This window comes from Mobula hypostoma, chromosome 3 (genome assembly GCF_963921235.1).
Source record: "Mobula hypostoma chromosome 3, sMobHyp1.1, whole genome shotgun sequence".
NCBI lineage: Eukaryota > Metazoa > Chordata > Chondrichthyes > Myliobatiformes > Myliobatidae > Mobula > Mobula hypostoma.
In genome coordinates, this window is record NC_086099.1 from 48,902,931 (window position 1) to 49,121,284 (window position 218,354).

A 218,354-nucleotide genomic window follows, 5' to 3' on the forward strand; every position below is an offset into this window, starting at 1 on the left:
CACTTCTCCTATTAAATAACCCTTCAATCATTTTGTGTTGTCTCATTATATTACTGCCAATTCCAAAGCATAGCAAAATATAAAAGTACAAAGGTGTAAAGATGCAAGCTCAGAAATAAGGATACTAAATGTTAATATTTTCAGGGAAGTCTATCTTAAATGAGAAAAGGAATCGTTTTTAGATTCAACTTGACAAGACAGATGAGAACTAAAGATCAAGAATCCACTTTTATTTCATGAAGAATTTCTTCAGTTAATTTTGAATTAACAACCTTTTGTGGATGTTTCATTAAAAAATCAGAGCAGGGATTTCACATTACTCAAATCTGTCGAGAAAAAAAGTTTTCCTTTAAAAAAAGATTTTACAATAGAATAACAAGTAAATTTAATCCTGAAAATACACAGATTAAGTTACTACTTTAATTTACAACCAATTGTGTTATCTGCACTATGAAGATCTAAGGAAAATGTCCTTTGGCCTATTTCTCGTTCAGAGCGTAGTTGCCTAAGGTGTTGTTTCATTTCCTCAGTTACGTGATATATCCTTCCTTCCACTTCAGGAACAGGGGCAACTACAATTTTGTCATCAGCTTTCTTTTCAAAATCTAAGAAACAACAAAACAATATTTTTGAGTTTGAAAGATTACATTAATGAAAAACAAAAAAATTCCCCTTTTTTAAAATAAAGTCATAAACAAAATGATGATTTCTTCTGAGAAACATTGACATTCTCCCTTTCTTTGCAAAGGATTTCCTTTGGGTGATCCAAGTTGCCCTCATATCACAATGATGTGTGGGTTGGTAGGTTAATTGGTTACTATAAATTACCCTTAAAGTGTAGATGAGTGGTAGGAGATAAGGGAAAATTGACAGGAATGTGGGGAGAATAAAATGGGATGAGTGCAAAAGGGTGTTTGATAGTTGGCATGGACTCAATGCGCCCGTTTCCATGCTATATGAATCTAAATTGTACTTATTAAAACAGTATGTATGAATGAGAAAAATCATCTGTAGTTGATCTGTTCAATGTAAATACTTATTATCCAAAATTATTTATTTCATAATCCTGAAGTGATTAGATATTAAAAGAAAGCAATTTTTAAATTCAGTACTTTTATACAATATACAAAATGATAATGAACTACAGAAGCATCAAACATCTCACTATCAATATAAGCCATTTAATTTCAAATGACATAAGAAATAATACAGGATTAACAACTACAATTGTACAAGTGAGTGTAGAACAAGACTAGACATAAATATTAAAATTCTTAATATAGATATTTACTAAAAGTTACAGAACATCTTTTAAAAAGTTCCACTTCATTAATAAAGGCTAAGAGGAGATATGATAGAAATGTCTGAATGTATTTAGTCTTGATAACTTAATCAGAGGTAAATTATTTTCAAAAGGTGTACTTCACTTCTTTTAAACAAACCATTTTAGGAGGAGTAAAATCAAATAGCAATGGAAATGGGCAATTGAACATACTGTCAGGAGAAGAAAATCAGATTGTTGATTACTGGTATTTCTACAAGCATTTAAGTACACATAATGGAAAAACAGCTGCCTAGAAATTGGAGCAACATACATCAAAGTTGCTGGTGAACGCAGCAGGCCAAGCAGCATCTATAGGAAGAGGCGCAGTCGACGTTTCAGGCCGAGACCCTTCGTCAGGACTAACTGAAGGAAGAGTGAGTAAGGGATTTGAAAGCTGGAGGGGGAGGGGGAGATGCAAAATGATAGGAGAAGACAGGAGGGGGAGGGATAGAGCCGAGAGCTGGACAGGTGATAGGCAAAAGGGGATACGAGAGGATCATGGGACAGGAGGTCCGGGAAGAAAGACGGGGGGTGGGGGGTGACCCAGAGGATGGGCAAGAGGTATATTCAGAGGGACAGAGGGAGAAAAAGGAGAGTGAGAGAAAGAATGTGTGCATAAAAATGAGTAACAGCTGGGGTATGAGGGGCCTAGCGGAAGTTAGAGAAGTCGATGTTCATGCCATCAGGTTGGAGGCTACCCAGACGGAATATAAGGTGTTGTTCCTCCAACCTGAGTGTGGCTTCATCTTTACAGTAGAGGAGGCCGTGGATAGACATGTCAGAATGGGAATGGGATGTGGAATTAAAATGTGTGGCCACTCCCCCCCTCTCTCTGCATTCCGCAGGGATCGCTCCCTACACAACTCCCTTGTCCATTCGTCCCCCCCATCCCTCCCCACTGATCTCCCTCCTGGCACTTATCCGTGTAAGCGGAACAAGTGCTACACATGCCCTTACACTTCCTCCCTTACCACCATTCAGGGCCCCAAACAGTCCTTCCAGGTGAGGCATCACTTCACCTGTGAGTCGACTGGGGTGATATACTGCGTCCGGTGCTCCCGATGTGGCCTTTTATATATTGGTGAGACCCGACGCAGACTGGGAGACCGCTTTGCTGAACATCTACGCTCTGTCCGCCAGAGAAAGCAGGATCTCCCAGTGGCCACACATTTTAATTCCACATCCCATTCCCATTCTGACATGTCTATCCACGGCCTCCTCTACTGTAAAGATGAAGCCACACTCAGGTTGGAGGAACAACACCTTATATTCCGTCTGGGTAGCCTCCAACCTGATGGCATGAACATTGACTTCTCTAACTTCCGCTAGGCCCCACCTCCCCCTCATACCCCAGCTGTTACTCATTTTTATGCACACATTCTTTCTCTCACTCTCCTTTTTCTCCCTCTGTCCCTCTGAATATACCTCTTGCCCATCCTCTGGGTCACCCCCCCCCGTCTTTCTTCCCGGACCTCCTGTCCCATGATCCTCTCGTATCCCCTTTTGCCTATCACCTGTCCAGCTCTCGGCTCTATCCCTCCCCCTCCTGTCTTCTCCTATCATTTTGCATCTCCCCCTCCCCCTCCAGCTTTCAAATCCCTTACTCACTCTTCCTTCAGTTAGTCCTGACGAAGGGTCTCGGCCTGAAACGTCGACTGCGCCTCTTCCTATAGATGCTGCTTGGCCTGCTGCGTTCACCAGCAACTTTGATGTATGTTGCTTGAATTTCCAGCATCTGCAGAATTCCTGTTGTTTGCCTAGAAATTGGATTCACTAGCATCATTTTTATGTACCATGTAATTTAATTTCAATTAAATATAAAATGTGATTGAAAATAAAGGACCTACATATAGATTCCACAGAACATTAATGTCCTTTTAGATTCGCGATGTGTCTGACAAGCTAATGCACAGAGAAAACTGGACATAAACAGTGGCATCTAATAATATGTAATATGTGACTGGGTATCACTTCTGTAATTGTCATTTGAACATTTATGTTCACTTGTGAAACACTCATGCAAAAGAAGGCCTTCAAGCACTTGTGAACCTTGTTTCATTGCTAGTCAATCCAATGCAAGGAACTGCCCTCAAGGCAGTTCCTTCCAATTTGTTTACTCAGTATCATCCAGTTCCCAGCCCACTGCAACCCTAAGCAAGGAAACAACCCTCATCCAATTACTCTGTCCAACAATCTGCAAGACATACCTACCACACCAACTGTTCTCCTGACTAAGCACCATTATCTAGACTACCAACCATGTTCATATAATGATGAGACCGTGTATTACTAACCAATATTTTTAACATGTAACCCCCAACTAATGCCTCATCCATGCCTCCCAATTTTGCCAGTAGTCAATTTACCCAACCAGCATCCTCCCCAAATGCTCTCATTCTTAACCTCTTTTTAACAATCACCATCAATCCCTAATTTTCTGATTCCTGATCTCCAATGCTTAATTTAAATGATGTTATTTGTATGCTCAGCAGAAGAAAGGAATTCTCTTCATGCAAGTCCTGTTCACTAGCACACAGTGGTTTGGGCTTCATCCACAGCTTTGAACAGAATGATTGTTTACCTGTCACAAACCAAAAGACACAGGCATAAAACAATTTCTAGACAAATTCTTTCAACAGAAGAACATAAAATACCTGTTACGGATGCAGAGTGTGAGACTTTGATTAAACCCATGCGATGTCCAGATTTACATTTCTTAAGTCCTTGAACAATTTTTACTGATTCAAAATGATTAATGACAACAGTAGAGAGACTGGGAGCAGTTTCTGTGTCAACCATCCACTGACAATTACGGAACATCACATATCCATCCTTGCCCTGTAAAAACAGAGTATATCAAAGTTCAAAAGTTCAAAGTAAAATTAATTATCAGAGTACATACATGTCACCACATACAACCCTAAGATTCTTTTCTGCAGGCATAGTTAGCAAATCTATAGAACCATAGAACCGTAGAACATTACAGCACAGAAACAGGCCTTTTGCCCCTTCTTGGCTGTGCTGAACTATTTTTCTGCCTAGTCCCACTTACCTGCACTTGGACCATATCCCTCCATACACCTCTCATTCATGTACCTGTCCATGTTTTTCTTAAATGTTAAAAGTAAGCCTGCATTTACCACTTCATCTGGCAGCTCATTCCATACTCCCACCACTCTCTGTGTGAAGAAGCCCTCCCTAATGTTCCCTTTAAACTTTTCCCCCTTCACCCTTAACCCATGTCCTCTGGATTTTTTTCTCCCCTAGCCTCAGTGGAAAAAGTCTGCTTGCATTCACTCTATCTATACCCATCATAATTTTATATACCTCTATCAAATCTCCCCTCATTCTTCTACGCTCTAGGGAATAAAGTTCTAACCTACTCAACTTTCCTCTGTAACTCCGTTTCTCAAGTCCAGGTAACATCACTGTAAACCTTCTCTGCACTCTTTCAACCTTATTAATATCCTTCCTGTAATTTGGTGACTAAAACTGTACAGAATACTCCAAATTCGGCCTCACCAATGCCTTATACAACCTCACCATAACATTCCAGTTCTTAATACTTTGATTTATAAAGGCCAAGGTACCAAAAGCACTCTTTACGACCCTATCTACCTGTGACGCCACTTTTAGGGATTTTTGTATCTGTATTCCCAGATCCCTCTGTTCCACTGCACTCCTCAGTGCCCTACCATTTACCTTGTATATTCTACCTTGGTTTGTCCTTCCAAAGTGCAATACCTCACACTTGTCTGTATTAAACTCCATCTGCCATTTTTCAGCCCATTTTTCCAGCTGGTCCAAATCCCTCTGCAAGTTTTGAAAACCTTCCTCACTGTCCACTACACCTCCAATCTTTGTATCATCAGCAAATTTGCTGATCCAATTTACCAATTTATCATCCAGATCATTGATATAGATGACAAATAACAATGGACCCAGCACTGATCCCTGTGGCACACCACTAGTCACAGGCCACCACTCAGCGAAGCAATCCTCCACTTCCACTCTCTGGCTTCTTCCATTGAGCCAATGTCTAATCCAATTTACTACCTCTCCATGAATACCTAGCGACTAACTAACCTCCCATATGGGGCCTTGTCAAAGGTCTTACTGAAGTCCATGTAGACAACATCCACTGCCTTCCCTTCATCCACTTTCCTGGTAACCTCCTCGAAAAACTCCGATAGATTGGTCAAGCATGACCTACCACGCACAAAGCCATGCTGACTCTCCCTATTAAGTCCCTGTCTATCCAAATGCTTGTAGATTCTGCCTCTTAGTACTCCCTCCAATAACTTACTTACTACCGATGTCAAACTTACTGGCCTAAAATTTCCCGGATTATTTTTAGAGCCTTTTTTAAACAACGGAACAACATGAGCTATCCTCCAATCCTCCGGCACCTCACCTGTCGATACCGACATTTTAAATATATCTGCCAGGGCCCCTGCAATTTCAACACTAGCCTCCTTCAAGGTCTGAGGGAATACCCTATCAGGTCCTGGGGATTTATCTACTCTGATTTGCCTCAAGATAGCAAGCACCTCCTCCTCTTCAATCTGTATAGGTTCCATGACCTCACTACTTATTTGCCTTATTTCCATAGACTCCATACCAATTTCCTTAGTAAATACAGACGCAAAAAACCTATTTAAGATCTCCCCCATTTCTTTTGGTTCCATACATAGCCAACTACTCTGATCTTCAAGAGGACCAATTTTATCCCATACTATCCTTTTCCTCTTAATATACCTATAGAAGCTCTTTGGATTACCCTTCACCTTGACTGCCAAAGCAACCTCATGTCTTCTTTTAGCCCTCTTGATTTCTTTCTTAAGTATTTTTTGCACTTTTTATACTCCTCAAGCACCTTACTTGCTCCCTGTTTCCTATACATGTCATACATCTCTCTCTTCTTCTTTATCAGAGTTCCAATATCCCTTGAGAACCAAGGTTCCTTATTCTTATTCACTTTGCCTTTAATCCTGACAGGAATGTACAAACTCTGCACTCTCAAAATTTCTCCTTTGAAGGCCTCCCACTTACCAATCACATCCTTGCCAGAGAACAACTTGTCCCAATCCACGCTTTTTAGATCCTTTCTCATTTCTTCAAATTTGGCCTTTTTCCAGTTTAGAACCTCAACCCGAGGACCAGATCTATCTTTATCCTTAATCGAGTTGAAACTAATGGTGTTATGATCACTGGAACCAAAATGCTCCCCTACACACACTTCCGTCACCTGTTCTAACTCGTTTCCTAATAGGAGATCTAATATTGCATCCTCTCTAGTTGGCACCTCTATGCATTGATTTAGAAAACTTTTCTGAACACAATTTACAAACTCTAACCCATCTAGACCTTTAACAGTATGGGAGTCCCAATCAATATGTGGAAAATTAAAATCCCCTACTATCACAACTTTATGTTTCCTGCAGTTGTCTGCTATCTCTCTGCAGATTTGCTCTTCCAATTCTCGCTGACTATTGGGTGGTCTATAATACAACCCCATTAATGTGGTCATACCTTTCCTGTTTCTCAGCTCCACCCATATGGCCTCGGTAGACAAGTCCTCTAATCTGTCCTGCCTGAGCACGCTATAACATTTTCCCTGACTAGCAATATCACCCTCCCACCCCACTCTTCATTCTTCTGCCTCTATCACCTCTGAAACATCGGAACCCTGAAACATTAAGCTGCCAGTCCTGCCACTCCTGTAGCCAAGTTTCACTAATGGCTATAATGTCGTAATTCCATGTGTCAATCCACACCCTCAGCTCGTCTGCCTTCCCCACAATACTCCTTGCATTGAAATAGACACACCTCAGAAGATTATTACCACCACACACAACCCTTCTATTTGTGACTTTGCATGAACTTTTAACATCATTTATTTTCACCCCCGCTCCACTATCTGCTCTGGCACTCTGGTTCCCATCCTCCTGCAAATCTAGTTTAAACCCTCCCCAATAGCACTAACAAACCTCCCTGCAAGGATATTGGTCCCCTTGTAGTTCAGGTGTAACCTGTCTCTCTTGCACAGGTCCCACCTGCCCCAGAAGAGGTCCCAATGATCCTGAAATCGGAAACCCTTCCCCCTACAACAGTTCCTCAGCCACGTGTTGATCCGCCAGAGCATCCTATTCTTACCCTCACTGGCACATGGCACAGGTAGCAATCCTGAGATTACCACCCTTGAGGTCCTGCTTTTTAACTTCCTACCAAGCTCTCTATAATCACTCTTCAGGACCTCCTCACTCTTTCTTCCTACGTCATTGTGTACCACAACATCTGGCTGATCACCCTCCCACTTCAGAATGCTGTGCACGCGATCAGAGACATCCCTGACCCTGGCACTCAGGAGGCAATTAACCATCCGGGAGTCTCTGTCACGACCACAGAACCTCCTGTCTGTACCTCTACCTATTGAGTCCCGTATCACTACCGCTCTCCTCTTCTTCCACCCTCCCTTCTGCACTACAGAACCAGACTCAGTGCCAGAGATCCGGCTGCCGCAGCTTGTTCCAGATAAGTCATCCCCCCCAACTGTATTTAAATCGGTTTACTTGTTGTTGAGGGGAATGGCCACAGGGGAACCCTGCTCTGCCTGCCCTTTCCCCTTCCCTCGCCTGACTGTAACCCAATTACCTGTGCGCTGCTCCTTTGGCGTAACTACCTCCCTGAAGCTACTATTTATAAACTCCTCATTCTCCTGAATGATCCGGAAGTCATCCAGCTCCTGCTCCAGTTCCCTAACGCAGTTTGTTAGGAGCTGCAGCTGGATGCACTTCTTGCAGGTGTCGTTGTCAGGGACACAGGAGGTCTCCCTGACTTGCCACATCCTGCAAGAGGTGCATTCCAACATGCTGCCTGGCATTCTCTCTGCTTTAAACAAACAAAACAAAACTTACCCAAATCTACCCTATGGTAACAGTAAACAGGATCAATGGACAACAAGTTGTGCAAATGAAGATATAAATAAATAGCAATAAATAACGAGCATAAAATAAAATGAAAGAGTCCTTAAATGGGTGTAGTAATCCCCTTTTGTTCAAGAGCCTGATGGTTGAGGGGTAGTAACTGTTCTTGAATCTGCTGGTATGAGTCCTGAGTCTCTCGTACCTTCTACCTGATGACAGCAATAAAAAAAAGAGTATGGCCGGGGTGGTGAGGATGTTTGATGATGGATGCTCCTTTTCTACGGCACTGTTTCATGTAGATGTAGATGAGGGTTCCACCCATGTTATACTGGACCGAATCCCACTATCTTTGTAAACGTAACTTTGCTGGATCAAATAACGACAGCACAAAAAGATCGTTACTTATCTTTTCACCCGTTTATTTCTTGGAGCTCAGCTGGTGAGTGAACTTGGACCCGACATCAGGGAGAGACCCTTTCTCATCTCCCCAGCGGTTCTACAAGTTCACTGCCCGATGTCAGAATTGTCAGAAGTTATAAGGCCACCAATACAAAAGAACAATCAGTTTGTTAACCGTTCTGGTCAAGTCAATGGATTACTGATACAGAGAACAATCAGTTTGATAACTATTCCGGTCAAGTCAATGGACTATTGATACAGAAGTACAATCAATTTGTTAGACACTCCAGCCACCTTAATTAAAGAAAAGAATGTCCTACTTGGTTTGCTGGAGCCACAACTTAATTACAAAGCTAAGAACATCTGTCAAATTTATGCTTCTGTCTAACTTCCATCAGGTATTGCTTTTTGTCAAAATCAAAAGGTGTGAAAAGCCCAGAGACATCTATGTAGATCTGAGCAAACATAGAACACAGAATAGTACAGCACAGTACAGGCCCTTCAGCCCACAATGTTGTGCCGACCCTCAAACCTGCCCCCCATATAAGTCCCCACCTTAAATTCCTCCATATACCTGTCTAGTAGTCTCTTAAACTTCACTAGTGTATCTGCCTCCACCACTGACTCAGGCAGTGCATTCCACGCACCAACCACTCTCTGAGTAAAAAACCTTCCTCTAATATCCCCCTTGAACTTCCCACCCCTTACCTTAAAGCCATGTCCTCTTGTATTGAGCAGTGGTGCTCTGGGGAAGAGGCGCTGGCTATCCACTCTATCTATTCCTCTTAATATCTTGCATACCTCTATCATGTCTCCTCTCATCTTCTCTCCAAAGAGTAAAGTCCTAGATCCTTTAACCTCTGATCATAATGCATACTCTCTAAACCAGGCAACATCCTGGTTAATCTCATCTGTACCCTTTCCAATCCTTCCACATCCTTCCTATAGTGAGGTGACCAGAACTGGACACAGTACTCCAAGTGTGGCCTAACCAGAGTTTTATACAGCTGCATCATTACATTGCGACTCTTAAACTCCATCCCTCGACTTATGAAAGCTAACACCCCATAAGCTTTCTTAACTACCCTATCCACCTGTAAGGCAACTTTCAGGGATCTGTGGACATGTACCCCGAGACCCCTCTGCTCCTCCGCACTACCAAGTATCCTGCCATTTACTTTGTACTCTGCCTTGGAGTTTGTCCTTCCAAAGAGTACCACCTCACACTTCTCTGGGTTGAACTCCATCTGCCACTTCTCAGCCCACTTATGCATCCTATCAATGTCTCTCTGCAATCTCTGACAATCCTCTACACTATCTACAACACCACCAACCTTCTACCCCGACATCCAAGTCATTAATAAAAATCATGAAAAGTAGAGGTCCCAGAACAGATCCTTGTGGGACACCACTAGTCACAATCCTCCAATCCGAATGTACTCCCTCCACCACCACCCTCTGCCTTCTGCAGGCAAGCCAATTCTGAATCCACCTGGCCAAACTTCCCTGGATCCCATGCCTTCTAACTTTCTGAATAAGCCTACCGTGTGGAACCTTGTCAAATGCCTTACTAAAATCCATATTAGGAAAAGGGGAGGTGCAACGAGACCTGGGTGTCATTATACACCAGTCATTGAAAGTGGGCATGCAGGTACAGCAGGCGGTGAAAAAGGCGAACGGTATGCTGGCATTTATAGCGAGAGGATTCGAGTACAGGAGCAGGGAGGTACTACTGCAGTTGTACAAGGCCTTGGTGAGACCACACCTGGAGTATTGTGTGCAGTTTTGGTCCCCTAATCTGAGGAAAGACATCCTTGCCATAGAGGGAGTACAAAGAAGGTTCACCAGATTGATTCCTGGGATGGCAGGTCTTTCATATGAAGAAAGACTGGATGAACTGGGCTTGTACTCGTTGGAATTTAGAAGATTGAGGGGGGATCTGATTGAAACGTATAAGATCCTAAAGGGATTGGACAGGCTAGATGCGGGAAGATTGTTCCCGATGTTGGGGAGGTCTAGAACGAGGGGTCACAGTTTGAGGATAGAGGGGAAGCCTTTTAGGACCGACGTTAGGAAAAACTTCTTCACACAGAGAGTGGTGAATCTGTGGAATTCTCTGCCACAGCAAACTGTTGAGGCCAGTTCATTAGCTATGTTTAAAAGGAAGTTAGATATGGCCCTTGTGGCTACAGGGGTCACGGGGTATGGAGGGAAGGCTGGGTTCTGAGTTGGATGATCAGCCATGATCATAATAAATGGCGGTGCAGGCTCGAAGGGCCGAATGGCCTACTCCTGCACCTATTTTCTATGTTTCTATGTTTCTATGTTTCTATATAGATCACATCCACTGCACTACCCTCATCTATATGCCTGGTCACCTCCTCAAAGAACTCTAGCAGGCTTGTTAGACACGATCTGCCCTTCACAAAGGCCATGCTGACTGTCCCTGATCAGACCATGATTCTCTAAATGCCTATAGATCCTATCTCTAAGAATCTTTTCCAACAGCTTTCCCACCACAGACGTCAGGCTCACTGGTCTATAATTACCCAGACTATCCCTACTACCTTTTTTGAACAAGGGGACAACATTCGCCTCCCTCCAATCCTCCGGTACCATTCCCATGGACAACGAGGACATAAAGATCCTAGCCAGAGGCTCAGCAATCTCTTCTCTCGCCTTGTGGAGCAGCCTGGGGAATATTCTGTCGGGCCCCGGGGACTTATCTGTCCTAATGTATTTTAACAACTCCAACACCTCCTCTCCCTTAATGTCAACATGCTCCAGAACATCAACCTCACTCATATTGTCCTCACCATCAAGTTCCCTCTCATTGGTGAATACCGAAGAGAAGTATTCATTGAGGACCTCGCTCACTTCCACAGCCTCCAGGCACATCTTCCCACCTTTATCTCTAATCGGTCCTACCTTCACTCCTCTCATCCTTTTTTTCTTCACATAATTGAAGAATGCCTTGGGGTTTTCCTTTATCCTACTCGCCAAGGCCTTCTCATGCCCTCTTCTTGCTCTTCTCAGCCCCTTCTTAAGCTCATTTCTTGCTTCCCTATATTCCTCAATAAACCCATCTGATCCTTGCTTCCTAAACCTCATGTATGCTGCCTTCTTCCACCTGACTAGATTTTCCACCTCACTTGTCACCCATTGTTTCTTCACCCTACCATTCTTTATCTTCCTCACCGGGACAAATTTATCCCTAACATCCCGCAAGAGATCTCTAAACATCGACCACATGTCCATAGTACATTTCTCTGCAAAAACATCATCCCAATTCACATCCGCAAGTTCTAGCCTTATAGCCTCATAATTTGCCTTTCCCCAATTAAAAATTTTCCTGTCCACTCTGATTCTATCCTTTTCCATGATAGTGCTAAAGGCCAGGGAGCAGTGGTTACTGTCCCCCAGATGCTCACCCACTGAGAGATCTGTGACCTGACCCGGTTCATTACCTAGTACTGGATCTAGTACGGCATTCCCCCTGGTCGGCCTGTCCACATACTGTGACAGGAATCCGTCCTGGACACACTTAACAAACTCTGCCGCATCTAAACCCTTGGAACTAATCAGGTGCCAATCAATATTAGGGAAGTTAAAGTCACCCATGATAACAACCCTGTTATTTTTGCACCTTTCCAAAATCTGCCTCCCAATCTGCTCGTCTGTATCTCTGCTGCTCCCAGGGGGCCTATAGAATATCCCCAATAGAACTTTAACCCTTACCTTGCTCCAAAGAAAGCAGCTATGAGACATTATTCAAACACACTGCAGTCACAGACATAGTCAGTACTTAATTCATTGTTTACAGGGAACTTGAGAATCCCCCATTCCCTTAAACTTTATCACATTTTATCGGATTTTCTGCTCAAAGCCATTGGTGTTCCCATACCAGGACGTAATGCAGCCAGTCAGCACACTTTCCATCACACGTTTACACATCTATAGAAGTTTGCCAACGTTTTTGATGACATGCTGAATCTCTGTAGACTTCTGAGGAAATAAAGGTGTTGTCGCACTTTCTTTGCAATTATATTTATATGATGGATTCAGGACAGGTCCTCTGAGATAGTGCCACCCAGGAATTTAAAGTTACTGACCCTCTCCACCTCTGAACCTCCGAAGATTACTGGCTCATGGACTTCTGGTTTCCCCTTCCTGAAATCTTCAATCAATTCCTTGGTCTTATTGACATTGAGTAAGAAGTTGTTGTTATTACATCACTCAGCCAAATTTTAAATCTTCCTCCTGTGTGGAACATGAGGTGAAAAGTCCATATATTGAGGGAACACTTCAGTGATGGGGCACTACTCCTGATTCATCACCACCTTCGATACAGCTCACAGCAGTGGTGTCATCAGGAAACTTGTTGGAGCTATACTTAGCCATGCAGTCATAGGTGTAAAGCAAATAGAGCAGGGGCTAAGTACACATCCCTACAGTGCTCCTGTGCTGATGGAAATGGTGATGGATATTTCCTTCATGGTAAAACTATTGACAGCATAACTCTGCAAAATCTACAGTGATGATTTTCTAAGAAGTACTACCAGTAATTCATTTGTCTTCTATCATCCAACGATTCTGATTCTGCTTAATTGAGTCAATGGTTAATTGGAGCAGCTGCTGTATTTGGGACAAGTCTTAAAGAACAAAAACTAATTAAGAAAACTGCCCGGATTCTCTTTGCTTATTTGGGACACTACGCCACTTAACTGGGGCGGGAGATTGTTATTGAGCAGGTTCTAACTAGCATCAGTCACACACACTTCTGTAGCCATTAGACACTACACTGTGCTTAGAGTGAATAGTTTGTAAACAGCATCAGTTGCATGTGTTTGTGTTCAAAAAGCAGTGATTTTTGTTGCAGGTTGTTGGTGAGACAAAAGCACTAAGGCAATTCGGAACTGTTTTGCTCATTGTGGTTTCTAGCATCCAGAAATGGCCGGGCTGAAAATGAAATCATTTCACTACAACAAATTAAGAACTACGAAGAATTTGAAGGTATCAACAATCATCTTGAATGATATAATGAAAATAAATATTTGTAGGATGCAATCGTTGATAGTATTGTATGAAGGCAGTCCATTATCTGCACTAGGTGTCTGTGCTGATTTTGTTCATTGCATACACTAGATGAATTCCTCCATCGACAACTAATACAGTTTTATAGTACTGTAGTAAAATCGGTAGTGTACTAATTTGTTCTGTATTTCATTTAAATATATATTACTCAGTTTATCTTTTTAAACATCTTTAACTATTTCAATGAAACTTCCATCAATTGGGCCAAAATGATGGCACTAAACGGCGACTCCTTTGCTTGCATCTTCGGAAACGGCTTTATTTCCATCTTTAATATTTCTATTTTCCCCTTTCAGGGTTCTTTTGAAGACCCTGACCTGGAGTTACTTACACGCTGACTTCGGTTCTCTGCAGGAATGGGACCCGCTCTGAGGATTTCACGACTGGCCATTATCTGACATGCCAAGAACGTGCCTTTGGAGGCCTAGGATCTCAGGGCTCTAGAGATGGGCGGATCAAAGGGCGGAGTCCTGACAGACCGATGTGTCGTGGGAGCCGGAAGGTCTTTGGCTGTGTGCCCTGAGACCTGAGATCTTTGGGCACAGAGCTCGGAAAAAGAGACACAACGGACTTTTAACATCGTAAACCAGTGAGTTGTTTGTCATGTTTCCCCTCTTACTGTAAAATGGAGACATCTCTTTCTCCCTATTAGGGAGAGAGAGAGCCTGTGGCATGTCGAATACCAGGAGAACACGTAGTCTTTGGAGTACTGCAAGCCTGTGTATTTGCTGTTGTTTCTGCTGCATGCTTGAGTGCTCGGTGATGGGTGCCGATGCTTTTTTTTGCCGGTGGGGGGAGAGGTATTGTTGTTTGCTGCTGCTTATGCGTGAGAGGGAGGGGAGCTGGGGGGGACTTTGGGGTTCTAACAGTTAACTGTCATTCATTCTTTGGGGCACTTCTCTGTCTTACATAGAACATAGAATAGTACAGCACAGTACAGGCCCTTCGGCCCACAATGTTGTGCCGACCCTTAAACCCTGCCTCCCATATAATCCCCCACCTTAAATCCCTCCATATACCTGTCTAGTAGTCTCTTAAATTTCTCTAGTGTATCTGCCTCCACCACTGACTCAGGCAGTGCATTCCACGCACCAACCACTCTCTGAATAAAAAACCTTCCTCTAATATCCCCCTTGAACTTCCCACCCCTTACCTTAAAGCCATGTCCTCTTGTATTGAGCAGTGGTGCTCTGGGGAAGAGGCGCTGGCTGTCCACTCTATCTATTCCTCTTAATATCTTTAACACCTCTATCATGTCTCCTCTCATCCTCCTTCTCTCCAAAGAGTAAAGCCCAGCTCTCTTAATCTCTGATCATAATCCATACTCTCTAAACCAGGCAGCATCCTGGTAAATCTCCTCTGTACCCTTTCCAATGCTTCCACATCCTTCCTATAGTGAGGCGACCAGAACTGGACATAGTACTCCAAGTGCAGCCTAACCAGAGTTTTATAGAGCTGCATCATTACCTCGCGACTCTTAAACTCTATCCCTCAACTTATGAAGGCTAACACCCCATAAGCTTTCTTAACTACCCTATCTACCTGTGGGGCAACTTTTAGGGATCTGTGGACATGTACCCCCAGATCCATCTGCTCCTCCACACGACCAAGTATCCTACCATTTACTTTGTACTCTGCCTTGGAGTTTGTCCTTAAAGTGTACCACCTTCATGGATGGTTGCGAAGTACAAGCATTTCCGGATGTATATCGTATACATTTCTCTGACATTAAATATACTTTTGAAACCTTTGAAATGTACTGGCCTGATACTTCCCAGTTAACCAGAATCCACTGTATTTGAAAACTCCTAATGTCACGCAATGTAACATTAAATGATAGTGCCAACTGAAATGCATTAATTGTATTCATCTTTTTTTTAAAAAAAACAATTAGTTTTCCAAAGGCTACTAAATTGAGAGAATACTGTTATCAGCATGTGTTCTGATTTTGAAAATCATTTACTTAAAAATATGAAAAACTTGAAGTATAATTTCCATAAACAAAATACAAATAATATATTTGTGCCAGTGCTATAATACCTAAAATTCTTGAAGCCCAGGAATGACGACTGTGAATTAATGAAACTTTAGCCATGGAAGAACTAAATTGCCTTTGAAAATATTACCAGAATAAAATTTCAAAGAAAAATCAGGCCAGACAGTAATCTTGCTAATAAAGTGTTTGACTTTTTCCACAGTAGTTAAAAATATCTGAGCAACAATAGTTTCTGTATGCTATTGTCAGCAGAAGGCATGAAATCTGTAGCACACCAGACTGTTTTATGTTGCTTGATCCCCTGTCACTTCAAACAAAAAAGTTCACTCTCAGTAAGATCACTTCCTTGCTTAAATTGGAAAGCTGATCATGCTATTAAGTGAGTACGCCCTTCACCAGCTAATATTGGAACTGGGAGTTGCTGCAGTATCCTTCAAAGAAAATCTAATGAAGAGTATTGTCACTCTTCCTGCCAAATCCCTCCCCCACAATAATTTAGATTTCTCAATACAGAGGATTTTTAATGCATCAAAACTATTATTAGGGTACACAGACTTCTGCATACTTCAGATGTTAGCAAAATATTCTTCCATTATGTTTTGGTACAGAAACATTAGCTGTGAATTCAATGGTATTTTGCCAAATTTTTAATCACAAAAGAGGGTGAAATCGTCTCATAAACTGGTGGGGCAACCATATTCATAATAAGCTAGAAGAATGATACCCATCCTGTTCAAACAGCCAAAATGTGGCATTCATGGTCTGCAGCAGTTACTTGAAAACAAACCAAAACCACTGACAGCCTGAGTACAGGAATTGATACTGTATGACATGCTTCCTAATAACTGAGTTCCAAGTCAAAAAAGTACATTCAGATCCTTTATTACAAAACCAGCAAAGATGAATGATCTCACAGCGATAAAAAAAACTAACAAAACTAAATTAGTGATATAGAGAGATAAGAATAATTTGCATTCAAATTAGTGTAATTAAGTGATCAATATAAAAATATAATTCCCAGCTCACTCCCTCTCAACTATCTAAACAAACGAGGACAAAGAGAGTACACTGCCTATAGAAAGTATTCACTCCCTCCTTGGAAGTTTTCATGTTTTATTGTTTTACAACATTGAATCACAGTGGATTTAATTTGGCTTTTTGACACTGGTCAAGAGAAAAGACTCTTTCATGTCAAAGTGAAAACAAATTTCTACAAATTGGTCTAAATTTATGACAATTATTAAACACAAAATAATTGACTGAATAACTACTCACCTTTGGCAGCAATTACAGCCTTGAGTCTGTGTGGATAGGTCTCTACCAGCTTTGCACATCTGGACACCACAATTTTTCTTCATTCTTCCTTACAAAACTGCTCCAGCTCTGTCAGGTTGCATGGGGATCGTGAGGGAACAGCCCTTTTCAAATTGGATTGAGGTCTGGACTCTGACTTGGCCACTCCAGGACACTAACTGTTGTAGCTTTCCTATGTAGCTTTGGCTTTATACTTGCGGTCACTGTCTTGCTGGAAAACAAATCTTCTCCCAAGTTGCAGTTCTCTTGTAGACTGCATCAGGTTTTCCTCCCTGATTTCCCTATATTTTGTTGCATTCATTTTACTCTCCACCTTCACAAGCCTTCCAGAGCCTGCTGCAGTGAAGCGTGATGAAGGTACCACCATGCTTCACAGTAGAGATTTTTGTTTTTGATAATGTGTGGTGTTTGGCTTATGCCAAACATAGCATTTAGTCTGATGGCCAAAAAGCTCAATTTTGGTTTCATCAGACCATAGAACCTCCTTCCAGCTAACTTCAGAGTCTCCCACATGCCTTCTGGCAAACTCTAGCTAAGATATCATGTTTTTTTCAACAGTGGCTTTCTCTTTGCTAGTAACCATGCGTGCAGAACTCAGAAAATGGCACCATACAAGCTATGGATAAAATGAACTAAACACACAATACCCCCAGAGTCCTCAGGGGAGATGTGCGGGAAGAACATAACAGCAATAACCAGAACTGGAAATATGGTAACAAGATGGCTCAAGCAAACAATACCGACCAAGGAGGCGTTCATTGCAAAGTGCCATTGCAGCAAAATCTGCAAAAACATCAAAGGCCTCAAGATACACCAAAGCAGGTTCAGCTGTGGAAAGAAGGCGACTCAAATGCAACGCACGGACGCAATAGCTGGTGAGACGATGGAGAACTCCCGTCAGAAAACACCCCACTGAGCTGAAGATCTCTCTGCACCCAAGGCGCCAAATACCAAAGAAGAGACCAAGTGAGTGCCCCTTTGACACTCTAATCCAGGGGTCCCCAACCGCCGGGCTGCGGACCGGTACCAGTCCGCAAAGCATGTGCTACCGGGCCATGAGGAAACGATATGAGTCAGCTGCACCTTTCCTCATTCCCTGTCACGCACTGTTGAACTTGAACATTGGGTTGCCAACTGTCCCGTATCTGCCGGGACATCCCGTATATTGGGCTAAATTGGTTTGTCCCATACGGGACTGCCCTTGTCCCGTATTTCCGCCGCTATGGTAGAGCGTTCCTGTGAAACCTTTCGTGCCGAAATGGCGTGAGCGAAGAAGCAATTAGCATTAATTTATATGGGAAAAATTTTTGAGCGTTCCCAGACCCAAAAAATAACCCAACAAATCATACCAAATAACACATAAAACCGAAAATAAATAACACCAACATATAGTGAAAGCAGGAATGATATGATAAATACACAGCCCATATAAAGTAGAAATAATGTATGTAGAGTATAGTTGGGAAGATGAAGGCAAAACCGATTTGTGGGGGAAAAAAAAAATCGGCACGCATGCGCACAGAGGTGCCTGCGCAAGGCTTTAAGGTCATGGTAGTCTTTCCTGGGCTAAAGTGTCCCGGGATTTGACTGCTACTTTTGTCCCTTATTTGGGAGTAAGAAAGTTGGCAACCCTAACTGTAAAAGACGTGTGGAGGTGAGTTTAACACTACTTGAACACCCCAATCCCCCTACCCCCCGGTTGGCTGGTCCGCAAGAATACTGTCAATATTAAACTGGTCCGCGGTGCAAAAAAGATTGGGGAACCCTGCTCTAATCCATTCATCAACGGAAGAAGATCAGATGATCTAGATCATCAGACAATGTATCCTGGAAGCAGTTCGATGATGACCCGGATTGCATCTTGGAAACTACATGGGCAGGACCTGTCTACAGGAAAATCCCCCTCAGTCATTGTGTTCAATTTTGCTAAAGAGTGATTCGGCCCAATGGATAAGAAAGGGGATCATAAACCAACATGACAACCAAACAGGAGGGAAAGGGAGATTCGCCACCTGAGAAGCAAGATAAAGACCCTGGACAAACAATTCAAAAATAATTCGCCTGCTGAATAAGAAGGTGTCAAAGATCTAACCAGCAAACTATAGGAGCAGCTGCCCAAGCTCAGGAGGGTGGAGCAGCTATGAAAGAGAAGAAGGGAGAAAGAGAGAAGGAGAGCACAGTTTGTTAAAAATAATTCAGGTTCACTACGTCTCTTCTCAGCCAGTGAAAATCTGGCACCTTAACCAACTCAAAGCAGAAGGTGGAAGAATTTCTGCAGGAACCACATAGCGATCCCCATAGGAATCAGGGACTAGAATTCAATTCAAAAGTTCCCCAACCAAGAATCCTAACAGCCTAGCTAAATGTGGCAGGAGCTCCAGGATATCATCAAGAGAGCAAAATCATCTGCTGCCCCAGGACCAAGCGGTAAACCCTACAAGGTATACAAGAAATGCTCAAAACTCCTCTGCACCTGTGGAGGTGGCTGGGGATCCCCCCTAGCCCCCGAGTTTTTCTTCAGTGGGGCTCTACATAAGATCAGGCCAGCTACAGTTCGCGTTGTCATTGGTAATGGAGGAGCTCAAGGTGGCAAAGTGCAGTGTTGTGTTAACACTGAGGGGCTCCGATGACAAGCTAATAAACCAAGCAGGAGTCACAACAAGAACAGGCCAAAAGTGGGCCGCCGACTCGGCCATAGACCAGGCAGTGAGCTCCCTTCAATTTAGAGACATTATTGGCAACCCAAGCCTGGGAAAGCTAGGCCTCTGCTCAGCACACTTCCAACAATGGGGGAATGCAACTGGCTAGGCGGGACACGGTCAAGGCAGATGTTCAGAACGGTAAGGATGAAAGGCGGGTATCAAAGGCAGTGGAATTGGGGTCGCAGGGCGCCTGGATGAAATAGGATCTTCCCAAATGCAAGATCACTTGGGCAGAGCTTTGGAGACTGCAGCCCTTCGGCATTTCTTTTCTCCTGCGGTCTGTGTATGGCACTCTCCCTACACCATCACAGCTGTACACATGGGGGCTGAGAGACAACCCTAACTGCAGGCTTTGTGGTCAGCAGGCTCACTGGCACACATACACAAGGATGGTATAGGTGGTGTTGTCCCTTGCTGACACACTGGAGCAGAAGAGGCGTAAAAAGAGACCAGCTGGCAGAGATGCAAACAGGCAGTCATTTTCGCCAAGGAGAGGGCCACGCCAGACATATCAAAGAGGCCTAAATCCAATCTGCTGCAAACTGACAAATCATGGGAGATGAGGGTCGATGTGGGGAGGAAGCTACAGTTCTCGGAGGTGGTGCTAACCACACTTCAACCAGCCATTGTACTGTGGTCCACTGAAGACATGAAAATCATCCTGGTGGAACTCACAGTACCAAGGGAAGAAGGATGCGGGGAGGCTCACGAGAGGAAGGTCCTATAGTACCAGTCCTTAGTGCAGGAGTGCAGGGACAAATGATGGCAGACGTGGCTATTCCCCATGGAGATTAGCTGGAGAGGGTTCCTGGCAAGATCAACATGGAGTTTGCTGTCTGCTCTGGGCCAACAAGAACCAAGCAGCTTGAAGGATAGGGGAAGAAGCAGAAAGAGTTTCTTGCTGGATATGGAGCAGGAGAGAGGAGCTGAACTGGATGTCGGGAGCAGACAGGCAGTGACTTGACCACCACTGCTGACACTGCAAATCCTCTTCTATCTGAATGACACTTTCCATGATATATGAGTTTTGAGGCACTGTGTCATCAACTATAAGCACACTGTCTGTTGGGAGGAAATTGCATTTTATACCTAACTATTTCTGACATTCCTGTAACTCTGGTAAGTACTCCTGACCAACTGTTTCCAAAAAAAATATGACATGTCCATGACAAACATAAATGTCTTCCTTTTGGAACTCTCCCAGTGGTTACGATGGTAAAATCTTCAGAAGCAACAGATGGTTAGGTGTTAGTGCTTCCAAATCATTGGAATCAGAGGATGCCTTAGTAATTGGATGACCACTGATAATAGCCTCTACTTCACAAAGGACTGTGTAAAAATCCTCATTGTCAAGATTCTGTACCTTCACAGTGGAAGTGAGAACCTTTCACAGAAACCTGATCAATCTTTCCCACACTCCTCCAAGATATAAACCAGCCAGGGGAAGGGGGGGGGGGGTAAATATCCACTTTATTCCTTTCTGAAAAAGGATGTCACTGATCTGTGAATAATTCCACTTCTCAATGGCTTCTTGAAACTCACGCTCTACTCCAACAAAGTTTGTTGCATTATCAGAGTGTAGTTCATGAACCAGTCCTCATCTTGCTATATTGAATTGAATTGACCCTATTTCTTTCATCCTTCACATACATGAGGAGTAAAATCCTTTACGTTACGTCTCCATCTAAATGTGCAATCATAGTAATTTATAATAATTTATAATAAATATAACAGTCAATGTAACACTCAAATCAACATGAGTTAATCAGTCTGATGGCCTGGAGGAAGAAGCTGTCCCAGAACCTGTTGGTCCTGGCTTTTATGCTGTGGTACCGTTTCCCGCATAGTAGCAGCTGGAATAGATTGTGGCTGGGGTGACTTGGGTCTCCAATGATCCTTCGGACCCTTTTCTCACACCTGTCTTGGTAAATGTCCTGAATTATGGGAAGTTCACAACTACAGATGTGCTGAGCTGTCCGCACTGCTCTCTGCAGAATCCTACGATTAAAGAAGGTACAGTTCCCATACCAGGCAGTGATGCAGCCAGTCAGGATGCTCTCAACTGTGCCCCTGTAAAAAGTTCTTAGGATTTGGGGTCCCATACCAAACTTCCCCAACTGTCTGAGGTGAAAGAGGCACTGTTGTGCCTTTTTCACCACACAGTTGGTGTGTACAGACCATGTGAGGTCCTCGATGATGTGTATGTTGAAGAACTTAAAGCTGTTCACCCTCTCAACCCCAGATCCATTGACATCAATAGAGGTTAGCCCCTCTCCATTCCTCCTGTAATCCACAACCAGTTATAGAGCTTCGAAGTGCGTTAATGATGGAATCTGTCTCTAAAAAAGATGCCACTTCAATGTGAACAACTCAAGTAGCCAGACAGGTAAATATGACCCCAATAGAGCTTCGCTGTACTCCTTCTACTCTTCACCTCAAAAGGTCCAAAGTAGTCTACTCCTACATATCAACGGAGGTTCACTGGGAGAGACCCTGTCCAGAGGTAGCTCTGCCGCGTGCTGGCATCCTGGAGATGCGTGAGACTGTTGACAAACAACACACTTAGATAGGATTCTTCTTAAAGCTGTACTAGTGCCAGGAGTCCGGTATTTATGCTGCAATCTGGATAACATATGATTACATCTACTATATCCCACCTCTTGATGCACATGCCTCAGAATGATGTCTGTGATATGAAGCTCCTTTGCCAATGTAACAGGATGTTTAGACTCTTCAGGCATGGTTGCCCTACTAAGTCATCCACCAACTCTTAAGACACCATCTTCAAGTATTGGATTGAGCTTGAAAATACGGCTACTACTTTTCACACTTTCTCCCTTTTGTAAACATGAGAATTCATCTAGGAATCTCTTTCTTTGGATGAAGTCAATGATTTCCATTTCAGCCTCTCTGACTTCTTCCACCGAGAGACAACCTCGGATGATCTGAACCTTTGGCCTTCTCAATTTCTCTCTCCAAAAAATTCCCTTGGTTTTCTTCATCCAAGTCAGATCGAACAAGAACAATGTTCAATTACTTCTTCTTCAGACTAAGAAACAAGAACAGTTTCTTAAATCTAAAAATCCTGGCCACTGTCTCCCTCAGGGTCCAAATCAAGAAGTGTTGGATTATACATGTTACTGTGTCCACCTCCTCTTCAATCTGCATGGCATTCATTGCAACACTTCACTTGACTTCTGGATCATCTAGCAGGAGTTCTCAAGAACAATCGGGATTCACAGGCCATTCCCTTTCGGGTTGAAGAAGATACTGAGGCCCTGACACCCATAACTCATTCTTCAGGAATACCTTCAGCTTAAACCCTCTAGAGGCCTCATCTGCCAGATTGTTTGAAATGTTTACATACCTCCATTGAAATGCCTGTGAGACCTGAAGAATTTCTGAAACCGTTTGCAAAGAATTTTCATTCTTGATATACTTCAGCGCAGTACTATCAGACCACAAAACAGTCATGAAGTTCCATGTGCAACTCTTTCCTCCACACGTCCATACAGTTTGCCAACTGTAGCTCCAGTGAGCAGTGAGCTCCAAAAAAGGGATAGAAACTGACTTCAATGGAGTTACCCTAGATTTTCTCACGATAAAAATACTGTGCACCACAGAGTGCATGTTGTGCAAAAATACGTAGGTCGCAGCTCCATAGCCATCTTTGCTTGCATCTGTAAAGTTATGTAACTGCAGCAGTGACTTCTCCAAAATCCAGTGGCTTCAAACATCTAACAACCTTGAATTCTTCCAACTGGCAGAGTTCTTCCAGCCAGCTTGTCCACTCATGAGCAACTAATGTTGCTATATTGATATCTCATCTAAAATCTTCCTTACATAGATCTTGTAGGATCTTCTTAGCAGATAGCACCACCAGACTCAAGATTCTTAAGGATGATAGGTGGAACCCTTTCTGGTGAGTGGTCTACCTGGATCATGATCCTAAATTTCAAAGTATCAGAATGAATTCACCATTGCACACCCAGTACTCTCTCCACCAAAGGTATACCTTGATCCAAATCCAAATTATTCATGTCTTTCGCTCTTTGCTCTTTTGGTAACATGGCAGCAATACTACATCTGTTGCTTATTTACTTTGTGAGTCAAAAGCCACAAGGCAGTCATCAACATGGAAGCAATGCAAAACCTTATTCACCACCTCCCGGCTGAACTTTTCTTCATTGTTTTCTGCGCATTTCCTAAGGGCCAAATTGGCACAGCTCGGTGATGACATTGTTCCAAAGAGATGTACAACTATATCTTGGCTGAGGTCACCATTAGGCCATGGGAGAAACCTCAGCAAATCTGCACCTTCTGTTGGTACTTTAATCCGATGAAACATTGTTTCAATATCTGCCATGATCACCACTGTGGCCTACATGCAAGTGCTAGAAAAGGTGTTTGGCGCGATGGGAAGCCCACTGGAGCTCATGACGGGGTTTCAGAACAGGTGTCAGGAGAAGGGGGAGAAGCTTTCTGCCTACATTTTTTGGTTAGGGAGGCAACTAAATTGCTCGAGGCGTAGAGGGACCATTCAGACGGCTGAGGTGGATCAGCTAGGAATGGACCAAATAGCAAAAGGTGCCCAGTCCCAGGATCTGATCCCTTGAGGCCTCCGACTGTCTCGTAAGACCTGCCCCCCTCCCCCCACCGTTTGTTGAACTGATCAGAGAAGTACGAAAGGAAGAGAATGTGTCAGAGGCACAGGGAGGCTCCGTCAGCAGGGTACAGTCCTCGGTTGTAGCCCCCTGCGTTGAAGTGACCACGGATAGCCAACCCCAGGGAGCGGTAAAGGAGATCGTGGCAGAGTTGAGAACTGAGATGTCCCGGTTGTTATCAGCGGCTGTGGTCCCCCTGTACAATGGAGCTGATAGGGAGGCAGATGCCCAAAGGGCACAGACTATGCAGCGGGCTGCTAGTGGCCAGGGTCCCTCGAGAAGTGATGCAGCCGGTATTGTCCATTATAACTGTGGTGAAGAGGGACACCAGGCGGGAGTGTGAACGATGCGAAACCCCTCGGAGGGTGAGCCCCCAGGTACCTAAGCAGAGACAGACATTGGGAAACTTACAAGAGACCCAGTGACGGAACAGCCTGGCATCTCGGGGGGGAACACATTCCCAGCAATATATCAAGGAACACCCTAAAGCAAAAAACTCTATTCCTGAAGGCTTAGTGGGGCCAAGCTCCAGTGTATCACTACGGATAGAGGTATTTATGTTAGAGTCATACTTGACACAGGCTCACAGGTCCCTTTGCTGCACCGTTCGTTTTACAAACAGTATTTGACGCATTTATCATTTACCATTGATACCACTCAGATCTGGGGTCCTAGTGCAGGTGATCATCCGTATGATGGTAATTTGTCAGAGAAGCTGGAGTTTTTGGAGGCAGATGTGGGAGTGGCTGAGGTCCTTGATACATTAGCGATGGTTTGTCCACAACCCGTTGAGAAAGGCAGGGTTTCAATTCTTGTGGGAACAAATACTCCTATTGTGAGGAGGCTAATGGGGGCTTGCAAGAGAGAGCAAGAGACAGCTTTCTGAAAAAAATGTCCATTCACCCAGTGTTTCCAACTGCTTTTGAGCAAGTGTGTGACCATACTGGGGCAGATAATGACCTTAGATGAGGGACTGTGTGGTTCACCCAGACAAAATCAATCATATTACAGCCTGGAGAAGTAGCGAGAGTGATGGGAGACCCCAAATTTCCCGAAATGCCTGAGGCCGAGGCCCTCGGTGGATGCTCTGGAAGACTACGAAGAGGAGTTGGGCTCACCTGCTGGGGCAATCTGAGGCCCAAACTGCAGAAGCCCTTGGTTGTACAAGCGAACAGGATGGCAGTGATTGTCAGGAACACTACAAAGAGGGAGGTCACCTTCAAGTGGGGGTTGTCCCTGGCGCACCTCTTCTTGGTGACGGTAATGTCTACTGTCCATAAGACCGTAAGATATAGGAGCACAAGTAGGCCATTCGGCACATCGAGACAGCTCCGCCATTCAATCATGGGCTGATCCACTTCGTCCAGTCATCCCCACTCCCCTGCTTTACCCCATACCCTTTGATGCCCTGGCTAATCAAGAACATATCTATTTCTGTGTTAAATACACCCAATGACTTGGCCTTCACAGCCGCTCGTTGCAACAAATTCCACAGATTTACCACCCTCTCACTAAGTTCTCAGTTCTAAAAGGACGTCCTTCAATCCTGAAGACATGCCCTCTTTTCCTAGAAACCCCTACCATGGGAAATAACTAATTTGTTCAGGCCTTTTAACATCTGGAATGTTTCTATGAGGTCCAGAGGTCATGGTACATATTGGTACCAATGACATAGGTAGGAAAAGGGAGGAGGTCCTAAAAACAGACTATAGGTAGTTAGGAAGAAAGTTGAGAAGCAGGATCTCAAAGGTAGTAATCTTGGGATTACTGCCTGTGCCACGTGACAGTGAGTATAGGAATAGAATGAGGTGGAGGATAAATGCGTGGCTGAGGGATTGGAGCAGGGGACAGGGATTCAGATTTCTGGATCATTGGGACCTCTTTTGGGGCAGTTGTGACCTGTACAAAAAGGACGGGTTGCACTTGAATCTGAGGGGGACCAATATCCTGGTGGGGAGGTTTGCAAAGGCTATTGGGGAGAGTTTAAACTAGAATTGCTGGGGGTGGGAACTGAACTGAAGTGACGGAGGAAAGGGAGGTTAAAATAGAGAAAGCTTGGAGACAGTGCATAAGGGAGGATAGGCAGGTGATAGAAGAGGAACGCACACAGACCGATGGTTTGACATGTGTCTATTTTAATGCAAAGAGTATTATGAATAAAGCGGATGAGCTTAGAGCATGGATCAGCACTTGGAGCTATGATGTTGTGGCCATTACAGAGAATTGGATGGTGCAGGGACAGGAATGGCTACTTCAAGTGCCAGGCTTTAAATGTTTCAGAAAGGACAGAGAGGGAGGCAAAAGAGGTGGGGGTGTGGCACTGTTGATCAGAGAGTGTCACAGCTGCAGAAAAGGAGGAAGTCATGGAGGGTTTGTTGACGGAGTCTCTGTAAGTGGAAGTTAGGAATAGGAAGGGGTCAATAACTCCACTGGGTGTTTTTTATAGACCACCCAACAGTAACAGGAACATCAAGGAGCAGATAGGGAGATGGATTCTGGAAAGGAGTAATAACAACAGGGTTGTTGTGGTGGGAGATTTTTAATTTCCCAAATATTGATTGGCATCTCCCTAGAGTGAGGGGTTTAGATGGGGTGGCGTTTGTCAGGTGTGTTCAGGAAAGTTTCTTGACACAATATGTAGATAAGCCTACAAGAGGAGAGAGCTGTATTTGATCTGGTATAGGGAAATGAACCTCACAACATGCTGGAGGAACTCAGCAGGTCAGGCAGCATCCGTGGAAAAGATTGGTCGATGTTTCGTGCCAGAACCCTTCGTCAGGACCCTAGCATCTGCAGATTATTTTGTGTTTGGGAAATGAACCTCCTCAGATGTCAGGTCTCTCAGTGGGAGAGCATTTTGGAGATAGTAATCACAATTCTATCTCCTTTACCATCGCATTGGAAAGGGATAGGAACAGACAAGTTAAGGAAACGCTTAATTGGAATAAGGGGAAATATGAGTTTATCATGCAGGTACAATGAAGCATAAATTAGAAACAGGTGTTCTCAGGGAACCGTACAGAAGAAATGTGGCAAATGTTCAGGGGATATTTGCGTGCAGTTCTGCATAGATACATTCCAATGAGACAGAGAAAGGATGGTAGGGTACAGGAACCATGGTGTACAAAGGCTGTTATAAATTGAGTCAAGAAGAAAAGAAGAGTTTACGAAAGGTTCAAAAAACTAGGTAATGATAGGGATCTAGAAGATTATAAGGCTAGCAGGAAGGAGCTTAAGAATGAAATTAGAAGAGCCAGAAGGGGCCATGTGTAGGCCTTTGGCGGACAGGCTTAAGGAAAACCCCAAGGCATTCTACAAGTATGTGAAGAGCAAGAGGATAAGATATGAGAATAGGATCAATCAATGTGACAGTGGAAAAGTGTGTATGGAACCGGAGGAGATGGCAGAGATACTTAATGAATACTTTGCTTCAGTATTCACTACGGAAAAGGATCTTGGCGATTGTAAGGATGACTTGCAGTGGACTGAAAAGCTTGAGCATGTAGATATTAAGGAAGAGGATGTGCTGGAGCTTTTGGAAAGCATCCAGGACCCCAGGTACGAAGTGAGGGAGGAGATTGCTGAGCCTCTGGCGATGATTTTTGCATCATCAATGAGGATGGGAGAGGTTCCGGAGGATTAGAGGGTTGCGGATGTTGTTCCCTTATTCAAGAAAGGGAGTAGGGTTAGCCCAGGAAATTATAGACCAGTGAGTCATATTTCAATGGTTGGTAAATTGATAGAAAAGATCCTGAGAGGCAGGATTTAGGAACATTTGGAGAGGCATAATATGATTAGAAATAGTCAGCGTGGCTTTGTCAAAGGCAGTTTGTGCCTTATGAGCCTGTTTGAACTTTTTGAGGATGTGACTAAACAGATTGATGAGGGTAGAGCCATAGATGTAGTGTATATGGATTTTAGCAAGACATTTGATAAGGTATCCCACGCAAGGCTTATTGAGAAAGTAAGGAGGCATGGGATCCAAGGGAATGTTGCTTTGTGGATCCAGAACTGGCTTGCCCACAGAAGGGAAGGGGTGGTTGTAGTTGGATCATATTCTGCATGGAGGTCGGTGACCTGTGGTGTGCCTCCGGGACCTGTTCTGGGACCCCTACTTTTCATGACTTTTATAAATGACCTGGATGAGGAAGTGGAAGGATGGGTTAGTAAATTTGATGATGATACAAAAGTTGGGGGTGTTGTGGATAGTGTGGGGGCTGTCAGAAGGGTGAGGTGGTTCATTCTGGTAGGTCAAATATGATGGCAGAATATAGCATTAATGGCAAGACTCTTGGCAGTGTGCAGGATCAGAGGGATCTTGGGGTCCGAATCCATTGGACACTCAAAGCTGCTCTGCAGGTTGACTCTGTGGTTAAGAGGGCATACGGTGTATTGACCTTCATCAATCGTGGAATTGAATTTAGGAGCCGAAAGGTAATGTTGCAGCTATATAGGACCCTGGTCAGACCCCACTTGGAGTACTGTGCTGACCTCACTACAGGAAGGACGTGGAAACCATAGAAAGGGTGCAGAGGAGATTTACAAGGACGTTGCCTGGATTGGGCAAGCATGCCTTATGAGAAAAGGTTGAGTGAACTCAGCCTTTTCTCCTTGGAGCGATGAAGGATGATAGTTGACCTGATAGAGGTGTACAAAATGATGAGAGGCATTGATCCTGTGGATAGTCAGAGGCTTTTTCCCAGGGCTGAAATGGCTAGCAGGAGAGGGAAAAGTTTTAAGGTGCTTGGAAGTAGGTACAGAGATGTCAGAGGTAAGTTTCTTACACAGAGAGTAGTGAGTGCGTGAAACAGGCTGCTGGCGGTGGTGGTGGAGGAGGAAACGATAGGGTCTTTTAAGAGACTTCTGGATAGATACATAGAGCTTAGAAAAATAGAGGGCTATAGGTAAGCCTAGATAGTTCTAAGGTAAGGACATGTTCAGCACAGTTTTGTGGGCTGAAGGGCCTGTATTGTGTTGTAGGTTTTCTATGTTTCTATCCCCCCACATTGTCCTGAACTCCAGGGAATACAGCCCAAGAGCCGCCAGATGTTCCTCATACAGTAACCCTCTCATTCCTGGAATCATTCTCATGAGTCTCCTCTGAACCCTCTCCAATATCAGTATATCCTTTCTAAAATAAGGAGCACAAAACTGCACGCAATACTCCAAGTGTGGTCTCACGAGTGCCTTATAAAGCCTCAATATCACATCCCGGCTCTTATATTCTATACTTCTAGAAATGAATGCCAACTTTGCATTCGCCTTCTTCACAACTGACAACCTGCAGGTTAACCTTTAGAGTATCTTGCACAAGGACTCCCAAGTCTCTTTGCATGTCTGTATTTTGAATTCTCTCCCCATCTAAATAATAGTCTGCCTGTTTATTTCTTCCACCAAAGTGCACGAACGTACACTTTCCAACATTGTATTTCATTTTCCACGTCTTTGCCCATTCCCCTAAACTATCTAAGTCTCCCTGCAGGCTGTCTGTTTCCTCAACACTATCCGCTCCTCCACCCATCTTTGTATCATCGGCAAATTTAGCCACAAATCCCTTAATACCATAGTCCAAATCATTGACATACATCGTAAAAAGTAATGGTCCCAACACTGACCCCTGGGGAACTCCACTGGTAACCGGCAGCCAGCCAGAATAGGATCCCTTTGTTCCCACTCTCTGTTTTCTGCCGAACAGCCAATGCTCCACCCACACTAGTAACTTCTCTGTAATTCCATGGGCTCTTATCTTGCTAAGCAGCCTCATGTGCAGCACCTTGTCAAAGGCCTTCTGAAAATCCAAGTACACCACGTCTACTGCATCCCCTTTGTCTACCCTGCTTGTAATTTTCTCAAAGAATTGCAGTAGGTTTGCCAGACAGGATCTTCCTTTCAGGAAACTATGCTGGCTTTGGCCTATCTTGTCAAGTGCCTCCAGGTACGCTGTAATCTCATCCCTAACAATCGATTCCAACAACTTCCCAACCATTGATGTCAGGCTAACAGGTCTACAGTTTCCTTTCTGACGCCTTTGTGGAAGTTGAAGGAAGCTGAGATCATTACTGAGTTCAGAAGCCCCTGTGCGTCCCCAACAGTAGTGGCCAGCAAGAAGAATGAGAAGGTACAAATGTGTGTGAACTATAGGACTCTGAACAGGTGTAACGTGCCCAACCAGTATACAGTCCAGAGGATTGAAGACACACTGGTCTGTCTGAATGGTGCAAAGTGGATCCGTGTGCTGGACTTGAGGAGTGGATATTACTAGATCCCCATGAGTGAGGCTGACTGAGAGAAGACAGCATTTATATGTCCACTGGGATTCTTCCAGTTCGAGAAGATGCCCCAGGGCATATCAGGAGCCCCTGTGACTTTCCAACGAGTCATGGAGAAAACAGTGGGGGATACGAACTTTCTTGAGGTATTGGTGTATTTGGATGACCTCACAGTGTCTGGATCCACCTTGGAGGAACATGAAGTGAGGCTACTGAAGGTACTGTGCTGCCTGAAAGTTTAAAACTTTCCCTGGACAAATGCCAGTTCTGCAATACATCTGGCAGGTATGTTGGGCACATAGTCTCATGGGATGGAGTAGCTATGACTCCGTCTAAGATAGAGGCAGAAACCACATGGCTAAGGCCCCAGACTGTAAGCGCTCTGCGCTCGTTCCTTGGGCTCTGTGGGTACCATCTGAGGTTCTGAAAAGAGGATGCTGTCCAAGTTGCATGCCATCTTGGACAATGTCTGCCATCCACTACATAAAGTACTGGTTGGGCACAGGAGTACATTCAGCCAGAGACTCATTCCACTGATATGCAACACAGGGTGTCACAGGAAGTCATTCCTGCCTGTGGCCATCAAACTTTACAACTCCTCCCTTGGAGGGTCAGACACCTTGAGCCAATAGGCTGGTCCTGGACTTACTTCCTGGCATAATTTACATATTACTATTCAATTATTTATGGTTTTATTACTATTTAATTATTTATGGTGCAACTGTAACGAAAACCAATTTCCCCCGGGATCAATAAAGTATGACTATGACTATGGTTCGCAAAGGGCTATGCGAAAGTTGAGTCACCCTTTAAATCAGCTTCTGTGTGGTTACCCTCCCTTGGAGAAGAAAGGGAGGAAGACAAAAGGAGAGGAGGGTAAAGAATATCTTTACCCTGCTGAGCCTTTTGGAGCGAGGTGGGATACAAAACGTGAAGAGGCCTTAAAGTCGCTGAAGGAGCTGCTGACACAGGCGCCTGTGCTGGCTTTGGCAAACTCCCGATTGCTGTATGTACCGCATATGGATGGCAGCAGAAAGAGCTTTGGAGGTGTCCTGTATCAGATACAGGGCACAGGGTTGAGACCTGTTGCGTTTGTCAGCCAGAGTCTGTCACCCTCTGAGAAAAACTATCCACGCACAAGTTGGAGTTCCCGGCACTGAAATGGGCTGTGGTGGATAAGTTAAGTGACTACTTCTATGGTGCCAAGTTTGAGGTAAGGACAGACAATCCCTACCTTACATCCTGACCTCAGCGAAACTGAATGCCACAGGCTATCAGTGGTTGGCGGTGTTGTCTGCCTATGATTTCAGCCTGATACTAATGCTGATGCTTTGTCACGACGTGTGCATGAAGTGCTGGACAGGGATAAAGTGTGGGAGAGTGTTCTTCCCCAGGAGTGAAAGCCATGTGCCAGTTTTCCATCACGGTGAAGGCAAGGGCAGGATCAAGCAAAAGATCAATTGGGAGCTTCTGATGGCGCCATTCCACAAGCTTACTGTAACCTGACTGCTCTAAAGACAAACAGTTGCCAGAATTGAGTCCTGGGGAAGTGGCAGCTGCTCAGCAAGATGACCCAGGCGTTGGTACCATTTGGTCAGCAGTCAAAAAGAGAGACATAGCCCAAGCGGAGAAGATGAAACATGCTGAGATGCCTCCATTACTGAGAGAATGGCCCAGATTTGAGTTGAGGAACCAGATCCTATACCGGGTCACATCACATCCGACCCAGCCTCGACATTCCCAGCTGGTTCTGCCTGAGAAATATCGGAGGATTGTGTAGAAGTCATTTCATGACGATTCTAGACATTTGGGGGTTGAAAAGACCTATGGATTGCTCAGAGATCAGTTTTACTGGCCCCGAAAGAAGCCGGAGGTTGAAGAGTAATGCAAGTCGTGCATTCGATGCATACGCAGGAAGACACTGCCTATGAGGTCCGCTCCGTTGTCCCACTTGCAGTGTGTGGGGCCCCTTGACCTGGTGTGTATGGATTTCCTGTCAATAGAGCCAGATACCAGCAACATGGCGAATGTCTTAGTCATTACAGATCACTACGTCAGATATGCACAAGCTTTCCTTACCAAGGATCAGAGGGTGTCGACAGTGGCCAAAGTGTTATGGGAGAAGTATTTCATTTATAATGGCCTTCCCAGGTGGATACATAGTGATCAGGGATGGGATATCAAGAGTAGGCTCATACATGAGTTACTGAGCATGCTTGGAGTTGAGAAGTCGAGGACTATGCCTTATCACCCGCAGGGTGATCCGCAGCCCAAGAATCAGAACCTTGGAGATCAGCAAAAAGAACGAGTGGAGTCAACAAATTGGACATCTGGACCACCGCTACAACTGTACACAAAATGAAGCTAATGGATACTAGCCATATTATCTGATATTTGGGTGCGAGGGAAGGTTGCCCATTGACCTTTGTTTTGAGACTGGCAAGGAAGATCTACTACCAAAGACTTATCTGAAGTATGTGCCTGATATGAGAAGGGAGCTGAAAAAGGCTTATGAATTAGCTGAGGCTGCAGCTGCCAAGCAGAATCAAGGAAATAAGAGGAGGCATGATCAAAAGTTTAGGTTCTCCCAAATACTGCCAGGAGACCGGGTCCTCTTAAGAGATCTGGGGCTACCTGGGAAGTATAAGTTGACTGACCATTGGGCAGCTAAGCCCTACGTAGTGGAGAGTCAGGTGCAAAATGTAGCAGTTGTCTGGGTGAAACCAGAGGATAGGAATGGGCCTGTCAAGATTCTCCATCAGAACCACATTTTACCTCTGGGACAAGAGGTGCATGTTGATCCGGAGCTTGACCTTGGTCCCGACTTCTAGTAAGAGAACTCTACGGCAACATGGAGAGACTGAAGGACCAACAGCAGGAAAGATTAGATTGGCTCCCCGCCCCTGAATGGGATACGTACTCGGAGAATGAGGAAATCGGGGTGTGGTATATGCTGCCTTTTGCTAACTCCCCACTGATTAAGGAAGAGATTCCCAATCCTTTTCAAGCTGAGGCAGGTGAAATTGGGGGGACTATCCATGGTAGGCTGGGTTTCAGTAGGACCATGAAGGGGATGAAGTGGAGCTCAGCCACGTGGCAGAGGGGTCTGAGTTGCAGGAGGCACGAGTAATAGACTGGCATAGGCCTCGCCATGTAAACCAGACATATCCCAAAGTGTGTCTGAAACTGAAGAAGTAGATGATGGGGTAAGGAGGTCTCAAAGAATCAGGAGACCCCAGATAGGCTGGCCTATGTAGCACCGGGGGAACAGAGTGCAACAGATATCCCCCTAGTGACATATATCACTACCCTTTACAATTAGATTAGAGGTTCTGGCATCACAAAATTCCTTTGAAAATGGTGTTATTATTGCTGGGATGATAAATTATTTCAAAGTCATGAGGACATGGCTATTTTGGTGGGGAGAGAGTGTAATGCACTGGTTCATATTTTTTACTGTTATGCTGTTTGGTATTTCATTTTGTGCTGTTCTGTGTGAGCTGCTTGTTTTCTGCTTATGTTTGGGTTACTGCTGAAGGTGAGAGATAGGAGAATTGTGTGCCATCCAATTAGAATGGTCAAATTAAGGGGAGGTTTCACTGGTGAGGGACACTAAGGTTGGGCTTGGGGCTTTTATGAGAGAGAGATGATGATAGAAGACACCAGAGAGAAGAAGTCATAGGATTCGACCTGGAGTGGGGCTCTGATTCGACGAAGCCCGGAGTGATCGATGGAGGATAGGCGACGCGGAAACCGTGAGCTCCAACTTGTGCACATTCGACTGTTTCATTAAAATGGGCCCTTCCTTTGTTCTTTCTTTACTAACCCTTTTGTCAAATTAAGAATTATAAAGCTAAATCTTTTAATTGTATGCAGTGTACTGTCTGTTATTTCATGGCACTCAATTGTAACAGGGTAATGAATTACACAGCATCCACACAAACAAGGGATTTTGGGGTGGGCTCGCGCCTCAATCTCAAATGTTTGGCGGGACAGAGATTTTCTTCCCTAGACTTACTCAGCCAAGGAGACCAGAGTGATTCACGTATATTCCCAAATCCTGGGTCTGTAGCAATCTTTACTTGCCTTTCAATAAAACCAACAATGTCAATGAAAGTAGGCTTACAGTTGTGCCTTTCTGGCAGCTTACAGACCACTGTTCCCCATTTATCCCTAAGCATATAGGCCATTTTTAAAATAATAATCAATATATATTAGTAGGCATGTCCAGTTCACACATGTACTGCACTTCTTCCATGGCACTGCAACAGCCTCTAAGAAAAAGTCTGTAGTCTTAAAGAGCTTTCATGTCTTCAGATTTGATAGGTCCCCAAGAAAGAGCATTTTGCATGTAGGCAGATGCAATTTTCTATTCATTACCAGATGTTTTTGTAGAAAAGCCTTAGTTTTTACATATCCTTTTTTAGGGTCGACATGCTGGCAACTTCTGACAAGTTTTCTGGGGGGCCTTTAGTATACTGTTCAAGGAAATAGAGGCAGTCATTATAGCTGTCTGTCTTGCCTTCAACACTTTTCTGAAAAGCCTTTATGAATGCATGATAGTGCAATGGATCACCATTGAAGATTTGAATCTCTTTTTAAGGCAAAGATGAGATGTGTTGTTGTGCCAATAAGGTTGATGTTTTATTTTGTTCTTCATGATATCAATGATACTGTATTGACCTTTATCAACTGAAACAAGAGTGTTTCCATGCTGTAATGTGGATGTCCCAATGAACCCTTCAAGTTGTTGGATATGACATAGGTTCAGAGTGCCTCATTAGTGCAGGCTGAGAGTAAGTATCCTGAACTACCACTTGGGGGTCTTGTTCATGTTTCACAAACACTTGAGGAACATATGAGTCAACATTAACATTTAGTGTTTTTGCTTTCCTTTGTGCCTTTTCAATATAGGAATTCACACCATAGGACTGTCCTGCTGGAGCACTTTTAGCATTCCCTACACTTGAAGCCCTTAGCACATTAACTTTAACCATAACTCTTCCTGCAATTTAAGCCGCTCCTTCCTTTTGCATAGTTGCTCTTACCTTTTCCATAGATGCTCCTCTTGCTCTTGCGGTGCATGTTTGTCCTTCAAATGCAGCTAAATCAGCCTCTGTTTTAATGCATGCAGAGGAGGTATTAGATACTGACGATTTCTTTCCAGCAACACAGCTTTGAACACTGACATTTGACATACTGTGGCTCAGTTTCACATCATCTTGTGGGTCATCTGCTATACGTGTCGTCAAAACATGCCTTGCAATTTGACAAACATTGTCGGATGGAAGGTGAAACACATATTCACTTGCTGCAGCAACATGACCTTCAATGTAACACGTTTGGGTCTCAATCTTTGCTATCAAACTTTGACAAACGTTCATTCTGTTTCTCTTATTTGTTCTTGGGAAGTAATGACATGACTATTTGATGTTGCTTAGCAACAGCTTCACAGATCCCTGACTTGAGGGTCGTTGACGTGAGTTCCATGCTTCAATTCACATATTACTTTCTCCTTATTGAGCATTTGCAATTAAATTTTTGTTCACCCACAGAATATTTGGAACACCCACTGGTGATATTCTGTTCAATAAATGTAGGCAACAAACTGCGCATCCACAGCGCTTAAACCAGACCAAACAAATGGAGTTCAATTCAAACATTGGCAACTGGGACAATGTTTCAACACTTCAATATAATAAAGTGACGAACCCTCAGGCAATCACCATGCAATCACGCAACAGTCCACAATGGACAGGTATCGTTGACTATTGCAAACTGTGTTCAAACTACAAATACACAGCGTGAATCAACAAAAGATCATAGATAATCCTACCGCACACTGCTCTAGTGTCACCAACAGAGGCAATCCTTTGCCATAGACAGGTCTTCACTTTATATAACTATTTTCAAAATGTTGTGGTTACTTGAAAACAAATGAAAACTGCTGAGAGACTTACAGGAATTGATACTGTATGACACGCTTCCAAATAACTGAGTTCCAAGACAAGAAGAGAATGTTCGTTCCTCTATTACAAAACCAGTGAAGACAGACAATGTTATAGCGAATAAAACTAATGAAACCAGTTTAGCAATCTAGCGAAATAAGAGAAATTAGTTTTCAAATTAGCATAATTAGAGTACTTAAGCAGTCAACAAAAATCATCTTTCCAGGTTCATTCCCTCTCAATTAATCTAAATTAACTAACGAGGACAAAGAGCATATACATGAATAGACTCATTTGTTTCTACCATACCACAACCCACATGACAAATTACCATGACTCATAATAAACGTCCAACAAATACAATACATGTACCTAAAAATAGATACATGGCCCCTACGGGGTCCATGCATGAAATGTCTTTTAAATCTTAAAAAAGATACCTAATGTCTCTATAATGTCTTTCTTTATACCAAATTGCTGCCAGGCTAGTTATGCTCAGGTCATTTGGATCTACTTGCAATCTAATCATCAGTCATCAGAAGGACCTTGCTGGATTGCCAGCAAAATGAAAATTTAAACATTTACCTAATTTGAGACCTGTAGAATTCAAAGTCCTTTTTACCAGAATTACTATTAACTTTTGGAACCCAATAACTTAACTAGAGTTTTGCTACCAGCTGTACAATGGCCAAAAATTCAAATTTCATCAGAAAAGTACCTTGAGAATGCCCAATATATGTTCACAGTTCACGGCTTATACGATTGTCTAGATCAGGGATCTATGATAGTCCAATAACTGGGAGGGTATAAAGGTTGTGTTTTCAGTGGATGAGATAGTCTTACAGACTGCCCAGTGTCATAACTAGTGTCACAGCTGCAGAAAAGGAGGAAGTCATGGAGGGATTGTCTATGAGTCTATGTGGGTGGAAGTTAGAAACAGGAAGGGGTCAATAACTCTACTCGGTGTTTTTTTATAGACCACTCAATAGTTACAGGGACATTGAGGAGCAGATAGGAAGACAGATTTGGAACAATGCCATAATAACAGGGTTGTCGTGATGGGGGATTTTAATTTCCCCAATATTGATTGGCATCTCCCTAAAGCGATGGGTTTGGATGGGGTGGAGTTTGTTAGGTGTGTTCAGGTCAATTTCCTGACACAGTATCTAGGTAAGTCTACAAGAGGAGAAGCTGTCCTAAATCTGGTATTGGGAAATGAACCTGGTCAGGTGTCAGATCTCTCAGTGGGAGAGCATTTTGGAGATAGCGATCATAATTCTTTCTCCTTTACCGTAGCATTGGAGAGAGATAGGAACAGACAAGTTAGGAAAGCACTTAATTGGAGTAAGGGGAATATGAAGCTATCAGGCAGGAACTTGGAAGTATAAATTGGGAACAGATGTTCTCATGAAAATGTATGACAGAAATCTGGCAAATGTTCAGGGGATATTTGCATGGTGTTCTGCACAGGTACATTCCAATGAGACAGGTAAAGGATGGTAGGGTAGAGGAACTGTGGTGTACAAAGGCAGATGAAAATCTAGTCAAGAAGAAAAGCTTACAAAAGGTTCAAAAAACTAGGTAATGATAGAGATCTAGAAAATTATAAAGCTAGCAGAAAGGAGCTTAAGAATGAAATTAGGAGAGCCGGAAGGGGTCATGAGAAGGCCTTGGCAAGCAGGAAAACCCCAAGGCACTCTACAAGTATGTGAAGAGCAAGAGGATAAGACGTGAGAGAATAGGACCAATCAAGTGTGACAGTTGAAAAGTGTGTACAGAACTGAAGGTTTGCTTCAGTATTTACTGTGGAAAAGGACCTTGGTGATTGTAGGGATGACTTACAGCGGCTGAAAAGCTTGAGCAAATAGACATTAAGAAATAGGATGTGCTGGATCTTTTGGAAAGCATCATGTTGGACCAAATCACCGGGACCGGATGAGGTATACCCCAGGCTACTGTGGGAGGTGAGGGAGGAGATTGCTGAGCCTCTGGCAATAACCTTTGCATCATCAATGGGAACAAGAGAGGTTCCAGAGGACTGGAGGGTTGCAGATGCTGTTCCCTTATTCAAGGAAGGGAGTAGAGATAACCCAGGAAATAATAGACCAGTGAGTCTTACTTCAGTGATTGATAAGTTGACGGAGAAGATCCGGAGAAGCAGGATTTAGGAACATTTGGAGAGGCATAATATGATTAAGAATAGTCGGCATGGCTTTATCAAAGGCAAGTCGAGCCTTACGAGCCTGATTGAATTTCTTGAGGATGTGACTAAACACATTGATGAAGGTAGAGCAGTAGATATAGTGTATATGGATTTCAGCAAGGCATTTGCCGAGGTAACCCATGCAAGGCTTATTGAGAAAGTAAGGAAGCATGGGATCCAAGGGAACATTGCTTTGTGGATCCAGAACTGGCTTGCCCACAGAAGGCAAAGAGTGGTTATAGACGGGTCATATTCTGCATGGAGGTTGGTGACCAGTGGTGTGCCTCAGGGATCTGTTCTGGGACTCCTACTCCTCGTGATTTTTTATAAATGACCTGGATGAGGAAGTGGAGGGATGGGTTAGTAAATTTGCTGATGACACAAAGGTTGGGGAGTTGTGGATAGTGTGGAGGGCAGTCAGACGTTACAGCGGGACATCGATAGGATGCAAAACTGGGCTGAGAAATGGCAGATGGAGTTCGACCCAGAAAAGTGAGAGGTGGTTCATTTTGGTAGGTCAAATATGATGGCAGAATATAGCATAAATGGTAAGACTCTTGGCAGTGTGGAGGATCAGAGGGATCTTGGGGTCCGAGTCCATAGGACACTCAAAGCTGCTGCACAGGTTGACTGTGTGGTTAAGAAGGTGTATGGTATATTGGCCTTCATCAACCGTAGGACTGAGTTCAGGAGCCGAGAGGTAATGTTACAGCTATATAGGAACCTAGTCAGACTCCACTTGGAGTATTGTATTCATTTCTGGTCTCCTCACTACAGGAAGGATGTGGAAACTATAGAAAAGGTGCAGAGGAGATTTACAAGGATGTTGCCTGGATTGGCAAGCATGTCTTAGGAGAATAGGTTGAGTAAACTTGGCCTTTTCTCCATGGAGAGACGTAGGATGGGAGGTAACCTGATAGAGGTGTATAAGATGACGAGAGGTACTGATTGTGTGGATAGTCAGAGGCTTTTTCCCAGGGCTGAAATGGCTAACACAAGAGGACACAGTTTTAAGGTGCTTGGAAGCTGGTACAGAGGAGATGTCAGGGGTAGATTTTTTACGCAGAGTGTGGTGAGTGCATGGAATGGGCTGCCATCGACGGTGGTGTAGTCAGATACATTAGGGTCTTTTAAGAGGCTCCTGGATAGGTACATGGAGCTTAGTAAAATAGCGGGCTCTGGGTAGCCCGAGATAATTTCTAAAGTACATGTTCGGCACAGCGTTGTTGTGATTGACCCAGTTGACATTTCAGGGCGAAGCCTTTCATCAGGGTCTTGGCACGAAAGGTTGACTGTACATTCATTTCTATAGATGCTGCCTTGCCTGCTTAGTTCCTCCAGCATCTGTATGTGTTGCTGTGGATTTCCAGGATCTGCAGTATCTCTTGTATTTATATTGATATTTTGGAGAGGAAGAGGCTGAACAGAAATCTTCAAGTCACTTCAAATCTTTGGTATTCTATTGTCTACCTGAGAATATTCATTCTAACAATGAGAAAGAACTGAAACCACAGAAGAAATACAGAAAACCTCCAAATGCACATAATGAGATAGTTCTAAAGTTAACAGACAAAACGACAAGAGACAATATGGGTGATAATATGGTAGAATAGAGCACTGAAAACTTAGGGGGACACTCAGCCTATGCTAATCGCACCTTCCACCATTAGATATGTAACTCTGCAGGTTATAACCCTTCAAGCATATATCTAAATATTTTTAATTATGACGTGGGTTCCTTTCTCAGGCGAGGACCCAACTATCCTATCAGTGAAAAAGGAAATCCTCAACTTATCCAGCATAGACATATGCCACTCTGCCTGTCATATCCACAGCAAAAGGGACACCACTGATCCATATTAAACCAATCTTCCAGTACTTCACCCTATGCCTTCTATATATGGGCCATTCGAATGTTCAGCTGGACACTTAAGAGTCTAGAGTCATAGAACACGACAGCATAGAAACAAGACGTTCAGCCCATCCAGTCCATGCCAAACTGTTATTTGTCTAGACCTATCGACCCACTCCTGGACAATAGCACTCCATATCGCACCCATCCATTTACTTATCCAAACTTCTCTTAAATATTGAAATTGTACCCGCATCCACCACATTGTCTGGGAGCCTATTCCATACTCATGCTGCCCTCTGAGTGAAGAAGATCCCCCTCGGGTTCCCCTTAAATATTCCATCTTTCATACTTAACCTATGCCCTTAGTTCCAGTTTCACCAAACCTCAGTGGAAAAGGCCTGCGTGCATTAACCCTATTCATATCTCTCATAAATTTGAGCCTGACCAAGTTTCATTCTGTGTATTAGCATATATGCAATGCTTTCAAACATTCTTATAGTCTGCCTCTATTTTGTAAAGAGAAATTGCATGTGTAAACTCTGCCAAACAAGGTCTCTTTATATACAAAAGAGATGTGTCCAGACAATTCTTTATCCATCTGGACTTTCCTTTTCCACTTCAGAATCAGGAGTATTATCACCGGCATGTGACATGAAATATGTTAACTTCTGCAACATCTTCACTACATCCTGAGAGGCACCTCATCTTCCTCATCTTCACTATAATCAGCAACAAAACACCATTTATGAGGAAGTTTTTTGACAAATCAAAAGCTTTTTGGCTGTAAACATGTTTTAACTAGTGAGCATATATCGCTCATTATTTTGCTGTCAGTGGAAGATAGAAAACATGTTGTGACATTTCTCTATAGGGTAGTAGCTCAGATCACAAGGACGTTGATATGTAAATTCCTCTTCTGTCAACTGTATGCACTATGTAATAACAGCAGTATACTGTACCCTGTTTCTGAAATTCAGTTCCACTAACTGGAGTTTGGAAATGGGATGTTATGTGCGTGTTTACACAGATGGGGAACGTTGGGCATGTGGCCAAGTGGTTAAGGCGTTTGTCTAGTGATCTCAAGGTCGCTAGTTCGAGCCTCAGCTGTGGCAGCATGTTTGTGTCCTTGAGCAAGGCACTTAATCACACATTGCCCTACTGTCTGTGCGAGGACTGGCGCCCCACACAGACTTCCAATCTGCGCCTTATAAGGCATGAAAATGACTGACGCAGGCCTCTCATGGTCTGAGTCAACATTCCCTTACACAGATGACCACAGATGAATTCTACCTTGCTCAGCACCAATCTGATGTTTATGTCCTGGAACTATTTACATGATATTTGATTGATCATGAAATAGTGGGAGCAGTCCACCATATCTAATTGAAGAACAGTGTGAGAGGTTTCCCAGAACAGGCAGAATATTCTAGACTGACAGTTAAAGGTATTCCTGCAACAACAAGACATTACTGCAAAAATAGTTAACAGACCGAAACGAAAGTCAGGCAAGGTGTATTGAATTAAAGAAGGGAAGGAAGTGGTGTTTCTCTTAGCTAGCTCTTAGTTCTGTATGAATAAGTAATCTGAACCATGGTGTAGCATACACAATATTGAAATGCACAATTAGGAAGACTGGCAAGCAAGAAAGTGCAAGGTATTTAATTTAATGAAGGCAAAGACTGATGCGACAAACTACTTAACGTCCAGACAGGATGTAATATATTTCAGCAGTAGAAAATAAATCCAGTAATTCATAAAATACAAAAACACAGTTTTCAAAATTAAAAACAATGAGATAAAAGAAGAAAGGAGAATTAGGGATGAAATGTATTGTTCACAGAAACAGCAACCACAAAAAAAAATGAAAATAGTATTTTGGATTTTACAAAGTACACCTGATAAATTTGTGCAAAGCACCAGGAGTTTCGGCCTCTGTATTATACAAAGGAAATTGTTCATTGAAACAACTCCAAGTGTGAGGAACTAAAGTTGTGAGAACATATTTGAGCTTATCTCACTATTACCATAAAACAGAAGCAACATGAAGAGACTTGCTGGCAAGTAATTAAGGAATTTCATCTTAAATCAGCAACAGCGGAATAAGAAGATACAGCTAGAGAAATGTCTATACACATTGGATCATTAAGACCAAGCAATGTTAGCAGAGCTACTGATCCAAAACAATTTCACCTTATAAGCAAAATAAGTTAATACTTGAGGAAGCAAAATTCAAATTTTTGGAGAGAAAATTATTAGTTTTAGATCATTTGAACCAAAAGCCAGGCAGCCATGAGGGATTGAATAGCATTCTTCTGGTTTCAAAGATAGGGTTTTTAAAATGCAATTGAAAAATCAGAATGACTTGAAATATCTAGATCTAACATCATCTAACACCATCCAAATCCCTGCCTACTACTGCTGGAAACCACAGGATAGAAGTACTTTAAAATCATATACAGTGGCATGCAAAAGTTTGGGCACCCCGATCAAAATTTCTGTTACTGTGGATAGCTAAGCAAGTAAAAGATGAACTGATTTCCAAAAGGCATAAAGCTAAAGATGACACATTTCTTTAATATTTTAAGCAAGATTACTTTTTTATTTCCATCTTTTACAGTTTCAAAATAACAAAAAAGGAAAAGGGCCCGAAGCAAAATTTTGGGCACCCTGCATGATCAGTACTTAGTAACAAGCCCTTTGGCAAATATCACAGCTTGTAAATGCTTTCTGTAGCCAGCTAAGGATCTTTCAATCCTTGTTTGGGGGTTTTTCGCCTATTCTTCCTTGCAAAAGGCTTCTAGTTCTGTAAGATTCTTGGGCTGTCCTGCATGTACTGCTCTTTTGAGGTCTATCCACAGATTTTCGATGATGTTTAGGTCGGGGACTGTGAGGGCCATGGCAAAACCCTCAGCTTGTGCCTCTTCAGGTAGTCCATTATGGATTTTGAGGTGTGCTTAGGATCATTATCCTGTTGTAGAAGCCATCCTCTTTTCATCTTCAGCTTTTTTACAGATGGTGTGATGTTTGCTTCCAGAATTTGCTGGTACAGGTGTCCCCCACTTTTCGAACGTTCGCTTTACGAAACCTCGCTGTTACGAAAGACCTACAAACCCCATTTCCAGAAAAGTTGGAATATTTTCCAAAATGCAATAAAAACAAAAATCTGTGATATGTTAATTCACGTGAACCTTTATTTAACTGACAAAAGTACAAAGAAAAGATTTTCAATAGTTTTACTGAGCAACTTAATTGTACTTTGTAAATATACACAAATTTAGAATTTGACGGCTGCAACACACTCAACAAAAGTTGGGACCGAGTTAAAATAAGATTGAAAAGTGCACAGAATATTCAAGTAACACCAGTCTGGAAGACTCCACATTAAGCAGGCTAATTGGTAGCAGGTGAGGTATCTTGACTGGGTATAAAAGTAGCATCCATGAAAGGCTCAGTCTTTGCAAGCAAGGCTGGGTCGTGGCTCACCCCTTTGTGCCAAAATGCGTGAGAGAATTGTTAGTCAGTTCAAAAGGAACATTTCTCAACGCAAGATTACAGAGAATTTAGGTCTTTCAACATCTACAGTATATAATATTGTGAAAAGATTCAGAGAATTCAGAGACATCTCAGTGCGTAAAGGGCAAGGTCTGAAACCACTGTTGAATGCGCGTGATCTTCCAGCCCTCAGGCGGCACTGCCTAAGAAACCGTCATGCAATTGTGACAATTATAGCCACCTGGGCTCGGGAGTACTTCGGAAAACCATTGTCACTCAACACAGTCCGTCGCTGCATCCAGAAATGCAACTTGAAACTGTATTACGCAAGGAGGAAGCCATACATCAACTCTATGCAGAAACGCCAGCGAGTTCTCTGGGCCCGAGCTCATCTCAGATGGACCGAAAGACTGTGGAACCGTGTGCTGTGGTCAGATGAATCCACATTTCAGCTAGTTTTCGGAAAAAACGGGCGTCGAGTTCTCCATGCCAAAGATGAAAACGACCATCCAGATTGTTAACAGCGAAAGGTGCAAAAGCCAGCATCTGTGATGGTATGGGGGTGCATCAGTGCCCACGGCATGGGTGAGTTGCATGTATGTGAAGGTACCATTGACTCTGAGGCGTATATTAGGATTTTAGAGAGACATATGTTGCCATCAAGGCAACGTCTCTTCCCCGGACGTCCATGCTTATTTCAGCAGGACAATGCCAGACTACATTCTGCACGAGTTACAACAGCATGGCTTTGTAGACACAGAGTGCGTGTGCTTGACTGGCCTGCTGCCAGTCCAAATCTATCTCCTATTGAAAATGTATGGCGCATCATGAAGAGAATCAGACAATGGAGACCACGGACTATTGAGCAGCTGATGTCTTATATCAAGCAAGAATGGCCAAAATTTCTAATTGCAAATCTACTACAATTAGTATCCTCAGTTCCAAAACGATTAAAAAGTGTTATTAAAAGGAAAGGTGATGTAACACAATGGTAAACATGCCTCTGTCCCAACTTCTGTTGGGTGTGTTGCAGCCATCAAATTCTAAATTTGTGTCTGCTTACAAATACAATTAAGTTGGTCAGTAAAACTATTGAAAACCTTTTCTTTGTACTTTTGTCAGTTAAATAAAGGTTCACGTGAATTAACATATCACAGATTTTTGTTTTTATTGCATTTTGGAAAATATTCCAACTTTTCTGGAAACGGGGTTTATACATTAGTTACTTGTTTTCACTAACAGAAGGTGTTTTCACTGTTACAAAAAAAGGCAGCACGCGCCCCGAGCAGCCAAGCTCCTCCCCCGGAACTGCTCGCCGGCATTGCTTAAACACGTGCCTGTGAGCAGCCATTAGCAAGGTGAGTTCTGAGGTATCGGAAAAGCCTAAAAGAGCTCATAAGGGTGTTACACTTAGTGTAAAACTAGACCTAATTATGCGTTTCGAATGTGGTGAATGAAGTAAGGACAAAGTGAGTTTGGCTTGCGGAAGTTGACGAAGATGATGAAGACGTTTTGGCATTCCATGACCAAGAACTGATAGATTAAGAGTTGATGCAATTGGAAGAGGAAAGGATAACAATTGAAAGCGAATGCAGTAGCGAACGGACCGAAAGTGAAGTCGTCCAGGAACTGAACGTGAAGCAACTGTGTGAGATTCGCTGCAATTGACAACAATGATTGCAGAAAAGTATGACTTTAATTTTGAAAGGGTACGGAGGTTTAGGGCATATTTGCAAGATGGTTTGGGTGCTTACAAAGAACTGTATGATAGAAAAATGCATGAGGCTAAGCAGTCAAGCATACTGTCATTTTTCAAGCCTTTCACATCAGCCACAGCAGACAACGAACCTCGATCTTCAACATCGTGGCAGGCAGACATAGAAGAAGATGACCTGCCTGCCCCGATGAAATAGACGACGATGAAATGACACCCTAGTGTCCCACCACCCCAACCCCCGGGCCGCGGACTAATACATTGCTGCGGAGAATGCAGCGGTAGCCGGGATGCACCCAGCACATCTTTAAGAAAAGAGCCGAAATAAGCAAGCTGATTAATTAGGTGCCGCCTGGCACGTAAATATCGGCCCAGATCAGAAGCGACGCAATCGGCAATCGCCTCTGATCTAGGCTGACATTTATGTGCCGGGCGGCATCTAATTAATTGGCTTGTTTATTTTGGCTTTTTTCCTAAAGATGTGTTGGGTGCGTCCCAGCTACCGCTGTACCCCTGCATGCTTCGCGGCAATGTATCAGTCGGCGGCCAGGTGGGTGGGGACCACTGCACCGCCCCAACCTCCGATGACTCAGCCCTCGTCAGTGTGCTTGGCGCTGTCTTCCAGGTTCCGGTAAATGATACCACACTGTACATACATTATTTCTACTTTATATAGGCTGTGTATTTTTATGTGTTATTTGGTATGATTTGGCAGCTTCATAGCTTAAAGGTTCCTGGAGAGAGTGTTTCTGACGAGAGCGCTTGCGTGAGATTTTTGCTGTGGAGAACAGTGTGGCAATAATTGTAGAAAAGTATTTCTACTTTATATAGGCTGTGTATTTATCATATCATTCCTGCTTTTACTATATGTTACTGTTATTTTAGGTTTTATGTGTTATTTGGCATGATTTGGTAGCTTATTTTTTGGGTCTGCGAACCCTCACAAATTTTTCCCATGTAAATAAATGCTAATTGCTTCTTCACTTTATGACATTCCAGCTTACAAACCGTTTCATAGGAACGCTCTACCTACTGATGGCGGAGAAAACCTGTATTTAATTGAATTCATTCTTCCCTCTACCAGTGAAATGTTCCCCATGCCACTAGCTGCAACACAAGCCCAAAGCATGATCAATCCACCCCCGTGCTTAACAGTTGGAGAGGTGTTCTTTTCATGAAATTCTGCACCTTTTTTTCTCCAAACATACCTTTGCTCATTGCAGTCAAAAAGTTCTATTTTAGCTTCATCAGTCCACAGGACTTGTTTCCAAAATGCATCAGGCTTGTTTAGATGTTCCTTTGCAAACTTCTGATGCTGAATTTTGTGGTGAGGACGCAGGAAAGGTTTCCTTCTGATGACTCTTCCATAAAGGTCATATTTGTGCAGGTGTTGCTGCACAGTAGAACAGTGCACCACCACTCCAGAGTCTGCTAAATCTTCCTGAAGGTCTTTTGCAGTCAAATGGGGGTTTTGATTTGCCTTTCTAGCAATCCTACAAGCAGTTCACTCAGAAAGTTTTCTTTGTCTTCCAGACCTCAACTTGACCTTCACCGTTCCTGTTAACTGCCATTTCTTAATTACGTTACAAACTGAGGAAATGGCTACCTGAAAACACTTTGCTATCTTCTTATAGCCTCCTGCTGCTTTGTGGGCATCATTTATTTTAATTTTCAGAGTGCTAGGCAGCTGCTTCGAGGAGCCCATGGCTGTTGATTGTTGGGACAAGGTTTGAGGAGTCAGAGTATTTATAAAGCTTTGATATTTGCATCACCTGGCCTTTCCTAACGATGACTGTGAACAAGCCATAGCCTTAACAAGCTAATTAAGGTCTGAGACCTTGGTAAAAGTTATCTGAAAGCTCAAATCTCTTGGGGTGCCCAAGCTTTTGCATGGTGCTCCTTTCCTTTTTTTCACTCTAATATTGTACAAAACAAAAATAATACACTAATCTTGCTTAAAATGTTGAAAAGAAGGTTTCATCTTTAACTTTATGACTTTGGAGATCAGTTCATCCTCTACTTATTTAACTATTCACAGCAACAGAAATTTTGACCAGGGGTGCCCAAACTTTTGCATGCCACCTTAGATATGATAATTCTTAATCAATGACCAAAATTAAGTAAAGTTATTGAGTTCAGTGGCAGAAGCACCAGTCATGTCATTCCTAAAAGGTTGGTGTAGCTATGGTACTGAGATTTCTCTTATAATTCTCTTACATTTTAGACAAGAGAAGATCCCCAGATGCTGGAAATCCAAGCAACACACACAAAATGCTGGAGTAACTCAGCAGGCCAGGCAGTATCTATGGAAAAAAGTAGTCGACGTTTCAGACCAAAACCCTTCGGCAGGACTGGAGAAAAAAGCCGAGGAATAGATTTAAAAGGTGGGGGGGGAAGGAAGAGAGAACCACCATGTGGTAGCTGAAACTTGGAGGTGGAGGGATGAAGTAAACAGCTGAGAAGTTGATTGGTGAAAGAGACAGAAGGCCATGGTGGAAGAAAGGAAAAGGGAGGGGGAGGAGCACCAGAGGGAGGCAATGGGTGGGAAAGGAGATAAGGTGAGGGAGGGAAGAGGGGATGGGAAAAAGTGAAGGGATGGGGGAGGGATGGGAGGCATTACTGGAAGTTTGAGAAATCAATGTTCATGCCATCAGGTTGGAGGCTACCCAAATGGAATCTAAGGTGTTGTTCCTCCAACCTAAGTGTGGCCTCATCACAACAGTGGAGGAGGCCATGGATGGACATATCAGAGTGGGATGGAGTGCAATTAAAATGGGTGGCCACTGGGATCCCACTTGTTCTGGTGGATGGAGTGTAGATGCTCAGTGAAGTGGTCTCCCAATCTACGTTGGGTCTCACAGATATACAGGAGGCCACACCGGGAGCACCGAACACAGTATATGACCCCAACAGACTTACAAGGTTGCCTCACCTGGAAGTACTATTTAGGGCTCTGAATGGTAGTGAGGGAGAAGGTGTAGGGGTAAGTGTAGTACTTGTTCCACTTGCAAGGGTAAGTGCCAGGAGGAAGATCAGTGAGGACAGTTGAATGGACAAGGGAGTCGTGTAGGAAGCGACACCTGTAGAAAGCCAAAATTGGGTGTGGGGGGGGGGTGTGCGGAAAGATGTGCTTGGTGGTGGGATCCCACTGGAGGTAGCAGGAGTTTCGGAGAATTATGTGCTAGACACGGAGGCTGGTGGGGTGGTAGCTTAAGACAAGAGGAACCCTATCCCTGGTAGGGCGACAGGAGGATGGGTTAAGAGCAGACGTGCGTGAAATGGAAGAGATGTGGTTGATGGTGGAGGAAGGGAAACCCGTTTCTTTGAAAAAGGAGGTCCTATTTGGCCAAAGTTCAAACAGGGCAGAGCATCACAAAGACTAGAAAGTTCTGCCAAACATTGTTGTGCTTTCACATTCTTTAAACTAAGAAGTTGAGTAAAAATTCAAGTCTTCTTAAATTCTAATTAGCAACTCGCCAAGAAGCATTTCAGGCATTTTTTGTTCTTCAAAAGGTTAAATCTGCTTGACACACCCCATTATTGTAATGGGGACTTTTAAAATTAGGCTATACTAAATTTATTTTTTAATTAATCTGCTAAAAATATAAAGTAACTTCGCCACTTAGTTTTCTCAGCACCAAAGTTCATTCACTTAAGGGACAGAACTATAAAATTCAGGATGTATGGCATGGGTCCTCTACCACATCAAATAATTGTCCTTTGATTTGAAGACAGGTCTCTAAAATGTCAATGGTCTTACATATTACCAGATTCAGGTTTCCACCATTTTTCTAGACTTCTGTCAGACCTATAGAATGATTCCATCTGCACCAATATCAGCTTATCACCCAATTAAAGAATTTTGAATCCTGTGCACATATGAAATGATACATTGGTATTTTGAAATTTATCAAGGGAATGTAAGCAAATTGTTAGGTCACTGCCTAGATTAAGAGCAATATCCAGACATATTGTGTACTGTATGTTTAAACGACTATCACAATTAATCATTCCTATGTTAATCAAAACACTAACTGCTAGTTGGTGTCTCAGGCAGAATCTGTAGAGGGAAATGGGCAGTTGACTTTTTGGGCTGAATTTCAACTGTCCATTTCCCTTTGTAGATTATGCCTGACCCATTGAGTTCTTCCAGTAGTTTGTTTTTGCTCCAGATACCAGTATCTGCAGTCTTTTGTCTCCATTTCAATGTTAACAGTTTTATTAACAAATTGAAGCACCTATTAGCTTTTAGACATAGTTTATTGTGCTTTTTTGTGAACACACAAGATTATCATAAAAATAAACCACACATCACAACTTACTTTTGCTAAGTATTCCTTGATTGCAAGTAAGTATGTTCTGTTTCTGTCCAAATACTGTCCCTGTACCTTCACCGAGTCCACTACAATCCTGTGCCCAGGTTCGGCACTTGGATCAAATCCAAATTCTAATCCTGCCACTTGAGGGAACCTTTAAAACACAAAACCTAAGTTAAGTTTCAAATATTGAAGCAGTACTTACCTAACTTTAGAGTGTAAAATTTATTTGCTTCAGGCAAATTTAATATTCAATGCATACATTCAACATTTACATTGAGCTGTTCTTGATGGACTAAAACAAGAACTCTATATGCATTCAGTTAGAATGGATTTAAAAATATGTGCATATTTCCAAAGATGCTGCCTGACCTGTTGAGTTCCTCCACTATTTTGTGTGTGTTACTGTCTTTTATTGAGCACCTTCGCTACGTCCATAAAAAGCAGGATTTCCCAGTGGCCAACTATTTTAATTCTAATTCCCATTCATGTTCCAACATGTCAGTCCATCACCTTCACGATGAGGCCCCTCTCAGGGTGAAGAACAACACCTCATATTCTGTCTAGGTAGCCTCCAACCTGATGGCATGAGCACTGATTTCTCTTACAGTAATTTTTTTTCCCTTTCCTCTGCGTCCTTCTTCAATTCCCTACTCTGGCCTCCCTCTTACCTCATTTCCTCACCTGCCTATTACCAATCCCTGGATACCTTTCTCTCATAGTCCATTCTCCCTCCTTAACAGATTTCTTCTTCTCCAGCCTTCTACCTTTACCACCTATCACCTCCCAGCTTCTTTTCATACCCCCTCCCCCACCCACTTGGCTTCACCTAGCACCTTCTGGTTTGTACTTTTCCCTCCCCCCACCCTCTTATTCTGGCATCTTCCTCCTTCCTTTCCATTCCTGATGAAGGGTCCCAACCTGCTGAATTCCTCCAGCATATTGTGTGTGTTGCTCTGGATTTGCAGCATCTGCAGAATTTCTTGTGTTCAGGAAACAACAGCTCATTTTCTATATGGGCCTTTGGGACTCAATAATAAATTTAACAATTTCAGATAGCAAACTTTCTTAATTTGTGTGAGTACTGAGAATTTTTCCTATATGGTCATTGAACTATTCAATTAAGTCTATTTCATCTCTCTCCAACTGCCCAATTTGTTGGATATTTCTAGCATTCTTTATTATTTCATATTTCCCAAGTTTTTCCAGCACTGCTGTACCTTACATTTCACATTTCCAGCATTTCTCCTGGTCTCTTGTGTTTTCATTCATTCCCTTCTATTTACATTTCCTAGAGACAAGTAATTAACTTGACTCTCTCAATCAACATCAATCTCATCAGTATTATTCAGTTTCTCCTAGTCTCCAGCCATCACAGTCTCTGTGTCTTATCCATCCAGTACTCTTCTCTAAAACTTAAAGCATACTTGTTTTCTAGCTTTTCCGATGTTGCTGCAAGATCGCCAAACTAATGTTAGCAGTTTCTTTCTCTACAGGTGTTGCATGAACTGTCGAGCATTTCTGGCATTTTTCACTATATGCAGTATGTTAAAATAACCCAATTATCATTTAATGTTCTGCCAATAAGAAAGGCACTTGATGTACACTGAAAATAACCAGGTTAAAAACCCTGCAGCTTGCATTCTGAAACATTACCACAACTTTGGGAACTCCAGAGAGGATTCATCTGCCAAGCTGATTCATTGGCCTGTAAAGTAGGTACTTACCCAAGCACAGCTACAAGCAATTATCAGGACTAAGAGGACCAATAAATGCGGACTGCCCTTAAGAAATTTCACAAGTACTCCCATCAGTAACAATGAATTGGTAGTCAAGGTGCACAGTTTTATTAAGTGCCTATGTAGCAAGCAAATACAACAGGAAGTTGAAAATAATCCTGAAGATTCAATTTACTCATTTAATTTGGTCAGATACGTGGCAATTTCTGTAGCTATTTGAATGGGTCCAGTATATTGTGCATCATTCCACAATGTAAACCAAAGTCAAAAGCTATTATTTCTATAACTTCAACCTTGCTCCACCTTATGATATGAATGATTATACCACACCACCCACTGCCTAATTTCTTACTAGTCTCCTTGGGCACATTGGAATAAATTACGGTGAACTGCCTCTGTTCTTGCCTTTCTATTACCACTTTGTCTTCTATATTCATCCACTGTTCACTCCTCTTTCTTTTGTGTTTGCTGCCCCTTGAAAACACCCTCAATCTCAGGTCAAATGTTATTTGTATGTTTATCTTTCAGTACACCCTTTCCACCATCTAATCTTGATCCTCATACACTTCTGTACAATCAAAATATGACTTCATTGTCTAGCCTTGGATGAAATGTAATTTTCAGAAACTAAGTGTCAGGGAAACATGATAGGTTTTGTAGTCTAGCCTTTTATCCTCCTTCCCAGTCAGCTTGAAGTAGAATTTTTTTATAACTTGGCTTCCAAGTCAATCCAAAGTTAGGATTCAAATAGAATCTTTCCTATTGAGTTCTATTTGAGGACAGGAGAAGATGGTGACGCGATGCAGCACGCAGCGGCCACTCTGGAGATGAATATCTGTTATCTGTCAAGTAGGGTGCCGTGCACAATCCTGATTTGATGGAGACAGACGTGAGAGCATGAAGGAACATCTGGTGAAACTTCTGAAATGCCTGCTTCACTGCCGCTGCTACTGTGTAATCCTGAATCTCGGGAGGGAAAGGCCCCGAGTCCTCGGCTTTGCTTGTTGCTCCGCGGCCGGGGCAGGGTCGAAGCGCTCGGCAGAGATGGTGCTCGGTGCACGGTTTCAGAGCGCTGGTCAGAGGCTCGAAGTTTTCGGACGGACTCAGAGTCCGCTGCGGTCAGGTGCTTCCAATGGTGCGGCATTGGCAAGTTTGCGGCACTTGGAGGTTCATGGCAGGGAGTTTCTCCCTTTTACCATCTGCGTGGGATGATGAGGCTATCAGAACTTTGAGACTTTTTTTTAACCGTGCCCATGGTCTGCTCTTTATCAAATTACGGTATTGCTTTGCACTGCTGTAATTATATATTATAATTATGTGGTCTTTGTCAGTTTTAGTCTTGATCTGTCCTGTGTTTCTGTGATATCATACTGGAGGAACATTGTATCATTTCCTAATGCATGCATTTCTAAATGACAATAAACGAGGACTGAGTGTCCTCATTATCTAATCTAATCTAACCTATTTCAATTTATGTCCAATATCTATGGCTTGTCATTTCTAGACCTGATAATTCAATTTCTCTCTTGAACTTTTAATCTCTATTTTCCATTAAACAATTATTTAAGATTCAACCATCTAAAACTATTTTGCATAAATGACATGAAAGTTATTTAAGTTTACAGAATTCTTACAAAGATTAAATACGTAAATAAAAAAAGACAGTTATTCTGAATCATAGGAGAAAAGATTTTTCTTGGGTAGCATGGCAAACAAAGGTTGTCCATTCTATTGCAGGGCCTTTAATTCCATTAACTGTAAATGCTAAATACCGAATGTTGCGTATGATGGGTTCCCAATCTAATACCAACATCTTATGACACTCTCAGGGTGAATTCCTAGAGCCTAGATTCATATAGCATAGGAGGCCAGTCAATCCATTAAAACTATGAACTGGTCACTCTCCTTTAGTGTCCTCATAAACTGGCAAACATTTTCTTGTCAAATACTGTATACATTCAATTCCCCTTAGAAAGTTGCTACTGAAAGCAGAGTCTTCGAGATAACAAAACCACTGTGGAAAAACATTTTCATCTCATCTCTTTCATTAATTACGTAACAAAGCAGCAGCAATAGGCTGTAAGTTAATGAATCAGTTCAAAGGAAACAAGCAATGGTATGATTCTACTGGTTTGTTAAGAGAAGCATCAAATCTGGTTCACATGCATGCAGGTGGAATCTAAGTGAAAACACCAAACCAAACCAAAACTTGGTTGATGGCAGGAATCAAAAGTTAACCAGTTTATGGTCAGTTTAAATTGAAAAGTTCATGGCTCTTCTCAATTAAAATAACCCAAAATTCAGTACCCCTTTTTTCTGATTATGATTTAGATAAACAAAAAGTTACGATTACGAAATATTGTGTAATTGAATGTATTGTAGAATATGATGGAAAAGCTGACAGCGGAAAATTATCATTGTTATGGTCAGGTCAGCAGGAAATGGCAAGTGAATATCAAGCAGAAGTAAGATCATGCATATTGAGAGGGTAAAGAAGGCAAACAGACGACAAGAGTATGCTAACAGGTGCAGAAGGAAGGGAGTGAATGTTCGGAGATCCCTGAAGCTAACAGATTAGGAAAACACACCAACACTTTCCCTTATTAGAACATGATAAAAGGGAGAATACGCAAGAATTTACTGCAGTTGATTACTGCTGGTTACCCCAATACAGTACTGGTAGTATTCATTTACACTGGAGAGGACATTGAAGAGATTGAAAAATTGCTGGTGTTGAAGAACGTGAACTAAATTGAGATGGTTTTCTTTGATATGAAGACATAATTGACTAGTACATAATTATGAGAGGTCCAGAAAGATGACAGGGGCGATGGTGGAATCAAATAACTGCATTTAGGAGATATTTAGAGTGACAAGGCATAAAAGGGTATAGTCCAATATGGGCAAATGAGATTAATGCACATATGTAAAATGTTGACATGGATGTTTCTGTGCTGCACGACCTGATGAACACATACAAATTTTTGTTCTTCAGAAATCAACTATTTCAGTTTGAAATTATGCTATTAAGCAATTCTTTTCAGCGAGCTACAATCATCAGGAGAGGTCTTTCGTTGGTGAGACTACGTGAGGTTTAAAATGAGCTCAGGGCCTTTTGGAACTTTTCAACAGACTGCAATCATTCTAAGGAGTCATTTATTGATGAGGCTATGCAAAGTTTAAAAAAAAGTTCGGGGACTTTCAGTTTTCAGCGGACTCCAATCATTGCAATCTTTTTGACATCTGGCAGGGTCAACCAAAAAGAAAAGAGCTATAATTGTGTGAATGAGCCAGTGTTAAGAGTGGCTAGAAATTAAGCTTGAAATGTTAGAAATTTAACAAGAGTAGGCAGGATGGTAATTCAGGCAGTGGGATGCTCTTCCTGTGAGATTGGGATTTCAGGATACCTAACAGTCTCTCTGATGACTACATCTGCAGGAAGTGCACCCAACTTCTGCTCCTGACTGGAACTGGAGCTGGAGCTGGATGTACTCAGGATCATCTGGGAGGTTGAAATCCTCATAATTTTACTGAGGTGGTCACACCCAGTGCAGATAGTAGATACTTTATCAATCCCAAAGGAAATTACAGTGTCACAGTAGCATTACAAGTGCACAAGTATAAATATTAGAAGAGAAATAGGAAGAATAAAAATAAGTTACCACAGTCTAATAGGAAGGGGTCATCACTTCACCAATTATAAGTTGACTTATTATAGAGCATAATGGTCGAGAGTAAGAATGGCCTCATATAGCACTCTTTGGAGCAGCACAGTTGTCTTAGTCTATTACTAACAGTGCTCCTCTGTTCAGCCAAGGAAGCATGCAGAAGGTGAGAAACATTGTCCAGAATTGCCAGGATTTTCTGTCGGGTCCTTTGTTCTACCACAGCCTCTAGATCAGGGGTCCCCAACCTTCTTTGCACTGTGGACCAGTTTAATATTGACAATATTCTTGCGGTCTGGCCGACCAGGGCTGGGTGTTAATCACGGCTGGAATATAAGTTGTAAGTCACTTGTAAGTGGCTGATACACTCAATTTCGTTTCTAAAGGGGTTTATCTAATGAATTTAATATTAAACACAGCGCATTTTTCTTCGCATGAATGTAGTGATAAGTCAGTTATAACAGTGGTCTCAAACCTCTGGACCGCGAAGAATGCAACCAGAATGCACCCAGCACATCTTTAAGAAAAAAGCCGATATAAACAAGCTAATTGATTAGGTGCTGCCCAGCACGTAAATGTCGGCCCAGATCAGAGGCAATGCAATCGGCAATTGCCTCTGATCAGGGCCGACATTTACGTGCCAGGCGGCACCTAATCAATTAGCTTGTTTATTTCGGCTTTTTTTCTTAAAGATGTGCTGGGTGCGTTCCGGCCACCGCGGTACCGCTGCATTCTTCGCAGCCCGGAGGTTGGGGACAACTGAATTATAAGTCACTTATAAGTCAATAGCATCATAACATTTTAAGTAATGTTTGAATATTAAACGCACAGCACATATTTTTCTCGTATGATCATATAGAATCATTGCAACACACCAATATCACTGAGTCAGTGGGAGCCCTGGGCTTGTTTTCCTGCAACAACACGGTCCTATCGAGGGGTGATGGGGGACAGCAATACTCGAAGGGGGTTCCTTATGTCCAGTCTATTCCACAATTTAGTTTTCATTGCATTCATTGCAGAAAACTCTGCTTCGCAGCGATATGATGTTGGAAATGGAAGCAACGTTTTCAGTGTTTTCGTGGCTATCTCAGGATATTTAGCCTTGACTTTGATGCAGAATGCCGGCAGAGATGTTATGTCAAACATACTTTTCAGCCCACCATCATTTGCAAGCTTGAGGAGTTGATTTTTTCCCGCGCCGACATGGATGATTCACCGGGGACATTCACAAATGGGTCACGGACCCATTCCTTTGCACGTCTTGGGTCACTGATGACCTTGCGTGTGTTAAAGTTCAACAGTGGGCGTGACTGGGAATGAGGAAAGGTGCAGCTGACTCATATCGTTTCATATTGCCAAATCATATTGTTTTCTCATGGCCCGTGGCCCGTGGCCCAGTCGCACATGCTTTGCGGCCCGGTGGTTGGAGACCGCTGCTCTAGTGTGTCCAGTATGACTCCTCAAACAGAGCCAGCCTTTCTGAGCCTGAGTTTATTGAGCCTGTTGGCATCACTCATGGTGATGCCATTGCCCCAGCACATCATCACTTAGAAGATTGTACTGGCAACAACAGATTGGTAGAACATATGAAGGAGAGACCTGCATACTCCAAAGTATCTCAGTCTCTTCAGGAAGTAGAGGTGACTCTGGCCCTTCTTGTACACAGCCTCTGCGTTGGTGCTCCACTTAAGTCTGCTATGTAGGTGCACCCCCAGGTACTTGTAGATCCTCACCACATCCATATCCTAACCATCAGTAGTAACAGGGTGCAATGCAGGCTTAGTTTTCCTAAAGTCCATCACCATCTCCTTTGTCTTACTAAGGTTGAGCTGCAGATGATTCAGCTTGCACAATTTGACAAAGTCCACCACCAAGGCTTTGTATTCATTCTCCCATCCTCCCTTTCTACACCCAATTATTGCTGAGTCATCAGAGAATTTCTGCAGATGGTATGATTCAATGTTGTATCTAAAGTAGACAGGAAGGGAGCCAATACAGTCCCCTGTGGGGCCCTAGAGCTGCCTGTAGCCACGTCTGACACACAGCTCTGAAGCGGCACGGACTGTGATCTGCCAGTCAGATAATCCATTATCCAGGATACAATGGAAGTGCTAACCTTCATTGAACAGAGCTTTTCCCTCAGCAATGAGGGCTGTATGGTATTGAAGGCACCTGAGAAGTCAAAAAACATGATGTTTACAATGCTGCCTTGCTTATCCAAATGGGAGTAGGCTCTGTTCAGCAGACAGATGACAGCATCACTGACTCCAATGTGCTTCTGGTAGGCAACCTGCAGGAGATCGAGGGGTGATCTGACCAGAGGTCACGGGTGAGCCAGGACCATCCTCTCTAGGTCTTCATGATGTGTGAGGTCAGGGCCACTGGACAGTAGTCATTCAAGACTTTCGGTTGGCCCTTCTTCGGTACTGGGATCAGACATTATGTTTTCCACGCAGTCGGGACCCTTTCGAGGCTGAGACTCAGACTGAAAATGCACTGGAAACTCTACACAGCTGCTCAGCACACTCCTTCAGGACCTTGGAGCTCACACCATCTGGTCCCAATGCTTTTCCACGTCTGAGTTTCCCCAGGGTCTTTCCCACCTGCTCAGGGGTGAAGGTGAGTCCATGATGACTGGGGAGTTTATGGAAGGTGGGGACTGGGGGAGGTGAACATTGGGACAATAGCAGTTGATAATGTGAAGGCTTTAGTAGTTGGGTGACTGCCAGGAGAAGTAAGGGGAGTAATCAATCCGTGCAGGATTCCCCTGTGGCCAATCCCCTCAGCAACAACTACATACCCTTGGATACTGCCAGTAGGGGATGACCTATCAAGGCACAACAGCAGCAGTCAGGCCAATGGCAATGTGGCCAACTCTGAGGTCTAGCAGGGAAAAGTCAAATCAAGCAGAACGATAACGATAGGTGACTTGATAGTTAGGGGACACACAGCAGATCCTGTGGCTACAAAAGAGAAGCGAGGATGGTGGATTGCCTCTCTGGTGCTAGGGTCCAGGATGTCCCAGTGTGGTTGCAGAAGATTCTGACGAGGGAGGGTGAGAAGCCCAAGGTCATGGTGCACATTGGCACCAATGACATAGGTAAAAAGGGAAAAGAGGTCTTGCGCAGTGAGTGTAGGAGTTAAGGGACAGGCTGAAAAGCACGTCCTCCAAGGTAGTAATCTCTAGATTACTCCCAGTACCATGTGCAAGTCAGCACAGGAGAAGTATGATAGATTAATCAGTGGCTGATGGTGTGGTGCAGGGGGCAGGGTTTCAGATTTCTGGATGACTGGGATCCATTCTGAGGAAGGTATAGTCTATACAAAAAGGATCAGTGACACCTGAATCCGATGGAGACCATATCCTTGTGGGCAGGTTTGCTAGAGCTGTTGCGGTGGTATTAACCTAAATTGACAGGGGAATGGGAATTGGCAGTGATAGGGCTGAGGATGGAGCAATAGTATACGTCAATGCATTGTGTAGTGACACTGTGAGGAAAGACAGGCAAATGATAGGGCAAAATTGCAGTCAGTGAGATGAGCTGAAGTGTTACATGGGGGCAAAATCGAAAAAGGTGATGAATACAAAACTGAAGGTTCTATATTTGAATGCGTGTAGTATATGGAATAAGGTGGATGATCTTGTAGTGCAATATGATGTTGTGGACATCATTGAGTCATAGCTGATAAAATATTACAGTTAGTTTAACATCCAAGGATACACCTACTATAGAAAGGACAGGCAGGTAGACAGGTGGTCGGGTGACTCTGCAGGCAAAAAACGTCATCAAATCCTAGAAAGATCTAAAATTTAGATTGGAAGATACAGAATCCACGTGGGCAGAGCTCAGTAACTGCAAGAGTAAAAGTCGCTGGTGGGAGTTATAAACAGGCCCCCAAACAATAGCCTGGAAATGGGATATAAATTGCAATGTGAGATGGGAAAAAGCACGTAATAAGGGCAATTTTATTGTAGTGATGGGGGATTTCAATATGCAGGTAGACTGGGAAAGTCAGGTTGGTGCTGGATCCCAAGAGAATGAATTTCTAGAATGCCTACGAGATGGCTTGTTAGAGCAGCCTGTGGTTGAGCCCACTAGAGAAAAGGCAATTCTGGATTGGTATCATGTAATGAACTGAAATTGATCAGAGAGATTAAGGTAAAGGCACCCTTAGAGGGAAGTGATCATATGATAGTATTCGCCCAGCAGTTGGACGGGGAGAAGATTAATTCAGATGTATCAGTCTTATATTGGAGTAAAAGGAGATTTTGGGAGCAATTCAGAAGGTGCAGGATCGATACATCTCAAAGATGAAGAGAGATTCTAAAAGGAGGATGAGGCAACCATGATTGACAAGGGATGTCAAAGGCAACATAAAAGCAAAAGAGAGGGTATATAACAGAGCAAAATTTAGTGGGAAGTTGGAAGATTGAAAAAAAAATTAAAAATCAACAGAAGGCAACTGATAAAACCATAAGGAGAAAGAAGATGAAATATGAAGGTGAGCTAGCCAATAATATAAAAGAGGATACCAAAAGGATTTTCAGATATTTGAAGAGTAAAAGAGAGGCAAGAGTGGATCTTGGACCGCTAGAAAATGACGCTGTAGAGGTAGTAATGGGGGAGGGCAAAGAAATAGTGAATTAACTTAATAAGGATTTTGTGTTAGTCTTCATTATGGAAGACACTAGCAGTATGCCAGAGACTTGAAAGTATTAGGGAGCAGAAGTGAGTGTAGTTGCTATCACTAAGGAGAAGGTGCTTCGGAAGCTGAAAGGGTCTGAAGATATATAAGTTACCTGGACCAAATGGATGACACCCCGAGATTCTGAAAGAGATGGCTGAAGTGATTGGGGAGACATTAGTAATGATCTCTCAAGAATCACTATAGTCTGGAATGGTTCCAGAGGACTGGAAGACAGCATATGTCACTCCACTCTTTAAGAAGGGAGGGAGGAAAAGAAAGGGAATTATTGGCTAGCTAGCCTGTCTTCAGTGCTGGTAAGATATTGAAGTCCATTATTAAAGATGAGGTTTCAGGATACCTGGAGGCATATGATAAAGTAGGCCAATGTCAGCATGGCTTCCTTAAGGGGAAATCTTGCCTGACAAATCTGTTGGAAGTCTTTGAAGAAATAACAAACAGGATAGACAAAGGAGAATCGGTGGATGTTGTCTACTTGGATTTTCAGAAGGCCTATGATAAGGTGTCACACACAAGGCTGCTTAACAAGATAAGAACCTATGGTATTATAGGAAGAATACTAGCATGGATAGAAGATTGGCTGACTTGCAGGAGGCCGAGTCGGAATAAAAGTTTTTTTCTGGTGGTGTTCTGCAGAGGTCTGTATTATATGTCAATGATTTGAATGATGAAATTGATGGCTTTGTGGCCAAGTTTGCAGATGATACAAAGATAGGTGGAGGGCAGGTAGTGTTGAGGAAGCAGGGAGTCTGCAGAAGGACTTAGATTGGGAGAATGGGCAAAGAAGTGACAGATGGAATATACTGTATGGAAGTGTATGATCATGCACTTTGGTAGAAGGAATAAAGGCAGAAACTATTTTCTAAACGGAGAAAATTCAAAAATCAGAAATGCAAAGGGACTTAGGAACCCTTGTTGAGGATTTCCTAAAATTTAACTTGCAGGTTGAGTTGGTGGTAAAGAAAACAAATGCAATGTTAGCATTCATTCCAAGAGTAGAATATAAGAGCAAGGATGTGATGCTCGGGCTTTATCAGGCATTGATCAGAGAGTATTGAGAGCAGTTTTAGGCCCCTTTTCTAAGCAAAGATGTGCTGGCATTGGAGTTGGTCCGGAAGAGATCCACAAGAATAAATCCAGGAATGAAAGGGTTAATGTATGAAGAGCATTTGATGGCTCTGAGTCTGTACTCGCTGGAGTTTAGAAGAATGAGGGCAGATCTTATTGAAGCCAATCACATTTTGAAAAGCACAGATAGAGTGGGTGTGCAGAGGATGTTTCCTATACTCAGTGAGTCTATCACCGGAGGGCACAGCCTGATAATAGATATCCACTTAGAACAGAGATGAGGAGGTATTTATTTAGCCAGAGGGCAGTGAATCTGTAGAATACATTGCCACAGGTGGCTGTGAAGGCTACATAATTGGGTATATTTAAAGCAGAAGTTGATAGGTTCTTGATTAATCAGGGTGTCAAAAGTTATGGGAAAAGGCAGGAGAATGGATAATAAATCAGCTATGATGGAATGGCAAAGCAGACTCGTTTGGCTGAATGGTCTAATTTTGCCCTTATGTCTTATGAACTTATGACATTGAAATCTTGTGGATTACATACCTTTGCTTCCAGAGAACTTTATGGTTGAAACATTGAACATTGAAATCTTGTGGATTACATACCTTTGCTTCCAGAGAACTTTATGGTTGAAACAGTGGAATTAAGAAGCAGGATAAGAGTATGGTATGTGGCAATCAACAAAAGGTTTCCTTAACCTTGTTTGTCCCAAGGTCTAAATTCACTGTCATTCATGTCATAAATATACTTCTGAAAAAGACTATGCCATGTTGTTGGTTCGGAAACATTCCTCCCAAATTGGTCTCAGGTCCCATTAGTGGAAAATGGCATTCCACAATGAATGGTGCTGGAATAATTATTGAAGATATAAGGAAAAACTGTACATGTTGAAAAACTGAAATAAAAACAGAAAACGCAATAAACACTCATCAGGCCAGGAGGCATCTGTGAAAAGACAAACAGACTAAATGTTTTAAATCAGAAGGATTACTTACTTGGTGATTCCCTGATTTATTATTTATTCCGATTCCCTCTCCACCAACTATATACTGTCCCGAATGACCAGCTGTCTCGAATCCCAAGTCATCTTTGGCTCACGTAATCTGTGATTTGAGCTTCATTATGGGTTTCTGGATGATATTAATTGGGTATTTCTTCAGGATCCTGGCGATTTAACCAGAAATTGTGGAAATATAGGGAGGACAGGTGGTAGTGATAGGTTCCCCCTCGTTGTTAGGGTTCCTGCTTTTTCCATTGGCCCTTTCTAGGGTCCGATTGATTTCCTTCACCTTGTAGCCACTCTATAAGAATGTTGTGTATAATTGTACTTCCTCTATAAGGGAAACGACTATGAACGAACAAATGGAGAGGCCCTTGTCAACGGCTATTGCTAATTTCTACATGGAGGACTTTGAAGCTAGGGTTCTGAGTTCATCGCCCTTACGTCCCAAATGCTTCTTCAGATACAGTGATGACACCTTCGTAGTGTGGCCTCATGGACTCCAGGCACTCCAAAAATTCCATGACCACATTGAACAGCGTTTATGAGGGAAATGAAGAAGAACGGTTGCATCTTGCTCCTGGATATTCTAATACGACAGAAACAGGACAGTAGCCATCGGAAATGGCATCAATCAGAAGCCCACTCATACGGATTTGTAACTCAATAATATTAGCCACCATCGTACCCTCCAACATTGAGCGGTTCTTTCTACTTTGATTAAACATGCAAAAACTATTTTAGACCCTGAGAGACTCCACAAGGAATTAAGATGATTACACATACCTACAGAATGACAACAAGATGAAGGAAGCCTGTACCGGCTGTAAGCCCCCTAAGAGTTTATTCATCATATACGCCAGGAAAACACTAGATCCTTTTTAGATAAAACTGGCTATTTATTTATTTATTCATTCATTCATTCATTGAGGTGCAGCGCGGAATAGACACTCAACAACCCCTAATTTAACCCTAGCCTAATTATGGGACAATTTACAATGACCAATTAACTTAACAATTTGGACTATGGGAGGAAACCCACACAGTCGTGGGGAGAATGAACAAACTCCTTACAGATAGCAGTACAAAGTGAACTCAGGTTGCTAGTACTATAAAGAGTTGTGCTAACCACTATGTTACCATACCACCTGGTCTGCCTTTAGTTCAAGGAAGCTTGAAGATCAGATGGAGACAATCGCTTAGCACATCAACAGCTAATGCATTAATAATTTGGAAGATTTATGTACTCAGGGTGTTAGCTTCACAGCATTAACTCTGGGTATCTGGGATCTCTGTCTCCAGAAGCCCTTAAACCATTTATATTAAAAGGCATCTGAAAAAATATCACATGTGTGAAGTCACCCAAGTGGCAAAAAACAGTATAAATTTACACAGCAGTTTAGGCTTATTAGGAATGGCAAAGAAACATCAAGGATCATGACAGAAGCACAAAGTAAACTAGAATTCATTCCTCTGCAGTAATTTCTGTGACAGATGACTGGTTCGTCTACAACTTGTGGGTATGTCTTTTTAGCTTATAGCAATTGTATCAGTTTTGGAAATCATCTGTGTTTTATAAGTGGTTTGTTTTTTGGAAGTAATTTGGAAGTCTTTTGTAAGATAGAAATCATCTGCAAGTTTTAAATGTGTTTTAAGAATGTTGTTTGAATTTAAATGTGTATCACTGAAAATAAATGTGTTTAAACTACTTTGAAGACTAGGTAGTTACAATATAGCCATCCATTAGTGAAGTACCCATGGCTATTTATATCCGATAGGCCTTAAGGTCTTAGCATCTGAGTTCTGAACTTCGTGGTCAGCAAACACAATACCATCACAATAGACCCATAGCTCTTCTTATGGAGAGTTTGGATCGCCATACTATAAAATTTACATAGATGGAATTTACAAAGATAAAGAAAATTTATGAAAGAAATATATGAATAATATCAGATTGAGAGGATAAAGATATAAGAAAGTCCTGAGAATCTGGAGTTTCTTTCCAGAGAAATGGAAACTAAAAGATAGTTTGAAAAAAAGAAACAAATTTTCCATTTGTGAGAACTCCTGAGATAAGAAACACAAGGATTTGTAAAAGTGGCACCTTATTTAAACAATGGTGTGTATGCAGATGTTTCCACCACAGGGAGGGTTTGAAGTGAAAAACAAAGATACCTAACACCTGTCTGGATAAAGTGCACAGTAATGAGAAAGAGGAATCCAAATGGGCATATAAACTGGCATTAATTTGTTGGATCAAATGTCTATTCTGAATTGTAATTGTTATACATGCTTAATAGTCCTCAGATCAGGCCTCAATGCCTTCAGGAGGATGAAGGGTACTATGGAGAGCCGGGGATCTGAACCACGAATGTTCCAAGATAGCAATGAGCTGCAACCTCCGCTGAGTCACAGCTCAGACTTGGATGTTTTTTAATTGTTAATTTTTACATTTTTTTAGGTTCACAAGGATGCTCATCTACCCATGCTTCAAGAAATTCAAAATGAATAAATTTTATTTTTATTTATTTACTTCTTTTCACATAATTTTTTGGTGGTGATTTGTGAATTCCATAAGGATAAATTTCTGTTACCTGAACTGCCATTCACCAACATTCAAGTAAATTTATGGGACAGTGGAACATGTGATCCTGCATAACCTGAACATTGCTGTTGATTCACATAAAATTTGCAATTTCACTTGGTATCATAATCATAAAAAAAATACTTTGAATGGCTTCTTCTGCTTCCGAATCTCTTTACACTTGCCATTAACTACAGCAGTGCAAATTTTTGGACTAGGAGAAGGCTACAACGATATTCAGTTTCACTGCATAATTACCATCTTGGTCATGGCATGATGACCACATCAAATTCTGACATGCATAACAAAGTATAGCCAGCATCAACAGGGTGTCTTAGTTACCTACTTTGAAGCGCAGTGAAAATGGCAAGATGAGACATGACTGTAAATCATGTAAGCAATTTGATCAGGCAAAGTACCTGCCTTCTGTTAGTTGAGATTATTACAGTCAACCTCAAAGATGTAAAAGAGAAAAAAAAGCACTGGAGCATTGGAAAGAAAACTGGCTTTTTTCAAATTCAGTATTTGTGAATACAAACTACATTTTTAATAAATATTTAATTTCTTTATTCAGAACTATCCATTTGATGTTTTAAACACTACTTAAAAACATGCATCAATGCTTTACACCTTTGTTTTTCCTGAATCTTAGTTTGAGTTTTCCCATACTATTAAGTCTCAATTACCAAAAGATTGAATTAAAAACTCATTGGTATACTGCATACAACTATCCAAAGAATGAAAATTAAGGTAGCATTCAATCAATTTCCCAAATTAGAATCAGAATCAGATTTAATATCACCCGCATATGTTGTAAAATTTAGTTGACATTTTGGGCTGAGACCCTTCAGCCTGCTTTTCCATAGATGCTGCCTCGCCTGCTGTGTCCCTCCAGCATTTTGTATATTTTGCTTGGATTTCCAGCATCTGCAGATTTTCTCTTGTTTGTGTTGTAAAATTTGTTGTTTTGCAGCAGAAATACATTGCAATACATAATAAAAACTGTAAATTACAACAAGAAATTTGTATAAAAATTAAGAGAGCAAAAAAATAGTATTCATTGGTTCATTGTTGATTCAGAAATCTGATGGTGGAGGGGAAGGAGCTGTTCCTGAAATGTTGAGTATCTGTCTTCAGGCTTCTGTACCTCCTCCTTGATGGTAGCAATGAAAAGAGACAATGTCCTGGGTGATGAAGGTCCTCAATAATGGATGCCACCTTCTTGAGGCATCACCTTTTGAGGGTGCCACTGATGCTAGGGAAGCTAGTACACATGACTGAGTTTACAACTGTCTGCAGTTTTTTTCCCGATCCTATACAGTGGCCCCTCCATACTAGGCTGTGATGCAACCAGTTAGAAAGCATTCCACGGTCACCTGTAGAAATTTGCAAGAGTCTTTGGTGACATAGCAAATCTCCTCAAAATCCTCATTAAATATAGCCACCATTATGCCTTCTTTACAGTAATTGCAGACAATATGTTAGCCCAGGATAAATCTTCCGAGATGTTGGCATCCATGAACTTGAAACTGCTTACCCTTTCCACTGCTAATACTTTGATAAGGACTTCCCCTTCTTGAAGTCCACAATCGATTCCCTGGTCTTACTGATGTTGAGTGCAAGGTTGTTGTTGTGAAACTATTCAACCAGCTGATCTACCTCGCCCCATACTTTATACTTTATTGTCGCCAAACAATTGATACTAGAACGTACAATCATCACAGCGATATTTGATTTAGCGCTTCCTGCTCCCTGGATTACAAATATTAAATATTAAAAATAGTAAAATTAATAAATATTAAAATTTAAATTATAAATCATAAATAGAAAATAGAAAAATGGGAAGTAAGGTAGTGCAAAAAAACTGAGGGGCAGGTCCGGATATTTGGAGGGTACGGCCCAGATCCGGGTCAGGATTCGTTCAACAGGCTTACCACAGTTGGAAAGAAGCTGTTCCCAAATCTGGCCGTACGAGTCTTCAAGCTCCTAAGACTTTTCCCGGAGGGAAGAGGGATGAAAAGTGTGTTGGCTGGGTGGGTCGCGTCCTTGATTATCCTGGCAGCACTGCTCCGACAGCATGCAGTGTAAAGTGAGTCCAAAGACGGAAGATTGGTTTGTGTGATGTGCTGCGCCGTGTTCACGATCTTCTGCAGCTTCTTTCGGTCTTGGACAGGACAACTTCCATACCAGGTTGTGATGCACTCTAGAAGAATGCTTTCTATGGTGCATCTATAAAAATTAGTGAGGGTTTTAGGAGACAGGCCAAATATCTTCAGTTTTCTCAGGAAGTAAAGGTGCTGGTGGGCCTTCCTGGCAGTGAACTCTGCTTGGTTGGACCAAGTCAGGTCATTTGTGATATTGACCCCGAGGAACTTAAAGCTTTTGACCTGTTCCACTTGCGCACCACCAATGTAAATTGGGTTGTGCGGTCCGCTACTCCTTCTGAAGTCAACAACCAATTCCTTCGTCTTGCTGACGTCGAGAGATAGGTTATTGTCTTCGCACCATGCCACCAGGTTCTTAATTTCCTCTCTGTACTCAAACTCATCATTACCTGAGATACAGCCTACAATTGTTGTGTCATCAGCAAACTTAATATATTGAGTTCAATGGAAACTTGGCTACACAATCATGGGTGTACATTGAGTACAGCAGGGACCTGAGTACACAGCCTTGTGGGGCACCGGTGCTCAGGGTGATTGTAGAGAAGAGCTTGTCCCCTATTTTCACAGCCTGGGTCCTGTCTGTGAAGAAGTTGAAGATACAGCTGCAGATCTGAGTGCTAAGGCCCAGGTTCCGGAGCTTAGGAATCAGTTTATTTGGAATGATGGTATTAAAGTGTTACGTACCCCGTAACTGGGTTGCCAAACCAGCAGAAATGGATCACTCAGTTGGAGTCTGGAGTACTAGAACTAAGAAAGTTTTATTAAAGAAACAAGCAACACAGTAATCGAAAGGATAATAAATGCAACAGTTCAGTGATGATAAACACACATGTGCACAGAATTAAGATAACAGCATCAATCAAGCTCTATCGTTGTCTAGGGGTAAATGACCAAATTTCAAAATGACTCAAAGTTCAGTTCGCAGTAATCGTTTCCATGGCGATGGACAACGTGGGGGAAGAGAGACAGAGAGAACAGGAACAACTCAGCACTCAGCACGGCTTCACTCACAGATCAGCGAGATTGCTCACAAACAGCATTTGGGCGGGTCCTTGGTGATGTCACCTGAGGTCACCGACTGTGACCCCTCCTCCAGATGCGGTCGATCCTCTGCAGTGAACCCGGCACCCAGGCAAGGGCGGACACACACCGGGTTCCCGCTGATCGTACCTTTCCACCCTGTGCGTTGTCCGGTACTTCTCACCACTCGTGAGAGGCGCACCGCTTCCAGGGTCTCGTTACCTCGGGTGGCGTGTGTGTCCGTCTTAGCGAACCTGCCCCCTTTTTATCCCCCTGCTGGGGTATCGCCTGTCCATCACTTCAAACAGTTCAGGGTTCAAAGGGGGGAGCCGCTCCAGACAGCTCTTCCTCCCACATCCCTTCATTACACATCTCCAGACGCTGCTCCATTGTTCCTTATCTCTCCTTCCCCTGAGGGCAGGTGGCAGACCAACTGCTGATGCCACTGATGCTAGCCCAGGCCAGCAAACATCTTAATTTTATGTGTATTCTCGTAACAAAAGGCAGAGCTGTAGTCAATGAAAAGGAGCCTTACGTATGAGTCTTTATTCTCCAGGTGTTCTAAGGAGGAATGTAGGGCCAGAGAGATGGCATCTGCTGTTGACTTGTTGCGAATTGCAAAGCGTCGAGGTTGACTGGTGGGCTGTGGTTGATGTGTGCCATAACCAATCTCTCGAAGCACTTCATAGCAATTGATGTCAGGGCCACAGGTCAATAGTCATTCAGGCATGCCACCTTGCTCTTCTTCGGCACTGGGATTATCGTTGCCTTCTTAAAACACGAGGGGATCTTAGACTGAAGCAAGGGCCAGTTGAAGATGTCAGCAAACACTCCAGTTAGCTCGCTTGCACAAGCCCGGAGAATCCATCCTGGGATGCCATCTGGGCCCGTCGCCTTCCTTGGATTTATCTTCAGGAAGGCCCTTCTAACGTTCTCCTCGGTGACGATGAATCTCGATGCCACCAGGTCTGGTTCATCCGGAGGGAGCGGGACACTCCTCTTCTGTTCGAATCTTGCGTAGAATACATTAAGTTCATCAGGAAGCGAAACGCCACAGTTATTGATTTTCCCAGCCTTTGTGCCCAGTGATCTCATTTAGACCTTGCCATAGTCTACTGGCATCCCTTTGGTTAGCCTGGGCTTCCAACTTGGCTCGATAGTGCCTCTTGGCGCCCTTAATGGCTTTCCGGAGTTCACGCCTGGATTCCGTGTAGCGACTGGTATCCCCGGACCCAAAAGCCGCAGCTCTAGCCTTTAAAAGGGACTTGACCTCATAATTCATCCAAGGTTTCCAGTTAGGGAATACCCGGATCGTCTTGCGAGACACACAGTCTTCTGTGCATTTCCAAATAAAGTCCATGACGGCTGAAGCATACTCATTGAGGTTAGCTGCCGAGTCCTTGAATACTAACCAGTCCGCCAATTCAAAGCAGTCACAGAGGACCTCATCCGTTTCCTCTGTCCAACGCGACACTACTTTTGACACAGTGACCGCCTGCTTCAGTTTCTGTTTGTAAGCCGGGAGGAGGAGTACAGCCTGATGGTCCGATTTTCCGAAGTGAGGTCGTGGGACGGAACAGTAGGCAGCCTTGACTGCTGTGTAGCAGTGGTCAAGTATATTCAGGCCTCTAGTGGGGCAGGAGACATGTTGGTATAACTTTGGTAGTGCCTTTCTGAGGTTGGCCTGGTTAAAGTCCCCAGCTGTAATGAGCAAAGCCTCCGGATACCTGGTCTCAAGTTCACTGATGTTGGCATACAGTATGTTCAGAGCACACTCCACGTCCGCCTGGGGGGGGAATGTAGACCGCTGAGTATGACTGAGGTGAATTCCCGTGGCAGATAGTTAGGGCGACACTTCACCAACAGGTGTTCCAGGTCCGGGCTGCAGGAGCTTGTCAGTGCCACTGTGTCTGAGCACCACCCAGTGTTGATCAAAAGGCAGACACCACCTCCCCTCATCTTGCCCGAAGACACCGTGCGGTCCATCCGATGGATTGAAAATCCCTCCGGTCGGATGGCACAGTCAGGGGTGGCAGGGGAGAGCCAGGTCAGAATACACAGCAGTTCTGCATCTCACTGCAGTAGGTGAGTCTCCCTTTAAGATCATCCACCTTGTTCTCTATGGCTTGCACATTAGCTAGTAGGATGGTGGGCATAGGGACCCTGAAGCCCCTCAGCTTCAATCTGACCAGCAGCCCAGCTATTTTCCCACGCTTCCTCGGTAAGTAGTGCATCGTTCCAGGTTTCCATCGATGCAATGTTTTGTTGTCAGTTCTTTGATGTTGGTGGAAGCGTCCCACTGGGATCGATTGGCGGGTCACGTTGTCGCACGCTCCGGGTCGGGCCAAGTAACGGGGGAGGCTCCGCTGCCACTTCCAGCTGCTGGGGGCCGGGCTGTCGGTTGGGTCGGGCCCCGAAGCCGACACTTAATCCCGGATGGCCTGGCTCCTGGCTGAAACAAGTCCATAAGCCGTGTCATGGTTACGCCTTGTCACCATCTGAAATTCTGCCAACAATAGTTGTGTCATCAGCAGACTTATAGATGGCACTTGAGCTGTGGCTAGCCACACAGTCATGGAAGTAGAGGGAGTAGAGCAGAGGGCTGAGCATGCAACCTTGATGTATGCTAGTTGATTGTCAGCAAGGAAGAGATATTATCTCCAAACCACACTGACCGTGGTCCACCAGTGAAGAAGTTAAGGATCCAGTTGTAGAGAGAGGTACGGAGGTCCAGGTTATGGAGCTTGTTAATTAGAACTGAGGGTATGACTGTGTTGAACGCTGAGCTGCAATCAGTAAATAGCGGCCTGACATAGGAACTGCTATTGTCCACGTAATCGAAGACCAAATGGAGAGTCAGTGAGATTGTGTCCACCATAGACCTATTGTGGCAATAGAGAAATTGCAGTGGGTCCAAGTCCTTGCTTAGGCACCAGTTGATCCTGGCCTTTACCAACCTGTCAAAGCACTACATCACAGTAGATGTGAGAGCTGCTGGATGATAGTCATTAAGGCAATTAACCCTGCTCTTCTTGGGCATTGGTTTGATTGTCATCTTTTGGAAGGAGGTGGGAACCTCCGAGTGCAGCAGTGAGAGACTGAAGATGTCCTTGAAAACTCATGCCAGTTGGTTGGCACAGGTTTTCAGAGCCCCACCAGGCACACCATCTGAGCCTGGTGCCTTGCGCGGGTTCACCCTCTTGAAAGATATTCTGACGTCAACCTCTGAGAGAGATCACAAGGTCACCAGATGTTGCAGGGACACGAACAGGTGTAGGTTTATTCTCCCTCACAAAGTGTGCAGAAAAGACACTGAGCTTATCTGGAGGTGAAGCATCACAGCCATTCATGATGTTAGTGTGATGAGAGACCTTGACAAGGATGATTTAGACCCAAATGCTGGAGTATCCGAGGCCAGACTTGAGACATGGTATAGAGCTGGAATGAGAACTCAGCAAAAACAAAACAGTGAACGATACCTTCAGTTAGGCTTACAATTAAGCACCGAACCCCAGTTCAGATGCTTTTTAAATGCTCAATACTTGAAACCCGAAACACAAAACATGATTGCCAATTGGTGGGAACGATCCTGAACCCTTAAAGGGGGTCACACCAGCTATCCATATTCTGGAGAGTTAAAGCATCTAAAACACTGGAAGCTGGCGTGGTTGGGTGCCTGTCATGTCAGGACCCCCTCTCTTGCAGCCAGCGCCTGATGGCCCTGGCTGCTCAGAGAGACAATGATGGTAGTCATGGATGAGAGCCGGATCCAAGAGATCCCTTTCAGGAACCCAGCACCGTTCCTCATGTCTGAATCCCTCACAGTCCACAAGAAACTGCCAAACATCCAGAACAGTTCGTAAATCCAGAACTCCTTTTACAGTGAAAACCTGATCTCCATCAACAAATCTAGGTGGCTGTGGAGCTGATGGTGGTGGGGCTAAACGGCTGCTACTCACAGGTTTCAACTTGGAAATATGGAAAGTGGCATTGATCTTAAACGTCTTGGGGAGTTGCAAAGTGTAAGCCACCGGGTTTACTTTTTGAGAACCTTGAAGGGTCCAATGAACTTGAGCGCCAATTTCCTAGACTACATCTGAAGGCAAATCCTGAGTCAACAACCAGATCCATTACCCAGGCTACAAAACTGGTCCCTGTCTTCTCCTGTGGTTAGCCTTTATTTCAGCCTTCTGGATAGAGGCTAACAAAATTTCTCTTGTCTGTTTCTCCTTGCAGCATCAGGCAAGATCTTCGGCCACAGGAACCCCAACCTTGGCCTTCTGCTCAGTTAGTACTGGCACAGAATACCCAAATTGGCATTCGAAAGCGTCATCCTATGGACCAAATGCTGTAAAGTGCCGTGGGCAAGCTCTGCCCACATCAAATAGTCACTATACTCGTCCAGTCTTTCAGAGGCCAGACATCTTAGGGTACATTCTATATCTTGGTTCATCCACTCCATCTGGCCATTGAACTGCGGGTGAAACTCAGAGGAAAGACTCACCGTTGCTCCAAATGGCTTGCAAAATGTCCTCCAGAAACGTGATGCCAGTTGTGGACTGTGATCCGTGACTACGTCCACTGAAAAACCATGGATTCTGAAGGCCTGGTCCAGGACAATTTCAGCCATCTCCACCTCAGATGGTGGCCTGTCCAAGGCAATGAATCAGCTGGCCTTTGAAAATTGATCAACAATTACCATGATGACGGTCTTCCCCCTTGAAAGTGGACGACCTGTGACAAAGTCCATGGAGATGTGTGCCCACGTTCAGTCCGAAACAGGTAGGGGATAGAGAAACCCTTGAGGTTGGATATGGGGCTCCTTGTTCCCGGCACACATCTTGTATGCCTGCATATATTATCGAACTTCTTCCACCATTTTGGGCCACCAATACCTCCTGGCAATCTAAGAGTGAACAGTCATTCTTGATGAATGTCCCCACTGGAGTACCTGTGACTTGACAAAGCGTGGGACAAGCAGTCGACCAGGAAGACCATCCTTGTGCCCAAACCTTGTCAACAAGTTCATCTATTCCCCAACGGATTGGCATTATCACCTTAGCTTGGGGCAAAATGGTGGCAAGTTGCTCCTCTCCTTCAGGTTCATCAAACCGACGAGACACAGCATCTTGTTTTAGATTATTTGACCCAGGTCAATAGGTCAGGACAAAGTTAAAGTAGTTGAAGAAGAGACCACCTGGCCTGCCTGGAATTCAGTCTCTTAGCCTTCTAAATATAAGCCATGTTCTTGTGGTCTGTAAAGCTAATGATACCATACCTCCCATGCCAGCTTAATAGCTCTCGATTCCCAGTGTGGTATTTTCTCTCTACTGGGAATAGCTGCCTGGAAAAGAAAGCACATGGGTGCAGTTTACTGTTGAAGGTGACCGTCATTACTGCACTCATTCTGAGGTCTGAGGAATCCACCTCCACAATGAAGGGAAGGTCAGAGTTAGGGAAAACCAAGATGGGAGCTGATGTGAACTGCTGTTTAAGCTCTTCAAAAGCAGCCTCCATTTTGGTAGCCCAGTTAAAGGGGCCTGTGGATTTCTCAGTTAGAGCCATCAGTACAGCTGCCACCAAGCTGAAGTTCCTGATGAGCTTCCAGTAAAAGTTAGCAAACCCCAGGAATCATTGGACTTGTTTGACACCGGATGGTTGTGGCCAATCTCTGACTGCCTAGGTCTTTGTAGGGTCCATCTTGAGGTTGTCATTGGAGATGATGAAACCCAAAAATGAAATGGTTGTCACGTGATATTTGGACTTCTCCAACTTAACATAAAGTCCATGGTCTAGAAGCCTCTTTAAAATGTCCCTGACGTGAGTGACGTGCTCCTCCATGGACTTCAAGAAGATTCGGATATCATCCAAGTAGATGAAGGCATATTTATGGAGAGTATCCCAGAGCACACTGTTTATAAATGTCTGAAAAACTTCTGGAGCATTTGCAAGGCCTAAGGGCATAACCGGATACTCGTAGAGCACTGTCGGTGTACTGGATGCAGTCATGCACTCATTGCCTTCCCTTATACAGACCAGATTGTATGCACTCCACCAGTCTAGGTTAATGAATACTCTTGCCCCTTGGGGAATCTCAAAGGCAGTATTTATGAGTGGAAACAGGTAATGATTCTTGACTGATATGCGGTCTAATCCTCTATAATCAGTACATGGCTGCAGGCTTCCACCCTTCTTTTGTATGAAGCAGCCTGCGCTGGCTGTGAGGTGCAGGGCTAGATGAATCCCATAAGCAAGAACTTCCTTTACATATTCTTCCTCTGCATTTCTCTCTGGACCTAAGAGCACGCATAATCAACCACAGGACAAATACCAGGCAGAAGATCTATAGCACAGTCATAGGGGTGGTGCAGTAGAAGAGTCAAGGTCTTTCCCTTGCTATGAAGGAACTTCCACTGGCCTGGGTGTTGCAAATTCTTCTGAACTCTCCTTCGAGGAGGTCTCCTGGGGCTTCTTAGGTGGCAGGGGTGGTTCAACCAACCTCTAAGTCTCCTCCCTAGGTTCACTAGACTCTGTCACATCCTCAGGCAACGGAACAAAATGTTACTGATGGTCCTGTGGGAACAGGCTCCAAAGGTCTGCATTTAGGGGTCCTCTCTTGGGCTTCAGGTTACCTCAAACTGAATACTGTCCCCTTGCTACCTTACTGGTCATTGGTCTTGTGAGAATCTGGGGAGGGGGGGTTGTGGAACACCAGTCCACGAATGGGTTTATGCTGGGACAGACAAGTGTGCCCAAGGATCAGGGCTGTAAGTAATGAGTCAATGATGTAGAAACTAAGGTCTTCCACATGACGTATTATCCTCATCTGCAAAACTACAGTCTGTTACTGGATCTGCCCGAAACCTAGTAGGCGGCCGTCCAAGACGGCCGTGGGCAAGGACTGGCTCAACTCTCACAGTGGTACGTCAACAGGCGGTTCCTAAGTCCAGAAAATTACCCACTGCCCCAGCGCCCACAAAAGCCTTCACCTAGCTCCAGTATTTACCCCAGGTGAACTCCATCTTCAGTCATCTATGGGATAGGGAATTGTGGCTGCTACCATCATAGTCCTCCCGACAATGGACAGTCTCAGCAGTTCTTCAGGTGGCTACAGCTTTGGATATTCAGCACACAGGAAACCTGCTTCCCCACAGTAATAGCAGCAGCCTTGATTCTGACAGCAGGACCTCTCACTGGCAGAGAGCCTTGTGTGACCGATCTGCATGGGCTAGCCAACAGCTCAGGCTAGCCCTCTTCGGCCTTGTAATGTATTCCCTCTTAAGCTCTGTCAGACTGTTGTCAAGGCAGATGGACTGGTCGATGAGGGCCTCCAAGTCCTTAAGACCATAAGATATAGGAGCAGAAGTAGGCCATTTGGCCCATCGAGTCTGCTCCGCTATTCAATCATGGGCTGATCCAATTCTTCCAGTCATCCCCACTCCCCTGCATTCTCCCCATACCCTTTGATGCCCTGGCTAATCAAGAATCTATCTCTGCCTTAAATGCACCCAATAACTTGGCCTCCACAGCCTCTTGTGGCAACAAATGCCACAGATTTACCACCCTCTGACTAAAGTAATCTCTCCACATCTCTGTTCTAAATGGACATCACTCAATCCTGAAATCATGCCCTCTTTTCCTAGACTTCCCTACCATAGGAAATAACTTTGCCATATCTAATCTGTTCGGGCCTTTTAACATTTGGAATGTTTCTATGAGATCCCCCCTCATTCTCCTGAACTCCAGGGAATACAGCCCAAGAGCTGCCAGACATTCCTCATATGGTAACGCTTTCATTCCTGGGATCATTCTCGTGAACCTTCTCTGAACCCTCTCCAATGTCAGTATATCCTTTCTAAAATAAAGAATCCAAAACTGCGCATAATACTCCAAGTGTGGTCTCACGAGTGCCTTATAGAGCCTCAACATCACATCCCTGCTCTTATATTCTATACTTCAAGAAATGAATGCCAACATTGCATTCACCTTCTTCACCGCCAACTCAACCTGGAGATTAACCTTTAGGGTATCCTGCACAAGGACTCACAAGTCCCTTTGCATCTCTGCATTTCGAATTCTCTCCCCATCTAAATAATGGTCTGCTCATCTATCTCTTCCACCAAAGTGCATGACCATACACTTTCCAACACTGTATTTCATTTGCCACGTCTTTGCCCATTCCCCTAAACTATCTTAGTCTCTCTGCAGGCTGTGTGTTTCCTCAACACTACCCGGTCCTCCACCTATCTTTGTATCATCTGCAAATTTAGTCACAAATCCATTAATCCCATAGTCCAAATCATTGACATACATCGTAAAAAGCAGTGGTCCCAACACCGACCCCTGTGGAACTCCAATGGTAACCGGCAGCCAGCCAGAATAGCATCCCTTTATTCCCACTCTGTTTTCTGCCGATAAGCCAATGCTCCACCCATGCTGGTAACTCCCCTGTAATTCCATGGACTCTTATCTTGCTAAGAAGCCTCATGTGTGGCACTGTGTCAAAGGCCTTCTGAAAATCCAAGTACACCACATCTACTACATCCCCTTTGTCTACCCTGCTTGTAATTTCCTCAAAAAATTATAGTAGGTTAGTGGCAGGATTTTCCTTTCAGGAAACCATGCTGGCTTTGGCCTGTTGGCTACAAGTCCCTTTTTGGCTCTCCCAAGCCGAGGGCATCCTTTAGTTTGTGCTGGAGTCCATGGCGGTACAGAGTGGCCAAGGCTTCCCTGTTCCACCCACTCTCTTGCGTCAAAGTTTGGAAATCGAAATCGATAGCGTAATTGGCCGCTGACCGACTTCCCGAATGCAGCTACATCAGACCATCTGAGGCTCTGTTTGTACCGGCAGGATGGTAAAATACCTTTCTCAAGGTGGCCATGAATTCTTCTCAAACTGCACCAACCTTTGACCTTCGTTTCCAATGCGCAGTGCCCCAAGCGAGTGCTCTCCCGGTCAGGAGACAGATCATAAAGGCCACTTTTCCATGCCCCGAAGAGCATTGAGTGAGAAAGCCACGGCAAAAACCAAGGTCTCCATCAAATCTCTCCAAGGTTGGAAGATATACTAGCTCCACAAAGCGACCAATAGCCTCACCCAAGCGACGCTGGCACCCTCCTTGTGACAGCTAGTACACGGTGGCCTGAAGGTCATGTAGCTCCAGGTTCTATCTGGAAATCCTCTCGTTGTGGCTGGTCACAGCAGCCGAGAGACCCTGATACCCCATTGGATCCATGTTGGCTCAATTGTACTGTGATGAGAGACCTTGATGAGGATGGCTTGGACCCAAGTACTGTTGTATCAGTCTGGACTCGAGACATGGTATAAAGCTGAAACAAGAACTGAGCAAAAACTATTAACTATTGAGCACCAAACCTCAGTTCAAGTGCTCTTTAAATACTTAATTCTTGGCACCAATTAGCAGGACAGTTCTGAACCCTTAAAGGGGCCACACCAGCTATCCATATTTTGGAGAGTTAGAGTGTGTAAACGCAGGAAGCTGGTGTGGTTGGGAGCATGTCATAACAGTTAGTTTTCACATTGTAGGAGGTAATGGCCTACAAACACAACCAGTTGACGTGCATCTGATTTTTTTAATCTCTAACCTCAATCAGAGTTGTTCTTTTGCCCTTCATATACAAACGTAGGTTGTACCTTGATTTCTTGTATATTTCTGGCTCACTGGTCTTAAATGCCACAGATCTAGCCCTCAAGACAGTGTTTGGTCTGGGTATATTCTCAAAGGCACACATTCATTCATCCACACAGATCTTAATGAAGTCAGTGGCAATATAGTGTATTCATTCAGATTCTAAGATGAATGCCTGAATATTGTCCAGTCCATCAAGTCAAAGCAGTCCTGTTGGTGCTTCTCCACCTCCATTGGCCACACCTTCTTGGTCCTCACAACTGGTGCTGCAGTCTTTAGTCTCAACCTATATGCCAGAAGTAGAAGTACAGTCAAGTGATGTAGGATTGGATGATAAGCATCCTTGGTGGAAGTATAGCAGTGTGTTGGCTCCTCTGGTTCCACAGGTGATATGTTGACAGCAGTTGTTCAGAGACTTTTTCAAGCTGGCCTAGTTGAAATACCCCAAAATGATAGGGAAAGCATCAAGGTGCAATGTTTCATGCCTGCTAATCACAGTATCTAGCTCCTCCAGTGCTTGCCTGATGTTGGCTTGAGGTGAGATGTAGACTGCTACCAATATGATGGCTGAAAATTCCCTCGACAGATAACACAGACGACATTTAACCTCTAGATGTTTCAGGTCAGATGAGCAGGACTAAGACAGAATCTCAACATCTGTGCATAAAGCATACTCCATCTCCTTTACCTTTAAAAGACTGAGCTGTCCTGTCTTTGCAGAGAATGGTGAAGGCATCGAGCTACAGCGCTGCATCAGAAATGGCAGACATGAGCCACACTTCCTTGAAATAATGTACACAGCAGTCCCTGATTTCTCTCTGGTACTACAATCTTATTCTGAGGTCTTCAAGTTTATTTTCCAGAGACAGTACATTCACCAACAGGATAGTCAGGAGTGCAGTATAAGGCCTAGGCATTTCAAACACACCTGTAAACAAGTGTGACTTCTGTGCTTCTATTTTCCATGAGTCTGCAGTACTCCAATATCTGCCAATGTCATTTAATTTGAACATCAATAGATTTTTTTAAACATCATAAAACAATGTTGCTTACTGAAGTACCCATGACTGTTAACTGTGGATTTCAGCTATGGAGTCCTAAACATTGAAGCTGCATGCCCGCTTATCGATGCCTCTTTATTCAAGATTCAAAGTTCAAGATTAAAGATTGCTTAATGTCAATAAATATAATTTCCTGTACACAAGTGCTTCTCAGGGTCCGATGCACCACAAAAAAAAACAAAAGATAAAGAACACAATAATAATAATAAAAACACAGTAAATGTAAATACATTAGATTGCTTATGTACATAGATAGATTTATGTCCATAAAGTAACACTAGACACAGGAGTGTCTGTACACAAGGTAACTGACAGAAAATAATGAAGTAGTGGTTATGATGGTGTGGAGGGGTGGGTTAGTGGGTAGAGGTGTTGATTAGCCTTACTGCTTTTGAGTCTAATGGTTCTGGCGTGGATGTTACGTTGCCTCCTCCCTGATATGAGTGGGACAAATAGTCCAGCTACTTAACAATTACATTTAAGGGGATTTCTTAATCAAGTTCAAGTTTATTGTCATTCCACAGTATATATGTATTCCCCCAAATGAAACAATGTTCCTCCAGAACAAGATGCACAACAACTCACATGCAACACATAAGATAAAATTATCACAAATAAACTACAAATAATTATGTTGCAATATGAATTACTTCTAGTTTTATTTTTTCATAACGTTTTGCTTCATTTTGCTAAATAGAGTCATATGTCATAATCCAGTAAGCTACCTCAAGATAAAAAACCCAAAAATAATTACCTTCCATCAAGTTCTGGATACATGCTAACCCCATTTTCTAACGCTTCCAATAATTGTTCAGCTGTCACCTGAACGACCAAGAGTGGATCCACAATAGGCAAAACCATCAAAAGATCATGCATGGTGAAATCACCTGGTGGGTGTAAACGATCTGAGCGTAACGTACCTAGAAATTCAAAAACATTGATTATTTTTATAGATTTGATCAGTTTTATCTTACTGAGCCCATATGATTCATTTACTTTTTATTGTTGCGCATTTATTTCCTTGATTTGTTTGGAATCTATTTCTGATAATCAGGAGTGAATTCAATCTTTTTTCATTACTGAGAAGTCTGCAGGAACAAAAAGCCATAGGAATGCGTGTTCACAGCTTCTTCTGAACTCCTTAAATTCAAAAATCATTTGGTGTACTTTACTTTATTAGCCAAGAAAAGAATGTAAGAATGGTGATGCTAGGATGGTGAACAACAATACCTAGATAATGTACATAAGATTCTGGTCACATTAAAAAGAAATGTGATTGCACCAGTGATGGTACAGAGATTTAAGGTTTTGTCAGGAACTAGAAAATGTTATCAATAAAGAAAGATTGGATTGGTGTGGTTGTTTCCTTTGGAACAGGATAGGCTAGAAATAGATGAATCTAATTCATCTGCCTAAAATTATGAAGGGTCTGTTTCCTCTAGCAGAGGAGTCAAAAACTCGAAGGCACAGTGATAGATTTAAAATAATTGGCAGAAAGATTAGAGAGGTGTGGGAAAAAAATGTTACTCAGAGAGTGATAAGGAGGTGGGAATTTTGCCAGAAATAATAGTAGGGATAAAAGTACTTACAATATTTCAAAATATGCCTATTGTGTAGTTGAAGAGTCATAGCCTCCAAAGCTACACACCAGCTGTCCGATGGTGACACAAGTCTGAGTCGCTCTTCTTCGACTAGAGTGAAATTTTCATTTAGATTTTCAAAAATTCAATTAAGTGATATGGACATCTCTGATAAACACAATGTTTATTTTCTATCCATAACTGTCCCTGAATTAAGGAGAGTGTTAAAAGTGGTCCACTTTGTGGACCTGGAGTCATATGTCAATCAGAATGCAAAAGTTATCTGTAACCTGAAGGACATTAGTGAACCCAACTATCTAGAAGCTTTGTGCATATCATTGCCAACATATTTTTAAAAGATCCAGAACTACTGAATCACAGATGCCATGATGAGAGTGAATCTCATCTTTCTAGATTAAAGATCTAAAAACTCAGATTAAATGAGTGAGCTCAGATTTGCCATATGAAACAAATACCTACACTGAATACAGATAGTTTTTAAATTTGTAATTATGATGTTGACATAGCATTAGTTCCTACACACTACATGGCAAAGCCTGAAAATGCTACGCATGCTAATAAAAGTGGGGTGTCATCTATGCTAACACACAAGAACAAGAACTGTTATTATTCTAATTTTGCAACAATCTGTACTATTAATAAGACTACAACTTTCTTCCTACTAAAACAGAGATCACAAAGCCTCCTGCTCCATAAATTACAAAGTTCAAAATTAATAGGACGTGCCATATGTTCTGTCAATAATACATTCAGCATGCATCCTACACATTAAAATTTATTTTCCAAATGTTTCCCCTTTTCCTTTCCACCATATAGACAATGACATTTTGTTATTTATTTCCAAAATCACTCGTAAATTTCCAAAATGTGCCCTTTCTTCAGATTTTTCCCTACACAAGCATATGTAACCACGCAAGCAGAATAATTTGCAAATAATGCCGCACTTATTTAACAACAGTAATTAAGCTTTCGTAAAAGTCACTGGTTTGTAATTAGGAGTGGATAACATACCAAAGCCAAAAGCAACGCCTATCTACTTGCCTACCTCAAAACAGAAAATGACCCTGCCGCTTTTTTTTTAAACAGATCGATATTTAATCATACAATGCAATTACTCATTGTGCTGTTGAGGGAAGCCTTACAATTTGGTATTACTATAATTTCATTTCAGGGTAGATTACAAACATTCTTTTATCGTTAGTGCTTGTTGAAATACCACTGAGACTAATTACATTGTTGATTCCCACCATACCTAAATAAAGCAGAACTTTGCACAAGTACCCTAGTCCCAGGAATTGTGATAGTCCATGACAGCCGGTAGCTGAATAGTTGAGACGATTAATTCAAGATATCTGATGATAAGCAAAAGTTGGGTGGATATTGTAATTCAGAACAATACAAAGGTTCTTTATGACCATCTTCTAGTCTCTCAGAAAACCATAAAAGACAGGTGTCATTGTTTCACCTAAAAATTTTTAAAGACAACAATCCTTACCTATACACCTCCTCTAAGATCAAACAGTTCTACATTCTGCAGAGCGACCAGGTAGCAAGGATCAGAACTGCCAGTTGATCTCAACACTTTAATCCAACCTAAAGTCCTGCTGGAACTGGTTAGGCGTTTAGTAGAAACTAAGTTATTAAAAACAAGGATCTATTGAGGAAAATATACCTGAATTAAGCAGTGCCACATCAGCATGTGTGGCTTCAAGCATAGCATTGGTAACAAGATTCCCTAGACTGCTCTCTGATTTTCTTACTGTGGTGAAACGGCCATCCAGTTCTACCTCTATCTGACAAAGCACTTCTCCCAACAGGTGCTGCATTGATTAAAAAAAGTAAAAAATTAATTTCTGTGTTTATGGTTAGTATCTAGTAAATCATCAACTAGCAATTACATTAAACTATATCTCAGTTCATTCTGATTATATCATTTATGCTAATAACTGAAAATTAACAAAAATAATTGTTTCATATGCCTTTAGGCTGAGTGGTCAAAAAGAGAATCAGAAGATTTCTATTACTAAATTATCATAAGTAACAAAACACTCCTTAAGATCATTAACAATACGTGAAAACATCAAAGTTTACCAAGGTCGATTGGGGGTTTGAACAATGAACAAAATATTATGATGGAAACAATATAACTTTTAATGTAAGTACTTTAAATTACCATATTCCCTTACAGGGAATATTAAATTTAAAAAAAACCTTATCAATGAAACATTGCAATCTCTTGTAAGATTCTTTTGTTCCATAAAGCTTCAAGAGCCAAAAATCATCCTTGGGGAACAAAATTTCATCAAAATAATTAAGCTTATTCCAAGAATGTTTTAACACTGGACCACTGAATTGAATAAAGTCTAGTGCATTGCTTCTTTAGCAATCCTACTATTGGTTAAGCTTAATTTATGACATACTGCTTTATTTTAATGTAGTAGTAGCAGAAACATGCCTAATTGATATTAAAAGCTTTATTAACACCCAGTCATTTGTGGACAAATAGATCAATTGTCTCATAAAAAGGCTCAAGGTGTTTTCTATTTTGTTTTGAGATATCTGATCACAGCCAAGATTGCCCCTCAAGCTTTACAATTAACCACAACAATATGGAAATTAAACATATTTTGGCAAACTATGTTAGTGCAGGGGGCAGTGCATTCAAAAGAGGAAAAGAGGAGGGTATTGCAGCATTGAGTTGTACTGAAGACTTAACTCAAGAATTGATCCTGAAGCAACACAAAAAGATTCTGAAGATAGACACAGGTCCTGCTCTAATGAAGAATCACATTCCTAAGAAATCTCACATAATTGAAAATTGCATTAGAAAAATAATTTTCAATGTGAAAAGGGGGTTTACAGCTGAAGTATTTTGGACCTACAGAATTTTTCTGCAGGGTTTTAATAATGGCATTTTTATAGGTGCAGTATATTTTGTTGCTATAAACTAAAAATATGAGATTAACCAAAACTACATTTTTTGTGGTGTCTTCATCCATAGTTTGACACTGTGCATGCCAAAAACAGTGCTTAAATCCTGTGAAACAGCACTGCTATAATTAAAATGCAAATGTTTTTTCTTTAATTGTTATAAAACAAACCTGTCTTTAAATATTTCTTTGATGAACCTTCAATCCACATACTCAGGGAACCTCTCAGGCTACGTCCACACTAGACCGCATATATCCGTAACTGAAGCTTTTTCTCTTTGTTTTGACCCTCCGTCCACATTGAAACAGCGTTTTCCTCCCCCGAAAATGGAGCTTTTCAGAAATGCTCTCCAGAGTGAATAAATCTGAAAACGCCTAATATCCGGCGTAGTGTGTACGGGGTAACCGGCTATTTTTAAAACCGCTGTCATGACGTGCCAGAACAAATGGTGGTGGCAGCGTGGCATTTCATTGTTTTCTTGAACGCAGCCTCCAACACCATAGCGATATCTGACAATAGATGTGTAACAGCCTAATGTAACATTGTATGGAAGTACAAGATAACACTGATGCAGACATGTTTTATACATTTAACGAGGCACTTCATTAATGTATTGCTTGTGCAAACATTCAATAGACGCAATTGTCACTTTTGTCCAGTAACTCGTTTTATTACACATGTTAAATACAGCAAAATAATACACAAGGACATGGCAAAAGTAAAGGCAAATGAAGGAGGTAACAGCAAATTTCACTTTTGCCCAGTAACAAGCCTTATTGCATTTAGTTGTAGCTGTCGTCCCTTTCATCGGTGAAGAGACTATGGATATAGGAAATGTTTTTGGACAAACGCGCACCAAGTCTTTCGTTTGGCAATTTCCTTTTTAAGTTTTTCTAGTCTGTACCTGGACAAATGCGCACCAAGTATACCGTTTCCTCCTCGCTTGTTTTCTGTGTGTTCTGTGCATGCCCAGTAGGAGGAGATTCGCCCAAATATCCGTTTTAATGTGGACAGAGGTAGTTTCTAAAATGCCTAGTGTGAACACCTGTCATTTTTACGCGAAACCGGCATTTTCAAAATTATCCGGTCTAGTGTGGATGTAGCCTCAGTTTCCTCTATCATCTTTGGCTTTGACCTAGCAGTTCTGGACTGCAGAAAAGTAGGAAGGCAACTTTCCTTATCTTAACAGCATTGTCCCTATTGTACAAAGTACAGTCTCCACAAGCCCAGTAGCTTGTTTCTTTGATTGCCTCTAGTTTTACTGGAGTAATGAAACATTCTTTTCCAATCGTTATCATTAGCATTTTGAAGGCTTAAAAGACTCCAAATGCTAAAATCTTGAGCAACAATCTGCTGGAGGAATTCAGCAGGTCAAGCAGCATCTATGGGAGGAAAGAATCCTGTCGACATTTCGTGTCGAAACCTTGCATAATGACTGACGACTTGCCATTCATTATCTGCATACTGATGATGTCATCCCTACAACAAATAAAATCTATACAGAGGTGTATAAACAAGAACTAGGCTTCACATCATAGGTATTGATATTTACAAACAGCAATTGTTTTTGAAATCACAAGACACAGCTGTGTAAAATCCTGCTTTATTAAAATAACAGCTGCAATGTTACACAATAGGATCCCACTTAATACAAGTCTGAAACTGATCACTACATTTATATAGATAATGTAGAACCACAACAGTATTTTACTATATTTAAAGAACAAGATAGATCAGCTGCTTGAATGGTAACACAACAAGATGTCATGGTATCAGCAAGACCAATGAATTGATTGTGGACATTAGGAAGGGATGTTGGTAGCATACAAAGCAGTTCTCAGAGGAGTCAGCAGTGGAAAGGGCAAACAGTTTCAAGTTCCTGGGTGTCAACGTCTCGGAAGATCTATCCTGGCTCCAACAAACTGATGCAATCACAAAGAAGACATGCTGGTGGCTATACTTCATTAGATTGAGACTGTAGCAAATTTCTACAGACATAGCGTGGAGAGCATTCGGACTGGTTGCATCACTACCTGATATGGAGGCTCCAAAGTGTGGGATTGAAGAAAGTGACATCCGTTGTTAAGGACCCTCACCAGCTGGCATACACCTTTTCATTATTGCCATAGGGGAGACTGAAGGCCCATTCTCAAAGTTTCTTCCCCTCTGCCATCAGTTTTCTGAACAGTCCATGAACTCATGAACACTCGCTGTACTTCTTTAACGCTATTTATTTATTTATTGGTTGATTGATTGTAACTTCTGTTACTGCCACTAAACAACAAATTCCACAACATATGTCAGTTCAAGCGAACCTGATTATGATTCTGGTATTTACTTATGCATATTCATAATTTTAGAGTGATAGGTCATATTTATCATTACTTGGGAGATGCACTGGGTTTAGAAAAAAGGGTATCAATAACATCCACTATTTTTTGTTACTTGCATAAAATCTGTGGCCCTATCAGATAATGAGGATTGATAAATACAAACATTTTCTTCCCATGGTAACTTATATTTTCTTTTGTTTCAGCAATAGTATTCTTAACTTTCCCAGGTAAATACAGGTTATAATGCATGTGTTTTGAACAAGAATATCTTGTATTACCAATTAACATTTATCTGTTAATTGAACATCAAGAAAATTATGCAGGGCATCAATCAGAGAAGTATGTTCCACCAAACCAACTGTTGACACAAATTTATAGAATGAAAATGCATCAATAAACTCATTAAACTATAGCCAACATACCTCCAAATTAGAAGTAAATTCTTGGACAATGTTACTCACAGAAGCGTCTTCCTCTAAATCTTTTGTAATGTTTATCTTTTGTGTGGTGTACTTATAGTTATTCTCAAAAGGTCTTGTAATGTCAATTTTGGTTAGGTTTCTAAAATCTGATCCACTTTTGATGATTAGAGTTCCATTAATTAATTTGGTGCCATAATCATGATCATGGCCTCCTAGAATCAGGTCCAACCCATCAGTGTTCCTTGCAAGTCTAATATCATTACTCCATTTCATGTGTGTCAAGGCAATCAGAAGTTGTGCACCTTTGGTTCGAAGATCTTCAGAAAGTTGGTTAGCAACAATGACGTAATCAATAAAGTTCACATTTGTCCTATCAATAGTTGGTAAAGTATCAATCCATTCTTCTTCCACCAATCCCATCAAACCGATTTTTACACCATTCCATTCCAATAACTTGCTTCCTATACCATGTCCTAGTGGTTCAGAAGTAAATAAGTCATACACATTGCTGAGTAACCAAGGGAAATGCATATCTGATATTATTTCTTCCAATAGGTCAACTCCAAAATCAAATTCATGATTTCCTGTAAAACAAATGTCCAGTAAACAAAATGTACTGATCCAGTTCTGATTGTAGCCATAATCTGATGTCACAAAACTTTAGCTATCAAATGTAGAAAAACAGCCTAAAAACTGAAATATTAAGAACTATGTAGGAAACTACCGTATATCTAAAGCAAATAAAAAGTCATGGCTAGCCATTAGATTTATCTATTCTGCTGAAGCTAATTTCAATTAGAAAAATATAATATAGGAATGAAATACAAAAATCAAGTCAGGTAACTCATGTCAACTTATGATATCTAAAATTACTCACCAAATACTGCACACTGTACTCCAAAAGCATTAAGAATTGGTATCATGTGTCGTCCTTTTGTAGTTGTACTTAAGAGGGAAGGATTTAAGCAGTCACCACTAAAAAGTATCAAGGGATTTAGTGCTTTAAATTGTTTTAATGCTGTAGCAAACCTGTAAAAAATGATGAATTCATAGAATAAATAAGATCCAAGAAAACCAAAATAAATATTATTTGTGAAAATCAAAAAAATTGGTGGTAATGTGAAATAAAAACAGAAAAAAGATGCACACACCAAGCAAGCCATACAGCATCTAGGAAAAGAGAAAAGTTAGTGGTTTAGGTCAAAATATCCTTTGTCAGATCTAGGAAAGAGAGGAAACAAGTTTGTTTTAACTTACAGAGAGAATAGTGGTATTTTTCTGATAAAGTGAGACCTTATTTTTCTGATAAGGTGCTCTGGGAATAACTAAAAGAGATTATGAGGCCAATGAAATTAGTTATGTATCTGACACTTTCCTTCCTTTCCTCTTCTGGATATTTCTGTCTCCATGAAGGGGATAGGGTAGTGACAAATGTGCATTCCAGACTTACAGACTCCTACAGCCATTTTAAATCTAGTTCCCATCAAGCTGCCTCCTGCAAGTACTCAATTCCATTCTCTTAGATTTTCCATCTCTGTCATATCCACTCTGATAATGAGACTTTCCACATAAAAGAATCTTGGAGATGTCTTTCTTCTTCTTGAACTGTAGCTATTCCTCTACCATCGTTAGCAGGCATTTGATTTTATCCCATTTATTTTCTGCACTTCTGCTTTCACACCCTGTATTCCTGGAAAGAGCAAGTGCTGGCTCTCAACTGACAAACCTTCGCATTCAATGGATCAGCCATTTCATATATTCTGTTTCTTTAACTAGTCCCATTAAATAATTAACATGATCATTCCATTGCAACCCTAGACTCAGCACATCAAAGATATTCCCTTTGCCATATCCATTCTCCTCCCTGCCTTCTTAAAATTAACTTGTTATTTTCTCCTTCCTAGTTCTGATGAAGGGTCTCTTTCCAATGATGTTACTTGACCTGTTGCACTAGCAGAGCAATTTTGCTTTTATTTCAAGTAGTATTTATGACCATACTCTAAAACTAGATTTATCCAAGTATTTAACCATCTCTCCAGAACAATTTTGTTGCCAGATACCCTATTATCAACATCTTGGAAGTTATCATTGATCAGAAGCCTAACTGGACTACAAGCATAAACACTGTGTCTACTAGATTTAGTAAGATGCTTGATATGAAATAACAAATTCATTTCCTGACACTCCAAATTTATTGGTAAAATATTCTTCATTTGTCTAGATGATTAAATCTCCAAAAACTTGACATCATTCAGGACAAATTAATTCCACGTCATATTACTACAACTACTACCCTAAAAGCCACTTTCTCTACCAATAGCTTATGATGACCGTAGTCTGTATTATCCAAAAATGCACTTGCAGCAAACTTCGAAGGTTTCTTTGGCACTTACCAAACCCATTGTTTCTAATATCTAGTAGAACAATAGAACAAATGAATGAGAAAATCATCTCCTGAAAGCTCTTCTTCAAATCACCTCCTGAAAGTTTATCTTCACTGGGTTAAATTCTTAGAACGTCCAACATAAAACTATTGTTACAGTAGCTTCAACAAAATCATTGGGTTTAAGAAGACAGCTCACCACTGCTTTCTCAATGGCAATTAGAAATATACAATAAATACTGCCCTTACCAGTGACTGAATCACAGTGATTCATCCTGTGAATAAATAAAAAATAAATACTAATGACCAGAACAAATGAAGCTGTGTATTTTTCAACATTAGGAGGTAATTCAATATATCATAGATTTTCAAGATTTGTAAGCTAGTGGAAAGGTTGAGCAATTATGTCTAAATCAGTTAAATAAACTTTAGTGAAATTAAAAATATTATATTTAAGACATATCTGAAACAAATTCACTTTTAAGATCTTCTGAATTCAGAGCAACAATTCAGTCTGAACATCTTTTCAATCTCAAACTGTATGGCTTTTGTGGTGCTAAGATAAAGCTGAAAATGTTAATTCTCTTGAGCTACTTTCCGAACTTAATCATTCCTGTGGGAAACCTGACCAGCTGATTAGCAGCTAAAAGATGCAATTTAAACAAGAAGAAACAAGATGAACGGGAGCTTAGTAGGTTTATGTCAAAAGACTATCTCCTCCATTTAAAACCAAAATTCCCTTATGCAGAAAATTGGAACTGTTTGGAATGATCAATGGACTTTTAGGAAATCATAAGTAGGAAATGGAAATCAAGAAGTGAGCATAATATATGATCAAACTGCAGGCTCAGGGGGTCAATGATTTTTGCTGCTTATGTAAATTAAAATATTAAAATAAATTAAAACATTATGGAAAGAACTAGGAGTGCTAAGTGTGTCAAAACATGGGGTTATTCCTGACAGAATATATCAGTGGGAACAGGTTTCTAAATATGAGATGTCAGGAATTGTGGCATGGAATGGAAAAACAGGGAGTGGCACACAAAATATAAGTCCAATGTTAATGGTTTTACTATAAATTAGCAATAAGAGGATGTATCATACTTCTGGAGGCTCATATTTGCCACCAATATTGGTTAGAGACAAGTAATTAAGAGACCAGGAAAACATGATTAAATATTGTGGTGAACCTGATAGGGGTTCTGACAATCCAAGTGATTTTATTGTTGATACTAAATTTGAGGTCCTTGAGTTGTGCACCACAGGATTCTATAATTGGTAAAGTTCACAAATTGTGGAAGGAATTAGAACAAATGATTGTGATGTGGTTTTAGTGGAAGCTGATGTCCAAGTAGGGGGTTCGGGGGCAACTGGAAGAAAATATTAAAGACTACACAGAACATGATAAACACTATGATACATAACTATAGAAAATTTTCCTAAAGTGGAACTGTTCGAAGGAATGCTGGGGATTAAAACACTGATAGATATTTGCTGGAGCTGATGGGGAGGGTTTAAACTAACTTGCCGGCGGGGGGGTGGGAAGCAGAGTAATAGTTTAGAAGATAAGGCAGTTGGTGTAAAGGTAACTGCAGCATGCAGAGGGACTATGAGGATATAGAATACCCCAACCCCCAATAGCAACAGGGTCACTGAGGAAGAGATCGGCAGACAGATTTTGGAAAGATGCAAAAGTAATAGGGTTATTGTCATGGGTGACTTCAACGTCCCTAATATTGATCAGCATTTTCTCAGTGCAAGTCTTAGATGAGGCAGAATTTGATAAATGTGTCCATGTATATATATTTATATCTCAAATAATACATAGAAAAGCCAACTAGAGGAGAGGCTATACTGGATATGGTACTAGGCAATGAACCTGGTACTTACCATAGCCTTGGATAAGAATAGGAGCAGGCAGTATGGAAAAGTATTTAATTGGGGGAGGACAAATTATAATGCTTTTAGGCACGGATTTGGTAGCATAAATTGAGAATGGATAGACTCAGGGAAATGCACAACAGAAATGTGGAGGCTGTTCAGAGTGCACATGCATGGGATTCTGGATATGTTTGTCCCACTGAGGATGGGAAAGGGTGGTAGGGTTAAGAGATGGATGCCAAGAGATGTGGAACATGTAGTCAAGAGGAAGAAAGAAGCATACTTAAGACTTAGGAAACAAGGATCAGACAAGGCTCCAGAGAATTACAAAGTAGCAAGAAGGAGCTTAAGAACGGACTTGGGAGAGCTAGAAGGGGATATGGAAAGGCCTTGCTGAGTAGGACTAAGGAAAACCCAAGGTGTTCTACACATATGTAAAGAACAGAAGGATGACTAGAGTGAGGATAGGACTGTTCAGGGATAGAAGAGAAAGCATGTGCCTGAAGTTAGAGGAGGTAGCGGAGGTCCTTAATGAACTCTTTGCTTCAATGTTCAATAGTGAGAGGGAACTTGATGATTGTGAGGTCAGTGTAGAACAGGCTGATATGCTTAAACATGTGGATGTTAAGAAAGAGGGTGTGCTGGAACTTTTGAAAAACATTAAGATAGATAAGCCCAACTCCCCACCCCCAGCCAGACAGGATATAACCAGGTTACTACAGAAAGCCAGGGAAGAGATTGCTGCACCTTTTACAATGATTTTAGCATCCTCACTTGGGGTGTGGTAAATGGTACGCCTTTGTACAAGAAAGGTAATAGGGATAACCATAGTACTTGTAGACCAGTGAGTCTTACGTTAGAGGCCGGCAAATTATTGGAGAGGATTCTTAGAGACAGGATTTATAATAGTCAACATGTCTTTGTAAGGGGCAGGTCATGTCTCATGAGCCTGATTGAATTCTATGAGGAAGTGATAAAACAAATTAAAGGCAAAGCAGTGGTTGGGGATTTTACTAAGGCATTTGACAAGATTCCCCAAGGCAGGGTCATTCGGAAAGTCAAGAAGCATGGAATGGAGGGAAACCTGGCTACATGGCTTTATAAATGGCTTGCCCACAAAGGCAGAGAACATATTATGCCTGGTGGTTAGTGACCAGAGTTGTTCCAGAGATCTGTTCTGGGATCCCTGCTTTTTCAGAAAGTTATAATTAACCTGGATGAGGAAGTAGAAGGGTGAATTAATAAGTATGCAGATAACACGAAGGTTAGTGGTGTTGTGGATAGTGTATAAAGTTGTCGCAGTCTACAGTGGAACACTGATAGGAGCTCGTCTGAGAAGTGGTAGATGGAGTTCAATCCAGAAAGGTTAAGTGATTCACTTTAGAAGGCCAAGCCAGAAGGCAAAGCACAGTGTGGAGGAACAGAGAGATCTTGGGGTCCATGGTCATATTTTTCAAAGTTGCCGTGCAAGTTGATAGGGTGGATAAGAAAATGTATGGGTGTTGGCCTTCATTAGTTCGTGGAAATAAGTTCAAGAGCCACAAGATAATGCTGCTGTTCTATAAAACTTTAGTTAGACAATACTTAGAGCATTGTGTTCAGTTTGGTCACCTTATTAGGAAGTATGTGGAAGTTTTAGCAAAGGCGCAGAGATTTACCAGGATGCTGCCTGAATTGCTGCATGTTCCTCTTAAAACATGCCTGAGAGCATGTTTTAAGAGGAAGGGTTGAACCAGCTAGAGCTTTTCTCATTGCAACAAAGGAGAATGAGAGGGATATACAAGATAATAAGAGGCATAGATCAAGTGCACCGCCAGACACATTTCCCAGGAAAAAAATGGTTAATATGAGGGGACATAACTTTAAAGTATTTGAAATAACATACAGGGTGAAGTCAAAAGGAGGTTTTCTTAGAGTGGAAGACATGTGAAATGCGCTGCCAGACTGATGGCAGAGGTAGATACATTAGGACCATTTAAGAGACTCACAGATAGGCACAAGGATATAAGAAAAAATGAAGGGCTTTGTGGGAGGGATGGTTTAGATGGATCTTAGAGGAGGTTAAAGAGTCAGCACAACATTGTGGGCCAAAGGACCTGTACTACACGTCAGTTTTATATTTTTCCATGTGTTCTTCATTAATTAACCTGAAATATTTCCTTTTTCAAATGCATATTTCCAATTCACTTCACCTGTCAAGGGTAAAGATTGAATGTTCACTGTACCTTTATACAGTGGATTCCAGTTAATCAGGCCATCAGTAAGTCAGGACAGATGCTTATTTGGGCCAACCCTTAAAGAACAAAAACTAATTAAGAAAATAGCTGGGGTTCCCTTTGTTTAATTGGGGCACTGAGCCACTTAATTGGGTAGGAGACTTGCCAAACAGTTTCTAACCAGCATCAGCCGTGTGCACTTACAAGGTAACACACCACCATACATAGAGCCAACAGTTTTAAAATATCATCAGTTGCATGTGTTTGTGTTCAAAAAAGTGATTTTTTCACTGCTAGTTGGTAAGACACAAGCAGTAAGACAATTCAAAACTGTTTTGCCCATTGCATTTTCAAGCATGGAGGCTTTGGAGATGCCAGGAATGGCCAGGAGTGAAAATAAAACAATTTCACCACTTCAACAAGTTAGGGACTAAGAAGAATTTGAAGGTATCGACAATCATCTTGGTCATGGTAGAACTGACAGTGCCTTGGGAAGACTGAATTGAGGAGGCGATCGAGCACAAAGAGTCTAAATACCAGGAGCTTGAAGAGCTGTGCAAGGGACAGTGGTAGAGGGTGTGTTACAAGCCTATAGAGTTGCGGTGGAGAGGTTTTTGTTGGCTGTTCATTCTACAGAACCTAATCTCTCCTTGGCATTATGGGGGCTGCAAAGAACAGAGCAATCAGGATCATCACGGAGGCTGACAAGTGTGCTTCCAGATGGTGTGGATCAAGAGGAGTTACCTGTGAACCAATGCTGCAGGGACACCAGCCTGATCAATCCTGGCTGGGTCATCTGATCAAGGGTGTCTGATGTTGAAAGACCTCAAAACACCTAATGACCCCAGGTTACATCACTGATTAAGCATCTCAATGCACCTTAGGATGTATCTCAGCAACACTGAATGTTGCAATGAAAATGAAGATTTGGAGGATGCAATCATCAAAAGAATTGTACCGAAGGCAGTCCATATCTATGCAAGGTGTCTGCGCTGATTTTATTCCATTTACAGTCAATCAAAAAAACATACACACTGGACTAATTCCTTCATCAATAACTATTATGAACTAATGCAGTTTTATAGTACTGTAGCAGTATTGATAGTATTCTAATTTGTTTTTCATTTAAATACATAATTTGTTAGTCAGTTAAATGGTATTGTCTTTTTCTACCATTTTAACAATTTCCATGAAATTTTGGTTAACTGGGCAGCCACTTAATTGGGCCATAACCTGTCCCAATTAACGGGAATCCACTGTATTTATTATTCATTGCCCTCTATTATAATGTCTAGCAATTAAGAGACTAGTAAAATATGATCAAAGTTTGTAGTGAACCTGATGAGCTTCATGTCAATTAAAGTAATCTTCTTGGTGATACATTGTATTGAATTCCGAAGTCAGTTAATTTGCTTAATATTTATTTAATATTCACCAGTCATGGTGGGTTGAACACATACAGTCCAGGTATCTAGATAGCTGTTCAATGTTAACAACTATGCCACTCTATCCTTAAGATCGCAATGCTCAAAGCAAATTCTCCACCCCCAATGCATCACTCAGATGTTTTGTCACTTTTAAATATATTGTAATCTTTGGTCAGGAAGCTGTAAAAGCTATGTTGGCGCCGGAATATGTGGCGGTTCTTACGGATTGTACCCCCCCCCTCCCCGCCCAAGCCGCACATTCTTGGGTAAGCTGCTTATTAACGCAAACAACATTTCACCGTATATTTTGATGTACGTATGATAAACTTGCATCTTAATATGGTCTTTGCAATCTTGTCATCTTTCTTGGAAATCATACTCATTTCGTCTTTAACTGCACAGAATGAACTTATTTCTGTCTCTCTCAATTCACTCACATAGCAACAGATCCTCGTGCTTTATTAACAAACACCTTGCACCAAGTAAATGTGTAAAAAGAATGACCGTAACCTGGACGCGCCCCCCACGGGTTCCTCCGCGCGCGGCTGGATCTCATAAACATCGTTAAAGTGGAGGATAGTTAAAATCGGAACCACTGGAGCAGATGCTTCATAGGACGGGTCGAGCACACTTGCCGTCTCCGCCGCCATCTTTTCAACGCCCGCAACAACAGCCGAACCGCTGGGCCGTAACTGCCGTGCGTGCGGTAGTTATAGTAACGTCGGACTCGAGCTGCCTGGCAGCGGCCGCCACGTGCCGGGCGGGCGGCAGTCCCATTATGACTCGCGGAGCGGAGCGCTGGGCGCGCGGGGAAATATGGTCGCGTGACCTGGGACGCTGTCGCTCCTGCGGCGTTTTGAAATCGCAGCGGTCGACGGTGTGAATTGGGTGGAGGTTTTGTCAGAAAGATAAGTGGTAGTGTGGGCCCCTGTGTTAAAACGTTGTTAAAAGCACTAAGTTGTGTGCCATAAACTCTGTCGTGCTATCTATGAAGTGGGAAACAGTAGAAAGCGTTTATGAGTTGGTTCTATTCATCCATTTTTTGAGATACAGTACTGAATAGGCCCTTTCGGTGCTTCCAGCCGAGCAGCCCAGCAATCCCCCAACTTAACCTTGGCCTAACCACAGGACAATTTACAATGCCTAATTAAGCTGCCAATGGTAGGATAATTGGACTCTGGGAGGTAACTGGAGCACCGGAGGAAACTCACTCAGGCAGGGGGAGAACGTACAAAACTCCTTACAAGCAGTGGTGGGAATGGTACCCGGGTCGCTGGAACTGTAGAGCAGTGCTAACCACTATTCTACCATCCAAGTGAATCACAAACTGTAACATAAAATCTTCCAAGATTCCACTTGTGTAAGATTTTCCATTGTTTTCTGTTATATTATTTTACTACTAAAACACAAGCTCTGTTTTGATATACTGTAGTGAAAAGTCATTTATTGTCATATGTTGTATTCTCAATAGTGGTTATGGTGTTCACTCCTCTACGAAAATGAGATCAATAGTTTAACTGAAATTTTTCCATAAAGCTGTACAGGCCACAAGTTCTGAAAGGCTGTGGTTCAGCATTTAAAAAAAAAACTCAAGATGCAAAAGCACAAGGTTATGGAAATCGGAATCGTGCAGTATGGGTTTGTGAAAAGCAGTTTTTTTGTCATCATCGACACTAAAAATTTCAATCAATTCAAAGAATGCCTGGGTCACAACACTATAAATAATCAAAATCAGAAATAATTCATTGTATGGGAAAAGGAATGGAAAAAAAAATGCAAGAGCCAAGCTAAACAGTATAAGGAGAGGATGAGAAGAATACACGGAGAGAAAATTTACGGAAGAGGTGATGTGCGGTAGGGTCCAAAGCAGAGCATTAATGCATTAGTTCCATTAAGTAATAGTATATTTTATTATGAGTATTAATGAAACATATTAATTTTCTATTGGTCAATGCCATGATATATTTATTACATATTTGTGCTGTAATTGATCGTGTGTGGATCGAAGGCCCCCTAATGCTCTTAACTCTTATAGACCCAATAATTCTAGAAAACTCTGCAAACCACAGAGCAATTCTTAAAAGGAGAAAATTCAAAGAATAGAGAATGAAAAAGAATTGTACACCTAAGTTAAAATTCACAAGGTGAGTGGGAGTAGAACATGATGATGCAGAAGAGCTAAAGAGCTAAATGCTTCTTCTTAGGCTTGCCATGCATGAAAATGTTTTGCCAGACTTTGTACAAAATGTATTTCGATGGAAATAGATCAGCAACGCATTTCAGCAGATGGCAGAAATCTTGCATTGGAAGTCTTGGAAGAGGCATTAGAATGTATTGCAAGGCATTTCACAAAATTTATTTCAATGAGAGTAGAACAGCAAGGCATTTTGGCAGATGGAAGAAATCTTATGGAATTTATGAAATTGAATGAATAAAGAAGAGAAAAAGCATACATTTAAAGAAACATAGAAAATAGGTGCAGGAGTAGACCATTCGGCCCTTCGAGCCTGCACCGCCATTTATTATGATCATAGCTGATCATCCAACTCAGAACCCCGCCCCAGCCTTCCCTCCATACCCCCTGACCCCCGTAGCCACAAGGGCCATATCGAACTCCCTCTTAAATATAGCCAATGAACTGGCCTCAACTGTTTCCTGTGGCAGAGAATTCCACAGATTCACCACTCTCTGTGTGAAGAAGTTTTTCCTAATCTCGGTCCTAAAAGGCTTCCCCTCTATCCTCAAACTGGACTTCCCCAACATCGGGAACAATCTTCCTGCATCTAGCCTGTCCAATCCCTTTAGGATCTTATACGTTTCAATCAGATCCCCCCTCAATCTTCTAAATTCCAACGAGTACAAGCCCAGTTCATCCAGTCTTTCTTCATATGAAAGTCCTGCCATCCCAGGAATCAATCTGGTGAACCTTCTTTGTACTCCCTCTATGGCAAAGATGTCTTTCCTCAGATTAGGGGACCAAAACTGCACACAATACTCCAGGTGTGGTCTCACCAAGGCCTTGTACAACTGCAGTAGTACCTCCCTGCTCCTGTACTCGAATCCTCTCGCTATAAATGCCAGCATACCATTCGCCTTTTTCACCGCCTGCTGTACCTGCATGCCCACTTTCAATGACTGGTGTATAATGACACCCAGGTCTCGTTGCACCTCCCCTTTTCCTAATCGGCCACCATTCAGATAATAATCTGTTTTCCTATTTTTGCCACCAAAGTGGATAACTTCACATTTATCCACATTAAATTGCATCTGCCATGAATTTGCCCACTCACCCAACCTATCCAAGTCACCGTGCATCCTCTTAGCATCCTCCTCACAGCTAACACTGCCACCCAGCTTCGTGTCATCCGCAAACTTGGAGATGCCGCATTTAATTCCCTCATCCAAGTCATTAATATATATTGTAAACAACTGGGGTCCCAGCACTGAGCCTTGCGGTACCCCACTAGTCACCGCCTGCCATTCTGAAAAGGTCCCGTTTATTCCCACTCTTTGCTTCCTGTCTGCTAACCAATTCTCCACCCACACCAATTCCTTACCCCCAATACCGTGTGCTTTAAGTTTGCACACTAATCTCCTGTGTGGGACCTTGTCAAAAGCCTTTTGAAAATCCAAATATACACTGGTTCTCCCCTATCCACTCTACTAGTTACATCCTCAAAAAATTCTATGAGATTCGTCAGACATGATTTTCCTTTCACAAATCCATGCTGACTTTGTCCGATCATTTCACCGCTTTCCAAATGTGCTGTTATCACATCCTTGATAACTGACTCCAGCAGTTTCCCCACCACCGACGTTAGGCTAACCGGTCTATAATTCCCCGGTTTCTCTCTCCCTCCTTTTTTAAAAAGTGGAGTTACATTAGCCACCCTCCAATCCTCAGGAACTAGTCCAGAATCTAATGAGTTTTGAAAAATTATCACTAATGCATCCACTATTTCTTGGGCTACTTCCTTAAGCACTCTAGGATGCAGACCATCTGGCCCTGGGGATTTATCTGCCTTCAATCCCTTCAATTTACCTAACACCACTTCCCTACTAACATGTATTTCGCTCAGTTCCTCCATCTCACTGGACCCTCTGTCCCCTACTATTTCTGGAAGATTATTTATGTCCTCCTTAGTGAAGACAGAACCAAAGTAATTATTCAATTGATCTGCCACGTCCTTGCTCCCCATAATGAATTCACCTGTTTCTGTCTGCAGGGGACCTACATTTGTCTTTACCAGTCTTTTCCTTTTTACATATCTATAAAAGCCTTTACAGTCCGTTTTTATGTTCCCTGCCAGTTTTCTCTCATAATCTTTTTTCCCCTTCCTAATTAAGCCCTTTGTCCTCCTCTGCTGAACTCTGAATTTCTCCCAGTCCTCAGGTGAGCCACTTTCTCTGGCTAATTTGTATGCTTCTTCTTTGGAATTGATACTATCCCTAATTTCTCTTGTCAGCCACGGGTGCACTGCCTTCCTTGATTTATTCTTTTGCCAAACTGGGATGAACAATTGTTGTAGTTCATCCATGCAACCTTTAAATGCTTGCCATTGCATATCCACCGTCAATCCTTTAAGTGTCATTTGCCAGTCTATCTTAGCCAATTCACGTCTCATACCTTCAAAGTTACCCCTCTTTAAGTTCAGAACCTTTGTTTCTGAATTAACTATGTCACTCTCCATCTTACTGAAGAATTCCACCATATTATGGTCACTCTTACCCAAGGGGCCTTTCACGACAAGATCGCTAATTAACCCTTCCTCACTGCTCAAAACCCAGTCCAGAATAGCCTGCTCTCTAGTTGGTTCCTCTACATGTTGGTTCAAAAAACCATCCCGCATACATTCCAAGAAATCCTCTTCCTCAGCACCTTTACCAATTTGGTTCACCCAATCTACATGTAGATTGAAGTCACCCATTATAACTGCTGTTCCTTTATTGCACACATTTCTAATTTCCTGTTTAATACCATCTCCGAACTCACTACTACTGTTAGGTGGCCTGTACACAACTCCCACCAGCGTCTTCTGCCCCTTAGTGTTACGCAGCTCTACCCATATCGATTCCACATCTTCCCAATAGTTTGCATACACTGCAGAACTAAATAAAGGAAATAAAGAAATGAGAGAACAGATGTCTGTTCTACCTAGCTGAATATACCACAGTGATAAAGGTTCTCAATGAATGGACACAGGATGGAATCAAAAGCACAGGATGGAAAAATAGATGGGGGTAAAACAGAAAGTGCTGGAAATACACTGCAGGTCAGTGAACAGAAGAACAATGTTAATGTTTCAGGTCAAATGACCTTTTATATGTCTAAAAGTTCATCAGTCTGAAACAATTGGCTTCAAACCTTTGCTCTATTACACCATCGACAAGTAAACATACGAATATGTGTAGATATTTTTGCAGTGTTTTATTGAGACATCATTGCTTTCAAGTGACCATAAATTGCTGCAGATAATTTGTTGCTTTATGCAATCTGAAGAGGGTAGTGCAACTGAGGTAACATAGTAGTCCAGCAATCAGAACTGCTGCCAAAGAGTTCTAGCAACCCAAGCTTGATATGAGGCCCTCCGTTCGTCAGGCTCGACCATGGATGTTGTGTCCCAGCTGTCTAAGTGATATGCAAGTCAGGGCAGTTTGATATGGAGAGCAGACTGGTACTCATGTCACATGCTCCTTCTCTCCACGCAGCTGATGAATGCAAAGGAACGGCAGAGACCAATATGGTTTGGCACCAGCAGCAGAAGTTGCCAGTCAGAGTTAAACTCAGCACAGGACTGCATAGGGACTTCAGCTCCATATTTCTCCTCTCGATTTACTTCCAAAGCCTTGGGTATAGCTGCACGGCAGCAGAGGTATGAGATCAGAGTTTTCCTTCTACTAGATGAGTTGCCAACCACAGCTGATGAGCCTCATCTGTCCAAAGTTACTGGTTTTAAGGCACCAGTAACCCTCTTTGTCCTTTCACCTATCAGCAGAAGTGTTTCTGGTGGGCTAAGTAGCTAATACACATGAGAAGCCCAGGAGCTGGACTTGGTTGTCCGAGGCTATTTAAGACACATGCCACTGGGAGATTTTAATAGACAGTGCGAGCTTATCCCCTCTAGCATTCCTGGCTCTTACAATTTTAAGGAACCTGGGTTTGAGATGAGCGGCAGAGACTGTATGTTTCAAGTTTGCATATTCTTCATTGCTGTGTGTATTTTCCCAGGATTCCCCGGTTTTCTCCCACATCCCTAAGATGTTAGTTGATTAATTGGCTGTTATAATTTACCTCTAGTGTAGGTGGGCTAGCAAGAAAGTTAGGGAGAGTTGAAATTCAAAGAATTGGCAGAGACTCTATGAGGTGAATGGCTCAAGTTATTTTGAAATGCAGGAAAGGAGATCAAGCTCTTGATACCTGTCTGTGAAAGCTGTTATCACTGTAAAATTGGCAGTAAATTGAAAACATTTAAGCAGTAAAATCAAAATTCCCCTCCTCCAGCACCAGTTCTGTCACTTTAGTGCCAGCAGATGCAGTTAATTTATAATTAGTGATTTACTGTGAAATTCAACTTTTATCCATTATTCTTGCTGTGAATTGAAAATAATAAGCCTATTGGAATATACTTAAATGGAATTATAACCATGTCCTATGCCATACTTGCTGTCAAGCATCGCTTCTGCATGCTCCTGAAGGGTAATAACCTCTGAAAAATCCATGGATCCAAGTTCAAATCTGTGAAGATGACCTCACGTTGATAGGGTGGTAAAGAAGGTGTATGGAATGCTTGGCTTTGTTAGTGGAGGCATCCAATTTAAGAGTCATTAAGTTATGTTACAGCTTTATAAAACTCTGGTTAGGCCACAGTTGGAGTATTGAATGATGTGAAGGCTATGGAGAGGATGCAAAACAGGTTTGCCAGGATGCTACCTGGATTATATGTGGTATAAAGAGAGACAGAACAAACTAGGGTTGTTTCCTCTGTACCAGTAGAGGCAAGGGGAGATCTGAGTTTACCAAATTATGAGAGGCATAGATAGAGTAGACAGCCGATATTTTTTTTTCCCGGAGTTGCAATGGCTAATACCAGAGGCTATGCATTTAATGTGGGAGGGAAAAGGTTCGGGAGGGAAAAGGTTCACGAGAGATGTGCAGGCCAAAGAAGGTGGTGGTTTCTGCGATTGTACTGCCAGGGGTGTGGTGTTGGAGACAGAAACAATTGAGGCATTAAAAAGGCTATAAACTAGACACATAAATACGCAAAGAATGGAGATATATGGCTCATGTGCAGCCAGAGGGAAACAGGTGTCAGTGGCTTAATTACAACAGCTTAATTACAGCAATTTAATTACAGTGCAACATCGAGGGGAGAGGGGCCTATTCCTGACCTGCATTGTTCTATCTACATCAACCTTAATCCCTTGCATAAATCCCAATATTTGTTTTAAAAGGGATTCAAATGCTATTGAGATTCGGTATTTAAATTTCTGGGCCATGGCAGTAGTTGGATGCCTCTCTGACTGGAGGCCTGTGACCGACAGAGTGCCTCAGGGGTCGGTGCTGGATCCATTGTATATCCATTGTTTATAGATTATATCAATGATCTATATGATAATGTGATCAACTGGATCAGCACATTTGTGGCAAAAAAACAAGATTGGGAGTGTAGTGGACAGTGAGGAAGATTATCAGAGTTTGCAGCAGGATCTGGACCAGATGGAAAACTGGGCTGAAAAATGGCAGATGGATTTAATGCAAACAAGTGATGGGTGTTGCACTTCAGCGGGACCGATCAGGATAGGTCTTACACTGTGAATATAGGGCACTGTGGAGTGCCGTACAACAAAAGGATCTGGAAATACTGGTCCATAATTCATTCAAAGTTCCAGCACAGGTAAGAAAGGTTGTAAAGAAAGATTTTGGCACATTGGCCATCTTAAGTTGAAGTGCTTATAAGAGATGGAATATTATATAGAAGTTATATAAGGTGTTGGTGAAACCTAATTTGGAGTATTGGGTTTAGTTTTGGTCACCTACCAACAGGAAAGATGTAATTAAAGTTGAAAGAGCACTGAGGAAATTTACAGGAATGTTGCCGGGACTAGAGGACCTGAGTTACAAGGAAAGATTGAATAGCTTGGAATGTAGAAGATTGTTGGGAGATTTAATAGATGTGTGTAAAATTATGAGAGGTAAAAAATAGGGTATATGCAAACAGGCATTTTCTACTGAGGTAGGGTGAAATTGAGTGGTCATGGGTTAAAGGTGAAAGGTGAAAAGCTTAAAATGAACATGAGGGGATATTTCTTCACCCAGAGGGTCATGAGAGTGTGGAAAAAACTGCTAGCACAAGTGGTTCATGCAAACTATTTCAACATTTAAGAGAAGTTTGGATAGGTAAATGGATGGTAAGGGTATGGAGAGCTATGGTCTGAGTGCAGATCAATGGGACTAGGTTGTTTTTTGGATCAGGACAAGAAGGGCAGCGTGAGAGCTAAATTCTGAAGGAAAGCAGTTTTTTTTGAAAACTTCTTTGAGTACAAGAAGGGCAAGACTGCGCAGGCACGTGATGTAGACATGACAGCACGGAGAGTTTAAAAAGGAGACCACCTTATACAGCAGGCAACGGTAAGAGCAGGCAGCGGAGTCACTGGTAGGAGAGTGTAGGGCTTTGGCTCAATGGGCTTAGGTGGAAACAGGAAGAGGCGAGAGTGAGGCACCAACTCTTTTTCCCCCCCCCCCTTGGCGAATCGGCCCGGACAGACAGAGGGACAGCAGGGCTCACACAGCTAACGGTACAAGCTAACGGTTTAAAAAGTGCGTGTGTTTGGTGAAGTAGGTGGGTGAGTAGACTTACGTTTCCTTGTTTCCTGTAGAATTAGGTAGCATGTCTGCAGGGTTAGTACTTTGTTCAGAGTGTCAGTTGTGGGAATCCTGGGAGACCTCCAGCCTCCCTGATGGCCACATCTGTGCCACGTGCACCGAGATGCAGCTCCTCAGAGACCGTGTTAGGGATCTGGAGCTGCAGCTTGATAACCTACTGCTTATTAGGGAAAGTGAAGAGGTGATAGACAGGAGCTACAGGGAGGTAGTCATCCCTGGGCTACAGGGGTCAGAAAACTGAGTGACTGTCAGGAGAGGGAAGGAAAATGCCCGGATAGTGGAGAGCACCCCTGTGGCTGCCCCCCTCAGCAACAAGTATCTCATTTTGGATGCTGTTGAGGGGGATGACCTGACAGGGGACGGTCACGGTGACCGGGTCTCTGGCACTGGTATGCAGGAGGGAAGCAGGGAGAAGAGGAATGCAGTAGTCATAGGGGATTCTATAGTCAGGGGAACAGACAGGAAATACTGTGAGCCTGATAAAGATACCCGCATGGTGCATTGCCTCCCAGGTGCCAGGGTACGAGATGTGTCGGATCGGGTCCAGAATATTCTGAAGAGAGAGGGCGAGCAGCCAGCTGTCTTGGTACATGTTGGTACCAATGACAGATAGGGAAAGGGAGGAGGTCCTGAAGAGAAATTTCCAGGAGTTGGGAAGGAAGCTGAGAAGCAGGACCTCCAGGGTAGTAATCTCGGGATTGCTACCTGTGCCATGTGCTAGCGAGGGCAAGAATAGTAGGATCAGGCAGATGAATGCATGGCTGAGAGACTGGTGCAGGGGTCAGGGCTTCAGATTCTTGGATCATTGGGATCTCTTCTGGGGGAAGTACGACCTGTTCAAAAAGAACAGGTTACACCTGAACCCGAAGGGGTCCAATATCCTGGTGGGAAGGTTTAATAGAGCTGTTAGGGTTTAAACTAATTTGGCAGGGAGATGGGAACCGGAATGATAGAGCAGAGGAGGGGGAAAACAGAAATAAATCTAAGATAGTGAGCAGTAAAGATGTCAGGAAGGACAGGCAGGTGATGGGGCAAACTTGAAACCATTGGGATGAGTTGCAGTGCAATCAAAGCAAAAAGTACCAAATACTGGACTTAAGGTGTCATACTTAAATGCACGCAGCATAAGGAATAAGGTGGATGATCTTGTCGTACAGCTACAGATTAGCAGTTATGATCTTGTGGCCATCACTGAGACGTGGCTAAAGGATGCATGTCTCTGGAAGCTGAACATCCAAGGATACACGGTGTATCAGAAGGATAGGCAGGTAGGCAGAGGGGGTGGCATGGCCTTATTAGTAAGAAATGATATTAAATCATTAGAAAGAGGTGACATATGATCGGAAGGTGCAGAATCTTTATGGGTTGAGCTAAGAAATCACAGGGGTTAAAGGATCCTGATGGCAGTTATATACAGGCCTCCTAACAGCTGCTGTGAAGTGGACTACAAATTACAACAGGAAATAGAAAAGGCTTATCAGAAGGGAAGTGTTATGATAATTGTGGGAGATTTTAACATGCGAGTGGATTGGGAAAATCAGGTCGGCACTGGATCTCAAGAGAGAGAATTTGTAGAATGTCCACAAGATGGCTTTTTAGAACAGCTTGTTGTTGAGCCCACTAGGCGATCAGCTGTACTGGATTGGGTATTGTGTAATGAACCAGGGGTGATTAGAGAGATTGAGGTGAAGGAACCCTTAGGAGGCAGTGATCATAACGTGATTGAGTTCACTGTGAAATTTCAGAAAGAGAAGCCGAAATCTGATGTGTCGGTATTTCAGTGGAGTAAAGGAAATTACAGCGGCATGAGAGAGGAACTGGCCAAAGTTGACTCGAAAGGGACACTAGTGGGAAGGATGGCAGAGCAGCAGTGGCCGGAGTTTATGCGAGAAGTGAGGAAGGTGCAAGACAGATATATTCCAAAAAAGAAGAAATTTTCTAATGGAAAAAGGATGCAACCATGGCTGACGAGAAGTCAAAGCCAAAGTTAAAGCAAAGGAGAGAGCATACAAGGAAGCAAAAAATGTGTGGGAAGACAGAGGATTGGAAAGTTTTTAAAAGCTTACAAAAGGAAACTAAGAAAGTCATTAAGAGGGAAAAGATGAACTATGAAGGGAAACTAGCAAATAATATCAAAGAGGATACTAAAAGCTTTTTCAAGTTTTTAAAGAGTCAAAGACAGGTGAGAGTAGATATAGGACCGATAGAAAATGATGCTGGAGAAATTGTAATGGGAGATAAGGAGATGGCGGGGGAACTGAATGAGTATTTTGCATCAGTCTTCACTGAGGAAGACATCAGCAGTATACCGGACACTCAAGGGTGTCAGGGAAGGGAAGTGTGTGCAGTCACAATTATGACAGAGAAAGTACTCAGGAAGCTGTATAGTCTTAGGGTAGATAAATCTCCTGGACCAGATGGAATGCACCCTCGTGTTCTGAAGGAAGTAGCTGTGGAGATTGCGGAGGCATTAGCAATGATCTTTCAAAAGTCAATAGATTCTGGCATGGTTCCAGAGGACTGGAAGATTGCAAATATCGCTCCACTATTTAAGAAGGGGGCAAGGAAGCAAAAAGGAAATTATAGACCTGTTAGCTTGACATCGGTAGTTGGGAAATTGTTGGAGTCGATTGTCGAGGATGAGGTTACGGAGTACCAGGAGGCATATGACAAGGTAGGCAGAACTCAGCATGGTTTTCTTAAAGGAAAATCCTGCCTGACAAACCTATTGCAATGTTTTGAGGAAATTACAAGTAGGCTAGACAAGGGAGATGCAGTGGATGTTGTGTATTTGGATTTTCAGAAGACCTTTGACAAGGTGCACATGAGGCTGCTAAACAAGATAAGAGCCCATGGAATTACAGGAAAGTTGCATACATGGATAGAGTGTTGGCTGATTGGCAGGAAACAGAGTGTGGGAATAAAGGGATCCTATTCTGGTTGGCTGCCGGTTACCAGTGTGTTCCACAGGGGTCCATGTTGGGGCCGGTACTTTTTATGTTGTACATCAATGATTTGGATTATGGAATAGATGGCTTTGTGGCTAAATTTGCTGATGATACAAAGATAGGTGGAGGGGCCAGTAGTGCTGAGGAAACAGAGTCTGCAGAGAGACTTGGATAGATTGGTAGAATGGGCAAAGAAGTGGCAAATGAAATACGATGTTGGAAAGTGTATGGTTATGCACTTTGGTAGAAGAAATAAACAGGAAAGCTATTATTTAAATGGGGAAAGAATTCAAAGTTCTGAGATGCAACGGGACTTGGGAGTCCTCATGCAGGATACCCTTAAGGTTAACCTCCAGGTTGAGTTCGGTGGTGAAGAAGGTGTTGGCATTCATTTCTAGAGGAATAGAGTATAGGGGCAGGGATGTGATGTTGAGGCTCTATAATGCACTGGTAAGACCTGACTTGGAGGACTGTGTGCAGTTTTGGGCTCCTTATTTAAGAAAGGATTTGCTGACATTGGAGAGAGTTCAGAGAAGATTCACTAGAATGATTCCAGGAATGAGAGGGTTAACATATGAGGAACGTTTGACTGCTCTTGGACTGTATTCCTTGGAGTTTAGAAGAATGAGGGGGGACCTCAGAAACATTTCGAATGTTGAAAGGCATGGACAGAGTGGATGTGGCAAAGTTATTTCCCGTGGTGGGGGAGTCTAGTACAAGAGGACATGACTCAAGGATTGAAGGGCGCCCATTCAGAACAGAGATGCAAAGAAAATTTTGCCAGAGGGTGGTGAATCTGTGGAATTTGTTGCCACAGACAGCAGTGGAGGTCAAGTCATTGGGTATACTTAAGGCTAAGATTGATAGGTATCGTAGCCAGGGCATCAAAGGTTATGGTGAGAAGGTGGGGGAGTGGGACTAAATGGGAGAATGGATCAGCTCATGATAAAATGGCGGAGCAGACTCGATGGGCCGAATGGCCAACTTCTGCTCCGTTGTCTTATGGTCTTAATGTCACAAAGGGGGCGCTGGGAGCAGGCCCGAATGCAAGACACAGACACTGAAGTACTAGAAACAGAACTTGACTAGAGAGCTGGGTTAGGGACATGACTGGATGCAGACTAGGAGCTGGGACCAGAACACAGACTTGGGCTAGGACATAGGCTAGGCAAGCGGGACCAGGACTAGGAACTGGGAACTGGGAGCCTGGGCTTGGACTCCGAGCCAGAGACTGGATAAGGACCCAGAACCTGGGTCTAGACTCGGGCTCGGACTCCGGAACTAGGCGAAGACATGACGTGGCTACAGGACTGGACATGGCTTGGGTTCCTCGAGGCGAGGACATGACGAGGCATGGGTTCCTCAAGGCGAGGACATGACAAGGCTTGGGTTCTGCAAGGCGAGGACATGATGAAGTTTGGGTTCCTCGAGGCGAGGACATGATGAGGCTTGGATTCCTCAAGGCGAGGACATGACGAGCCAGAGACTGGACAAGAACCCAGAATCTGGGTCTTGACTCGGGCTCAGACTCCGGAACTAGGCGAAGACATGACGTGGTCTTGAGAAACAGGAACCTCGGAACACAAAGCCGGAAGCCTTGACTTGGTCGAGAGAAGGACAGGAATGCAGAGCCTTGGTCGAGGGAGGGACTGGAACGCAGGGACGTGGAACAGAGAGCCGGGACCCCGTGGTAAGTAAGAGGAGGTGAATGAGAGTTGCTGCCTATCCTCAGCAAGGTAGAGGTCAATCAGCCACACTACAAAAGCATGCCCTATGTTTGTGGGTTTGATGGTTTGGTTGAAATTGGTGCAGAGAGAGTGGAGAACAGTGCGTTCACATTCTTCCACTCTCTCCGCACCAATTAAAACCTCACCATCAAAGGAGAAGAGGTCATTGGTGTGGGGTGAGGAACTCCGGCCATAGAAGTCAGCTTGGAGACAGAGGTGATGGAAGAACTCAGCATCATGGCTGGCGCAGAACTCACTGAGGTGTGGGTGAAGGGGGACAAAGGAAAGTCCTTGTTAAGGACTGAACGTACTACCTCAGAGAAGGGAATGGTGAAGACAGAGCAGGGATTAGAGCTGATATCAGATGGGGGAAGGGAGTTGGTGGCATCAGAGGGGAGGGTTAGAGTGTTCAGGGTAGATAGAGTGGGAAGAACATGGAGGTTCCAAGGACCCAAGAGGTGATGGGGGAACTTGAGAGACCCGAGGTGGGAAATAATCAGGGGAATAAACTTCCCGATCTGTTGGTGCTAGAAATGGATGAAATCTTCCTGCGGTGATTTGGAAAGCTTCATGGACTGTTTATGTTAACTCACTGGTCACAGGAGACCCTTGACCTCGGTTTAGAAAGTTCTGTTTTGTATTTTCTTTCTTATTTATTTTATCCTTCTTCCTATTCGATCCATTGATCAAATTACATTGCAATTGAGCTGTAGTTTCTCATCCCTTTGAACCTTCTCATGTTGACTACTACCTTATAGGTACCAGTGGGCACTGACTTCAAATAACTGAGCAAGCAATATTGACAAAAAGGATTTGTACTTTAAACAATTGAGATGTTACATACAATGAATAATCTGAAATAGGCCACCACTCCCTAGACCTCCTCTGTCCTCTTGAAAACTAGATTACATCTCTTTCCCAGTTCTGACAAAACATTGACTTTTTTTAACCACAAATGCTGCCTGAACTGCTAAACCTTTCCAGCATTTTCTGTTTTTGTTTGTCCCAAATGTGTTTGTTGTTCCTTTCTTTTCTGTACACCGGCTTCCAGTAGGGTCATAAGAAGTGTCTGTACTCTCAGCGTACAATAATGTCACATGCAAAAAGGATGAACATTGACCAATATTGCAGAAATCCAAAAATATCAGTGAACCTCATTGTGCATAGCTCTGGTGAAGTAATGAGATTAATTGAATATGTGTTTACAAGCACAGATATGGATACAATGAACAAAATAGTCTATTTTAGCTTTCTGGAGAAAAAAATGTCACAACAGATGACCAGAACTCACTCACTGCCTCTCTCTAAGGCCCTTCTTCTCCAGCTTCACCTTCCACGCATCATAACGTTAATCTAGTTGCAATACTAGTGAAATATGTTACCAATATGTACTTAGAAATACAAGCTAGTCGTGCATGCCTTTTATTTGATCTCCATTTATCATTGTATTCCTCTTGGTGTCTAGCTGCCATTCAGATATAGTTCTAAAAACGGAAAGTGCTGGAAACACTCAGGCAGCAATTGTTGAAAGAGAAACGGTGTTTCAGGTCGAAGACACTTGGTTAGAACTGTAAAAGAACTGTAAAAGATATTTTCACTGGGTTATTGTTTATTCATTCTCTGATTATTGCTGTGCGTTCTGGTATCCTCGTTGTTCACGCTGCAGAATGAGCAAGATTATAATGGCTATCAATTGAAGCAACCCTTTCCCTGAGATATCTGGGCAGAAATGACTGCCTCTGAGCTTTTTGTACAGATACTTTAACAGGTGTCTACCGGATTCCTACCAATGGATTATGATCTTCGAGAGAATATTTTTAACGAGCACAATGAGCTCGTTACAATATCAACTGTAGTATCAACAATAATATTTTTTCACACTGTTTCTCTTTTAGAATTTCTCAATATTTCTTTTCGGGAATAAGCATTTGTCTGAGGTTTTCATGTAACCACGCTATATAGAATAGGTGTGATATCGCATATTTTTTATTTCCTATTTGGCTTAATGGCGTGGTACTGTTAATGTACAACTGAAGCTTCGAGCAAAGCTTGTTTCTAAGGTAAAGGGAATGATTGTTTTACTGAAGTAAACCGGAGTCACATCCTATACATGGAGGTAAATGCTTCGCGTCAAGGAAATCGTTCTATTTTATTGCCATGCCACTTGCCTTCCTAACATCTGAACGCGTCAGGGTTAAGACATCGTGTTGAGGTACTGCCGATGCCGTTTCATGTTTCCTTGGCTCGGTGTCGAAACAGCAAGATCCAGCTCTTGGCGTTGTATTAATATTCCTGTCCTATCAATTGTTGTGTCGCTATTCACGTCAGCCTGGCTGATTCCTGCGCTTCGCATTTTCACCAAGGTTAGAACAGCACAAAGGCCATTCGGAAATACTTAAGAGAAAACGACTACAGCCACTTCCAACCCACCTGGAACCTTCGAATTTTTTGTTCCAAAAAAAGTGAAATAAAAAACCGTTGTGACTGCCTACCCTGGGAGAATTAAAAGCGAGATCGTTCTCACATAAGATTTCTGCATTCGTCTAATTCTTAATGGAAACTCCTAAATCTTCGAGATGTGAATTTCTGCCCGATGAAATCATCATCCCAAACAGTATGGAGCATGTTAACATTAGGATATTTCGTCTGATCCTAGATAGTGGTGACTCTGAAGCATGTTGAAAGACGAAAGCCAGCGCCCGCTTTGCAGGCTCAATGTTATGTAGGAGAGGGGAAAGGGAAAAATAGAGAAAGCATCAATTTTCTTGCATTTTGAGAGCCCATTTCTTTCCCGGAGAGCGCGATCCGTTGCAACCTGCCTCACCCCGAGCGAAGACCATTTTATCTTGGATGTGTATGCATGAGTTCTGCACTGAATGGGCGCAAAACCGGCCCCAAGTCGCCCGGAACCATCCTTCACCTCGGGAAGGCGCAATACAGAGAAGCGGAGCGGAGAGGCAGCTCGGAGAGCGCCGCCAAGTCCTTCCGAGCACTGGACGAGTGTAGGATGGTAAGTACGAACTACTGAACACAGAACATTTAAAAATCCACATTGACACTCCCCTTTCCCCATCAAAACTACTTCCAATTTTGATCACGTGCAAATGCACAACCATATTTGTTAATGTGGAGCAATGGCCTGAATGATGACTGAATGTCAGTGTTATTCTGACGCGTCTATTTATGGCACCGTCTTATCTATTCTATTGCATGTGAACTCCTTGCCTACTGAAGTGCTTTATTGAATACTAAGTGGTATTCCTGTGCCTAAAGACTCAAGTCCCTTCTCTCTGCGTTAACTAAAATCAACCTTGGCGTTTTAATTAAGTATCCATGTAAACAGAATTGTTTGTTATGGGTGTATCATTCTTAGAAAGAGCGAACATGTTTTCCTTTACCAACACGGTGCCGATTTACTGATCTTACACCAGAAACTAGTCAGACTCATTTGCCGTGGTTGCACTGATTTGCGGCTCAGATGGAAGCTGGACAGGTACAATTCATAGAGTTACATTTTTTAAGTATTTTAAGGGGTCGCGATTGTTGGTGCAGTGGTAATGTTGCTATTTATTCGCTGTATTATAGGACGGGAGTGTTTGCATACACAATAATGCATTTTCGCAGACGAAGTGTATGACTGTCCCACGACTGACCTTCAGATTTTCTTTCCAGTTTAAGTAGTAGCCAGTGCCGATCTTTAATTTTTTTTCCGAATCTTATTCCGCCGCTCTCTTTTTTAGAGAAACTATAGATAGCAAACTCTTCAAGGCAATGACCAAGAGATTTTTTTTTCAGATGGTGCAAGACTTCAACACCCAAGTTGCCCTTTACCGTGAACTGGTCATATCCATTGGAGATGCCTCCGTGGATTGTCCGTCCTTGCGATCTGAAATGCAGAAGACGCGGACGAAGGGTTGTGAGATGGCACAAAGCGCACATCAAAAGCTCTCCGCAATCTCGGGGTGAGTGAGCTCTAAACCGAAGTCGTCTTCTCAAACATCAACTCTGAACTTTGTGAACAAACTTGCCGATAGAGGATGTTTATATCAAATGTTGACTACGCGATACCCATTAACCTCTGAACATATTCTAAAGCTTTACCATTTAATAGTTTTATTACAGAATGATTTGCACTTAAATCGAGTCACCGTTATTTCAACTAGCAGATTACGTCTCTGTTCCCCTTTCGAATGCCAACTTCCCCCGGAGAAGTTGAACCTTCTGTAGTCTTGCACTTTTGCTACGTGCATTGCACTCAAACAGAACGCTGGCATCTCCCGAAGTATGAAATTTACAGTGTATGTAAGTGGCGAAGTGATAATTATTTTCTCCCGGCGGTTATTATAATTGTTGTGCAAGCAAACATGGCTGACCCAGTCCCAGATTTACCAGCATTGAATTGTAATTTTGTTGTAACTTCTTGAATTCTATACTGTGCGACCTCCAAAAGCAAGCCGTGGAGGTATTTCAGTGTTTCATGAGTCAATTGAACTTCATTTGTAAATTTCAGATAGGATCCCGTTTGCTTTTTCTACTTGCCCCACAGATACTAAGAACGCCGATACCAAATGAGAGGAAAACTGTAAGCGTCTCCGCCTTACTAGTTGGGTGGCTACTCTTGAAAGGACTCGTGAAAAAACCGCTGAATTAACAGGATTCACTTCGGCAGCTGACTCTCCTCTTCCCTCTGTCTAATATTTTGAAGTTACGCTTTGGTTTTCATTTGATAAGAAGCCATATTTCCAATTCTGAGGAAATTTGTAACAAAGCAAGTTGTTGCTAACTTCTATAGAGAAAAGATTAGCAACTTTTTTTAAAGATGAATAACAGTGAACTTGGTTGCTTGTTGAAATATTTTGTACAAACCTGATCATTCCTATAGAGACATGATTTGGGCATTATGAGGAATGAGGGGCTGGTTACGGTTGTGTTAGTCATATCAGCAGAACAGAACTGAGAAGAGTCTGACTGTTTAGTGGGTAATTTCCATTTTCTTTCTGTTGTTTGTACTCCTGCCAACATTAATTTCACCCCATCTGGTTGAACTACTATGAGAAATTACATTTTCAGGAAATAAAAACCTCTGGCCAGACATTCAAAATGGATGAGTAGAAAGTTTGAACCAGAACTGAACACAGTCAAGTTGTGTGTTTGTGTCCCCACGATATAAGCAAGAAGAGATACACAAATGACCAACTGGGGCCAATGGTTAAATTACCATTTAATAATTTAACCTATGATTAGATAATTAACTTTTAACAGTTAAATACTAATTCTCCTGGAATATATTCTGAAAGAGACTGCTTCTTAGTCTCTTTCAAGAAATTTTTGCTTCCTCACTGGCCACAGGAATAGTACCGGAATATTGGAGGAGGGCATATATTACTCTTTTGTTCAAGAAAGGTAAGAGGAATAATCCTGGGGATTTCAGACCCGTGAGCCTTACATCAGTGGTGGGCATACTACTGGAGAGGATTCTTAGGTACGGGATTATTAGGCATTTAGAGAAACATTGTCTGATTAGGGATAGTCAGACTGACTTTGTGATGGGCAGGTCATGCCTCATAAGCCTGAATGAATTCTTCAAGGAAGTGACAACTAATTGATAAAGGTAGTGCGGTGGATATGACGTATATGGATTTTAGTACACTGTTCAACAGGGCTTTCTGTGGTAGGCTTTTTCAGAAAGTCAGGAGGCAAGGGATGAATGGAAACTTGGCTGTGTGGATTCAGGATTGGCTTGCCCACAGCAGGCAGAGTGAACTATTATATGGAGCATGTCCTATGACGAAAGGTTGTGCGAGCTGGGGCTTTATTCTTTGGAGGAAATAAGGATGAGAGGTGACTTGATAGAGGTGTATAAGATGAAAAGAGGCATAGTTTGAGTGGACAGCCAGTACTTGCTTTTCCTAGGGCAGAAATTGATAATATGAGAAGGCATCATCTTCAGGTGATTGGCACAAAGTATAGGGGAAGGATGCCAGAAGTAGGATTTTTATACGGATACTGGTGGATATGTGGAACATGTTGCTATAGGTGGTGGCTAAGGGCAATTAAAAGACTCTTAGATCTGAACATGGATAAAAGAAAAATGGAGGGCTGTGTGGAAAGAAAGCATTAGATTGATTTTGGAGTAGATTAAAAGGTCATCTCAGCTTCATGGGCCAAAGGGCCTATATTATGCATTTTGTTCTATGTTCTTAATCTTACTGCCAGTCTGTCTTTGTTCTGGCATAAACTTAACCTCTGCTCAAATGTTAATCTGCAGTTTAGGATTCATACCAAACTGAAAATTTAGTAAAAAGTAGAAATACTACATCAGAGAGTTGTTAGGTGGCTGCAATGCCATTTATTTGGTTGGGGAGCTGATTTTTTTGAAGACGTTAAAACATTCACATGATTCACTGCTGAATATGGTTTAAATCAGCCAGACAACAACTACAATGTTGTATGTAGGTATTGGATGATGACATACACAAGCTTTGGCGTCATTTCCCTTCTCTCTTCTCTTTAAGTTGTTTAACACCATTTATTGTTCAAGAAATTGACAGACAATCGTCAATGCTTATTGAGCCTTCATTAGTGTTGTCAAGCCAGAATCCCAGTTGCCTATTACAGTGGTTCCAGTAGAAACTTTAAAATCCAAGCCAGTTTCTATCAAAGAATTCTCCTAGGTCCTCAGTTAACGTTTTTGTCTCGGGTTGCCACAATCATTAAAAATATGTTCATTCATCTCACATCTGTTTGTGTATTGTCACTGGCACTGTATTCTGTATAACAATTTTGGAAAATAATTTATTGTGTAATGTCTGGAAGAACTTCACTGAAAGCCTTGTGCACAAAAGTTTAGACCAGGGCAATACAGAGGGTAGGCTGAAATGATAGAAGAGCTGTTTTTTATAGTAGGTGTAAAATTAACTTTATTTTCTCCCTCAAGTGAATACTCAGGATTCCAAAGAATAAGAGAAACATCCTTAGTATCCAATCCATTTTTCCATCAACCAACAACACAAAAGCAGATTATCACGTTGTTATTTGTGTGAATTTATTGTGTACAACTTGGCTCTTGAATTTCCATATTACACAGAGATTACATTGAATAGCTGGGAACTGAGATTGTGAAATTTATAATATGATTATGAGCTTTCTAATTTTTTTTAACCAAAGCCACTAACAAGTAGTAGCTTTAATTAAAAGAAATATATAGAGACAGAAGTTGAAGTTGTTAAATGATCTTTTTTATTCAGAAAGAATCCTGTTGGTGCCATCTTGATATAAAGATTTAATTTTCAGTATTGTACTATCACACATCTTTGAACACATGTTTTACATACACCTCCATGATGATGTGGGTGATCTAAAATTGGCTACTTCTAGTGCTGCAATGGAATTTGAGACCATGGACATTATACACCGGATCGGGACTGGATTCAAAAATATGCTCATTGAATTTCCCTCTATTTCTGTAGTAAACATAAGAGGCTGAAGATCTAAACACAGTGAAATTGAGAATTTGCATTTCTGCTCTCTGCATTTGACATTGCATGCAGGAATTATGCAAGTTTCCCTTCCACCAAATTTCATTGTGCCCATTCATTGCCCTTCTTATGGAAACTGTCCTGCAGAGCTCCGTCAGACTTTCCAACAGCAGAATATGCATATGACTTTGTCTTTTGAGTGCCTATGCCAGCTGTGCTCTTACCCTGATTACATGAGCCAAATACAAATTATGCCTCTAAACTATCCTCTTATTTATACTGCATCTGTAGCTGAACTGATGGCTGTGTATATCAGATGAAGTGGTGGTGTGACTTCTTGCTTCTCCAAATCTACCTTGCCAGGTTGAATTTCTTACTTATTTGTAAAGGGGGACAAGATAATGTAATTGTAATTCTCTGCAACTTTTAAATTAAAAAGTTTATGGAATGAGGCGGAATGGGATATGAGAAAGCAGATCAGATATGAAAATTCCAGCTTCTGTTATTTCAGATCAACTGCTAAGCAGGGCTTCAGACATGGTCTTTCCACTACTGGCCATTGTACCTTTGGGGAATAAGCACTTGCAGTCATATCAGCACCCCCCCCCCCATCAGATTGGCTTTGCTAGTTCCTTTTGCATGCCAGCTTATCATGCTACGGAGGGACAAATCTGTTGTTGAATAATATCTAAAAACATGAACATTATTAATTATAAAAAACTGTCAGCTTTGACTAAGTGTCTATGGGTACATGTTGTGGAAGTTATATGTGCTAAGTGAAATGAACTTAGGAATGTTACTTTCAAGCTCAGAGCGATAGAAATTGATCTAAAATGTGCTGCTAATTAGCCTATCATTCTGCACCATAAAAGATGAGAATGCATATTGTGTGCATCAGACCTCTCAATTGTCCCTGGACTCGTTAAGGCATTCTATGAGTTTCTGATCTATGGACTGGATAGACCATAACACCACAAGACCATAACACAAGCGAGTAAACTTGGGTCATTTGGCCCATCGAGTCTCCTCTGCCACTCCATCATGACTGATTTATTAGCCCTCTCAACCCCATTCTCCTGGCTTCTATCTGTAACCTTTAACTCCCTGCCTAAGCAAGAACCTATCAACCTCTGCTTTAAATATACCCAATGACTTATCCTCCTGTCTGTGGTAATGAATTCCACAGATTCACTATCCTCTGGCTAGAGAAATTCTTCCTCATCTCTGTCCTAAATGGACATCACTGTATTCTGAGGTTGAATCCTCTTGTCCTAGACTTCCTCCTCTATAAGAAACATCCTCGCCACATCCACTATATCTAGGCCTTTCAATATTAGATAAGTTGAAATGAGATCTCCCTTCATTGTTCTAAACACCAGTGAATACAGGTCTAGAGCCATCCAACATACATTATACATTAATCCTTTCATTCCTGGAATCATTGTCATGAATCTCCTCTGGACCCTCTCCAATGCCAGCATGTCTTTTCTCAGATAAGGGAGCCAAAACTTCACATGAAACCACATAAGTGTGGTTTGACTAATGTCTTCTAAAGTCTCAGGATTTCATCCTTATATTTATATCATAGTCCTCTTGAAATGAATGCTAACATTGTATTTGCCTTCCTTACCATCAGCTCAAACTGCAAGTTAACCTTTAAGGAATCCTGCATGAGGACTCCCAGGACCCTTTTTACCTCTGATTTCCAAATTTTCTCTCCACTTACAAAATAGTCTACACCTTTATTTCTTCTACCAAAGTCCATGATCATACACTTCCTTAAACTACATTCCACCTGCCACTTCTTTGCCTATTTTCCCGATCTGGCTAAGTCCTTCTACAGACTCCCTGCTTCCTCAACACTATCTGCCTCCCCGGCTACCTTCATATCGTCTGCAAACTTGGCCACAAAGTCATCAATTCCATCATCCAAATCATTCCCAACATCAACCTCTGCAGAACACCAATAGTTAATAAGAATCAACCTGGAAAAGCCCCCTTTATTCCCACTCTTTGCCTCCTGCCAGTCATCCAAACTTCTCACCCATGCTAGTATCTTTCCTTTAATACGTAGGCTCTTATCTTGTTGAACAGCCTTATTTGTTGCACTTTATGAAAAGCCTTCTGAGAATCCAAGTAAATAACATTCACTGACACTTCTTTGTCTATCCTGCCTGCTATTTCCTCAAAGAATTCCAACAGACTTGTCAGGCAAGATTTCCCCTTACGGACTACCCCATGTTGACTTTTGCCTATTTTATCATGTGCCTCCAAGAACCCCAAAGCCTCATCCTTAATAATGGACTCCAACATCTTCCCAAACACTGAAGCTAGGCTAACTGGCCTATAATTTCCTTTCTTCTGCCTCACAACCCCTCCCCTTAGAGAGTGGAGTGACATTTGCAATTTTCCAGTCCTCCAGAACCATGCCAGAATCTTGTGATTATTGAAAGATCATTACTAATGCCTCCACAATCTCTTCAGCTACCTCTTTCAGAGCCTTAGGATGTAGTCTTTCTGCTCCAGGTGACTTATCTACCTTCAGACTTTTCAGCTTCCCAAGCACCTTCTTCTTAGTAATATCAACTACACTCACTTCTGCCCTCTGACACTCTCGAATTTACAGATGCATTCGGCTTTACATCTGCCATAACTGTCATATCTTTTGAATGGGAAGATCAACTTTCATTTAAAAAGTAAGCTCAGCGGTTATTCTTTGCTTCAATTTCACTGAATGCTTATGCTTTTAATAAATTGACAAGGTATTAATTTGCTTAAAATATGCATACATTTTTTAATTTATCTTATTCTTGTTTAATACTTTAGGTTTTTTAGTGAACAATGAAACATACTGGTCTGAGCATTTCAGGAGTTCAGCAGAATGTGGAATTTGAAAATGCATTAGTCAGAGATGTGAGGTCTTTGAAGTTTTTGTGGTGTGGATCCAGGTGCATGGGGCTTGATACTTCACATTGACCTACATTACTATCCAGGCTTACTGCCATCTGAGACCATCACATCTCTCCTGCTCTTTATTCCCCAACAAGGTCTCCGGTTCTGTGGTGGAAAATCTTGGGAACTACATTCATCCATATAGTTTCATTATAATGTACGTAGTATTCCTTATCTGACAGAATTGTGTCATAATGTACATATAGTGTCATTATAATGTACATAGTATTCCATATGTGACAGAATTCCACAACAGTCTGCACCACCTTCCTTAGGCACACCTTTACATGGCACAGCTGGTTGTTCATTTTGCTGACTACCCTTATCTGATGTTAGCCAATATTGTGTACAATTCTGGTTGTCAGACTATAGGAAGGATGTGATTGCACGAGAAAGGATGGAAAACACATTTGTCAGGATGTTGCCTATGATGAAGCATTTCAGTTGTAAGAAGAGACTAGATATGCTGGGGTTGTAAAGGAAGCTGAGGGGAATCCTGATAGAGGTATACAAGATTATGAGAGGCAGAGACAGGATAAGTACTAAGAAACTTCTTCCCACGGCAGAGGTATCTAAGACCAGAGGGCATTGATATAAGGTGAGGAACAAAAGATTCAGAGGGCATCTGAAGGTTTTTTTTTAACTGGATGGTGGTTGCAAACTGTAAAATCATTGTCTGAGAAAGCTATGTAGACAACTACTCTTATAATATTTAAGAAGCATCTGGAGGAGCATTTGAATCACCAAGGTATAGTAGGTTATGAACCAATTGCTAGTAAATGGAATTGGTACAGACAGATACTTGATGATCAGCATGCATATTTTGGGCCTAAGGCCTATTTCTATCTTGTATAATTCTGTGACTTCACAGTTTAGATCTACTGCTGAGGTGTGTGGCCACTGAGCAGCATGATTAGCATGTTTGTATGCTACAGTTTTATTAGTTAACAAAGAGCGAAAATTTGGAGTTTTACTTGTAGTCGAAGCAACAGATATATGATAATCCTGTTTCAAGATCCCCATGTCCAGTTTCAGAGACTAAATTCAAAGCCTTATATCATGTTTAATCCATCGTGCAAGTTATTCCCTTGTGCAGACAGATTTTAGCATTAAATGATTTTCTTTGAAGGCTGAAATGTTTCTCCAAAATTTTCAGTAATATTTTGGGGAAGTATTATAATTTGTTTCCTTTGCATATTTAATGAAGAAATTAATATTCTGCAAATTGCAGCAGAACAATAAAATTGATTTATTTTATCAGTATTTAGATCATTTTTTTTTCTTTAGTTCACCCACAATGCTTAGCCACTAACATATTTCCCCAGTTGATCATCTTGTTGATGTCTTCTGGGCTAATACATGAAGAATAACCATTTGGCAAAGTACTTAAATGGAAGTGTGCATTTGTACTGCAACACCATTAAGAACAGAAAAAATGGGGAAGTAGGAAAAGCAGAATCAAGAATATTAATGATTCATCAGTTCGTCCTCTAATGTATTCAAATATGGACAGAATCAAATTCATTCATGAAATTACACACGCTGATCTAGACTATTAGTACTTTAATATGTTTTCCCACAAAGGAAAGAGAAAAATGTGCATTTAGATATGGGTACTGGAGTGTCCATATGCTGATAATATATATCAGCCAATTTTGTGTATCTATACTCTTAAGAAAAAAGTTGGCCTTCTAATTTGAGTTGAAGCTGTATGATCAAGAGAGTTTTTAGAAAAAAAACATCAATGTAAAATGTGTCAATTATATCTCAATCAAGATATCAGACTCTGGTGTTGTTCTTAGAGCAGGGAGCATTAATATGGGAACTGCTGGATATGTTCAAATTTTTGAAGTATTTTTATCTAAACTTAAACTGTTTCTGTAGCAGGTTAGTTGATAATTGGCAGCAGAATCAGAGAAAGAACGAGAAACGTTTTAATTATGCAGTGAGCTTTTTGATCTAGCATGCTCTGTCAAAACAGTGATGAAAGTAAACTCAAAAATATATTTCCAAAGGATAATTAGGTAGTTACTTGGTAAAGGAACTTATGGGATTATGCAATATTATAATAGTGCTTTCTAAGCATTGGCATGAGCGAGAAGTTGTCAAGAGGTATACTTGCTAAGATTATCAATTTCTGTTTTTAACCCTCAGATTATAAGATTACTTTACTCATGTCATGAAATCAAATTCCACATCCTAAATTTTCATAAGTTTAATATTATCATTTTCCATTGTTATTATTTTATCCCTAAAGAGTTATAATTTGGAGATAATAGCCCAGAATACATTGGGAGCAGCAAGTTCTCTGTATTCATTGCTAATATATCTATTGGCAGGAACTTCCAGAAAGAAGCTGGCTCTGACCTGATTGTTGTGAGCTTCCTCAGGAACTTAACTCCTGATAATCAAGTTCACAGATATGTCTTACACCTGGAGAAGTGTGCCACTTTCCTATCTCCTGATTCATAGAAACATAGAAACATAGAAAATAGGTGCAGGAGTAGGCCATTCGGCCCTTCGAGCCTGCACCGCCATTTATTATGATCATGGCTGATCATCCAACTCAGAACCCAGCCTTCCCTCCATACCCCCTGACCCCTGTAGCCACAAGGGCCATATCTAACTTCCTCTTAAACACAGCCAATGAACCGGCCTCAACAGTTTGCTGTGGCAGAGAATTCCACAGATTCACCACTCTCTGTGTGAAGAAGTTTTTCCTAATCTCGGTCCTAAAAGGCTTCCCCTCTATCCTCAAACTGTGACCCCTCGTTCTGGACCTCCCCAACATCGGGAACAATCTTCCCGCATCTAGCCTGTCCAATAGGATCTTATACGTTTCAATCAGATCCCCCCTCAATCTTCTAAATTCCAACGAGTACAAGCCCAGTTCATCCAGTCTTTCTTCATATGAAAGACCTGCCATCCCAGGAATCAATCTGGTGAACCTTCTTTGTACTCCCTCTATGGCAAAGATGTCTTTCCTCAGATTAGGGGACCAAAACTGCACACAATACTCCAGGTGTGGTCTCACCAAGGCCTTGTACAACTGCAGTAGTACCTCCCTGCTCCTGTACTCGAATCCTCTCGCTATAAATGCCAGCATACCATTCGCCTTTTTCACCGCCTGCTGTACCTGCATGCCCACTTTCAATGACTGGTGTATAATGACACCCAGGTCTCGTTGCACCTCCCCTTTTCCTAATCGGCCACCATTCAGATAATAATCTGTTTTCCTATTTTTGCCACCAAAGTGGATAAACTTTACATTTATCCACATTAAATTGCATCTGCCATGAGTTTGCCCACTCACCCAACCTATCCAAGTCACCCTGCATCCTCTTAGCATTCTCCTCACTGCTAACACTGCCACCCAGCTTCGTGTCATCCGCAAACTTGGAGATGCTGCATTTAATTCCCTCATTCAAGTCATTAATATATATTGTAAACAACTGGGGTCCCAGCACTGAGCCTTGCGGTACCCCACTAGTCACCGCCTGCCATTCTGAAAAGGTCCCTGACCGTGTCAGCCACGGGTGTACTACCTTCCTTGATTTATTCTTTTGCCAAATTCCTAACCAAACCAGATTTCAAACCTGTTTGAATGTTTGTGAATCTCTTTGACATCAACAATTATCAAAAATATTTTAAAATATTATTGAAACAATATTCAATGACTAAAGGGTCACAAGAAAATAAGACACCTAAACCCCCTAGAAAGGGCATAAAAGTAATCATGTAAATATTTTCTAATTAACTCATTTTAATGACCTATATAAATTACTCAAACACAATAAATTCTGCAGATTCTGGAAATCCAAAGCAACACACTCAAAATGCTGGAGGAATTCAGCTGAATAAACAATCGACATTTTGGGCCGAGACCCTACTTCTGGACTGGAAGGGAAGGGGGAAGATGGCAGAATTAAAAGATGGGGGGTAGGAAAGGAGGATAGCTAGAAGGTGATAGGTAGGAAAGATAAAGGGCTGGAGAGGAAGGAATTGGATAGGAGAGGATAGTAGACCATAAGAGAAAAGGAAGGAGGAAGCGACCTGGGGGAGGTGATAGGCAGCCTCCTCTACGTTGGTGAGACCTGTTCAACACTGGGGGACCTAGCTTCCCTGCTGAGTTCCTCCAGTATTTTCTGTGTGTTGGTTTATATAAATGACTTGAAACTTAACCTCTCACTCATAGGATAGTTGTGGAGAAACTGCAAAAAGATGACACGCTGCTTCTGGACTCAATGGAGATTCCAATACAGGAGCAGAGTTAGAAAGGCAAGCATTTGTTTGTAAGTCAGTCATTGGCATGTTCTCCCACTCCTTTCCTAATACTGTAGTCAATAGGGAAATATCAGAAGAGCAACAGTTATTCATTCTTTATGATAATCTAATGACTGTCAATATTTTCCTCGCAAATCCTATGAACATCATCATTTTACATACAGAAATAGTCTGTGGATTTATTATTTGTGATTCTGAAACTAATAATCCAGTGTCCCCTTTTCTGATAGGAATTCAGTAAGCCATTGTGTTATTTTTTGAATTGCTTTTAAAAATCTGGCTCATTAGGGCTGGAAATTTTTTCACAATTAGATTGTTCCCTTACTACAAGTAGGTTTGTTAAATTTCTGCTGTAAGTCTTAACTTTGAACTTTCTTCTATGACCACTAACTCACTGCCCAAATGCATGATTCTAAACTCACCAGACTTCTACACATTTTAAATGCTCTGTTTCCTGCTTAGCTTCTTCAGAATGTGAACTGCTGAGACATAACTTTCCTCGTAAATGTCTGTTTAGTTTGAAGTAGCAGGGATGAATCTTATTGTCTCTCATTATCCAATAATACTTCACCTTTCATAGAATACAAAGAATAAAAATAAAAATATATTCCAGAAGTTGCCTCTTAAATATATCTGCAAATTTTAATTTTCTTCAGATCTTTCATTAACCAATCTATAGAAACTATTGTACCAAAATCTTAGTTCAATCAGCACTGGTGATGAGGTGGAACTAGTGCAGCCCAAACCATCTTGCTAAATCCCAAATTACATTGTAGTAGTGAGGATGTCCAATTTATTACATGCTCTTTTATCAAAATAGGCACGTTTTGCTTTTTGTAAATAATCCAATGGCCTTCTCTTTCCAGTGTGTTTAAGGAATTCTTTGATTTTATACCATTTTATGATTGTATCTGCATTCCATTTAGTTCCTCTTTTCAGGTGTAACCCTAGGTTCAGCTAGATGCTTAATCTAGGGGAAGACAGCCCCCAGCCTGGTCGAACTTGAGAAATCTTGTTTAGGTGGATGCTGCGTGATGTGTTCCCCTGTTACAAATCAGTACCACAAAATAACAAACAGTACAAAATATGTAATTAAACAATTGAGCTTTATAATTCTCAATTTACTGTAGGGTTAGTAAAGAAAACAAAAAAAGAGCCCATTCTCATGAAACAGTCTAATGTGCAACATTGGAGCTCACTGTTGTCCTGTCTGTTTGTTCTCCATTGATTTCCCCCCCAGGTGTTGACTCCTGACCCCATTCCAAGTTCACTCTATCCTGCAGTCTACAACTTCCCCATTCTGGCATCTTCTCTCTCCATCTTCCACTGAACAAAAGACCGTAAAACCTTCGCTCGGGCACACAAGAAAGATAAACATCTCCCTTCATTGGCCAGCACGCATTCCAAAGCCCCCGTTATCTCTAGTCATAACCCAAACACTGCGCTACAGAGAAACCAGCAGAGAAACCTTTCCCAGGTCTTTGAAAAGATATTTTTCTGGCCATCAACTCAGCTTGGTTCTGTGGTTTCCATTGTATGGTTGCTTCCCTACTTGTCAGGATTTGTTTGATACACTTTCTGTTTAATTACTTCTTTGCATATATGTTTTGCTGCCCTCTTTGGGTTCAAATATTATTGAGCTAACAAAACAAAACATGTTTTGTTAATACTTGAGGAAAAGTTACTTTATTATTTGAGTGTTAAATATCAATAAAGAAACCTTTACAGAAGTATATTGTAAAAGCTGCATAAGTTATGGATATGCAAAATGATTTTTGCATGAAGCCAACTCATAACAAAACAAAATTAGTCAAATCATTTCCTGTCCCAATGTATAATTGAGGCTTTTCTAAAAAGAAAAATGTGTTTTGCTATGTAAAAGGCAAATGAAGGGTATTGTAACATGGTGTAAAACCTGACTTTCAGTTTGCTATATCCAAGGTGTTATTGCAAGTTTAAGAGCTCCATCTATTGGAAGAAACTCAACTTTGGTAACAGACTTAAGAATGTGCTACTGAAATTTCTAATAATCTGAACACCTGCATGTTCCATTGAGGAGCAAGTTAACTTAATGTGGAAGTTGATTTGTTTCATATTGTGAAATCTCTGTAATTTTGCTCTTTATTTCAAATAAGCAATCTGAGAGGAAGTAAGTCATGACCGTTAATGGAATTTATTGTAGATTTTTGAAAATTGCATTGTTGTACTTCGGAAAAAATTTATAAATAAACGTACTTGCTGTGGTTATAAATTATAGTTTATATGTTAAGTAATTTACCGATAAATGCAGATAGAAGCAGTAAATTCTTAGTAAGTGAATTCCTGAAATAAACAAATGTTTTATGTTTGCTTGGAAAGATGAGCCTTTTCCTAACAGAAATGACATGTTTATATTCATAAATAAGTAAAGTAATATGAAAATTATAAATGTCAATGTGGCCAAAATTGTAAGTGCATCTTGTACACCACCTGCAGCCCTTTCAGCTTTATTCTTGCCCACATGCCTCTATTGTGCCTTTGTGAACAAATTAATCCAGTTTTTGCTACTTTCTCCATGGTAATTTCTGTATTCCTTGGGCTGTTTCTTTACCTGTGGTTTACTCAAGTAATCCCTTCACTAAATAATTTGCCTGGCTCAATCCCACTGTATAATTGTATGAATGGTATAACATGCTTCATTCTTATATGCACATGGTAGCCAAGTCGTTATTAAATAAAAAGAACAGCAATGTTGTTTATTTGTAGTTTAGTCAAAAAAACATAGCACAGTAACTTTCCCACACAACTTCTATTATAACAGCTATGCACATATGAATTACATAGTGAATTTTATTCTATAGAAAGAGAAATTGGCCTACTATTATGACTTTCCCTCCAATGATGCTGCCTGACCTTTTAGATGTTTACTTTTTGCTCCAGACTCCTGTATCTGCAGCCTCCAGTGTCTGCAGTAATTGAACTTTTTTTTTCCAGTAATTGCAGCATTGATAAGATGCATATATTAACATGTTAACGTGAACGTAGGACACATTCATGTATTCTCCCTCCATCTTGCATTTTGATATAGCTGTTAATCCATTTACAATATTGGGTTGGAATGCTCTGGTAACAGGCCAGTAGTACCAAAGAGAACATCTGGCCAGCCGCAATGTGTGAGAAAGCCCTTTCTGACCTTCACTGTCAACATACCATTATGAATAATTCATGAATGCTTCAGAGCACCACATACACCTACATCTCCCAACTCCTCTCTCAATCTACCACACCCTTAGCAAGAGATGCTTAATCCTGCTGCTTGGAAAAATCTTCTTTAGTTATCCATCATAGAAAAGTAATGATACAGATGTTATTGATGTTCATTGATCATGATAATTGGTAGCAACTAAGTTCTAGGAGGTATATGATCACAAAGTAAGATAAGAGACTGCAATGGTTTGAAGCTCGTCAAGGAGGATTCTGCATAAACCAATCATTGTTTATCGCAAGGACAGGAATCCCAGGATTATAAACTTTTGAAGAAGTCACATTTGGTTAATGATTTTGATTTGAGTGAAAAAAGACTCCTTGTGAAAATATTTGATTGAAAAGTTCTCACAGAGGTAAAAGTGTGGTTTAGTGATTGAAGCGTAACTTGAAAGTGGAGGGTATAAAAAAGGAAACATTAAGATGAGTGAATTTCTAGGGCCTGATGGAATATATCCCAGGTTATTGAGGGAGGCAAGAGGTGAGATTGCCAGGTCTTTGATCAATATCTTTGTGTCTTCTCTAGCCGTAGACAAGGTTCTACAGGATTGGAAAGTAGCTTTCGTTGTTATTCAAGAAGGCAAAGATCTAAAGATAATGACTTTAAAGATTAGTTTTATTTGTCACATGTACAGTAAAACATATCGTAAAATGTATCATTTACATCAACGACTAAAACTGGGTGCTGTGGTTTCTATTCACAGTCCAAAGACTACTGGTTAGTGATCATTATAAATTGTCCTGTGATTAGGCCAGTGTTAAATGGGGGGGGGGGAGGGTTGCTGGGCAGCCCTGCTCGTTGGGCCGGAAGGACCCGTTCCATGCTGTTTCTCTAAATAAAATAAAAATCAAATAGAAGTACAGTCCGAGGATGTGCTGGGGCCAATCCACAGAGTCACCATGCTTTCAGTGCCAACATAGAATGCCCACAATTTACAAACCATAACCTGTACATCTTTGGAATGTGGAAGGAGACCAGAGCACCTGGAGAAAATCGTTGCAGTCACCGTGAGAATGTACAAACTCTTTACAAACAGCTGCAGGAATTGAACCCCAATTTTCTAATTGATGGTGCTGTAAAGCATTATGCTTTAAGATAATTGGCAAGAGAATCCAAGAAAGCATAAGAAACTTTTCACTTATACAGTAAGTTTTTTGATCCAGTATGCACTGACTAAACAATGCACTAATAGTCTGTATGACAGTTTCCACCCCAATTACAGTCTGTAGCTCCCCGGAAGTGGCTGCACAAGTAGATAGAGTACAGAGGAAAGTGTATGGCATACTTGCCTTTATTAGTTGATGCATTGTGTTCAAGAGTCAGGAAGTTATGTCACAGCTTTATAAACTCTGGTTGGAACAAATCTGGAATTCTGCATTACAGGAAGAATGTGGAGTGGGTACAGATGAGGTTTCCCCGGTTGTAACCTGAGTGCTATAAGGTTCAAAGGTTCATTTATTATCAAAGTACAGTATACAACTCTGAAATTCTTCAATTCTCAGGATAGCCATGAAACCTAGAAAGAAAAGAAAGGCAGCACAATCATCAATCCCTAAATCCCACCTCCCGGCAGAAAAAGACAAACAAGAACAAAACGGACACATCAACGCCTAAGTCCCTTTACCTACACAAAAAAAACAAACAAAGCAGATCAGGCACATTAACCCCCAAATTCCTCCTCCTGCACAAAAGTCAAAACAAAGTGGATGAGACACATCAACCCCAAAGCCTTCCTCCCACACAAAAAAACAAACAAAATTTTTTATACAGAAAGTGATGAGTGCGTGGAATGGGCTGCCGGCAACGGTGGTGGAGGTGGATACGATAAGGTCTTGTAAGAGACTTTTGGGTAGGTACATGGAGCTTAGAAAAATAGAGAGCTATGGATAAGCCTAGTAATTTCTAGTAGGGACAAGTTTGGCACAACTTTGTGGGCTGAAGGGCCTGTATTGTGCTGCAGGTTTTCTGTGTTTCTCAACAAAACAAATCAGGCACATCAGCCCCCAAGTCCCTCTTTCTGTACAAAAAAATGAACAAAATAAATGCCACATCAACCCCAGCCCCCCGCCACCCAAATCCCTCTTCCCGCACAAAAAAATGGTAAGATCAGGCGAGAAAACAGAGAATATAAAAACTTTATGACTAAAAAATAGATTCTGTAGTCCAAAGTCCAAATCCAAAATGCAGAAAAACTCACAATGCAGGAAACAAAGAAGTGCCGAAAGTTGGACAAACTTGTGTTGCTTTGTGTAGAGCAGCAGAGGCTGAGGGGTCATTTGATAAAAGCTGATCAGATTATGAAAGGCATAGGTAGAGCAAACAGCTGATATAAATGTCTGATAATATAGGAATGCATTTCAGTTGAAATGGGAAAGTGCAAAGGAGATGCACAGGACTTGGGTTTATATTAGTGATGGTAGTAGAGGCAAATATGACAGAGACACTTGAAAGACTCTTAGATAGGCACCTGAATACACTGAGAATGGAGGGATTAGACTATAAAACCATAAGATATAGGAGCAGAATTAGGCCATCAAGTCTGCTCTGCCATTTCATCATGGCCAATCCCAGGTCCCATTCAACCCCATATTCCTTCCCTCTCACTTCATGCCCCAACCAATCAGAAATCTATCAATTTAAGCTTTAACTATACCCATGGACTTGGCCTCCACCCAGTCTGTGCCAGATCTCCCACCCGGCACTTATCTCTGTAAGCGCAAGTGCTACACCCGTCCCTACACCTTCTCTCTTGCCACCATTCAGGGCCCCAAACAGTCCTTCTAAGTGAGGCAATACTTCACTTGTGAGTCTGTTGGGGTCATCTATCACATCCGGTGCTCCCGGTGCGGCCTCCTCTACATCGGTGAAACCCGACGCAGATTGGGGCACCGCTTCGTCGAGCACCTCCGCTCCGTCCGCCACAACAGACAGGATCTCCCAGTAGCCACCCACTTCAATCCTGCTTCCCACTCCCATTCAGATATGTCCATACGTGGCCTCCTCTACTGCCATGATGAGGCTAAACTCAGGTTGGAGGAGCAACACCTCATATACCATCTAGGTAGTCTCTAGCCCCTTGGTATGAACATAGAATTCTCCAACTTCCGGTAATTCCCTCCCCCTCCCTTCCTCTATCCCTATGTCACTCTGCCCCCTTCCCCAGCTGCCTATCACCTTCCTCATGGTTCCGCCTCCTTCTACTACGCATTGTATTTTCCCCTATTCCTTCTTCACCTTTCCTGCCTATCACCTCCCTGCTTCCCCTCCCCCACGCCTTTATTTTCCCCTTACTGGTTTTTCACCTGGAACCTACCAGCCTCCTCCTTCCCACCCTCCCCCCACCTTCTTTATAGGGCCTCTGCCCCTTCCCCCTACAGTCCTGGCGAAGGGTTCCAGCCCGAAACGTCGACCGATCTTTTCCACGGATGCTGCCCGACCTGCTGAGTTCCTCCAGCGTGTTGTGAGTGTTGCTTTGACCCCAGCATCTGCAGATTATTTTGTGTTTGTTTAGGAAACTGACTAGATGTTGGGTATAAGGTTCAGCCAAGAATCAATGCTATACTCACAAGTACAAGTAACTGTTGAGCGATCATGCTTTTTTTTTGCACATTGTTACATTAATGATAAATCAAAGCACAAACACATTTTGTTTGATTGAGTCATATTAGAGCAGTTAGTGCTGTACTTACCTTATTTCATAAGTATAATGGAAGCAGCATTTTCATAATTATGCTATATAAATATACATAAAAATGTGATTAACATTTGTCAGCTTCAGCCTTGCACATCAGAATTCTGTTCAATATATGTAAACAGTAAAGAGGTACAAAGGGTAAAATAAGATGTTGAAATGTCAATTGTTCTCATGTGATATACTGCATAGAGTATATCAGATTTTATTGTAAATCTATTTAAATGATGGTCTAATCAGCATGTTTCATCTTTCTCTTTCCATTTATTTGAAATATTGATACTATATAAAATCCCTTTTTATACTGTTGAACTGTAGGTGTAACTAGTCTGCTGAACATCTTTTCTCATCCTTTGCAAGCACTTGACATATTCATTTAATTAGTATATCATGTAATATCTGGCAATAGCTGCCTAGAAGAATCAAGTTTAATTGTATTCTAGAAAATGTCTTAGAACTACCATACTTATCAAGATCTAAATAATGGAAAGCTTTGATATAAAGGACAGCGAATCTACTTAAAACAAGAATTGTGCAGCCTCAAATTTCAAGATAATATCAAGAAGTGATAGTTATGCAAGTGCTGCTTTATAAGAAGAACATGAAAGAAAAAATATCACTGGCTCTTTTTGTGCATTGAATTATCATAATCAAACCTAATATAACATTCATAGTTTCATTTATTTACACCAGGCATTTTAGAATAATGATTACTATCTGAATAACAGTGGATTTCAAAAGCCAAACTCAAAACAGTATTAGCTTGTATGCAAGGCTGTATATTACCCAGTTTCATGGTAAGATTTTATTTTCAAAACTGGATATTTAATTTTATGGATGATTACTGCACAATTTGTAGGTTAGTATTCAAAGCAAGTGCTACTTATATATGTGTAAAATGTAATGCTGAAAATAGCATACCCTTGTGTATTGAGCTAAGTGAATAGAGTTTCTACAGCAGAGAGTTTAGTTTCTGCTCAGAAATATGTGTGTTAGGTGATATACTGTAATGCTGGTGAATAGCTCATCTGCCGAGCAGAAGAGGTAACAAAAGCAGTGAAATATTGACTATTTTAAAATCATATCTTTAATGATGTCTGTAATTATAGTGCTGGTGTCTACAAGTGATTCACTGTAATTTCTCTTAGAGTAGAGTACTCAAAATATCTTCTTCAGTTTCTTGAATATTTTTCCCCGGCTCAGAAAGTTAGCAGAACATGTTTATGTTCATTTTTCTCACACACACACACACAATTATTATAAAGTTCATATTTGTAACATTTCTAACATTATAATGCCCACATGTACATGCAGTTTTTAGCTACAAGATTCATCATTTTGGTGAAACTGAAAAAGCAGTTAGTTTCTAAGACCCTGGTAAGTTTAAAATGTTACAGACTCCTTACAACAATCTCTATTTATACAGTATGCAAGCTCTTAAAACAGGCATCCCACCTCTCCCACATTTTGATAGCTGCTCCCTGACGCCCGGAAATTATATACAATATCCCAGAAATCGATTTTTTTGAGAGAGAGAGAGGGAGAGTGAGCATCCAGATTGGTCTCTCTTCGTGCTAAGAGTGGTCCCCAATCACCGGGCTGCGAGGAAACGATATGATTTGGTGATTTGAGTCAGCTGCACCTTTCCTCATTCCCTGTCACGCCCACTGTTGGAACTTGAATGCATGCGAGGTCATTACGCACGCGTCATCCATGTCAGCGTGGGAAGAAGATCAACTCCTCGAGCTTGCAAATGACGACGGACTGAAAAGTATGTTTGACGTAACATCTCTGCCAGCATTCTGGATCAAAGTCAAGGCTGAATATCCTGAGATAGCCACGGAGGCACTGAAAACGTTGCTTCCATTTCCAACATATCTCTGTGAAGCGGGGTTTTCTGCAATGAATGCAACGGAAACAAAATTGCGGAATAGACTGGACATAAGGAACCCCCTTCGAGTATCGCTGTCTCCCATCACCCCTCGATGGGACCATCTTGTTGCAGGGAAACAAGCCCAGGGCTCCCACTGATTCAGCGATATTGATGTGTTGCAATGATTTTAAATGTTCATACGAGGAAAATATGTGCTGTGTGTTTAATATCCAAATGTTACTTAAAATGTTATGATGCTATTGACTTATAATTGACATCACTATATTCATGCGAGGAAAATATGGCTGTGTGTTTAATATTAAATTCATTAGATAAACCCTTTTAGAGATGAAATTGAGTGTAGTAGCCCCTTATAAGTGACTTATTGTTGACTTATCACCTATATTCTGGTCGTGATTAACATCCCCTCCCGCTCCCCGGTCGGCCAGTCCGCAGGAATATTGTCAATATTAAACCGGACCGTGGTGCAAAAAAGTTTGGGGATCCCTGCTACGTAGATCTATCAGTTTTCTCTGTGGGCGGGCTTTACAGTCGATCTCAAAAATAATGACAGTGTTGCTCGCTGCACTGTTTGCAACAGTGACTTTTCTATTGCCCATGGTGGGTTAAAATATAAAAGACATGTTGAGTTGAGTTTAACAGGTGTCATTCGTTCATTAGCATAGCTAACATTATTTAAACTAGCTGGCTGGCTGCTTAGGAGCTACGCTATTGATGTCCTACGTGATGAAGCCAAATTCCCTGTAGACTTGCTTAAAGTTGTAATAGAATAAACATGATCATATAATATAAATACATATTTTAATGTCACATTTTCTGCATATACCCAACTTGATTTACAGATTAGACAAAATCACTAAACAAGGTATTACATACACCCCTGGAGGTCGACCGGGGGTGGGAGGGAGGAGGGGATATGGGGTTGCCGGGGGGGGGGTGCTACCTCCCTGAAATGAGTTTTTGCAGGGTGGGATGTCTGTTAAAATGTTTCGTAGGACTTCATAGAAGTTCAACTCAGAATCAATGGAGATCAGGAAGCTTATGGTTCTTACTGTGGCTTAGGACAGGGGTGGGTGAACCTTTTTGAGAATGTGTACCCAAATTGGTGATAACCTTCTAAAAACAATTCTCTCACATGCCATGATAATTTTAAGTAGAGATTATCATTGATTAATGAAGCAGTAAAAATAATTATGTACCCTTGTAAGGAAAAAGGGTGAGTCCTGTTGCTTATCATTGTTTTACTATTTCACAAAGCCTGTTCAAAACTTAATAATCTTTAAAAAGGCAATTGAAAAATAACATCATTTCTAAATTGTATTGTTATTGTTACTGTTTACTATTTAAATACTGATGTGTATGCCAGGTCAGTGAGGATTTTAAAACAATGGGTCCTCATGACATTCTGCTGGTGTAAGACATTTCCTGTGAAAACATTTCACTGCTCTCGGGTTGTAAAAAAATCATTTGCTGCTTCGTTTGGCAGTAAAGATCTTTTTATTGTGGGTGGGCTTTAAGAAATCAAGGAGTGGCACAGCATTGGTGCCATCTTGGGTGTCTGTGCCATAGGATTGCCACCCCTGGCTTCAGATACAGGAATCTAGAATTTTGGTGGAAATTATTATACAGACTATTAGGGCTTTGGAATTAACAAATCATGTACATAAGTATGTGAGGCTTCAGTAGCACAGGAACTTGATTGCAACATAATAGTAGAAACAGGCAGATATTTTGATGGAGAATAGATGCAACCTCAAAAACATGATAGAACTGAAAGTTCCTTGGTAAGACCAGATTGAGGAGACATTTGAATGTAAGACAGTCAAATACCAGGAGCTGACAGAGCAGTGCCAAAAACAGGTGTGGAGGGCATGACATGTGTTGTATAGGTTTTGCTAGCTACACACTGTGCAGAACCTACCCCCTCCTTGTCATTATGAAGGCTGCAAAGAAAAGCCATCAGGGCCTTCACAGAGGCTGCTGACCAAGCCTCCAGATAGCAATGGATCAAGAGGTGTAACCTGTGGACTAATGCTACTGGGACACAAGCCAGGGCCTGATCAACCATGCTGGGTGGCCTGGGCAAGAGTGTCTGATGTTGAAAGACCCGAAACACCCAATGGCCCCAGATTACATCATTGATGATGTGTCCTGGGATGTATCACAGCATTGGTATATGAGCTCAGCAATATAGTAGACATAATTGTATTTAAAAAGATTCTAAAGTAACATGCACATTAAGAATATAGATAATAAAGATATAGTAGCATGGATTGAAGATTTGCTGACTGGCAGAAGGGAAAGAGTGGGAGTAACAAGGGCCTTTTCTGGTTTGCTTCTGGTGGCTCGAGGTGTTTTTCAGGGGTCAGAATGGGACTATTTCTTTTCATATTATATGTCAGTTATTGGGATGATGGAATGATGGATTTGAGGTAAAGTCTGCAGACAATCCGAAGATAGGTGGAGAAGTGGGTAGTGTTGAGGGAGCACGGAGCCTGTAGAAAGACTTAGATTAGGAAAATGGGCAAAGAAGGAGCAGATGGAATAAGAGTTTAAGAAAGTGTATGGGCCTGCACTTTGGTAAAAGGAATAAAGATGTAGGCTATTTTCTAAATGGGGAAAAAATTCAGATATCAGAGGTACAAAGGGACTTAAAAGTCCTTGTGCAGGATTCCCTAAAGTTTAATTTGTAATGCAATGTTAACATTCATTTTGAGAAGACCAGAATATAAAAGCAAGGATGTAATGCTGATGCTTTATAAGGCATTGGTCAGACCTCACTTGGAATATTGTGAGCAGTTTTGGTGTCTTATCTAAGGACCTACCTGTGGATCTGAATGAATATACCATGGTTGTCATGAACTTTACAAAAGCAGTCGTAGATAAGTGTTTACACACAAAATCTTTCAGATTCTTTCCCAACCAAAAGTTCTAGTTGAGCCATGAGATCCACAATCTACTAAGGGCCAGATTGGAGATATTCAAGTTTGGCAACCAAGAAAATTACAAGAAGTCCCGGTATTACCTATGGAAAGCCATCTGATGGGCAAAGTGACAATCCCGGACTAGACTTGAATTAATGAAGGATGCTTGAATAGCTGTGGCAGGATCTGAATGCTATCACGTCTTACAAAGTGAAATCAAGTGACATAGGTGACAACAGGCCTTTGCTTCTAGATGAGCTCGGTGCCTTCAATGCTTGTTTCGACTGTCAAACATGGAGGAACCATCATAAACTTCCATAGCACCCGATGAGCCTCTGATCTCAGTCTCTGAGGTCAATGTGCGAGCATCCTTCAGGATGGTGAACCCATGGAAAGCATGGGGTACCTGGCTGAGTACTAAAGATCTGTGCTGATTATCTGGCTGGTCCACAGCAGATGCCATTTCATTGGCTCTTCACTCAACCCTGGAACATCCAGACAGCAATGATGCAAATTTCAGGATGCTCTTTGTTGACTACAGCTTCACATTCAATACTGTCATTCCCTCAAAATTAATCAATAAGCTTCTAGACCTTGGCCTCAATACCTACTTGAGCAACTGGATCCTTGATTTCCTCATTTGCAGACCCCACTGAGTTTGGATTGGCAACAACATCTCCCCCGCAATCTCCATCAGCACAGGTGTACCACAAGGCTGTGTGCTTAGCCCCCTGCTCTACCCACTTTACACTTATGAATGTCTTTCTAAGCACAGCTCCAATGCCATATTTAAGTTTGCTGATGACACCACTGCATTAGGATGTAAGGAAAAAAATTAAATGTGATTCCTCCTTGATAATATACTAAAATAAAATGGAAGTCAGTAAGACACAATGGTGTTAGCTTGGAGTGGGATTGTTTTGAGAAAATACAACAGAGCTAGTCCAAAGCAATGTTTTGAAAAAGATAAGTCTACAGCCATAACAGTGGAAAATGATGAAAAACATGTTTTTCAGGTGGGATCATTGTGCAGGTGCAAGTACCAAATGCATGGAAAAGTACCAGTGTAAAGAGTTTTGAAGAGTAGAAAAGGGGCACCTTGGTGCAAGGGGAAGAAAGTTTTGTCCTAGGCTAGGTTACAGCTGGTGGCTAGTGCTAAGGTAGGGAACAGTATGTCGAGAAAGCCAGAGTATGTCGAGTCAGAGTTAGACTTAGATTTAAAGACAGGAGAGGCTGTGTGAAAGTCTGTTGGTGTTCCGCAGATCAACTCATTTAGAGGGCGATCAGTATTATTTTTATTTCTCTACTACTACTACTTGCTGCTCTAGAGATTTGTTTTTCCTTTCATATTGCATTTATGCTAGTTTTAATGAAGTGTTTTCTTGGGGCCTTGAACACATATGTCAACTTTTGTTTGTGAATACCTATATGAATATCCTGAGCTGAACCAGGAAAGAACACATAATGGATTTTAAAATAGTTGCCATTTACATAAGTCGTTTCAAAGATGGTGACAAATCTGCATATAGGAAGGAGATTGAAAATCTGGTTGAGTGGTGCCATAACAACAACCTCTTAATGTCAGCAAAACTCAGGAGCTGATTATTCAGGCATTGGTCATGTGAATAGTCAGAGGCTTTTTCCCAGGACTGAAATAGCTAGCACGAGAGGGCATAGTTTTAAGGTGTTTGGAAGCAGGTACAGAAGAGATGTCAGGGGTAAGTTTTTTACACAGAGAGTGGTGAGTGTGTGGAATGGGCTGCCAGTGGCCGGTAGAGCGGAAACTATTGGGTCTTTTAAGAGACTCCTGGATGGATACATGGAGCTTGGAAAAATAGAGGGCTATGGGCAAGCCGAGGTAGTTCTAAGGTAAGGAGATGTTCAGCACAGCATTGTGGGCCAAAGGGCATGTATTGTGCTGTAGGTTTTCTATGTTTCTATGACTTCAGGAGGAGGAAACCAGAGCTTCTTGAGCCAGTCCTCATCAAGGGATCAGAGGTGGGGAGGGTCAGCAACTTTAAATTCCTCACTGTAATCATTTCAGAGGACCTTGTAAGTGCAATTACTTAGGAAGTACGACAACACCTCTACTGCCTGAGGAGTTTGTGAAGATTGAGTATGATATCTAAAACTTTGACAAACCTCGGTAACTGTGTGGTGGAGAGTGTATTGATTGGCTGTATCACAACCTGGTATGGAAACATCAAAGCCCTTGAATGGAAAATCCTTCAAAAAGTTACGGATACGACCCAGTCCAGCATGGGTAAAGCTCTGCCCACCATTGAGCACATCTACATGGAGCATTGTTGCAGGAAAGCATCATTCATCATTATGGTCCCTTATTATTATTTTATTATTATTATTATTATTTATTTTTTCTTTTTGTATTTGCACAATTTGTTGTCTTTTGCACACTGGTTCTACACTCTGTTGGTGTGGTCTTTCATTGATTCTATTATGGTTATTGGATTTATTGTGTATGCCTGCAAGAAAATGAATCTCAGTGTTATATATGGTGACATATATGTACTTTGATAATAAATTTACTTTGAAGTTTGGAAGGATGTGCTGGCATTGGAGAGGGTCCAGAGGAAATTCACAAGAATGATCCTGGGAATGAAAGGGTTAGCATATAAGGAGCATTTGATATCATTGAGATTGTACTCGCTGGGGTTTAGAAGAATAAGGAGGGATCTTAATGGAACCCATTGAATATTGAAAGGCCTATATTGAAGTGGATATGGAGAGGATGTTTCTGATAATGGGGCAGTCTACGACCAGAAGGCACAAACTTAGAATAGAATGAAGTCCATTTGGAACTGAGAAGAGGAAGAATTTATTTAGGCAGAGGGAGGTGAACCTGTGGAATTATTGTCACAGATGGCTGTGGAGGCCAAGTCATTGGGTATTTTTAAAGTGGATGCTGATAGATTCTTGATTAGTAAGGGCATTAAAGGTTACAAGGAAAAGGCAGGAGAGCAGTCTCGAGAGAGATAATAAATCAACCATGTTGGAATGGTGGAGCAGACTCAATGAGCCAAATAGCCGAATTCTGCTCTTTTGTCTTGTGGTTTATGGAAATGGTCAAGTGGAAGATGTAGAAGTATCTCTATGTAATTAAGCTCCTTTCTAAGAAAATATACTAGGTTTAATTCATGCTACTAAAATCCCAGCTAAGCAATATTCATGGCCTGTAATTTGTTTGTACTTGTGGGTTTCTTTCAGGTGCTTTTGTTTCCTTCTACATTACAAAGGGTTAGCATGTTAATTGGTCACATGGTGTATTACGTAGCTGGGCTCATTGGACTGCATGGGCATGTTACCATGCTGTATCTCTAAATATAAATTAACAAACTCATAATCAGCAAATTAGAGTTCAGAATATACTCTTCTTGATTTATTAAAGATATGGCAATTCTTGCAACAATCCCATATGTTGGAGCAGTGTATGATGGGACCCATATTCCCTGGACAGGAGATATAGCTTTGTGTCGACTTGTGATATAGACTGTTTTCTAGGAACCCAATCCCCTCGTGCCCCCCCACCACACTCTCCAGATAATGCAGGGGTTGTCTGTACTAGCCCTGCAAGTAATGCATATACTCTATTGATGAACAGGAGAATTTCTATAATTTCATTTTATATTTTTTATGTTTTTTAAATATATATTTATAAAATCTTAGGGAATGTTAGAGCCAGCTCAAAAGGTTAGATGGTGTACTCCTACTCCTGTTTCTTATGTTCTTCTGCAATTATAAGGTTTAGTAGTAATTCTTTGTGATGGTGTTGGGTTTGCTGACCACAAAGTTATAAACACAAATGAAGACCTTAATCCCTATTGAATATACATAGCCATGAGTACGCTCACTGAAGAGAGATTATACTGTAACTACCCAATCTTCAAAGACTAGTTTACTTCCCTGTTTATTTTTCATGGTGAGTTTAGCTGCCAATACTCACTATTCGAGCTGTGTCCCCTCTCCCTACCGAGATGCTTCCAGCTAACAAAGTTGTTTAAATTCAGTTCATTTATATTCAGTGATACACATTTAAATCCAAACAACTCTCTTAAAGCATACTTCAAATTCACAGAGGATTTCCATCTTAAAACATTTCCAAATTACAAACCACTTTTAAAATATAAACCGTTTCTCACAAAGGATTTCTAAAACATGGATACAATTTCTATAAGCTGAAAATACATGCCGGTCATTTGTTGCGGAAATGAAAACTATAGTCTCCAGTTCACCCTGTGTTTGTTCCACATTTCTTAATGTTCCTTACCCCATTCCTAATAAGCATGACCTTCTCTCTACTTATACCCCTTTCCTTTATTACTTTGGTGACTTCACGCACATATGATATTTTCTCTGAGCCCTTTTTTTACACAAACAGTCTAAAAGCTTCTTTGAGACACAGCTCCACAATTAGAATCAAAATCAGAATCGGGTATATTATCACCGGCATGTGATGTGAAATTTGTTAACTTAGCAGCAGCAGTTCATTGCAGTACATAATATAGAAGAAACAATAACTAAATGAAATAATAATATTAAAAAAATAAATCAATTAAAGTATACATATATTGAATAGGTTAAAAATTGCGCAAAAAAACAGAAAAGTGAGGTAGTGTCCAAGGGTTCAATGTTCATTTAGGAATTGGATGGCAGAAGGGAAAAAGCTGTTCCTGAATTAGTACTATTAAAAAGCTAACGTCCTTCAACTAAGCAACTTTGAGTCAGCCTGTTTGCTTTGAAAAAAGCTAAATTAAACAACCCATTGTCTTTTACCTCATCTTGAGATGCAATAAACCAACTGCAGTGAGGTACATTCTACCTCTCACAAAGCGTCAGAAAGCTGCTTTCGAGACAGTGCTTTTTTTTAACTTAAAACTGATTACTGCTTGTCATTTACATTTTATGAACTGAATTCTGAGTTCCCTTTACAACCAAAAGTTAAACCATGCATAGTTGGAAGTTTACTTACAACTGTTAGTGATCTTACAAGTGACAGCTACTGTGTTTAGAAAGATAAATATGCAAAACATGAGACCATCAGCCTAGGAATGTGAATATCCACGACATCTTTAGTGATGAAAGACTTCTGAGAAACTTCATTGTTAGCTTCTGTTTTGCGACTGTTTCTTTTTGTAACTTAATAATATTTCAAGTTGGTATTTTCTCATGTTCAATTGAAGTTTAACTGAATCTGAAGTGTTAGTTGCTGCCATTGTACAAAAATTTATTTTGATTTTGGCGTTATCTCAAAAGGTTTGAACAGAATGGTGCCTCTGTTACACAGAGCCTTGGTAAGGTTCCATGTGTTGGACACTGAACTATAGAATGACATATATTGACCTATAAATATTGGAGGTTGCAGGAAACTCATTAAAATGCCAAAGCGCATTAAATGGTCACCTATGGGACCAGCATATTCCTGGCTTATATGCATGAGCTTGGACAGTTCTGCAATTATTAACTCAAAATCTTTGCAGTGATAAAGAATCTATCAAGCCGGATACAGAGAAATTATTTTCTTTTTCTTGTTGGGGGAGGGAGGATATTGTAAAAAGAGACCTGCTTAATTTGCAGACCTAAAATATCAGAGATTTGCAATTGGAAACATTTTTCACAAAAGGGTTGGTGGAAGTTTCTTTCTTTGTTTCTTTTATAGTCTTTTTATTAATTTTCAAGTTCACAAACATAATAACAGTACTAATACAAAACGATTGTGATTACATTATTGGTAATTGACATATGCAAGTAAAAACTACAGGTAATACAAGTGTAATAGACCTCCCAAACTCTTGATATAGTTAACCATAATAAAAAGAAAAATGAAAGAAATATCACGAGAGAAAAAACCCCAAAGTAAAAAAAACTAAGAAAAAAAATCTAAGCTAAGCTAAACCAAAAACAGGTCTAAACAAAACAAGGCTGGGCAAATATATTACATCGAATACAATCATTAATGTCGTTAACTCCGCTCCTCTATCCATATATTCTAGGTTAATAAAAAGGATTCGGAAAAGGTCAAGCTACATCATATGAAAGTGTTGAATAAATGGCCTCCAAGTCTCTTCGAATTTAACCGAAGGATCAAAAGTGACACTTCTGATTTTTTCTAAATTTAAACGTGATATAGTTTGGGAAAACCATTGAAATGTAGTAGGGGGATTGATCTCTTTCCAATTCAATAAAATGGATCTTCTAGCCATTAATGTAACAAATGCAATCATCTGACGAGCTGAAGAGGATAAAGAACTATGTTCCATCATTGGTAAACTAAAAATTGCAGTAATAGGATGAGGTTGTAAATCAATACACAAAACTGTCGAAATAATATCAAAAATATCTTTCCAAACTTTTTCCAAAAGAGGGCAAGACCAGAACATATGAGTCAAAGAAGTTACCCCTGAATTACATCTGTCACAAATAGGATTTATATGGGAGTAAAAACAAGCTAGTTTATCTTTAGACATGTGGGCCCTATGTACCACCTTAAATTGTATCAATGTATGTTTAGCACAAATAGAGCAAAAGCTAACTAATTGAAAAATTTTCTCCCATTTCTCTATGGGTAAGTGAAGTTGAAGTACCCTTTCCCATTCATTCTTAATTTTATCAGATATACCTGGCTGTATTTTCATAATTATATCATAATTAGTTGTTATTAAACCCTTCTGATAAGGATTTAAGCCTAAAATTTTTTCCGTGATATCAGTTGAATATGAAGTCGGAAAGGTAGGAAACGTAATATTTTAAAAGTTTCTTATTTGTAAATATCTAAAAAAAATTAGATCTGGGCAAATTATATTTATTGGACAACTGTTCAAAAGACATGAAACAGTTATCCAAGAATAAATCACGAAAACATATTATACCTTTCATTTTCCATATCAAAAAGGCTTGATCCATAATAGAGGGTTGGAAAAAAAATTAGATATAATAGGGCTTAATAAAATAAATTTGTTCAAACCAAAAATTTACGAAATTGAAACCATATTCGTAATGTATATTTAATTATTGGATTAACCATTTGTTTATTCAATTTAGAGAGAACAAAGGGAAGTGAAGTTCCTAAAATAGAAATCAATGAGAACCTTTGTACAGAATTACATTCAAGGTTTACCCATTGTGGACTTGGAATTATATACCAATCTTGTGTCCAAAATATTAAATATCAAATATTAATTGCCCAGTAATAAAATCTTAAATTTGGCAAAGCCAAACCACTGTCTTTTGTGAACTTCTGTAAGTATTTTTTACTTAATCGGGGATTTTTATTCTGCCATATATAAGAGGAAATTTTAGAATCAACAGTATCAAAAAAGGATTTAGGAATAAAAATTGGTACCGCTTGAAATAGATATAAAAATTTAGGTAGAATAATTATTTTAATAGCATTGATATGGCTGATCAGTGATAAAGACAATGGGGACCATTTAGTAAACAATTGTTTAACCTGATTAATTAATGGTAAGAAATTGAGCTTAAATAAGTCCTTATGCTTCTTAGTAATTTTAACACCCAGATAAGTAAAATAAGTAAAATAGTCAGTAATCAATCTGAATGGTGAACGTCTATAAATGGGAACCTGCATATTTAATGGGAAGAGTTCACTCTTACTAAGATTCAATTTGTAGCCAGAAAAGTTACTAAACTGAGCAAGCAGGGATATTACTGCCAGAATGGATTTCTCAGGGTTAAAGATATATGGTAATAAATCATCTGCATATAGTGATAACCTGTGTATCTCATTCCTGCGGGTAATGCCGAGTATATTAGGTGAGTCATGAATAGCAATAGCTAAAGTTTCCAAGGCAATATCGAATAATAATGGACTAAGAGGGCAACCCTGCCTAGTCCCACGAAATAACTGAAAAAAGGGAGATCTTTGATTATTGGTAAATACCGAAGCCAAAGGGGTAAGGTATATCAATTTAATCCATGATATAAATATCGGACTAAAATTGAATTTCTCAAGCATATTAAATAAATATGTCCATTCGACTCTGTTAAAAGCCTTCTCAGCGTCCAGTGAAATGATGCATTCTGGAGTTCTTGTGGGGGGGAAGGAGGATATTGTAAAAAGAGACCTGCTTAATTTGCAGACCTAAAGTATCGGAGATTTGCAGTTAGAAACATTTTTCACAAAAGGGTTGGTGGAAGTTTGAAACACTTTTCCTCCTAAAAGGCTGTTGATGGCCAACTGAAATACTTGTGTCTGAAATGGATTTTTACTAGGTAAGGGTATTTATTCATTTATTTATTTGTTTGTTTGTTTATTTACCTATTTGTAACTTATCTATTTATCTATCTATTTATTTATTTAGAGTTAGAGTGCAGAACAGGCCCTTCTGGGCCACTGAGCCATACCACCTAGCAACCCACCGGTTTACCCTAATGACTGGACAATTAATATGACCAATTAACCTACTAACTAGTATGTCTTTGGCCTGTGGGAGGAAGCTGAAAGGATATGAAGCAAAGTTGGTCAAATGGATTTGAGGTACAAATCAGCTGTGACTTAGTTGACTGACTTGATGGCCACCATAATAGCCTTGAAGAGTGACATGGTTTGCATCTGTTTTCCAATTGAAATAATTTATAATTGTTAAAATTATCATAAGGCATCGGGAAGTGTGTACAATGGCTTTATCTTCCTGTACTTATTAATATGCAACAACATTACAAATAGTACATTTGGAAAAGTATAATGTCAAAATGTGATATATCTGAAATGTGACAAGCCCATTCCAAATACAGCACTTATTTTACATATTGTTAGCCATTTCACTGAATAGTATTCTAACAATTAATTTTATTTGGTAAATACAGTTCAGAAAATGCATATTGAATATTCAACTCAATCCTAATTGCTCATGAACGATGTTCCAGAGATGCACACAAAAATCAACTTTTGCAAATAATAATTTGCAAGTCTGAAATCAACCTACCATGCTCTTTGTGATTTTTATAAATAACTTGAATGGAACTTGGAGGGGTGGGTTAGTAAGTTTGCAGATGGCACAAAGTTTGGTGGAGTTATAGTGTGGAGGATTGTTGTAGGTTGCATTGGGACAGGATGCAGAGCTGGACTGAGAAGTGGCAGATGGAGTTCAACCTTGAAAAGTGTGAAGTGATTCATTTTGGAAGGTTGAAAATGAAGGCAGAATACAGGGTTAATGGCAGAATTTTTGACAGTGTGGAAGAACAGAAGGATTTTGGGGTCCATGTGTATAGATCCCTCAAGGTTGCTGCGCAATATGATAGAGTTGTTAAGAAAACTTATGACATGTTAGCCTTCATTAGTCAGGGGATTGAGGTCAGAAACAGCCGGGTAATGTTGCAGCTCTATAAAACCCAGGTTAAGCCACTCTTGGAATATTGTGTTTAGTTCTGGTCGCTTCATCGCAGGAAGAATGTGGCATCTTTGGAGAGGGTGCAGAGGAGATTTACCAGGATACTATCCAAACTAGAGAGCATGTCTTAAGAAGATAAGTTGAGTGAGCTAGGTATTTTCTCTTTGGAAGGCAGGAGGATGAGAGATGACTTTACAGAAGTATACAAGATGATAAGAGGCATCAATCGAGTGGATAGCCAGAGACTTTTTCCCAGGGTGGAAGTGACTAATACAAGGTGTCATAATTTTAAGGTTATTGGAGGAAAGTTTAAGGGGAATGACAGAGGTAAGTTCTTTACTCTGAAAGTTGTGGATGTGTGGACTACCCTGCCAGGGTGGTGCTGAGGCAGATGCATTAAGGGCATTTAGGAAGCTCTTAGATAGGGACAAGGATGATAGAAAAATGGAGGCTTATGTAAGAGGAAGGGTTAGATTGATCTTAGAGTAGGTTAAACGCGCCTGTGCTGTCCTGTAATGTTCTGTATTTAATGGCATAAACATAGACTACCGAATTACTTAACCTGAGTAAGTAAATACCTCAATACGTATTAAACAATATCATAATTTTTCTTAAACTTAAAATATAGTGTGTCATGTGTTCAGAAGGTGGTAGCAAAGATACATGCAGGTGCGGAAACAGCTGGGCATGAATCTGGAATGTGGTTATCCCAGTCCATGAACCTGCTTTATTTGTAGTTAGTGAAACTCTGGTTACAGTTATTGGAAAAAAAGATGACACAAAACCCTTTGCCTTCTACCCCTCATGTACTCACTGAAATCAAAACCACCACTAAAATAAGAAAGGCAAAGTAGCAACATATAGCAAAAAATTTTGTTGAGAAAACAAAAGCAATTTTCAGGCACTAGTGTAACTTTTTTATGTTGTGTGCTTTTCAACAACTGTTCACACTCCTCTTCCATTCATTTCTCATTCCTTCACTAGGGAAACAAAACAAAATGTACATGCACTCTGCCGGTGCAGATTGATTACTTGTACAGACTAGAAGGGCCGAGATGGCCTGTTTCTGTGCTGTAATTGTTATATGGTTATATGTCTGTAATAGTCTTAACAAAGGAATTTTGTATCACTCCCAACTCCCTATCGTACTTTTAATAATTAAACTTTGTTCAAATTGGAAGGAAGAGGGAAGGCAGATTGTGTTTGGTTGAAGTTGGCAGATGAATGGAAGCATAGGATGATTTGGGAAAGTGCATTCTTTATGGACAACACACACAAAATGTTGGAGGAAGTCAACAGGCCAGGCAGCATCCATGGAAAAATGTTGACTGTACATTTTTCCATAGATGCTGCCTGGCCTACTGAGTTCCTCCAGCATTTTGAGTGTGTTGCTCAGATTTCCAGCACCTGCAGATTTTTCTTGTTTGTTCTTTATGGACAACATAAATCTCTAAATGTATTATCATAGCAACACTGATTTCTCATTTCACTTCAAAGCTGTGCTTTTCAGATAGGTCATATTCAAACAGCAAAATAATGAATATCTTTGCTACCTTGAAATGTCAGATATTTTCTGAAGAAACCTCATGATTTTTATACAGTAAATTTCATCCTCCTCATTGTAAACATGTTCAGTTCTCACAGAGTCTTCCAGATCTTATTGGTGAATTCCTCTTTCTTTGTCTCCAGCTATTTGCTCACTTCTTTCTCTAGATCATCAAATCCCTTCACTCCTACTCTGTACCAACTCCACAACATATTTGATCCCACCATTCAGTGAAATAACCCTGGTGAACCAATTTACAACTTCCCTCCATGGTATTCTCCAGCCTTCTTAACACCTGAGGTGCTTACGTTTTCTTGTAATCTTTTGTCTTAGAGGTACCATCAATTTTTATCATTTAAAGAATTTCACAATTTCAAATATACTGTTACTACTTAAGTGTCACCTTTAAGGACATTGTGAAAATAAATATTCATCATGATGAATGTGCTTTGATGAGTTAACAGAAATCAGATTGTGATATGCTTGCAGGGGTTTCTAATACAGCATCACACCATCGTGTAATTTTGGGATTATGCTGTCTGAGTGAGATGATGACACAGTGGTGAGATACAGTATGAGCAACTTGTGGGTGTTTTAGTGTGATACTGCATATGATGGGAAGTGAGAGGGAGGAGCTATTGTTTGATGCTGTATGAATTAATAGTAAGTGAAACAAACATTTACTTGATCTTGAAACCCTTTTTTTAAATCGGTTATAATACAGTACAATTTCTTCAAGTTAAAGCCTAATTCTCTACTGTGAATTTCTATAGCTGTACTTCACAGCTATAATTTGTGGAATAAATCTACAGCACTGGATAGACAATCATTTTCCAGAAACTACTACTCCCTTCTCAGAATTATTGGTATGACTTTCTTTAATAAAGGTGTGTACTACTCTGCCAGAATATTTCGGCCTTCCTGTGATGCTGGTATAAATGAACACCTATCATGGGGGATATGGTAACACTCACAGTATATCCGAAACTCCAATATAATGAAGCAAGTTCTGTCATGTTTGCACTGTACCCAAAATAGCAGAGCCCAGCACTCACCCTCTGGGAACACTACTGCTTATCATTCTGCGTCTGGAAAAAACATCCATTTACCACCACTTGCTGTCTTCTATTCTTAGGCCAGTTTCTTATCTATGTTTCCATTGACCTTCTTTCTCCCTTGGACTTCAATTTTACTAACCAGTCTTTTATGTGGGTTTATATCAGAAGTCTCCTGAAAATTCAAACATATGCACATATATCTACAATATAACTTTCATCAACCCTCTCGGCTACTTTCTTGAAAAAAACAATATCTTCAAACAAAATTTGCCTTGAAGAAAATTATTCTGCTCCTTCCGTATTAATTCCAGAATTCTCAATTGTAGAATGATTGAGCTCTGTTAAGAGCATGGGATTGTTACTGTTAACATACATGTTGTTGTTTTGAAAGGTTGGTAGCTATTTTTGCTGTACACTGATATTAAGTACACTATGTCCTAGCTGCCCATTATGCAGTTGATGTTTAGGCAGCAATGAAGGTCCTCCAAATCTGGCGGTGTTCAGGGCTTTCTTAATCATAGCTTCTTCTCAGTTTTCACCTCTGTCAGCCTTGCGTGTCCCGGGTGGAGACTCAGGAATACCATTGCACTTAGATGTGGAAGGATTCCTCGTTGCTATTTCTGGAACAGTTTTGTTTTACCAGTTGTGATTGTTAGCCCTGATGTGAACACCCGAACCTGTTGGAATGGTGGACTACTCTTAATCTAGCCTCTACTCTTTGACCTGTTTGGCATGGGTGACCCTGCCAAGAACCAAAGGATAAAGCCATGTCTCCAGCCAACTTTGCTCTCCAGGTCATTGAGGCACGCAAGCCTCCAAATCACGGCAAGGTTGTGGTCCTCTTGGAAGAAGCACACTATGTACTCCTTACTAAATCAGGGTTGGTTAATGGTAAAACAAGGGTATGCTGACCATGAGTGTAATGGAATGCTGTTGATGGATCCCCTCATAGCATGATGGGGGATTTATTTCATGCTAAGATGTGCTTTTAGCTTCCCTAGGAGATATGAAAGAATGATGATCGCTTCAACAGTCAACAAGTGGATTGTTGTAGACACGTTGAAATAAGTTTAAATTTCATGGTTCTTTTACTACCTTTTTAAGCCTATTTGACAGCTGTATCCTTTAGGAGTCAGCCAGCTCAGTTAGTGATAGTGCCACTGAGCCAATTCATTTTATGTCCTTGCCACATTCTGTGCATCTTAGAAGCGATGTCCAATTTGCTGATGACACTAAACCAAGTGGAAAAGCAAATTGTACAGAGGATGTGGAGAGTCTGCAGAGGGATATAGATAGGTTAAGTGAGTGGGCCAAGGTCTAGCAGATGGAATACAACGTTGGTAAATGCGAGGTCATCCACTTTGGAAGGAACAATCGAAGAGCAGATTATTATTTAAATGGTGAAAGATTGCAGCATGCTGTTGTGCAAAGGGACTTGGGAGTGCTTGTGCATGAATCACAAAAAGTTGGCTTGCAGGTACGACAGAATATTAAGAAAGCAAACGGAATGTTGGCCTTCATTGCTAGAGGGATTGAATTCAAGAGCAGATACGGGGTACTGTTGAGGCCGCACCTGGAGTACTGTGTGCAGTTCTGGTCTCCATACTTGAGGAAGGATATACTGGCTTTGGAGGCAGTGAAGAGGAGGTTCATGAGGTTGATTCCAGAGATGCAGGGGTTAACCTGTGAGGAGAGATTGAATCACCTGGGACTATACTCTCTGAAATTTGGAAGAATGATAGGGAATCTTATAGAAACATACAAAATTTTGAAAGGGATAGATAAGACAGAAGTAGGAAAGTTGTTTCCATTGGTAGGTGAGACTAGAACTAGGGGACATTGCCTCAAGATTCAGGGGAGAAGATTTAGGATGGAGATGAGGAGAAACTGTTTTTCCCAGAGAACAGTGTATCTGGAATTTTCTGCCCAGGGAAGCAGTTGAGACTTCTTCACTAAATATATTTAAGATACAGTTAGATAGATTTTTACATAGTAGGGGAATTAAGGGTTATGGGGAAAAGGCAGGTAGATGGAGCTGAGTTTACGGACAGATCAGCCATGATCTTATTGAATGGCGGGGCAGGCTCGATGGGCTGGATGGCCTACTCCTGCTCCTATTTCTTATGTTCTTATGTTCTTAAGTACTAATTCACCAGAACCTGTTGTGATTTGCACCCAGTGTCAATTTCATGGGATCCAAAGTCAGTATGGATGGCTTTCATGGGCAATTTCTCCTGATTGTATATATGTTGTGTTTTCAGATCTGTCAGTTTATCTTCCTCATGGGACAGAACATGCTTCCAAGTGATGATTATTATTTAATTATGACTATTAGATAAACTAATTCAACATACTGTTTAGGTCAATTACTAACTAAGCTATTGAGGAAGTTTTAACATGGAACAATACATCCATCAGTGTCTGTGTTAAGTACTTGCTCCACACATCTCCTTTAAGCATAACCCCTATAACCTTAAATGCATGGCATGTAGTATTAGGCATTTCAATCCCTGGAAAAAGATACTAGTTGTCTACTCTATCAATGTATTTCATAACCTTACATTTCTATCAGGTCTCTGCTGCTCCAAAGAAAGCAACCCACATATGTTCAACCTCTCCTTATAGTACATGCTCTCTAATCCAGTCAGCATCCTGTTAATCCTCTTCTGTACCTTCTCCAAAGCCTCAGCATCCTTCCTATGGATTAACCTCCGGTCCTCTTTTGGAACCTTATTCAAACTCCTGGTGAAGCACAGTGGATAGTAATATGTAACACAAACATAGAGTTGTAAGGTGAAAGGTTGAATGTATTCCTAATATTAGAATTTGACATTTATGGGTATGTATTTGTCAGTGGAAATAACTAGACTCAGAACATATGCACATTTACTCCTCAATCATACCTATTTACTTGTGCACGAAGAAAATAGCATGGCCCCTGTTACCACACGGCTCTGAAATCAAAGCAGAAAAATACAATTTTACACAGGATCAACTAGCAGTTACAGATATTGACCATTTGGTAAGCTGTGTATGTTTGAATTCTTTATTTGCAAGATCAATTACCATTCACAATAGAGCTGTTAATAGTCAATAGAAACTATAAGCTAACAACTGATGATAATTTAAAGTTGGTAAAGTAATTGCTCCTTAGTAGTTTTAATGTTTCAAGTCCTTTTGTTATACTTCTATAACCTGCTCTGCAAAGGAAAGGTAAGTTCTTCAAAAACCTTCAAAGGCTGCATGCATTCTATTTGCAATTTATCCTTGCCTGGACATTACCGAAACTTCCACATTATGCATACTGCTGAGTGATACATAGAAACTGTGAAAGGTTCTCTTGGGGAAAGATTCTGTTATGTGCAATCTACAGTGGAATGCTGAAGGGATTATTTATAAAGAGATCTGTTATGGATGGAGTAGATAGTTGATGCTCCCCAAGCTCTTCACCACTTGCAATTCACACACAAAAAATTTCCCAGTTATCTTTTGGGCTAATTTCTTTATCACTGCCATAAGTCAAAGTCAAGGTAGATTTATCATCAAAGTATCATTTATTATAATTTATTATCATGGATAACAAGCTGTGTGAGCTGAGAGCCAGAATCTCCTACCAGTGGGAAACAAATGCAAACACGAGGAAATCTGCAGATGCTGGAAATTCAAGCAACACACATAAAATGCTGGTGAACGCAGCAGGCCAGGTAGCATCTCTAGGAAGAGGTGCAGTCGACGTTTCGGGCCGAGACCCTTCGTCAGGACTCGGCCCGAAACGTCGACTGTACCTCTTCGGAAACAATGTTTTGTGCTTCGTCGAGACCTGGCTGATGGTTGAGATACCAGATCATGCCACTGAGCCCTTTTGGTTCTCCCTGTTCTGGGCAGACAGGTGTAAAAACTTCTCTGGCAAGAGTGAAGGAGGTGAAGTATACTTCAGGGTCAATAACGCTTGGTGCGACCCGGGGTTCATGCATGCCCTCAAATCACTTTATTCCCCGGATCTGGAGTACCTGGTGCTGCTGTGTAAACCTTTCTGGCTGCCTAGGGAGTTCACGGCTGTTATTATCACAGCTGTGTATATTCCACCACAGGCTGAGACTGACTTCACTTTTGAGGAACTGTACGAGACCATCAGCACCCTGGAGACTGCACACCCAGATTCTGCCCTCATCCTCGATCGTAACTTTAATAGAGCGTTGCTAACTAAAGTCTCTACGAAGTTTTGTCAACACATCCAGGTGAGCACACGGGGAGATGGCATACTCGACCACTGCTACTCTCCCTTCCGCAATGCTTACAAAGCGTTCCTTCCTCCTCCCCCCCCCCCCATTTGGAAAATCAGATCACTCCTCCATTATGCAGTTGCCAAAGTACAGGCAGAAGCTGATACAAGAGGCGGCCATAGTTAAAACTGTCCACTGTTGGTCCGACCAATCAGCCTCCGTGCTACAAGACTGCTTTGATGACATCGACTGGAATGTCTTCTATGATGTGGAAGTCTCTGAGTTTACAGAAGGGGTCACGAGTTTCATCCAGAAGTGCATTGGGATGTTGTCCCCTAGAAATTGGTCAGGGTCTAGACAAACCAGAAACCCTGGATCAACAGCACTTACCGTGTGACACAGAGTTTATGTTGCCGGTAACCAGCAGGAACTCAAGAAATGCAGCTACGATCTGCACAAAGTCATTCTCTCCACGTAGCATCACACGCAGCTTATGGCAAGATCTGCACACCATCGCAGACTTCAAAACTAAATGCAGTGGAGTTTCTGACATTGCTGCCTCTCTCCCAGATGAGCTAAATCTTTTTTATGCTCGATTCGATGTTGCCAACACTGACCCCTAAGGAGACCTACAACTGGTGCAGCCGACAACTTGGTCATCTCTGAGGCTGAAGTACGCAGGTGTTTCCAACAAGTGGATAGTTGCAAGGCTGCAGGATTGGACAGCATCCCAGGGCAAGTTCTCAGAGTGTGCGCGGCACATCGGGTAGGTGTGACATTTTTAGCCTCTTCATCCCCCAGTGTAGAGTCCCTTCCTGTTTCAAAACATCCACCGTTGTCCCTGTACCTAAAAGACCAAGGTAACATGTCTGAATGACTGGCATCCTGTTGCACTCACCTCAATAATAAGCAAATAAGTGCATTTTCCAACATTGTATTTCATCTGCCACTTTCTTGCCCATTCTCCTAATCTGTCTAAGTCCTTCTGCAGCCTACTGTTTCCTCAACATTACCTGCCCCTCCACCAATCTTCGTATCGTCTGCAAACTTGGCAACAAAGCCATCTTTTCCATCATCTAAATCATTGACATACAGCATAAAAAGTGGTCCCAACACCGACCCCTGCAGAACACCACAAGTGACTGGCAGCCAACCAGAAAAGGGTCTTTTTATTCCCACTTGCTGCCACCTACCAACGAGTCAATGCTCTGTATTGTAGCTCTGAGGTAGTAGATCTAGTGGATCCAACTTTGAATATACAGTCCAAATAGGATTTTGGGTCAGCTTCTTATTGAAGTTTGAGCAAGTCAAGATCAAAACCTAACAATATAAATATTAATGTTACATTATTATATCCCTTTAAAATTCTAAAATTAACATTCTAAAAGTCATCTCTGGTCAGTAGCTATATAGAACATTTAGTGCCACTGAATAGGTTTCAATATTTGTCTGATCCCTGAACTTTTGCTACATGTAATGATCTTTCACTTATTAAATTTGTTCAGTATTTCACCAACACAATGTAAGATTTGAGGACCTTTTCCAATGCTTGAGGGCACTCTGGGTTGTTAATGAATAAAGCAAATATTAACTCACATATTGTAAATGACATGAAGCACAAACCAACTTAAAGCCTTGAATATATTTGCATGAATCAAGTAGGTTACATTCCCCAAAATAAGGATCTATTGGAGAAGGTAGCGAATTGTCTACCAGATGGGAAGGTATGTATTTCTGATGGAGGTTCAGCAAAGACAAGCATTATTAACCCTGATAGGAACCTCACATATTTTATCCTCCAAATGGCAGTCACGGTCATTAGCATGTTATGGGACCCCATAATCCTCTTATCTGTCATTCCAGAAGTCTTTCTGAAGGGCCGTATGGTGGCACAGCTGTTAAGGCTGCTGCCTTACATCTTCAGACATCATGTTGAATGTTAACTTTCAGTGCTGTCTGTTCAGAGCTTGTACATTTTCTTTGTAACCATGTGGATTTCTTCCTAACGTTTTTGTTTCCTCCTACTATCCAAAATCAAGTTGGGTACTATAAATTACTCTTTATTATAGATTAATGACAAAAAGGAATCAATAAGATATTGATTGGCATATATACAAGAGGATAAATTGCAAAAGTACAATGATATTAGGTGTAGTAATGAGACTGATGGGATTGCTTCCGTGAATACTTGCATTGACCTGATAGACCAAATGGCCTCTGTTATCTCTCTGTCATTGTAAGTGTAAGATACAAGAAGATAAATCACTTATGAAGTTCCTCGTGTGCCAATCCAAGCATTTGAAACTAATTATATTCATATCCAGGGAAAATTAGAGGTAAATGTGTTTTAACAACATACGGAGTAATTTGATTCGCATACATTTACTAGTAGTATCATATCCTTCAGAATAATTTTCAGGTTGATATCAACATTTTATAATTATTTTTCAGAAAGCTTAAGCGGGAGGTCAATAAAGGAGATTTGACATTTACTGTAGAGAAAACAGATTGTTCTTGAGTAAGCTGTTCAGATCCATACAGGATAAATACTGAGGAAATTGTATTCTCATTTTCCTCCACTCAACATCATGAGGTACTTTACAGCAATAGTTGCAACAAAAAAGATAAGAAACTTTTATCAGAGTCAATTGGACGTCTAATCATAAAACTAGTGGAAGTCAATGAACTTCTATTTGAGCTTATTGGTACAGAGAACATTAATTAATATATTACTGTGGGTAAGGACTCCCAACTGAGAAGATACTGGCCTGGAACAAGGTGAGTGACTGATAAACAACCATCATTACGCCAGCCTGATATTTAGTGAATGATAGCCCATCTGGCTTTCCAAATTTTATCTATCGTGCTTCAGCTTGTTGTAATAAATGGAACTGTTTCCCTGATATAACAGACTCAGATGCTTGCTATAATACTGTGCAGTGTGCAAATGTAATAACAGCCTAAAGCAAGAGGCCGATGACTTCTGTGCAGAGCTAAGCATTAATCCCCATCTCCCTGGAACTGATATTCTTCATCACAGTTTGCAATCCTCTTACTTGTACAGGTGACCAAGACTCTCCTGTATGGCATAAACTCCTGCCCATTTTAATTATGTGATAAAACCCTAGCACTTATGCCACATTGCTGAGGGTTTACAGGCTCAAGGTTAGGACAGCAAAAACATAGTGACTTATTTCTGCTCCGTATAGACTTGGTTTAGGTTGTTAAGCAATTCTTATAGAATTTTATTCATGGACTAAAATCAATGTGGAGTAAGTAAGCTTCCATATATACATATTTTGCAAATCTTTGTAGGATTATTGTGCAGCAAATCTGAATGTGTGTTTGCAAAATAACCTTGTTTGCTTATATGACTTGGATGTGGCTTTATTTGTCAGGCTACAGTTTTTTAGTTGATGGAATGCCTGTGGGAAATAGATAGATAAAGACAATCCGTAAATGGTCAACTGGAGTGCTTTTAGAATATCTAAGTAGTTTGGGATCACCAGTGCAGAATTCCACGTTCAATTGTATATTTCACAAAGAAGTGCAGATAACTTTCATACCTCAAATAATTCTTGACCTCCTTTCTTTTGCCATTGATCAATAGGAGCAGCAGTTGGATCCTGAAAGATACAGGTGCTGCTAGCAAAGGTTGCTCATGATCCTATGATGCATACTCAACCAACTTAGAACATACAATAAGACAAATAGGATTTGGGGCTGATTAAACTGTGTTTTGTATATAGTATTTGCACTGCACAACTTATGTGAGGGGAAACCCAACAGAATTAGGATAATGCTGAATAATGTAACAAAAAAATGAAGTCTTTGTGAATAAGGAACAGTTACAACTTGTTCTGCTGAAGGGAGTATTATGATAATGAGCCACCAGAAGCCAAATATTAATTAATTTGGTCTTCCACCCAGCAATGTAATCCATCCAATAGCTAAAAATCTTTTCCAGAAAGTCTTTAATCTTTATACTTTAGTCCTTAACATATTTACTTTTGCTAACTTGGCTTTTAAAGCATTTTTGTTGTTAATTTTTAATGTAGAATATAAATATAAAATAGAATTACATAAATAAAGCTACCATTGGAAAATTCTGTACAATATTTTCCCAATATCTGTAAAAACATAAATAAAATAAAAAAAGAAAAGGAGGTCATTCAGCTACATGCTCTGGCATTCCATTCCATTGCTACTTTCATATTTAGTCTCTTCTCGATTGGCTTTCTTGATCTCCACAAACCCTGGTTCCCCTGTAGTCTAAAAGATCTACCTCTATGTCTATTCAGCCTTGAAAAATGCTTAATGATTCAAATTGGAAGACACATTGTCCAATAGATTGGGATCATGCAGCTTTTAAACTTGGGCACTGTTCACAAGTACCACATATGGCAAACTGCTAAAAAGATAATTGGCACTATAATGTTGATAATAGATATTTCAAAGATCAAACAGAAAGAGTAGGAATAAATGAATGCAGACAATGGAGATGGCAGCTGCTAGAATATGAAGCTAAGATCGGAACTCTGGAAGAACTCAACAGTTCAAGTAGCATCTGTGGAGGCAAAAGTTGTAAGCCAACGTTTTGCATTGAGTCCTTGTATCAGGTCTGAAGGGAAGAGGAAAGATTACCAGCATAGAGCTGTTTAGATAATTTAAACACTGGCCCAGATTGGAGTCAAGAGCCAATTTCACTTGTTCTCTGCAATGTTTTCTCCTCTCTGCAGGGTGCCAGAGCCTTTCGCTGTTCTGTCGTTTGGTCAATTTAAACACTGGCCCAGATAGATTGAAAAGACAGGGTGTCAGGATCCAGGATGAGAGCCGATTTTGCTCACTCTCCACAATGGTCTCTCCTCTCTCTGTATAGTGCTGAAGCTATGAAGGCTCCCCTGGCTGTTGTGCTCCATGCCCACTAATGTGATGAACTAATAAACGATGCTTTGGGCCTACTCTAGGCTGTTCTATGGTTCAGATCTGAGGACTCAATTTTGATTTGGATTGTTGTTTGCTTCAATTGATTGCATGATTTGTGGTTTCTTTTCTTTCTTTTGCGTATCGGCTGTTGGTCTTTTATTTTTATTTTTTTCTTTAATTGGGTGCTTTTGGATTTCTTCCATAATCCAAATCATCGATATACTTCATAAAAAGAAACGGCTCCAACACCGACCCCTGCGGAACACCACTAGTAACCGGCAACCAATCAGAATAGGATCCCTCTATTCCCACCCTTTGCTTTCTGCCTATCAGCCAATGCTCCACCCATTTCAATATCTTTCCTATAATTCCATGGGCTCTCATCTTATTAAGCAGCCTCATATGCGGCACCTTATCGAAGGCCTTTTGAAAATCCAAATACACAACGTCCACAGCCTCTCCCTTGTCAATCTTATTCGAGATTACCTCAAAAAATTCCAATAGGTTGGTGAGACAGGATCTTCCCTTCATGAAACCATGCTGGCTTCGGCCTATCTTGTCATGCATCTCGAGGTATTTCATAACCTCGTCCTTGAGGATTGACTCCAATTTCATAATCTCGTCCTTGAGGATTGACTCCAAATGATTTTCACAATGTTAAGAATGTGATTCATTCCATTTTTGGCTACTCTTCCCATAGATCTACATTGAACTATGGTTCCACCTTAACTTTCTTAGCTTCTACCTCGAACTTTACAGCCTACAGAATTTCTATGCTCCTCTCTTTCTGGCCTATTGATTATTATGAGTTTATTCAGAACACCATTGGTATCCACGTTTTTAGCTACCAAAGTCCTAAGCTCTTAAATGCCATTCATAGACCTTTTCACCTTTCTAAACTCAGTTACCATGCCCCTGAAAACACTTCCATGGTATCTCCTTGAGGCTTGTGTCAAATGTTATCCAGCAGCACACCTCTTAATCACATGTCATGTTTTTGCTAAATTAAGGACACTAGACGTGAATAGTTCACTATTGCTGATGTTTCTGAGTGCAAAGAAATCCTTTAGTTCAGACCATATTTAAGAGCAAGATAAATATTGAGAAGCAACCTATTAGCAGCTAGTACTTATTCAACCACAAACCTTGTTCATGAACATGGTGACTCTGTAGTCTAGTTTAGGAGATTATTTCAGCAAGCACCTTCGCTTCATCCATAGTAATAGCCAGGATCTCCAGGTGGCCAGCTATTTCAATTCCTCTTCCCATTCCCACACCAACGTGTGTGTTCACAGACTTCTGTACTGCCAAGTTGAGGCTAAACACAGATGAGAAGAACAACACCTAATTTTCTGCCTTGGTAGTCTCCAAACTGATAGTATGAACATCAATTTCTCTGACTTCCTGTAACCACTTGCCTCTATCCTTTATCCTACCAACCTCATCACCCCCTTCTCTTTCCCATTCCCCCACCCTCTTGATCTGCCCATCACCCACACATTCCTCCCTCCAGCTCCCCTCGTCCTTCCCTGTTTTCCATGGTCCACCATCTTCTCTTATCAGATCCCGTCTTCTTCAGCCCTTTGTCACTTCCACCTATTACCTTTTGCTCCTTACACCACTCCCACTCTCTGCCTCTCTCACCTGCCTAACATCCCCTCGCAGTTGGATCTATCTAAAGCCTGCCTGCTCTACTCCACCCCTTCCTCCACTTTTTTATACTGCCCTTTTTCTTTCAAGTCCTGATGGAGGATGTCAACTCAAAACATCAACTGCCCATTTTCCTTCCTAAATGCTGCCTGACCCAGTGAGTTCCTGTCGTGTTTTGTGTGTTGCTCCAGCATCTGCAATCTCCCTTGTCAATCTCTGGTCCAGTTTTATGTTCTCTATAAGGATTTATTTTCCCAATTCAGTGGACTAATTGAAGTCTTGATATGATTTCTGCAATAAAATTTGTAGCTCACAAAGTATAATATTAGTACATATTGTCCCACGTGATTGACTTATTTCTTGCACAGTTTAGAAATCTGTAGAAATTGGATCCATTTTCATACAATTTTCTTGTATAAATCATGCATAAAAATGGTTCCACCAAAGGGTAGACTGGATCAGCAATAATTTCTGGTTGAAATGGTTTCTACTGGAAAATTCACTTGGAAGCTTCCAAGTCAGTTCACCTTAGTTCACCTCTCTTGAATGCTTTCAGTCATGCACATAACTACATCACAAATTACATACTCCCACACCAACATAAATCTGAGCTTCAGAGTGCAACTTATATGCAAGCTATCACCTTCACTGGGCACACACAGATAAAGAAGGAGCACTTCATGCAGATGCCAGTAATGAGACATCAGTTAAAAGGTTTGCACTGTGGTAACAATGAGTACACACACCAACTGTAAGTCTCAGTTTTGAATTTTCAGGATTATAGAAACTGAATCAGTAATGCTCCCTTAACTATTTACAGCTTCTTTGTTGAAATCATATCTTTGCTGCCTGCTGAGATCATCATCCTACTCCTTGCAATGGCTTGGTCGCACTTGCAGCATGCACCAGCTGAAGCAGGCCTTTGGACAGAGAATGTGCAGACACACAGGAGCTGTTCCTTGGACCTGCATTTTTCCTTACCTCCCTGGCAACTTTTTAAACAGTTCTTTTGTGACTAACCATAGGTAAATAATTAACTGAAGTGCTTCCCAGTGTTCACTTTTGTAAAGATGAGGCATGGCAAGCTCTTCACTCAGCTCACAAAAGGAACCATGGATTTTAGCACACAGATTTGTCTGCAAGACCTCCATCGTCATGTGTCACTGTATGTTTGCCCATTTTCACAAGGATCTGATTATATGATGGCTTTATTCACAGCTCACTTAGTAAACCAAAAGAGGGAGAAATCCAGTTTCAAGGCAAGGATAACAGTGTGGATGTGATTATGGAGATTGTTTCTTCACAGCAGGATTCATTTTTATTCATTGTCACACAGGCATAATTTTTCAATTCAAAAGAAGCAATCTGTACTCCACCAGCTCTTCCAACTTGTTCATGCCCCCTTGCTAAACCTCCATTATCTTTTTCTCAAAATACTGAAGTTACCTATTCTCCAAGATTACATTTTATTAAACCTTTGATTGAGAACACTAAGATTCATTGTATGAGTAAATATTATGCAATGAGCATTATACAATTCTAGTTGCAGTTGGCTTACAGCTAAACTTCTAATTGCTGACTAATGGTATTCTCATTATCATCAGTGGATGTACATAAAACTACGGTAATTAGTAATCATTCTCTCTTGCAGTTTCTCAATTTCTCCTTTAAATCTATTTTAATATTTTATGCAAATCTCTATTAGTTACCCAATTTGTTAACTTTCAGTATATAACATAGACACTACTCTGACTAGCATCACTTTATGGACATACACTAATCCATGTTGTTGTAAAAAATACTTACTACCTATAACGATGATAGGTGAGGCACAGAGAGATCTGTATTTACTGACAAGTACCTTTATTGTTTAAACTAATAAGTATGTGAATTCATACATTAAATACCTGTCTGCACACTCGCTAGGTATCCCTGATTCTTCTGAATAGTCAAAGAATAGCAAAGGCATTACCCGGGCAAGGGAGTTTACGCTAGCCAGGCGTTCCTCGTTGTCCCGATTCACTCGCCACGTGCTTCACACAGGGTTGCTCACACTTGTATCTGCGATGGTTATTCTTCAAAGTTGCCACTACCAGCACACACAAAGCATCCACTTTTATATCCATTCCTTATCAATTCAAATATCGCATTCCAGTGTCATTGGCCACATGCCATGTGTCTGTCCTTTAACACCTTGTTATTGGCTCTGCTCCAAGCCAGCATCAATTTATATCCCTCTTCCCATCAAGTGACAGTAGATAATTTATGGCTCTTTGTTCTCAATCAGCAGTGAGCTCAAATCACTTCAGGCAGGAATCAACCCAACATTCACAAACTTGCATGTTATAGCAACCAGAGAACATCTCACAAATAACTTCTTATTTCGAAATGATCTCCAGTCCAGCAGACTACCTGAAGAATCATTGCGTCATCTTTAAAACATGGATCAAGCCCAGCTTGATAAGCTCACAAAATGGAGAATAGAGTGTCTTCACAAAATGGCAGCCTCCCTTCCCCAAGCATGTGGCAAGAGCAAAGGCAGTTAGTCCATCTGTTTCCATTGTCCTTGATTCATTTGAATTCACTGATTTGCAGACTATCATTCTTTCTGGCGAACAATGTGTATAAGCTAGTTCATATATTTACACTTGTTGGGAATTCTTTTTTATTTTTATTATTGTGTTCTTTATCTTTTCTCTTTTTGTTTGTGCTGCAGCAGATCTGAAGTAATAACTATTTTGTTCTCCTTTACACATGTGTACAGAAAATGATATTAAACATTCTTGAATATTGAACCAGATAAACTTAGGTAATGCAAGCACTCATTTATAAGTATCTCTATGTCACATAATTCATGATGTATGCTGCAAATATTTTGTGATGCAGGGCTGAAGATGGGGAAATCCATCCAGAAATCTGCAGGCTTTATATCCAACTCCAGTGTTGTCTAGAGATGTATACAACAGAGATGCTGAAATCAGTTTGTCTACTAGGATCCCTTCAACTTCATTGGAAAGGTATTGATACTTTGAGATCTTTTTTTCAGTCTATTTGTCATTTAGAATCTGTGAGACTGCAAGTGTGGAAATAGTTACTGTAAAAGCCTTGACCAGGTAAAATAAACCTAAAACTAATTCTTTAGTCTGCTTGGAAGATGTAGTTACATAATTTTTATACACATAGTATGTTTTCAGTTGCCTACAGTAGCTGCAAACAGCTTATGAAATTCTGTTTCATTGAAGCAGAATACAGTACGAATCCATTGTTTTCATGTGTGTTTAGTTAAGACAGCTGAGAATAAGTTTCCGGAACAAATAGCTCTGGAACTACTGGCAAGTTGCAAAAGATAGGACTGCAAATAAATTATTCATAATGCCAGGATAGGATAACTAATGCATTTGTACAAAATAAGGTATTGTTTTAGATTGAGGAATTTAACTTTATTTCTTTGAACTTGTCATAAAAATTATTAAAGTTTACATCAGATAGTTAATGGTTCATTTGTGACGAGATGGTTTAAAATCACAAAAGGAATCACTGCATTGGGATGAAGTTTGAATGTGTTGATCTTAGCTATATATTTGTCCTGTATGTTCTAGTATTATAGTTTTAATGAACATTTGTCCTATACTGACTTATTAACAAATATATGCCTTGTAATTATTTAATTTTTCTTCTTTTCTCCTCAAATTTATTATTTTTGAAGTTACAATCTGGCACAAGGCCTTAAATAGAATAATCTATCATGCTAAATTTGATTGTTCTATAGCTAACATCCTCTGGAGTACTACAATTTCCATTTAGCTCTTTATCTGGGTTAGTTATGAATACCATGTCACGAAGAATATGGCCTCTAGTGGCTCCCCTTAAGCATTGAGTTGTTAAGTAGTTTTGCATTAATTTTAACAATCTGGCTCTATATCTCTTGGCTTAATTGAAATTTCACATTAAAATAACTTCTCTGTTCCATGCATGTTTCTTCAAATGGCAAATTGTCCTCCCTATATGAGCTGGTAGGCCACATAATTGAATGTATAAAGCTCAGGAATCTTTACTTCTGGTACATCAATTTCTGAAGCCATTAAGAGTCTGTAACAATCCTGTAAACACAGCATCTATTGCATGAATCATTTCAGCCTGCAATTTTTGAAGAATCAATTATTGTAGTAATTGGACACACATCCTGTTTTAAAATGAAATATAGTTGTGAGTGAGGCCCCTGTTGGTCAGGGTCAATGATGAATGTTGTGTCCTGGATGGCTGGATACACAAACCTGGGCAGTATGATATGCAGAGAAAGTTGTTGCCCATGAAGCAAGCTCCCTTTTGTCATGCATCTGATGAACCCAAAAGAATGGCTGAGATTGGTTCCAGCAGTGTCGCAGGAGTTGCCAATCAACATTGAACTCAATGTAGGATTGCCTTAAGAACTCCAGCTCGGGATTTTCCCCTTAGGGATTACTCCTTAAGTCTTCCCCTTGCGTGGGTGTAGCCGCACGGCAACAGAGGTTTGAGATCAGAGTTTTAGTTCTCCTAGATAAGCTGCCAACCACTGCTGATGAGCCCCATCTGACTGAAGCAACTGGTTTTAAGGCGCCAGTATCCCACCTTTACCTCTTCTCCATTCAATACAAATGGTTCCACCAGGATTAATAGCTAAGCCACATGTGAAGGCCAGGAGCTGAACTTGGCTGTCAGAAGCTATTTGAGGTGCATGCCATAGGGAGAACTTAATAGGTAGTAGGTGCTTGTCCCTATTACCACCCGCGGTTCAAACAACCTTAAGGACCAGTAGTTGTAGCCTTTAATTAAAATGCGTGATAAAAAAATTGCATATCAACCATTTACAATGACAAATTTGCAAGGCATTATTATTTGCCATTTAGAGTCTACCCAACTAGACATATGTCCAAGAGGATAGGACAACAAACTATTTCTCCAAATTCTGCTCTTAACATGATCTCTGAAGGAACAATGGCATTTTAGTGGCAACATGAGCAAAAAAGCCACAATCTTGAGGCATATGCCACATTGAGAAGGCAATTTTCTATCTCTTGGACATTTTTGGAGAACTTAGGTGACTGCTATCTGATTCCATAGAATCAAAAATCTTGGTGCTTGGATAGTTTAGGAGAGGAGGTATGCCTGTCCTTTCTGACTGAAAGCACTATTATAAAGGTACATATATTCTTCACAAATTATTCAGCATCTCTGGAGAGAGGAGAAAATTTCCTGTTTTCCTAACCAATTGGGTTCCTCATGAGTAGCATTTAATGAGTACTAAAACCTAATTTGTTTCCAACTCAGGACAGCATATTACTGCTAATTGTAACCACTAAAATACAAGTGATACTACCAATTATGAGCAATGTTTAAAATATCTTCATGGACATGACTAGCACAACCTTCTAGGATACAAGAGCTGTCAGTTTTTTCTCTGACAATGATACTAGCCCTGTGGTAACTGGTGTACCTATCTCACTTCGCAATAGCTTTTCTCAATTCTTGTACATTTATCAACAACTACCATTTATTCTTCATGATATTATGCTGAATAAGAAAAACATTTTCTGAATTATTTTCATATTTGAAGTTGTGTCCTGCCAGCAGAGGCAAGACACCAGTGCAGTAGCACCCCACAATCATGATATTAAATTTAACAGAGGGAGCAGAGCTTGACAGTGACAGCTTACTAAACCTTCTTGTATCCCTTTAGTAGTAGCTGCTGTTATAGCTGCAAAAACAATCTTCTACCTCTAGCACTGGTAGCTTTTAGTCAGAAGCATCTCCATTTACTTGTCCTGTTTGACTTGTTTTCCCAAAGCATGCTGGATAACAATAATAGATTCCTTCCTGAAGGAGATTAATGACATTTGGAATGATAATATACACTAAATAGCAGGATTCCTGAACACAAGAGATTCTGCAGATGCTGGAAATCCAGAGTAAAACATACAAAATGCTGGAGGAACTCAGGTCAGGCAGCATCAATGGGGAGAAATAAAGAGCCAATGTTTTGGCCCAAGACCCTTCATCAATTCCTGATTACTTCTTAAAGATGCATCACCTTTAATGTTTAAGGCCTGCATTAGAATAGTGTAATGTATGGATCTATTTCTTTTAGAGCAATGACTCCCCTTAGTATGATGTATGATCTGTTGACTATGCATGCACATTGTTCTCTCTCTCCCTCGCTGCAAGGTGAATACACCAGTTAAAGCCATCTCCTGTGTGCGTGCTTTTATTTAATTGATATATAGTTGTGCACGGACGCAACAAATTGGCGATGGGTACAAACTTGAATGTTAGAGAATATCACCAACTGCATTGGCAGTTATGGGATGAAACAGCGAGAGTTAAACAGTATGGAAACCCATCACAGGCGCTAACAAAGTGACACATGAGTAACAGTGCTTAGTACACAGTGAAAGACACACACTAGCAAAGTTAAAGTAAAATTAACATGGCAACGACTTCATTCGGAAAAGTTGATGAAGGCTGGGAGTCATATACCAAGAGAGCTGAACTGTATTGTAAGGTGAAGGATATCTTCGAGCAAAAGGCGGCCCCCACGCTTCTTAACTTAATGGGTCCAAGAACGTACAGTCTCTTATGCAACCTAGTAACTCCTGAAAAGCCAGCAAGGAAGGTGTTCAACAAAATTGTGACAATTTTACAAAATCACTTGAGCCCTAAACTGCTAGTAATAACTGAGAGTTTTCAATTTTACGGAAGGAGACAGTCAAAGTATGAAAGCATTTCTGAATACATTGCAGAACTGCACAAACTTTCCCAGTACTGTGACTTCAGAGATGGACTTTCTGATGCATTAAGGGACAGGCATACATAATCGAAGTGCTCAAACAAGGCTACTGTCAGAAAGAGACCTAACCTTAGAACAGGCATTGACCATTGCAATATCATTAGAGACTGCAGCAAAGCATACAGGAGAACTACAGAAAAAGAGGTTCAAATGTGAAATGCACAAAATGTCCCTGAATGGTGCAAAAAGTGAAAAATGTTATCAATATGGCAAATCCTCCCATCATGCACTGTTGGTTCAAAAAAAAAACTTGCAGAAGGTGTCACAGACAAGGTCACAGAGAGAATGTGCAAGGCAGACAAAAAGCACAACCAATGAGAAAAACTGCACTGAGTGAAAAGCTTCAAACACAAAACTAAGCAAATGTATAAAGTGACTGAATGTGAAATGGAATCAGACAACACAAAGACTAACAAAGGTGAGCTGTCATGCCTAGAATTGCATAGCATTACTGAGGCAGATCACAGTCATATGGATCATAATAGATGTGCCTGGGGTAAAACTGAAAGTGGAGCTGGATACAGGGTCAGCCTTGTCTATAATTTCAGAGGCTGACTACAACAGCCTGTTTTCTACAATACCATTAGAGAAGACTACAGTGATGCTAAAGACCTACGCAGGCAAAAAAAATCTCTCCCAAAGGCAAACTAAAAGTGAATGTGACATATAGAGGCCAAACACAGTAGTTGTAGCTTTACGTGTTGAAAGGTGGAGGGCCAGCACTTTTTGGGTGTAAATGGTTGAGAAAAATCCCATCCTCATCACCAATTTGTTGTGTTTGTGCACAACTACATATCAACACCACAGATCTAGAGGCGCTACGAGAACGTTGTCATTGACAAGACACCTGCCTAATCCGATGCCACTCCACAGGTCCTGAGGCACTATCCTGAAAAAAACAGAGTGCCACCCAAAAGACTGAATCTTTAGAATGGGAAGTTAGTTATGGACTGTGATCATGAAAGCATGTTTATTTAAATATGGTTTGTGAAAGGGAAATTGAAGGTTTTGTACATATATAGTTTTATATTACATTAATCTAAAGGGGGAGGAAGTGTAATGTATGGATCTATTTGTTTTAGAGCAATGAACCTGTTAACACTACATATGCTCTGTTGTCTGTACATGCACATTGATCTGTTGTCTACGCCTGCACATTGTTCCCTCTCTCTCTCCCCCTCACTGCAGTGTGAATACACCAGTTAAAGCCATCTCCTGTGTGCATGGTTTTATTTAATTGATATGTAGTTGTACACAGACACAACAAATAGTTGTGTGTAAATCACAAACAATAGGTTTGCTCTTCTTGTTTTGACCTCCCCCATTTATTATACTATGTGTACTGCTCTTCTTGTGTGTGAAGTAGGAAGTACACAATTCAGCAGTAAGCCAATCTCCACTCAACTGAACATGGGAGTCAGGATATAACGTCCAAGCTCCGGGTGCTTTATTTGGGCAACACACACACATAAAATTGATTACCTTAAGTACTAAATGCAGAAATCTTATAATGATTAAGTCAGACATCCATAAGAAATTAGGAATATATGAAGCTAGACTTACAGTACATGTAAAATATTACACAAAATGGGCAATCAAAGTTTTATAGTATACAAGAAGATTAATATCATATAAGCATTCCTTATATTACCAAGGCTGGTTCAGCACTGTACCAATAACTAGGAATAAACTTTCACCTAATAGTAACACAAAATACTGTTCAGATAGCATGAACCAAAACCATGCTTACAGACAGTGATTTTGATGGTGCAAAGGAAAGACAACACAGGATTGTGTAAATGTGCTTCAGTCTGACTGAAAAACTCCTCACGTAGTCCAGCGGAATTTCAAATTTGAAGGCAGCAGCACTATCAGAATTAAAGCCGATAGTGCTATCAAATTAAAAGTCAGCAGGGCTATATTTCAAAATAAAAACCTGAACAAATGGTTACTGGAACAGGTCACAAAGATCCTACTTTTTCAGGAGAACAATTCAGACGCAGGTCCAAAGAACTTCTTTTTTGACCCTTGATTTGTCATCTTGAGTCCTATTTTGCGAACTTTTCTGTGAAAGTACATCCTTGATGCTCCACCAGTTCATGACAGTGGTGTATAGGCAATGTGGAGACATGATGCTTGCCAGGCAAAATAATGGGGTTCCTCTCGGAGTTGCTCAGATCTGCATGCTGTTTAACAAAACAAGAAGGAATCTGAGATGAAGATGTCCAGTTCTTTTCATTCTGCACTTTCCCAGGTGCCTGCAAAATTTGGTCTTTCTCTGTGCGTTCTTCTACCTGATCTCGCCATTACATCAGTTGCTCTGTTCATCGAGCATCATGTACACCTTGGAAGCATTCTCTAATTGCCTTTTGGATACACTTTAACTAAGCATATCTTGGAACAGAATTTAGTGGCTACATATTACAAATGTTTATGATAAGGAGTTCATGGATTGCAAAGCTTATTTCTCTTCCTCCATGTGGTGCTCTGAAGTGCAATCTAAAACCCTGGATGCCCACGGAGGATCAGGATGTAGGGCTGCAGCATGACTGTTGTCACTTCATTCATTACACTTCATTCATAACCACATATTGGTTATGTGTGAGATGTGATGATGAAGAACAGCATCTGAAACAAATCCCTTGCTCTTTCAAGGAAGTCTTTTGTACTCAATGGATTTTTACCTAAAGCTACGGCACTTTCACAATGGGTGAAGTTTGTTATGAATTGGGGCAATGTTTTGCTGGTCATCTTTAAGTAGAGGCTCATTCTGATCTGTAGGCTGGGAGACGTTGGTTTTATGGACTGACACTGGAGTCCTAATGTTTGTGTGCTTTAGAGGAGCCTTCTCATTCCAAGATGAGCTGTGACTGGGAAGAGTGAGGCTGGAGTCATTTCTTATTTCATCTCTACAGCAGACACAATCAGTGAAGAAAGAAAAAGGGGAGGGGGGAATATATGACTCCATTCTCCTCTTTATACTTTGAACCTTGAGAAATCCATTTCTCTTGCAAAGAATGTGGCAGCTTTTCATCAGTAGTACTAAACCCATGGCAGTGTCTGAATAAGCTAAGCCACGCAGCTTTGTTTGCTGAAAGCAGCTCCATTAACCTTCAGTTATCCTGATTTGAAATCTGACCAGCTTCTTCAAAAGTATGCTTTCAATTACCTACAATGCACAATAACATTCACTGAGCCTGTCCCAGGATATTCTTAAAGCTACAGCGGGAATGATCAGATGAACTGCTCTAAAGCACCTAACATAGTCTGAAGATTCCTTACTAAGCCATTTTGACAGCAAGTCCAATTCCTTGTCAGCAGTAAGATTCAGGTCTTTGATTGTATCAATAAAAGATGAACTGCAAACTCTTTGACTTTCTGGATGATCGTCAAAGTGTGATGGGCCAGTGCTCATAAGCTCTTTTCGTGCCAGACACTTCACCATATTCATCATGACTGAAGACACTGGATGGTGTACTAGTAAACTACCTGTATACTGAGGCACATTAAACCTTAGCTGCCAATCTTGGATCTTACTATCAAATCTTGGCATTGTTTTAACAGTAGGGGGATTTATTATTTGGTACTGGACAGGTAAGTAAGAGTTGTTTACTATATGTGAAAGATTAGGTACTTCTAAGCTTTGCTGTAAGCAACTTATTGGAGGGTGGCTATTGACTATAGTGTGCTGATTGCTGCCTTTTTCCAAAGGGTTAGGTGAAGTGTGAAGGTAAGTTGAATGGTGTGTTGTGACTTTTGATCCAGTGTTGTGTAGTAGGGAGACTCAGACTGCTGGCTAAGACATTTGACTTGGTCCCTGACATAATTGCTCACATGCTCATGTGTGCCCTTGTGGCTCATGGGTGTTTTTTTTTTAACTGTAAAACTCCTCACCCACTTGCTCTGCTGCTGCCTTCAAAATTTCTGTCTTGGCAATAGCAGCTGAAGCTTCTTTCTGAAGATGCAGCGTTTCCAAGTTAGTCTGTAGCTGAGCTTTGTCTGTTGTAATGGCAAACTTCCTCTCTGCAAATGCAGCATGTGCCCATGCAGCCCCTGCCTTTGCTCCGGCTCATGCTGCGGCAGCACCAACTGATTATGTGCACAATCACAATGAACTATGATGAGAACTTGTCCGTCATTCTGTCAGGCGAGCTTTGTCTTTCCTGTGGAGTTGTGTGTTTTGAGTAGCTCTCATTCATAATGCTTGTTATTCACTGCCATTGACTATTCGGATGCTGTTTGGCCAACTGCATTCACGACTTTTTACTGTACCCCTGTGTATGAAGTAGGAAGTGCAGCAGTAAGTCAAACTGAACACAGAAGTCAGCATGTAGTGTCCAAGCTCCAGGTGCTTATTTGGGCAGCACACTCGCATATCATTAAGTAAAAATAAAACTGAGAAAAAAAACAGAAAATAACTGTAAGTAGTCAATATAGAAAACTAATAATTCAAGTCATATATTCATAAGAAACTAGGAATACATGAAGCTAGACTTGAATGTAAACTATTACACAATATGAGTAAACAAAATTTTAAAATATACGAAAAGATTAATATCATGTAAACACTCCTGAAATTACCAAGCCCAGTCAAACACTATGCTGATAACCAGGAATAAACTTTCATATAATATTAACACAAAATATTGCTCAGATAGCATTCTCCTTTATGAATTAAAACAACACTTACAGACAATGATTTTGATGGTCCAAATGAAGGAAAGACAACACAGGATTGTGTAAATGCCCTTCAGTCTGACTGAAAAGCTGCCAAAACAAAATGGCAGCCCTCTTCACATGATCCAACTGAATTTCAAATTTAAAGGTGGCAACCCTATCAGAATTAGTCGGCAGCACTATCAAATAAAAGATAGCAGGGCTATAGTTCAAAATAAAAGCCTGAACACTACGCTTTTTGTTTTGTGTATTATCTTCTGGCAAAGACACAATATTGACTTGGGTCAATGTCACATTAGGTTTCATTGGTTCAATTTTGTTTGATAACAGCAAAATGCCAAATTCAGTAAAAGAAATGAGTCAATCATCCGGTCTCTAACTAGAAATGAAAATCATGGTAGTGGAAATATACAGTAACACACACAGAATGCTGGAGGAACTCAGCAGGTTAGGCAGCATCTATGGAAGGAAACGTGGGCACGTGGCCAAGTGGTTAAGGCATTGGACTAGCCTTAGGTTGTGAGTTTGAGCCCCAGCCGAGGCAACATGTGTTGTGTCCTTGAGCAAGGCACTTAATCACACATTGCTCTGCGATGACACTGGTGCCAAGCCGTGTGGGTCCTAATGCCCTTCCCTTGGACAACATTGGTGTCATGGAGAGGGGAGACTTTCAGCATGGGCAACTGCTGGTCTTCCATACAACCTTGCCCAGGCCTGCGCCTTGGAGAGGGAAGACTTTCCAGGCGCAGATCCATGGTCTCGCAAGACTAACGGATGCCTTAATGGAGAGAAATGATCAGTCGATGTTTTGGGCTGAGACTCTTCATCAGGACTCAAGATATATGCCAATACCTTTTTCATCACTGATATCTACATAATTGCATTATTAAGTTAATAAGCGGAATGAAATTATTAATTTTTCAAGATTTTTTTCTGATTCCTCGTTGGTTCTGAAAATCATACAATAAAATCCTACCAGTTTTGGTGGAATAATTCCTATTTTAATTTTTTAGTAAAGCCTTTCCCAAAGCAGCTGTCGAAGTATAGATCTGCCATCAACATCTGGAAGAGTTGGGATTGCCTGGATCCTCCAAGCAAATGCAGTAATATGCTTTAATACTTTCACAAAGCAATTTAGAATGTATTCATTTATTTTGTCACATATTGTGCTGTGCTGAAATCTTGAAATTCTGGATTATCAAGCATGAAAGTTTCTCAACAGAAGCATAACATGGAGATGTGAGCATAATTTAAATAGCTGCAAAACACTCATTGCTTTTGTAGCCATGAAATGTGCTCCCACTTAGCAAATCCTGTGCCAAAAGTGGAGACTTCAACTTTGGAACTTGAGCATAAGTGTCCTACGGTTTAAAATAAAACAATTTTGCTGGAAACTTTAGTAAGAGAGTTCAATTAAAATTAGGTTTCAAAAGTTGATGGTGTATCATTTATCTGATGAGGATATTGGTTAGGTCGTAGAATATTAAAAACAGTTATGTATTTGAGTGAAATTGATATAATTATACATAGATTTGTGTTGGGTCCTCAACTAATCACTGCATAGGATTTTATTGACAAGTTATACAATAGAGAGAGATGTGCCAAGAGAGCAAAGTAGTAAAACAAAGAGGTCAATGACACAAAAATAGATAATACAGTAAGTAATATGGATGGGGACATAGAATTATGAAGATATATTGGATATTGTTGAATTGAGTAGGTACTCAAAATAATGGCAGGTGACTTTGCACACCATGAAGAGTAACGTTATTCATTTGGTGCCTGTGTAAGATTTCAATGACAAAAACGTAAGGACATAATACTCCAGGATGTTACTTGGGCTCTGAGTGTTACATTATGAGTAAAAGGTACATGTTAGAATTGTACTCTCTGAAACAAAGGAGATTAATGGTTTTATTGATATGGGGTTCTATGACTTTGATTGGATAGTTAGAGAAAATACATTTTTTGGTGGAAAGTCAAGGACTAGAGGCCAGACAATCCTGAAATACATTGTCAAGAAGAATGGAGAATGGTAAATAGGTGGAGACAACTCACAACCTTCAATGATTTGAAAATTGGAGTGGGATTTTTGGGGACTTAGATGGTCAAGAAGTCAAGGTCTGGGCCTTGAGGGTTAGGATGCTGTGAGGTGGGTTGGTCTAGTATTTGGTGGGAAGCAAGTTGAAGGATCAAAGTCATGTATGAGATAATTTTTCTGCCTTTTTTGGTGAAAGGCTGGAGTATTGTCAGCAAGCCAGCATCTACTGTCTATTCTAGTTCAGTGCCGCAGTAAAAGTAAAACCAGAGACAGGCCAGTCAGGAGAGAAATTAAAAAACATTGCTTCACAGAAGAAGTAGTAAAAATGAACTCTTTCCCTCAAAAAGCAGTGCAGGCTGCCTTAGAGAGCAAGTTTAATTTTGAATCTAATAAATAATCATATCAGGGGCTTAAATACCCTACTTCTGTTCTTGTACGAGCACACTGAAGACAATTAATATGGGTGGGTAAATGTTCTTTATCAAAAGAAATAATAATTCTAAAGTATGATGCAGAGGCTCTCCCAGATTTTCTTACAAGATTCTGACTAACCAGTTTTACATGATCTAATTTGTATTTTTCCTTGTTTTCTCTGTTTTGTGGGAACATATACAGTATAGCAAGGAACGCACTCAAAATGCTGGAGGAACTCAGCAGGACAGGCAGCCTCTATGGAGAAGAGTATTATCAACATTTCAGGCTGAAATATCGACAATAGTTATTTCCATGGATGCTGCCTGGTCTGCTGAGTTCCTCCAGCATTTTGTGTGCCTTGCTTGGATTTCCAGCATCTGCAGATTTTCTCTTGCTTGTTTCAGTATAGCAAGGAATAGTCTTGTTTATTGAACTTAATTGGATTCTACTACAATACCTGAGACATTGCTTTAGTAATTTAGGTAAAAAAAAAATGTTGTTATTGAGCCATTATTTAATAGGGACTTCATAAACAATAACATTTCAAATATGGTAGATGGTGATCACTGCTGTATTTTCCCTTTCTTTTACTTTTAAAGAAAAGGACTCCTTGGTGGTTCCCAAAGTAATAGACAGTAGAAAGGAAGAGAGTTCCCAAGCTCCAATTTTAGAAGATACACCATCATCTCCTCTCCAAGATCAACCGTATTCGTGGCATGTTTCCACAGATATAGAAAATACTGAAAGGTTAGTAAACATTTTAATTCTAAACTGTGTTCTATTTACTTTCTCATTTAATGATCTTTTTTTTTACAGAGACATACGAGAAATGAAAAATCTTCTAAGCAAACTCAGGGAGACTATGCCTTTACCATTGAAGAACCAAGGTAAGTATCATTCTGCTTGCCATACTTCAAGATAGTTTTTTTTTTAATATGTCATTCAAACTATTAGTTTCATGATGGCTTGATGCATACCATTGCAATCCTTGGTAGAAAGCAAAAGTGTAAACTGGGAGGAAAAAAGCAGATGGTCAGTTTTAACTAATATTGGAATAACTTGATCTGCTAACTTTAAATATCAGCCATAGTGAAGAAGCTAGCTCACAACCAAAGTGGAGCAAAATGAACCATTTCACTTCACCTAAATTTTTTCTCACTTTATGCGAAAAGTGAAAAGTATCAAATACTGGTCTTAAGGTGTTATACTTAAATGCATGCAGCATAAGGAATAAGGTGGATGATCTTGTCGTACAGCTACAGATTGGCAGGTATGATATTGTGGCCATCACTGAGACCTGGCTAAAGGATGCATGTCTCTGGGAGCTGAACGTCCAAGATACACGGTGTATCGGAACGATAGGAAGGTAGGCAGAGGGGGAGGAGTGGCTTTATTGGTAAGAAATGATATTAAATCATAAGAAAGAGGTGATATAGGATTGGAAGGTGCAGAATCTTTATGGGTTGAGCTAAGAAATAGCAGGGGTAAAAGGACCCTGATGGCAGTTATTTATAGGCCTCCAAACAGCTGCAGAGATGTGGACTACAAATTACAACTGGAAATAGAAAAGGCTTGTCAGAAGGGCAGTGTTATGATAATTGTGGGGGATGTTAACATGCGAGTGGATTGGGAAAATCAGGTTGGTACTGGATCTCAAGAGAGAGAATTTGTAGAATGTCTGCGAGATTGCTTTTTAGAACAGCTTGTTGTTGAGCCCACGAGGGGATCGGCTGTACTGGATTGGGTATTGTGTAATGAACCAGAGGTGATTAGAGAGATTGAGGTGAAGGAACCCTTCGGAGGCAGTGATCATAACATGATTGAGTTCACTGTGAAATTTGAAAAAGAGAAGCTGAAATCTGATGTGTCGGTATTTCAGTGGAGTAAAGGAAATTACAGTGGCATGAGACAGGAACTGGTCAAAGTTGACTGGAAAGGGACACTGGCGGGTAAGACAGCAGAGCAGCAGTGGTTGGAGTTTATGTGAGAAGTGAGGAAGGTGCAAGACAGGTATATTCCAAAAAAGAAGAAATTTTCGAGTGGAAAAAGGATGCAACTGTGGTTGACATGAGAAGTCAAAGCCAAAATTAAAGCAAAGGAGAGGGCATACAAGGAAGCAAAAATTAGTGGGAAGACAGAGGATTGGGAAGTTTTTAAAACCTTACAAAAGGAAACCAAGAAGGTCATTAAGAGGGAGAAGATTAACTATGAAAGGAAGCTAGCAAATAATATCAAAGAGGATACTAAAAGCTTTTTCAAGTATATAAAGAGTAAAAGACAGGTGAGAGTAGATATAGGACCGATAGAAAATGATGCTGGAGAAATTGTAATTGGAGATAAGGAGATGGCAGAGGAACTGAATGAGTATTTTGCATCAGTCTTCACTGAGGAAGACATCAGCAGTATACCGGACACTCAAGGGTGGCAGGGAAGAGAAGTGTGCGCAGTCACAATTACGACAGAGGAAGTACTCAGGAAGCTGAATAGTCTAAAGGTAGATAAATCTCCCGGACCAGATGGAATGCACCCGCGTGTTCTAAAGGAAGTAGCTGTGGAGATTGCGGAGGCATTAGCGATGATCTTTCAAAAGTCGATAGATTCTGGCATGGTTCCGGAGGACTGGAAGATTGCAAATGTCACTCCGCTATTTAAGAAGGGGGCAAGGAAGCAAAAAGGAAATTATAGACCTGTTAGCTTGACATTGGTGGTTGGGAAGTTGTTGGAGTCGATTGTGAAGGATGAGGTTACAGAGTACCTGGAGGCATATGGGAAGATAGGCAGAACTCAGCATGGATTCCTTAAAGGAAAATCCTGCCTGACAAACCTATTACAATTTTTTGAGGAAATTACCAGTAGGCTAGACAAGGGAGATGCAGTGGATGTTGTATATTTAGATTTTCAGAAGGCCTTTGACAAGGTGCCACACATGAGGCTACTTAACAAGATAAGAGCCCATGGAATTATGGGAAAGTTACATACGTGGATAGAGCGTTGGCTGATTGGCAGGAATCAGAGAGTGGGAATAAAGGGATCCTATTCTGGTTGGCTGCCGGTAACCAGTGGTGTTCCACAGGGGTCCTTGTTGGGGCCACTTCTTTTTACATTGTACATCAACGATTTGGATTATGGAATAGATGGCTTTGTGGCTAAGTTTGCTGATGATACAAAGATAGGTGGAGGGGCCGGTAGTGCTGAGGAAATGGAGAGTCTGCAGAGAGACTTGGATAGATTGGAAGAATGGGCAGAGAAGTGGCAAATGAAGTACAATGTTGAAAAGTGTATGGTTATACACTCTGGCAGAAAAAATAAACGGGCAGACTATTATCTAAATGGGGAAAGAATTCAAAGTTCGGAGATGCAACGGGACTCGGGAGTCCTCGTACAGGATACCCTTAAAGTTAACCTCCAGGTTGAGTCAGTAGTAAAGAAGGCGAATGCAATGTTGGCATTCATTTCTAGAGGAATAGACTATAAGAGCAGGGATGTGATGTTGAGGCTCTATAAGGCGCTGGTGAGACCTCACTTGGAGTACTGTGGGCAGTTTTGGTCTCCTTATTTAAGAAAGGATATGCTGACGTTGGAGAGGGTACAGAGAAGATTCACTAGAATGATTCCGGGAATGAGAGGGTTAACATATGAGGAACGTTTGTCCGCTCTTGGACTGTATTCCTTGGAGTTTAGAAGAATGAGGGGAGACCTCATAGAAACATTTCGAATGTTGAAAGGCATGGACAGAGTGGATGCGACAAAGTTGTTTCCCATGATGGGGGAGTCTAGTACGAGAGGGCATGACTTAAGGATTGAAGGGCGCCCAATCAGAGCAGAAATGCGAAGAAATTTTTTTAGTCAGAGGGTGGTGAATCTCTGGAATTTGTTGCCACAGGCAGCAGTGGAGGCCAAGTCATTGGGTGTATTTAAGGCAGAGATTGATAGGTATCTGAATAGCCAGGGCATCAAAGGTTATGGTGAGAAGGCGGGGGAGTGGGACTAAATGGGAGAATGGATCAGCTCATGATAAAATGGCGGAGCAGACTCGATGGGCCGAATGGCCGACTTCTGCTCCTTTGTCTTATGGTCTTATGGTCTTTATTTAGAGAGGACACAAAAGTAAAATTCCACTCCAAACTTTGCATTTCTGTATTGGTACTGTTGCTTTTCATCAAAACTGGAATTGTGAATACAGAGTATCTATGTTACTTTTCTTATGTATCTTCTGTATCATATTGCCATGACAGTTTTTTTGGCCAACTTATTACTACAATACCAAAGGAAAATTATGTATGGCACATAGTATTTAGTAAATATTCTACAATATTTCTCTGTATGATCATCACATAAGTTAAATGCATAGAGTAAAATAAGAATTAATTGTTGGAAAATTCATCCAACATGCACCAGATTTTTCTATATGTACTTCTAGCAGGTGAAGTACTCTGAGAATGTTGAATTATAAGTTTAACTTAAACTGGCGGCTTAACTTGATAACAATCAGAAAGGCTGTTCACTTAACGATCATCATCATTATGTGCGGTATCTTGTGGACATGGCTGATCATGGTCTTCTAGCTGTCTTTAATCAGAGAGTTTCTAATAAGCTCTTCAGAACTTTTGCCTGTCCATCCCTTGCTGTAACTCATAAATGTCATGCACTGTCAACCACAACTTTTTCTACCATCAGTTTTTCCCGTCACTGGTTCGAGCTTCTCTTTCCTCAGTACATATCCCAGAAAGTCCCAGCAGCCATTTCCTGATTGATGATGTTCGGTCTTTTCTTATTTCAGCTTTTCTCAACACCTCCTTTGTTACTCTGTCCTTTCATGATGTCTTCATCATTCTTCTCAGAAACCACATTTTCTGCAGCTTTGAATCTTCCCTCATTCGGCTTTAAAGTTGTCCAACATTCACTTCCATCTGTGAGTGTGGAATGAATGTAACACTGCAACACTCTAAGTTTTTTAAACACAGAAATTATGCTATTCTTTAATATCTTGCTCAAATGCTCAAATGTGCATTTAGGAATCCCAATCCTTCTACTAATTTCAACATCTGCCCGACTGTCAGATGTTATCATGCTCTCTAAGTAATTGAACTTCCATGTTTGTTTAATTGTTTTATTGCCCACTTGCAGTTTGCATTTCTGTATTTTTAACTTTAACTTCCTGTCCTATCATTGCCTTCATGCATACAAATATATAAAGCATCATAAGGCAACTTTTCCTTAAGACACCAAACAAATGCATGCATTGTTGTTGCAGTTTTCAGTGATTTCTTCTGTTTATGTTATGGTGAGTTAATCCCATATTTATTTTCCCTATTATTTTAATTACAGAAGTCTTGAAATAGAGTAACTGATTTCCCACTTGCTTGGCTCTAGATTAATATGCATCCATTGTAATCTTTCCTATTACTACTCCATTGATTAGTATGTTTGGCCTGTCTTTTTATTAAATTAATGCATTCTACCTCCAAAACTTTATTTTATTCTCATTGGCTCATTCTTTGCTACTACTCTAGATTCCTAATTCTTCCGCTCTACTGGATATTTGTACAATGGCTTGATTTATTTTATACTTACACTGTATTTGTCTTGCTTTGTCCATTTGACTTCTTGCCCACCACAACTTCAAAATGAATGAAGTTTAATAAAGTGCAAATGCCCTCCTGATTTTACTTTTTGTCAGCTAACAAGTACAGGGTAGTCCTAACTGACTTGTACATTTCTGATCCAGATGGTAAGTGATTTTCCATAGTTAGTTTGCATTTATCAACAAGTTTACAAACCTGTTTATAAAGTGTGGTCTTGAACACACTAAGATGATAAATAATTTAGAATCTATCATATGTTTTAATCTGTACTTGCCTGAGGATAAAATTAATAACTGGATTTAAACTTGAGTTACATATTTTCTGTACAGATGATAGCAGTCTCCTCAATCTGACTCCATATCCACTAGTGAGAAGGAGGAAACGGAGATTCTTTGGACTTTGCTGTCTTGTATCAAGCTAGAATATGGAAAGAAAATGAAGGAAAAAAATAAATGTTAGTATTAATTCTTCGGAATAAATGCTTCTGGTGAGAAGATATTTCCCCCTTGGTTATTTTTATGTATCTCTTTTCATCTCCAAATATTTTTGAACATTATTACAAGTATTCACAAAGTCTCTGCTAATGGTTTGCCTGGATATATGTCATAAATTTGATTTTCATATGCTGAACTCTTAAAAGATGATTTTTCATGAATAAAAATGAAATGTACATGATTTTGTAGCTTGATGAGGACATGTGAGTACATTATGTAAAGGTCATAGCCTATTTAAAATAAAATGGTACAAATATTTCCTTAACAGATTCCTTAACTCTTGGAATGAAGAGTCCTAAAGCAGATTTGAAAAAAAAGAAACTTGTGTTTAAATGGAGTAATGCGATAGGTTGCTTACCCAAGCTGTATCTATTAATTAATTCCTTACTGCTTGAATCTTCATGGCAATTAGTGCAATAGATCCCCTATAATTCACATTAATGGAAGCGATCCATCTCTGGATTGTGACAATTGGCAGATATTTGATGGACTCCAGAGTTGAACAAGTCAAGATGCAGGATGATTTGAATCTAAGTTCATATCACAGATAAAATTCAGTCTGAAAAAATGTGTAGCACGTCACGTGGGGACAAAGAATCCAAGAATAAACATTTTGCAAAATTTAAAGAAACACCTGACAAAGTAGAATGCTGACAGGGGATGGGTGGGGGCAGATTGGGGTTGTGGTTTTGGAGGTAAGCAATGCTTGATAATCATGAGATTAGCAACTCACAACTGTACCAAAAGTTTTGAATCAATATAGTGAATTAATACTTCCATGATATAAATTATTGATGTAGTAACAGTACAAAAAAAAGATACTGCACAAAATTTAAAGAAACATATGGGGGGCAACTTGCATGAAAGAATGAGAGTTTGAATGAACATATAACACATAGTCAGTTTTAAAACGATAAGAGATGATTTACTTGACTACCATTTATAATTCCACCATAGCTAGGCAAACCCAAACTATTTCAAGTTTTTGTTTTAAAAAACTTGAATTAGAGACTCTGCTGAAGAGAGATACATTCACTTGGAAGCAGGGTGGTCTGTCTGTGGGACAAGCTTCCTGGAAAAACAAGGAAAACAAACGGTGTTAATTTATTCAATTGAGGTTAAGTATGATGTTTTCCCGAACACAACACCATTCAACCAGTTTGAGATACAACATATGGTAAGTGCAGAATGCTTGAGAGTGATCTTGGACCAATTGTGCAAAACCTTTCAACCACTGAGGTTTCTCTCACTTCATGTATGGTTCTGTTTGTCATTAGAGATTGACAGTCGTGCTTAGTGAACAATTAGAGTATATGATTACCAAGGCTGTAGAAGGAAACATGGAAGAATTTGTGTGTTTTGTTTGTCTGATATTATTTGTGTTTCTGTGTTTTTGAAGGATATTATTTGTATTTCAATTTGAAAATCCAGAAATCTTGGAATATAGAACAATTCAGCAAAGGAACAGGCCCTTGATTCCTATGTATCTGTGGTGATCGTTATGTTAATCTAATCTCATCTGTTAGCATGTGATCTGTTCCCCTCCATTCCCTGTTTGTTCATGTGTCATCCTAAATGCCCTTAAACATTGCTATAGTATCAGCTTTCACACCTGTCGCACCAATGCACTCCAGGCACCTACCATTCTCTGTGTAAAAGAAAACTTCCCTCACCCATCTCACTTTAAACCTATTCCCTCTAGTTTTTGACATTGTCTTTGTGGGGGAGGAAACACTTTATATACCTGCCTCTGTCTCTCAAAATTTTATATACTTCCAGTAGGTCAGCCCCTCGGCCAATGTTGCTCCAGAGAAAACAATCCACGTATCCACGTTTGTCCACAAATCTCTCTTATGGCCCATACTCTCTAATCCAGACAACATTGTGCTAAACTACTTCTGCGTCTCTCAAAAGCTTCCACATCTTCCTATGATATGGCAACCAGAACACAGTACTCCAAATGTTTTCTAAATAAAGATTTATACAATTACAACATGACTTCCCAACAAGTATCCTCAATGTGTTACGATTAGTATATAGTTGAATATACCTTAGATATGGAACAAAGAAGCAAACACCACCAATAATACAAATCAAATTCAGCAGGCAGTTTCCAACTTTGCCACATGAATGCCGAAATGATGATGCAGATTGTCCTGTCATTTAAACAAAAGTCAGTCAGGCTCATGAGGTCATTTCCCAGTGGATGAAGCTAAAAGTCATCCCTTTAATCTGTCTTGAGGCAAGAAGTCAATTTTAACCAGTGAAGATGGATTTATTTAGGAATACTTGTGCTATCTGGTGAAAGTTATTTTTCACACAAATCTAGCAAATCTGGAAAATCATTATTTGGAATGCACAATACTGACATTCTCCAATGCTAAATCTTATAATTTTTGAGAACGGTTCAACAAAACTGTTGAATATACTCAACAAGTCAGCAGCAACTTTGAACAGAAGCAAAATCAATATTGCAAAACCTATTACAGATACTTTTTTTATTTTACTTTCGTATCATAAGTAATTTTAGCACATGTACATATTTTAAACAAAGGCTTAATTTTCAGCTATGTAATAGATGTCACTCTCAGCACTAGAAATTCAGAATTCAGTATCATGCTGTGTGTTTCTTTAATTTTGTTTAAATGAAAAGAATGACTCAAATGTGCAATATATCAAAATATAAAGTGTATCTATAACTATGTATACAATTACCTTGTAGCAATCATGACATTTTGTTAACAATAGAAAATAAAAGCATGATACTTACATATGAAGATTTGTGTAACGTTTGATGTTCTTAGCTATGCCAGAGATAATTCTGTCTAATACAAACACATTTCACATTAATTAAATAATTATTATGTTAAACCCTAGTGTTGACATTTTGATGGACTATTGTTACTGATGAAAATTGGATCTTTTGCATGATTAAAATAATGTGCATTCTTCAGAAAGAAGGCAGCATTACCAAATCAGGGGTAGGGGGTTGCTCCTAACAGAAAATGAACAGAGGGATTAAAAGTATGAAACCCGTATTTATCCCTGCCAGTCTGTGGCAACATTTACTCTCTATGCCAATAAAAAATTCTAATCACTTTTATCAATGTCCTATTATTCTTTCATCCTTTTATCTATTTCCAGTACCAGCACATAATTTCTTTAACAACCACCAACATCACAGATAGTACAAATCCAGCAAAGTTAATTGCATCTTTAGAAGGTCAGAAATTATTTATCACTGATCAACTTGATAATTACAGAGGCACAAGGGACTACAGAAGCTGGAATCTGGAGCAAGAAACAAATGGCCTGTCGAAGGGTCTCGGCCCGAAACGTCGACTGTACCTCTTCCTAGAGATGCTGCCTGGCCTGCTGCGTTCACCAGCAACTTTGATGTGTGTTGCTTGAATTTCCAGCACCTGCAGAATTCATCGTGTTTGGCTTGAGATACTCGATGAATTCAGCAGTATCTACGGAGGCAAAGCGATGGTCAATGTTCTGGGTTGGAACCTTGCAGAACTCAATCAGGAGGATAAGTACAAACTTCTATGGCTCTCCACCATCTAAACTTTAATCCAGCCAGACCTTCAGTGGTGGGCCCTGCAGGGGGCAGCAATACCTTGCACAATGTAATACTGTACATGGGAAGTCAGAAATAGCCCTGTCAGTCAGAATCAGAGTTAGGTTTAATATGGCCTGCGTATGTCGAGAAATTTGTTGTCTTTGTGGCAGAGGTACAACACAATACATAATAATAGAGAAAATGTGTATTACGGTTATATACATATTAAAGTGTTCAATAAGTAGTGCAAAAATAGAAATTAAAAAGTAGTGAAGCAGTGTTCATGGGTACGATGTCCTTTTTGAGGCATTACTCTTCGAAGATGTCCAATGAACAGCTTAAAAAAAACCTGTATAATCTGACCCAATCCCTGACATAGATCCAGCTGTCAAACCTCTCTGAAGTTCTCACTGTCTCAGAAACACATAAAACATTAAAGTCCAAAAATACTTAATCATTTTAAAACTTGAACAAAAGTAAAAGCCAAAACACAAACACTTTTTAAACAATCGGTAGTATTTCACTAAATAAAATGCACACTCAGTGGCCACTTTATTATTAGATACCTCCTGTATTAGATACCCCAAGTGGCACTGAGTGTGTGTTCATGGTCCATGTACCATGATGTAGCCCATCCACTTGACAGGGTTTAAGATGGCGCTAGTGAGCACAGCGACACTTTGCTGGCAGCAGAAACAACAATTAATTACTTTATTAATCACACTTTTTCTCGAAAATGATCACAGCAATCGATGGCCTGTAATATTCAGAGTCGAGTTTTTGAACCTATACAACTGGGCGTTCTTGCAGTGTGAACTGAAATCTCAAAGGTTGATGCAGGGCAGTTATGGCATGGTGTGTACAAGCTGAATGGAGGTGGTGGGGCCTGGGCCTGAGGGTGGGGAATAAACCAATGTTTGGTTGCTGGAACGGACTTGGAGGTGATTTGAAGCAGCAGAACTGAGGCAATGCAGAGTCAAGGCAGTGGGGCCCAGGCCCAGAGCAAGGACAGGCGGAAATTTGACCAATTTAAATGCCAGGCTGAATTGGAAAGGTCAGAAATAGGCCAAATTGTGGCAGTGGAGCCCAGGCCCAAAAGTGTATCAAAGCAGAACGCAGACTGGGAGACCGCTTTGCTGAACATCTACGCTCTGTCCGCCAGAGAAAGCAGGATCTCCCAGTGGCCACACATTTTAATTCCACATCCCATTCCCATTCTGACATGTCTATCCACGGCCTCCTCTACTGTAAAGATGAAGCCACACTCAGGTTGGAGGAACAACACCTTATATTCCGTCTGGGTAGCCTCCAACCTGATGGCATGAACATCGACTTCTCTGGCTTCTGCTTGGGCCCCGCCTCCCCCTCGTACCCCATCTGTTACTTATTTTTATGCACACATTCTTTCTCTCACTCTCCTTTTTCTCCCTCTGTCCCTCTGAATATACCTCTTGCCCATCCTCTGGGTCCCCCCCCCTTGTCTTTCTTCCTGGACCTCCTATCCCATGATCCTCTCGTATCCCCTTTTGCCTATCACCTGTCCAGCTCTCGGCTCTATCCCTCCCCCTCCTGTCTTCTCCTATCATTTTGGATCTCCCCCTCCCCCTCCAACTTTCAAATCCCTTACTCACTCTTCCTTCAGTTAGTCCTGACGAAGGGTCTCGGCCTGAAACGTCGACTGCACCTCTTCCTACAGATGTTGCCTGGCCTGCTGCGTTTACCAGCAACTTTGATGCGTGTTGCAAAGCAGAACAGGCCAGATTTGATAATGAGAAATGACCCAAGATTTGGCTGATTTAAGTGCCGGGCCAGATTGGAAAGGTCAGGGTGTCAGGGACGAAGGCAAGGGATGGGTCAAAGTTCAGCTCACTGCTCAGCTGTGGCCTGCAACTAACGGGTTTTTAGATTAGCTGCGGCAATGACAGGTTTCATGGTTGTGGACTCATGTTTGTGAATTTCAGTTCTGAATGTTATTTGCTTACTTCTATTGTTTGTACGATTGATTTTTTTTCTGCACATTTCATGTTTTTTTGTCTTTTTTTAATGGGTTCTCTAGGGTTTCTTTTGTGGCTGCCTGTAAGGAAATGAATCTCAAGTTTGTATATAGTAGACATACTTTGATAATAAATGTACTTTGAACTCAAAGTTCGACGTATTGTTCAGAGATGCTCTTCTGCACACCACTGCTGTAACACATGATTATTTGAGTTACTGTCAACTTCCTGTCAGCTTGAACCAGTCTGGCCATTCTCCTCTGACCTCTTTCATTAACGAAGTATTTTTGCCCACAGAACTGCTACTCACTGGATTTTTTTGTAGTTTTTTTTTACATTATTGTCTGTAAACTCTAGAGATTGTTGTGCATGAAAATCCTAGGAGATCAGCAGTTTCTGCGATACTCAAACCACCCAGTCTAACACCGTTCCATGATCAAAGTTACTTAGAGCATATTCCTTCCCCATTCTGATGTTTGGTCTGAACAACAACTGAAACTCTTGACCATGTCTGCATGGTTTTATGTATTGAGTTGCTGCCACATGATTGGCTGATTATGTATTTGCATTAATGAGCAGGTGTACAGGTGTACCTAATAAAATGGCTACTGTCTATTTATCTCAGCCAGTCCACAACAGCATTTAACCTCAGTGCCACCAAACAATTCTAATCACATTTATCAGTGTCCTGTTGTTATTTCATCCTTATATCTGATCCAGGTTCCACCACATCATTTCTCTAACAAATACTACCATGTCAGATTGTACAAATACGTCAAAGTTAATTGCATCTTTATTAGGCCAGAAATGATTTACCACTGATCAACTTGATATGCACAGAGATACAAGAGACTGCAGAAGCTGGAATCTGGAGTGAAAAGCAAGCTGCTGGAAGAACTCAGTGGATTAAGCAGCACCAACGGAGGCAAAGAGAATGCCGGTATTTTGGCTTGGGTCTCTGCAGGATTCAATCAAAAGGATAAGTACAAACATTTTTGGCTCTCTCAAAAACTTTTAGTCTACCCAACACTTTAATACAGCCAGACCTTCAATGGTGAGCCCTGTACTAGTGTGCATCATCAATATACAGGCCATGACACTCAGGGACTTGGGCTATATATTTTTTCATGAATGCATGTTTTTCTGTTACCGTGACTATATGTACTGTGTGCTTTGTGTGTCTGTTGGACCCTGGCCCTGGAGGAACGCTGTTTCATTTAGCTGTATTCAAGTGTATGGTTGAATGACAATTAAACTTGAACTTGAACTTGTAAGGAGAGCAATACTTTGCACAATGTAATGCTGACACATGGGAAGTCTGTAATGAGCTCTGTCCAATTAACAGCTGAAAAAAATCTTTATAATCTGAGCCGATCTCTGACATAGACCCAGCTGTCAGACCTCTCTGAAGTTTTCATTATGTTTCAGAAACACATGAAATATTAAAATACAAAAATACTTAATCATTTTAAAAGCTTTAAAAAATTGAACAAAAGCAAAAACCAACACAAAGGTATTTTTAAACAACTGGTAGTTTTTCACTAAATACAATGTACTGTATATGTACTTTAAAAAGACATTTGATAAAGTGAGCATGGTTGACTTGTCAACAATAGAATCAAAGAGGTGATTGCAGCATAAACAGAAAAGTGAAAGAAAACATATTGGACATCTTGTTTTGGATGGGAGAGAAATATATTGTGGAATTTTTCAGTGAGCATTGGCAGGTCTATTGCTTTTCTTAGTATATAACAATGACTTGGATTTGGCTGTACAAGCCAAAGTTTATGAATCTGCAGATAATATAAGCTTAAAAACATAGTGAAATGTGAGGACAATAATGTTTCAATATCTTCCTCAATCTCTCTAATATACTGGAGGATATATGTTAAAATTAAAAAAGCAGGCAAATTCATTAATAGACGAGCCAGGACAGTATATTCACTGTGTCTTTATTTCATAGAGCAAGGAAGTCTTATGGAAGTTTCTAAGTTAAACATAGTTGCAACATACAGAATGTTGATAGTCCCATGGCGCAATCCTTTAAATGGTGCACAATCAATATTACAAATAGACTACAGGTTGTAATATCAAGAAGATTGGGCGGGCTGGTGAAAGTATAGGCATGAAATTTAACACAAAGATTTCAAGTTTATTGTCATTTATCGTCACCGTCTTGGACCAAGGTGCACAGCGCAGTATGTATAACTCACACACATAACACATAAAGTAACTTTACCACAAATAAATTAACAAATAATAAGGTGCATATATAACACTTAGTACATGATGAGACCTAAGTGGTGGTAAGGAATTCAGTAGTCTTGCTGCTTGGGGGCCGAAGCTGTTTCCCATCCTAACAGTTCTTGTCCCAGTGCTACGGTACCTCCTTTCTAATAGTAGGGGGTCAAAGAGATAATTGGGCAGATGAGAGGGATCATTCATAATGCTAAGGGCCCTACGTATGCAGTGCTCCTGCATACAACCACATAGAACTCTGAGATACTTTACCTGCGGGCATATGTAGCAAATCTATAGAACAGTAACTGTAAACAGGATCAATAGACAATAAACTGTGCAAGTACAGAGATAAATAAATATCAATAAATAACAAGCATAAAATAACAAGGTAAAAGAGTCTTTAATGAGCGTAGTTATCCCCTTTTGTTCAAGAGCCTGATGGTTGAGGGGTAATAACTGTTCTTGAACTTGGTGGTGTGAGTCCTGAGACTCCTGTACCTTCTACCTGATGATAGGAGCAAGAAAAGAGCATGGGCTGGGTCATTGGGATCTTTGATGATGGATGCTGCTTTCCTATGGCAATGTTTCGTGAAGATGTGCTCAATGGTTGGAAGGGTTTTACGTGTGATGTACTGGACCAAATCCACTACCTTTTGTAGGAATTTTCACTCAAATGCATTGGTGTTCCCATACCAGGCTGTAATGCAACCAGTCAGCACACTTTCCACCACACCTATGTAGATGTTTGCCAAGGTTTTTGAGAACATGACAAATCTCTGTAGAATTGTACCTGCTCACTATGCTTCCTGGTGGTTATAGCAAGTATATGCAAGTTTAATATGCTTCTAATGGTTATACAAAGTATAATTCTGGAAAGTTCTGGAAGCTTCTTTGTACTGCATTATTTGATAATAGCTTTCTAATTCGATTACTCTTATCTACATATTTAAATGGAATTTTCCTTATCACTGTAAAATAAAATTAGCCGGCCATAAGGCTGCACCATCTCAGTATCTTAGTTATTAGTTTCCTCTTTGCTTAGCAGACCTCCACCACTTTATGTTTCAATTTTTCTTTCTTCTATCAATGCTTAAATTGATCATGAAGCAATAAGCCTCTTTCCTCACTTCTCAGAGAACCTTGGATTTAAAGATTAGAATTCAATAGCACCTTATTCTAAATGTCAACCTTCTGGAATATATTTTATTATTTGTTAATTTATTTGTAGTAATATTACTTTATGTGCTGTGTGTGAGTTATATGTACAGTGTTGTGCACTTGGGTCTGAAGGAACATTGTTTTGTTTGGCAGTAAACTTGCATACAGTTGAATGACTATAAACTTGAACTGGAACTTGATAACTCAAATCATGCAGTACTTATAACATCCTCATAAATCTTTTTCACACTCTTTCCAGTTTTATGATATGCGTTAAACAGTATGGCGATCAGAATTATATGCTGTACTCCAAACGTGACCTTGTCAATGTCTTGTATGGCTGTAACATAACATCTCTACTCCTGCATTTAATATCCTGACCAATGAAGGCAAGTGTGCCAGATGCTTTCTTCACCCCCTTGCCTACCTGTGTCATCACTCTAAAGGAACCAATATTTGCACCCTGACAATACCTCTCAGGGCCCTGCCATTACTGTGTAAGTCCTTCCCTTGTTTGACAATACCTCTCAGGGCCCTGCCATTACTGTGTAAGTCCTTCCCTTGTTTGTCTTACCAAAATACAACCCATCATTTTTATCTGAATTAAACTGCATCTGCCATTCCTCAGTGCACTAGCCCAGTTGATAGAGATTCCATTGTAACTTTAGATAATCTGCTCCATTGTCCACTATGCTACTAACTTTACTGTCAGCTGCCGCACCCTTTCCAAAGCATCCACGTCTTTCTCGTATTGCAGTGACCAGATCAGTTACAACACTCCAGATGTGGGAAGGCTGTGATGAGGTGTGGAACCGCGTGGGTCCTGGACAAATGAGTAGATAATTGTTGAGTAGGTTACACTTGCTTGCACTGTCACTGGCATCTGCTGTGATTTTACTAAAGAGATCATTGAACAGTATAACACAGGCACAGGCCCTTTGGCTCACAGTGTTGTGCCAAACCAGTGGTCAGCTAAACTAATCCATTGTGCCTATATCCCTCTGTTTTCCTCACATACATGTGCCTATCTAAACGTCTCTTAAAAGTATCTGCCTCTACCATCACCCCAGGCACCCACCACTCTGCCCCTCACATCTCCTTTGAACTTACCCCCCCCCCCACTTTAAATGCATGCCTTCTAGAATCAAACACTTTAACCCTGGGAGAAAGATACTGTCTGTCTACTTTACCTATGCTTCTTATAATCTTATAGACCTCTGTCAGATCTCTCCTCAGACTCGGCCACTCCAGAGAAAACAACTCAAGTTTGTCCAGTCTCTCACCATAACCCTCTAATCCAGGCAGCACCCTGGTAAGCCTCTTTTGAACTCAGTGCCTCAACTAATAAAGCCAAATGCCTTCTTAACCACCATATTAACCAGTGTAGCCAGTTACAGGAAGATGGGAACTTCGACCCCAAGATTCTGAAATATATCATGAAACAAGGAAGATCAAATACAACATGTTTGTGCTTGTTCCCATTAAGAAACAGGGTTCCATGTTATCTAATATGTAATTCCTCTGGATAAAAATAAGAATAAAATCCAAAATCCATCCGGTTACATTTGCACTGCTTGTTTTATATGAACTAAGAGTTCTGGCTAAGCCAGCCAGTGACATCAGCACTGGACTTTGAGGGGAATGGTTCCAAATTTGAATCCAGCTGGATCCTTGCATGCTTTGCACCCATGCTAGGTTGAGCATCAAAGTTAGCAGCTCAGCCTTGTAAAAAACAGTCAAATACTACAGAAATGACAAAGATGCCACCAGATGCGCTACACGGCACAAAAGGGAACAGCAATAAGAGTTCTGGCCTAGGGGCCTGGGTAAGTTACAAGATGTCTCTTTCAAGATTTATGTTAAAGCTAGAAAATCATGTAACCAATTATGTACTTAATTGTAGAAGCCACATCAGTTACATCATTGTTTGCTTAATGAGTAATAAAAAATGAATTGGCCATTATTGCTGTGATAGACATTTTCTTATATTCTGCAATGAGTTTCCACAGACGGGGTCATTCTGGGGTCAGCAGGGCCAAGCGGGTCTGGGAAATAGGAAGTATCACATTAGATGGTCCAGAACAGCAACTTGCCAAACACCACTCATTAACTCTTCATGAAATGCCATCCAGATACTGGAATCTGGAGCAAAAAGCAAACTGCTTGAGGAACCCAGTGGGCTGAGCAGCATCTGTGGAGGCAAAGGAAAAGCCAACGATTTGAACTGAGACCTAACATCAGGACCGGATCATTTTGACTGACTTGCTTCGCTTTGTATGAAGCAGATGCCATATTGAGCCAGTAGGGGTCACCACAGGCAAAGCCTAAATTTTTTATAATAAAATTAAATATTAAAAATAACATGTTGTGTGAGAAATTGGCTTTGATAAATCCACTTATAGCATTCCAGGATGCTCTTAGACCTTCAAAAAGGCTTAAATGGCATGCATGTCCTATTAACAAGCTTGTCATGATCATTTACACTGGGTAAACATATCCCAATCTCATACTTCTACCACTGGCTGCACAAAACCATGTCCTCTTAAGCTCACACAACTGACCCCATTTTTAGCAGCAAGAAGAGCCAATGAAGGAAGAATTAAACACACTCCCAAGGCACAAAGCCTGCAAAGTTAATATTCCTCTGACAGATGATGCAGCGTTATGCACAATTCCTTCTAGATACTGTGAACATGCTCCAACAATTGCAGAGGATGAAATAGGGATGGAGTGGTAGATAACAAAGAGGATTGTTTAAGGATATAGGGTGCAAGTTAGTAGCTCCTTGAAAGTAGCAACATAGGTGGATAGGATAGTGAAAAAAAAAGCATCTGCTTTACTTGCCTTTATAGGTGTGAATATAAGAGATGAGATGTCATGTTGCAACTGCACACTTTAGACCACACTTAAGAACGATAGGCAAAGATAATCTGATAAGGAACCTTAGATAACAAAACATATTAAAAATTTGATCTGGGGAAAAAAGGAAGCATGCCAATAACAGCAATTCAGTGAGTCTCTTCAGGAAGATAGAGGATCTCGGGGAGAACTTTAAAGAGGAATTAAGAGACAAATAAATTATCTATGTAAGATTAAAGAGAACATAAAGTCATCCTATAAGTCTGCCAGGAACAAGGGGGTATCAAGGGAAGGAATAGGTCCCCTTAGCATAATCAACAATACTGTGCAAAAGTCACATGTAAAAGAATTTTGTAAGGTTGAAGAGTTTCTAAATATTAAAAAAATACTATAAATAGCAGTAAACAGTAAAAGGGCTAAATCAAATCAATATTCGGTGTGACCACTCTTTGCCTTTAAAACTGCATCAATTCTGTTAGGTACACTGTTTTATAAGAAAATCAGCTGGTAGGTTGTTCCAAGTATCTTGGAGAATTTGCCTCAGTTCTTCTGCAGACTTTGCCTGTCTCACTTGCTTCTCTCTGTCCAGGTAAATCCAGACACCATTGATGACGTTGAGATCAAGACTCTGTGGAGGCCATCATCTAAACACATATTAAAAATCTAGGGTCCCTACGACTTTTGCACAGTACTCTATGTGTGGAGCCAAGAGATGTGGGCGAGGTCCTAGATGAGTATCTAACATCAGAAAGGAGAAGGACATGTGTGGTAAACCATATATATATGTTGTAACTGGGTTACCTGTCTGGACACGCCCCTCTGCTGACTGCTCCTGTGGCTCCTCCCACAGACCCCTGAATAAAGGCGACTGCGCCATTGCTCCTCCTCTCAGTCCAGGGGCAGATACTCAGCATGGTCGAGGTCACATTTTACTGCTAATAAAAGCCTTTCAGTATTTACTCTACTTCCAGTCTTTTGGAGTTTTTGATGGTGCATCAACATGGAAGATAGTATGTTCATGGAGGGATACATCGGAGGTGGTTAGTATGCCATATTTCAGTTTGCAGAAGACACCACTGTCATTAGTAGGGAGATTGAAAATGTGGCTGGGTGATGCTACAACAACAACCTCTCACTCAATGTCAGCAAGACCAAGAACTGATTATTGACCTCAGGAGGAGTCCATGAGAAAGTCTTCATCAGAGGTGAAGAGGGTCAGCAACGCTAAATTGCTCAATGTTATCATTTCAGAGGAATGTCCTGTGCCCAGCACATAAGTACCATTATGAAGGAAGCATGGCAGCCCCTCTACTTTTGTAGAAGTTGCAAAGATTCAACATGACGTCTAAAACTTTGACAAATTTCTGTGTGGTGGAGAGTATATTGACAGGCTGCATCACAGTCTGGTATGGAAACACCAATGCCCTTGAATGGAAAATCCTACAAATCCCACAAAATGTAGTGGGTATGGAGGGATTTTCGATCCATCGGATGGACCGCACCGTGTCTTCGGGTAAGACGAGGGGAGGTGGTGTCTGCCTACTGATCAACACTGCGTGATGCTTGGACACAGTGGCACTGACAAGATCCTGCAGCCCGGACGTGGAACACCTGTCAGTGAAGTGTCGTCCCTACTATCTGCCACGGGAATTCACCTCAGTCATACTGACAGCGGTCTACATTCCCCCCACCCCACAGGCGGACGTGGAGTGTGCTTTGAACATACTGTATGCCAACATCAGTGAACTTGAGACCAGGTATCTGGAGGCTTTGCTCATTACAGCCGGGGACTTTACCCAGGCCAACCTCAGAAAGGCGCTGCCAAAGTTATACCAACATGTCTCCTGCCCTACTAGAGGCCCGAATATACTTGACCACTGCTACACAGCAGTCAAGGATGCCTACCATTCCGTCCCACAATCTCACTTCGGAAAATCAGACCATCAAGCCGTACTCCTCCTCCTGGCTTACAAACAGAAACTGAAGCGGGAGGTCACGGTATCAAAAGTAGTGTCGCGTTGGACGGAGGAAACGGAGGTCCTCCGTGGTTGCTTTGAATCGGTGGACTGGTTAGTATTCAAGGACTCGGCAGCTAACCTTGATGAGTATGCCTCAGCTGTCACGGACTTTATTTGGAAATGCACGGAGGACTGTGTGTCTCGCAAGACAATCCGGGTATTCCCTAACCCGAAACCTTGCATGATTTATGAGGTCAAGTCCATTTTGAAGGCTAGAGCTGTGGCTTTTAGGTCCAGGGATACCAGTCGCTACACAGAATCCAGGCGTGAACTCTGGAAAACCATTACGGGCGCCAAGAGGCAATATCAAAACAAATTGGAAGCCCAGGCTAACCAGAGGGATGCCAGCAGACTATGGCAGGGTCTAAATGAGATCTCTGGGCACAAAGAAAAGGCTGGGAATATCAATAACTGTGGCGCTTCTCTTCCTGACGAACTTAATGTAGTCTACGCAAGATTCGAACAGAAGAGGAGCGTCCCGCTCCCTCCGGATGAACCAGATCTGGTGGCATCGAGATTCAACGTCACCGAGGAGGACGTTAGAAGGGCCTTCCTGAAGATAAATCCAAGGAAGGTGAAGGGCCCAGATGGCATCCCAGGATGGATTCTCCGGGCTTGTGCAAGCAATCTAGCTGGAGTGTTTGCTGACATCTTCAAGTGCTCCTTGCTTCAGTCTAAGATCCCCTTGTGAATTAAGAAGGCAACGATAATCCCAGTGCCGAAGAAGAGCAAGGTGGCATGTCTGAATGACTATCGACCTGTGGCTCTGACATCAATTGCTATGAAGTGCTTTGAGAGATTGGTTATGGCACACATCAACCACAGCCCACCGGTCAACCTCGACACTTTGCAATTCGCCTACCGGAGCAACAGGTCAATGGCAGATGCCATCTCTCTGGCCCTACATTCCTCCTTAGAACACCTGGAGAATAAAGATGCATATGTAAGGCTCCTTTTCATTGACTAAAGCTCTGCCTTTAATACCATCATTCCAAATAAACTGATTCCTAAGCTCCGGAACCTGGGCCTTAGCACTCAGATTTGCAGCTAGATCTTCAACTTCCTCACAGACAGGACCCAGGCTGTGAAAATAGGGGACAAGCTCTCCTCTACAATCACTCTGAGCACCAGTGTCCCACAAGGCTGTGTACTCAGCCCCCTGCTGTACTCACTGTACACCCATGATTGTGTAGCCAAGTTTCCGTCGAACTCAATATATAAGTTTGCTGATGACACAACAGTTGTAGGCCATATCTCAGGTAATGATGAGTTTGAGTACAGAGAGGAAATTAAGAACCTGGTGGCATGGTGCAAAGACAATAACCTATCCCTCAACATCAGCAAGACGAAGGAATTGGTTGTTGACTTCAGAAGGAGTAGCAGACCGCACGACCCAATTTACATTGGTGGTGCGCAAGTGGAACAGGTCAAAAGCTTTAAGTTTCTCTGGTCAATATCACAAATGGTTGGTCCAACCAAGCAGAGTCCACTGCCAAGAAGGCCCACCAGCACCTTTACTTCCTGAGAAAACTAAAGAAATTTGGCCTGTCCTCTAAAACCCTCACTAATTTTTATAGATGCACCGTAGAAAGCATTCTTCTAGGGTGTATCACAACCTGGTATGGAAGTTGTCCTGTCCAAGACCGGAAGAAGCTGCAGAAGATCGTGAACATGGCGCAGCATATCACACAAACCAATCTTCCGTCCTTGGACTCACTTTACACCGCACGCTGTCGGAGCAGTGCTGCCAGGATAATCAAGGACGCGACCCACCCAGCCAACACATTTTTCGTCCCTCTTCCCTCCAGGAGAAGGCTCAGGTGCTTGAAGACTCGTACGGCTAGACTTAGGAACAGCTTCTTTCCAACTGTGATAAGACTGCTGAACGGATCCTGACCTGGATCTGGGCTGTAGCCTCCAAATATCTGGACCTACATCTCAGTTTTTTTGCACTACCTTACTTTCCATTTTTATATTTTCTATTTATGATTTATAATTTAAATTTTTAATATTTTTCATATTTTCTATCGATTTGTAATCCAGGGAGCAGGACGCCCAGAATCAAATATCGCTATGATGATTGTACATTCTAGTATCAATTGTTTAGCGACAATATAGTATCAAGTATAAAGTATGGCCTAGTACATCATAGTGAAGCCTTCCCCACCATTGAAAATATCTACATGGAGCACTGTCACAGGTCCCCCACCATCCAGATCATGCTCTTTTCTCACCGCTGCCACCAGGAAGAAGGTGCAGGAGTCTCAGGACCGATGTCACCAAGTTCAGGAATAGTTAAGGTCTTGAACTAAGGAGAATAACTTAACTCAACTTCACTTAACCCCATCAGTGAACTGTTCCCACATCCTGTGGACTCACTTTCAAGGACTATTAATCTCATTTTCTTGATATTTATTGCTTTTACATTGACTATTATTAAAATATTTTCCTTTTGTATTCGCACAGTTTGTTGTCTATTCCACATTGGTTGTTGCCCCTCCTGTTGGGTGTGGTCTTTTGTTGATTCTACTGTGCTTCTAGGATTTGCTGATTTTGCTCACAAGAAAATGAATCTCAGAGTTGTACAGTAAATGGCGACATATATGTACTTTGATAATAAAATTACTTTGTACTTAAGGCGGAGGAGATGATAGATGTCATGCAATTTATAAGGGCTGATTAATCCACAGTCCCTGATGAGCTCTATCCCAGATGATAAGGGAAGCAAAGGAGGTGACAGCTGGTGCCCTGGCAGAGAAATTTGCATCTTCACTATTCACTCTTGAGGTGGCAGAAGTCAGAAAGATATATTTAATGTTGTTCTTTTCTTTTAGAAGCCAAATAAGGTGAGCCTTGTCAGTTGTAGGGAAATTATTGGAAAAAAGTTCTAAGAGGTAGGATTTTTGAACATTTGGAAAAACAGGGGCTGATCAAGGATAGTCTACACCAATTGGCCTGCACTGGGACCATAGCCCTCCATACCCCCATCATCCATGTACTTATCAAACCTCCCTTAAACATTGAAACTGAGTTCACATGCACCCAGCTTGTTCTCATGACCCTCTGAATGAAGACATTTCCACTCTGTTCCCCATGAACTTTTCACCTTTCACCCTTAACCCATGACCTCAAATTGTAGTCACACCTAACCTCAGTGGAAAAAGCCTACTTGCATCTACCCTACCTATACCCCTCATAATTTTGTATAACTCTATCAAATCTCCCCTCAGTTTTCTACTTTCGAAGGAATAAAGTCCAAACCTATTCAATCTTTCTTTATAACTCAGGATCTCCAGTCCTGGCAACATCCTTGTAATTTTTCACTGTACTCCTTCAACCTTATTTTCATGTTTCCTGTAGGTAGGCGACCAAAACTACACACAATACTACAAATTAGACCTCACCAATGTCTTAATATAACTCCAACATAGCATCCGAACTGCTGCACACAATACTTTGCATCAATGCAGCAAAAGCTTTTTTATGACACTATCAACCTGTGATGCCACTTTCAATGAATTATAGACCTGTATTCCTAAATCCCTTTGTTCTACCACACCCCTCATTACCCTACAGTTCACTGTGTAAAACCTACCCTGGTTGGTCCTACCAAAGTGTAACACTTCACACTTGTTTGCTTTAAATTCCATTTACCATTTTTCAGCCCATTTTTCCAGCTAGTCCAGATCCCACTGCAAGCTCTGATAGTCTCCCTCACTGTCCGCTACACCTCCATTCTTTGTGTCACCTGCAAATTTGCTGATCCAGTTCACCACTCTATGATCCAGGCCATTGATATAGATGACAAACACCAACTCTCTGTATATACTCTGTATACACTTTACCTATCCATGGACTTTCTCAACACTTCTCGCTGCCTCAGTAAGGCAGCCAACATAATCAAAAACCCTACCCACCTTAGACATCCTGTCTTTACCCCCTCCCATCAGGCAGAAGTTACGAAAGTCTTAAAGTATGTACTACCAGGCTCAAGGTCAGCTTTTCTCCAGCTGCTATAAGACTGTTGAATGATTCCTTAATAAGATGGACTCTTGTCCTCACAGTCTACCTTGTTGTTACCTTGCAACTTACTCTCTACCTACAGTACTCTTTCTCTGTAATTGTTACACTTAATTCTGCACTCTGTTATGGTTTTACCTCGTACTACCTCAATGCACTATTGTAATAAATGAATCTGTATAGACAGTATGCGTGTGACGCATGGCCAAGTGGTTAGGGCGTTGGGCTCACAATCTGAAGGTCATGGGTTTGAGTCTCGGCCAAGGCAGTGTATTGTGTCTTTGAGCAAGGCACTTAACCAGACACTGCTCCAGTCCACCCAGCTGAAAATGGGTACCGGCAAATGCTGGGGGTTAACCTCGCGATAGACTGGCGTCCTACCCGGGGGTGGGGGGGGGGGAGTCTTGTACTCTCAGTCACTTCACGCCACAGAAACCGGCATAAGCACTGGCTTGATGGGCCACAAGGCTCGGGACAGACTTTAACTTTAAAACAGACAGTATGCAAGACAGATTTTCCATCAATAATTGTAACCAATTTACCAATTTACTGAATGCAGCCAGGTTTTATCACACCCAACGTAGATACAATCCAATTTGAACGTGACAGTGAATTAACTAAATCACTACCAAATATCCTGGCAATTACTGATGATCCCTTCATTCTGTGTTGGTCTACATTTAAGCTACTGTAGCAAATCAAGGGGTCACTACTAGGAAATAAGGCTACTCTTTTTTTTATTTTATTTAGCAATACAACACGGAATAGGCCCTTTCAGCCCTTTGAGCCACACTGCTCTATCAATCCCACAACTCCGATTAATCCTAACCTAATCATGGGACAATTCATAATGACCAATTAACCTACTCGATATGGGAGGAAACCAAAGCACCGATTGCAAACCCACACGTTCCACGGGGAAGTTGTACAAAGACTCCTTACAGAATTGAACTCTGAGCTGCGGAAGGAGTCAAGCTGTAGTATCATCACACAAACCGCTATGCTACAGTGGCATGACGATGACACGCTAATGCAACCTGCAACTTCCTGACCAGGCCTGGAATTCATGCAGGGGAAAGGCCCGTCTGATGCGCTTTCAACAACTTATTTGTCCAAGTCGCATTGATCCACATAACTCTTCTTCTGCTTCTTTCTCCCTTCTCCCTTCATCTTGAATGCTCATTGCTTCTATTCTCCTTGTGTATCAGGAGCAAATATGTAGGTAGAGAAGCTTTGCCTGGATATGGAGACTATTCATCACTTATTGAAGATACAATTAGGCCTGGAATTTTTTTCAAGTCTATCAAATAAAAATCAAAGCATCACTACACTCCACCTAGATAATTGTCTTTTTTTTGTTCCTGATGAGCAACAATTATCTGCAATGCAGAAACTATACTTACATTTTGCATAAAGCATACTGCACATGGTCTTCAGAATACTCTAAACACTGATTCTGACAATAGATCAATCCGAAATGTCTGTGGGAAGTTGACCGATGATAGAATGGCAGTGAATAAGACTGGATGAATACCAGTGTGGGTGGAAATGGAGTGGAAGACAATAGATGCTTTCACTTACATCAAAGACAGTTGATTGCTTTTCAAAGAACCTTTTTCAGCTAAAGGTTGAATGAAACTGCAGATAATATTATTGATTTGTTTAGAAGCAATTTTAGAGATTTTGTCACGGTATTTCTTCATATTTTAATAACTGAAGATACATAATTTGGTTTGAATACAAAGAGAACTCTAAAAGCAACACCAATCTGAACTGAAATTTGAAAATACGATTCCACCACTGCCTGTGAGGAATTTGTACTTTCTTCCCATGACCATGTGGGTTTCCTCTGAGTGTTCCAATTTCCCTCCTCATTTCCAAAGATGTACAGGTCAGCACATTAATTGGTCACATGTGTAGAACTTGCCAGTGCAGGCTCATTGGGCTAGAAATGCCTTCTTCCATGCTGTATCCCCAAATAAAATGCTGCAGAATTTGATTACAAAAATGTTGGCTGACACTCTGCTGTTGCACTAAGAAGCTTTGTACAGAGAGGCCACACTGTCAGCAGTCCTGTCATTCAGATAAACTATTAATCTCAGGCCACATCTGCTCTCTCAGTTATGTTAAAAAATCCCATAGTTTTTTTCCAAAGAAGAGTGGGTTGTTATTGCTTAACAATATATATTCTTATTGCAACATTGTAAAGTGGTTTGATCTGATCATTATCACAATGCATTTAGTGAGAGATTGCTGCACATTAATTGGCCGCCATGTTTTAACATAGACATAGAAACATAGAAAATAGGTGCAGGAGTAGGCCATTCGGCCCTTTGAGCCTGCACCGCCATTTATTATGATCATGGCTGATCATCCAACTCAGAACCCCGCCCCAGCCTTCCCTCCATACCCCCTGACCCCCGTAGCCACAAGGGCCATATCTAACTCCCTCTTAAATATAGCCAATGAACTGGCCTCAACAGTTTCCTGTGGCAGAGAATTCCACAGATTCACCACTCTCTGTGTGAAGAAGTTTTTCCTAATCTCGGTCCTAAAAGGCTTCCCCTCTATCCTCAAACTGTGACCCCTCGTTCTGGACCTCCCCAACATCGGGAACAATCTTCCTGCATCTAGCCTGTCCAATCCCTTTAGGATCTTATACGTTTCAATCAGATCCCCCCTCAATCTTCTAAATTCCAACGAGTACAAGCCCAATTCATCCAGTCTTTCTTCATATGAAAGTCCTGCCATCCCAGGAATCAATCTGGTGAACCTTCTTTGTACTCCCTCTATGGCAAAGATGTCTTTCCTCAGATTAGGGGACCAAAACTGCACACAATACTCCAGGTGTGGTCTCACCAAGGCCTTGTACAACTGCAGTAGTACCTCCCTGCTCCTGTACTCGAATCCTCTCGCTATAAATGCCAGCATACCATTCGCCTTTTTCACCGCCTGCTGTACCTGCATGCCCACTTTCAATGACTGGTGTATAATGACACCCAGGTCTCGTTGCACCTCCCCTTTTCCTAATCGGCCACCATTCAGATAATAATCTGTTTTCCTGTTTTTGCCACCAAAGTGGATAACTTCACATTTATCCACATTAAATTGCATCTGCCATGAATTTGCCCACTCACCCAACCTATCCAAGTCACCCTGCATCCTCTTAGCATCCTCCTCACTGCTAACGCTGCCACCCAGCTTCGTGTCATCCGCAAACTTGGAGATGCTGCATTTAATTCCCTCATCCAAGTCATTAATATATATTGTAAACAACTGGGGTCCCAGCACTGAGCCTTGCGGTACCCCACTAGTCACCGCCTGCCATTCTGAAAAGGTCCTGTTTATTCCCACTCTTTGCTTCCTGTCTGCTAACCAATTCTCCACCCACACCAATACTTTACCCCCAATACCGTGTGCTTTAAGTTTACACACTAATCTCCTGTGTGGGACCTTGTCAAAAGCCTTTTGAAAATCCAAATAAACCACATCCACTGGTTCTCCCCTATCCACTCTACTAGTTACATACTCAAAAAATTCTATGAGATTCGTCAGACATGATTTTCCTTTCACAAATCCATGCTGACTTTGTCCGATCATTTCACCGCTTTCCAAATGTGCTGTTATCACATCCTTGATAACTGACTCCAGCAGTTTCCCCACCACCAACGTTAGGCTAACCGGTCTATAATTCCCCGGTTTCTCTCTCCCTCCTTTTTTAAAAAGTGGGGTTACATTAGCCACCCTCCAATCCTCAGGAACTAGTCCAGAATCTAACGAGTTTTGAAAAATTATCACTAATGCATCCACTATTTCTTGGGCTACTTCTTTAAGCACTCTAGGATGCAGACCATCTGGCCCTGGGGATTTATCTGCCTTCAATCCCTTCAATTTACCTAACACCACTTCCCTACTAACATGTATTTTGCTCATTTCCTCCATCTCACTGGACCCTCTGTCCCCTACTATTTCTGGAAGATTATTTATGTCCTCCTTAGTGAAGACAGAACCAAAGTAATTATTCAATTGGTCTGCCATGTCCTTGCTCCCCATAATCAATTCACCTGTTTCTGTCTGCAGGGGACCTACATTTGTCTTTACCAGTCTTTTCCTTTTTACATATCTATAAAAGCTTTTACAGTCCGTTTTTATGTTCCCTGCCAGTTTTCTCTCATAATCTTTTTTCCCCTTCCTAAATAAGCCCTTTGTCCTCTGCTGAACTCTGAATTTCTCCCAGTCCTCAGGTGAGCCACTTTCTCTGGCTAATTTGTATGCTTCTTCTTTGGAATTGATACTATCCCTAATTTCTCTTGTCAGCCACAGGTGCACTACCTTCCTTGATTTATTCTTTTGCCAAACTGGGATGAACAATTGTTGTAGTTCATCCATGCAACCTTTAAATGCTTGCCATTGCATATCCACCATCAATCCTTTAAGTGTCATTTGCCAGTCTATCTTAGCTAATTCACGTCTCATACCTTCAAAGTTACCCCTCTTTAAGTTCAGAACCTTTGTTTCTGAATTAACTATGTCACTCTCCATCTTAATGAAGAATTCCACCATATTATGGTCACTCTTACCCAAGGGGCCTCTCACGACAAGATCGCTAATTAACCCTTCCTCATTGCTCAAAACCCAGTCCAGAATAGCCTGCTCTCTAGTTGGTTCCTCGACATGTTGGTTCAAAAAACCATCCCGCATACATTCCAAGAAATCCTCTTCCTCAGCACCTTTACCAATTTGGTTCACCCAGTCTACATGTAGATTGAAGTCACCCATTATAACTGCTGTTCCTTTATTGCACACATTTCTAATTTCCTGTTTAATACCATCTCCGACCTCACTACTACTTTCTACATTATAGTTTATATTTTTATATTTTATTTTATAATCTATTTTATAGATTATATTTTCTACATTATAGCTGTGAAAACACTCCAAAAGAAGATCATTGAGTATAAAGCGTAGTGGGACATGAGGGTGCAAGATTAATGTAACTCTCTCTTTTACACTGTATTCAAAAATGCAAAGTTTAAAGAATAAAATTACAAAAATTCACAAGATATTTCCACACCCAACTGAAAAAATGTATTAGACAGTAAACTTTTCTGAATTACTTTTTTAATGTAGAGACCAATATTATCCCTTTCACAATATTTTAAATTTATTTTAGATATTGGGCTACATTAAGGTCTTGGGAACATCTATGCTTGCAAATAACAATTTGATCTCCTTCTTCAGCCTGACATGGAGCAGAATCAGAATCAGAATCTGGTTTATTATTACTGGCATGTGTCGTGAAAGTTGTTAACTTAGCAGCAACAGTACAGTGCAATACATGATAATATAAAAAGAATAAATAAACAAACAAATAAATAAATAACCGAGTAAATCAATTACAGTATATATATGGATTAGATTAAAAATGGTGCAAAACAGAAATAATATATATTAAAAAAAAGAATACATATTAAAGAAAAAAAAGTGAGGTAGTGTTCATGGGTTCAATTTGGGAATCGTATGGCAGAAGGGAAGAAGCTGTTCCTGAATTGCTGAGTGTGTGCCTTCAGGCTTCTGTATCTCCTACCCAATGGTAACAGTGAGAAGAGGGCATGCCCTGCGTGATGGGGTCCTTAATAATGGATGCCGCCTTTCTGAGGCACTGCTCCTTGAAGGAGTCTTGGATACTACTGACAGCTGTTGAGTATTTAATATTTCAGTGATACAGTATTTGAGTAATCTTGAAAATCTATTGATTGTTTAAACATTCTTTGTTGTTTATATAATTCATTATAGTTATTTATAAAAATATGTGAATTAGACCAAAAGACCATAAGACACAGGAGCAAAATTAGGCCATTTAGTCCATTGAGTCTGCTCCACTATTCCATCATGTCTGATCCTGGATCCCACTCAACCCCGTATATCTGCCTTCTCGCCATATCCTTTGATGCCCTGGCCAATCAGGAAACTATCAACGTCCATCTTAAGTATACCCACAGACTTGGCCTCCACTGCAATCAGTGGCAGAGCATTCCACAGATTCACTACACTCTGGCTAAAAAAGTTCCTCCTTACCTCAGTTTTGCAGCTTCGCCCTCTGGTTCTGGATAGCCCCACCAGAGGAAACATCCTCTCCACATCCACGCTATCTACTCCTTTCAATATTTGGTACGTTTCAATGAGATCCCCTCTCATTATTCTAAATTCTACTGAATATAGGCCCAAAGCTACCAAATGCTCCTCATATGTTAACCCCTTCATTCCCAGAATCAGCCTCGTGAACCTCCTCTAGACTCTCTCCAATGACCCCATAACTTTTCTAAGATATGAGGCCCCAAAACTGTTGACAGTACTCCAAGCGCGGCCTGACTAGTGTCTTATAAAGCCTCAGCATTATCTCCTTACTTTTATATTCTATTCCCCTTGAAATAAATGCCAACATTGCAATTTTCCTTCTTTACCACAGACTTAACCTGTAAATCAACCTTCTGGGAGACTTGCACGAGGATTCCTAAATCCCACTGCAACTCTGATGTTTGAATTTTCTTCCCATAGGTAATTGTATACGTCATGATGCTACCGTGTGATATGTGCATGACTTGTTTAAGTAAAACATGAAGTTAGACTTGCATTCCCAGCTCTGTATTTTTCTTGCAGTTGGTTTAAGCCTTCGAAGTTACAAAACTTAACAACGGTGTTAGGTGATTAAATGGGAGCATACAGAAATATATAGCAAATGACGTAGATGTTTAGAGGGATAATATATAGCAAGTGACAAATGCAAGTGTTTGCATTTGCAAGATAAGTGAATATAAGGAATGGTATGATGAAGTCTGACAAGGTGGAGGCAGGCTGACTCAGTGACAAAGTACAAAACTGAACATAGATGACTGTGCAACCACACTGACTTTGCCTAAGATGATAAGGATATTGAAGAGCTTCCGGCAGTGAATCTAGGAGTGCAGCCAGTGCTCCTGTGGCATAGACATATCCCCAGCCTCTTTTATTAATGTAGCGGCTAGTCTTTTTCTTCTGGGAAAAAACTGAGGTAAAAGTTCATCCATATTTACATAGCATCACTCTATATAACAGATCAGAAATGTAAGAGATTCTGTGGATGCTGGAAATCTTGAGAAACACACACAAAATGCTGGGTCAGGCAGCATCAATGGAGGGAAATGAACAGTCAGCATTTTTGGCCAAGGCTCTTCTTCTGGACTGAAAAGCAAGGGGGCAAAAAGCAGAATAAAAAAGTGGTGAGGACGGGAGGAGTACAACCTGGCAGGTGATAAGTGGGACCAGGTGAGAGGGAAGGTAGGTGGGTGGTTGGGGCTATGATGTGAGAAGCTGAGAGATGTTCACTGGAAGATGTAGAGGGTAAGAAGAAGAAATTGGATAGGCAAGGACAGAGGAGCAAAGGAAAGGAGGTGAAGAAGTGGAGGGTGATGATGTGTAAGTCACGAGAGTGGGGAAGAAAAGAGGTGTTGAGAGAGCCAACAGAATAAGGGAAAAGACAAGGGGGGGGGTTGGGGAAATAAAGTAAGGAGTGAGGATTAGAGGGGAGTGGCTACCAAAAGTTAGAGAATCAATGTTCAGGCCATCAGGTTGGAGACTACCCAGACAGAACATGAGGTGTTGCTCATATTTTCAAAATCAGTAAAAGTTTAAAAGCAAAGACGGGTAAAAGCAATAAGTAAATTATGTAAGTAAATTCATTTTAATTGATATATAGCTCCACCCCAGCCATTCCTCTCTTTTAAAAAAGAATGGAGTCACTGTTCCAACTTGGTGGAGACTGATGGCCACTTTCCCCAGCGTTGGAGATTCACACTTCATTCCTAAACTTCCTCAGGAATCCAAAATCTGAGCACAGCTGGCAAAAACACGGAAAAATCAGGAAACTCCGGACTAAAGCAAAGCTGTTACCATTTCTCAGAAAAAAAACAAAGCCTTTATACGTGGAATTTTATGACCTTCCCAAGATGCAAAGCCTCAAGGCATAACATGGTATTAATTGGAAAGTTCACAATTACAAAATAAAGATCTTGCTAAGCTGTTCTGTTGCACGTAATTGATAGTTAATTTTCTTTTATCAATGCTTAGAAATCTTGCATACAAAGCTTGACTATTGTTGGATGAGAGCTTTAGAACTTGTACTAATTTTGAAAATATGAGCAACATTTCATATTCTGTCTGTGTAGTTTCCAACCTGAAGGCATGAACATTGATTGTCTAACTTTTGGTAACCACTCCCCTATCCTTCCACCCTCTCACTTTACTTTTCCCTCTTAGAATTGTTGATGAATATTGCTGAACAACTTAAGTGAAGAAGTCTATGAATTTCACACCTCATGAATTCAGAGACCGATGCTGTATTAATATTATTCGTTCAGTTTCCAGCATTCACAGAAGCATTACCAGCAGAGTTACCAAACAAAAGAGAGAGGAAAACTTATTTCAATTGATTGGGCATTTATTAGTAAATATCATTAAACTAGCTCCACTCTTGCCTTAAAGGAAAAAATGGTGTAATGTCACTTGTGATGTATTTGATTCTGTAGTATGATGATGAGCAAGGCATAGTCTGAGAAAATTTTCAAATAAACCAGTCACAGTTTTAAGAGTCTTTCTGTTCAAATGTACCCTCAATATATTACTTTATCACTGAAGGATACTCACCCTACATCAAGAAACGATCTATATACTACTAAAATTCTCATGCTCTGTTTGTCTGTTTGTGACCTCCAATTAGCCCAAACAGTGCATTACAGCGGCACTTTTTATGACTAAATCAACTTAAAATGCACTAACTTGCAGAATGCATGCAAAGTTCAGGATTATATATTTGTATAAAATTGCTCACTCATCAATCAACAGGCCCCGCTTTCCACAACCTAAGTCGATTCCACTTTCATGGAAACCACGACGCATGTGCACGGCCAGCCCCAGCAGCACCTCACGACGCTCACAGCAGCAGTGACACCAACCGCAGCAAAAGGGCAGGGCTATCACGTCCATTTAGGAGAGCGCCAACCACATCAGCAAGAAAAATCAGCATCCTTGAGGCTTTGGTGTTACTGCTTCATATCTTCTATCAAGCATTAGGGTAAAAAAATGGACAGCCTAATTATGCCGCATGGAAAGAGAAGGGGGACACTATGGTCAAGAAATGACGCCAACCGTCATTGGGAAGCGGCAAGGAGAGGGAGAAAACAAGATGAGGCCAGGGCCGCACGACTCCAGGATCAACAGTCAGGACAAAAAGGATGAGAGAAGAAGAGACAGAGGAGGAGAGGCATGCACGTCTCCAAAATGACAACAATAGGCACAGAAGGAGGAGAGAACAAGAATCGGATCAGGCCAGGGCTGCATGACTCCAGGATAGGGTGCCCCAACAGGTCACTGGGTTGTCTTCTTTGACAAAAGCAATCAATCTAAGTCATCTAGAGAGCAGTGAAACATTGGCAGATGCAGAGGATACTTCAAAAAACATTGGATGAGTCAGATAATTTCTCCTGTCTGGAACTAACACAGTTAAAATTTCCATACTCAGCAGATAATAAACATTGCAGATAACTAAGAGTCAAAGACAATAGAAAGACTCTGAAGTTCAGTTAACAAAAAAAAAAAAATTCCCCATCACCACCAACTGTATCCTAAAATAGACTGTTAATTACCAGGCTGCTCACCAAAGATCTATAAGGGGCGTTTTTCAATTGTCCAAAGTCACTTAACAACAAGATAGATGCCTGGAACATGTATGAAGGTACTTTGGTTTCCTTAGTAACCCATCATACAAGCTTTCTGCAACGGATTGCAGCACCTAGAAAATATTGCAGGAATCAATAAATCCTTTGATCTTTCCTTTTCAAAATGACTAAAATGCTGCTGCTCTGTAATGGCTGCATCTCAAGTATTTGATTAAGCTAAAGAACATTTATGTAACCTTGTGCAGCCACACAGGCAAGTGATCTTGGAATTTTATGTGAACTTCTGATCACTTTGCAGTGAATAAATGCTCTAGCTTATATCTAAACCATTCTCCTTTGACAAAGGACACCCAGACAAGAGAAGATCTGTAGATGTTGGATGTGTCAAAGGATTTCAGCCGGAAACATCGACTGTACTTTTATCCATAGATGCTGCCGGGCATGCTGAGTTCCTCCAGCATTTTGTGTGTGTTGAAAGGATGCCCAGAGCCTCTTTTGAAAACTAATAAGGTAAAAGGTAATTCTACAGCAAAGAAAATGCAGATGCTGGAAATCTGAAATAAAAACAGAAAGTATTGGAAGTTGTCTGCAGGTTAAGTAACACCTGGGAGTCTGAAACAAATTTAATATTTCAGGTCAAAATCAAATTTCTTTCAAGTTTCAGGAAATGGGGGGAGGTGGAGAGAAGAAAGGGGCTGTCTAGGTTAGAGTGAAGTCCAAGACAGGCTGAAAGAAACACAATAAGCTGGTGCCAAATGAGAGAGGACAGTGAAAGCTTATTAAAATACTCGATGGTCTATTTGGAGGAGATGTAAACTGAAGATACTTCCTGAATTGCTGAGTATCTTCAACACGGTCTTCTACTTCAGATCTCAGAAAGGTTAATTGGTTATTGTATATTGCCCATGAATAGGTTAGGGTTAAATTGGGGTTATTGGGGATTGCTGGGTGTTGCAGCTTGAAGGGCCGGAAAGGCCTATTCTGTGCTGTATCTCTAAATAAATACGCAAGTGGTTTGTTCAGGGGATCAGCCAAGGAAGTAGCGTCCAGTTGGGCAAAACCATGTGAATTACCAAAACCAAGGCCAAATGATCCCCGGAAGGATAACATTTCCACAATGGAGGGGCTGGCATTTCCTGAGGGAGGCACACAGATATGGAACAACATCGAATCAGTGTAAATGGGAAGGCCACTTTGTGTACAGTATGTATTTGTTTCATGCCTGCTCCAAGAGCATAGTGGTCCAGATATTGTCTTGAAATGCTGGCAATGTGTTTTTCTTGCACTTTATTTTTTGAATTTTTTTTTTGCAATCCAACATGTCTGCCCATCCTACAAAGAAAAAGATCTTGGCTCTGATATCTAATTCATAATAGAAAGTCATACATGCCAGATTATTGTATCTGTTCATCTTTGTAACTGGTGAAGGATAAAGATTAAAGGTATAGTAAAAAGAATGCACGTAAAAAAAATAAGTACCACCCTTATGATTTCTGCATAGAATTTCAATTTGGTAGTACCAATAAAAATCCCACAAAACTCTTTAATACAACTCTTGACAGCCTCATGTGTGATGAAACAGCGGCTCAAATCTGCAGCCAGCTATTCAATTGAATCACATGTTAATACAGCAGTTTTTTGGAGTATTGTTCTGAAATAGCAATTAATGTTCCTGTGATTACTTGCATGCAAGCTTCATTGTTACAATAATTTCTTGCAGACATTGTCTATTTGAAATTATGATTGACAGAATCACTATTAAAAAGTATAACAGGATTTTGTTAGCAACAGAAATTAGAAAAGGGACAAATTCACTTTCATCATGTCTCTTATTAACAATAATACAAAAACAAAAGACTGTCTCTCACTCTTCCACACTTCTTCGGATGCAAATTGCAGTTCCCTGGGATGAAGATATACTGTACAATATGATATTCTAGATGTGGTTTCTGAAATGTAACACCATCAATTTCTTTACTTAAGTCCCCTAGTTGTAAAGAATAACATTCTGTTCAATTTTGTAATTATTTGCCGTAGTTGCAAAATTACTATTTGCTAATACTTTTCAGTTCAGCTCATTTCGCCAACGTTCCTTCTTAACCCACACAGACACCAGGAGCCTAATAACCCCCCATGGTGTCATGGATCTCTAGGATTCTTTGATTTGGTCATGTGATTTCAGCTGCAACTTATCTATCATTTGCTACAGACAAAAAGATCACAATTTGAAACTGGAGCTATAGTGTGTGCACCAATTACACAGTATGTGTGATTTAATAATATTAATTCAAATGATTTTTAAAGGTCAGAGATATTCACAAATCTTAATATAAGAAACAAGACTCTTTCCTTGCTGTCTTCCTTCAAAGTCTGAAATCAAATGTCATTAATGCTTTCAAACTCTCAGAAGTTTTATCTAAACCAAAAACAGAAAATCATGGAAATACATAGCAAGTCAGGCTGTATCTGTGGGAAGACTTTCAGGTTGGCTTTTAGTTTGAAGACCTCACACCAAAACTGAAAAACAGACATAGAAACATAGAAACATAGAAAATAGGTGCAGGAGTAGGCCATTCGGCCCTTCGAGCCTGCACCGCCATTTATTATGATCATGGCTGATCATCCAACTCAGAACCCAGCCTTCCCTCCATACCCCGTGACCCCTGTAGCCACAAGGGCCATATCTAACTTCCTTTTAAACATAGCTAATGAACTGGCCTCAACAGTTTGCTGTGGCAGAGAATTCCACAGATTCACCACTCTCTGTGTGAAGAAGTTTTTCCTAACCTCGGTCCTAAAAGGCTTCCCCTCTATCCTCAAACTGTGACCCCTCGTTCTAGACCTCCCCAACATCGGGAAAAATCTTCCCGCATCTAGCCTGTCCAATCCCTTTAGGATCTTATACGTTTCAATCAGATCCCCCCTCAATCTTCTAAATTCCAACGAGTACAAGCCCAGTTCATCCAGTCTTTCTTCATATGAAAGACCTGCCATCCCAGGAATCAATCTGGTGAACCTTCTTTGTACTCCCTCTATGGCAAGGATGTCTTTCCTCAGATTAGGGGACCAAAACTGCACACAATACTCCAGGTGTGGTCTCACCAAGGCCTTGTACAACTGCAGTAGTACCTCCCTGCTCCTGTACTCGAATCCTCTCGCTATAAATGCCAGCATACCGTTCGCCTTTTTCACCGCCTGCTGTACCTGCATGCCCACTTTCAATGACTGGTGTATAATGACACCCAGGTCTCGTTGCACCTCCCCTTTTCCTAATCGGCCACCATTCAGATAATAATCTGTTTTCCTATTTTTGCCACCAAAGTGGATAACTTCACATTTATCCACATTAAATTGCATCTGCCATGAGTTTGCCCACTCACCCAACCTATCCAAGTCACCCTGCATCCTCTTAGCATCCTCCTCACTGCTAACACTGCCACCCAGCTTCGTGTCATCCGCAAACTTGGAGATGCTGCATTTAATTCCCTCATCCAAGTCATTAATATATATTGTAAACAACTGGGGTCCCAGCACTGAGCCTTGCGGTACCCCACTAGTCACCGCCTGCCATTCTGAAAAGGTCCCGTTTATTCCCACTCTTTGCTTCCTGTCTGCTAACCAATTCTCCACCCACACCAATACCTTACCCCCAATACCATGTGCTTTAAGTTTGCACACTAATCTCCTGTGTGGGACCTTGTCAAAAGCCTTTTGAAAATCCAAATATACCACATCCACTGGTTCTCCCCTATCCACTCTACTAGTTACATCCTCAAAAAATTCTATGAGATTCGTCAGACATGATTTTCCTTCCACAAATCCATGCTGACTTTGTCCGATCATTTCACCGCTTTCCAAATGTGCTGTTATCACATCCTTGATAACTGACTCCAGCAGTTTCCCCACCACCGACGTTAGGCTAACCGGCCTATAATTCCCCGGTTTCTCTCTCCCTCCTTTTTTAAAAAGTGGGGTTACATTAGCCACCCTCCAATCCTCAGGAACTAGTCCAGAATCTAACGAGTTTTGAAAAATTATCACTAATGCATCCACTATTTCTTGGGCCACTTCCTTAAGCACTCTGGGATGCAGACCATCTGGCCCTGGGGATTTATCTGCCTTCAATCCCTTCAATTTACCTAACACCACTTCCCTACTAACATGTATTTCGCTCAGTTCCTCCATCTCACTGGACCCTCTGTCCCTTACTATTTCTGGAAGATTATTTATGTCCTCCTTAGTGAAGACAGAACCAAAGTAATTATTCAATTGGTCTGCCATGTCCTTGCTCCCCATAATCAATTCACCTGTTTCTGTTTGCAGGGGACCTACATTTGTCTTTATCAGTCTTTTCCTTTTTACATATCTATAAAAGCTTTTACAGTCCGTTTTTATGTTCTCTGCCAGTTTTCTCTCATAATCTTTTTTCCCCTTCCTAATTAAGCCCTTTGTCCTCCTCTGCTGAACTCTGAATTTCTCCCAGTCCTCAGGTGAGCCACTTTCTCTGGCTAATTTGTATGCTACTTCTTTGGAATTGATACTATCCCTAATTTCTCTTGTCAGCCACGGGTGCACTACCTTCCTTGATTTATTCTTTTGCCAAACTGGGATGAACAATTGTTGTAGTTCATCCATGCAACCTTTAAATGCCTGCCATTGCATATCCACCGTCAATCCTTGAAGTGTCATTTGCCAGTCTATCTTAGCTAATTCATGTCTCATACCTTCAAAGTTACCCCTCTTTAAGTTCAGAACCTTTGTTTCCGAATTAACTACGTCACTCTCCATGTTAATGAAGAATTCCACCATATTATGGTCACTCTTACCCAAGGGGCCTCTCACGACAAGATCGCTAATTAACCCTTCCTCATTGCTCAAAACCCAGTCCAGAATAGCCTGCTCTCTAGTCGGTTCCTCGACATGTTGGTTCAAAAAACCATCCCGCATACATTCCAAGAAATCCTCTTCCTCAGCACCTTTACCAATTTGGTTCACCCAGTCTACATGTAGATTGAAGTCACCCATTATAACTGCTGTTCCTTTATTGCACACATTTCTAATTTCCTGTTTAATACCATCTCCGACCTCACTACTACTGTTAGGTGGCCTGTACACAACTCCCAGCAGCGTCTTCTGCCCCTTAGTGTTATGCAGCTCTACCCATATCGATTCCACATCTTCCCGGCTTATGTCCTTCCTTTCTATTGCGTTAATCTCTTTTTTAACCAGCAACGCCACCCCACCTCCCCTTCCTTCATGTCTATCCCTCCTGAATATTGAATATCCCTGAACGTTGAGCTCCCATCCCTGGTCACCCTGGAGCCATGTCTCTGTGATCCCAACTATATCATAATCATTAATAACAATCTGCACTTTCAATTCATCCACCTTATTACGAATGCTCCTTGCATTGACACATAAAGCCTTCAGGCGCTCTTTTACAACTCTCTTAGCCCTTTTTAATGCTTGCCCTGGATTTGTCGGCCTGCCACTTTTACTTTTCCCCTTTGTACTTTTTGCTTCTACGCTCACTTTACACCCCTCTGTCTCTCTGCACTGGTTCCCATCCCTCTGTTGTGAACTAACCTCCTCACACCTAGCCGCTTTAATTTGATTCCCACCCCCCAACCATTCTAGTTTAAAGTCACCTCAGTAGCCCCCGCTAATCTCCCTGCCAGGATATTGGTCCCCCTAGGATTTAAGTGTAACCCGTCCTTTTTGTACAGGTCACACCTACGCCAAAAGAGGTCCCAATGATCCAAAAACTTGAATCCCTGCCCCCTGCTCCAATCCCTCAGCCACGCATTTATCCTCCACCTCATCGCATTCCTACTCTCACAAGTGTGTAAAACTGCAAGGAGGGTTGAGATTGACTCCTCAAACTTCAAACTGGTGTGCCTTTTTTTATGCAAACAACAGGAATTCTGCAGATGCTGGAAATTCAAGCAACATACATCAAAGTTGCTGGTGAACGCAGCAGGCCAGGCAGCATCTATAGGAAGAAGCGCAGTCGACGTTTCAGGCCGAGACCCTTCGTCAGGACTAAAACGTCGACTGCGCTTCTTCCTATAGATGCTGCCTGGCCTGCTGCGTTCACCAGCAACTTTGATGTATGGTGCCTTTTTTTATGACTGCATCAGTGAGTTGGTGCAGGGCAGATCGTCAGAGATGTTAACATCCAGGAACTTAAAACTTCTTGCCCTTTTCATCACTGACTCCTCAGTGAGGTCTTATGTGTGTTATCCTAACTTCCCCATCCTGAAATCTATATCGATTCCTTGGTCTTGCTGATGCTGAGTGCAATGTTGTTGCTGCAGCATCACTCTATCAGCCAATCGATGTGACTCCCATACACCTCCTTGTCACCAACAGATTTTACCAACAGTATTGTTGTCATCCGTGAATTCATAGATGCCATTTAATCTGTACTTAGCAATACAATCATGAGTGAAGAGCAGAGCAGTGGAGTAAGCATGTATCTTTGAGGTATGCCTATATTGATTGGCAGCAGTGAGGAGATGTTTTCTGACTGATAAGGAAGTGGAGGATCAATTTGCAGAAGGAGGTACATGCTGCAAACATTCTACCATTTGCATCAGTGTACCTATTGGTTTCAAAACTTATGCCAGGCTACATTTGCTCAAGCAGTCTTTCTCTAGAAAGGACTCTCCACTGTTGCCAGCATGGTGGTGATGGGGTTCTCGCCCTTCTCCTGGGACAAGTTTCCTTCTTGGTTCCCACAGCAAAATTCCACTCTGAATGTGTATAAGGCAACCCGCTGCTTTGGTCAGAATGCAAAATCCTGGAATTAGATAGATAGATAGATATACTTTATTTGGGTTTCGTTACAGCTGCACCAACCAAGAACAGAGCATAAATATAGCAATACCAAAACCACAAACAATCAAACAACAATATGCAAACTATGCCAGATGGAAATAAGTCCAGGACCAGCCTATTGGCTCAGGGTGTCTAAATTATGTGCCTGTTTGAGGTTAAAGATTAATGATTAAAGATTAAAGATTAATGTCATGCTAATATTTAGTCTGAAACATTGCATTCTGATCATATGTGACATGAATGTGGCTTGATTACTTCAAATTTATAGCTATTTCTACAGAGAAAGCAGGATCTCCCAGTGGCCACACATTTTAATTCCACGTCCCATTCCCATTCTGATATGTCTATCCACGGCCTCCTTTACTGTCAAGATGAAGCCACACTCAGGTTGGAGGAACAACACCTTATATTCCGTCTGGGTAGCCTCCAACCTAATGGCATGAACATTGACTTCTCAAACTTCCGCTAATGCCCCACCTCCCCCTCGTACCCCATCCGTTATTTATTTATATTCACACACATTATTTTTCTCTCTCTCCTTTTTCTCCCTCTGTCCCCTTCACTATACCCCTTGCCCATCCTCTGGGTTTTCCCCCCTCCCCCTTTTCTTTCTCCCTAGGCCTCCCATCTCATGATCCTCTCATATCCCTTTTGCCAATCAACTGTCCAGCTCTTGGCTCCATCCCTCCTCCTCCTGTCTTCTCCTATCATTTTGGATCTCCACCTCCCCCTCCCCCTCCCACTTTCAAATCTCTTACTAGCTCTTCTTTCAGTTAGTCCTGACGAAGGGTCTCGGCCCGAAACATCAACTGTACCTCCTCCTAGAGATGCTGCCTGGCCTGCTGCGTTCACCAGCAACTTTTAAGAGTGTTGCTTGAAATTCCAGCATCTGCAGATTTCCTCATGTCTACATTTTCAATTCTGTTTAATTTCATTCCTGACCTTGCAGATATTCCATGCTTTCAATTTTCCCAATCTTCTCACACCTCTCTCTGGCATATCACAATGTTAATTATTCATTTCCTTTCTGTTTTTAATAATTTTGTGCCTTGACTGAGATGTTCTGGTGCATAAATCTATTAATCATCATTCCATCATTAACTAGGTGTTCATATGTTCATTGGCCCTTTACAGATTTTCTTCCCATTTAACTGAATACTGTTCATTCCTATCTGAATCTTCTGCACACGAAAAGCTTCCTGTCCTTCATAGTGGTGTTTGGCCTAGAATATGTTTCCAACCTTATACATTCTGTTTCAGACTTTTTCAAACTAATTTGGAATCTTAATATTAAACAATCTACTTTGTTGACCACAGAAAGAATACAAAAGTAAATTTGTTAGCTCTTGGATAATAAACTAACTGCAATTCCAGAGTAATGTACACTCATTTATTAGGTAATAAAGTGGCCACTGAGTGAATGTTTGTGGTCTTTAGCTGCTGTAGCACATCCACTTCAAGGTTCGACATATTAAGCATTCAGAGATGCTCTTCTGCACGCCACTGTTGTAACACGTGGTTATTTGAGTTAGTGTTGACTTTCTGTCAGCGGGAACTAGTCCACCCATTCTTCTCTGACCTATCTCATTAACAAGGCATTTTTGCTCACAGAACTGCTGCTCACTGGATTTTTTTTTGTTTATCGCACCATTCTTTGTAAATTCTACATACTGGTGTGCATGAAAATCCTAGGAAATCAGCAGTTCCTGAGATACTCAATCCACCCCATCTGGCACCAACAATCATTCTACAGTCAAAATGACTTAGATCACATTTCTGCCCCATTCTGATAATTTGTCTGAATAACTACTAAATTTCTTGACCATGCCTGCATGCTTTTATACATTGAGTTGCTGCCACGTGATTGGCGGATTAGATATTTGCATTAACAAGTAGGTGTACAGGTGTACCTAATAAAGGGCACTGATGTATATTAATTATAAGTTACATCTTCTTAATCAGTGTTTGTAGCTACATACAGTATGTACCTCCCTATGTCTATTCAGCTGATAACAGCTTTTTTCAGACAATGCGGTTTTACCAGTGTATCTTTGTAGTTCTGAGAATATTTTCATAATAATAGCTTCACATAATAATAACTTTAATCTCTCTTCCTCTGTTTCAAATTAAGTAATCTGCCATTTGTATTTTCCAGCAAATTCCTGGTATAATGCCTGGTTTTATTTTATCTTTCCATATTATTTTCAACCAATTATAACAGTCCTATATTTGAAAGTATATAAAATTATTAATCCTACTACAAGCTGTAAAGATGCCATTAAATTAAGCAAGATACAAAGTCCTGGTCATTAGGAAGCTACGATTTATGGAAAACTCTGTAAAAGCATTTATTTAAATTTGTTTAGAAATTGCAGAGAAGAGGAGAGAACAAGATTAGTGCAGTGGGAAAGATAACAATAAACTCATTCAGGTTATGTGGCTATCTCAGACATATTCTGTTATTTTGTTCATTTTTAAGTAGTTTTTTATTATATTGATATGGCTTTTACACATTCCATCCACATTCATTCTGTAAAAAGAACAGAACATTCCAGTGAATGGTAATAATGCTACATTTTCTCCTTGAAGTAAGATGATTTTCTGGTTATTTTTCAAACAGTTTATCTTCTAAAGTAAAGGATGAGATGTTATTTCAAATGCTATATTTATTTTCCATCGTGCTAACAGTGAAAATGTTTCTGCACTTGATTCATATCCTCCATTCCCTGCATATACATGGGTCTACCTTAAAGCCTCGTAAATGCTACTCCACTATCATATCTGCTTCCAGTCCTAAATCAGAAACAAAATTTGTCTGTCCACCTTGAAGTGTATTGGGAAAGGTTTCTGGTGGCCCTACTGAGAAGTACTAAAAACACAAATTCATTTCAAAGGGTGTTAGTATCCAGTTTGTTGGCAATAGCTGGAAATATCTCACTAAAGATGAGGTGGAAGTTATCCACCAGGTTTTCTGTTACCCTTTCCAATATCCTTTGTTAGCACCCAGTGATATCCTTTTCCCAACAATTGAGGTCATAATTGCCAAAGCAAATTCCATGATCCTCTGGTTTATTAATTTGTTCATGGGACACGCTGATCATTATTCATGCCTAAGTGACTGGCTTTCCAAAATATTTCTTAAAGGGGTTAAAGTGTCTAAATGAACCCGATGGCCTTTTACATCAATCGAGCTGTTTTACAATCGGTATTATTAACTTGAGCTGTTTAATTCCCTTGTTGCTGCGATTGATTTTAACATTTCTCCAAATCAACACTCCAGGCCTCTCCATACTCTGGAGACAGAAGATGCTGGAATCTGGAGCAACACAACAGATGCCAGAGGAGCTCAGTGGGTCAGGTAGCTTCTGTGGCGGGAAATGGACAGTTGATATTTCAGGTCAAGACCCTTCATCTGAACTCTCCATACTTTAGTCCAATAACCAAACCTCTGCCTTTCCACTCATAATGCTCGTTGTTCCCCAAAGATTCAAACACATGTTGCAGAATCAATATCTGGCAAATAAGAGCTTTCATTATGGTGGGTGAGTTTGGCACAACATGTTTTATGACAGAACATACTTGAAACACTAGAAATGCCTGCCATGTCTGGCAGTATGTGGTGTCTTTCTGAGTCAAGCCAATGAAAAACAAGTGTGCAGAGGGCTAGCACTAATCTCTGGAAAAAGAAATACTGTAGCAGTGAAAGAATAAGGCCTTATGAATAGAAAACTGTGGTCAGAAGGAACTTTATTATTAATCTTGTGGTCAACCTAAACAAAAATAATTATTGTTTTGGCAGAAGCTTGCTGTCCATGCAGAAGCATTGAAATGTGCCCAAAGGGACCACCTCTTACTAATTGATTTCGCGTGATACTTCACGTGTTTAAAGTCAAACTGATTAGTATGACTGGAGTCAGATTTGAGACCACGGTACATATAACAGACCTCTTTCTCTGAATCATACAATGAACTTGATGGAGTTTTAAATCAATTCAGCTGCTTTACACTCACATCATTATAAGTGAAATGTTGAATGTTAAATAGGAGGCTGATTTCCTATGCTTCGACTTCTGACTAATAAGTCTTTGAACCACAGAGATATATTTTAGCAGAGGTACCTCAGCAGAGAGAGGGGAGGGAGCGGGAAGTACCAGAGAGACATTCTGTAATGATCAATAAACCAATTGTTTGGAATCTCGCCTGGTGTCTTGGGGCTGGGTGTGTCTGCATCCTCACCATCCCCATTCTTCTCTGCCACCTGTCTCACACCCCACCTGCGGTTCTCCACCCAAAGCATTGCTTCTGCCAGATTTACAAACTTGATCTTCACGCCACATTGACAAATACAGTACTGTGCAAAATTCTTTTATATATATTTCTGAGCTACATTTTTAGTTGGCATTGCATGTGTGACTCTATGCCAGCATTTATGTAGGACCTCAGCAACACCCCCTGTCTCCAGATAGATAGTTTCTCTGACCCTCAAACATTCCTTCTCTTTCCTGTCAATATACTTACGGAATGCCTTGGTCAGTGTTTCACTTTCACAGTCTGTACTTAAAAATTAGTTCACTAACAGCGAATTGAACAGCAGCCAATCAGCAACACATAAGGCATTGATTCACGGCAGTCTAACATTCAAACAGCCGATCAGCGATTGGGATTGATTAGCAAGAACAAATAAAAATAAGGTGGGGCAAGTGGAGTGGCCTTTGTTGGAGTGGAGTGATAGAGTGGTTACTTGAGGCTTCAGTGAGAGAAGGTGAAAAAGCTGTAGGTAGATTTTTTTCCAGTTTATTTATTGCTTCCTCCTTTATAATTGCACAGTTAGAACAGTAGGGATGTCAAGCACGATAGTTAAATTCTCTTCTTGTGGGATGTGGGAAGGCAGGGAGACTTCCAGTGACCCTGACCACCTTACCTTGCAAGAAGAGTGTACAGCTGCAGCTTCTAACAGTGCACATTAAGGCGCAGGAGTTGAAATTGGATAAACTGCAGATCATTCCGGAGGCCGAGGTACAGAGGTAGATACACCGGAGGTGTTGAACACAGGAGACTGGGTAACAGTCAGGAAGGGGAAAAGGGTTAAGGAGCCAGTGCAGAGAACCCCTGTGGTCATCCCCCTCAACAACGGGTCTGCCTCTTTGCTTACTGGTGGGGGGATGACCTAGCAGAAGAAAGTCACAGTGGTCAGACCTCTGGCACTGAATCTGGCTCTGCGATTCAGAGAGAAAGGGGGAGGGGAAGAAGAGGTAAGTTGTAGTGATAGGAGATTAGTTAGTTAGGGGAACAGACAGGAGGTTCTGTGGATGAGAACGAGGTTCATGGATGGTATGTTGCCTCCCAGGTGCCAGGGTGTGGGATCGAGTCCTCAGCATCCTTAAGGGGAGAGGGAGCAGCCAGAGGTTTTGATCCATTTAGGTGACATAGGTAAGAAGAGTGACAAGGTTCTGCAAAGTGAGTTCAGGAAGTTAGGTACAAAGTTAAAGAACAGGATCTCTGGGGATGTGATCTCAGGATTGCTAGCTATGCCACATGCTAGTGAGGCCAGAAATAGAGTTTAGCACATGGCTAAGGAGTTGGTGTAGGAGGGACATTTTTGGATCATTGGGATCTCTTCCTGGGAAGGTGGGACCTGTACAGAGAACACGGTTTGTACATGAAGTGGAGGGGGACTAATGTCCTAGTGGGAAGGTTCGCTCATGCTGTACCTGGGGGGGTGGAGGACTATAGACAGATTGTGGAGACAGGTGTTGTTAAGACCTCAGACAAAGTCAGGAATCAAAAGGTTGAGCATAGCGGGGCTAATGTTCTGAGATACGTATATTTCAATGCAAGGAGTATTATAGGAAAGGCAGGTGAGCTCAGGGCATGAATCAACACATGGAATTATGATATTGTAGCCACTGGTGAGACTTGGTTGCATGAGGAGCTGGACTGGCAGCTCAGTATTCCGGGGTTCTGTTGTTTTAGATGTGACAGAGCGGGACAGATTCAGGGAAAATGTCATGGCTGTGCTCAGTCAGGACAGACTGGAGAACTCAAATAGTGAGGCTCTATGGGTGGAACTGAGGAATAAAAAAGGTGTGATCACCCAACAGTCTGAAGGAGTTAAAGGAACAAATTTGTAGATAGATCGCAGACTGTTGCAAAAAACCTAAGGTTTGTATAGTTGGTGATTTTAACTTTCTGCATATTAACTAGGACTCCCATACTGTAAAAGAACTAGATGGACTAGTTTGTCAAACTTGATCTGGAAAGTTTCCTTAATCAGTACATAGAAGTCCCAAAGAGAGAGAGTGAAATACTTGGTCTCCTATTAGGGAATGAGACAGGGCAGGTGACAGAAACATGAGGAAATCTGCAGATGCTGGAACTTCAAGCAACACACACAAAATGCTGGTGGAATGCAGCAGGTCAGGCAGCATCTCTAGGAAGAGCTACAGTTGACATTTTGGGCCGAGACCCTTCGTCAGGACTAACTGAAAGAAGAGACGGTAAGAGATTTGAAAGTGGGAGGGGGAGGGGGAGAGGGAGATCCGAAATGATAGGAGAAGACAGGAGGGGGAGGGATGGAGCCAAGAGCTGGAAGGTTGATTGGTAAAAGGGATACAAGGCTGGAGAAGGGAGAGGATCATGGGATGGGAGGAGAGGAGCATCAGGGGAAGATGGAGAGCAGGTAAGGAGTTATAGTGAGAGGCGTGGAGGGAGAAAAAAGAGAGAGAGAAAGGGAAAATAATAATAATAATAAATAAATAAGGGAGGGAGTAAGAAGGGGAGGAGGGGCATTAACGGAAGTCCTGCTCTATCCACCAGGATCTCCCAGTGGCCACACATTTTAATTCCACGTCCCATTCCCATTCTGACATGTCTATCCACGGCCTCCTTTACTGTCAAGATGAAGCCACACTCAGGTTGGAGGAACACCACCATATATTCCGTCTGGGTAGCCTCCAACCTGATGGCATGAACATTGACTTCTCTAACTTCCGTTAATGCCCCTCCTCCCCTTCTTACCTCATCCTTTCTTTCTTTCTTTCTTT

General features: G+C 41.1%; 2 protein-coding genes across 5 annotated transcripts; one reads left to right on the forward strand and one right to left on the reverse strand.

Annotated features, from left to right (window-relative positions):
* Window positions 1-414: 414 nt before the first annotated feature.
* Window positions 415-94,725, reverse strand: nt5e (5'-nucleotidase, ecto (CD73)). Its single transcript, XM_063042448.1, has 8 exons — window positions 94,586-94,725; window positions 87,046-87,197; window positions 86,169-86,752; window positions 82,155-82,302; window positions 79,636-79,801; window positions 50,223-50,370; window positions 3,979-4,162; window positions 415-605 (listed from the first exon to the last, which is right to left on the reverse strand). Exons 1-8 carry the CDS (start codon window positions 94,723-94,725, stop codon window positions 415-417), a joined length of 1,713 nt encoding a protein of 570 aa, XP_062898518.1.
* A 15,264-nt stretch (window positions 94,726-109,989) lies between these two features.
* Window positions 109,990-180,448, forward strand: rgs7bpa (regulator of G protein signaling 7 binding protein a). Of its 4 annotated transcripts, XM_063043002.1 has the most exons (7): window positions 109,990-110,644; window positions 111,430-111,596; window positions 159,756-159,886; window positions 171,424-171,571; window positions 171,641-171,711; window positions 176,739-176,863; window positions 180,167-180,448. In XM_063043002.1, the coding sequence occupies exons 1-6, from the start codon at window positions 110,495-110,497 to the stop codon at window positions 176,828-176,830; spliced, it is 759 nt and encodes a 252-aa protein (XP_062899072.1). In that variant the 5' UTR covers window positions 109,990-110,494; the 3' UTR covers window positions 176,831-176,863; window positions 180,167-180,448. The 4 variants fall into 4 exon arrangements, with proteins under 4 accessions (XP_062899072.1, XP_062899071.1, XP_062899074.1 ...); XM_063043001.1 differs by lacking the exon at window positions 180,167-180,448 and having other exon boundaries at window positions 176,739-179,986; XM_063043003.1 differs by lacking the exons at window positions 109,990-110,644; window positions 180,167-180,448 and adding an exon at window positions 110,876-111,127 and having other exon boundaries at window positions 176,739-179,986.
* The last annotated feature ends 37,906 nt before the right edge of the window (window positions 180,449-218,354 follow it).

What these genes read in the sequence shown, in the direction of transcription:
- rgs7bpa (XM_063043002.1), top strand. Translation starts at nt 110,495, where the DNA reads ATGAGTTCTGCACTGAATGGGCGCAAAACCGGCCCCAAGTCGCCCGGA. An exon ending in AAGCTCTCCGCAATCTCGGG is followed by an intron (nt 111,597 to 159,755) that starts GTGAGTGAGCTC and finishes TTTGTGATGCAG; the next exon opens with GGCTGAAGATGGGGAAATCC. An exon ending in CCTTCAACTTCATTGGAAAG is followed by an intron (nt 159,887 to 171,423) that starts GTATTGATACTT and finishes TTACTTTTAAAG; the next exon opens with AAAAGGACTCCTTGGTGGTT.
- nt5e (XM_063042448.1), bottom strand. Translation starts at nt 94,725, where the DNA reads ATGGCGGCGGAGACGGCAAGTGTGCTCGACCCGTCCTATGAAGCATCT. An exon ending in TGTGGCACTGCTTAATTCAG is followed by an intron (nt 79,802 to 82,154) that starts GTATATTTTCCT and finishes TTGAATTTCTAG; the next exon opens with GTACGTTACGCTCAGATCGT. An exon ending in ACACTCTGCATCCGTAACAG is followed by an intron (nt 606 to 3,978) that starts GTATTTTATGTT and finishes GTTGTTTCTTAG; the next exon opens with ATTTTGAAAAGAAAGCTGAT.